At 35.2% G+C, this 234179-nt stretch overlaps 2 protein-coding genes across 5 annotated transcripts; both read left to right on the forward strand.

Moving 5' to 3' along the window:
• Window positions 1–25659: 25659 nt before the first annotated feature.
• Mvl (solute carrier family member malvolio) lies at window positions 25660–232750 on the forward strand. Of its 4 annotated transcripts, none has more exons than XM_081740011.1 (13): window positions 25660–25892; window positions 163444–163595; window positions 164333–164455; window positions 170893–171119; window positions 173070–173208; window positions 175097–175252; window positions 177763–177921; window positions 182951–182998; window positions 194118–194276; window positions 197061–197284; window positions 199890–200100; window positions 203836–203906; window positions 229624–232750. In XM_081740011.1, exons 2-13 carry the CDS (start codon window positions 163455–163457, stop codon window positions 229673–229675), a joined length of 1710 nt encoding a protein of 569 aa, XP_081596137.1. In that variant the 5' UTR covers window positions 25660–25892; window positions 163444–163454; the 3' UTR covers window positions 229676–232750. The 4 variants fall into 4 exon arrangements, with proteins under 4 accessions (XP_081596137.1, XP_081596136.1, XP_081596138.1 ...); XM_081740010.1 differs by lacking the exon at window positions 25660–25892 and adding an exon at window positions 121876–122019; XM_081740012.1 differs by lacking the exons at window positions 25660–25892; window positions 229624–232750 and adding exons at window positions 121876–122019; window positions 215225–217172.
• Window positions 122095–131547, forward strand: LOC145671170 (ubiquitin carboxyl-terminal hydrolase 7-like). The gene has a single exon (XM_081740009.1). The coding sequence runs from the start codon at window positions 122590–122592 to the stop codon at window positions 125911–125913; it is 3324 nt and encodes a 1107-aa protein (XP_081596135.1). The 5' UTR covers window positions 122095–122589; the 3' UTR covers window positions 125914–131547.
• Window positions 232751–234179: the final 1429 nt, after the last annotated feature.

Below are 234179 nucleotides of genomic sequence, written 5' to 3' on the forward strand. Positions count from 1 at the left end.
CTTTTCCAGGAATATACTTGTTTTGTTGCACACTTCCACTGCATGTTTCACACACTGGAATACGCTGATGAATTTGTTCCATTCCGTTTGCGTTAGATACACCATGTTGCGAGGGACATGAAATGTACTCTTTTTACGTAACAGCACCATCTTCTCTTCGAGGACTGTACGCAGCACCACTTCATGATTTAAGCCTAATGATTTGACTATGGTCACATTTAGCTCATCATGAAAATAATCATTCATTTGGTCGATTCGTGAACATAATATTTGCCATTCTTCAAAGTTCAGTTGTACACCAAATTGTTCTGCTTTGCCCAATCGAATTACAGGTTCAAATGTTCTAGCACTGATACCAATCATCACATGTTTTGTTTGAAATATATTTATTGGATAATAGCTTGCGAAAAGGAATTCTTTATCGTTAGAAGTACACATCTTTCCTCCTGAAACGTACTTGCTCAAATGATTTCATGGGCTGACAGTGTATTTGCTGATTTCATAGAGTTATTGCTGACGTCATTGGAAAGGAATGTGCTGACTTTTGAATTCATGATTTCATCACAGTTGCTGACGTCATGCTGACCAACCAAATTCATACAGCTACGTCTGATGTCAAAGGAATGTGCTGACGTTTGAATTCATGATTTTCATCACAATTGCTGACGAATCCGGCTGTGTACTAAATTCAAATTGATGACTTCGACCCAAGAATCCTTTGTAACATAAAGATACAGATTTAAAGGGGTGCATCAATGTACCTATGTCTTGTGATAGGAAATAGACCCCTATACATGACCATATAATCATAGAAGGTAATAGGACCTCATCCAAGGGAATAAATTAGGTCAAAAACGAAACACGTGGTTGTACTAAAATTTGGCAATTTCGTACCTATGAAAGGGAACGAGATGAACCACCCAAATTTATAGTAATACATGTTAGGGTCCAGTACTATAATACCAAATGTGTAAAATGAGCAATTTCTAAAATTTAAGGGGTGGGCCAAGGTACCCCTCTCAAATTTTTAAAGGGGTGAACAAATGTACCTATGTCTTATGAAAGGAAATAAACCCCTATACATAACCATATCACCATATAAGGTAATAAGACTACATCAAACGGGATAAATTGGGCCAAAATACCAAACACGTGGTACAACGTATTGCTTACGTTTATATTTTGGCAATTTTGTACCCCTAGAAGGGAACGAGGTGGACCACCCAAATTTATCATAATACATGTTAGGGTCCAGTACTATAATACCCAATGTTTAAATTGGTCAATTTCCAAAATTTAAGGGGTGGGCCAAGGTACCCCTCCCAAATTTTTAAAGGTGTGCACCAATATACCTGTGTCTTATGAAAGGAAATAAACCCCTATACATAACCATATAACCATATAAGGTAATGGGACCTCATCCAAGGGGATATATTAGGTCAAAAACCTCCGAAATTTCAATTTTTGGCAATTTTTTACCCATGAAAGCGAACAACATAGACCCCCAATACTGATAGAGGTACATACTATGGTCCTAGGCTACCATACCAAATTTTTGATTTGGCAATTTCCAAAATTTAAGGGGGTGGTCCTATGTAGCCCTGCCAAAATTTAGGGGGTGGGCCATGGTACCCCTACCAAAATTCAGAGGGGGTGATCCTAAGTACCCCTAGGTCATTGACCCCGGCCAGGGACCATGGGTCCTGAGGCAGGGACCCAGGGGCCAAAAAGTGTCCTCAGGTCATGCCATTACTACTGAAAGTCTATAACCACTTGTATAAAGCTGAAACGTTGGGATAGGTGTAAAAAATAAAAACACGAATATGTCATTATTTCAAAAGTATAATGATTCAAAGTAAGAAAATGTTCCAGGGTCCCTCGCTGGGTCCCAGACGGGGTCCAACTCAAAATGTTGAAATGGGAAAGGGGTTCAAGTTGAGTATCGTATGAAAGCTGATATTAAGTGAAAGAAGATGAAACAAGTCTCGACTCTTGATGATAAGCCTGTACAAAATGGCGGTGGGGTCGTTGAAAAGTCTATGGCGACTCCTATTAATCTGAAACGGTGAGGCAGGTATAAAAACAAGCAAACAAACAAACAAACAAAACTAAAATGTATCAAAGTGAAAAAATGTCCCAGGGTCACCCGCAGGATCCCAAACAGAATCCAACTCAAAAGTTTCAATTGCCAAGGGACTGAACTTGAATAGTTATTTTGTTAACGTTTAAACCATATTGTCATTGCATGAACATATACTGATTAGTAGCCCCATGAAAGGTTTACGTCCTCTCGCTACGACAAGGCTTGAGTTATGAGAGAAAAGGCCCCGGCCGGATGTTATTTGTGTAAAAATTAGAAAGACAAAACTTATTGAAAAAAAGTCGTGACTGTGGGAATAGGAAATGCCTGAGAAATTGGGAAGAAATCGCGTAGACTCTTCCCTGCAGAACATGAGAATTCCATTTTCTGCCGCAACTAATACAGTACCTGTTCTCGGCTGAAAATTCAACTTTTCACGTTCAGTAGAGAGACTGAGCGACGTGTCTTTATTTTCACTTGTCAAGTAAATAAAGAGTATTTAATCAAATAATGACCACAATGGATGGCGTGTTTTCTGCCTTGTACAGCTTCAATGAATTGAATAAGGACGTGGTGCCCTCCGAGGAAGAAAATTTTGTCGCTCTCTGGCTACTAACTTTCATGAAAATGATGGTGATCACTTCGTGTCTTGAAAATGTCTCAATGATAGTTGACAACCAGGTGACATTTGAACATCCAGGAGAACCAATGGATGGTTCAAGTCAAGGAACGAAACGGCCTCTTGACGATGAAGATTACAGTCCTACGTCATCGCAATATGTTTTTTCTTTCCAATTTTTACATAAACAACATCCAGACGTTGCCTTTTCTCTCTTATAATCCAAGCCTTGTCGTAGCGAAAGGACATAAACCTTTCTTGGGGTTACTAATCAGTACATGTTCATGCAATGACAATATGGTTGATATCATGGGCACCCACAGAGGGGGACAAGAGGGCAATTGCCTCCCTCTGGATTTTCGAAAAGGTTTCCTTCCAGGCTCTTCTAATAACAAAAGTTTGCTTTTAAAATCAATATTCAAGTAAATGATTAGGAGTAAAGAAAATATATATATAAAAGTAGTCGAACCCACTTCCAAGACTTTAACCTGTTCCCCTCTCCCTGTGATATTTTATTTTTTCACTAATGATTATATTCAGCCTGATGAATGCAATGGCAAAGTACGGTATTTTGAATGATAGTACCCGTCAGTTGATTGAGAAGATAATTTCGCTGTTTGTTGTTGCTTTTGCAGACTTGATGCTGATAACAATGAGGTTTTTGCAGTTGTGTTTTATTCTATCTAAGCTAGACATTCAATAATACAATTTTCAAATATAAGAAGACTTCGTTCTTCAAGACCAGCCGAAATGACAAAATTTTAGTGATTTTTACCTTTACAAATAATAGGGTCTAATAATAGTAACAATAAAGTACTGGACATAACTAGGCCTTGCAGCCTTGTATTTGAAGCATCATTATTATCTGCACCACATTTTTAAACATTAACACGACCAGTGTTTCTTCCAGACATGTTTTTTGGGGCGCACTTCCCCCCCCCCGGAGCTTTGAAAGTGCTCCCCGAAGGAGACCAAAATAATACGTTTATAATGTAATAATAAATAGAATACTAGCAGCAGTGCCCCCCCCCCCCCACCGGAATTCTAAATGTGCCTCCTCGGAACATTTTTTCTGAAAGAACGACTGAACACGACCAGCTACGGAACAAGATATTAATATAACACTGCAGGGAGAAAAATTAACACAATGTGAAAGCTGGTAAAATTTTCTCCCTTCCCTCTCAGATGTAATTGTGACTGTTCCGAAAGAATTGTTTGTTATAATATTACGAAGGGTGCCGATCTTGCATAAGTTAATGAAGTAATACTATGTGCTAAAATAATTAATCAGTTTGACGTGAAGGATTATGTGCACGCGTCTCTTAAGGTGATTGTGAGAGAGTTGGGAATATAGGCCCTATATACTTTTCAATTGATGACATTTTGATCCACCGCCATTTTCCACAAGCTTATCATCAAGAGTCGAGACTTGTTTCATCTTCTTTCACTTAATATCAGCTTTCATACGATACTCAACTTGAACCCCTTTACAATTTCAACATTTTGAGTTGGACCCCTTCTGGGACCCACCGAGGGACCCTGGAACATTTTTTTTTTTACTTTGAATCTTTATACTTTTGAAATAATGACATATCCGTGTTTTTTTGTTTTTACACCTATCCCAACATTTCAGATTCATACAAATGGCCATAGACTTCGCAATGAAGATTGTGTTGATATTTTGACCCCCGCTATTTTGCACATGCTTATCGTAGAGAGTCGAGACTTGATTCATCTTTCATTTAACACGAACTTTCATACGATATGCAAGTTGATAACCCTTTTCATTTAAAAAATCAGTTGGACCCCGTCTGGGACCCTGCGTAGACCCTGGGACAATTTATTTTACTTTGATACGTTGTACTTTTGAAATGATGAAAGACATGTTTTTCTGTTTTCATATCTGTCTCACCGTTTCAGATGTTTGAGGTTGCAACGACTTTATGGACATGCTTAAAAATTTTAATAAAAATAAGTAAAGTACTGCCCCCAAGCGGAATGCGAGACCTCGCCAATTTTGGTAACTGGTTTTGGTCTTACTTTGACCCAATCTTTCAGGAAATATATACATGAACCCCACTTTCTGAGTTCAGATTCAAGTACACTCATGTCCAAAATGATTGTCGCATATCTATAACAGTCTTGTGCGAATATAATTGGATAATTATATCACAGAGTACTTTTAATACTGTTACTATGTGTATAATCGGGAAATGTATATTTGTGGTAAATTTCATAGGGAAAAAATATATATACGAAAATTAGAATGAGTACAGTAAAATGTTGCTAAATGACAATAATTTTTTTTTGTTACCATATATTGTTCTTGTTTACAGCTCTTTTGTCATGAAATTTACCACAGACATGTCTCTGCCGACTATATACATAGTAACAGTGTTAAGAGTACCCTGCTATATCATTAGCCAATTATATTAGCAAACAAGACTGCTATAGATATGCGACAATCGTTTTGGACATGAGTGTACAGTATATCCCGGGTTAGTCATAATTTTGTGCTCTATCTCATTAAGCATACTGTATTGTCTTCTTTCTAATACTTTAATGAAAACCTTGAAGAGAATTACAATACGCAGTCATTTCGTATTTCCATTACTTTTGACATGGTTCTCGCTCTTCCCTAATTTTATTGGCCAATTTTAATTTCTTAGTGTAACAAGGCAAATAAATTCATGTCGGTTACGGTCTTTGACTTTGATCAATTTGCACATTGATCTTGACCGAATTTGATCATTCTCAATCAAATTTAGCAGGGGTCCCTTTGTTGGCCACGTATGGTTCAAAACCAAATTTTGATCAAACTTTCATCGAAGCATTCATGGGAAATAAAAAGTTCTGAGACGGACGTCACGTCATGATGGATACTCACTGCCAGAGCTACTTTAATAGGTATATACAAACTCTTTGAGCTCAACAAAATTATCTTCTTGCGTATCTACTTATCGAGAAATAATAATAATAAAAAAAACTATTTTCTAGAAATCAGAAAATTGGTGCTATACAATAACTACGGTCCCTATTAAGAAGAACTGTTAATGACGTATATCTTCATCAAATTTTTCATTATGACACTATCGAGACTTACACAGTATACAGTACTTAATGAGGCATAACGTAAAATTATGATTAAATCTTAAACTTAAATTTTTGTTTATATGAGATGTGTCAATCGAATATCACATCAAGCTGATCAAAATGGCATGTTTGATGGTAAACTACGTATTATGCGCAGTTTCCGATAAAATCGAGGAAAACAAATATTCATGGTGATATAAAATATCTCTTTCGTTGCCGATAATAATTTATAGATATTATTCTACTGGAAAAGATAGTTTATTATTTATGTAATGCAAGTGTAAAAAAAGAATACACTACTAACTTCTCTTAACGATGATACATTTGTTCCTAACAGTGACGTACATAGTATAAGAATGTGAGGAAATACAACGCAGAAACGCACTGCACAACAGTCATGACAACGCTAGAAATATTCTTTGGACTGCAGGTGGAAGTAATAAGAACCACCAAAATTGTTATGTCAGTGCACTTATTATTTACATGAGAGCTTGTTTTCAAGAAATTTGATTTTTGACCAATTTTTCGCTGGGGAGACTTAAGAGATAAGTAAACTTGTAAATTTTTATTGTATAATCTTGCTATATAATTATAACTAAATAATTAAAACGAAGATAAATGTGAAGTACTTTTGTTTCCTGTAAAATTTAATAGATCTTTGATAAATCAGGCTATGATCAAGAACAGCAATCTGCAACACAACCTCAGTCGCGATGTAGCTAAAGTTTCGGAGACACATAATGGTAAGATTTATATGTTCACAAATTCAACACTACTAAGTAAATATGATGTATGCTGTTTATAATACTTACAATGTAAATAAACTATTAATTATATTATTCCAATATTTCTGTCGGTCTCTGTATCTGTTTTTTCTTATTTTCAAAGGTACGGTAAATTTAAGCTATTGAGAAGAGTATAGTTACCAATGTCATTATCACTACATAGATGTATCTGTATATTATTCAAATAACATTTCCTTAGATTTCATAATGTTAATACATTATTTCAATATAATATTTCAATTAAAATATTTCTTAAGTTTCATAATATTTCGTATTTAAAATGTTGTTTGTACAGTATAACATTTTCTTAGTTTTCTAGTGTTACGTATTAAATATGCATAATATATATTGTTATTATGTTACTTGTATAACATTTCCTTATGTTTCATCATGATAAGTACTTTTTATTTTAATTTGTAATTAATGTACATTTCCATTCTGCCTTTTATATATGTCCTAGTAAAACTAACCAGACTGAAAACGCTATGAAAGGATAAAAGAATTTTCAAAAGTAAAATTTTGTAGTAGAAATAATTTACACATACAGTCAGGTTTAATGGCATCCATCAAATATATAGAATATTGTATTTCTAATTTTTAAAACATTTATTCTTTTGAAAATTGTCGCGAACGTAACTATCCTCTCACGAGTCGGGATCAAAGAACTGATTTTATACATCAGAGTCCGACGATATAAAGGTTGTTCTATAACCGCGCGTACCGTGTTCAGAAAAGTATTAAAATGTTGTACAATGATAGTATTGGATTTGACGTGATGTGCATTTTTTTTAGTTTTTGTAAATTAATTGTAATAATGTCTCTTTTAATCTATGAAAATTTATACGAAATTTATATTGCATTAACCAACATCTTTAAACACAATAAGGTATTTTTTGTTTGTTTATTTTATTGATCTTATGAACAGGTAACTTATAAGAGTAAGAATCCGTTATTATGTAAAGCTCTGATAGGAAAAAAATACGGTAGAAACTAAAATTATCCATTAAATTAAAGAAATATGAGAGGATTAACATTCTATTGATATGGCATTTCATTATTACTTTATGTTGAAATCTAGATTGATTGTGTATTTTTCCACTGTTTTTACAAATATTAAATACAGTTATTATAAATATATTACATTGTATTTCCAATTTTCCGCAGTTCAAATCTATCATATTTTTATTTCTTCTTTATATTAACGCAAAATACATTTGACATTAAGAAAAGTTTTCATTTTGTGTATTAAAAAAGGTATCATGGTATAATTGAATTAATTTTTGTGCCATGTTATCTACAAACATTACATAATTATGGTACAGCATTATGCAAAACTTACGTTATGAAAAACTATTTGCTATTAGGTAGTTACGAGACCGACTACGTATGTGAGCTCCGAACCACATGTTTTCGTTGAAAACTCGTTTTCCTAATACAAGAAATTAAAAACTAAGAAAATTATGAGGGAGAAGAGCTAGATGCTTTGTCTTATAAAAATGAACGTATGTTTGTTCCAGCATAATTCTGGAACACCTGAAGCAATTTCAACCAAACTTGGAACACATATGACTACAACTTGGAAACAAATTGTGACTGTAAGATCCTCTAGCTCCACAAGGAGGTAGATTGAGAGAGGGTGACATGTAAAAATAGTTAGAAACGACTGATATTAATTCGGAATTCATATTTTTCTGCCGCTGAGATAAACACTGACACTCTCGATTCCATTTAAGTTGAAGTTTAGCTCTCAAGACTCCCTAGCAACTATGGTTGGAGTGGGAAGAGGTGACATGTAACAATGATTGGAAACTATCGATATTAGTGTCGAATCCATAGTTTTCGAGATAAACCGTGAAATCAATCGTTGAAATGTGTGTCTTAAGGGGAGTTGGGGGTTCAAATATTTTTGATAAACTTAATCTCTTCGTGCGTAGAACGAGCATTTCAGCTACGTGTCCAGAACCTGGCGTCTAAACATTAAGGAGTACGAGGGTGATATAATAGAGGAATATCGGCTCAAGTAAATATATAGGTAATGAATACGAAACTCGCAATCTATGGCTTTGCCCTGTTTCTAAGTTTTTCATTTTCTATATGTCATTTTGAAGCCACGCAGGGAAGAAACTGGTCGATACTCTAACCGTATTGCACTTGTGACCCAGCTAGCAATGATGTATAAACATGTTAGAGCCTGCCCTTGGGTAGAACATTAGAACAAGACAAGAACCAGTAAATGAAGTCTTTACACTTTGTTCAATGAGTCCTTCTGCTCAGCACTTTTCGTTCTGCAGAAAGACGGAGTATTGCCGCCACTGACAATGAGTAAAAGGGAATAAGTTTCATCATTACATAGTCTGAGTGTTGATATCTATCTCATAATCATGTTACTTGAATATTTCAGATTCTGACATTTCAGCATTCCGAGATTCCGATATGCTGGATCGACGTACCGTTATTGGGAATTTCGAATTTCAAAGATTCAGAAGCGCTGAACCGAAGTCCTCATATTCTGGAATTTGGAAATTTCTAGCTGAAGTTTCGAGATTCCGGAGTTTCGGGTTTTAGAAATTCCGAAATTTCTAACTGAAGTTCCGGGATTCCGAGATTTCTGAATTCCGATATTTCGAGGTGAACTTTAGGAATTCCGAAATTCCGGAATTTGAAGATTTCGAAATTTCGGAATGAACTTCTGGGTTTCCGAAATTCCGAGATTCCGGAATTCTGAGATTCCGAAATTACGGTATTCCGAGATTCCGAAATACGGAATAACTAAATTTTTAATTCCGATTCCGGAATTAAGATTTTCATTCCGAAGTATTCCGGGATCCGGAACACCCCTACTATAAAGGGACATGTACAGATGTGAGGAATGACAAGGAGGTTCATGCTCATATGTGAGTGATGCGCTGTGTAGAGAGCATAGGTTCAGCTAGTAATGTTACTAAAATTACTTGAAGATGGCTAAACTACAGTTGAAGCTCTTTCAGTTTATTTTAAGCTTTTACTATTGTTTTAAGGGTTCATTTTTCACAGATCATATTGTGGTATAACTTCATTATTTATAGTCATTGGCACCTACAACATTGGAATGTGTTACACCTTCTGAGGGGCTATTATCTAAATCTATTTTCAGATTATTCAAAACCTATTTTAAGTTGGGAAGCATTTCTGATTAGATTGAACATTGAACTCCCTCGTGGCTGCATGGTTAGCGTGCATGCCTTCGGCGTGTGAGATCCTGGTTCGATTCTCTGATGGGAGCTCATGTGGTTCCCGGGTCCCTTGGGAAGCTTCAGGTCCATGTATTGTGTATACATAGCGTTGGTATTGAACGGGACGCAAAACTCCAAATCAGCCGATCAAGATATAACATAATCCAAAAGAGACAGAAAAAGTAAAATTGAAATGAATTGCGTATCATACACTATAGTTGCGAATCTCAAAGTTTGGAAATGGTAGGCTATATACATTCAAATGGTCTTTCAATTACTCTCCCAGCTTTCAATTATGTAAAGAAAAGAACTAATTATTTTGGTAAGTCAATTTAATGTAAAATTAATTTTAATTTATACTAATTTAACCCTTTTCAGTAGCATTATTTCTACCCTTTTCGACCTTATACACTTGTCATGCTTTACTTATTACGTAACTGTTGACGTGATGTCATCTAGGTATTATCCTTGGAAGCTCCAATCATCCTCGTACTCGTACAGTAACACACACACACACACACAAAGAAAAAAAAAAAACAGTTTATGACACAGCAGGGCAAAGATGAATAAAACACATAACGGAATGAATTACACTCAATTCCTCAGAAACAGGAATTTCCTACTATGTCGCCTGGCCCCTTAGATATGTCGCCAGATAACGTAGAACTGTCCAAGTTTTTTCCCCCTTTTTTAAAAGTTGGTTCTTTCTTGATAAAGATTTCTTAAAATCCGTTTGTAAATCGATCACATCGCCATATTCAAATTACAATTATGACGGAACTCCTAGATAACGAGGGTTCACGTTCTAAATGCATGATGACTAACTATTTCCAATTTTAAATGAATGCTCCTGAAGAAATTAAAGTAGCAACGTAAGAATAATTGTATTTTAATTAAAGTTCATTCAAAAATAGGATTTCATTCTTCAATTCAATAATTAAAGAACCCAACATTATAACGTTAAAATTCAACAGAATCTAATCAGGATGTTTGAATTTAATAAACAAAAGTTTTAGTTATAATTACAAAATTCAGAAGCCAACAAGTTCCTATAGTAATATCCAACGGGACAAACTTGAGGAAGAAGGTAAATACAAAAGTAAGAAATTGACGGGTTGAATAATTTATACTGAATAACTCATATCAGGCGATTTAGAAAGTCCAACTTTGCATGTGACCTACAGTTATCTTTCTTAATGGGCCCCTTTACCCCACGCGACCTACATGTCTACTCTGTTTCGTTATTTCCTTAGGAAGCCATTGGTCCGATTTTTGTCAGCTCCGTGGCGCTCCTTCAAAGGGTTTTATGGTAACGGTCCAGTAATATTGCATTTTTATTTTTATTTTTACATTTACAAAATTATTATAACGTCCATACGAAAAACAAAATTCACCACGGCGCTAAATGTGTTTTGATAACTATTTCGAAAGTGGCTTGACCACTTCTTTGGTTCAATGTTTTAATTTTGACAATTAAACTACGGTATAAATTGTTGCCAGTGTAAGACGATATTTAAGACGGAATTGTTCTAAATTACTTCCAAAATCATGAATGTCTCCCTGTTACAAACCATTAACTACACTTAGGGTTGCCAACTAGCCGGTTTTTCACCGGCCTGGCCGGAAATATTGATATTATTTTCATTAAAGCCGGTGACCGGTCAAACTTGTTACTAGCCCCTTTATATATATATATATATATATATATATATATATATATATATATATATATATATATATATATATATATATATATATATATATATATACAAATTTGTATCTAGTTCAAAGCATAGATTTAAAAAGTAACTTGCATTCTATAAATTCAAAACTGTCACTTTAGCGGTGGTTTAACAAGTCTAAGGGAATGTCGGAAGACACAAAATGAAGATATTCAGGCAGCAATTGAGGCGAACAGTCGAAACCAGCACTGCACCAGAAGAAGGTCCTCCTGTGTGTTTGGTGGACTGCTTGCGACATCGTGCATCGGGAACTGCTACCAGTTTGGTCAGAGCATCAATTCAACTGTGTACTGTCAGCAGTTGAGCCGTGTTCAAGAAAAATCGAAACTCAGGAACCAGCACCCCTTTGTGATTCAGGTCCTTCTGTTACAGCACAACTCTCAGCCCCACGTGGCTAGGATAACCCAGGACATCATTCTACAACTTGGATAGGAACACTATTGCATCCGCCATACTCTCCGGACACTGCACCGTCAGATTATCGCCTGTTCGATTCCTTGGAGAATCACCTTAGAGGACGCCAGTTCAAATCTCTAGTAGAGATGCAAAATGTAATTGATACTTTCTTCGCTTCACGGCCCACCAAGTTCTACCGCGATGGAATCCATGGCCTTCCACAACGTTGGCAGAAGGTCGTCGATGCTGATAGGGACTATTTTTGATCTTTTAGATACGTCTTAGGTGACATATTGATGTTCGAAGGTGGTGGTTGAGAAAGCGACAGAACTTTCTTGGTTACCTTTATATTAAGCTTATTAGTGAATGTACTAAGGATATGCAGAATACAGGTGCTAATGCACTTCTGTTCACGACAGTACATTTCCTTCCCATGGATACTTCCGAACAGAGCTACTTCATACTTTAGACCTATATATAGGCAATTTTGAAAGGCTGCCGGTTTTTATATTCTGCAGAGTTGGCAACCCTAAGTACACTCAATCCAACTTAAGAGTCTGTATCACCCCTCTCTGTAAAATGCGAAATAGAGGTTATCTCCTTTCATCCTTGAAGCCAATTCACACAACCAATCTTCATCAAAATTTGAGGAGAGCAAGTTGAAGGTTGAATGAAGGGTGGTCTTGATACATTTTGCTAATTTATTGTTTATTTCTGCCATTATTGTTATCCTAAAGTTGTCAATTTTTCGAACATTACAAACGTGAAAATAGAAGTAAATTCATGAATTTTGATCAAGACCACCACAGAAGTAGTCTTCATTTGTAAAGTTCAAGCACAAGAAACATAATTATTTAATTCGTATATTCATAAACACGAAAGGAGCGAAGTACTTTATTCAAAATTATTGTGTCATTCGTTTTCCGTCTGTGATCAGCAAAGTGAAATCCATCTCCCCCTCTGGTATGGTCAAGCTTCCTCACTCTCCTCACCCCGTGAAGAACAGAGGAACCTTGCCTTTTCGTGAAGACCTTGGAAGCACACAGGAAGCAGGAGGGGGTGGATAACTCTGCAGGAGGGTGAGTGGCGCAAAGGCAATAAACGAAAGGACAAAACAAATGTCAATCGTTCGGTACCAGTCCTATGGTGGAGGAAAATGTTGAGATGGAACTAAATCAGGTTTAAAGAAGTTTTGATGTTTCAAACTCGAGCGTGATATAGGGAGGAGCCGGGGCAAGGGAGAATGTCCCCCTCAGATTTCAATATGACAGTGGCGGATCCAGGATATGATCAAGGGAGGGGCTAAGCCATAGTTGGCCGCTTTATCCAGTGTAAAACAGGATTGAAGTCCATTTTATCCGGTGTATACCTGAGGGTCAAGGGAAAGGGGCTATAGCCCCCCTTGGGTCTGCCCTTATATATAATTCTAAATAAGAATTTTTTAAAATCTAAATAATACTTATAAAAAGATTTAATAATAAAGTATAGCATAAATACAAAATTATTAGTACAAAATTTGAACTGAAACCAAGCTACTCTAATTTAAAACATATTGAAATAAATATACAATGACTACATAATAACATTTATATCTAAATTATTTTGTTTTTAACCTATACTACGTAGGTATGTAAGAAATAATGTACAAAGATAAGTATCTGTATTAATGGAAAATGTAGATGAAAGTGTGATTCTTAATTCCATACGATATATTATTATTATTATTATTATTATTATTATTATTATTATTATTATTATTATTATTATTATTATTATCTCCTTGGAGCAGTACAGTGTGTGCTTTTTTTAATGATTTTCCAATGGTAAGTTTTATTTATAGTCAGGAGTTGGTATTTCTGATACTGTTTTGGATGGCACCTCATTATGTTCCACAAAGCAAAATATCATTTTACTAGGATAATGAACAATGAGTAAACAATGTTTAGTATAAATTAAATAAGAAACAGAAATGCATGTAATGATTTAGGCCTGTACTTTTATTCATTCAGAGATGACACTGTTACAAACTGACAACAAAATTACTTTTTCTCTCACAGCATTCCATTTTGAACAAAGATATGTAATATCTACATTTTTCATTAGTATCACACCACAGTACATGAGAATCGTACATTGAATCACTGATTTTTTATGTTCGCATCAGCATCATACTGCAATAAATGAAAATCATACATTGGATCGCTGATTTTTTATGTTCGCATGAGCATCATACTACAATAAAGAAAATCATACATTGGATCGCTGATTTTTTAATGTTCGCATCAGCATCACACTACAATACATGAGAATCTTACAATGGATCACTGATTTTTTTATGTTCGCATCAGTATCACACCACCAGGGGCGTCGTTAAGGGGGTAAAGGGGGGGAGCCTCCCCCCCAAAGTTTCCAATCTCTTGACAAGTTGGCAAATTAAAATACATAGTTGGCAATTTGAAGAATGCCGGTTTGTTCAATTGATTTATCCGGTTTAACATTTTCTTAGGTACCCAGCTGCTGCAAATTATCAGTTCTCCTATAGACTTGACATAAGTTTTGTGTAGTGTCCAATCTTGAAATAAATTGATATATTCGTTTAAAGTTTCTTTACTTGTTGCAAGTGATTACACTTCACTTTTGTTCATTTGATATTCGTAAACATTTTGAAGAATCTTTAACGAAAATCGGGAACTGTACCACTGACAAAAGCAGAATAGAGTTGGCATGCAAAGACAGACAGAAGAGGCGTTTCGGTGGCAAGTGGAGCATTGGACGCAAAAGCATTTGATACAAGAGCGTATACAAGGCAACAGGTAGTGACTGGCAGAATTCATGTTAATAAAACAAGAACAAGGCAGTGACTGGTTAGTATTAAGCTTGCCATACGTCCCGTAAAAAAAAAAAAAAAAAAAAAAAAAAAAAAAAAAAAAAAAAAAAAAGGACAGCTCCGATTTTGGACCCGAGAATCCCGCGTCCCAATAAATTTAGTCGGGACAGGCAAATGTCCCATATTTTAATTCCATCCCATTTCTGCTATCAATATAAGCTTATTCGAAAAGTAATGAAGTGGCTGGGATAATGTGAGTGAACAATAAAGTGTAGCATGTAACAGTTTTGAGCAAGTTATCACAATACCCTGTCCGACTTGATAGCGAGCGAAATTTGCAACACTTGTCTTTTCCATTGTACCTGGTGGAAACTCGAACACACTCCAACATAAAAAAAAAAGTAAGATGGCTTTGAGTGTTTCTACATGTATACAAGCACAGGAAAGATGAGTGACTTTTTCTTCAGAGAGACACTAAATAAAGTAACAAGAATTATAATATTTTTGAGAGGTTATGAGCACAGAATTGTACTTGGTCCAGGGCTTAGAAATATGTAAATTTGGTCCTGACAATTATACACGACACAAGGAGAAAAATCAACTTTTCATCAGATTAAACTGACAAACGTAATTTTTTTTTCAAATACTACCATGTAAATAAATACTGCTAAACGCGCGAAGAATATTGAATGTAGATTGTGTCACTGATTTAAACAGTTTGCATATTGTTTTTCTGTAAAGCATTTTTATAAGACATTATCTTAAGTTTTTAAGGAAATTTTTTTGTAGTTGGATTGTAAACATCTTCAGTCCGTAAAGTTAATTGCAGGGAAAGACGAGAGAAAAGTATCTGCAACTTAGGGAACTTATATTGTTGAAAAAGGGAGCAGGATAATTCGGTGTAGGAAATTTCGGTGTAAGAAACTCGGTGTAGGAAAATTAGGTGTACAGAAAATTCGGTGTACGGAAAACTCGGTGTGGGGAATGTTCGGTGTAAAGAAAGATTCGTTGGTAGACGGTAGGATTTATTAAAAACTCAACTTTGAGGATAAATGAGCGTATTAGTTTTAAGTTCAAACTTTGTGTAGAACGTACTTTTACTGTCTACTATACCAAATTTTGAAAAATTGTGATCGTGAAATAATTTGAATTCTAGATTTCGACGGATTTTAACATTTCATGGCCCTTACATGACGAGAATTTTTTTTATGTCCGTTCTTATGACAGCGAAGCGACCATCGATACCAATCGACATTTTATTTAAAACTAGGAGCTGTTTTGAAAGATGTCTTCTAGAATTTTCTACTTCAAAAAAAAAAAAAAAAAAAAAAAAAAATGTAGGTTACTAGACGGGTAAAGTTGAAAATTGTAGATTTTTTAAAAATGTTCTGACGATTTTATGTCTATTTTATAAATAAATATTTAAATCTAAATTCTTCAAAAACGACATAGATTATTTATGTTGCTCAAAGGTGTAAAAATAAATGCCTCAACTAAAGTATCTACGCCTGATTGAAGAAGAAGTCAATAAGGAGTCAATAGGGTTGCAGTACTTGTTTACCTTAACTTAAGGCAAACAAACTAAAGTGTCTGATTGGAGGAGAATTCAACTATTTGTACAACTGTTATCTGATAAAACCATCCTGCTTTATATTGCCCTTTACATACATATGTATATGCAGATGTTCAAAACTCACGGATTCATTTGGCTCTAGAATTTCTAACTGAAGTCCGGTTTACTTGCGGTTTGTTGCAAATCATCAAGGAAGGATGGGAGATTTATGGGATTATGTTTACTGGTTTAAATTCATCCGGGGTAATATCGAGCAGACCGTAAGAAAAACAGCAAATATTCGCCATTGTACGTTACAGTTCGAATGAAATATTGGATATTTGAAGCGAAATTGAAGAATACAAATTAAGTGTTAGTTAAATGAAATGAAATCTTTAAGTTTTACGTCCCACGGATATGCCGGTTAGGCTAAAGGAGTCGGTGATGATGAGAATTGAGTGAAATGATGGAATGAAGAAAGTGGGAGGAAACGTGAGAACCCCGAGAAAACCCAAGAGCACGGTGTGTGTGTCTACCACAAAGTCCACACGGCGCGATCTGGGATCGAACCAGAGACCCCAAGCATCGGAGGTGAATGCTCTACCATTGAGCCACCACGCCTCCCAAAATTAAGTGTTAGTGGTAACACACATAAATCACATGTTGAATAGCCGGTTTCTCGCTACAAATGACAGAGGGATTTCTTGGGTGACTTAAAAGAGTCGGTAACTGACATCTTCCACAACATCCGCCAGCGAGGTCCGATGCTTCCCTGCCTTACTCAGAAGCGATCCCGTTTCCTGCAAATTATTCACTAGCGACCATATTATATTCCTGTTTGGGACAGAACGTAAGGCAAAGTTGCGTGTAACTACCCTTTGCGTAGCAACAACAGATCCCGGTCTCCAAAATCTTTTTAACGATAAAATCACTTTGTTCCAAAGAGTACATTATTGCAACTGTGTCCTGATCATATTGGTACAGTAGCACAGTATAATTCTCAATACAACGGCCCAGTTTCCTGTTTCTTATTGGCCGTCGCGAGGTTGTCATCTAACGAAGAAACTCAAATCTCCACACCGCACCTCACCTAATTCCAATTCGGTACAGTGGCGAATATTTGCTGCTTTTCTAGAGGCGTGGCCGATATTACCCCAAATGAATTTAAACCAGTAAGCATAGTTCCATAAATCTTCCAACGTTCCTTGACCATTTGCCATAAACCGCATGAAAATCGGACTTCAGTTAGAAATTCTAGACCCAAATGAAATCCATGAGTTTTAAAAGAATCACCTTGTATATGTCCTATGATGTACTATATAGGAAAGGTGTTTTTAGTTGTTCCTATAACTATTCTCTGAACTTGTAATCGTTTTATTTCTGACAAAAATGTCAGCTTCATTGTGTGATGAAAAGTAGTTTATAGTAATATCCAGCAAAAGACATGCAAGAGGTATTGAACTCAAGGCAGAAAAATAAATTTGCTTTTCTTGAAATAGGTAATAACATTTTATTCGTTACATTATATGGTTTTCGTTTTCACAATATGAAATGTCGTAAATTATTGTAAGTGGTAATATTCAATATGTATTACACCGAATCTACCGTACACCAAAATTTCCCCACACCGAGTTTTCCGTACACCGAATTTTCTGTACTCCGAGTTTTCTTACACCGAATTTTCCTACACCGAATTTTCCTAGACCCGTTGAAAAAATAAATGTCGGCTACTAAAGGAGACGGTGATGATGAGAAATGAATGAAATGGTGGAATGAATAAAGGGGAGGAAACGGGAGAACCACGAGAAACCCACGCACACGGTGTTTTTCCACTACAAAGCTCACTTGAAGTGAGCTGGGATCGAACCAAGGACTCCATGCACCAGAAGTGAACGCTATACCACTGAACCACCGCGGCCTATTATACTGTTATCAGTGATGTGAGGCGGAAAATTTTCCGCGGAAAATTTTCCATTTGGGAAAATTTTCCGCTATATTTTTCCGGAAAATTTTCCGTTCTAAAAAAATATCAGCAATCAAGTAACAATTCCTCAGCAATCATGAAATTGATTGAATTCATGTATAGAAATGTTAAAAAGTGAAAGATCGTTTAAAGAATCTGAAAATTTTCATGGCTCAGACAATTTTCAGTACTATGTAGGAACAAGTTAAACAATTTTTCATGAATCGAAATATTTTCTGTCTTATATGGAAAAATTGAAGAATTTTTTAGGAGTCGGAAAGTTTTCATAGATCGGAAAATTTTCATCACGATGTAGAAACAAGTGGAAAACACTTTTCATAGGCCTGACAATTTTGGATATTATGTATATTGATGTTAGGTGGAAAATTTTCCACGATATTTAACTGCACATAGAGCTACAAAATTGAATTTCAGTAGAGGAAAGTTAGTCAGCAACAAATTATAATTTTCCAATTAGCTTTCGGGAACCGGAAAATTTTGTATTTCAAGTTGGGAAATAAAATTTTACACAGTGTTTCTCTCTCTCTATAGAAGAAAATTTTTCACCTCACATCACGGTTAAACAACGATGTAGGAATAAGTTGACTATTCTTTTACGAATCGGAAAATTTTAATCACTGTACAGGACAGACAATTTTTCGATTCATGGAAAATTGTTCCACTAGTTCCTACATAGTACTGAAAATTATCTAAGCCATGAAAATTTTCAGATTCTTTAAACGATCTTTCACTTTTTAACATTTCTATATATGAATTCAATCAATTTTATGAATACTGACGAATTGTTACTTGATCATTGATATTTGTTAAGAACGGAAAAAATTCCGGAAAAATATAGAAGAAAATTCTCTACCTCACATCACGGCTAAACAACGATGTAGGAATAAGTGGAGTATATTTTTACGAATCGGAAAATTTTCGTTTCAAAATTTCCCGGAAAATTTTCATCACTGTATAGGACATAATTTTTCGATTCATGAAAAATTGTTCCACTTGTTCCTACATAATACTGAAAATTGTCTAAGCCATGAAAGTTTTCAGATTCTTTAAACGATATTTCACTTTTTAATATTTCTATATATGAATTCAATCAATTTTCTGAATACTGACGAATTGTTATTTGATCATTGATATTTGTTAAGAACGGAAAAATTTCCGGAAAAATATAGAAGAAAATTTCCCAACTCACATCTCAACTAAACAACGTTGTAGGAATAAGTGGAGTATGTTTTTATGAATCGGAAAATTTTCCGGAAAATTTTCATTGTACAGGACAGACAGTTTTTCGATTCATGAAAAATTGTTCCACTAGTTCCTACATCGTACTGAAAATTGTCTGAGCCATGAAAAATTTCAGATTCTTTCAATGATCTTTCACTTTTTAACGTTTCTATATATGAATTCAATCAATTATATGAATACTGACGAATTGTTACTTAATCACTGATATTTGTTAAGAACGGAAAATTTTCCGGAAAAATATAGAAGAAAATTTTCCACCTCACATCTCGACTAAACAACGATGTAGGAATAAGTGGAGTATGTTTTTATGAATAGGAAAATTTTCCGGGAAAATTTTCCAGAAAATTTTCCGGAAAATTTTCCGTTTCAAAATTTTCCGGAAAATTTTCATCACTGACTGTTATACATAACCAGAGGTACAGTTTATTGGATTGTGTTGGAGAGTTTGGGGGGAAGGGGATCTAGTGTCCCGCATTCCCATAAAGAAACATGGTAGGTTTATTAGTATAAACTTTTTACTATGTACAGTGTGTGAATTTGACAAATTTAAGAGTTTTTTTTTTTAATAGTAAAATGTCAAACGGAAGTAGATTTTGATACCAGAGTGAATATGCTTTGTATTGTGTAACCGTGTATGCTTTGTGTGTGAATAAACCTTTCGCTTTGAAACAAAAGGTGATCATATTAATATAGAGGACAAGAATAGCTTATTTCAGTTCTGTTTTGCTGTAAGACTTTCTATTTACAGGGCTTTTCGAGTAGGGAAAACTGAACAAAAGTGTGTTTTGGGAATGGTATTTATAAGTTCCTTTCATAACGGGGGACGATATCAGTTCCTTTCTTGTACTCACAGGAACTTCTTGCCATGCTCGTATCTTTATTTTCCGTAGACGTTTAGGTCTGACAAATGTCAACAAACTACGAAGTATGTCCCCATCTGGGGCGGCGCCGCTAAGTCTATTCTTATTACGGAATCTTACCAGGGGAGGAATTAGAATTGGCCCAAATAGCTTTTTTCCCCACGATGTTTTGCGGTACTGTATAACGTTCAGGGGTATTTCGAGAGTCTTTGAACGGCTCTATGATACAGGCTCTTAAGCAACGAAACTACGGTTGTAATCGTACAAATATAGATATCCTGGAAACCCTGTACATATTTATTTTCTTACTTCTTCCTCCTTTTGTTATGTCATTCACTGGTAAACCACCGCACACAAGGAAAACGCTCCACTACATCTGAAGGTTACAGCTGTCCAATAGCAATTAACAAGTTCCAAGCAGCTTGTAATAATTTGCGCTGGAAATCGTGACAAAATTCCTATTGAATCATTTCAAGTTTATCTTGGGGCTTTTAAAAAATAATTATATGCTAGAATAATGTACAGCAAGTGGACACCAGCTGATATAGCCATGTAATCTCAAACGATAAGCTGGCGTTTATGGCGAACGAGCATATCTTAAGTATACGCGATTCCAAGTTTGATTCTCGGATTTCGACGCGAGACGGGAAATTTTAAGTCTCATGAAAAATACTAGTTGACTCAAGTATTAGATCTCAAACCCTGTTTCAGTGATTCATACTATAACAACTATAAAATGATAAAGTGATTGTACGAAGATAATGAAAAGCAGCATTTATCAATGTTTAAAGATACACAAGTCATTACACAATATACTCCAATAATAAATACAGTAGATCTTTGTTTTAAATCTTGTTGTATCTCACTCTTCATGGATCCTTCACGACGCGGAAGGATTCTGGTATCTTCTATATTAAATCAAAAAATAAATCAGGACAAATTTTGTATAAATTTACAAAATGAGACGAGACGAGACGAGAAAACTTTATTTTTCCCCTGGACTTTTTTTTCAATTAGGATTAAAAAAACCTGCTTGGAGCAGAAATGGGTTAGGAGCATGGGGATAAGTATACTCCCAAATCCAAATTTTAGGAAAAGTATTAGTGTAACTTTTGCATAATAAATAAATAAAATTTTGGGGAGATACAGATTTCTAGTACACGAGGTATCCCTGTTCTCCCTGCTAGTCTAGTGGGTAGCATGTTAGTTCGGATTTGACCTTAAATTGTAGGTAATGTCGCACTGAGGCGAGAAATTTCTAGCCTCATCTCAATTCTCGTCTCGAAAACGATACAGTAAGTAGGGCCTACATTTTTAAATCTGAGACGAAAGAAATTTCTCAAGCCTCGTTCACTCAAGACTTAGATCTCAAATACTCTTTTAGTGTAACGTGATTCACAGTATAAAAAGCAAACATTGGTAAAGCGATTGTAAGAACATAATGGAAAGCATTTATTAACATTCAGATATACACAATACACTCCAATAATAAATACGGTTTTAATGTTGTTATATCACACTCTTCGTGAGTCTCTCGTGACGAGAAAGGGTACTGATATCTTTTAGATAAGAGTAAGGAAAAATATGTCATAAATTTCATATATGAATTTACAAAACAAGGCAAGAAACATTCGAGTTGAAGCGAGAAAAGCTTCCTGAGATTCGAGACAAGACGAGATTTCTACAAACTTTTTGAGAACAAGGTGGAAAAACCTCTATTTCTCGTCTTGTGGGCAACTCTAATTATAGAGAGCTGAAAAGTGACGCTAAACTGCAATAATAAACAAACAAAATAAGGTATCTCTATTGTCTCCACTTTACTTCCTTAATTACCAGTATGATGTTTTGAACTACAGGCAAAGAGAACAGGGCATCTTATCTTGCTTTATTGACTTTATAGCTTCATTAACTAACTACTTTACTAACTTTACCTCACTAACTACTTACAAATTATTAGATAAATGAGTTGGAACCTTTCGTTGAATGTAGAACACTCAGACAGAATTATATACATATATGAAAGTTAAGGACAACACATACTTAACTGATAGGTTTTGAGTTGGTTTACTTTAAGTTTAACGTCTCGTTTCAGCCCAGTCTATATGAAATGAGATCTAATACAGTGGAATTCGAACAATTGTTGTAGTCTGTATTCGATACAAGTACTCCCACATCGAATCGAAGCCAGGACCATTTGTATAGAAAGCACGTTAGTAGCTCGGCCACTATGGGATACTAGTATATCCAGCTTTACTACCTAGGCTTCACGTTCAACTCCTGGTGGAAAAGTGGACGTTTAATTTCAACCAACCAATCAAAAATATCTCACTGCACCTAAATTTCAAAATGTGTATTCAGTAAAGGATTAAATTTTTAGATTGCCATGGATGTTGTAGAGGTCTTGATCTTCCTCTGGCCAATGCTGCGCTAGGCTTTTTTCACTTGGGGTGCTGACTGCCACAGCCAATTATTGGTGCTGATTGCCACGACTGGCGCTGATTGCCAATATCAAGGTGCTGACTGCTACGAGCCTGAGAGAAAGTTGCTAGACGTAACATTACCGGACGCCAAGAAGCATGAAAGAAACTAGATGAACCTTAGGATCGTGTTGTTCAGACCAACACCTACCAAAGGTAAACAGGTCTCTGTATGTACACTCATGTCCAAAATTATTGTCGCATGACTATAAATATGTTGTTCTAGTAATATACTTTGATAAGGAATTCTCCCGGTATTTCTTATAATGTTAGTATGTGTATAATCGGCAAAGACAAGTATGTGGTAAATTTCATGTCAAAAGAGCAATAGATAAGAACAATAAAACGAAAATAAAATTTTCTTGTCCATTTAGTTACATTTTTTTTACTCATTATGATTTTCGTATTTATAATTCTTTTCCTATGAATTTTACCACAAATATACATTTCCTGATTATACACATAATATCAGTATTAAAAGTATTCTGCAAAATTATCAAATTATGTTCTTACAAGAAGACAGTTATAGATATGCGACAATAATTTTGGACATGAGAGTACTTTCAGTTTTGTCAGGGGGCGGTGCGTACAAAATTGGTACGATTTACGAATGTATTCTCACTTGAACTCCCTATGTCAGCATGAACTGTGTACAGCTGCGCAAATTGTTTCGAACAGCTCTTGAAAGTTCCATGAAAAAAGCACTGCTGGCTGTCCCTCACAAAGGAAGTTCAGGAGAAAGCACTCGCCTGCAGAGAAACTAAGCATGCCAGTTGAAGCCCCAATTCATGCTGATTACAACAAGCTAATAAAATTCCTGTACGGTTGAGAACGGTTCGAGATATTCAACTTGGACGTTTATATGAGAAAATGAGGATATACGCATTTATACGCGTTAAGTACAACATAATTAGTAACGAATATTGACATACGAATTGAAAGTTATCGGAAGTAACAGAAAATAAAAGTGTTTCGCAATAATGGGTTTGTTAGATACAATTAGTCTTTACATTGTTCACAATAATCATAGGTTAGAGATGAAAATTGCGTTGCATCTGTCAAGGGAACAGTTCGCAGAACCAAAGCAAAAAGCAAATTCGACAAGTGATTCAAAAGTTATAGGCCTATAATTTGTTCGTAACCTGCCTTGTAGAGCGCAAACTGAAACAATCCAATGTATCGCGGTGATCGGAAGTGATTCGTATGGACACGAACTTCATTTGATTGTTTCGTCGGTACATTATAACGTCTAGATGAAGAAGTTTCATAATGTACAAATCTCCTGCCATAATCTTTGATTGATCGGAATCAAAATACATCAAATGGCTGCACAAATCGTGTGCAATTCTTTGGTATCTTCTCAACCATCAGGTCTTCGCCATCCGTCATGCAACTTGTAATGGGCAATTTGTCTGTGAATGGACCCCAGTGATCAAGCAATATCAAGTTCAAACCATCAGGCTTCGCCATGGGAGAGAATACTTAAAGCATTGAAACGTGCATCCACTTATTTTCTCATATAAACTTCCAAGCTGATTATCTCGAACAGTTCTCAACGTACCGGAGTTTTATTACCTGTTGTAATCAGCATGAATTGGTCCTTCAAATGACATGCTTATTTCTCTGCAGGCGAATGCTTTCTCCCAAACTTCCCTCCCTTATCAGCTGGCTTCAGACCATCATATACATGAAATAATACAATAAAACAATTAATATAAACAATGAAATGTTCAAATTGTATATATAACAGAAAATCAATCCCTTTATAAACATTCAAGTGTACGTCGTTCCACTTAGTGAGCAACTTTGTAACTTATAGGACGCCACATACATTTTCTGTGATGATTACTAAATTAATCTTTACTAAATTAATTAATAATCATAAATTTAGTATGAGGAATTAATTCCTCTCTTTCCAAATACAGTTTCTCCCAGGCTCGTGGCAGTCAGCACGCCGTCGCGGCAGTCAGCACGCCGTCGCGGCAGTCAGCACCTTCATATTTGCAATCAGTGACAGTCGTGAAAATCAGCACCAATAATTGGCTGTGGCAGTCAGCACTCGTGGCAATCAGCACCTATCCCTTAAGACAAATGTTATCCTTCTTTTCTTTTTTTGTTTGTTCGTTTGTTCCTGTGTATTTCTCATGTCTCATCGAGCCATGGTTTAAGCTTCTCCACTCTGGCATATCCTACTTGTCTGGTGTTTTTCATATTATAATGAATACTTTTCATCAACTTTGGTGTTAGATTTATTATCATCCTGGTCCTCGTCGTACGCTGCAACTTACAAAATCTTCAAATTTACGCATTACACGAAATACATTTATGATAAAGGGGCGTCATTTCAGAGTTCGCTTGAGGGGGCAAGAGCACCACCGACATAAGACTTTCACGTTTTGTACTAGTATATTAGTAGATAATCGATTAAAGTTTATGTATTCCTCAAACTCTTGGGAGGGCAATTGCCCCCTCGTGTCCCCCTAAATGACTCCCCTTTTATGATAGTTTCTCATAAATGCAAAGGTCCCTGGTTCTTTGAACATCGAATTCTAACTCGTATAATTTCAGTATTTACGTCAAATTTTTAAAAAGAAAAGCTTTGGCTGTGTATTTGAACCAGAGTCCTTTAAAATGACATTTTTCTAAGATAACCTAGCAACACTGGAACATATTGTTTGCTCCTTTAACGATACATAGTAATGTGCTCTGAACGTGAAGTAAACAACCTGATTTTAACAATTCTGATGCCCCATAAAAGAAACCGAATATCTTAAAACTGGCTTAAACACGTGCGCTTGCGCTTTTCTATCGGTTGTACTTAAAAAAGTGTTGAAAGTGTCACGCCCCCTCACTCTCGATCATTATCAATTCTTCATTGTTTCATGTGTGAAACAGTTCATAAGTTGTGCATTCCGGCATTGAGCTGCCATTAAGACGCGTGTAGTGGCAGTGATTACAACCGCTGTCAACTCAAGTCTTCTGCATCAGGCTCTCATCACAATACACCGTAGTTTGTCAACAAGGTAAGTGCATTATGTTTTCCACGCTAGATTGAATATTTCAATGTTTGCGACTTACAAAGTATTGCTTTTGTGAATTAATGGCTTTCTATCGTTTAACGGCAGCTGTATTTTTAGAACTTCTCTGAACTTAATTTGAATGATCACGTTATCAGAAATAATGCATTGCATGTAAGGAAAATCAATCATGACAAATCTCGTTACCTGTAGATTCAAGTACTTTCATATTTATTACGTTAATACTGATGAAACTAATTAATTGAGAAGCAATGTTAAATAAAATACATCCTTATGTATATGGCTTTATTAGATGCGATATTCTGTGTAATTTTAATTCATTCATGGTATCAACAACTTGTATTTATTGATGCATGAAAATCATTTAAACTTATTGACATATATACTCATGTTATTATCATATAAACAACTTTTATTTAAAAAAGAACAGCTTCTCTTAAGAAAGTATATCTCAACGTGTGATGACCTTATCAGCAAGTGAAACTATTATTTATTATCAAACTTGTGTCAAGTATACACAGATTCTCGGTGGTACGGAAAAAAGAACATTTTTAAAGCTATAATAGGCGTTACACATAAAAACGTGTTGATGTGAAAAGTTTTATCCTTTTATTTACTAAAATGTGAACCCATCCAGGGCCGTGCAGTGGGAGGGGCGAGTGGGGCGACGGTCCCGGGCGCCGTAGTAAGGAGGGCGCAAAATTCAGAAAAGAAGGAAAGGAAAAGAGAGAGGAAAATGTTACTCGAAGTTAGGAAAACGCATGTGCACATATATAAAATGGAAGGAAAAAAGTAATACAAGTGTTCAAAATCAAGGAAAAGCAGGGTTTATTTTTGAAAAGTTTCTTACATTTCGCGCCAATCGTGGCGGCGCTTCACGGCTGGTCTGTCGACCTTACTCGTATACTCTCGCTCCGGACGCTGATTTTCCACGGCATGGCACTGAAACCATCTTATGCCAGTAAGAAGTAAGAATGAAGCGTAGGAAGGAATTTTGAAAGAATGCTTATCAAGGTCTATATTTAATCGTACTAGACTATTATTCACCTAGTATGGAGCTAAAATTTCAGACAAGTTGTTCGCCCGCGGGATTCAAACCCGACATCTCTCTATTTCAAGTGAGAATGCTAAACGTTCAACTAGGATTGAGCATGAGACAAGACAAGACAGAATTTTCATAACGAGATTTGATATGAGACAGAGGTTTTTCAATAGAAACCTATACATTTTCGAGACAATACATCAACTTACATCAAAACATTTACGAGACGATACATTTTTAACTCTTGTCTCGTGCGCATCACCAAATACTCTATCTGTAAAATTTGTCACACATTTGAGGATTGATTTTTAAAAATTCAATTTAGTTTTTATATTATAAGTTTATTTATTTTTTTTCTAGTAGAAGTAGTGACTGTGAATTTATCTTAGTATTTTTCAAAAGACTTGTAAGAGAATTATGTAAATTAAGAAATGTTTACAGAAAAGAGCTTAAGTGTGAGAGGAGAAAATAATAAGCTAGCCTTGTCGTGTACATAAGGTGATCAATTAATTACAAATTTCACGCCATTAAATTTAATTATGAATTGGATTCACCAAAATAAAAACAAAAATCTAATAGACATAGGACAAAAAACAACCTTTTCCACAGTTATAAGTTGTGGGAAATAAATTTTCAATTAAAACTTTCGTAGTTCGAAAGGTATGGAGGCTAGAGATTTAAAAAATGATTGTTAGCTCTATCTATAAGCAGAAGTTCTAACTATCCATTCTTCAGAACTGTACGGTATCAGCACAACCACTTTGAAAAGGTGAGACTGGATAACGAAAGAATTTCCTGCTGTAACACCAATGGAAAAAAGTAGTAGCGATATGGTTTTGCTCAAAAAGAGTTGAATTGATTTTGAGTTTAACGTTCCGTTCAGCAGCGAGGCTATATGAAACGTGGACCTACTGATTAACGTGGAATCCGAACCAGATTAGTTGCTCAAAAAGAGGAGGATTGTCTGTTCTATTTTATAATTTTACATCCCATGATTATGACCTTTAGGCTAAAGAGGCGGACGATAAACGAAAGTTGATGGTAGTGAAATAATTGGTGGAAGATAATGTAGGAGGAAACTGGGGGAACTCCAAGAAAAACCACGGACATGATGTTGTCCATCATAAGCTCATGTGACCCGGAATCGAACCAGATAATCTTCACACCCTCACACCAGAGGTGAGCAGTCAACTACGAGGGTCACTACGAAAGTTTTGAGATCTGAAATAACTTACACACTTAAAATCAATTTAACGCTTACATTTTCTCAAAGTATTCACCATTACACTACTTGCCAGTCTTTTTCTTCAAGTGCTAAAAGTTCATTCTCGTAAGTCGCTACAGCTTCTTCAAGGCTGCAAAATCTCTTCCCACGCATGGGATCTTTGATCCTGGGGAACAGAAAAAAAAAGCACGGGGCCAGGTCAGGGCTATACGGTGGATGTCATAAGTTTGACCTCCGTAGATTTTAAAAACTGAATTGTGATGTTGGCCGTGTGTGCGGACACGTTGTCATGATGAAGCAGGATCCCACGCAATTCAGGTCTTGGACGCCGTTCCCGAAGCTTCTGGAACACTTTTGTTAGGCAGTCAGTGGTGTACCACTGAGCAGTAACAATCCTTTATTCTTCAAGTGAAACAGTTGCAACATGGCCAGATTTGGAGAAGAAAGTTGCGACCATCTTCTTCACCACACTTCTCGGTCGCTTCACTTTCGTGGGTGGGTTTTCGTCTGGAAAGATCCAAATTGTAGATTAGCGTTTATTTTCAGGGTCAAATTGCTTGATCCAAGTCTCATCACCAGTAACAATATCAGAGACGCGTCGAGAATTGCCTCCATCAAATCTTGCAATCATTTCTTCACACCATTCCACACGCATGTGCTTCTGCTGTTCAGTCAAAGTGTGAGGCACCGAACGAGATGAAACCTTCCTGAGCCGAATATGATCATGAAAAATTTTTGTTACTGCTGGCGATCCAATGTTTACTGTAGATTCAATGTCCTTGAAAGTTGTTCGAGGATTTTCTCGAATCATTTGTTCCACAGCGGCAATGTTTTCATCTGACACAGCTGTTGCCGGACGTCCAGCTCTCTCTTCATCTTTAAGCGATGTCCGGCCTCTTCTGAATTCATCAAACCACCGAAAAATTGTAGCACGGGAAGGAGCAAGGTCCCCAAATGCCTCCTGCAAACGGTCAAAGCTTTGTGTCTCGTTCAAACCACTTTTGAAATCGTAAAGGATCATTGACCAAAAATGTTCCCTTTCGAGCTCCATTCTAGACAGCCGAATACTGCTCACATCAACAAACAAGTGAAGGCGATACGGCCACGCCGATAAGAGAGGCGAGTTGAAACTTGCTTCGCTTCTTCGCTCTGGATACCACTACTGAACGCAATTGTTGGAATTCAAATACTGTGATACAACAATGCGTATGTCAAAACTTTCGTAGTGACCCTCGTACTGAGCCAACGTGCTCCCTGATGAAGAGGGAGGAATAACGGATTATGAAGCATATTAGATTTCGAAGCTCGCCTCCTGGGTTGGAAGTTTTATTGTAAAATTGCTAACATCATTATATAATATGATATGTAAGAAATCTCGGTGCAAGGATATATAAGCCCCATCAATGTGAAACTGTCTTAAGAGTTATAGAAGATTATTAGAGGAGCTTAATATTAGTACGCTGTGTACTAAATTATTTGCCGTGAGTAGTTTGAGTTCAATTTTTCTTGGAGAGTTTAGGAATTTCTAATTCGTTTTTAGCCTCATACTCAGCCGCGTAACAACATTTCAAATGTAGGAGGGGGCAAGTCTTTTTGTTGCGCCCCCCTCTCAACAGTGCCCCCCCCCCCCATCACAGCGCGTAATTTCCACTAATCTTTACAGTATTACTGTTATGTATTTTGTTTCCTGTGTGTGGAAAAATGATTGTAATTTACGAAAACAGCTATGTATTTGAAAAATTAAAATATTAGACTTACTTGAAGTAAAGACAGCTTCTTCACCCACCCAATGCATTCATTCAACACCACAAGAGTCGTACATTAGTAAGATTAGTAGACCTCTTTGATTTGCGTCGGGATACGTATGAAGTACAGTTTACTATTAATTAATCACTAAATAGTACGACATGATTGTTCCGTATACGTTCGGCACTAAAGTCACATTCTCACTCTCCAGAGACTGAAGACATATCACCACCACATTTTTTTTTTTTCTAAAGTGACCAACAGATTCTCACAATACACCTACACACACACTTTTATTTTACTTTCACACCACATCAATCTTCAAATGTTTCAGTACATAGATTGAACTGCACTTTGTGTTGATATACCGGACTAGAGATGCAAAATTGCCGGTTTTTTGAGACGTGCTTTATTTTCATTTAAAAAACGGCTTTAGGAAAGAAAACTGAAATTTTCGCTCTTTTGACACAACTAGGATCTCATAAGTCCCACGTTGGTGACCTAACCATGATATCAAGTTCTTAAAATTTAAACATCTTGAAATGTGTTGTTTGGGCTGCTTACAGTCAAACTGGCAGACAGACTATCACCGCCGTTCCAGAAACACTATTGTTTCAGATACTCTTCAATACCTAATATTAGAGCCGAAAAGATTTCATAATTTTGTTCATATTTCAGAAGAAAATGTTTCACTAATAGCAGCAGCATAACATGATTTAGTTTAAGGAACTGAAGCAACAAAGCTTAGTGCGGTGGCTCTTACCTTTTATTTTTCTTCAGAATACAGTATTTTTTTTAAAGTTAGACTATGATGAGAAAAGAAAGCTGGAATACACTATTGTTTCTTCACTAAACATGAAAAAAATCCCAAGCCAAAAAAGCATGGAAAAGAGATTCGTTAAAAAAAAGCAGTTTTTTTTCGAGACCTTAAACCATTACTCAGAACAGTTATTGTTCCCACCGCTAATTTTTCACTAAAAGTTTTTTCTGTCGTTAAACATCATTCTAAGAACTGTACAAACAATTCGTTCGAACTAGAAAATCCTATTTATTAACTCTTTTGAGATTCCCACTTTTTAAAGGTAAATTTTAGACTTTCAGTCAAGCAGCTAATTGCGTCGAGACTATTTATAATAGAATCATGGTTCATATTCCGTTTTATTCGGAATGAAACAGTGTTTTCCTAATTTGTAAATTTTCCTAATATGTACCTAAAGCAAATTCCTGTCCAAATTGGGATTTTTTTTTTTTTTTTTTTTTTTTAAGTCCCTGTTCCTGCGAATTTCTTCCCTGCGGTACACAACATGGACATGCGAATGTTACAAAAAAGCTGCTTCACTCCAAACAAAACGAGATATGAACCATGACACTGGGGTAAATAGTCTTGGTGCTAAAATTCATTTACTATTTTTTCCTAATATCTACTATTGTTATTCAACAAGCTCTAGTGTCAAGACTCTTTATCATAGGATCATAGTTTGTAACTCTTTGTAATGAAGGAATGTTTCCAAATGTACCATTCAAATTTCCCCATCATGTACCAGAAGTAAAAAAAAATCCCGCTTAGATTGGGAAAAAGAGATTTTTGTCAGGAAAAAATAACCTTTGTAAGAATTTCTTCCCCCAGATACACGCTAGTGCAATGGCAGTGGTACAGTTCGAAACAATACTTCGTTACAAACAAAATAAGGTACGAACCATGGTCCTACAATGAACACTCTTGACGCTAGAGCTTATTGAATAACAATACATTCGTAACTATTACCCAAAAATGGGGAGGGAAATTTAGTAAATCAGCTCTAGCACCAAGACTATTTATTCTAAGATTATGGTTTGTACCTTTTTGTTTGTAATGAGCCAGCGTTTTAAATCGTATCTCTTGTATGTCCATATCATGTACTTCTGGAGAGAAATTCCGCCCAAAATGTATAAAGAAAAGCGGGAAATTCAAATTTTCAAAAATTAACTTTCTCGGAATCTTATCTCCTCAGGTACATGACAGCGCAATGGTAGTGGTACCGTTGGGAACGTTGTATTATTATGAACAAAATGAGGTACAGACCATGATCCTACGACAAATAGGGATGACCTGTAGCTACTTTACTAAACACGTTGACTACAAATGTATAATAGGGTAACAAGTCAGATTTTTTTTTTTTAATCACTATTTACCCTACTATCATGGTTTGTACCTTGTTTTGTTTGGAATGGTGGTAGGTTTTAAACGGTACCACACACATGTCCCTGAGGGGAGGAATTCCCGAAAAAAGAAAAAGATCTGAAAAATCCCCTTTTTTCAACTTTGGGCGGAATCTTGCTTCTGGTACACAATAGGGAAAGTTGAGTGGTACAGTTGGAAACATTTTTTATTACAAACACAACTAGTTATGGACCATGATCCTAGGATTAATAGCGATGTGTTAAAAAAGATCTAAAACTTATCCTTTTCTTTCTTCCTTCGTTCATGTTTGTGACGTCACTGTCCCCAGGCATCGCAAGCGTGACTGCAAAATTCCCATGAAACACATTCTTTGATGCTTCCCCGCTTAAATGAATGCAAAAAACGCGGTGTGAAAAGCAAATTCCGAAGGTCGACGCCATGGTTCAGATCAGATCTGTACCAAAAGTCCCCAAAGGGTTAATATAGAGGTATATTTGCCCTTCTTTTTCTTATGATTGATTGATTATTCTTGATTGTTGAACTTCTCATATTTATTTTTCTTCAGAATGCAGTAATTAAGTATCTTTCTCTTCTTATAATGGAGAACAAATGTGGAAAGTACTTTCTTCATTCAAGTTGAAATATTAAAAATGGTTCAAAATTTGACAGGCATAAAAGCTGTTTAGAAAACTTTTCTAAAAGCCGTTTTTTGAGCCCTTGCGTACGTAACATCCAACTTTTAATATATTTAAGAAGAATGGAATAATATAGTTTCAATTTGATTAAATGTTCAATGTAAAAAATAACAAGCCACTGTTATTCTATAGCTCATTTCGACACCGAAACTACACACTTCAAAGAGCAGAATTTACACTTTTCCAAAGACAGTTGCACGGTAAGAGCTATTTGTGAATTCTCGACACAGTTCCTTCACGTCCATTGAGTCAAGCTTGCCTGGGTCATTATGTACCTCAGTTAAGTTTTGAGACGCCGCAACATTGAGAAACTTCTCTCGGCAGTTGCGGATGGCACCGGTATGACAAGCAGGAAACGAAGGACTTTCAACACTTCAGGAAACAGCTCTCTTGTTTCTTAATAGAATTCCTTGAAATTCTCAAGCAGGTCTCTCAGATCTTTTGAAGTGAGAATATTGGTGAGTAACTGTTGCATCTGTAGTTGTAGTTGGTCCTAATTGACATGGTATTCTTTTAAAAGGCCATTAATGTCTTGCGAAAAGTTACCTTCCAGAATTACATCCTCTATTGCACGATACTTCTTCAGTTCAGGCTGATGGAATCGACCAAATTTTGCAAATGACATTGTCCAAACATTCATAATAGGTTGCGCGTAATTTCTCTTCTGTGGTGTTGAATTGGTAATTTTTCGCGAATGTCTGCGAGTGTTCTAGTCTTTTCGGGATCTGATTCCTGCGCAGTAGCTGTGGAAATCCTTATTTGTTCTATCGAAGGCGCCCCTATACAATTAGGGACGACCAATAATAATAATAATAATAATAATAATAATAATAATAATAATAATAATAATAATAATAATAATAATAATAATAATAATAATAATAATAATATATCTACAGAGCCCTTGGTGCAATATTACATCCTTTTTTGTTCTATCGAAGGCGCCCCTATACAATCAGGGGCAACAAAAGGAATAATTAATATATCTACAGCGCCCTTGGTGCAATATTACATCCTTGTTTGTTCTATCAAAGGCGCCCCTATGCAATCAGGGGCGACAAAAGGAATTATTAATATATCTACAGCGCCCTTGGTGCAATATTACATCCTTTTTTGTTCTATCGAAGGCGCCCCTACACAATCAGGGGCAACAAAAGGAATAATTAATATATCTACAGCGCTCTTAGTGCAATATTACATCCTTGTTTGTTCTATCAAAGGCGCCCCTACACAATCAGGGGCGGCAAAAGGAATAATTAATATATCTACAGCACCCTTGGTGCAATATTACATCCGGTTTTGTTCTATCGAAGGCGCTTCTATACAATCAAGGGTGACAAAAGGAATAATTAATATATATACAGCGCCTCTTGGTGCAATATTATTTCTTTTTTATTTTATCGAAGGCGCCCCTATACAATCAAGGGCGACGAAAGGAATTATTGATATATTTACAATGCTCCGTCATTGTAACATTATTTTCTTTCTTTTTTTTTTTTTTTTTTTATTCTATCTAAGCATTATGTCGCCCGTACATAATGAGGGGCGACAAAGGATTAAGAAAATGTTTATATCGTTGTATGACTGTCATATAGATACTTTTTATTTCTTTATTTTATTGTATGAAAGGTGCCCTAGACAATCAACACAAAGGAACAGAAAAAGTGTCCATTAGTTATAACAATACAAAGCACTGCACTCTATATTTTGCCGAAGGTTTGGCAGTGCATACGAAACACTGCTTTTGTACATAAACTTTTCATTCTTCAATCGGTTTTTTAAAAAAGGCAAAGTAATCATTGGGCGTCTTCGGCGCCCCCAATAAGTTTTACCAGAACTTTGGAGGGGGGGGCAAAACCCCCTTGCCCCCCCCCGTTTTGTTACGCCACTGCTCATACTTATGATTTTTTAAAGTTTTTGTTGAGCAAAATATAACTTTACTTCCGTTGTGGACTTTTTGTAATACGTACAGTTAATATTTTGAATTCATTTAATCAAAATTGAAGTGCTAACCACTCAACTTCTCAGTATTAAAAGGAAAAAGAATCTTCTAAATTAACTTTCATGAAAAAGTAATATGTAGTTTTCAGGTATGTTGTTTGTATCAGTCATGTAAGGCCATGCATATTCACACAGTATGGTTTATTATTAGTTCTTATCGATGTCTACTGACTAGCATTTTCTGACGGGAACTGTAATTAGCATTTACGTACCAAGTTAACTCTCAATATGTTTTATCTTCTATGGCACGCTATTGTACCAGACGACTCCAACGGTATTTTCATTGAACTCGTACACTCTTATCAAATGCATATTTTTAAAATATATATATCACTGTGGTAAAATATCGTATTCACCACTGATTGGCATGCAACATGGTAATCAATTCCAGCTAATCCTTTTATGTTGGTAGTAGAGACCTGCACGGGCCGAGTTTTTCGGCCCGAGCCCAATCCAGCCCGAACGTGCCTAGGTCCGGCCCGGTCCGGGCCCGAAAAGTTTTGGAGATTTTCGGCCCGAGCCCGGCCCGGCCCGATAAGTTTTTCAAAATTCTTGGCCCAAGCCCGGCCCGGGCCCGATAAATTTTAAAATTTTTGGCCCGACCTCGGCCCGATTAGTTTTTTTTTTTTTTTAAATTAGCTCGAGCCCGAATCTCTCAAAATTTAGTACTAAATTTAACCTATCCCTCAGAAACATTTTCTAAACTTTGGTTCGCAACCTGACGCTTGCCTCCCGAATGGTACCATTGCCTCCTAGAACTTTACCTGTTATCGATATTGTTTAGCGACAGATAAAACATTCTCACCCCTTCTTGTTATATTTTGAGTTCAGTGAAGGTCAAGGTCAGAGCTCAATTTACCGCATAATGCCCGCAATTCTCTATAGTGAAAGTGGAGCCGCTAAGCAACACAAACTGTAAATAGCTATTGCATTCTTTGTAACATTTTACACGGACACACTTCTTCAACGTTCGGCTTTATTCCAATTATCGTTTAACGAAAGTCAATAATTATTAAAGAATTGCAATTGATTGGCCCCAGCCCGGACCGACCTGAAGAGAAATCAGTGTCGGCCAGTCCAAGCCCGGCCCGGCCCAAAGAAATAACAGTGTCGGCCCGCCCAAGCCCGGCCCGGTCCAAAGAAATAACAGAGTCGGCCCGCCCAAGCCCGGCCCGTGCAGGTCTCTAGTTGGTAGCAATTGCCCATCAACTGTATAACCCTTCTCCCTCCCTTAATTTTCCTTTCACCATACATTTACCATATAGTTGCTTTTCAATGTCTCAGTTAGCTTCTCTTCCTCTTTTTGGTTAATCCCATGTTCTCTCTTCTTTCTATTTCCAACATTTTCTCATTGATTTTGGCCTTATTTTCTTCACTCCCTTTCGCAACCTGTTTAGAAAGCATCTACTTATTTAAGTTACTTTTGCATCATGTTCATATTTCTGCTCCGTAGAGTACACTTCTTTATACAACATATTTGATGAATCTTCTTGTTATTCTTATTATTATTATTATTTTAATTGAAATCTTACAAAATATATTTCCCTTATTTCTAAAGATTTTTACCCTGCCGTTTCTATGTTTGCTCTTATTTCAAGCTGATATTATTGGAAGCTGATAATTAACTATGATATAATATACAAATGTAATGTATCTTTCATTTACGTATCGAATATATTTATTTTACTTCATACCGTAACACAATACACAGTACAACACAAGTTAAAACATTGCTTTTTATGCATTGCACAGTCTTGTTCAAAAAATCTTAGCCATCCATTTTGTTTTAACCTTTGAACGCCCGTTGATGCAACTGCTTCGTTAAGGCTTTAAACCTCAAATAGCTCAGTCCCTAATTAAGCTCTGAAGTTAATTTTGGTATCAATGCGTTCCTGAAGGATGAAGCTTTCCCCCGCACTGTCGTCGGAAACTTGGATAAAGCGGTCAAAAATCGATTTTGTCAACTTCGCCTCCGCTTCCAAACCCGGAGTTTCAGGACACAGAAATATTTCCGCTGTCCAAAAAATGCATGCAAACATGAACAAATAAAAATGCCGAAAAATTGGTAAAAAATGAACCAAACAATATGGTATGTTCTAACCATTTATATCGCTTCTGAGATCGATGAAAGCGGTTGAATAGTACAGTGGACTCAAATAATGTGTTTTTAGTGAAGAGTTTTATTTGTTATCCATTGTCATATCAATTTTATGATAGCTTTGTAAGTGTTACCGATAAGTTACGTATACGCTGATGTTAGTAGCTCTACACTCTAAGCTTATCCTTGCTTATCTGCAAAATAAGATTTATTGAGTTGACTATGAGTAGTACAAAGGTTGAGCATTGGAAGTAGCTGCAGCCGAGTGCAGCTGAAGGACTCAACCCCATCTAACTGGAAATGCGTGATTAGTAATGTTCTTGTGGTCGCATTCGAGATCTGCTATCTGAGCCTTACAAAGGGAAAAGGCATATTATATTGTCTGGTTCGTAATTTGGATTGCCCTTCTTTCCTGAACCAAAGATGTAGTGAAAGCATCATACATATTGCAGTGATAAACTAACAGTCATGTGAAGCTGCTGTATATTACACGTCAGTGCAGTAGTATACACTGTAAGAAGATTCTATACTGAATCTTCTAATCTTACCGAAACAACGTAATCCTGAACTAAATTGCATCCCAATAAGTATTAGTGTTTCTTTGAAGATGGTGCCCTTGCAAAACCGCGAACTTTAATTTTGTATCCTAAGGCCAAACATACATTTGTTTTACACCGTCTTTTTATTAGCTGCACATACAATTAGAGGGAGAGCACATTGAACCTGTAACCGCTTCTTGGATGCATATTAACACCTGTCATAACTTCGTACTGGCTAGTGATGTCCAATTTACATAAGGAGTCAACAAGTTATGTTTTTAATTTATAAAGTTTATGTATGATTCACGATGGTGGATTTCAAGATGGCGGCTTTCATTGTTCTGTGTCTTCCCCAATTTCTCATTACTTTTATTACTCCTCTACATTGTTCCCTTGGTTATATTTTGCAGTACTTGACATTTATGCGAGAGGTTTCCACACTTTTGGACCATCCTGTATATATAACTGCACGTATTGCAGCAGGGGTTCTTCGAATCACGTTCGCAGTAGTTGCAATCGTATTAAAAAGAACAATTATGCATAGAACGATAGAGAAACGTCTGTCAACTTCCATTGTTTCGGAATAAACCATTTTTGTCCGCTTTTTTCAAGTTTCTGACCACTGTGCGCCGATGTGCATCTTATGTATGTGGGGATACCACAGCGAAGGGAGAGGGTGAAGTTCGTGTGTGTATGTGTGTTTTTTTATTGTTTTTTTTTTTTTTTTGCATGTTTTTTTATTTTTATTTTGAGGGCCATTCTTCTCTTGGGGCACACTCATAAAAATTGGTATCTGAAGCAGTGATGTAGTCCATTACATAGTAATACCCTGTATGTGTACTTGTTGCTTATATGGGAAAAGGAGGGGGGGGGCAAAGTTGGCCATTTTTTTTTTTTTTAGTTCAGCTATTTGATGTAAATTACATTTATTTTCAGGATGGTTCCGTATAAGTCAAGATATATTTTCATTAAATTGAGCTGCACAAATGTTACCTCGTCGGAATCTGTGTTCCATAAGCTCTTCCAACTATGTATCAATCTTGACTCTGTGATACTTAGAGGGGTCACCAGGGCAGCCAACGTGAAGGTCTGCACCAGCATTTCGAAAATGATATACAGCTCTCTTTTATGAGAATTTTAATCTTTTTTTGTATTGTAGAAATGGCTACCTTTTTTAAATATTGTTGTCACAAGTGTGTTGCCTACACATTAGAATCATTTTGTCAGTGTATGATAACTGTAAGGGTTGCTAGGGCTCACAAATTCTATTCTCTTCAAATTTTTAGGACCTTTTTATTTCTTCTTCTTCTTTTACGAATAGGGCGGAGATTGCAGAAATGTTACTTCGTTAGAATCTGTGTTCCATAGACTTTCCAATGATGTATAAATCATGACTATGATAATTATGGGGTCACCAGGGTTTACAATGTTAGAGTCTACGATTTCGTTCAAATCCCTGGTGGGTGTAGAAAGGTTCAAACGCTGTATTCTAACAACGAACGATATATCGGAAATTCTAATACTTTTACTCTCTATATATAAAGATCTCAGTTGCTCAAAGAAAACATACATTTGTTTGTTTTAATTCCAACTGTAAATGAGAGTATTGGGTTTTTCAGAGATGTGGTCATTTTTTTTTCCAAGGCTGTAACAACAGTGTCCAGGAAATTCTAGGTATTATTTTAAGGCAGATTTGTTGAATCAGGGTCTTCCTCTGATTCATTTGCTGTGCATGACTCATATTGCCAGAAACTTCAATCATTGCAAGTTGATCTTTCAAAGTTCCTTTCTAAAAGAGATAACACATTTTCATTAATCCTCGCAGCATTATCACAAAGAAAACAATTAAATCAGACACACAGAGACACGTATAACGTATACGAGGGTACATGTAGATATTGAATATGCTTAAGTTGTGAACTACAGGTATTTGCCTGAAATCTATAGCATTTCACCTGAGTAAAATAAACTTTAGTACTCTTGAGAGGAATCTAGATCAATGATTCTTAAGAATATCAACAGATTTACAGTATTATTTTCTTTATGCTATGATGGAAAACAAAATACTCCGTGCAGTCAAATTGTTACCACGCGTGCTATTTTAGTCGATAATCTCGGATTCGGCTCCTGGTGAGATCAGATAATTTTCGGGGTTAATAAGCATTTTTAGACAACTGAAACACTTTTTAAATTAGGATATACAAACTCCGGGCCTAAAAAAAAGCTAGAAATAATAATGGGATGGGAGCCGAACTACTGACCACATACCTCACAAATTATAGCCGTTAGGTTCGCCAGAGCCCTGCATGATCTGTAAAAATGGAATCTTTCAGTTCTGCGTCACACACTCAAATCCTGTAGGTTAATGGAAGTGAATGATTACGAAAGAATCGGTGGAATAATAATGTGGGAGGAAACGGGAGAACTTCGAGGAAATCCACGGACACTATGTTGCCCCCACAAACTAACATGACGTGGGATCAAACCATGGATCCCTCACATCAGAGGTGAGAACTCTACTACTTTTCTTTCAATTCGCCCTATCAAGGCATCAGTCTCCATTCCATGGTTTTCTCAATCTCATCCATTTTTCTACTGAATCCAACATGATAGGGACATGAACATAGAAACTTTCAGGACAGTTAAAAAGTGCCCTTGCTCTTCACAGAGCCTCGAAGTTCCAACAAGTTTCGTCTCACAGACTTCAACTTAATACTTCAGATCTCTCGACTACACCACACTAGATACCATTGAGCCACCGTCCTCCCTTTTACATGACCTGTACAACCAAGGAGCTTAGTTAGAACAATAGAAGTATTTTCTGATATTTATCTTCGCCCTTGTCAGATCGGATTGAATTGTTCTCTTGTCGCTAGAAAAATTTCTATATCCTGTTATCTTTTAAATGCAAATAGTTCAGACTTGTTACGTATAAGAGGGAAAGAAAGAAATATTTTTTTTCACATACGTGATTCTAAGCATTCTTTAAATGTATGACAAAGTATAAATGAGAAAACTGTGTATATAATTAAAAAAAAAAAAAAAAAAAAAACTTCCACAAGTTACAACTGGTTTATTTAGAACGTGTTGGACTATTTTACCACTAGCTTGAATACAAATATGTAAGACCTAAGAAGCAGGAAAGAATTACAAGTTAATTCCATTTTTAAGAGTATTGGGTAACTACTGGTATGCAGCAGTTTAAGATAGTGCTGTGGCATAATCAGAAACTCATCAAGGGGGGGGGGTGAGATCATACACATAATCACACTCTAAGGTGGGCAGATGTCCTGCTTTTGGCCGCACAGTCCGGCTTTTGGAGGTCCTGTCTCTGTCCGGTTTAGTAGTAAAGCCGGACGCCCATTTGTCCTGCTTTTCAGTTGTCTCATTTTAAATATTTAACTTTCCATTATTCTGATGCCTCCAGTCTCAGAAATTTCAGAATTTGCAAATTATTATCAGTACATTTTTGTAAGTTGTAAAGTAAAAAAAGATTCGAGTTCCAAAATTAGGTAGGAAAACCATTAGATTGGCAACTCTACCCATCCCATATCAATTATAAATATCCATCTGCTTCATAACCGGAAGCCTTCAATTTGTTTATAAAAGAGGTGTGACCACGTCATATGCACCTTGACCGCATGGGAGTTGACAACGAAAGATCTGCAAAAAATGAGAACTGTGTTTTTTAAAAAGGTACCGTAAGACGGGGTTACAAGATTTAAGCCATTTTAAAGAAAATCGCATGTAACTTACAAATCTAATAATCTAGAACACTGCATTTTAAACATATAATAGTTAGATATATAAGGAAAACATCAGCGCAAGTTCATTAGTAAACATTCAGTATAACCATAGTTATTGAAATATAAACTTTGGTGCAAAGTAACTTCATAGCTGGGGTTACTTTGCACAACATACAAAAAAGTATGTTCAACATATGAACATAACGTTTCTGTCCAATGTTTTCCCTTCAGTATTTATACATTTTACTTTCTACACAAAACTGCATGCAGTCTACAAATATTCATATTACAGAGGTTGTTCAGTCTACATTTGGCCAATTTCAACTTAACTAAAAATTTAGAAGATTCCATAGCGCCAGGTCCGTAAGTGCTCGATGTGTTTCCCTTGCTTCCTAACAACAGCCTGACAGTGTAATTTCCACTGTAATAGGCTTCTCTGAAGAACAGGGAGGGGAATCTTGTAAAATTCCCTTTGCACAGCTTTCCAAAGTCCTTCCACAGTTGTCACACACCGTTTTCCCAAAGCCCGCTTCAGCAATCCAAATCCACAATAGTCCATAGGACTTGCATCTGGAGATTTAACAGGTACTTCATTGAAAGGTATCACCTATATACCACTTGCCTCCTCCATCTCCCTGTAGAATGCGAGGGACGATCGTGAGGTATGTGATGAGGCCTTGTCCATGTGAATGCGCACCAGATTGGCATCATTTCCGTATATTATCGGAATCTCATGCACGTAGATCGGCCGCATGATCTGCTCCTGAAAATACTGCGAATTTATTTTGCAGTTCTTCGCCACATCTTCAATTTACCTCGGTAACAATAACCAGTAACGACCATGAACCCTTTTGGGAAGTATTCTTTACAGACACCGACCCACCTTCTGAAGTTCTTGGCGCCTTTCTCTCGGTACATGATGGCTCTCGACTTGCCGCAGTCGGAAAAGTAAATCCATGCTTCATCGAGCGTTACGACGTAAATCCACCTTTGTTTTGCCAGATGCCGTTCATCAGCTTCCAGGCGTTACACTTTCGTTCCTTTTGGTGGGCATCCGTGAGAAGATGGCCGCCAGCTTTCATGATTTTTTCCAGCTTGAGTTGATGGTGTAACGTCCGGCTCACAGTCCCCAAACACACGTCAAGACGATTAGCCATACACCTTTGTGTTGGCGGATTTTCTTGCATTGCCATTTTGCGAAGTTTCTTCTGCATGGTGGAGGTGACCTTGGTGCATTCCCGCTTCCTAGGCAACTTCGTTGGTGATTCAAATGGTGGAGCTTCGTTGCCCTTGTACTTTTTAATAACGTTTTTTATTCCACTTGATGTTGCAACCATTCTTCCTGCACTGTTTTCTAATGACAGAAACACTCAAGTGGGCGTCATAAAGAGCCGCAACATAGCCTTCCCAAAACCGAGTTTGGGCGTCATTTTGGTCACAGAGCGGAAACCCACACACTTGGAAACAAATTTAACACAACACTCACAACAATGGTCCTGTTTTGTGCGTTATTGTCGTCCGCGCGGAAAAACAACTCCGTTCCCAGGAAGCCACTGCACAACACTACAGGACGCCACAAGCCAGATCGGGTGAGTCCATTCTGCCTGGGGGGAGGAACGAAATCGGCCAAACGTAGGCTGAACAACCTCTGTAGAAGATAGTACCAGCATCAGTAGGCCTACTTAGTTTGAATTATCGATATTTGTAAAGAAAATTATGTATTTTCTGGTACCGTCACAGGAACCGCATTCTAATAGTTTATCATATGCCCCACAAAAATGCCAACTCGGGAACAGAAAAAAAAAAAATCCCCGTGAACTGATTTGCCTTGGTTATTCCTTATATCCAAGAATATCATCCCAACCATAGTTAGTGGGAAATTTACGGGATTTGGGACTTTCAGGCTGAAACCCACTCAAATTGCATGATTTCTTTCTTTCTTTTTTTTCTTTTTCTTTTTTTTTTTTTTTAATCTAATGTTAGTCATTCCTATGCGTATAAGCTGCAAGCCTTCCCCCAAAAGTCTAGTGATTTCTAAATAAATAAAACGAAGTCTTTGTGAGTGAAGCCTCTTTCAAACTACTTTTATGGATCCGCCACTGTTCATAATTTATTTTCCAACAAGAAATTCATTTTTCCTAAGTAGGAAATTTACCTAAATTTAGAATGCAGGAGGTTCCAGTAGTAATAATTTCTTATCTAAGCGGTATTTTGGACCGGAGCAAAGTAACCCCGAGTAGAGGCTGAAACTTCTGCCAGTTTTACTTTTTTTTTATGTCTTTAAAACTATTCACATTTCAAATTCAAGTGTTGGATCAAAGTCCCATTATACACAGTAGTATTCTACGAAACTGGTTTAACTTTGACGGAAAATCTTTACGTGATATCTTTGACATTTTGGCGGCCTTTACAGTGACTATTTTTCATAACTCTACAACAATGAACCCTCCCGGTAATTAGAACTGATGTTAACCGCCAACATTATAACCAAATACAGTTAGATATTCTATCTTACGGTGCCAGTTGAAACTTCCTCTTTTCTGTTCATGGTTTTGCCAACAGAGGACTGTGAAACTCTTTTCACATTTTGTGCAAAGTAACCCCAAGTCTTACAGTATTTAAAACTTTTCGAAGTTGCGAAAACACCAAGCGAAAAGGGTTTTGAGTATTTGAAGAAAGTCGGTTCATATATTCTTTCCACACAAAATAGTAATGCTCACTGCGAACGGGTATTTTCATTAATGAATGCTGCTTGGACAAAAGAACGCAACCGACTTAATATCTCCACAGTTAAGTCCGAACTTCAAGTTTGTTTCAATTTTGAAGGAAAAAGTGAGAATGGAAAGTGCAGTGACATATTAAAGGAATTCTTACAGAACAAGCATCTATTGAAAGCCGCTCGAGAAGCAGAAAAATATCAGTTTTAACATGTAAATGTAGCTTTCCCATTTTGCTTGAGCCAAAGATGCCTAAACACAATTAATGAATTGAATTGTCATATGTGAGGAAAAAGTTCACAAACTCATGAAGTCCGGCTTTCTAAGTCAATGTGTCCGCCTTTTTAATCGTTGCCTTCTGATCACCCTAACACACACATGGTGGCTTCCCATGCAAAACAACGAATCTTAGTACTTACATTTGTAGTATATATTTCTATGCTCTGAAGATATTTCTTTCAGTTAGTTTCTGATGAAGATAACACTTAGTTATTGAAACCGTTACACTGTATTTTAGTTTTAATAAATAAGTGTATATACTCTGGTCAGAAGTGTTAATTATTTCTTTAGTAAGTCCCAAAGTCATGATAGATAGAGTTACACACACCATTTTATTATTGTTCTGTATCTCTTGAAGTTTTATATAAATCACTTGGCTGCTGTTTTTCATCTTCGGTTTCATAAACTACCACAGATCTCTTTGTGACATCAAATTTGTTCATTTCTGTTTTCTTTTCTTTCTTCTGAAATATATTGTTTTAAATTTGGTTGGATTGAACTGAAGTGTTCCTTTCAGCAGCATGGTTATATGAGAAGTGGGTGTTACATCTTAACGCGGGATCTGAATCATATGAGCCCTGAAATAGAACCTGGGTCCCCCTCGCCAAAGACGCGTATGCTAACCATATAACGACGGAGCTCTACGTTGCTTTGAAGTAGAGTAAAATAATTAAACAGGTCTCGGGACAAATAAAAGAACTGAAGAAAAACCCTCGACAAAGTCACGCTCTCGCGGCTCGCTGAGATGTCAAACTCCAAAAAAAAAAAAAAAAAAAAAAAAAAGTCTCCTTTAACCTATAAATTTGCAACTCAAAAAAAGTTAAAACGCACGCCTATAGATAGCACCAATATATAACCTAAGAAACAGATACCGGTACGTCAGTGTCATCGTTGGATATTACTCATGTCATGAAATATTGTAGAAATATCCTGAAATATCCTGATTACGCAGGTAATACTCTGAACGCAAATAAGGAAATTTAGCATAATTTTATTGTTAGTTCTTTCGTTTTATATTCTGAATTTATAATAAGTGTCGCAACACCTAAGTTGCTAAGCTCTAGTAAGGAGGAGATGAGATTATTTTTGAGAGGCAGCCATTTTTTGTGTACTGAAAAGAACAATTTTATATTATTTGACTTACATTAAACTACATCAAGTCCGAGGGAGGGGGCAGTCGGTGGAGTGGGGTTAACCTCTTGGGAGGCACCTGCTTGCTTTTCTCCTTCTCTCGCATCGTCACTAGTCCTGAATCAAGTTTACCTACAATATCTCAAGTATTTTAAGACAACTACAATTTTAAAAGTGCAGTTGCATGTTTCCTTAACGATGTTGACTACCTACGCCATCTTTGTTTTTCAGTCTATTGGTTTATGGGGAGATTTATTTATTTATTTCCTTTGAAAAGAATTGGAATTTCAATTATATGATTTTAGTACTTTCTTCAAGTCTGGGGAGGTCCAAAGCTTTTCGGGGGTCCAAATTCAATATGAGGATAAATTATATTAAAATTTGTAAAATCGCCACTTATATGAACAGAAAAGTTGGGATTTCGAGGGTTCGTACCCCTAGGACACACGCCCTACCTAAATCCCTGGTTACAATTATACATCTTTTTCTTTCTCACCTCATAGGTTGGTGGGCAACATGGAAATTTTAAAACTTTTCTCTTGCTTGGGAGTGCTGTTTTATACTTTGATAAGGTTTCTTTTCGTGACTGCCTCTTAGATATTCTGTCCTTGGTCTTCCTCTTCCCGGTTTTCCTTCTGTCTTCACCTCTATCAACACGGTGATCCAATCATAGTGCCAAATAAGATGGCCAAGCATGATGTTTCTTCTTTTTCCTATTATCTTCATGACCTGTCGTCCTTCATTAGCTTCCTTTAGTATGTCATTTTCCTTTTCCTTTCGGTCCATGATATGCGCAGCACTCTGCGCCAACACCACATTTTAAATGGTTCCAGCTTGGATATTTAAGCTTTTCTTAATGTCCACATCTGTGATCCGTAAAGCACCACGCTCCATACCAGGGTTTTAATAAATCTTTTCGAACGTCCAACGACACATTTCTTGATGTTAGCAGTCCTCTTATTCTGTAGAATGCTAATTTAACCTGCTCTATTCTGGAACTTATGTCTTTTTCACTTCTTCCGTCCGAGGATATTAGACTTCCTAAATAGGGGAATGTCTTAACGTCTTCGATTTTCTCTCCCTCTAGCCACACGTTTGTTCCTTCCTATCCTGCTCTTGTGCACTTTATCACTTTGGTTTCCTTCTTACAATTATATATTAATTTTCACGAAGTAAGGGGCATTTAAATAGATACAAGGAAGAAATTTGAACTTAAACAATTAAAATCCCAGTTCATTTAAAAGAAAATAAACAGTTTAACATATGAATCAAATGATGCAGAAAAAAAAGATGGTGCAAGCGTTCAATATCGTTAATTGAATTATATTTGAATCCTAAGCAACATATTATTATTATTATTATTATTATTATTATTATTATTATTATTATTATTTAAAATACATTTCTGTGGGGTTTGCAGCACTGGTTTAATTGATTTCACATTAATGAATAATATAATGGATGGGATGCAAATAAATAATGACAATATAAATAATAGAAAATAAAGTTCAGTAACCTTACGTACCATATCAATAATTAAAGAAACAAAAAAAAACTGTTAAATAACATACTCTTACGTTTGAGTGCTGATGTGTATTTGTATTACGAGGAGAAATCTTTGTCACTATATAATCGTTTTGTTATATTTTATTTCATCTCATCCTGCAAAATTCCAAAGGTTAAGTATTATGTTATTCATAGTATAAGAAGACGTGCTTATATTCCCGTCCATTAATTTGCGTGTAGTAGTTCCTTTATGTCATTTCGTGTTACCAAGGTCAGTTGATAAAAAAGAAGGAAGATTAAAATAAATGTATATTTTTGTGCAACCAGTGGCGTAGCAACAGGGTAGGCAGGGTAGGCATTGCCTACGGGCGCTGGGTGTTTCGGTATATTAGGGGGGTGTTTCAGGTTTTTAATAAAAAAAAGAAGCAAATTATATAAAGGGAGCCCCATGTTTTCGCAGCCTTCATTTCCGAATTTGGCAAAAATAAAAATTCCTGTTCACTTCGCTCACAGTTTATTACATTTGCGAATCAAATTATTGTCATTACTGTAAACTCGTCAAGGTTATATGATTAAGCACTGTATGATTAAGGTGGGGTGGGGTGGGGGCGTCAAAGACACATTGGTAGGGTGAAAATTTTGCCTTCGTCCGCTCCTGACACTGACTAGATGACGTAATGTTAAATGTAGGGATGCACGCGAGACGAGACGAGACGAGAAATGGAAAAGCCTCGTCTCGTCTCGCAGCCTCAAATGTTGGTCTCGTCTCGCCTCGCAAATATGAAATCTCGTCTCGTCTCGCAAATATGAAATCTCATCTCGCGTCTCGCGTGAGACTTTCTCGCATGGTCTCGCAGTCTCGCATATATTCTGGGTCAAAATTTTGCAATGTGTTATTCTATGGCTGTTAATGAATGATGATATGATATTCTGTTCGAAGGCAGGTATTTGACCTAAAAGTCCCTTGGCAAGGTGAATCCATGGTGGTTTGCCATTGCTTTCCATGGGATGAATGTTCATAACATCCTAAGGAAACGGAACCTAGAGTTCAACATGGTATTCGAACTTGTGTCCCTTCCGGTCCAAATTAAAAGAAAAGTTGTGCTGGAATTTGATTGCTGGACCATTAATTTTCGTCAAATTAATAGCATAATTTACAGCAAAACCAGCATAAATTGATACTGGGTCCAACATTGTTTTCCAGCTTAGAGGCCTCCAGCAATATTTTCTAGTGTGTTATGCGGGCACATTTTTGCCCCGAAAAAAGTCGCCAATGTAATTAGGATATAAAGAATATAACGTTTCCGTATATGTTTTTCTGAACTCATTGAACCAAACCCGGATCCTTTTACTATATCTATATGTAAATTGCTTCGTCTTTATTTAACCGGATTTCAACCTTGTATTTGGCTGCTTCTAGTCCGAGGAATGCTCTAACGTTACAATATCCAAAATTGACACTGATTGTTCCGTTAGAATAGGTTTGTACTTTCTTTCAGAAAGTTTAAACTCTCTAACATTAAATTTGTGGAAGCATCTGAGAAAATATAAAAATACGTTACTTGTGTAGGAGAACAGTGTTGCCATCTATTGTCCCCTATCTCCCTTTACAGCAACCACTAAGGAATAACATTACTTGTGTCAACGGACTTGTGGATAACGCAATATATTAACAATTGTGAGAATCCAAATACCCAGCAAACTATACTTGATACGAAAAAAAGCATTTTGGATCAATTTCCAGATCATACAGTTGAACTAACTGCAGTGTTGCCAGAATTCGCATTTTATCAACTTTCGCTTTCAACTTATATAGTGTTGCCAGATCTAGAAAATAAAATTAATGACAGATATAGGGCCATTCCTACCATCTCCCACCAAACCTATAGGGCCATCCTACCAAACCAGTGTTTGAGTTAAACTTCCGAACTAGAGGGGGATGTTTTTGATAAATATATGGAAAGAAAATACTTATTTCATGTAAAAATATCATGTTATTTCTGCAAGCCGGGCCGGGGATAAACTTTGACGAGAGGGGATTTCCCCGCCATCCCCCAACACTAATCGCTAGTAGTAATGTGAAAAAGACAGAAACAACAGAAATATCACATTTCGAAGCAATAGGGAGTCTTATTCGCTTTTCAGAACAAAAACAGAAGTTCATGTATTCGTGCGCGCTCGCGTGTATGTGTTTGTGTCTCAAAATAAAGTCCTAAATCGGTGCTGTAATAAATTTCCAATTTACAAAATTTTTCTTTTTTAATTGTGTTTAGAAACTAAAGAAGGCTTTAATTCTGAAAATCAACCTTGAATAATAATAAATCTCATAAAATGTTTATTGCCCCAATCACTTTTTTGTTTCTGGAGGCATTAACGCTCAACTTAGAAAACTCAATAAATGTAAAATCACTAAATATACAACTAAATGTAATTCATAAATGTTGCGAGACTGCGAGAAGTCTCGCGAGACTTCTCGTGCGAGACTTAACCGAGTCTCATCTAGCGTCTCGTCTCGCATGGTTTAGTCTCGTCTCGCGTCTCGCATAAAATTTTCAGTCTCGTCTCGCGTGCATCCCTAGTTAAATGGATGAAGAGGATACTGACCTATTTAGGCTCTAATCACTACATTATTGGAGAGTAATAATTAGCTCATCTTTTTAAATACTGATTGCAATATTACTTACAGTATTTTTGTAGGCGTGAAGACTTTTTTTCTTCTTTTTTGCAGTTATCGAATTTTTAGCCCTGTTTTAGCTGGAAGAAAAATCTCATGTTGGTAACACTATCAAAAGCTAGTCAAATATGGAATGTCATGTGTCGGTGTGGCGCGTAGGTGTAAGTTACAGATGGTCATGCATTGGCCTATTCGATGGGTGAGGGGGCGCCACTAAGGATTTTGCCTAGGGGCGTGAAAGGCCATTGTTACGCCACTGTGTGCAACCCTTTTGTTTTACCGAGTAATCTGAACAATTAGCATATACTAGGGCATTTTCTAAGTACTACGTACAAGCAGCGACAAAAGTTCTTTCCGTTTGGTAAAATTTATGTTAGGGATAACAGTGGAACGTACATGGTTCCTCCTAGTTTCAAGGTTGGAACGAACAGAAAATTACATTCTTTTTAATTTACTAAAAACCTCACTCAAATTGTTCTTCCATTGTGAAGTTATTTACGAAACTAATTTCATCAAACGGAAAGAACTTTTGTCGCTGACTGTACAAGAAAGTGGGGGCAATGGGGCCCACCTAAGAATGACAAAATTATGAAGTTAGTTTTTACCTACAAAGTTCAAATTTTCACAATATATTTTAAGGTCTCTCCTGTTTGTTGGAGCTTATGATAGTTGTCAAACCGTGACATGTGTTCTAAATTCGCGTTGTCATTAAAAATGAAATTTTCATATCATGGCACTTAGAACCTTTTTTACCTCAAGTCTTCTGTTTCTTTTTGTACTTTCAAAATTCTTATTTGTTGAAAACTTAGTATTCAGGGTTAGGGACCGAAGAGGAATACCACGCGGAACTACCCCACAATGACTGCATAGTACTCCCCTCCTATAATTCATTGATCATATCTAGTAAATCAAATATCTTAAAGATTTCACACACAAAAACACACACACACACACAAGTAATATCAATTTTTGATATGTAATTTCTAAACCTATAGCAAGGTCGTACAATAAAAGTTTACATTTCCCCACCACCACTTTCTTTTGCGAGTAATTAGATCAAAAATACATATTTCTGAAATTGTCTTCGAACTGACTTGATATTTTTCGTTTTGGTGGTTCTTATCATACTTACTATAAGGGCGAAACACATGCTTTCAGCGTTGACATAATTTCAAATTCTGCGGTAAGCATTACCCCACGTTCCTATATCTGGTGAGTTACTGCATTTGCTTGTTCTGCTGTATGGAGGAATGTTAGGAGGGACATGATGGAACTTAAAAACTTAGGCCTAACACAACCTAACCAAATCTAACCTAAGGAAACTAAACTAACTTAAACTAACCTAATATTAATATAAATAAGCGAAATTCTATCATTTTTTGAAAATTATGCTGGTCCCCTATACTAATATAATCTAACAACATAACATAACCCAACCGTAACTAACCTTAACTAAACTAATGTGAACAGAAACGGCCGAAATCGTAACATTTCTTAGAAAAAAAATAGTTGGACAGTAGAACCCTTTTTGCTAAACATTGTCCCTCACTTATTTTATCCGTCGTAAACCACTTAAATGATTTTACACTAGTAACCCTACACTTGTAAACATAAAATACAGGTGTATTACTTTGTATTTAATTCTACTGCTATCAGAAGTTTGTTCTTTATAATAATGTCTTTTTATGCAAAATATTGAATTTTGCCTGTAAATCTTCTAAAATGTGGTACGCCAAGTACACCAGCACTGTTCTGATTTTTATGCTTTTTTTTTTTTTTTTTTTTTTTTAAGATGTATCCAATTTAACAATATAGGTATTAATATCAGTATAATGTAGTTCGCATAGGAATTCAATTTTGTACTTTATCAAATAGAACTATTTCATAATATTGAGAAACGTCATTCGATCCGTCAGGAAAACTCTTCACGTGTGGTTACCAAAAGGGTAGGATTTCCTATGAGATATATCGTAACATTTTTTAGAAGAAAAATCCTAAAACATTTCCTAGGATTTATCTCGTATTGTGTAGCTGGCTTTACTGACTGGAATGAGACATGAGAGGCTGAGGAATTAAGAGTTGATTGGCAAGTGCTCCATCCCTGTCAGCTTAATGGTTGTGAAATCGGTCACTCAACGTTCTTGTGGAGTGTTGCCAGTCCGTTGTCAAAAATTTGTAAAATGCATATGGATACAGAATGCCCTTGTTCAATAATACTAAGAAAAAGTCTAATAGGTCATGAAATCTCAACGCCCTCTACGTAGTCTATCGCCCTCCGATCGCCTCTTTTTGTTCCAGCGCCCCTTTCGAGAACGAAAACGTCCCCTGGGGGACGATATCGTCCACGTTGAGAATCACTTACAATAGACTTTCCTTCTAATATTTCCACGACACACCACAGAACTCTGGGCAAATGGAAATGAAATCGTAAAAATGAAATCTTTAAGTTTTACGTCCCACGATTATGCCAGTTAGGCTAAAGGAGACGATGATGAGAAATTAGAATGAAAAAAGTGCGAGGAAACAGGAGAGCCCCGAGAAAACCCATGAACACGGTATTTGTCTACCACAAAGCTCATTTGGCCCGAGCTGGGATCGAACCAAGAACCCCATGCACCAGAGGTGAACGTTCTACCACTGAGGAATTAAGAGTTGATTGGCAAGTGCTCCATCCCTGTCAGCTTAATGGTTGTGAAATCGGTCACTCAACGTTCTTGTGGAGTGTTGCCAGTCCGTTGTCAAAAATTTGTAAAATGCATATGGATACAGAATGCCCTTGTTCAATAATACTAAGAAAAAGTCTAATAGGTCATGAAATCTCAACGCCGTCTACATAGTCTATCGCCCTCCGATCGCCTCTTTTTGTTCCAGCGCCCCTTTCGAGAACGAAAACGTCCCCTGGGGGACGATATCGTCCACGTTGAGAATCACTTACAATAGACTTTCCTTCTAATATTTCCACGACACACCACAGAACTCTGGGCAAATGGAAATGAAATCGTAAAAATGAAATCTTTAAGTTTTACGTCCCACGATTATGCCAGTTAGGCTAAAGGAGACGATGATGAGAAATTAGAATGAAAAAAGTGCGAGGAAACAGGAGAGCCCCGAGAAAACCCATGAACACGGTATTTGTCTACCACAAAGCTCATTTGGCCCGAGCTGGGATCGAACCAAGAACCCCATGCACCAGAGGTGAACGTTCTACCACTGAGCCCCTCCTGAACAACTGGGTCGTTCGACCCATCCTAACTAACATAACACAATCGGAGGGAAGTATAAGTAGAGCCATCATGGCACACCAACTGAGATCACGAATACTAAACAATTGATTACCAGTGGCAAGTCTAAGTTCCCACGTTATTCTCCCATAATTTCTCCTGACACCTACTCATATCGCTGAGTATGTTCTTCGTGGTTCAGAAGAACTGCAGCTTGAAGGCAAATGGAGGGCGGTGGTATTCATCACTCTCTGTGATGGTCGTGTGTGTGTCGTAACTATGCACAAGACCGGCCTAAGAGCAAAATGGTGTGTGCAAAGATGAGTTTTGGCGCTCCTTACAATGAAAATGGTTATAGAAAACCCTCCAATGCTTTCAAGCAACATTTTTATTTGTTGAACAAAAGTTATGAACATATTCAAATGGCTAATTTACATTCAAAATTACATAAAAATTTAAATTTTTACCATGTTGCCTTTTATACTTTTCTTCATTTCGGCGCCCCTCTCAAAATCGCATGTGTGCGACTGCACACGTCGCACATGCCTTAGGCCGGTCCTGAATGTGCAAGTGAGTGGCAAAATCCAACATGTAATTGCATTCACCACAAGGGTCTCCATTTGGTAATCTGGTACAGAAGGTAAATAAGCTACATATTATGCTGACCTCTGGGCTTTAATAATGAGAATATGTGTAGTGCATCCTACATTCATGACATCATTCAATGTAATGTCTAATCTTATCTGGACACTTTGTGGGGCCCACCGTCTGGTGGAGTAACGTTCGTCCCCACCAGAGCAGCCCAACCTGCTGTACTCGGTATTCCCCTTCTACTCTAGCTTGCTGGGTCTCCGGACCAAGCCGACAGGATGATTATATGCGGTATTAACGTGAGTACTTCATAATTTCTTTTAACACTGAGTGTAGCATACCCACAATATCCATTCCACCTAATATAACCTTCTTGTATACCAACTTTGGGCTAGGTCGGTGAATTTCCGTAGTGTTGCCCACAGGACGAGATGTGATGAAAAATAAGATTTTCTCGTCTCGTCTCGTACATTGGGTAGAAGTTTCATATCATTTCGATTCTCGGAAAGCTCTTTTTAGACTCTTATCGAAAAGATTTTTCTCGTCACGTCTTGAAATGTATCTCTTCACATTTTGTAAATTTATGTATAAAATTTATGCCCTATTTTTTTCTTACTTTCAATACAAGTTACTAGGATGCTTCAGCGAAATGAGAGGTCCCCGCAGGATGTGGTATAACAACATTTATACTATATTTATTATTGGAATATATTGTGTAGTGAGTTGTATATCACAAGACTTGATAAATATTTTTCATTATATTCGTACAATCATTTTGTCAATTTATAGATTTTACACTATGAGTCATGTAATGCTAAAACAGTGTCTCAGGTCTTACAAGGTACATTCGCGAAGTGCCCTCTCGGGATTCGTCTAAAATTGATTTAAATGCAAAGTTCTCCACGGCCAAAAATGTATTGTACTAAATTTAGCGGCCCATACGGGTAATTTGCATATTTATGGGCCTTCATATATCCGGAATTCATACACTCCTATAACGCTTGGTCACAAAATTGCTTTTAGTTTCTTTAGATATAACTGAACATCAATGTGGGCATATGCAAAACAATTTGGATCAAGTACTGTTTCTCTGACACGTGCTATCCACACCAGCCGCCATCTTGGATCCGCCATATTGGATTCAACTTTCGGCTTTTCAAATGGGAATAGGTGCATGTGATACATCAAATTCATACAAAATTTTCTCGGAAATTCATTAGTATAGTGAGTTTTACGGTAGCTTGTACCATTTGCAAGATATTGCATGTTAAATGTGAGGCTCTTCACAAATTCAACAATTAAAAAGTTGTGCCGGGCCCCGTATGTATATGTGTCTTTTACGTGATTTATTGTTGACGAAATGTTTTCTAAATACATACATACAGACACACAGACGTAAATAGGATATTGTAGATCTTCACCAAAATCTGGTCATATCTAGATTTACATCAAGCATTTTGTTCGTAATACAATATTTCCTTGTTATAGTATAACATGGAAGTAATAACAATCACTCACAGAAATGTAAGATTATGACACAAATGTTGTAGAGAGTTTGTTTATACCTACAGTACTTTTCCAGTTAGAAATTGTTTTAATTTGTCATCAAAAACGTAAGCGTAACTGATATTACTCTGCAATGTCTATTCACGAAGTGCCTAGAGGAATTTAATATGTAATATCTCGCAAATTGTACAAGCTACGTAAAACTCACTACACCAATGAATTTCCGAGAAAACTTTGTATGAATTTGATGTATCACATGCATCTATTCCTATTTGAATTTGAAAAACCGAAAGTTGAATCCAATATGGCGGATCCAAGATGGCGGCCGGTGTGAATAATACATGTCAGAGAAGCAGTACTTGATCCATTTTGTTTTGCATATATGCCCAAATTGATGTTCAGTTACATCTAAAGAAACTAAAAGCAATTTTGTGACCGAGCGTTATAGTAGTGTATAATTGCATTCCGGGTATATGAATGCTCATAAATATGCAAATTACCCATATGCGCCGCTAAAATTAGTACAATACACATTGAGCCATGGGGAACTTTGCATTTAAATCAGTTTTACATGAATCCCGAGGAGACACTTTGCTAATGTACCTTGTTAGACTTGAGTGAACTAATGTTACCAAAGAGCCTCGTAAAATTTCTCGTTTAATCTCGAATTTAAAAATTCACTTCTCGTCTCGAAATTAGTCTCTTTTTGGAGTGAAGAATTGGGACGAGATAAGAGCTCGATCTTGGCTAAGCGGTTCGCGTACGCGCCTTTAGCGTGAGAGACCCGGGATCGATTCCCGGCGGAAGCTCATGTGGTTCAGATTACAAATTAATCTGTAGGTCCCGTCTCATATAGCCTCACTACTGAAAGGGGCCTTAAGCTCAAAATCAACTAAACTCAACTTGAGACGAGACAAGAAATTTCGTGTCTCGTGGATAATAATATTGAATAGCCTTACATGCATTTCTACTAGTGTAAAAGAACTATAATAACTCCAAATTAATGAAGTTAGGTTAATGAATAGACCCCCTAAGTAAACATGCCTTTTATTAACTTGCTCACAAAATAATAGAATGGAGCTGAAAAGTGATTCTGAATAAAATTTAAAATATTGTCTATTTGGTTAAATTAATCCCTGAGAGGAAAAAGAAAGAACTTTTTTTTTTTTTCGTTTTGGATCTTATGCATTTTAATAATTCCAAAGTAGTAATAAGTCATAAAGATAAAATATTGAGTTTATATAATCCAGTTATTTCTTTTTTATTTGTTTTTAAAGCTTTCTGTTTGGCAAGCAAACAAAACCCTTTTTACGGAAGATATTCGGTTTTCAAACTTGCTTATTTCTTGTTTCTTTCTTTCTTTTCTTTTCTCCATTTTACGGTATCAATACTTCATTTAAAGTAAAGAAAAAGCATTGATTGTATTCTTTATTCTTGCACAAAAGCAAATATTTGTTCAGTTTTTAAAAAATATAACAATTGTACTATAAAGTATCAACGTGTGCTGTGTCTTTATATCTTTAACACGCAAGTATAGCCCTATTGTTTGATCCCATCCTATCTTGTCGAGTTCGGTCCGAACTGAATTAAACTGTAACAAACTCATTTTTAAGCTTATCAACCAGATTCAAGAAAGGTGATAAGCGTGTTTGTTTGGGTCTATTATTAGCAAACACGTGGCCAAATAGGTAATAAGTTTGTTTTCTGTTATTGGTCCCGAATTCAATTCCCAGTAGGAGCACTGGTCCTCGGATAAAAATCCGAGTAAAAATTTCGTTTCAATAGAGCTTCGAGGTTGAAAAGAGATGTTAAATTTCAGTCAATTAATAAATCAGAAACGTTTTGTTACTAGTAAAAAAATGCATATCTAACTTCTTACATGTTCTCAAGTTATTGGTTGATTTAGCAGTTTAATATCATGTTCAGCAGACATACGGAACGAACGAGGACTTACAAGCTAACGTGTGGTCTGACTGAGCCCGAGATCTTCAAAGTTGCGATCCTGGCTCTTGGGATTTATTAGGGTTGCCAAGTTTTGAAAATACAAATACCGGACACCCTCCAGGAGTACGTATACTCTTAAGACAAATTGGCATCATCGACATCTTACAAACGATAGCATCACTGCGACGGAACAACAAATTCGTGGCAGAATGCAATTGCGCATCGCTATGGTCATGATCAACCGGTTGTAAAAATGCAGTTCATTTTAGAATTCAGATTCAACTAAATCTACTTTCCACGGAATTAAAAAAAATAATTCGAATAGAATAGACAGGGAGTAATCTACACACCCCCAACACCTCCCTGACACCCCTCCAAATTTCTTTATACACACCCCTGGATGGAAAAGGAATGCTCCCCCAAATCCAATTATATCAATCAGTATCACACATCAAGTTAAAAAAAAGGTTTAGCGTTTAGGAAAGACGGCAATATTCTTATTTATTTTATTTCACTTGAAAATACGAAGCGACCTCGTTCTCATGTACGGCTTCGAGAACCACATGACCTCATTGTTTCGGGTGGTGTTTCGATCGAAACAATTGACAAAACAGACCGCTGATACCTACCCTTCTGGGCTCCGCGGCCGTTTCCGAGAAAAAAGATTAATGGACAGATGCAGATGACTGAAATTGGCAATGTCTTGAGGGGTCATTCACCTACCGCCTCCTCAATAAGGAAAAATGTGACAATATAGTAATAAGCCTATACCAGATTCAGTTGATAAGTGCTACTCTGCAACAGCTCGCAACCAGAGGGGGACTAGGGAGGGCCTGGCGCTTCCTCTAAATTTTTCATGTCCTCTCCAGACCTCAATACAAAATGCACAATTTAGATATTTGTAAGAGATTTTTTAATGACTTGGCCGCCCCTAACACATTCATGGTCCCCCAAGCTGTGTGGCTGGTTTCGAGCCTGCTCTGCAAGGGGTGTATCAACGGACGGATGTTAGAAGGGTGTAGTCAAAACGTGTTTAGAAATGAAGAGATCGGTCGAATTAAGAATTATATATATATTTTAGACTGAGTCTAGTGTTATGCAGGAACGCATTTGGCGCTAGCTTAATGTTTTGTAAAGTATATTTTTATTTACGTAAATTCATTAAGTGGAACAGAGCTCATAGCGAGTCACTTTTTTAAAAACTAAAATTTACTTTTTTCAAATTGGTCACTAAAAGTTACTGTTTTTCAAATTTGTCACTAAGTTACTTTTTTGAGAGGTAAAGTGACTTTTTAGTGTGATTTATGTTTTGCATTGGCAGTTTTCTAAGAAAAATATGAAAACAAATGGAAAAAGGCAGAAACTTATTACTCATTACTCTTCTGAAAGCTCCAGTATTTGCTGCCACATGTGAAACAGTCAGCTTTATTCTCATTTTAGCTTCTATTCTTTCTAAAGCACAGTGGACGGTTAGTGGATGCTTAAGCTCTCAAGGTGGGGTTAAGAACCCTTCTGTGTCTATTCTTTCTTCCATCACAATAATCTTTTAGTTTTCTCGCGTAATAGTTAACGCTCCGTTGAACGTTGTGTATGTGTGTCTGTGTGGTTCATCATGTTCGTCTTGTGTTATGCTTCTTGTATGTTCCTCTGAGTAGGTGATGAATTTGAATATTTCACGTTTTTGAGAACTCTTAATGCGAAGTTAAATATAATGTCTGGGATGAAGAAATTCGTAAATAGGCCAGAACTGGTTCCACTTACTCAGAAGCTTTTTACATCTGCTAAGTCTGCGTACCGTAATTACAAAGCATACTTTGAAAACCTAAGAAAGGAGGAAGCTTAAAAAGAAGTAAAGAAGAAACAAAACAACAAACAAAGAGAGAGGTGATGGAGAAATTGACAAAGGAAAAAAGGGTCATGATGAGATTGTGGTCACTTCTTCGTGTGCTTTTGGCCATTTTTTGGTCACTTTTCAACTATTTACAAGAGACCAGACCACTATGAGCCCTGGGATTATTAAAATTAGGGTATATTAAAGAAGACAAAACCGAAAGATACAAATTGTAAAGTGAAAAACTGGATTTCTGGAAAACAATTAAATCAATGAATAATTTTCTTATGAAAGATATTCAGAGCGAATAACGTAGCCAGGAAGGGGCAGGAACGGAGATTAAGAGATCAAATAGTATTACAACAATTAACGTTAACAACAGGGTTAGAATATTAAAATAATGAAATTGGAACTATGTACAGTATTAATTACTAAGCGAATGTGATTTCAGCATGGGACGACGGAATTTTTTCCCAATTAATATTTTGAAAAAAAAAAAAAACTCTAAAACTTGCTGGGGGTGAATAAATTCAAATAATAGCAGAATTTTGTAAAATAATTACAATAATTCGTATGTAATCAATTCACATGTAATTACTGGGTAAAATAGTGGAGGATAATTCCTACAGTGAAACCTCTCTTAACGGGCATCTCTCAATAGTGGACATCTTCATAAGAGGACAAACTTTCTTATTCTTCCATGCCATAAATATGTGTGGTGTGGTGCTATGAGAGAGAACCCTTCCTTTCAGGGACATCTCTCATTTACGGACAAATAATCGGTTCCACCGATGTCCGTTTTGAGAGGTTTCTCTGTATTACTTAGTTTAATAATAATAATAATAAATGCCCTAATGTGTGAACTTACTTTATTGAACCTACCACTGCGAAGAGCTGATATTATTATTATTATTATTATTATTATTATTATTAGTAGTAGTAGTAGTAGTAGTAGTAGTAGTAGTAGTAGTAGTAGTAGTAGTAGTAGTGCATAGGCGCCGGAACCTGGGGGCTCAGGCCTCTTCAGCCCCCTCAATATTACTGATGAGGGGCCAAGCCCCCCCCCCAATGTTTCAGTCCTGTTTTAGTATTTTTATCTCTTTAAAATACATTTTCCAGACTTAGTTTTAAAAAATGACTACTCAGGTACATTTTCATTTTTAGAATATATTAGTATTCAGTTTTCTTTAGTAAAACTAGTATCGCCAAACATCTATGTATATGTTTCAGAATTTTTATTGAAATAAGAAAAGAGATGATATTGTTCTTACTCTTCTTCTCCTCCCGCTCTCAGCTTCAATTCTTTACTGGTGACTGGTGAGCATTGTGGTCCTAGAGTATCAAAACAAACACACACAGAGAGAGAGAGAGAGAGAGAGAGAGAGAGAGAGAGAGAGAGAGTGAGTGAGAGAGAATTGCCGTTATTTTATTAATATATGAGCGGATGTAAAGGACAAGTATCGTGGCCCTTTTTCCTAGGAATTCTGGAAGCCCCTGAAATTTCTCTCCTTGCCAACGCCACACATGGTATTTTATATAGGGGTTTATAACCCCTGGTTGCAGAAAATCAACGCTGCTTCCGTTCTTTTCTTTCTTCTGATTTTCTTTCTTTCCATATTTTTCAAATACTGGGTTTTGGTCACTGTGCGGGTGGGGAAAAGCTGAATAACAACGTATGTTCCCTTGTTGTTTGCTCCAAAGATTTCGGTGTTTTAGTTTATCGGAAGTGTTGACAGAAAAACGAAAACGTTGTTGTAGTGCATTGTTATCGTTTCAGTTTAATGGAAGAAGAGGAGTGTGAGTTTTAGTGAAGTGTTTTAGTTTTATTTATTTATTTATTTATTCATTATTTGCTGGCAAATAGTGTTAATTGCACATTTGAAAATTGGATCGTTTTGTAGTGAGAACGGAAAAAGTGCAGAATGAATCTTCTATGTCAGTGACTGACAAGTGGGAGACATTTCATCGTTCGTTTATTTTTGACGCTACCATCCACCACGGGCATCTATCTACGACCTAATATGGGCCAAAACCAGCTCAACGCGTTAGTAATTTTAAATTGTCATCTAGAACTTTCTGCAAGACTCGATGTTGATATTATTGCAGACGAATTTATAATGCGCACCGAAATCCGCGGGCAAACTTTTGTTATGAAAAAGAAGTAATTCTCCCTTTACTGTCTACAAATCTGAACCTAGGTGGAAGAAAGTCAACTAAATACAAGTAACATAATATTACAATTTAATGAGAAATTTAAAATTTGGTAGTCATATCTTAATCTTACATCTATTTTACAAGTTAATATAGGCCGAAAAAGTCTTATTGCATAATTCAAATAACTTTGTGCTGGACAAACATCGTGCTCGTGGGTTTTCTCGGGGTTCTCCCGTTTCCTCCCACTTTCTTCATTCCACCGTTTCATTCATTTCTCATAATCACCGTCTCCTTTAGCCTAACCGGCATAACCGTGGGACGTAAAACTAAAGATTTCATTTCATTTCATTTTCATAATTTAAATATTGGAAATATTTATACACTCTAACCTCTCTTAACGGACATCTCCATAATGTGAACAAACTATGTTTATCTCTCCCAGTAAAAATATGTGTGCAATATTCATATCCCACTGATGTCCGTTATTGAGAGGTTTTATTGTATTTGGAGCAATTAACTGAACCTATTTAGCAATAAAAACCTAAACAGTTTATTTTAATGTAACTAAACTAATGAATTCAGTAAACAGTATACTAATGAATTCTTATCCATTGCCGTTTCTGAATTATTGGAACTATATTGTTGAGTTGATTATCATTTAGGGTATATTTTGAGCAGCGAGGCAATATGAGACGTGGATCTACAATTTAAGATAAAACCTGACCTACTAACGTTCAATGCTCTCCCACCGTGAATCCGGGACTCTGTGCACTGAAGTCATACGCACTGGAGAGAGCTGCAACTGCATTGTGTCGAGCTGTCAACGTCAGTAGTTAATTATTGGTGCGTAGAAACGCGGAACGTAGAAAAAAATGAAAACCGTTAAGCAAAACGGGGGGGGGGAGTATTACGCTGGAAGGTGTCTAAATCCACTGCTGATTAAAGTCAGTTGGTTTTCAACCAACAAACCCTACATCCTTTGTTCCTGTTTACAGTAGTTGAGCCACCCCAATGTTTTCTTCGCGTCGGCGCCTATGAGTAGTAGTAGTAGTAGTATTGCAATAGTTGCAACAAAATATACTGTTTTCTTCTTTGAGTTAGTTTAAAAATTATATCACTATTCTGAGAGCACCCCCTCCTTTTATTTTCAACACCCCCCCAAGTAAATATTTCTGGCGTACTTACTGAGAATAGAGATTAGGACTAATAAGAAGAAAAATTACCAGGTATTTAACGTCCGGTTTTGAGGCTGTACCGGCACTGGACAAGGTCAAAAACCGAACTGTTCTGTAAAATATCGGACAGTTTTCAACTCTAAATGCATTGACCTTGAGCTCAATATGAGCCCGAACATGTATGAGCCTGTGAAGGCACGGACCACTTGGTCACTTCGGTAGCGGTTTTTGCCCGGGTACTCAGGTCTGGATCTTGCTTCTAGACCTGGTCTGACCCGGTGACCTGGTGCGACTCAGTGACCCAGACACACTCGTTGACCCAGAAGCAGCCAAAATATCAGCTCTATAGCATTACTGCAGAATATTATTGTGGATGAATGATGCTCATTAATGGAGCCTGAATATTCACGTGTTGATTTTGACATTTCTTAATCAAAATATTGTGTTTTTACTATTTCAAGTATAATTTCATGTTTATTAATTTTACCATGTTGAAAATAATGCAGTGGTTTTGAACACAAACTATACAAATATATTTAACAAAACACTGTTTGGCGTCAGCGGCATCTCTTGTATTCTACACAAGTTTTACAAGCTTGTTCGATTAAATTTGACTATTTCTCATAAGAAACAAATGCAGTTTCTCTCTCCTGTGATCCCCACGCGTTTATCTCTGATAGACATTGGATTATCTCTCAATGCAATGTTTTGAGACACAAAAACGCATACAACAAGGAAGAAAGAAATTAGATAAATTTAATGAGAAAAGAAAGAAATTCAGGAAGTTCGTTATCCGTTGCGTCACTGGTATGAACATCAGCAATATAAGTGGATCGTAAGTCAGATGCTGAGTCCAAGCGAATTCGAGCACCAATGAGTTCAGTGAGCCCGAGCACAAGGGTATGCGAACCTCATTGAGGATAGTAGGTGTCCGCGCTGTTGACAGTACGACCTCATTGAGGTAAATGGGCGAAAGATCGAAGCATCACTGAGGATTGCGAGTCCGAGCTCAAGTGAGGGTGAACCTGAGCTATCTTGAGCCTTCTTAACATTAGTGAGCAATCTTCCGAGGATAAGTCCGCGAGAGTCCGAGTTACCCTCCATTACAAAATGGCCATCTGTGGTCCGAACGGCATGAGGAATCAAATCTGGGTCTCCCGAACGCTAGCCACAAGAGAACTCTTTACTTCTTATTGTACATAATTAAAAGTATGAAATAGATCAGCCATTTCATAACTAATCCCTTTTAATCATGTCCTCTTATATAATAAAAATATGCACGATCGCTTTTATGATTTGTTCTTGCAATAATTTTTAAGGTTTCTTCGTGGCAAAAGCGTTTCCATTTTAGATAGGGAAACCCAAGTTTGATCTTCAAATAAGGCTCGCATGTGGCCCAGGTCGCACTTATGCTGTAGGTTCCATCTCCTATAACCCCGTATTATAAAAATGACTTAAAACTCCAAAACAACCAATAACGCTCTCGTCTTTGGTGTGAATGGTCCCAGGTTCGATTCCTGGTAAGGACACTCGGTCGAAAAAGTGTAAAAGCTTTTCAAGCTAACCATTCTGAGTGACGTTTTCCTGGGCTTTCCTCATTAATACCAGGCAAATGACAGGATGGTACCTAACATACAAGCCCCAGTCCGCTTTCTTCCTTCCCCCCAATCCTTTATTTCTTCCCTTTCCACAGATAGTGTGATCACCGAGGAACGTTATCCCTCATACTTGATGGGTTAACATGGCCATAGATGCCGAAAGCCCAGAAATCAAATTCCTAATCCTAATCCAAACTGTTAATTTCTGACTGATTTGACTAATGCATATAAATTGTTTCATATCTTAAATTAGATCACCTTCTGTTTTATATCTAGAAAACTGCTGTACTATTATTCAAAAGTTATTGGAAAAATCTTACAGGGAATTCATTTTTAAACGAGGCAATATATTATACACTGTATGAGAAAAGGTTGGTCTGTGATTATTTAGTATCTATAATACTAAGTTACTAGATTTGATCCAATATTCTGTGAAGCTGATGTGAATAGCTACAACATTTAAAATTAGGCAATTATGGATCGATGTCCAGTAAGACATTTTATCTCAATTGATCACATGTTGACAATAAATCGATATGAGTCAATAACACTGTATATGCCATAAATACGACGATATAAAATATAACTACTTCCACTTTGCTAGTGTCGTTAATGACAACCATTGCCCTAATCTTATTTAAACAAATTGATGGCAGACGGAAACAATGTCGAAAATGTTTAGGGAGAAGAGCCTGTAACCAATACTTACAGATCTGAAAGGATTAAATGTGATTGTATTTGGAACTGAGTTGTATGCATTTATTTGTATATTGAAGTCATATGTGACTTTTTTCCTGTGCTAGCTAACTTTTATATCGCCAAGTTATCTCATTACATTGACTAATAATAAATACGAGCATATTATATTTTGTATCTTGTATAACATAAATACGGTTCTTTGTATGAGATTATGAAATCACCATTCAAGTTCATTGATCGGGCCGCGGTGGCTCAGTGATAGAGCATTCACCCCTGATGCATGGGGTTTTTGGTTCAATCCCAGATCGAGGCCAAGTGACTGATATGGTGGACAAACATTAGGTATGCGCTCGAGTCGAGTCGAGACAGAATTTTCCTGACAAAATTCGAGCCGAGACACAGCTCTTCCAATAGAAAAATATATATTTTTCGAGTCTTGACATCACTTTTACAGCACGTTTTCGAGACAAGACAGTCTCAAATCTTGTCTCTTGCGCATCCCTAACAAACATCGTGTGCGTGGGTTTCTCGGGGTAATCTCGTTTCCTCACACTTTCTTCATTCTACCATTTCATTCATTTCTCATCATCATCGTCTCCCAGGGGGGCGATCGGGGCGATTGCCCCCCCCCCAGAAGAGGAAACTTTCTTATTTTATGTATATAAATAAAACCCATCCCAAAGTTTGGAGCCCTTAAAAGTAGCAGTATGACAACCCCCCCCCCAGAAGTCGGTCCTGGATCCGCCCCTGTCGTCTCCTTTAACCTAACCGTCATAACCTTGGGACGTAAAATTTCATTTCATTTTTTCTACTTCATTGATAAAGAGCATACCTATAAAATAAAGCATAAGCACTATTTTATACGAATAAAATAATTATTACGTTCTATTTATTGTTTTTGCAATACATTTTAGATAAGAAATGTCACGATTATATTTTTTTACTATTTTTTAAAAAAATATTTATTTAAACATTCTTGACATATCGAATAAGTAACTAAATATAATCGTGTTTCTCATGTTTCTCAGACAAAATTTTTTAAAAAGATTTTATAATTTCAACAGCTTTATAATTTCAATATCAACCATGTTGTCGTGAACATGATGTATACCTCTATATGACAATATGACACAATTCAACGTATTAATAATTTTTGTGTAATGAAGAAAACGGCCTACAATCACTTTTATTATTATTATTCTTAACGTTAATGTATTTTAATCCCTCATGCTTGAATATATAGAAATATTAACGAAACAACTTTAAAAATACAATTCATATTTATAGCTTGAAATGATGTGGGAGATGCAAAGACAAACGTATTTCAAATATACCTTATCAAGAGCCCAAAATTACATAAATTTTATATTTAAAAAATAGTCTTAACTCCACTTACATTTTGTTTTCCCGATACTTAATTTTATAGTTTTAAGTAAGTACGCTGTCATAATGTTATATTCGTGTTGTATCTTGCTACAAAGTTCATGCTAAGTTAGTATCATCACCTATTATCATCTGGGAGGAGAACGAAAGGGAAGCTTCTCCTGAATTTTTGAAGAAATATATAAACATGGAATTCACGAATCAAAATATGTAAATTATTGTCGTAACCATATGGTCATCTGCGTATTTGCCCCCCTTGGAAAATTTTACCTTTCATTGAAAAGAGTACTTCAGATGCTATTCAATCACTAACTGAAAATACATTTAGTAACCACCAACGCCACTTCCTCCACCCATTTGTCCACTATACGTAGAGCCTCCTTGATTAAATTTACCACCTTGACCTCCTTGAGTGCTGTAAGTAGTACCATAACCTCCATTATTCTGTAGAGAAGAACCACCTCCTCCATGAAAACTACCGACACTTTGTCCAATATTTGCAGCTTGGTGTCCGCCTTGACCCCCACTGCCACCAAAGTAACCTTGATTACCAAATCCACTAGTGACTCCGTGTCTTCCATCCAACAAAGCTCCATTATCGAAATGCCCCTGAAGACCATAGGCGTTGGAGAACAAACCGTCACCTCGAAGACTTCCGCCGTGGCTTTGTCCTCCGAGATTTCCAAACAAGTTGTCGAAGCCTTGATAGTTGAAGTGGTCAGTTTCGTCATCAGCGTCGTCAAAGAAACTGGAAGACTTCGAAGATACGTCGTTGTGGTGGAAATTTTGGGCGCCTTGGTTCCTTCCATCTGCTCGATGGCTTCCGTCAGATCCTACAGAATGTTGGTTCTGTCTGCCGTTGTTAAATTTAGCACCTGACAGATACCCTTGTGCGTCGTTAAAATTTTTATTCAATGCTGATAGATCACCAAAGTATCCATTGGCACCTACTGCATGCGTTTGAGTACCAGTGGCTCCACCTCCTCCTCCGTATAGCTGACCTGCACCTTGTCTTTGTTGAGCAGCACCTCCGTAAAAATTGGAAATGCCAGTGGTGCCGCCTCCGTAAGAAACACCACTATTACTCCCTTTACTTCCATAGCCAGATTGTGTGGCTAAACCACCACCATTAACTGCACTTTGTCCACCATAGCCGGCACCTGTTTGAATCCCACCTCCACCACCAAAGTTTCCAACTCCGCCGAAACCAATGCCTTGGGCAGTCACAGCACTGAATGATCCAGCAAACACTAAGACAATCGCAAACGCACACCAAACAACGAAACTAGTCATGATGAGTAAATATACAAAACTCAGAAATTTTCGTAATTAATACATCCTATATATACATAAGGCCACAGCACTTGTTCACGCTCTGGTGACACTTTGCAGTAGAGATAGCGCGGATGCGTAAGTATTTGACCTTCAGAAACATTGAAACCACAATTGACGACTTCTCGTGTGTGTTTCCATATTGTTTCAATAGCCAGATATCCCCTGGTACTGTACCACTCTGTTCTTCCTTAGAAAAAAAAAAAAAGTGCCAGTAATTTGAGGTATTACCTTGAATTATGTTATGACTAATCTCAGCCCAAAGTTATTTCATAAAAAAGAAAAGGAAAATAAATTATAGAAAGAAAGAGAGAGAGAGAGAGAGAGAGAATCAATAATATGCATAGTGAGATTTTGAACGAACAAAGAAAACACTTCAGATTTTTTTTCAGTCATTCCTATTAACATGAGTAGAACAACTTTTATAGAAAGATTAAAGAAAAGAGTTTGTGTGTGTGATTTAAGTTTAGCATTCCCCTTCAGCAGCGAGGCTATTTGATACATGAACTTATACCTTAATGTGAGATTCAAATCACATGAGTTTTGGTTGGGAATCGAACCTGGCTCTCCCGCACCGAAGGAGTATATGCTATCCACATAGCAACGAGGGAGCTAAGTAAAATATTTGTAAAATATATGATCGTACACGTGTAATAAAATTCTACATTATTAGCATATAACAATTTAAAAAATAATAATCAGAGATGATACATATGCCAATCGACACATCTCACGGAACGTAACAAGATGATATGGGTGAATGAACATCCTTATGTATAGTTCTCGAGAATATATATATATATATATATATATATATATATATATATATATATATATATATATATATATATATATATATATATATATATATATATATAAAATATATATATAATTTTTTGTAAACTAAAGAAAATGTTGACATACGATAACCACGTCACCAATTGAAATAAAACTGAAGTAGAGCGATATTTAACATTTTTACAGCCCTGGGCCATTAAACAAATATCAGTAAATACCGGTGTAGAAAATGAGACAGTGAAGCGAATTATTTAAATAGAAGTGAAAAACATAAAAATATTATAATACATAGGGATGGCGAATTCCGGAATTTTTACTTTTCGGAATCCGAAAAGTAAAATCGGAAAAATTTCAGAATTTTTCTGAAAACCGGAATTTTCTAAATTCTGCACTTTTCCGAATTATATATATACAGAATGAATATGAAAGTTGTGCACAAACTCCGGGAGGAGATTCGTGACATCAAAAGAAGACAAAAAGTCCTTTTGCATGTTGTCGAATTCGACGTCGTGTACAAGTGACAGGGGGTGCCAACTTGGAATCGACAATCGAATCTTGACAATTGGAAATTAACTCAAAGATATGCACAAACTGCAGGAAGTTATTCGTGACATCAAAACTAGTTAAATGTGGCTATGAACCAGTGGCAGCTTAAAGGGGGGGGGGCGAGCGGTGCCCTCGCCCCGGGCCCCACTTGTGGGCGGGCCCCCGGACGGTAGGTAAAAAATAATTACTAAACAACCATGTTAGCATGAGCCATACAAGGGCCGTCAAGGTTTATAATGCACACACTCCCTAAAAAGTAAACGCAGTTAATTGTCAATCAGTATTACACCAAATAACGGATAAAACAACAGAAATATCTGTCTAATAAAACTAATCAGTGCTGGATTTCTGTATAAGCTAAACAATAGCTTAGGGCTTCACTTTCTTGGGGACCCCAAAGAAATTTAAAGGAAACGGCTGAATATAGGTGAAAAATATATACAACGTGTCTTAAATGTCCCCTGACATAGGGTAACTCTGTTATTATCAGAGAACAAAATGTAAGAGGTGAAACAGTCTCCAAATATGATGTTTTCAATCTAAAGTGAAGGAATTTTTAAAATCGGACGAGCCGTTTGGGATGTATACTCTTTATGTTCCTAATGTTAAATGAAAATTCAACGTTGTCATTTACCTAGACCCACAACATAAGTGAAGGAAGTTACTGTGTGAAATCCGGGCTGGCCATCGACACGTTAGCGAAAAAGACAGTAACTTCTATGTTGTAGGTCCAGGTAAATGGTAATGTTGCATTTTCATTTAACATTGGGCACATAAAGAGTGTACAGCCCAAACGGCTCGTCCGATTAAAAAATTCCGTCACTTTAGATTGAAAACATCATATTTGGAGACGATTTTCCCCTCTTATATTTTGTTGTAACTCTGATAATAACAGTCACCCTATGTCAGGGGACTTTTGAGACACCTTACATAGTAAACATTTCATGCTGTTGAGGGCCCCCAAAAAATTAAAGAAAAAGCTGAATGTAGATGAAAAATAAATAAAATAAAAGTTTCACTCTCTTGAGGCCCTGAATAAATTTAAAGAAAAATATGTATGTGGATTAAAATATGAATAAAATAAAAGTTTCACTCTGGTCAATATCCTCAGAGAAATTTAAAGAAAAAGCTGACGAGGAAACGATTCAAGTGTGACATGAAATTGTGGACGAGTTTATGCGCAAACGAAGTGTTTTTGAGTACAATTAAACCCATTAGAGGGAAAAAACCCTCGATCTCAACCGTTCCGGAGATAGAGGGGTAAGGGGAAGACTGGTGCTTCGATATTTTGCGAATTTTTGAATATGTAGCGATAGTACAAGTAAAAGAGTCTTTTAAAACTGAAGAATTCCTTCATCCACGAAACTTTAGTAATACGTCGCCTTAGACATGAGGGTTACAAAACCGAAGAGTCCATAAAAATTCTAGGGGAAGAATGTTTTGGAGGGAGAAAGCGAAAATAACGGAGTTCCATTGTTGTCTGAAATAGGCGTGTAAGATGTCTATGTATAGGTTTATCGGTACGCTGAATCGAATAGAACCAACATCAAGTCAAATAGGATGAAAAAAAAAAAAAAAAAAAAAAAAAGAAGTCGTCGTGCGAACTTTCCAAACATTTATAATTTCTACAATTATTAACCGATCGGAACGAAAAATGGCCCGAAAGTACATTTTACTATATAACAGTTGAGGGTGAAAATCGGAATCGAAAAAAATAGAAAATGACAGCCGCTTAAACTTTCCAAATAATTGTAATTTCCGCAATTATCAACCGATACCAATCAAAATTCGAACAGAAATGGGTAATTGTAATACCTTAGGAGATTAGGAATATCAGCATAATTCAACAATAAAGTTTCAAACTGTCGGCCGTTTGTAATTAAAAAGATCTACTTGTCTCTTTCAGCCCTGTGTCAAAATGTGAAATAGGATTGGTAATTTTCTGTCTGGCGATGCTCATTTAAATGAAATCATTGATGATCAACAAAACGAACACTAATATAGTTTTGTTGTGACAATTACTAACTTACTGCTATTCAGATATTGATTTTAAAGAACTGTTCCAGGAAGGAACGTCGACAAAAATATGTAAATGACCAAACAGATACAGTACATTGTCGGTTGTAGTGTAGAAGAAAAAAGAAGATATCAGTTGATACTTATTTTGGTAAAAATACAGTCTTCTCGTTTTCTACGAACTAAAGACGTGATATATTAGCAAGAAATATCATACAATATTGTTCTTCATGTCAATGACGTTTGTTATTCCTCATAGGCCCCGGGTAAAAACTATGTTACTCACCTCAATATTATACATAACTTATATTCGCTCTGGTGCATCTTTCTTAACGGTTAAATTCAATTTTCAAGCATATTCACTCGCAACATAGCCAAAAATCCACAAAATATCAGAGCACCAGCTTTTTCCTTACCCCTCTATATCTCCGGAATGGTTGAGATCTAGGGTTTTTTCCCCTTTAACGGAATTCATTGTTCACAAAAACACTTCGATTGTGCGTAAACTCATCCACAATTTCGTGTCACACTTAAATATGTTTCCTCGTGAGTGTAGATTCAAATATAATAAAAGAAAAGTCGAAGTATATTGTTTTTTACATACAAAGATTTTATGATGCAAATAATGGGACCCCGTCTGCTAGCTTGCTTCCTGAAACGGAGCAATGGAACGTTTGTTTGTATTCTTCTCTAGATCTACTCACAGATGGAATGTGCTGCAATAGCATGTAAAGTTTGGTTTGAAACGTGAAAGTCACACTAGATGGAGTTTAAAAGCACGAACTGTGAAGGCACTTTCTAATTAATTGGATGAAGTAATTGATGTGTTCGAAGAACTGCATGACACATCAACTGAAACGCTTGATATTCGAGGAGATGCTGGTCGTCTTCTTGCAAGCGTCCAGTCACTTAACTTAATCGCTTTACTGTATTTTTGGTCTGAAGTTCTCCCATATATTGATCGGATCCAAAAATGTCTTCAATCTCAGGATATGAGTTTCAATCAGGCTCTTCAGTCGAGAGAAGAAGCAAAGGATGAACCTCTGACTGAACAGGCCGAAGTGAAGCGCTTCATCAATGAAATTCTACATAAGATGAGACAACAAATCTATGACTGTTTTACTCAGATGCGTGACCTGAACGACAGATTTGGATTCATGTGTTCTATCGCCAACTTCGTGCAGCAACTAGATGATGAGAGCGAGGAAAGGCTAAAAATATGTTGCTCTGATTTGGCTTTGTTCTACCCGAATGACCTGGATTGCGTAGACTTATTTCAGGGTTGTAAGGATATAATCTGTTCAATAAGGTGTGCTCAGAAAGACAAAGAACCCTTGACTTTTCCCCATAATGTTTACTGAAATATGTATCTTGAAGCTTGCAAAAATGTAGCAACCGCTCTTCAGATTTTGATAACACTGCCCGTATCTGTCGCATCAGTGAAAGGTCTTTCAGTAAAATGAAGCCGATAAAGTCTTATTTGCACTAAAGAATGAGTCAAGAAAGACTCACAAATCTGTACATTCTTTCTATCGAAAATGAAATAATATCTACTTTGGATTTTGATAATGAGACTTTCGCAGCTACCAAAGCAAGGAAGGTAGCATTCTGAATGCTGGTGGAACACAGGCTAATATGGTAGTGGAACTATCGTCGAAAGTAGTTTCATGTTTCAACAAAATTACGAAAGTACCAAAGGAATAATAAAAAGTCGTCAAGATCTATCAATTGATTGGTGATGGGTACTAATGGAAAATAGGATGGTACAACCAGTAGTAGAATTTTAATCTATGTTATATCCCCAATTATTCAATATATTCAGGATTTTTTGTTATAATATATTCTAATGCTGTGTTAACAAGAGGTAATGGAAACAGTCGTAAGTAACAGAATATAAACGTAACTGAATTATTAAATACAAAATAGTATAATCAGAAAACAAGTGTGAAATCTGGAAACAATAGTAAAAAAAGACAAGCAGGAGAGAAGCCAATAAAATCCTTAACTATTCATTTATATTTCGGCAAAAGCAGTGAGACTAAATAGATAATATATTATCACTGGAGAGAAACCTAGTAAAAAAATAAGTGTAGAAGACACGCAGGAGAGAAATCTATTCTAGCCATTATTTACTGATAGTTCGATTAAAAAAAAAAAAAAAGTGTTTAAGTATGATCAGCAATGGAGAGAAATCGAATGTTAAAGTGAGTAGGGCTAACTGTAGGAGAAAAACTAATCAAATAAAACCCATATATATATATATATATATATATATATATATATATATATATATATATATATATATATATATATATATATATATATATATATATATATATATATACACACAGTAGAGCGTCGATTTTCCGAAGTAATTGGGGGAAATGGGTGTTCGGAAAACTGGTTTGTTCGGATAATCGAACTGTACTGTACTGTACTGTACTGCACTGTACTGGACTGTACTTCTACAGCCAGTGCCTAACCGACAGAAGTGTGCTGATTGTTGAAACACAGCGACTGGCGGCTTGGCCGGTCAGCAGCGCCTTATGAAGGCCCCATTAGAAGCAATGTTCCGCCAGTGGTGGCTCAGTGCGGCGACTACTGTGGGAAACTTGGTTTGGGAGTGAGGGGGATGATGGACGGTAGGGTGGGAGAGTAACAGGTGCGAGCGAGTACACAGTTCGGTTAAGCGGTCGTTCGGTTGACCGACGTTCGGATAATCGACGCTCTACTGTATATATATATATATATATATATATATATATATATATATATATAGCATAAACTTGACATGTGAGAAGCCATGAATAAACTTAACCATATGAGAAATTGAAGAAGGAAACACCAAAGGCGGGAACAGAACAAGAAAATTCTAGAAAATATAGAGCTTACATTTAGAAATCGCATCGGTTGTATTATTATTTGCAATTTTTTCAATATCAGTTCATTGTCACATTTTGTATGTAAATTTGTCTCTTAATGTATTATTAGGATCATTACTTCCACTATTCCATCTAATTACAGTATACATTTAAACTAGGATAGTATAGGTGTAGGATAAATTCTGGATTCTTTATTGTTGCGTTTTGTTTCTTCTTAAGATTATGTTATTTCTGTCGTGGATTGTAGTTTCCATTACATTAGTATCCCTAATCCTTTTTCTATCGTGTCCTTTGTTTAAAAATGAATTTTAAAAAAAATATGCAAGGATAGTCCTGGTCCGGTTTCAGTTTTAGGTACCAGCCTGAAGGCGGTTCTGAGCATTAAAAAATAGACAGGAATGCTGAATGTCATCCCCGTTTATTTAATATATCCCAGATTATGAAGGTGTAAACACACACACACACCAGCGGGAAAGGGGAGGAGTAAACAGAAAGAATGATTATACAAATGAATGTCAAAAATAGAAATGTATAAATCATGATTGTTCGTGAAGGTGCCCCGATATACTCCACTGGCCCCGGGCCCCAGTTTGCCTTACGCCGCCACTGCTATGAACATAAGCAAAATGGAACATTAGACACTTGCGCAGACAGAGATTGTTTGTGCACATCTTTAGATAATTTAATTTGTTATATTTTATATTTCTCACTAATCAATTGTGTATTCTCTGCTGATCTTCTTCCCTCTAGATCTACTAGATAAAAAAAATCCTTGTGTACTCTCATAGAACATAAGAGAAATATTGCTTTGTTTTGCACTTTTACGCTTTTTTTTTTAAAGTTCCACTTCGATTGCCTTCAGTTACGTCATGCACCCAGTTATTCCTTTTAGCATAATAAGTTTGAGTGTGGCAGGGTTGCCATAATTTTCTTACAAAAGAAACGGGATAAATATATAGATAATTGAGCTAGACATACGTATTATCCAAGGGAGAAAGAAGTACTATTACATTTCATATTGTTTTATTTGAGAACTCACCCATTATGAAAATTTATTACTGTCTATTTGAATTTGGTAACTGTAACTTGATAATAGTATTTTAAGGTTTCTTCAGTGGCCGCTCTAGAAATCTACAAAAGGGAAGTCACACCGGCAATGGGATGAAACTGACCTTGTATCCCCACCCCCGTCTCAAAATCATCCCCTGGCTTTGGAGCTACCAATGATGTTTTGTTTTCAAAGCATGCTTTAAATTCTGATATTAGGTACAAATATTGTGGGAAAATTTTGCTATTGTAACTTTTCTCTTCATATTTTATTCAGTACAAAGAATTCACGTTGTTAAGAAGCGTGCCGGCTAGTGATGACTTGATGAGCAAATTCAAGACCAAGACCCGGGTGGTCTTGGTCTTGGTCTTGGTCTTGAACTGGAACCCTTGGTCTTGATCTTGCACACCCAATCTTGGTCTTGGTCTTGCTTGCAAGAGTCTTGCAAGTCTTGCAAGTCTTGCTTTTAAGAAATCTTATGCTTGTCATAGGTAAATTTTATCCTGGATATAAGGGATAATCAATCCTACAATACAACGCCAATCGTAACGAAAATACAATGTATGTTTCTAAATGTAACATAGTTCATCTTCGTGCAAGTATGATAATAGTGTACAAAATAGGTGATGATCCTTATTTTATTTATTTATTTTTGTAATGGGTTCCCACGCTTCACTATTTATTAAGACAAATCACAACGTTTCGTAATCTTTTTATATTTTTGAACAAATCCAACACTCCACTGGTTCTCAAACTGGTTGGCTCATCTTTGTATTGAACAAACTTCCAATTAAATATTGAGATTTTGTTTTACTGATTCCAATATGTACTCTACGGGCCAGAAACATGGACATTACGCTAAAGCGATGGAAACAAAAATGCAGGCTTTCGAAACGTGGGCATGGAGAAAAAGAAGAGAATTAGCTGTGTTGAACGGGAAACGAATGAGAAGGTGTTAGAAACAGTAGCAGTAGGGAAGAAAAGAAGAATTTTAGATATTGTCAAAAGAGGAGGTAGAGGAACTGGTTGGATATTGACTGAGGAGGAACTGTATTATGAGGGACGTGCTAGAGGGTATGGTGGAAGGAAAGAGAGGGAGGGACCAAAGGAGACTGTAGTTAAAGGAAGGTATTAAAACAAAAAAATGCTACGTCAAGACGAAGAGACTAGCTGAGGACCACCTTACATCGAAACTTCTCGGTTCCAGCAAGTTACCTGTCAATAATGGCAGAATAGCTTTGATGATGATGGTATGTTTAGCAATGTTGACTAGAAAGAGAAAGAGAAAAAAATTAAAATAATAATTATTATTATCAAACCTCCTTAGCATTTTAGAATAATTTGAGAGAAAACTGAAAACATTGTCTATGTCTTTTGTGTAAACTCAATTTATATAAATACTTTTGACCTATATGAGAAACGCAAATTAACGGCATCAAACTCCAAGTTATTTGAAATAACTGTACAAAATCAGTCTCACTTGTGAATATGGATGACTAGCATCAATTACCCACTTTGTTGGGTTAAATTAAAAAAAAAAAAAAAACAATAATATGTTTCGTTAGTCACCCACTTTTTACTATTACTAAAGCGCTCTCTCATATTGGTCATTTCCGATGATTTTTATATTTCTCTCCCCTCTCCCTCCCTAAGTTGCGGGATTGAATTTAGATTTAAACGGCATCAGAAGTGTCACTGTTCATCTCAGAGACCCCGAAAACTATGGATGCGGCACTAATATCGGTCATTTTCAATAAATTTATATATCTCCTTCTACCTCATGTTGCGAGCCACGGCATCGGAAGTGTCACTGTTCATTTCAATGACCTCGAAAACCATAGACTCGATACTGATAATTGTCATTTTCGATCATATATATATATATATATATATATATATATATATATATATATATATATATATATATATATATATATATATATATATATATATATATATATATATATATATATAATATCCCTTCCCGTCCGCCAAGCTACGAGGCTGAATTTGGATTTAAACAGCATCGGAAGTGTCACTGATTATCTCAGTGACCCCAAAAAACTATAGATTCCACACTAATATCGGTCATTTTCGATCATTTTTAAATATCTATCCCCTCCCCTTCCCCTAAGCTGCATTGTCAAAGTGATATGACAGAAATCATCTCAGGGTCGAACCTCATCTATGTTGAAACTGATTGAAATCGGTCGAGTGGTTCAAGAGTTATTAAGTTTTATTTATTTTTGTACATTTCCTCTCCCCTAAGTTCTACCGTCAAAGTAATATGATAAAAACCACCACAAGTCCAAACCTCATCTATGTTGAAAATTTGATCGAGATCGATCGGGTGGTTCAAGAGACTAGGAGTCACAAACATAGTCACTTTCAATTTTATAATATACAGTAGATTTATTGTTGTACGTATAATGTTATATCGCTCAATCCTGGATGTGCCGTATACCTAAGTAGGCTAAAAGTTATACTGATAAACAATTATTTAACGTATGAGCATCCGGCCATAAAATAAAGCTTGCGGTCACATGCACTAAGTTTTTGTCAGTCATGAAAATGTTATTTCCATATTAATTTTATGGGCACACATTAAAAATTTCCAACGGATGCTTGAGACTCGGAGCCAAGACTATAGTCGGCACCTATGGTGTACAGAATTACCGATGTTCAATGCTACATTTCTCTTTAGTTTTAAGAGAACACCATTAATATGTTTTGAAATGAAATACCTAGTTTAACATCACACGATTATGCACCAAGGCTCAGACGGTGACGACGAGAAATGATTGAAATGGTGGAATGAAGAAAGTAGAAGGAAAACCCGAGAAAACCCACGCACACGGTTTTTGTCCACCAAAAAAGCTCACATGGCGCAAGATGATATGTGGCTTGAAAGCGAGTAATATCTACAGAAAACACGAACAACCAATTCAGAAAACGACATACTGTAGCTATATGTTACAGGGGCAAATCGACTCTCACGGATTGCATAAACTACTGGGAACACATTCACTCCAATAGCATTTTTACTGAAGCTAAGAAATTCAAGCAAAAGATGTAATGAGTTCCCCCCTTCTTTTTTTTTTTATATTCTATAAAAAATTCAAGTAGTGCCGGTACTTGTGCAAGACTTTTGCGCAAGAGTCTTGGTCTTGGTCTTGGCCTTACAGGTACGGTCTTGGTCTTGGTCTTGCATCGGGATTCCTGGTCTTGGTCTTGGTCTTGGTCTTACATGCAAAACTTTTGCAAAAACTGCAAGACCAAGACTCTTACGCTCATCACTAAACGGCGTGCCAAACATCTTGGCATTTGAAGGTGGCGCTCCAAGTTCCCTTTAAATGCTGCTAGCAAATGAGAGGCCAGCAGTATTGTCACGTTTATTTTATACACATGAAAGTCTATCCTCTGCCACCTGATCGCACTGTAATTCGTCTGCTTAGCCATAGCCACACCCCTTTAACATCGCGTCAGAGCTTGCGTTTTGTTCGTTTATATGAAATGCCAAGATGTTTATCACAGGCTTCAGTGTCGGCAAAATTATTCAATCTATTTCTTCAACTTAATTTTCTCAATCGATTCTGTGAATGAAATTAAATTTCTTGTTTGACGTCCCATAGTAGACCTACTGCTTTTAAGGCTAAAGGAGACAGAAAATTTAACGAAACTGAATTACAAAATAATTTTTGGAACGAAAATGTGAAAGGAAACGAGGAAAATCGGAGCAAACCCACGGACACGATGTTGTATTTCACAAACTCGCGCGGGGAGGGATCAAACCAAGAACCCTTGCACAAAGGGGGAAAAAACTAAAAAAATGATTAAAATTACTTTTCCCTCGGACTAACATATCTGTTACTATTTGTTGATCACCACCACCCAGGGTCTTCAGGTCTCGAGTTTCAGATGTTGTTTGCAAGAACGTGGGAATTAGTTATAGTATGAGCAAGTGAAGGAAAACAAAAATATTTAGTAAATTTGCAAATAAAAAAATGTTATTTTCTTGAGTTGAGTGAGTTGGAATGTTTTGGTCTGGTCAATGTATATTAGAAGTGAGAAAAAGTTTAAAATAAATAAATAAATAAATATAATCAGAAATAAGAAAAGTCATAACCGAGATATTGAGTTACAGGATTCCATTCACCCTTCATTTTTTCCTTTCTGTGTCATACATTCCAAGGTGTGGATAAAGAACTCCTACCGTAATTAGGAGCACAAACTTACACACTTTGGACCCAGAGTCCGATATATCCTTAAAGCACGAGCTAGCTCATTCGCGTCTCGCTATGTAAATAATCGAGTGGAGCCTACGCATCAAGCTTCCTGAGGATGCAGATAACAATGGATCAGTTGCAGATGACGATGATGACGCTGAATATTTGGTACATGATGTTGAAGAACTGACTAAAACTGCGTTTGATCCCGTGGAGATTGATCAGGACTAAATATTTTAGTAGATTTCTTCATATTTTTTAGACTTCCGAAATGTGCTATGCATAAATGTAGGAAGTCTTATAGAACGGCTATGTACGTTCGTCCATCTGTCGACAGGCATCAAAGCTAAAACGATAAAAAAAAAGAGTATCGAGAATCAGTTCTTTGCAATCGATTCAACATCCCAGGAACAGGATAGTTCTCAATTCAAACCGGAAATGGTTGAAATTAACAATTTCCAGTTTCGACGTTTCTCGCCATAGAACAAAAATTGTAATTGATAGCGACTAGCGGTTTCTTGCAATCAATTCAGCATCTCAACGGAACGTATCGTCACCAGTGGCATAGGCAGGGGGGCTCACCCGGTTCAAGCCCCCCATTAGTGTTGTGATGTTGCAAAGTAGATTCTGCTTACATGCAGCATGTTCCATTTGTAATGTTAGGACTTTTCTTTTTAGCTCCCGGTGTAAGCATACGCGAGCTTGTAGTTTTATTCCAGATGTAATTATGTATGTATGTGTATGTAGTATATATATGATGCTTGTGTGTGAGCTCCCCTTGATGAGTTTCTCGCCACGCCACTGATCGTCACTATCTGCTGAAACTGGAAGTGGTTTAAATTTACTACTACTTCCGGTTTCAATACTGATTTCCATGGAGCAAAAACGGCAGATTACGTCGAGAAGCAGTTTTTTGCAATGGAACCCAAGAATAGGTTCCATAACCTAGGCTCGCCCTCAATTGAAATCGAAGTGGTACGTAGAAATCAATCATTTCCGGTTTCAACGCTTTCGACATAGAACAAAAAGGGTAACAAATGGCTACAAGTTGTTTTTAACACAGATTCAGCGCCCCAAGAATGAGTTTTTTCTCGACTTTTATCTATCTGTTGAAGCCGGAAGTAATGAAAAACTACGAGTTTTCGATTGCAACATTGGTCACATAATGAATACAACGGAAATAGTGACAAGCAGTTTTTTTTTTTTTTTTTTTTTTTTTTTATCTGGATTCAGTGCCAAGCAAGGATCTTATAAAATAGAGGATCTGCCCTTACAACAAAATCTTGAATTCATACGTCACAGTTTCGCCACCCCTACTCTTCCCACTCCGCCCAATAGGACCGCAATGTTTTGAGCCAACAATCATGGCGGAAACGAAAAGAACCAATGAGACGATGGCGGAAACGAGAGTAGCCAATCAGACATGCCGATGCTCGGTTGTTTTTTTGGCTCCATTGATTTAATAGGATGAAGATACGTATGGACAGATCCTCTATTTATAACATCCTTGGTGCCAAGAATAATGTTTCATCTCTGATTTTATTCTTTTTATCCCAACCGGAAGTAATAGACATCAATTATCATTTCTAGTTTTAATGTTAATCTTCATAGACCAAAAAATAATAAGATATCGATTCAGTGTCCGAGGAACAGAATCTATCTTTGATCTCATTCCTCTATTACGACTAACAGTTATAGATATACTACTCCGAGTTTGAATATTCGTATAGTTTGGAAGTTTACTGTAGTTTCTCACTGTGAAACGAAACTCATTTATTAATTAACAGTTTTGATAACACTGCTTTTGTTTCTAATATATTTCGTCACCTTACATACTGTATATATATTTTTTTCAAATATTCTTTTTATCGACACAGAAATGGTTATTTCAACTTAGGGCTCAAAAGTGGGTACAAGTGCCTCATTACTTACATGAAAATGTTTTTTTTTATTGTAAAAACATTGGTGAAATATCTGTTGGTATTTATGATTTTATTGTGATTTATTATTTAGGTAAATATAATTTTAAACAAAGAGAATTACAAATATGTATCATTGTACAGTATCATTTAACATTTATTTTATAAAGAAACATATTCCCCCTTCCCCCCAAAAAATGCTAGGCAACCAATTTTTCAATTCTAATATACATTGGAGCGTTTATATGTTTCTGGCCAATTCCTTTCGGCAATGAAATCTCGGAAACCACAAGCTCTAGGCACGTGCTGTTTTCACTGGTCTATTTCAAATTTTTTGTAAGGCTACACCTGCCAGTTCTAATTCAATTCAATTTTTTAATGTGCCATTATTATTCTATTCAACATTGTATTGGTCATTTTGAGCCCATAAGATTAATATTGTCGCTAGAGCGAAGCTAGGGTTCATATCCTTGTGTTATGCAACCAGTACAAGAGTTACGTATGGTGGGTTGATGGACATCGCAGGCACTTTGCTTTAACGTATTACATGCAGTACAGGGAAAATCTATTGCATACTGACAACTTCAAAGACCTGAAGAGCCGCAATGAGGCGTCCTCGGATGGAGTTCGCCCCAAACCCAACCTAAGACCTATACATTAAAATGCTATGTTCACATGTTTATCTGCAGCAATTCACTCCCTTTGTGAGTCGTCCCTTAATTGTGTGTAAAGTGATATGAACAGTTATAGTGAGAACTTGGAAAGGAAGCCAATGGATATATTAGAATAATGCATTGAGAAGACAATGCAGGTTCAGTTAATGTATATTAAAATTAAAAAATTGGTTGCCTAGCAAAAAAGAAGAAGAAGAAGGGAAGTATGTTTATGTATGAAATAAATATTAAGTAATATAATACTCAATGTATAAGTGATATAATTATGTTAAAAAGCAAAAAAAATATTTACACTTCTCTTTTTTTAGGAAAAAAACATCAATATCTACTCACAGATGTTTGATCAATATTTTTACTATTAAATCCCATATTCGTGTGGGTGATGAGGCACACGGCAAAGTTATGATCACCATTTTTACATCGCTAAAAAGAATATTTAAAAATAATAAGAAAGTGACGAAATATATATATAATGAAACGAAACTGTCATTATACCATAGCTTTTAATTAAAAAATATGAACAAGTCTACTAAAATACTTGGTACTAACCAATCTGCCTGAGATCAAACACAACTCTACTCACTTCAATCTTCGGTGTCATCATCTTCAACTGATTCATTTTTATCCTCATCCTCTTGCAGGATGATGAATACATCCCCGCTTCCGCTCGATTATTTACATAGCGAGACCGCGAACGCGTTAGGTCGTGTTTCTAGGAATTTCGCTTTCTGGGTCCAATCCAAAGTTCGTCAGTTTTGTGCACAATCACGGTAGGGGCTCTTTATACATATCTTAAGACAGGGCGCAAAATTTCCGGTCGCCAGGTTGCCATTGGCGACTAAAATTTTAGAGCTGGCGACCAGTATCAGTAGGAATGCTTTCTGCATAAACTCACAGGGCTGCACAGTTTCTGTTTCGCACGAAAATAATTGTGACTGAGTAAGAAAGTAATTGCCACTGATATGAATTGTCTAATTCAAAATTGATTATCCTGAACCTAATTGCCTGGTTTTGAAATTCCATGCCCTGATGTAATCTCTTACTTTGTCAAACCTAAGGCGAGGGCAATCTCTCATAATTTGTACGTAAGAGACACTGACAACCATCATTTTTGGATGGGCGAGTGCGTCTGACTTTGAAATTTTGCGCCCTGTCTTAAGGTGATATTTATCTTTGGAATGAACACATACAAGGATACAAAGAACCAAAAGAAAAAAGTAATTGGAACTTTTGTGATTTATTATCTCGACAATTTTTCAGTTCTGACTTCTCTTATTTCTGATTTTAAATGTTTAAAAAGTTTTGTTAAAAAAAAACAACAAGAGGTCTCATGCTCAACTGAAGGAAATAATAATAAAAAATATTATTTTTACAGGGAAATTTACTAAATATTTTAGAATTTGTCTCAACTTTTTTCATACAACAACGATTCCTCACAGTCTTGCAACCAACATAGCTTTTTTAAAACTCGAGTGTTGATGGCGCTAGGTGGTAATCAAGACATATTGACAACTATAATTAACCCGAGAGGGAAAAATTGAAAATTTAATTTTAACCACTTTTTTTTTTTTTTTTTTTTTAAGTTGTTCTACTCCAGTGCATTTAAGGTTGAACCTGGACAAAAATAATAACAATGCGAAACCACTTGGGTTAGGTTCAGTATGATTTCCAGAATATACTCTGAAAATTTTCTCCTTCTCCCTTAGGAAAATCCGCCATCTTGGATTTAATATGGCAACCGGACCGAAATATCGACTTACATTTAAATGACAATATTTACTCACAGAATTAAGCTGGAAACTTTGTTCTTGTGTCAGTTTCAAGATAATAATATAGACTAACGAATGCAAATTTGCATTGTTTTATGGATTGCATCAATATTGAAAAATAGCGGACATTACGTAAAAAATATAGTTATTCTCATTTTACAATAGTGTTTTATTGGCATATAACGCAGAAACTAACCGAGATATTAACAATGCCTCCAAATAAACGTGATAGAGCATAATCGTAGCTTTCAAATGGTGCAACTTACGTCGGTCTATCTTAAAAAGTAAGGCAGCTAGTCGAACTTTTGTGACACTGGGTGTGCAATTTTCGGCACATTATTCTCAGGTGCCTGCTATAATGGTTTCGTGAGCACTCACATGTCTCATCTATTTGACTTGTGATCCTTGCTTAAGGTTCTTAGATCATAAAAAATATTTAGTCAGATGACCTAAATATGGTCAATAAGGCCGCCATTTTGGATTCAATATGGCGTCCAAATGAAGAGGCCATACACTTAGGCAGCAATATCTTGTTACAGAAGTAAGCTGGAAACTTCGTTCTTTTCGTCAATTTCTAGATAATAGTCGTCAAATTCTAGAGAATAGATTTCCTTCTTACCTATCATTGTCTTATTAAAATATGACCGTTATTGTCCTAAAAGAGTTTTTTTTTTTTTTTTTTTTGGTTTCTATATAGTGTCAATGGCAAATAAATTTGAAACTACAATGGTTAAGGGACATTTCTACAAATAAACCAAATTTTTTAACTGCACACTTGGTAACTGAAAATATAAGTTTCTTGTATAACAATAGCAGAGTTAATAACAATAACAATTTGTGGAAATTATGTTTGTTGATTACAACATACAACAGAATACCGAATAAAGAATATTGTATGTAAATTTTTGTAAAGAAATATGTGTATGATCTTGTGAATTATGAAAATCAACATATACTGGAAGAATCTTCTATATTGTCTTCATTTACTGGCGTCAAACCGTTCCTGCAACCGTACCCTGTAGAGAATCCATACATGTTAAAGCACTGAAGTCCACTTTGTGCATTCACAATTATTATTATTATTATTATTATTATTATTATTATTATTATTATTATTATTATTATTATTATTATTATTATTATTATTATCCTCTTATACAGTTATAAGATAATAGGCGAATAAGATTTTGTGGAGCAGGTTCTTTCGTAGTTAGTATTGGAATTAACTTTACATTACAATATTTCCATCCCCATTGAGTGGAATGTAGATTTACTCCCTTCCACTGTTGAACTTGTAAGAAAATTTTTAATGAATTTTGTCTTGCTGAGCCTGAGGTAGGTAGAAAAGTAGTTATATTGAAATTTCTATTTGTGTCACTTTGTTTCACTCCAGTTTTTTAATTAGGTTTCACTGTTTGGTTCAGGTTATCAGTAACTTTTCTAGCACACGCACACTTTCCTAACACACAAATAAACTTTTCTCCATCCTCTGCAGTTCATTCGGTGACGATTGTTCTTCGTTAAAAAGAGTAACTGTCGTTTGTAGTTCTGAATCATTCATAAGCTTACGAAGCTTTGGCTTTCCCTCTCTTCCATACAGAGCCAAAGTAGTGTCATATCCCGTAGCAGCATGAAGAAAAGGCACGAAGTCCTTCATCTGACCCAAAGATTATTGAAGTGCTTTGCTACTTTATATTCTCTGAGGATATTTCTCTTTGCTTGGAACGAACGTGTAAATATCATTCTGAGAAGGAATATGCGCAATTTGAAAACTTATTGTAATCATCAAACACAACTGTCACATACATATCATAATAGCTTGTAACGTATGTAACATATTGCTTATATGTTTGATTTTTTTTCCCAAACTACTGTAAGCAAGTAGTATCCTCTATCGGTGGTTGAATAACTCTTCAGAACTGGAATGAGAGCAGATTTTCTCTAGCCTTCTCTGAGAATACATTCTTCAAAAAGTGCTGGAAACCAAGCTGCAAGCTCGAATCGAAGATATGGTGCAAGTTGTTCATCAGAGTGCACAATGAAGAGTATGTGATGAAAACGCTGGGCAGAATTAACAACTACGACGTCTTCTCTGATTTTGATACCTTTAGTCATAATTCCAAAAGTTTTGATCGTGTCTTTTCTCTTAAGATGAATACTGTTAAATGATTTGCCAGTCATAAATTTCAGTTATTCATGAAGGGCAACTTATTTAGCCGGATCAGTTTATACCAATTAGCAACCAATTCATTAGCAAGAAATCAGCAAATCTTTATGGGAGGGATTGTGTACGTGTAACCACTCGATCATCGGAGTTCTACGTGCTGATCTAAAGTAGAATGTAACGCTTCACAACTTTTTCTGTTATCAGCAGCCTTAGTTATAGATAACGTAGAGTTTATCCATCTAGCAACTATGGAAGTATTAACTTTCGTCCATGGCTCAGTCCGCCAATGGATTTCATCGAGCTCATAAGAAACTGCTCAATGATCACGTGTGACCAAGTTTTAGTCCAACATTTATCTGTTCTTCTTACATTAAAATGTTAACTCCATACAAATTCCATGTATTCATAGGAGGCTTTTTGTGGTCTAGAACCACTGTGCACTGCAAATAAATATGTTGTCTTTGGATAGTTCAAATGCCTTGCAGCATGATAAAAGTGCAACATCACTTGAATGCAATGCAAGCGAAGACTCCAATCACCAGCATGTTTTGCAATAATATAAAGTCACAGTTTCTACAAGATAGTAATATTGAACCTATAATTTTGAAGTTCGACTGTGAGTTGTCAGTTAATCTACTTTTTGATAGAACAAAGTAAAAGCTGATTGAGTATTTGTGTTTTCACTGACAGAACTTGGAAGCAATTATACATCCATTATAACAACAAAATATAGCCTCCAACTGATGCTTGATACAACATATTCAGTTAATAGCTCAAAATTTAGTTCAGCCAAAGTTTGCTGTGTGAAAAAATGTGCACGTAAGATACTTGAGTATTGGCGACAGCTCATCACTTGAACTATACTGTTACTGGCATACACTGTACTCCGAAGATCTTCTTAGCTACTTCTTCCCATAATCATACTAATTGAACCCAAAATAAACATTAAGAGGTGAAATCCTTTCTAGATAGACTTCAACTGCAGACAAGGGTCTTCCAGGAGCAGCCAACGACAGAATTTCAAAGGGGTTTATGGCAAATTGGCTGATCAAAGGTCACAAAAACTATTATTTGATTTAGCTTTTCAATGTCTTTTGCAGCAGAAAGAAATGCCATTGATACAGCATTTAGAAATCAGTAAAAAATGCTCCTTTGGAACATAACGGCCATATTTTAAAATGACAACGATATGTAAGAAGAAAATAACTATTGTCTAGAAATTGACGAAAAGAACGAAGTTTCCAGCTTACTTCTGTAACAAGATATTGCTGCCTAAGTGTATGGCCTCTCCATTTGGACGCCATATTGAATCCAAAATGGCGGCCTTATTGACCATATTTAGGTCATTCGACTAAATATTTTTTATGCTCTAAGAACCTTACGCAAATATTACAAGTCAAATAGATTAGATATATGAGTGCACACTAAACCATTATAATAGACACCTGAGAATAATATGCCAAAAATTGCACACCCAGTGTCACAAAAATTCGACTAGCTGCCTTACTTTTTAAGATAGACCGACGTAAGTTGCACCATTTGAAAGCTATGTTATGCTCTATCACGTTTAATTGGAGGCATTTTTTTTTATCTCGGTTAGTTTCTGCGTTATATGCCAATAAAACACTACTGTAGAATGATAATAACTATATTTTTTACGTAATGTCCGCTATTTTTCAATATTGATGCTATACATAGAATGATACAACCTTGCATTCGTTAGTCTATAAGTTTGCATCATTCTATGTATTGCATCAATATTGAAAAATGCATCAATATTGCATCAATATTGCTTAATTGTGTAAGTAGATATTGTCATTTAAATGTAAGTCGATGTTTCGGTCTGGTAGCCATATTGAATTCAAGATGGCGGATTTTCCCAAGGTGGGAGAAGGTGAGAATTTTCAGGGTATATTCTGGAAAGCATACTGCACCTAACCCAAGTGGTTTCGCTTTGTTATTACTTTTGTCCAGTTTTGGCTCAAACACTGCCTAAATGCACTGGACTATTCCATCGTCTGGTGGTAACCCTAAATCCTATATCCGGATATAAGATGTTCTTCTTCAAGTTCTGCATAATAATATCCCATCTAACCGTAAGATATCGATAAATCATGCCTATTCCGTGAGATTGAGCGACTGTTTAAGACTCTTAAACTATGCTAGTCATAAACTTGGGAAGTCTTATCGTAGAACGGGTATGTCCGTCTGTACTGTCGACAGACATAAGAGCAAAAGTGATAAGATATATTAAGAAATGATTTCTCGATATGGATTTAGTTTGTCCCAAGAATAGATTTCATCTCTTAGAATAACCGTCTATTCAAACCTGAAACGCTGGTCACCGTAGAATAAAAACGGTAATAGCTAACAAGGTGTGGACTTTTGAAATGAGTACAATGTCCCAAGAATAGGTTTAATTTCCATCCTTGTCTCTCTACTAAAACCGACAGTGGTAAAAATCTACTATCGTTTCCAGCTTCAATATTGATCTCCGTAGAGCAAAAATGGACGATGTAGGCCCTACTTTTCGAATTGAACTCAGCATCCCAAGAATAAGTTTCAACTCCACACCTTCTTTTTACTCAAACTGGAAACTAGAAAAATATGATTTCTGGTTGCAATGATTGTCTCCATAGAGCAAAAACAGCAAGAAATAGCGAAAAGTGATGTTTCAACATGTTTCTCAGTGTCGCTAGAATAGATTAGTAGTCTAGGGGCTATATGTAACCATCGTGTGTGGCAATATAGACAATGGATTACCGACAAACACCATTGTATTTGTAATAGTGAAGTAGCAGCGGGGTGCCGGTAGACAATGGGGAAGAGAGTATAGTTGTATAGAAATACACTATTGTTGAAATGACATATGATGACAGGTAATGGTTGTTGTACTATTGTATGTATAAAAGAGAATAATAAAAGATGTCAAAGTTGAAAAGATAAATGATTGTAAAAAACCTTGGAATATTTGTTGAACAATGGGAAGCTTGTTATAAAGAATAATAGAACTATAGAATACTTTGCAGGTGTATGTAAAGAATAATAAAAGAGAAACCTTGCAAACTTGTTGAACAATGGGAAGCTTGTTATAAAGAATAATAGAATTATAGAATACTTTGCAGGTGTATGTAAAGAGAAACCTTGCAGCTGTATGTGTTAAAGAATAATAATTTATGTGTTGAACAATACCGGATTGTTATAAAAAGACTTTTTAACCCGGCGGCGGCGAAAACGCGGACGCGGCGCGGAAAGGCGCGGGGGCGCGAACGGAAAATACCCGCGTGCGCGGGCGCGAGCGCGTGACGTCATTTGAAATTTTTATTTAAATATTGGTTTTAAAAAATAGGCCTGTATAGTATTGTTAGCGATGGAGAACCGTCAGTTTGTAGATGACATTGATGTGAAGCATAAGTTAAACGCTGAGAATGAATATCCAGATTCTCCAGATTGTACATTTGATGAAAATGAATTAGAAAGATATGAAAACGAAAATATAAAAGTTTATACAAGTGATAGTGAGGCTGGAATAGATAATGAAGTGTATGAATTTTCGCAAGATAATTCAGATTTTGAGGCGAAATCAAATGACGAAGTGGTATCAAATGTGGATACGCCGCCATGTTCACCTGATTTATCAGAATTAAGTTGGAACTGTGAATGTGGTGTTAACTATGTGGATGTGAACTGTGTAAGAGATTGTATATTGAAATGGAAACCAAATGATTATTTAATATGCTATGCATGTTATTGGCATGATATATGCGAATGGTCTCATGAATGTTTTTACTGTAATGATGACGTTTTAGACATTCGTGTTTGGTCTGTGTTAGTGAATCCTCGTGTACAGGAGGAATTATTTGACATTTATGCAGAAACACATACAGTTATTACAACATTAACAAGAGATTATTTTAATATTACATTTGGTGAACTATCAGTGGATGTGAATGTGCGAAAAGAACTTTTAAGTATTTTTCTAGAAAAAGACAGATCGAACGACTATAGTGAAGTGTGTTAAGAAAACGTACTGTACATAATGTATTTCGAAAATAATTTTTGTGTATCATGTAGTGAAGAACATATTAGTGAAGTTTGTGTTTTAAAAACTATAAGTGCATACTTACGTTTTAATAATAATATTTCTTGTGAACAATGCTTGCTGCATCTTGATCATCAATGTTTATTTCACGATGATATTGGAACTTTTGCTGTAGGATATTTATCCAACGATATAACTGTTATTGATTTATTTGAACTGTTTGAAGAACACCATAGTGAAATTTCAAGTATAAACTTTATACGCAAAGTGCGTGATTGTTTAAAGAACACCGAATTTGTTGGACAAATTATACCATTTTTCTTAGAGCGTAAACATAAAATTTCACCATGTGTTAATGAATACATTATTGATATACAAGGTTTTAAGATTTCAAATCATGAATTTATTATACGTGAATTTTGTTTAACGGCGTGTGATGATACAGTAAATTTGCATTGTTTAATAAAATCACCAGTAGAATACAATATACTTCCATTAGGATGTCAAAAACAAATTGAATGGTTAACATTAAACTTACACGGTTTAACTTGGAATGATAAATGCGGTTATACTGTATCACACATACGTAACCTTATATATCAACTTTGTAAACAAGATGCAACCTTTTATTGTAAAGGTGCAGAAAAAACACTTTGGATTAAAAATATTTTTGCACTAGCTAATGTTATTGATTTGGAAAGTAAACAGTGTCCACCATTAAACACAATGCAAGCAAACGTATTTAATGATTATTGTACTTTTCATGAACAAAATATTAAACTTGATAAAAAATCAGGATGTGCATTTCGTAATGCACAACAGTTATGTTATTGGTGGAAGTTTCAACGTACTATAACATTAACTAATGCATTTGCAAAGTTGTAAAAAGGATATATGATATGTTCTTGTAAATAAAAATACAAGATTTTAAATTGTAAATAAAAAAAATTTTATTAAACTAATCTACTTGTTTTTTCTTTTTCAATATATTGGTTACATGATTGAATACAATTTTATCATTTTGTTTAAGATTATTTGTTTTGAACAAATTTAAACATTCGTTAAAGCTTTTCTTTCGTACAATATGATGCAGAAAGTACAACACAAATTGTCCACACAAGATTGAATTATCATCTTGATATGCGGAACTATTTGTAAAATATATTTTACAATTTTTATTTAAAAAAGTTTTTATTTCTTTTGGAAATGGTAATGCTAGGCTATCGAAATAGTATCCTCTTTGATTTTCATCAATGAATACACACACCCAATGTGTACCACTTGAAGATGAATTGCTTAAATTTATAATAAGTCCAGCTGGTGGTTGTACAGTTTTTGGTATTCTATCAATAGGATAAATGCCATGCACATTTGCACCAGTAAGTTTATCACGAAGTAACACTTTTATTAAATCATCCGTGTACATAACTTCACTTTATATCACATCACTTCACTTTATACGCGTATATGTTGGAAGACCTAGTGGAGTATATGGAATATTTTCATAAAACGAAATAATATGTTTAAAATATTCATGACAGAGTTTTTTATAACTTTTCCAATAACGATGAATGGTGCTAACGCATAAAAAATACTTTTGAGAAACTTCATAGTATGATACCTTGCAACTCTTTGAATAATCAAGCACAAATATTACAATATACAATGTTTAACGCACGTTGTACCAGTAGGACACATGTAATTCATATGCTTAGAAGTGAACAGTTATACTTCTTTTATTAAAATGATACTTTTAAAAAGTATTATCAGTATATATATTTCTATCTTTATCAATTTGAATTAAAGAATCAAACTGAGCGTAAACAATACATGTTATAGGCTCAGTTAAATTTTCAGAAAAGGAAACTTTAACATTTACAGGCGCATCACGCACAAGGTCCCAAGTACAATCATCTAATGTTGCTGTAGGTGATAGAATAAATGCATAAAGAGTATAGCCGTGTGGATATTCTTCAGGAGTGATAGTATGTGCATCATCTTTATAATATAAACCAGTACCGGAAAACAGAGAATGGTAACTTAGAAGGTACAAATTGTTTTTAAAATCGGGGTTGAGGGGACTGGGAGGAAAAGATTTTGATCCAACTTGTAGCTGCAGTTTGTTAACGTTAAAGTGTTGAAAATGAAATGGATTTAGTTCAGATTTTCCATTAAATGCCGAATTGGAAACAAACCCGATAACAACACCTTTAGGTACGTTACCCAGAAAAATATTATCAAGATTGTATGAATTAACGTTTGCAGGAATAGTATACGATCTTGTTTGTACTCTTGTAAGGGGATATTTTGCTGTTTCATGATTCATATTAGTATTGATTTCCATTGCCAAATGAGGTGCAACATCAATGCGACGTATATGTAGAGTAACATCTTCAAGTTTTACTTTATAAGAAGTATTTACAGGAGATAATAAACAAAAAGCATCTTTACTACGATGTAATTTTATACGAAGACCTACTTTATTTACAAGTGCTCTTGGTAATCCAGCAATATCTGTATAGAGACGACCATACATTTCAAACGATTTACTATTTTTAATATAATTAGCACGTTGTTGAAAACCTACATTAGCATTACCTATGGTATCAAATTGTTTAGCGGTATCTTTATACCACATACCTAATTTCAAATGTGTATCAGAAGCATCACGGGAATAATTTAATAATGTTTCAAGGTACGCACGATAAGGATAAAATCCTGATGAAGAAGTAATTAATTTATCATTTAATGAAATGTCAATTTGACTAAATAACGAATGTAGGAAATTATTTGTTGGTGCTACAACATCAGTGTCAGCTAATGGTGTATCATCAGGTTTTGTAATTTTACAACGTACGTAAAGATAAAGATATGCAGTATGAATAAATTCTCCTGTTTCACCGGGAATAAAAAATTCAATAGGTCCATCAGAACTTAATGTTGAAATTGGACGGTATTCAGCATTAAAGCAAGATTCAATTGCAGTTTGTGTCATTGGAGTACTAAATAAATCGAAATCATTGGTACAACATTCAACACTGTTTGAATTAAGTAGTGCCATTATGAAAATATATCTGTAACACGACTTATTTTTCTTTTTACTTTTCTTTTGCTTTTGCTTTTGTTTGTACGCTTACGTTTAGTTGGAGGTCCAAAACGAACAATTGCCGGAGCTTTACGCTTGCGTGGCCGTCTCTTACCACTTCCAGTTAATAACTGACCAACTTTGTTAGCAGCTTTTGTCTTTAATGTTTCACCAGCTTCTTTTACACGTGCACGAACAGATTCTTTAAATGGTTTATCTTCTAATACATCACCCGCTACTTGTATTCCCGTTTGTAATGCTTGTCGACCTAAAGTTTTTGCACCCTGTTTAAGAAATGGTAATGCAAAACGAAATAATCCTTGAAAGAAACTACCTATACCATGTCCCCGTTGATATACAGGTCCTGAAAAGTATGGGATACCATGTCCGTAATGTCGTCTAAATTTCATTTTTAAAATATAATTAATTGATTAATTACTTTTTATTAGGAGAGCGCTTAAAATGAAGTGTAACACTTAGTGTCCCAGAACGAAATGGCAAATTTCGTCCTGCATGGTCTTTTAATAGTATTTCAATACTGTTAAATGAAAACTTTGCAAGTGGAAGATAATGAATATCTTGAAATGTTAATGTTTTTACTTTACCGTATTTTACATTTGATATTGTTGCAATACGTAATAAAGGTGCTTTTGTATCACCTAAAAACTGATATTGTATGATATCAGTATAAATAAAAATTTGATGAGGATATCCAATATCAACATATGGTTGTTTAAATCCACGTTTATACAAAACAAGATCTTTATGTTGACGAAGTCCTAATTGCATTGCTAATGTTGGTGATAATAAGCCATATTCAACACGATCACTACAATCTACTTGTACAACATTTGATATAGAAAATTTTATATCTTTTGATATTTTATTTAATTCATCAATGATATGATGTGCAGAGTGATAATATCCACTTACAATTTTACCTTTTTGTGCTTCTTCATTTTTTATTTTATACCACATAACATTTTCTCCATCGTTAACATTATAACATGTTAAAGGAACATGTAATTCACTTAATCCTACATGCCAATCGGTTTCTGATAATTGAATATTATTTTTTAGTTGATTAATAAAATGTGTTGGAGTATTTGTAGGATATACATCAGTACTTGCGTTTGATACAAGTGTAATGTAAAAACTATCATCAATACTTTCAGAAATCATTTTCGTTTAAAGTGAAGTGTTAAGTTTGAAGTTCCAAATTCAAATGGCAATTTTAAACCGTGCTCATCTTTTAAGTTTACTTCAATCGTATTAAAATAAGATTTTACAACTTTAACATATTGTGGTGTGTGAAATAGAAAACATTTTACATCTCCGTGCTCAATATTATAGGCACTAACTTTACGAACTACTGGTCCAATATTTTCTTGTTGTTTTACAATATCAACACATACATTAAAAACGTTTGGTATATTATATTCTAAATTGCATGGAAATTTTGCACGTGTTACGGTTGGAACATCTTCATTAACTGGTTTTACAAAAACAGCATCTGTAAACTCTGTTGTATTTTCATTTATAAATCCAAGTAAATGTTGCAATCCGCGTGTCATTCCAATAACACAAAAATCTTTCAATTTTAAAGAATGTCTAATTCCAACTTGATTTTTATTTTTATAATATTTTAACATTCGTAATTCTTCAGGAATCATTTCTAAAATGGATGAAATAGAAGTATAGTATCCTGGTGTAATATCAACATAAGCAATTTCAAGTTCATCATTAACGATGGTTTCAATTACAATTTTTTCATTTTTACCTACATTATAAAAACTAAAAGGAACATTAAGTTGTGTTAATGCAACATACCATTCTCCTTCACTTAAGTGAATAGGTTGTGCTAACTTTACTATAAATGAAGAAGTTGTATTATTAGTAAAAATTTCAGTACTAGCATTTGAAGGAAGAGTAACATAGAAATCATGTTCTATCATTGAACTCATTTTGAAGACTGAACAGAATTTGTTTTAATCCATGAATTCATACTTGATGGATATCCTAACCACTTTACATACATCATATCTTTTTTTCGTTTTAGTACTTTTTCAATTAAAAATGTTTTGTTTGAATTTACATTTACTTTTTGTAATTCTTCTGTGTAAAATATTCCTTTAATTTCCTCATCATTCCAATCTTTTAATTTATATGTAATAGGATTTGTCGGAATACATTTATCAACAATAAAAATTTCTTGTGACCATTTTGGTAAATATCCCTTTTCTAATTTATGTTTATATTTACTAACACGCACATAATCACCAGGCTGAAATTTACATGTTAATTTGTTTTTATTCGTTTTATCACCGTACAACGTATTCAAAACTTGATCAACATTAGAGTAATTTACATTTGCCGGTGCCATTTTAATACTACTATGATACGAATGATTATAATTTTTTACAAATTGATCTAACACATCTATATAACGGTATGTATTTTTAGCCGTAAAATAACGATATAATTTTTCTTTTAATGTCCTTATAAAGCGTTCAGCTAATGCACATTTAATTTCTGAATGTACACTATAATGATTAATTTCGTATTCTTTAAATAAACGTTTTACATGTTGATTATAAAATTCTGTACCTAAATCCGTTTGTACATTAAACACGGGTAGTTTAAATTTTTTTAAAATTTTTTTGATTGCTTTTGCCATTTCAGGACCTGTTTTTGTTTTTAAGGGAACACAATACGCATACCGTGAAAAAATATCGATACAACATAATATATACTTATAATTTTTGTTATACTTTGCAATATTTTGCATATCTGCTAAATCCATTTGTAATGTTTCATTTGGTGCACTAACATAATATTGTTTACGTTCAAATACTTTACGTGCTGGTGCATGTAATGTATATGCATCTTGAGATGCTAACCAATTTTTAATTTTCTTTTTTGATAATTTTGTTTTTGTTTGTAATGTTTTAATACTTGATAAAGAAGCAGGATTTGTATAATCATAATATAATTTTGACAATTTTCCCATTTTTTATTTACATTTTATATTCTTTCCAGTTTTTAAAAATATTTGTTACTAGTGTTGGACTTTGTGATTTTTTAATTTTGCTATGTGATTTCACTATAGGAGTAGAAATAAATTCACGTGGTACATTAAGATCATCCAATAAATTTTTAAACTCGTGAATGCCTATCGGATTTCTTGAATATTTTCGTGTACGAACAACATCATTTATTAAATCAATAATATTAGAACCTGGTATTATTTTTCCTTGAATACGTACTGTTCCTGATTGATCCCAATGAATTTTATCAGAACTTGTTAACTGTTTTAATAATAGATCTGTTTTCCTTCGTTGTGTTTTTGGTACTGATTGTAAAATGTCTGATACAAAGGGTAAAATAGAATTATTTTTTTCTTCTTCTTGAGATAATAATGATGATGTTTGAGGAACATCTTTTTCAATAATAGGTAATGTAATTGGATTTTGTGAAACTGATGAAGTATAATTTAAATATTGTTGTAATGCTTGCTGATACAATTTCCATTTTTCTTCAATACTAAGATTACGACGTTGTAAAATACTATTCATTTCTTCGTCTAAACGCGATTGATGAGAATCTATTGATTTTATATTTGCATGCATTTGTTGCATTGCATTTTCAGGCACTAATATCATTTTACGAAATTCCGACATACTTATCTTCCAAACAAACTACTTGCTACTGCACCAAGTAATGGTCCTAAAATTAATGGTAAAAATGCACCACCTTTCTGTAATAAAATTTTCTTTTTCTTATTAAGTGCTGTACGTTGTGCAGATAAAGCACGCAAGATCTTTTTATGTCTACGTAAACGTTGCTTCTGACGCGAATTCAACGGAATGTTTCCTTTTATTGTGTTTTTAGCAACTTGTGAAATAGTACGTATTAAATCACCAGATGCATGTCGTATAATTTGTTTTCGCTTTGCGCTTTTGCATTTGCACAAAGCACGGAGAGTATCAATGTGTTGTTTCACCTTCAACATCTTGAACTAAACTAAACGTAAACGATTGAATTACTGTCTTTTACATTTGCATATACATGCAGTGTTTCATTAGGAAAAATATTTGTACGTAATCGTATTGCATCATTTGTTTTTTGAGTTAAGTCAAATAACAAATAAGTGTGAGGTTCACGTGTTACATCTTCGAACACATTCACAACTTGTTTACTATATCGTGGCATAATTTGTCTTGCTAAATATTGTATTTGTAATTTATCACGAGGATTTTTAAATACTATAATATAATGTGCATTTAAACTTATATCACGAGCATGTTTTCCTTTTGGAAATAAATTTTGAACAATAAATATTACTGTTAATTTTTTATGATGTGCATATTTTGTAAATAAGTTTGCAACATCACCATTGGTTTCAGACATTAAGTCATCTAATATTAATAATGAATTTTCTTGTATTTCAAAATTATTCATATCTGGAATTCCTTCTATAAATCGAATTTCTGAACTTGCATCTAAATTTGGTATGACTGCACCATAACACCAAACAATTTCATTAAATTTCATAGTAAACATTTGATCACGTTCATTTAATAATCGATTTACAAAACATGTTTTGCCTGCACGTGAAGGACCAGCAATTAAAATGGTTGATGGATGTTGAAACTTTAACATCTTGTATTAAACTGAATGCACACAATAGATACTTTACTTTATATACACTCACTCACACAATTAACAACATAAATTAAAAATAAATTAAAAATAAGTTAAACAATAAATATTAAAGCTTGAAATGACTAGAATATGAATGAATGACTAGAATAAATGAATGACTAGAATGAAATGTATACTTTGGTTTACAATGTATAAGTTTGCTCAGCAAACGATGAAATAAATAAATAAATAAATAGTCATACTCTACTAATAATTTGTTAAAAAAATAAATAAATAAATAAAAACAATCACTTATAAGCCAAGCTAAAATTATTATTGTACATATCCATGAGGTAAACTTTTTGTCTTTGGTATTGGTTCGTCACTTTGTATATCGTCAATACGTTTACGTTTTTTGTTTACCTCTTGGTGTGTTTTTGTCTCTTTACGTGAAAAGATAGTGAAGCCCTGTTTCCGCACAATACTATTTGGATTTTCTATAATTGTACAATTAATATTTCCTGTCACTAATCCATAGAAACTCTCAAAGTTTATTCTTTGAGAGGTTCTATCATTTAGTGTAATTCCACGAATTTTGAAAATATTCCGAAATTCCCCTGCGGCATTTTTAAGCCGCATACTATAATTTTTTGGCCCTAAGCCTATAAATGTTACAAACTCCCACCCTTCTTCAATTTCATCAGTAAGATCACCCAAATAGCTGCCAAGCTTCAACGGAGGTTCCCTATCTTTTTTACACGTAAACATAATACTGTCTGTGTCACAATAAATTACGTCTTCAGGTCCTACAGTCACAAGTAAATCATATAATTGTAGCCTGGCCCATGAAGTAATAAAACCGGCAAGGACGACATTGGAAAATTCCAGAGGTACATTTTCGGTTTCCAAGTCTTTATATGTTAGAATAAGATGTTCATCACCAACTGGAATAACACTATGAACCTCATATCTCGGTGTAGCAAGGTACCTATGGAACTCTGCCCCACTATCAATAATTACACACTGTGTCATATCTGTGCGCTGTCCCCATTTTCCGTATAAGGAATTGAGGTACAACTTCGCGCATTGTCTAAGTCCAGGGTTCGACCTAATATTATCTTTATTTAATTTTATGCCTTCGTGAGCATAGTAATCGTCAATATACTTATCTTTGTCTTCTTCAGTTTTACACCAAGCAGGATAGCCTGAAGCTTCCTGCTTCATCTGAAGAAACGTATTCACATAGTCCCGGAATAAACTAGGTGAATTCCGATCTTCAGAACCCATGAGTTCGAATTCCCATATTTCATAAATTTTGACGATTTTATATCCGTTTTCAAGAGCACGGTGAAGCTCTGGTGTACAAAAAGTTCCAGTTAATGCACGTTCAGTATCACTATGTGTGCAATTATCAATAGTTTCTCCTTCCATACATAGCCTACAAAGTCCAAATATTAATCGGCATTGCGCTACATACGGTAAGATGGGAAAAAAGAGTTGTTTAGGAGCCAATACAGTACATTTTACAATCCCATGAATTTTTCCCACATCTGGGAAAACCGGCCCCTTATGTACCTTAGGTGCCCCCACCGGAAGAGGTTTCCTTGCCATGACGTAGGGGTATAACGATGTAATATCATAATAAAGAATGGATTCATCGTCCGCACAATTCACATATGAACGAAATACTTCAGTACGGCCTCCGTTGTAGCAACTCTTAGGAATAAGAAAGTCGGCAGTAGTATCACATTGTTCTTTAAGGAACTTTTGTAAATCTACATCTGTGCGTACTTTATTATCCCAAGAGCACTCCCATATTTCATACAAATTCATTTTTAGAATTTCTGTGAAATATTTTCGCCGGATTTCCGTATGTTCGTACCTTTTTTCAAATGTGTTGTACGGACCATGTGCATTATCTATTATGGCATTACGGTTATTTGGAAAACACGTTTTACATGCATGCCAGTAGCATCCCATAAATTCGAACACGGCATTAAGCTCTGCATTGTATCCGTCAACATTATACCTTCCAAAAGATTGTTCTCCGTTTCGTCCAGCATGCTGGATTTCTATACCCATTTGGTGTTCCATATACTTTAGCCATTTCATTGCTTTTTCACTGGTTTTTGTTTTATAATGGTACCCCAAAGGTGGTATAACAGAAATACTTTCTTCTGGAAGATATGATGTACGATATGTTTGCATGGCTAAACTTGCAATCGTAGACGATACTAGAAAACATTGTAATCCACCCGTTTTCTCTTCTATGATATTACTAAATTTAATAACAGCTTCTGTGAGAATTCTCACATCATTTTCACAATACTCCAGCATTTCCTTTTGCAAATTAAATTGCTTTCCCAATTGCACCTGTTCTTGGTGCCATCCCTCCAACCGCTTTCTTTCTTCATCAGATCGCGATTCAGGATCATAGTACTCTATTCCCGGATATGGTCCTATATAATTTTGGTTCTCTACTGTATTAAACAAATATGGGAAATCTCCCTTCTTTAAATTTTCTGAAAGGCCTAACGTTTTAGGTAATTTTGATAATTTTACACCAACAAACAAATAACTATCTCTAAAAATAATTTTATTATGAATAGAAATACTAAAAATCTTTTGACCCTGAATTAAAGTTTTTGGAATAATATGCTGGGACTCAATGAGAGATCTCAAACAGAAAATGTTATCAAATCGGCTACCATTATGACTTATGACGCATACTTTACTAAATTGGGGTCTATCTAATAAAATATGTTTACTAAATTCATCAATGGATTTAAAAGAAAACGAGCGGTTACCGTTTTCATCACCACATGTACTGCAGGCTTCATCAATGCCGTTATTCATACATTTATGACAAACATGTCTAACGCATACCAAGCAAACAACGTGTTCCCGCTCCCCACGCTCATTTTCCGGTTTGAGCATGGTTTCTACGTCAAAGACAATATAAAGAAACCTCTTGACATGAGTAGGTTTTACTTTCTTCACATAACATGAGTGACCTTCCTGTACATGTTCACGACATGTAGTGCAAAAGTATTCACCACATGTATGATCAGATTTACGTGTTCTTAAATCATAGAGTGCATTACAGTTGATGCAAACTTTCACATATTCACACACATTCTTGCCAATTTTATTACCTTTTAAGTGATTGTCGAAACACTCACCCCTAGTAAAATATCTATTGCATGCATTGCATTTCATTTTATCCATCGTAACATCTAGTTTGTGCATATGTTCGCAAGATGAACACATTAACTCACACTTATGATAACGATTCAAACCTTTAAATCCTTTTAAACAATGCAAGCAATACTTTTCTTTTCTTAAAAATGACGTTATAGTACGAATAGGACGGAAATGTCCAATACTTCCCCTTTCATTGTAATAAATATAAATGGGTTTTGCATCTTGTAACTCTGGTCTTTGTATTTGTGTTTCCGGATAACGTACTCTAAATTCACGTTTGCTTTCGGGTACTTTTTCATAAATAATAATTTGATAGTTTGGAGTTAAATGTTTCTGAAACAATTCTACATCATTAAAATCGCAACCATCTTTAACGCTAACACCTGCCTCAGTACAAAGCTTAATTGCTTTACCTTTTAATGTATCTCGAGTTGGATCTGTTAAATGAGTTAAATTTCCACGTGTTTCGGTATGCTTTGCTATACCCCAAGCAATACTTTTAGGTAAACAAAGTTTGTCATTATCGGTTCCCGGAAGTTCAAGCAAATGTTGTACTAAAAATTCATTTAACGGTAAATATTTGTTTAGTGTGGAATTATTATCACGTGTTCTTCCAGCACCAAACATGGAATTTACTATATGAAATCGAAAGAGGACATGATTACCTAAAAGGAAGTCTTCATTACTATTTAACACTCTAGTAATAGAAGCTAAAACGGACTTAGCAGAAATGTCTTTGCGGCGTCTCCATGGAACATACACTGCTTTCTTATCCTTACTATTGGACGAATCAATGTACATTCCAACAAAATCATTAGGTCTCGCATTGTTTAGTACATTATCCAATGCAAAGTTCATTAGGTTTTCAATATAGGCCGCAGGATTTCTAATTTCTTCATTTCCCATTGGCCTTACCGCAATTTCATGTCCCACCAAGTTAAACTTAGTGAAACTTTTTCTGCTTTCATGTGCTACTTCAAAATTACCTTCCCCTGTATTTTGAACATCTGTATGTCCGCTACGTTCACTTGGAGGAACGTAACCGGAGGTACTAGGCTGTGGAGACCCCATTCCGTAACCACGAGTATCCCGTGAACATTGTACACTTGATACCTGTACTTCATTATTTACAACATCCACAGGATTTTGTCCGTTTTCACATAACTCGTTTAATAAAGCCTCCACATAATCAGATGTTCCAAACTCATCGGAATTTACTAAAACTGCGGAATTTTGATTTGATTGTGTACCATCTGCTGCTTCATTTTGTATTTGTTCATTAATAATTTCATCAATTAAATTAAAATCTTCTTCTTGAAGTATGTTTTCCAAGGGTTGACTTTCTTGGTGGACCGAGGTTACGGAATTTTCAACAGATGGCATCACATTATTATTATTAACCAAAATAAAACGCGATCCATAATTACAAAATTCGGCTACCTCTGCTGCATTCATCCTATCACCTTGTGCATAATTAAAATAATTAAAATGAATAAATTTATCATGTGCCCACTGGTACATGATTTGCTCACGAAAAAATCCATGTGTGAACAAGTCAACAATGTCAGCACTAGACATTGCATATTGCAATATAAGTGCTTGATTATCATAATAAAAATTAAAAAGAGCTGATAACAAGGTATCATACCTTTCACTGCCACGAAATCCCTGGCGTTGCTTATCCATAATACGCCACCAGGTCTCCAACACGCGCTCCTTCGTGTTTAGGCCTTCTATGACACCAGCCAGGTAAATTTCATCAATTTCGTTAAACTCATTCACGTATGATGCACCGAGAAATTCCATCTGTAAAATATAAAAACAAAAATTAGTATACATTAAAATAAATACAACAATATAGTGTTATTCAGTTAACAATATTATTTAGTTTTCTTCTAAGAAGCTCTACTTATTTTTTCTGTTAATTTTTTATTTCTTCAGTTCTGCAAGAACTTCGTTGTTAAAATAGAGTGTGATCGTCATTAAAATTCTACAAGAACTTCGTTCTTAAAATAAAGTGTAATCATTTTAAAATTCTACAAGAACTTCGTTGTTAAAATACAGTGTGAACATTTTAAAATTATGCATGAACTTTGTTCTTAAAATAAAGTGTAAATCTATTAAAAACACGTTTTGTGCAATGGTCAAACAAATTTCGTATGTTTTAAAATGGAGTATTATTGTAAATATTTATCACATTACAATTTAAAAATAATATTTTTTTTATAACTATATTTAATCAAAGTATAAAAACATTATCATTCAAATATGTATAATATATAATTATACTTACGATGATCTTCTAAGTAAATCTGCTATGTATTCTAAACTTGATAAAAATCAGGATTTCTTCCTTCCTTTCTTCTTTTGTTTTTTCTTCTTTTGTTGATTTGAATTTCAACAACTGCAACAATACAGTTAATATTAATACTCTTCTCTAAATATAATATTTTAATATTTCTTTTATTATATTGTTGTATAAATTTATTCACTAACTAAGTAAATGTTGTGTTAAAGGTACGGTTACCAACATTCATATGATAATATTTCCTTAGCAACGGGGTATATATACACAATGCCTAACAAAAAAAACAATAAAACCAGTTTAAACCGGTTTAAACACCTGCAGCAAAGCAAACAAAAGAAATTCCTAGCACTACTAACAAAGGAATTTTTTAAACCCACTAACATAAGGTACAAATTACATCATATTGTGTAATATTGTTACTGTTACTAATTTAAAATATGTTAAAGCACCTGCGTACGAGATTACAAACCAAATGCTTTTGGGTACGAGACTACAAAACCAAATGCGTTTGGGTACGAGACTACAAACTATGTTGTAACTTATACAGATAATAGTGTTATATTCTGTGTTAATATTATAATTATTATTTTGGACGGTAATTAAATTATATTTAATGTAAAGTATACGTATACTACACATGTACGGTAAATCATAATACGTTTTTTATGTTTATGTTCGATTAAGTTTGTTAATGTTTGTGTAATCATGTACACAAATTGTAAATAAACTGTTATGTTTATGTTCGGCAATGTTCGGGAAACTTCGGTTAAGTTCGGAACCATTTGTGTGGTACATTAGCCAATATGTACAAAATTGTAGATACATTTTTGTTTGTTCGGCAATGTTCGGAAAAGTTCGGTTAAGTTCGTGTTAACTTGTTTAAATTTTTAATTATTAGTGTTTTAAAGTTATTACATATCATTAAAATTCATCCGCCATGTTTGTTTCATCAAACATCGCCACCTGTACCATACCTGTGCGTGTGTGTACATGTACCATAGCAGGTTACCGAGTGTTGTTTGTCCGGCAATACCCCGCGCAGTTTCCGGGCAACAAAATTTTACGCGTCCCGCGTCGCAAAAACCTTTTTCCGGGCGCATATACCGCGCGGCGCGTACCGGTCGCGGTAAAAAACGCGCGGCGCGTACCGGTCGCGGTAAAAAACGCGCGGCGCGTACCGGTTGCGGTAAAAAACGCGCAAAAATGGTATTTATTTTAGTAATATTATTCATTTTACCTATTCATATAAAAATATATCTTTTAATAAACATATTTCCAAAGTTTGAAAAAAATCGACGCCATATTGTTTATGCAAATTCATTAAATTTTTATTTTCAAGTTACATTGTTCTAATCTGTATAGTCGTGTTCCTTAGGTCCTAACGATTAAGAAAATATCTTTCTTTTCTTTCTACGACCAATAGTTTGGCCAAAAAAGCGAAAAAATAAAAAAATGTACTTTTGAAACACCCTGTATATAAATTTCAAAAAAATAAAAATTGTTCAAATGTATCATGTAGGGTGTCTTTCTATATAGATTTTGACCTGATAAATCGATTTCTGTTGTCCATTTTCACCTACGATGAACCGTTTAGGATTTATGACCATTTAAAATTATTTTCAAGTTACAATGTTCTAATCTGTATAGTCGTGTTCCTTAGGTCCTAACGATTAAGAAAATATCTTTCTTTTCTTTCTACGACCAATAGTTTGGCCAAAAAAGCGAAAAAATAAAAAACTGTACTTTTGAAACACCCTGTATATAAATTTCAAAAAAATAAAAATTGTTCAAATGTATCATGTAGGGTGTCTTTCTATATAGATTTTGACCTGATAAATCGATTTCTGTTGTCCATTTTGTCATACGATCAACCGTTTAGGAGCCACGCACATTTAAAATTATTTTCAAGTTACATTGTTCTAATCTGTATAGTCTTGTTCCTTAGGTCCTAACAATTAAGAAAATACTTTTCTTTTGTTTCTACAACCAATAGTTTGGCCAAAAAAGCAAAAAAATAAAAAATGTACTTTTGAAACACCCTGTATATAAATTTCAAAAAAAAATAAAAATTGTTCAAATGTATCATGTAGGGTGTCTTTCTATATAGATTTTGACCTGATAAATCGATTTCTGGTGTCCATTTTGTCATACGATCAACCGTTTAGGAGCCACGCACATTTAAAATTATTTTCAAGTTACATTGTTCTAATCTGTATACTAGTGTTCGTTAGGTCCTAACATTCAAAAAAATACCTTTCTTTTGTTTCTACAACCAATAGTTGGCCGTCAAAAGCAAAAAATGTAATGTTAGAGCCCTACATACCCAGCCACCACTGTTGGCCCCCCACAAAAAATTGTTCAATTTTATCATGTAAGGTGTCTTTCTATATAAATTTCGACCTGACAAATCGATTTCTGTAGTCCATTTTATCGTACAATCAATCGTTTAGGATTTATCACCATTTAAAGTTATTATACGGAAAAAATCTTAGTCTTTATGCATCAACGCCACCTATATACCAGCACGTGTCAGTACCATTCATGCTTTTGTGCGGTTAGCATCACATCGTATGGGTCTCGTCTTATTTAAACAACCGGGAATGCCTTATACGTTTACCGAAAAAATCTTTTTCTCGTTTCCCGTCTTTTTTTTCCCGGCATATATTAGTGCTTCGTATGTGCTTCAAACATCAAACAAAACAGTTTATCCTAGGTAAGTATTAACATTTTAACATTTCTATACTTTACATGTAGTTTCCCATACACTATACAGTTTCCCATACATATTTTTTAAAAAAAATAGTCACTCAAACCCGTTTACATATTCAGTTAAAATTTCAATAAACGCGTGCATATACGCCACTGATATCAACAGATAAATTATTCGTTTTCGTTCATGTATTTGTTTTCTCTTGGCTTACAGGAACTTGCAGTTTCTGTGTTCAAGATCACGCTTTTTCCCCTCCTTTTAAAAGACCGTAAATTCCATTGCATTCAACTAGGAATAAAAAAAAAGGCCTGAAGCAGGTTAACCCCGCGTCTTCCCCCTGTCTTCCGCTCAGCAGCGCACGTATGCATGCTTCGCTCTACCTCTCTTGCTCTTTTCGTGAAACTGTTCCCCCGCACGTCTCCTCTCCTCTTACGCACCCAACGCATTTATCCAAGCTTGCTCTCTCTCTCTCTCTCTCTCTCTCACGCATACTATTGCTCTTTTCGTCAAAGTACAAGCACCAAAATCCTCCCACCCTCTCCTCTCCTCTTACGCACCAAACTCAATTATCCAACCTTGCAAACATTCTCTTTCTCTCTCTCTTTATCGCATACACTCTTTCCGTAAAACACCCTTCGCGTCTCTATTGCTGTTTCCTTCAAACTAGAAACACCCCCTCCCGCCCTCGCTTCATAGCATGCATTCAGCGTATATGCATGCTTCCCATATTATTTCTCTCTCTCTCGCTGTCTTATGGTAGGTAACCTATCCGTTCACTATTGGGCTTCTTGGTGTTTTAAATATCCACAAAATACACAACATTTCTGGTTTCCGTATTTCAATCTTCACAAATAAGTCTCATAACAACGGTTCTATCTCACATTTGTCCAATAAATAAAAGCAAACACAAGTCATTTTAATGCATGTAAATACATTTAAAATCAAAGTTCAATATTTATTTATATAAATGGTAAATTTTAACTTACTTTTTTTCCTTCCGGTAATTCCAAAATTATTCTCCAAACAACACACTCACAGAAAAAATACACAAGGCAAGTTTCCACAACGCCAAAAGCACACTATATAATCTGCTCTCATTTCAAACTTCGTTATATATATTCGTTAACCTGGGTGGTTCCAGCGTTCACACACACACACACACACACACACACACACACACACACACACACACACACACTTCCGTTTTTTCACAAAAACAAGTACAAAGCTATTCTTTAAAGTTAACAAGAATCTTTTCCAGAAAAAGGACTTTTTTCTTTCTTTCTTTTTTCATTCTAACAGGGCATGCTAAATGGAACATTTTTCTGTCTAAGTCAGAAAAATCTTTTTTTTTTCTTTTCTAAAAAGAGCTACGTTCAACTCGAAATTACTGGGGGTCCCATCCGTCAACAATAAATGTCACATACATTTTCTCAAATAACTTTCTATATCCTAACAACTTAAAAGATCTTTTTTTCTTTCTTTCTTTTCTAAAAAGAGTTAGACATACACGTGTGTCGCAACCAACATGACATTTTCTCATCCACACACAAAAAAAGTTTCGCTTTCTATTGTAGCAATTTTCTACATGCTAAGGTTCTTAACTATTCCCACGTTAATTTAAACTGGTCCTTTGGTCAAAAGGACACTACACTTTCCCTATGCAATCTTGTATGCCCTGTCTCTCACTATGAGGCAATGTAACATTTTCAAGGTATTTCTTACATTCTCTTTCCTTCAGTATACTCATTGCTCTTTCTCCATAGGGTGCATGTTACACTGTCAATTAAGCAATGTCCAGAGCACAGTACAGTTCGCTCCCCACCTCCAAAAACCCTGGAACACACACATACAAGCAGGTGTCTCCTATTTCTTTCTTTTTCAGTTTCCATGCATTAGAAATCACAGTCCCTCAATTAACCAATGTCCAGAGCACAGTACATCCCCCTCCAACTCCAAAAAAAAAAACTAGACCACCCAAAATTACAGTACACCTGTGTATATGTTTCTTTCTTTCTTTAGTACACATCAAAGAATTCTCTCCCTACCCATGCCATTCTTAGGTTACATGACTTTCTCACGTCCTGCTGTTACACTATTTTCAGACATCCATATGTCACGTTTCAGTGACAATATATTCTTTCTTTTAATGACACAAGGTTCCAATTGTAACAGTGTTACAAGAACCTTCTCAATTTCAAATTGTATCCTTTTCTTTCATGTTTCCAAACTTTCTAAAAGTCATTTCAGATCTCTCTCTCACCTCCTACGGCTAGACTATTTTCAAACACCCATATCTCACTTTCAACTCGTACTTTCTTACTTCCTTAATTGACAGAATGATGGAATTACGTGACACTTACAAGAACCTTCTCAATTTCAAATTGTATCCTTTTCTTTCATGTTTCTCATGTTTCTAAAATTTATTTGACGTGTCTCTCTGCCTTCCAACAGTTAATCTATTGTGCAACATTCATATGTTACATTAAATTGACACTTTCTTACTTCCTTAATTGACAGCTACATAAGAGCTTCTCATACGGTTATAAAGGGTGTTTGTCGGCAATCCAATGAACAAAGAACACCCACGAAGGTTACATATAGCACCTAGACTACTTAGATTCAATCTCTTCTCTTAACCCTATATTTTAACCGAAAATGGTAGAGAGAAATCATTTCTGATTTCAACGTTGATCAGTTGATGACTAATGTCCACTAGTAACTAAACTCAAGTTTTGCATGGACTTTAAACACTGTTTTAATCTTACATGATTAATACAAGTCATATCCGTATATTAACTATAAAACTATAAATTGGTAAACTTGTGGTATTTAGTGGGGGTATGTAGTATTTAACTTATAATATGAAAACTATAAAATTGGTAAAGTTCAAGCATACAATATATATAGGAGCTTTATCAACTTTTGAAGATAGGAAAGTCATTATACAGTGAATCTATTTCAATTACAGTAAGTGTAGAACCCAAGCCTTTGGCTCGCTTTACGCTATAGGCTAAAGTCTTGCTTAATTACAAATTCTAATTGTTTACATTTATTATTTTAATTTGTCCACGAACTAACTTGCGATTACACAAATATAAATGCTCAAACTCATTATGAATTGATATGGTCAGAATTATGGTAATTTTGCGTCAATTGCACAAGTCATATAAGATATGTTTAAGGTGGATAACCCTCACAGAAATTTCAGTAAACTTGGTCGCTGTTAGAATTGCGGTAATTCACACGTATTTAGAAGCTCAAAAGCAAACACGTCTTTGTCATGGAATATTAGGGTTCGATTCCCACTTAGAGCATGTTTGGTTAAGATTTTACGTTCAACAGTGGGTCTAACGTCTTGGTGCTGGAAACTAATAGTTTAATGCTTATTAATCACTTGCTTTAGAAACGATCAAAATTGAATGCATACTTGAATTTCAACGCATCATAAAAATGAAGTGAAATCTTTAGTTGAACGTCCTACGATTATGCCCTTTAGGCAAACGTGGGCCGATGATTAAAGCAAGTAAATGATAATGGGAAAATTGGTGGAATGAGCAAGTGGGAGGAAACGGGAATAGCCCGAGAAAATCCACAGACACGATATTGTCCATCACAAACTTACTTGGTCGGGAAACGAACTAGAGATCCCTCGCTCCAGAGTTGAGCGCTCTACCACTGAGCCGGGGCAGCGGTGGCTCAGTGGTAGAGCGTTACTTCTAGTGTGTGGGGTCTCTAGTTTGGGTCCCAGCTTGCGCCATGTGACTTTGAGGGGGAGAAACATTGTGTGCGTGGGTTTTCTCGGGGTTCTGCCGTTTCCTCCCACTTTCTTCATTCCCCATTTCATTCATTTCTGATCACCACCGTTTCCTTTAGCCTAGCCTGGAAAAGCGTGGGACTAAAACTGAAAGATTTCATTTCATTTCTACCACTGAGCCACCGTGCCCCCATGCATCATAAAAAATATTATTGTTTCCCTTTTTTTTTTTACCATTAATAAACATTATACGAGTATATATACGACAAATGAAGCTAAGTTAATTTTTCGCCATTACTTAGTTTTACGTATCCGTTTCAAATTACGCTCTTTATAAGTAGGGGAGACGGGAGTAATGGGCGTTATCTAAGAAAAATCTTTTATATCAAACGGATTAAAAAAAAATGTAATGACAACTATTGAATACTGAACTAGGATACTTCTTTTTCCTTAAGTATTCTTACAATTCAGATTTACCAAAAGGAAGCTACACTGAAAAAAAAAAGAAAAAAAAAACAACTATATTGATTCCATTATCCGCACCGTGAAGTAATTGGAATAATTAATAATTCCTTAATAATGTGATGATGAATTAAGATAAAACAATTAGCTTGTTTTTGGCTATCTTAATATTATTACGGTATTATTAATAAAGTACGGTAAAGTTAAGATTACTGCAACAAGTACAGCCACTTGTCTCATCTTAATTTTTAAAAATGTATGAATTTGAAATCATGCAATAGGGATTTGAAAATTATGACTCTCATTATCCTAAACTGAAAAATGCATATTTTGTATGTAGTTGAAAAAAGGAAAATAAAACCATAACACTTAATAGAGTATCAAAAACCACTAGGCTTACTAAAAATAAGAAAGTATAAAGTCTCTATGACCAAGGATACCGATTTCTCTGTAACTTTGGGGGGCATTCATATGCATATATGAGGATTTTAAGACAAATAGAATTCAAATTATGCCAAATATTGTATATTCATAAATACCCCCCCCCCAGGATCGGCACCCTTGTCTGTAAGCATAGTTAAGAAGAAACCATAAATTTGTAGTATACTACCGAAAGAATAACTATTTTCAATAATTTTATTCCGTTGACTGAGTCATCATTATCTACAGTGTTTAATTATTATTGTGTCGGGGGACTAACAAGTGTCAAAAATGAGTTTGTGTCAGTGGCGGAGCCAACGGAGGGCCTGGGAGGCCAGGTCCCGTTACTCAAATTCTTGGCCCTCCTAGTGGTCCCCCCACACAGACTGATACTGCTGGAGATATCAGGAGTTTGTGGGACTGGTCCACAGATATTCCATTCAGTAAGTTCAGTCAGTGAATACCAACTTTTGTCACATACATGTGTTCTTCGTCAAAATATGCATTTCTGAGAAAATTAAGCATTAAGAATTTCTGAGAAAATTACATTGTAGGAATTGTGCAGAGCAGTAAATCAGTGGTGACATGAATTTTCAATAGGATATACTAATTAACACCCCCCTCCTCCTTCAAATCTCATCTCAAAACTAACAATATTAATTTAGCATTGACTACATGATAGTAACGTTAAGTTACCTCAACTACATTTGAATTTATTTCAAGGCTTTGAAACATCCGAGGCTCAGGGGATAGAAGTGAGGGAAATGAGTCAATAGGGCGATAAAAATTTCCATAATGATACCGAGGAAGAATCTTGGTAAGCTCCTCAGTCGAAATATTTACCCACGAGGAATCGATCACACCATCTTCCGAATCTGAAGCTACCGCTGAGCTTTGGCCATTCGTTGTGGGTATGGAATGTTTCTGTATTTGAATTCACTCTAAATTCTAAAGAAGAAGAAGAAAAAGAAACTAGTGAAACATATATACTTCTTTTGCTGTATGGAATTCCCATTGAAATGTCTGTTTTGACACTGTTAGATATTAGGAAAAGAAAAGCGTTTTTCTTTTCTTTTTTTTCTTTTCTTTTTTCTTTCTTTTCTTTTCTTTTCTTTCTTTTCTTTTTTTTTTTTTTTTTTGCTTCAAAGAGTGTTCACTTCATTTTAATGAAATAAAGACAATTCATTACTCAGTTTTAGAGCTCAAGATTAAAAGTATCCAAAAATAATTAAACTACGGCCAGACCAAAACAAGAGGCTGCAACCGAGGCAGTTTTCTGGGCACCAGAAACTAATCTGTATGTTTATTGGTGTAGATGTAGATGAAGGAGGCGTTAATCGCAAAATTTGCCCTGGGCGCCAAATATCTAGTTTCGTTACTGATTAGGCTGCCATATTTTCAGAATGTGAAATCGGAACATTTTTCTGAAAAATTAAGAATACATGATAATTATTGGCAATTTATTTTAAAGTGAAACTTAAGCTTCAAGAGCAAGGCTTAAAATTTAAAGTAGGCTGGGACTGCAAATCAATGTCCTGTTAGAGCTCAGTTCCTGTTTCTGTGCGACGTTTGTCTCTTAAGAACATTTGTCCTTGTCCATCACTTTTTACTTTATTATTATTATTATTATTATTATTAATACAGTTTATATACCAAACAACTATTTATATTATTATGCGGTATTAAACCAAATCTGGAACTTGTGATATTTATTTACTTCCGTCATTCCATATGGCAAATTAGTGTAATCTGTACAAGAGGGAATGTTTTCACGCTAGTAAAATTTGAGATGACTTCTGTCATGCTATAACTTTGAGCTTCGCCTTATCTCAAGTAGATGCAGACGTATCGGAAGGTTTGATTCTTGTAGATACACCAGTTTAAACGCTGTCGAAGATGAGGTCTAGAGAATATGACTCTCAACGAAAAACATTCGAACAAATTTATCAAGAATGTTTGAAGATATGCAAAGAAAATGGTCTTGAAATTTCAGAGCTGGAAAAAGATAGATTATAGGGATTCCTCGTGGAAACGAACTAGACATTCGCCATTGAAATATCACAAATTCATTCCGGATGAATCTCTTCCTTCATTGGAGGCAGGAAACGAATGTTCTAAAGATAATATACTAAGATATATTTTTCTGCCTACTATTGATAAGGCAATCACTGCGATGGAAAACTACTTTGGATCATGTGGCAAAATCATTAGATCAATCACCGATCTTTATCCAAAAAGTGAAACCTTTCTAAATTACAACATTGTGGAGCAACGGCACTGACTTTCTAAAATTTATGTGGCTACATATCAATAGTGGGACGTGTTATATGTTTTCAGGAGAGTGTCGATATTTTTTGATTGTTTTCCTTTTAATTAAAATATTATAAACGCTGTCATAAAGGATTGTGCTCGATTACATTCACAATATAGTTTCATTTATTATTATTATTATTATTATTATTATTATTATTATTATTATTATTATTATTATTATTATTATTATTATTATTATTATTATTATTGTGGGACTGCCTTTAAGTAGGCTAGAGACAGCAAAGAAGAGGGCAAGATATTGCTTGGTTGCCTTTTCATAGACACTTTTGAAACAAAAAAAAAATGTTTTAGAGGTTAGAATTTTTAACTTGCATCACAATGTTTTAATTGCTTATTATTTTTTATAATGGCAAGTGAGAAATATTTATTTTATATTGTTCCTATCAAACTAAAAATTTTGTAGGTGCTGGAGCCCCGGAACACATACGTAGTCGGCACCCATGTTGTGGAGCCTGTGGTCCAGCATTATAAAAGTGATCTGGAAATATTAAAATGTGAATTCAAAATCCTCCTAAACAAAATTAAGTTGTATGAAGACGAGAGAAAACCAAAGTTGATTTCTTGATGAATTTCATTGATCATTTTGTGTCTACAAAAACACACTCCTAGAAACCTATAAGCTAGATGTCATCTCTATGGCTATACCAGTTTCTAGTGCTACATGTGAAAGGTCATTCTCATGTTTGAAAAGCTTAAAGACACATACGCAATTCAATGACTGATAGGTTAAAAAGAACTTAGGATCCTCTTAAGTAGAGACATGAATCTAAAAGTTATTTTCTTTACCTGTAAAAGTGTATTTCTCTGCTTCCACTTAAATCAACCAGCCACTCATATTTTAAACGCCGTGATTAAATAACTACTTATTTATTTTAGAAATCAATTGTGTTTATGTATCCTAGTTGTTTGAGGTAGTAAATTCTTACATTTTCACTGTAAAAGAGTAAAATCATGAACAACAAAGATGAAAACATTCACCTTGAAAACACACACACTCACCCCCCCCCCCCACACACACAAATATATATATAAAATATATGTGTATGAATAAAATTTTTTATTCATTGGAGATGGTCCCCTCAAAATTTTCTTGGGCCCTTCATTGCCCCCCTGAAAAAATTTTAACTACGCTACTGGCTTGTGTCTAGTTTATAAGAAACTTGCGCGATTCTCTTTTCCCCCGTCGCGTCTATGTATGTTAATGAGTACGTAAACGGAATGATTTTATAGAATCATTGAGAAATTCAAATTGAAGAAATAGTTTAACCAGTCTTTGAACATCGTTTCTCACTTCTTGTATGACTTGAATTCTTCACGCTCAGTAAAGTACACTTAATGAAGTCCAGTCATTTGATTAACTTCAATTGAAGAAATGCGTGGGATACTGAGGTTTCAGCATTTCATATGTGAAGTTTAGTCAGAAGTACAGAAGTTCTGAAATTCGCTATCAGATGTCACTACTCTCTATATTTACGACAAAGAACTTTTAACTATTAGCGCCTCTAGTGAGCAAATGCATTAACCATGAAACGTATGCAAAGATCGAATGGGAGCAACGATCAACGAATAGTGTTGCCAACGTAGCGATTTATAGCTAGGTCTAGCTATTTTCCCAAGATTAGCTAGCAAATATGTAATTTTGCTTTATCTATAGTACTACTTAATTACCCATTTGTATTTAGCGGCAGTTACATACTTTTTCGCTTTTACTATAAAAACTTACTGAAATCTATGAATAAAAAGAAAATACTGTCTGTGATAGGCTATTTAGTAATTCTTCCAGTTGCAATAGTACTGTACTTATTTTCGTTGTCACACTACATTACAATGCACCTTATGTATCTTACTTGTATCTAATCTAGCTCATGGTTTCACGTCAAATTGAGATTCTGGAAATCCCAAGGTCGTATAGCAAATTTCAAAGCATCTGTTAATGAATATTTTGAAAGCTCCTTCGTTGCTAAGTAGATACGCGCCATTGGCATGGGAGACCCGGATTCGATTCCCGGTGGAAGTACAAGTGGTTCGGATCTCACGCTAAGCTGTAAGTCCAAGTACTATATAGCCTCGCTGCTGAAAGGGACGGTAAACTCAATATTTAAAAAAATGAATGTTTTGAGTGCATTTCCAGCTAGGACTCTGTTTATACTTTCAGTATGTAAAAAGCCAGAATTGCAAAAATGTCATGGACTACCTTAATACAACTTGCCAGTTACACTATTGAATTAAAAAAAAATATATATTTTGCACCTCTCATCAACGACACAAATAAAGCCTTTCGAAATTACTTTCAGCGTGAAGAATATTGCAGTATGGTTTGGTTGTAGACGTTTCGATTGCTCTATTGCTAAATTATATTAGATATTTACAGTGGCGTATTTATGGGGGGCTTCCGGGTTTAAGCCCCCCCGAAATCCTACTTACTATAGTAAAGTATATGAAATATCTTGCAGAATTTTCACATTTTCAGGCAAAGCCCCCCCGAAAGTTAGTAAAGCCCTCCCCGAAACAAAATCGTAAATACGCCACTGAGATATTAATTTAGCCGTTTTTACAAGAGCATAACTAGTCAGTTTTAGCCGGAATCTATATGTTATTTAGTGACTTACTGGAAGCACTTATTGGCAGCACTGTCAACTAACAACTGTAGGCGGGGCGCCACGGAAGTTACGCAACAGGAGAGCAAAAATATTGTGCTATTCCCACTGGAAAAATATACAGTATGCACGCAATTTACATTTTAATACCAGAGTGAAATTTATAGATAAGATAAAGGAGAGCTCAGTTGCTCAATAATCTACTAGTTTGAATACAGTAGGAAAAACTACGTTGTAAATGCTTCAAGGAAGACAATTAAAGCTATTAGTTATAAATAAATTATTCTTTTAAATTACACTAAATTATGATCTGACTTTGTTTTTGTATTTGAAAAAAAAAAATGAAGTTACCATTTAAACAGGAAAACATCTAACTCAAGGTTGAACAGGGACCACAGGAAATTGGATGGTTCAGTAGTAGGGTGTTGATTACTGTATAAAAAAGCTTCCTCTGATATTACCTCAGACAGTAGCTTGCAATGAATAACATGCTTGTGTGCGTAGTTTTCTAGAATTTCTTACATTTTTACCAATTCTCTACATTCCATTTCTTTCATATTATTATTATTATTATTATTATTATTATTATTATTATTATTATTATTATTATTATTATTATTATTAATAATAATAATAATAATAATAATAATAATAATAATAATAATAATAATAATAATATCGTGGTCTCGCGTAGCGTAGTCGCTGACGCTCTCGCCTTCGGTGCGAGCGGTCCCGGGTTCGATTCCTGGTGGGGGCACTCGGTCGAAATAATGTGAAACGCTTTTTTATACCAGCGACCTTGAATGAGGTTTTCCTGGGTTTTCCTCATTCACACCAGGCAAATGCCGGGGTGGTACCTAACTTATAGGTCCCAGGCCGCTTCCTTCCTTCCCCAATCCTTTCTTCCTTCCCTTTCCTTGGATAGTGTGCTCGCCGAGGGACGTGATCCCTCAAACGTGACGGGCTAAATGGCCATCGATGCCGAAAGCCAAGAAATCTAATTCCTAATCCTATTATTATGATTATTATTATTGTGGAATTATCTTCTGTCTCATTTAGTACACATAGAATCAGTGGTCGAAATGACATGGTATGCCGTGGAATGCCATACCACCTCTAGTTTTTCAGTGATGCAGACATACTGTCATTGGAGAGTAGATGTCGTTAATAAATACACTTTTGTACACAGTAGTTGACGAATAGTTTTGCAAGTAGGAAGATGTTATTTCCTCTGTAGAAATAATTTCTAAGTTAACAACACCGACATTTTTTTTTGTTTGTTTGTTTTTCGTGCGTTTTGTTTTTAAAATGATGTGTTTTCAAAGAAGTTCATCTAGTTTATATTTTGATGTGCCATATTGAATTGTTTCTTATGTGTGTTTGTGTCTCCTTGCCTTAATGCATATAAATGTCGTGTTTTGAGCATGGGCGGATTTAGGGGTCGTCTGCGTACGGGACGGATCTTCCGGGGGGGTTCGAATACCTCTCAGGCGAGTGGGGTCCGGGAGTTTTCCCGTAGGATATTGTTAATATAAAAACTCGATTTTTGAGGACTTTCGTGTATAATTCTCTACAATACAACATAAGGGGATTTTTTTAGAAACATTTTTCATAGTTGTTGGCGGGGATCAAAGACTCTTCCTGCTCCCTTCCTCCGTAACTACAGAGTTCTCCAATGCTTTTCAGTCATTATGTAAATAGAAATGCAATCTTTTATGCAACATACCCTCACTGTATTTCAACATTTAGATAGCCGGTATGTCGAGTGAAAATCGTAATAAAACATACCACCTCTGTTTTTTTTCCACTCGGAACACTGCATAGGATTATCATATTCTGAAATGTCAAAATGTGCACACATTTCTATTTGGTTAATTCATTATATAAACTGTAACTTTCGACACTTTCGACAGGTGTTGTCTTACACTCTTCCTACCGAGTGCCAGAGACGAGAGGGTTAGCGACTACGCTACGCAGGGCCACAGAACTAATTCAGTAATACATTTCGCCATATTGATTTAATTCTGTTTAGTAGAAACCAGCTGAAATACACGTTCTCCCAACAGGGAGAACAACTTTATGGAAAATCTTTCAACCCATTCGCTTCCTTAGTATACACATTAGGATATGTATTTCAATGAAAGTGCAACAAGATATTCTATTTTTGGCATAAATGTTTGAAATGAATGAACTTAGTAAGCAATTGAGTCGAGCTGAATGTTTATCATTTTACATTATGCAATTTGTAAATAAATAAAGAGAAATTTCAATTATAGAAGTTGCCCCTCTTTCTCCCGTTAGAACCGGAATTTTCGAAAACACTGAAACACATATTCTCTTATTTTTACATGGGGCGTTTACACTTAGTCGATTTGCGTTCGATTCAGTTGAATTGACGTCACTTTCAACTTAATCGACCGTGTAAACGGGACTTCATCTTAATCGCTTGTTGATCGAAGGCGACTAATCGACTGGCAACTGAATTGAAAGATGTTCTATTTTCTGTGGTTCAAATAATTGAACACATCCATCGATCTGATTCGGCCTAGTTGCTTCGATTTAGTGGCAAATGCAGCGAGTCGATTTAGTCGTGCGACTAAATCGACCAAGTGTAAACGCCCCATAAGAGCTTACATATAGAATTTCACATGTCCAACCTAAGCAAACCATCACGTTGAACACTTTCTCGGTAAAGGGAAAAAGGAAAATTTGGATATCATAAAAATCACACGTTTTTTCCCCTTTACGAGACGAATTTTCGCAAATGCTGAAACAAAGATTTCATTATATATATTTAAGAATTTATAAATCGAATATAGCATTTCCAATTTAAGCAAATCCCCACATTCGACACTGTGAACAAGTAACGGGAAACTTCAATATTGTAGAAATTGGCCCTTTTCCTCCCATTAGGAGCGGAAAATTCGAAAACGCTGAAATACATGTTTCCTTATATATATATATATATCGAACTTCAGCGAATTCGTACATTCAGTACTTAATAATTAAACAAAGGGAAATGTGGCCTCCTTTGTCCCTTTAGAGGCGGAACTTTCTAAATAATGCTCTAATAGGTCTTTCCTTTTTTGTAATGAAGAGTTTATATGCTTCATGTCCTTAACTTTAGGAATTTGTAAGATAATTGAACCATCTCACTTAGAATACGCATTAAAAAGAAAATCCTTTCTTATCCCTTGGTTTCGTGACAAACGGATTACCCAAATTTCACGTTTCTACCTGTAGTGTTATAGGCTGGGCTTATTTTGTTTTCATGTAAAACTCCGTATTTCGAGCCTACGTTCATCGTCCACGAGACGATTTGCATCTTCAAACGAACCTTCTGGATCCACCACTGATTACCAATGGTTTTCTGCTTCCCTTGGCTACTGTCAGTATGAAAAATAATGAAACAAGTAATTTGATTAAAAAATATTTCATTATGTTTCATTCCTAGTCTTCCCATTGTTATTCGAACGAAATTTTGTCCTGTCCGCTGATTTACTGGCTAGCGCGTGTATTTTTCGTGCTCGTGGTCACGGGTTCTATTACCGTTGGAACAGTACAAAAGATAATTTCGCAATCCTTCACTAATGACCAATTACCCAGCCTAAATCGTGGGAAATTAAACAAAAATGTTTATTTCAACTCATTTTTCAAACAAAATTTTCTCATCTATCGAAACTTTATGGCGTCAAGAATCTTTTGAAAGGAAAAGTTTCGCTACTGCCCTGAGCAAGAGCTGCTATAAATCTTACCCGTTCATATCATAAGCATTAAACTGTTCAAATCTCGAGGCTTCTTTCGACTGGGTTGTTTAACGTGTTTAGTGAACCGTTCAGCACCAAGGTTATATGAGACGTGGAACTACAGCTTAACGTGGGATTCGAACTACATTGCTTTGTAGTGGACAAACATCGTGTGCGTGGATTTTCTCGGGGTTCACCCGTTTTCTCACACTTTCTTGATTCCATCATTTCATTCATTTCTCATTATCATTGTCTTCTTTATCTCACACGGCATAATCGTGGGACGTAAAACTCAAGAATTTCATTTCGAACTACAGTAGCTCCCGGACGAATTCAAACCTGGTTTCCTGCCAAGATTCCTTTCATTTAGTTTATAATAATAATAATAATAATAATAATAATAATAATAATAATAATAATAATAATAATAATAATAATAATAATAATAATAATAATAATAATAATAATAATGTCTTTTCTAATTGAGTAACTATAATAAACTTATAGGGAATATTTATGACGATCAGTTTTGAACCCGAAAATTATATATTTCTACCATTTCCTGTTTGAATAAATCAGTAGGAATGAAGATTAATACTTTTCGTTGTAAGCTGAATCCATATCAAAAATAATTTCTCTGGTACCATTTTTGCATCAATAGAGGAAAAACGCTGAATCCACATCAGAAAGCCATATTTTACACTGTTGTGCCCTGGCCGTTAGTGCATAGAAGGACTGCTGAAAGTCTTTTTGCAGAATGCAATTGAACATTCTTGTCGTAGCCCTCTTGATGGCCGTTATATCATCAAAGTAGGAAGTGGATCTTTACTAGGAACCCTTTGAGTGCAAACTTGAGTTTAGGTAGAAAATAATCACACGGGGCCAGATTTTGTTAATACGGGGAGTGGGACAAAATGCAGATCCCCTTTTGAGACAAATATTCTTGCACAATACTGGTTTGTGACTTGGAGCATTGTCATGGAGCAGATGCCACTGAACATCACCCCGATACTCAGGTCTCACACGTGTGATACGTTTCAGTAACTGCTTCAATACCTCAAGGTAAAAATAGGCATTAACTGTCTATCCTGTATGCAAAAATTCCTTATGTACAATACCCTTACTATTGGAAAAAGCAATGAATAAAAGCTTGCTTTTGGATCTTTACTGGTGCAATTTTCTGGCTAGTAGAGAGTTTGGAGATTTTCATTCTGCATTTTGTCGATGGGTCATATTGAAAAACCGTATGTCTCATTCCCACTAATAATATTCAGGAGGAAGTTAGGGTCCCTATTGACCAACCCTGCCCCTTTTCTTGTCATTTGTTAAGGAATGAGGCACAAAACGAGCACAGACCTCTTTTGAGATCTTGGGTTATTATTTGCCGCACAGTTTTTTTTTTTTTTTTTTTTTTTTTTTTTTAAATTCACGTTCAACTCCTCAGCAACGATTTGCAGTGTCGCATTTCGCTCTTCCGTGATTAGTGTCATTTTCTTCACCAATTCATGTGTTCTCACTGTGCTTGTTGCATCCAAATGTTCGTCAAAATCAATGCACTTGGTATCAGTTTCATGAAACATTTCTCTTTTCTTTCCAGTACAGCTCGATTTCACAGCTGCGCCACATGTTGAGAAAAATCAATCTCGATTTCAAATTTTCCACACTGTGTACATATATCGCCAGTGGCATATACATGGGGATTTCAGGAATTTAATCTTCTTGAGCAAAACATTATAGAAAAACAAACATTTACTATATTATTACCCAAGGGTGTCCTAAAAGAATATGAGATTTAGTCTTAGAACCCACCTTGGTGAAATTCTGTGTACCCCACTGTGTTTCGCTATCTTTTACTGTCTTTGCTCTGATACCTTTAGGCAGGCGCATAACCATCCTACGTATAGCTAGTTTGGAATAGTAATAATATAGGATTGCCTCCTCGTAGCTGACCCTTGTGCTTTTATGTTCGTGGTCTTAGGTTGAACTCCGATTGGGGTACTTGCATGGTCGCCCGAAGGGGGTCCCGCCCCCCCTGACTCACGAAAATGTGTACGTGATATAGCAAACCACGTAATTATATACCAGACGTAGATGTAGCAACCATAGAGATGCCCCCTAGAAAGTTTTCCTCGGGCGCTTTTGGGCATTTGTAGTCATTATTTCAGGTGATAATTCATGGGGGATTGTGCCTCCAGAGCCATATCTTCATTTGTGCTCAATGTGGATTATCAGTATATTTGCAGTACTATTTTTCATACTTCGTGTATCGAAAGCTTCCCCGAAGAAAATCTTGAAATCACCATTGGGCACTTGTCTCGGATACTAGTGATTTATCCGAGTATAGAGCGGATGGTGGTTCATTTATTGAAGTAGCGGCCTTAACCCGAGCCCACCACGCCAAACGTATGTATTAAATGAACGAAAGCTAATATCAACTAACATATTCATAAGTCATTGTTGTTATGTTGAAAAGCTGGCGGGGGTTAACGGAATAAATGCCGCGGCATTTCGCAACACAGAGGCCATACGAGCGTGGGCGCCTGAAGGGGGCAGAGTGAGGACCGGCCCCTCTTGGCTCACGAAAATGTATACGTAATATAATACAGCAAACCAGTATATTAAATACCAGAAATGTCAGACGTAATATAGGAACCAGGGAGATGCCCCCCCCTAGAAAATTTTCTTCGGGCGCCACTGCACAAGATATGGATCTATAGTTCCAGATTGAATTTACATAACCGTAATGTGTTCAATGCAGGGGCGGATCCAGGGGGGGGCGATCGGGGCGATCGCCCCCCCCAGAAGAGGAAACTTTCTTATTTTATATATATAAATAAAACCCATCCCAAAGTTTGGAGCCCTTAAAAGTAGCAGTATGACAACCCACCGCCCCCCCCAGAAGTAGGTCCTGGATCCGCCCCTGGTTCAATGCCCTCCTACCAGAAATCGAACCTGGGATCACATCATATACACTTAACCAGCGGCGATTAATAGTGATTCAAATCCCACTTTAAGAGTCTTCACTACAGCGAAATTAAACTACCGCTATTTTTTGTTTTTCTGTAATATCTTCAAAACAAATACAAATATTCGAAAAGCAGAAACGTAGTGAACTAGACAATACGATTTTGCATGTGATACCGTTATCACAACTCATCTATCTCCTTTCGATTTGCAACTGCAGATAGATTTAACATTTTTGCGGGTTCTGTAAATAGCGGCATACCAAAAGCAGATAGGTGAATTATGGTAAAGGTTCTGTTTTTCGAATATTTTTATTAAACAGAAAAACTAAAAAAAAATAGCGGTAGTTTAATTTCGCTGAAGTGAAGACCCTTAAACAATAGGTCTTATCTCATATAGCCTTCATGATGAAAAAGAAAATTGAACTCAAATATATATGAGTAATAAAGAATTTTCGACATACCTATATGTTTGTTGCTGGATTGTGCCCCTGGAAACCCTTCTATGTTGCGGCAACACAATTTTTATTTATGGCTTGGCAAGCGAAACATTATATTTTTTAAAATTAGATACTTAATATTGAATATGAGTATTACAATTTTTATTTTATTTTGTTCAATATGTTTTGATTTCACAACTGTCATCTCTTATTTTATAATAACACAACTTTCCGTGCATTTTTCAATCTGAACTGCGTAGTGAAGTCTGCTCTGACTGCTCAGGCACATTGACCGGAAATAACTGCGTAAAATTTTTTACTATCAAATTGGTGTGTTATGCGTGTAGCAGAATGTCATCATGTAAGTACTTTTTGTTTAAATATATACTGTGATTTATTTACTATATTCTTCTTCTATTGCAGATGTAATGTGGCTGAATAACTATTTTCTTGCGTGATATAGCTTGGTCATATTGGCGATTAAAAAATCATATCTGAGTTTGGGAATATGATGTTGGAGCTTGTTAACATTAATTAATAATGTGTTTTTACATAAAATAATTTATGCCTTTGTGTAGTTACTCAAAATGCCCATAAAAGTGCTGTCGAGTATATATGTGTATTGACATAAATAAAGACCGTATTCCGCTCAAGAGGACGACCGCCATCTTGTTTATTTTCACATAGTGTAGACGCTTCTACCGATCTTAACAAGACTTCGTGCAGGTAGTAAGTTTTGTGCATATCAAGATTACGTAATATATGGTTGGTTTGTTTCCCCTGGTGGCAACAGGGGGTGAAAAAATCCGCAGACATTGGGTGCATCGCGAGTAAACACGTTGCAGTGGCCGTCTCTGGTAAAAACTATAGTGTAGGAAAAGATCGTGCAGTTACTCTTCATAGCCTGAAGAAGTTGGGCCTAGGTACCGGTATGAAGGAGAGTATGAATCACATCAATGATACCGAAAGTCAAAATAGTGACATAGAAGACATGGATACTCAAGAAGTAGGAGCAGTAGAGACACCAAATGACGTTGGGGGAGTGGATGGTAGTGGGGATAATAGACAGTTAAATGGTGAAATGCAAGACCAAAATATCTCTCAAGACGCAGAAATGGAAGATGATGAAGCTCGTTCCGAAGCAACTTTTAGTTATACAGTGCAGAATTTTAGTAAGTTGAAGGAATCACAGTTATCTCCACCATGTTATGTCCGAAATTTACCGTGGAAGATCATGGTAATGCCCCGTACTAGTCAAACTCAAGACAGGCAGCCGCAAAAGAGCTTGGGTTTTTTCCTTCAGTGTAACGGGGAATCAGAATCGTCATCATGGAGTTGTTATGCCATGGCAGAATTGAGGCTTCTTAGCCAGCGCGAGGGGGGGAAACCTTTCACGAGAAATATCCAACATCTGTTCTACAGCAAAGAAAACGATTGGGGATTCAGTCATTTCATGGCATGGCATGATGTGCTAGATCCAGAAAAAGGTTACATAAAAAATGACAGCATTACTTTGGAGGTGCATGTACAAGCAGAAGCACCTCATGGGGTATGTTGGGATTCAAAGAAGCACACTGGGTATGTGGGACTGAAAAACCAAGGTGCTACGTGTTACATGAATTCCTTGTTGCAAACCTTGTACTTCACAAATCAACTTCGTAAAGCCGTGTACAAGATGCCAACTGAAAGTGATGATTCTACTAAAAGTGTTGCCTTAGCACTTCAACGAGTGTTTCACGAACTTCAGTTCAGTGACAAACCAGTAGGAACAAAAAAGTTGACAAAGTCTTTCGGGTGGGAAACACTAGATTCATTTATGCAGCATGATGTGCAGGAGTTTCTGAGGGTGTTGTTAGACAAGCTGGAAAGTAAAATGAAAGGGACTTGTGTGGAAGGTACAGTGCCAAAGCTATTTGAAGGTAAGATGGTTTCATTTATCAAGTGCAAGAATGTAGATTATACTTCTTCCAGGGTAGAGACATTTTACGATATTCAGTTGAATATAAAGGGCAAGAAAAATATTGAAGAATCCTTTAAAGATTATATTGCAACAGAACTTTTAGATGGTGATAACAAATATGATGCAGGTGAACATGGGTTACAAGAAGCCGAAAAAGGTGTAATTTTTGCTTCGTTTCCCCCTGTTCTTCATCTTCACCTTATGAGATTCCAATATGATCCCATTACAAATTGCTCAGTCAAGTTTAATGATAGGTTCGAGTTCTATGAAAAGATCAATCTTGATGCGTATTTACAAAAGCGTGAAGAAACTTCCGCCGAGTACACCTTGCATGCTGTGCTAGTTCATAGTGGCGATAATCACGGGGGGCATTATGTTGTTTTCATTAATCCAAAGGGAGATGGAAAATGGTGTAAATTCGATGATGATGTTGTTTCCCGGTGTACGAAACAGGAAGCAATAGAACACAACTACGGTGGGCATGATGATGATATGAACATGACTGTGAAACATTGCACCAATGCTTACATGTTAGTTTACATTCGAGACAGTGAGCTTAAGAATGTTCTACAGGAAGTAAGGGAAGATGATATTCCGCAAGAGCTGGTCGAAAGGTTGCAGAAAGAAAAGCGACTGGAGCAGATTAGACGTAAAGAGCGTAATGAAGCCCATTTGTATATGAATGTTCAGGTGTTGCTAGAGGATAGTTTCGATGGTCATCAGGGAAATGATCTCTTTGACCCTGATAAAGTACAGTACTTGTCATTCCACGTGAAAAAACAAACGTCGTTGAAAGATTTGATGGAGATTTTTTCAGAAAGTTTGAAATATCCAGTCGAACAAATTCGACCGTGGCCATTCAGTTATCGTTCTAATCAAACTTGCAGACCAACACTAATTGATGTGGATGCAGATCTCCTTAGGCCTGTGATCGATGTTGCAGAGAATTCTAGCCTCTGGAATATATTTCTAGAAACTGTACCACCGGATTCAGGTTTGCAGGCCCTTCCACCATTCGACAAAGACTCAGATGTTCTGTTGTTCTTTAAGTTGTATGACCCCAAGAATAAGAGAATTCACTATTGTGGTCATCATTATATGCCCGTAGCAGCCAAAGTACAAGAGTTAATACCACTTCTTAATGAAAGAGCTGGTTTTCCTCCGGACACAGAATTGTTACTATTCGAAGAAATAAAACCAAACATGGTTGAGAGGATTGAAAATTATAACGACCGTCTCGAGAAAGTTTTGGAGGAACTGATGGATGGAGATATCATTGTATTCCAAAAAGATGAGAGTGATGACATGTACGAACTACCGACATGCAAAGATTACTTTATCGACCTTTTCTATCAAGTAGAAGTAACATTTTGTGATAAGACAATTCCTAATGATCCCGGTTTCACCATGGAGTTGTCACAGAGAATGAACTACGATCAGATGGCTAAAGCAGTTTCACAAAGGTTAGGAACCGATCCGTACCTGTTACAGTTTTTCAAGTCACAGAGTTACAAAGATAGCCCAGGGCATCCTCTTCGTTGCACATTTGAAGGCACGTTGAAAGATTTGCTTGTGTATTGTAAACCAAAGCAACCCAAGAGAGTGTATTATCAGCACCTGAGCATTAGAATTAATGAATTAGAAAATAAGAAGCAATTCAAATGTGTGTGGGTGGGACCTAATCTGAAAGAAGAGAAGGATTTAATTCTGTATCCCAATAAAAATGGTACAGTTGCTGATCTCCTAGACGAAGCCAGAAGACAAGTAGAGCTTTCTGAAAATGGCTCAGGGAAACTTAGGTTGTGCGAAGTCCATTGCAATAAGATATTATGTGGCCAGAGGGAAGATACTCCACTCGAGAATTTGAATACATCCGCGACGAAGATCTATAGGATAGAAGAAATTCCCCAGGATGAAGTGAATTTGGCGGAAGATGAAATGCTAATACCTGTAGCCCATTTTCATAAGGATGTTTTCTCCACGTTTGGCATACCGTTTCTTTTGAAAGTGAAGCAAGGTGAATATTTTTCAAAAGTGAAGGACAGAATACAGAAAAAATTGGGAGTGCCGGATAAGGAGTATGAAAAATACAGATTTGCGATAGTCGTGATGGGTAGACCAAGTTTCATTAATGAAGAATCGGACTGTGTGATAAATTTGCAAGATTTTAAGCCCCATTTCAACCAAACCGGAGCAGCATCTCCGATTCCGTGGCTTGGTTTGGAACACGTGAACAAAGCCCCGAAAAGATCAAGGTATAGCTATTTGGAAAAAGCCATCAAGATTTATAATTGAGGTGGTTAATGTTAATACGTGTCTGAATAGGCACGATCATAAAACCCTTTTAGAGACATTGAGTGTACCGGTAGTGTTACTGGGAACTTGTATATGGACTCTAGTGTAAGACTGAAATTCAATTCTTGTGTGAATTCGATTATTTATTTTTCTTGTATTGCCTCCATCTTACAACTACTTCATTTTTGGTGACGTTCTGGTGCTTTCTTCTCAACAGTGTTGTTAACTTTCTGAAACTGTAATCATGTTAGATCTTTATTTCTCAAAATAGAGGGTTTTATATTAAATGTGAAAGTGTTTCTCAGTAATGTAGGTATATATATATCTCAAGATTTTTTTTCATGTAAATATTGTTTGATTACTAAAAAGAATAATATAATTGAGATATATATATGTATCTAGCCATCTATAAATATAAATATATATATAGATATACATAAGTATATTTAACTGTGCTTTGTCAGCGAAAATTCAATCGTTTTATTTTAGTTGACATGTTGAAAGTAAACCTTTGCGTGTTTGAAACTTGATGATAACTAGTGTAACATTAACATGCCATTTACCTTTAAAGAGAAAAACAATACCACCCAAACATAGATTGTGTATTTACTTGGTGTTGTAAGGAGAGGCAGGGATGGGAGGACAAATTACAAGAAATTCTCTGAGCGCAACACAAATGTATGTAGAACAATGATTGTATATATTATGGTGGTAAGCGTGCTGTAATAGGTAAGCATTGTTCTGTTTCTTTTTCTCTAGCCAACTGAGGATTCAAAGACCATAGTATTTTTGAATCGCATTTGTATTTAAACTCAGAGTTTGCATTGACGTTCTTTCCTTTTATCACACTTAATACAGTGTAATACTTAGTCAATGAACAAGTACTGCGTTGTTCATATGTAACAATATTTTAGTACAAGGAATGAGTTTTTAATGTAGCTTGTTGCTTTTGCGTCTCTCTAAGAGCTTTTGGTTACGTTCTGTATAAGAATGTTTTAATGAAATTTGGCACTTCGTAAGTTTCCATTAGGTAGAAATTACATAATCAGATGAAGATGCAAGTAGTATCAAGATTAACAACAAAATGATTGGCAATTTTGTAAATATAATTAACAGATTTTTTTTTCCCTTAACATGACTTAAGTTACTCACGGCTTCTTTCATACCATATGTATGTATGTATTGGTTGGTGGCTTTCCAAACAGCCGAGTGTTCATGTCCATGGTAGTGATCGATGTAGTGTTAAACGTCAAAGATCTGATTTGATTGTACTAAGTTCACATGGGCAGCTAACATTTTGTGGGTACATTCACTGAAGGAAAGTAAGCATAACGTTAGTTGAAGGTGAAAACTAGCCTATGAAATCTTAAATACGACGTTAAAACAACATGTATCGAGCTGTGTTACTTGATAAGCGTAGTGTATTGCTGTTTGGCCTATCTGTCTTGGATTATAACAGTATTGTTAACCATGAAATAAATTAAGAATAGCCTAATGCAGGCGTATCAAGGAGGAAAGTATTTGAGTCCTTTTTTTTTTTTTTTTTTTCATTTGTCACTGTGGTTAACGGAAGTATTTGCTTTTAAAAGATGCACTCGAAATTGTAACTGAGGGAACTTAAGGTGACTTATTACAATGCAATTTCTTTTGACACGATATAGAAAAACGTAAGTATACTTGTGATAGGACAAAAGAAATCCTCCTTGAATATGACTGTCTATCCTTAAGATTAAATGCTCCGCGCAGTTCTTTATGCGGATCTTTATAGGGATAGTAGATTGATAATGAGGCTGGTAGAGACTCGAATCTTTTATGTAAATCCACATCCTGAATTGAAAGACTTGTTGCTGAAAGGACACAGCTTCAGTGTGAACCAATTTCTGACAGAGTAAAGAAAGTGTAAATGTTGCGTTGAGGTTACCACTAAGCAACTCTGTTGCTGAATACAGTTATTGACGCTTCATCTTGTCCCTTTGCATCAAACTTGAGAGCGGATTTATTTTTGTTATATAAGATGACATGACATTAAAAAGTAAGAGATGGGAACTTCCTTGCTTGTAATCAATTACGAAAGTAGGTTATTGCAATGACGTAACAATTTCAGTTCGTGTATGGATTTATTACGTGTTATGCTGACGAAAATTCTAGTTGTTGATAGAACATCATTAATAAGAAATAGTTGATCGTACTTCCAGGTTTTTTTTTTTTTTTTTTTTTTTTAAATAATCCCTATTCTTATCGATGTGTTTTTTTAAGTTCCCACCAGGTGGTGGAAATTTTATGTATGTACATATGTTAAATAAGGGGAAACATTACAAGATAATTGGAATTGGTCGTGGGAATTAGATCTTGGTCTTGTGGTTTTGTTCCTTTTTTAAGGCACACATACACTTTTACTCGAACATTAAAATGTTGTGAAGTGTACTATATATAAGTTGTTGACATATACAGTACGTTATTTATCGCGACTGTTTGCAACACAGAAGAGATTTAGATATTGAACCAGAATGTGACGTATAAGATTGAAATTCTTTCAATCTATGAGTTTACACTAATATTTGTCTTTTCGTTAACCGAATTGTACTTTTTCCTCGCAGTGTGTAGTAACTTACCTTTTTTTTCTCTCTCTTTTTCCTGCGAGAGCAGACAAATAGATAATTATGTACGGTCGTCAATTTAAAGCGAAATGTGAATGGAGGAAGAAGTTAGTTGATTGTTAAAAATGGTAGATCATGGATTTCGGTTTTGTTATTCATAAATAAAACATTACTATCAGTTATTATTCCCTGTCGCAGAAAATGATGTGAAAATGTCTCAAGGATTCATTTATGTTAAGTGAACGTTTTGATAGAAGAATACGCCGTATGAATATGCGAGATAATTTTGTCGTTACCGTCTAACATTTTTCTTTCAAAATATAGAAAAACAAGAGTACCTTAGCGCGTATAATAACTTCTATCACATTTTAAGATGCCAATTTTTAGGCTTGACAGAACAATTGACTTATCAAAAGACATGCTTAGTTACTGTTTTTTTAAATCAGAATAGCTAAAACATGTGAAGCAAATGATGAATTAGCGGGCTTTTGAAAAACTAGATTGTACAGTAAATTTCATGTTTAGTTTTGGACACCTGAAAAATGTTGACGGTCAAGGGAATATTGTTTTTAAGTTATATGTGTAAATGTAGCGTACATGAATTTGCTGTAAATATTAAACGATTGGAAGATTATTATTATCAGAATGTGAATTCAACTATTAATTGCATATTTGAAATCATGTGGGATAGTGCTAGTTATAGAATATATTAAAATACACTAATTGGGTAGCTCGAAGTACACCATTACGTTCCAACTGTACAGCATACGAACATTTTGTTCAGTCTAATGTATTGATATAACTAAAACATATTCACTTTGTCCGTTAAATCTGTGTACAATATTATCAGGCTCACGTGTATCTTTAAGTACAGTCGGCAGCAAATTAGATATTTTTATTCCAATAATTTCAAGACTAATTGACCAGTTTGAATTCAGTTTCTGTGACGAGGCCAATTCACATCAAAGATGCTGACGATAGCTTTGGTTTTTTTTGTTACGTCTGCAGAAAGTAATATAAAACAAAAATGATTAGTATTTATGGATGTTACCTAGAGCACTTTGTTTATTTTGAGTCAAAAGTTCACTGGTTATGAAGTACTAGCAGTGACCAAATATAAGAAAACATAATGGTGACAGTTTTGCAGTGCCAATGAAGTGTTCTAACAGTATTTCATGCAAATCAGAAATCTTGTAAAAGTTCCTGAAACCTAATTATGAATTTAAAAATGTCTTTTATTTCAATGTTTGTTTAAAGGAGAGTATTGGTGAAAAGTATTATTTCAACTTTTTTAAAGCTGCTTCCGTAACTAGCAAGGAATATTGTTCATTTTTATGTCCTGGTATTGGGAATAATTTTTGGAAAAGTTAATTTCAAAGTTACATTAAAACCTTTGTCGTCCATCATTGTGCGCAGTAAGATTTGTTCATTCTATTGTTTAGTACAAACCTCATGTATGATTATCAGCTAATGTAGCGTTAATAATATGAACGTTCGTCTTCAGATATAACAGTGTTTTCTTGTATAAGAAATGTAAGTATCACTCAAGAAGTTGGGAAAGCTGATAGTGAATTGTTTATTAACATCTACCTAACGTGCCACGAAGTTGTAAAGTGACAGCAGTACATGCTTTTACAGTGTTCTAAATTAGTAAACACTTATGATAGATATGACTTGATCAGCTTTCATCATTATTTTTGATTTTCTAATCATTTTCATAAAGGATGGAGATGAGTAGCGTTGAATAAATGATTAAAAGAAAAAAAAAAATCTTTACATGATTGTGGATCTAAGCAGTAAAGATAAACGAGAAAATTGTGTATCAGTCTCCTCTGCATCTACTTAACAAATGTTGGCTACACAGCTAGGATTAACATAAACAGATGTTTTTATTCACTGATACCGTTTTGTTTCCTTTGTGAAAATGATACGGATAAAGCCGAAGCATGTAAATGCAATCCAGTGTATATTAAGTGGCACTTTGGTTATTTTTTTTTTTTTTTTTTTTTTATTGTGTATCTTACTGAACGATCTGAAACACGTCTTCAGAATTGAATGAAGAACGTATTGTTAGTGCAGTGTGCTTTGTAAATATATGTTTTCTCAATTCTGTTATATAACCTTGAATTTCTTGGATGGCACTTAAAAGTGATGTTACCAAAGGCTTTTTTGACATTTACGTTTCTGAATGGTACACAACTTACGTGTACACACCTATGTATTTAGTGATGTATATTTTATGGGGCACTGTTACGGTGTAGCGTTAAGTGTAGTGGATTACTTGCCCTTTATATGCAATAAAAGGTATCAATATTTTTCATATTTCGTAGCGAAAACTGGAAATCTTGCTGCTGATACCGTAACAACTCATGTAAATAGGTAACGAGATTTCAGTATCCAACCTGTGTTACTGAAACATACAATTGTTGTACGTCGTGCTTGTACTTGTACAAAATATAGAGCGTGTTAGTAGGGTTATTCTGTGTAATCTTAGTGAGAAGGACATTAAAAGAAAGAGGAAAAAATACAAACGAGGGAAGCTGCTGTGAATATCGGTTTGAGGTATTGCACTGTGTACCACCGGGCTTTTTGGAATTAACTTGTAAACGAGTTTGGTATATGATTTTTTAAGGTTGAAATTTCTTTATAATTATTTGAGGCTCGAGAATATAAACAGAACATTGTATAGTTACACTTTGATTTGAGTTAGGGATAAAAAAAAAAAAAAAAAAAATAAAGAATAAAAATGGAATCTGTCTCAGTAAGATTGTAATTGTCGTCAGACATTCAATTGAAATTGCATTATTATATACATGAAAGTATTTTTCTTTATTGAACATGTTCTCTAAAGAAAGCAAAATATAATAATGAGAGCGTGGCAAAAAAAAAAGTAAAGAAAAAATGATGCAGGATGTTTTCTTCCAGTTGTTTTGGCCTATGTGATGTAGAAATTTGAAGGCATATGAATGTTACTGAAAGATAACATCAGATTTGTATAAGATATTTATTTTAAATAAACTTGTGATTTGCATCTTCAGCGATGTGTGGTTGTTATGTAAGTATCCCAAATCATACATTTTAACGTAACAGCATTAATATTTCAGATATTATAAATGCTGTAAATTTTGGTTTGCTTCTACATAATTAGTATTTGAAATTAGTAGAAAGGAGGTCATAAGAAACAATATGATGTTTGTGACGTATCTAGAAGGATTGTCAAAATAATCAATGTTTTAAATGTGGTCGTTTTCGTGACGTGAATTATAGAACTTTTTTTTAAGTAATCTTGAGAAATTCGTCATTATATATACACACTTAGAATGTACTTAGATTCCGAACTGACAGTAAAAGAGAAACATTGCATTTGACCATGACACACTAGCGAGTTCAAGTTGGGTTTTTTCGGTTAGGATGTTAAGAAAATATATGTATAGTTTCGTAATTTATTGATTCTATTTTGGTGTATTAAAAAATTTCCAATATATATATTAATAATCAGATTGTAAATAGTTGCGTGTATTACTTCCAAGTTCTGAGCTAGCGATCACCAGTAGTTAATGAAAGTGATCTGTTTAAAAGTACTAAGTTAAATAACACGTAATAATCTTTGTGAAACGTACGTTCTATTGTTAATGTCTAGCAGTCTATGGCAATAGGATAGATTGCCGAAATCATATATAAGCGAAGTCATGATTCAGTTACAATTATCAACACATGAGTGAAGGTTAGTGGTTGTTAATCAGCGTTCAGTTGCTTTCCTCTTAAGATAAATTATTTTACTGTTTCGTCTAGGTTTGTTTTATCGAAATGTTGTTCTATTGCACCTTGAATACTGTCAAGTACAAGATCGTTCAGTAATATCTAGCCTTTTACCCCCTTGTTCGATCCCAGCTCGCGCCAAGTTAACTTTGTGGTGGACAGACACTGTGGGCGTGGGTTTTCTCGGGGTTCTCCCGTTTCCTTCCACTTTCTTCATTCCACCATTCAATTCACTTCTCATCCTCACCGACTCCTTTAACTTGCCGGCATAACTGTGGGACGTAAAACTTAAACATTTCATTTTCCTTTTTACCCTCCCCCCATTATAATAATTCCGTTGTCATGGTGAAATGCAAATATTCTTACATATTCCTTCTTCAGATCTTTGCTGCAGATTATTTTCGTACTTTTTCGAGTTGCATTGTCATGTTAAAAAAGATTGGCAAGGCGTTTTTTAAAGACTGTTGTCTTTAACTCATTTAATAGATGTTTTTATACATGGGCTTACAAACAAGAGCGCAGAGGTACACTCATGTCCAAAATTATTGTCGCATGTCTATAAATATGTTGTAGAATTATAATTAAATAACAAATTCGCCCGCTATTCCTTACATGTGTATAATCGGCAAAGACTTGTATGTGGCAAAATTCATGTTAAAAGAGCAGTAAATAAGAACGATAAAACTTTCTAGTCCATTTAGCAACATTTTGTTTTACTCATTCTAATTTTCGTATTTATAGTTCTTTTCCTACGAAATTTACCACAAATATACATTTCCCGATTATAAACGTAGTATCAACATAAAAGTAGCCTGCAAAATCATTATAAAATTATATTCCTACAAGAAGACAATTATAGATATGCGACAATCATTTTGGACATGAGTGTACATAAACATTTCATTTTCTCGTGCAACTCTATTTATAATGAGGATATAGATATTAAAACTGAGAAACATGTGGAACATGGCAGCATATTCATAAAAGGGCAAAGCGATGTTTTGTGGTTTCAAGGTATCAACCGTTGATCAGAGCAAGAATCCTGTTGCCCAGTGTAATTTTGACATGCATAAATTTCTTGTTCTAACATTTACTTAAATACCGTAATTGTAACAGCGTCTGTAAGAGTTCTCTTGTACAGTTTCGACCACTTATTATGTAGCGTTGTTCACTGGGTTAAGTGGAACTTCCTGGGAGAGCTGGGTTTGATACCGGTGGGAACTCATGTAATTCGGATCCTAGGTTAATATAGGCCAACGTCTCATAGCCTTAGAGCTGAACTGGAACACAATCATAGTCATACGTCTTGCGAATAAAATCAGAAAAATAAACACACTGCTGAACAAGACTGCACTTATTTAATATAAAAACACATTTACACGTGACGTTTCGATCATCTAGCCAAGATCCTCATCTGAGTGTACGTCTGATGAGGATCTTGGCTAGAAGATCGAAACGTCACGTAAATGTTTTATATTAAATAAGTGCAGTCTTGTTCAGCAGTATGTTTATTTCTCTGAACTGAAAATTAAATTTCCAAATCAAATCAAGCAGATCAAGTCATTCACACGGAGATGGAATCGCTTTATAAATTCATTTTCTACTTCTGGTGCAGTGCAAGGGTCCTAAAATTGGAAAAAAAAAAAAAAAAAAGAAAAAGAAAAAAAATCTGTTTATTTACATGTACTTTCATTTCCGGTGATTTCCCTACAGATTTCTCTTTCAGATTTAAGTATTCTGTATATAGTAATGATATGTGAGACTTGTAGACTTAACAATGTTGAGTGTCTTTTAGCCATTGCTGCTCATTTTCTTGATGTACTTCATACATTTAACTTTGAACATCCGTGCATTATATAAGAATATTTTAGATAATTCAGAATTCACACACGTGTTAACAGTGAATGTGTGTGAAATTTGAGTTTCAGTATATTATGGTGGTTGCACACTCAATAATACCTTAAATCACTAATATAAAGTTTGCGCAGTTATTTAAATGTATAGTGCATCAAAATGTCGCTTCACAGTGGATGTAAGTACATGTTATTGTGCGAAAAGAATTGAAACTTTTCTCCGTGAGTATGTATATGTTGTGTTACGCAGATGTCTGACACAGACAGGGACGAAGCTAGAGATGTATACTGCAGCTCAGTACAGATGTATATTGCACAATAAGGACTGCTCGTGTTGCATTGTAGCCAGTTGTGCTTAAAAATCGGTCAGAGTTCTGTTGAATATCGAGTAATACAGAGGATTGTTACAATGTTAACAATGAACTAATAACTGTTTTTTGGTTGGACACGTGTTTCGTGCGGGTGACGAGTATAGTGAACATGTAAAACACTATTCATTAAAAACTGGTTAACAGTGTTCGTTGAACAGTATCACGATCGAACTAAAACTATTAAAAATACTGATTGATGCTATCACATATAAGGTAGGTACAACTTATCGATCACCAATGTTTCTTCGAGTGTTCGCAAAAATGTGTGGGAAAATTAACGTTTGCCTTCAACCATTTTCAGCATTTACTGTAGTTTAGTGTTTCTATGTATCTCTTTGCCATAATTAACTACGGAGAGGCTTTATGAACTCTTACTGCGGAAGTGGAAACCGTATTCGTAAAGTGATTCGATCTTCATGTAAATGACTTCACCGAGTGAATAAGACTACAGAATAGGAAGTCGAAACTGTACAGAAAAACTTGTACAGACGCAGTCAACAAAATAATTGTTCCAATTTCTCTTCAATAATTGCCATGATCGCATTCATATTTGTGTGTGTACGACGTATTTCCACGACGTTATACCAGAAAAACTATACAACTACTTAATGCGTCCAACTGTATTTTAATTGTGCTAAACTGTTTCAATACAATTATCGCCTTCAGTAGCTCTAGCAAACTCTCACCCAAAATATCACTTTATTATTCAGAATATTATTTATGCACTTTTTCTTGTGCCCAGTTTAAATTCTTAAGATAAATCCCTTATACTCAAAACAGCTCATCAATTGAAGGATGTACTACTGCGAACACTTTGCACTAAAACTTTTGTAACGACATATTGTTGGTGGGATCATATAACGACGTATCTCAGTTTTGTTAACTTTTTAGTAGAGAAGAAAATAGATTTTTCGGTCTGTTTCTTAACAACCATAAACAATGATTTCATTGTTATTTGAAATTGAGATTCGTATAGGGACTGCATAAAAATACTCGTAAGTTAATTTCGTGAAAGAAAGTGAAGTACGTCGTTATGTCAGCTTACCGATGATATGTTAGTGGGGCACGGTGATCCAGTGGCAAAGCGCTTAGCTCTGTTGCAAGGGGTTCCTGCTTCGGTCATAGACAATGAGGTTTGTGATGGGCAACATTGTACCCATGAGTTTTCTCAGAGTTCTCCCCTTTCCTTCCACATTTTCATTCTGCCAATTCTTTTATAATCATTCACTTGTATTCAGTCTGCTTTAGTATACAGGGTATAACCGTGGGTCGTAACCTAGAAATTCCGTTTAACTAAAAAAATTTTCTTGTGTTAATGTAGAATTAGTTCTGTAGGAATGTGCTAACTATTGGAGAGCACTTGTATAGCTTTTACTATATACGTTTTCTTATTTATTTATTTATTTATTTGTGTGTATGGTGTAGTAGTAGTAGTAGTAACAACTACTACTACTACTTACGGTGTGTGAAAAGGGAATTAAAAGTACTAAATTGAATTAATTTTCAAAGATCATCGTTAAGTACTTTAAGGTTTGCGGTGTGTTCGAAAGAAAATAAATTACTACATTGAATGCAAATGCTTAGCAGCATAAGGTTGTTTCAAGATACCTATCTCAAGCATAAAGCGGATCCCTACATTACATTCAGTAAATCCATAACCATATGTAGTTGTTGCTTAACAGGATTTTCAATTAACGTATATCTCTGAAATTAGTTATTATTTTTTTTTTTCCTCGCAGTTTCGTGCTTAAAATTTATGGGGTTGTTTTGTTTTCGTGTTATATGATTTGTCAGTTTTTCTTGACTGAACACTATCACAAGCTTCTATTCTAACTTTATTTTGTTCCTCGCTTACTGCTGAACATACAGTGGTCGTGTAACCCACTGGAACGGCATTAGTCGCGTGGAGGACAATAGTCCTCCATTTAAAATTTAATTTTTAAATGAAATATTAATATGATCTATTAAGATAATTAAAAAAATAATAAATTGTAATAACAGAATTTACTGAAATGGTGAAAAAACAAACCGTCTGGAGGATTACTCCAGTGTTAAGCCTTGAACGTTTACAGATCCAGTGGACCCGACCACTAAAGAAGATTAAAGGGGATATGTACAGTATCTGATTTGATTTTTAATGTAGTTTCATAGTAAATTCTGTAACTATAACCAGTACAGTAGGACGTCGATAATCCGAACGCAGTCCATAGAAGCTTTTTACATTTTGTCTTAACGCTAGCGATAAACAAACAGTAGGTTTGTCCGCGTTATGTGAAGTCAGTGTTTTTACGAAAGCTCATTCATATGTAATTGTCATGCTTATTTTTATTTTCCCTTAGGTCTATACAAGTTAAGTTTTAAGTGTGAGTTACAAGAACAGTGTAATTTAGTGCACGAGCAGGTTCTTCAGAAACATTAATTGTAAGTAGCCTTATGTACGGTATTATAATTACTGTATATACTGTATAACCACTGTATCGATAAAAGAGCATACCGTACAATATACCTGTATTTAAGCCTAAATAGCATTTTCTTGGTCATTTTCGAAAATCCGAACTACCTGTGGTCCCAATTAGTTCGAATTTTCGACTTCCAAATGTATGTAGTTTTTTTAAATGTCTTTGTTTTAAAAAGCTGGGAGTCATCTTACATTCAGAAATATACAGTAATTGGAGAGTAAGTTGAAAAAAACCTTCTTTACAAGTGATTTTCAGTGGTTAACAGATATCGAAAAAAGTTAGTTCTACATTGACATGTCGTCACAAAAGATTTAGTGCAAAGTATTTTTAGTAATAGATGGTTCAAACAAAGAGTTTTCAAACGCAAGGAATTTACATTAACAAGACTTCAGACCTAATTGTTATAAATTGGGCACGTGAAGAAAGTACAAAATGACGTCTCATAAGGTAAGAAGGAAAAAAAAAAAAAAAACTCAGAATTGCTGAGAAAAGTGACAGTTTGCTGAAATAGTTTACTACAAATAAAGTACACTTGGACGCAGTAAGTTTTTTTTTTTTTTACAAGCCTACTGAGAAGGTAATTGAGTTGAAAGATATCAAACTCCAGCCAAGAATGACAAATATGCTGACCACGCACTATCCAAGCCAGAACGATATGCTGACCAAAGCTCTCCGTGGATTGGAACTCCAGAAAGTTTTAACCTTTTCTTTTGCAGAACAGTTATAGGAGTGGTTTGACTATGCGTTACTGAGAGTGAATGTAATGTATACAGACATATTTATGATGGAATGATGTCATTTTTCATGTAATAGATGTACAGTCTTGTTCAGAAATGTTGGCTATCATCTTGTTTTAAAAAACCATATTCTGTCATTCGCACATGGGACATTCTAAATCATCAGCTCTAGATAAAGATCTCAATTAGCCAAAGATAATCAACATTTGTTTTTAATTCGAACTGGTGGTTAGAGTATTAAGGTTTCCAAAGAGAAGTAGATGGCCAGGTTTCTATGAACAAGACAGTACATATAATGAAACCTGACAGATGAGACATCTAGTCACATAGAATTGGATACTCTTTATACAATTTATTTTTTACCATTTACTTCGTAATGACAAGAAATAAGTATATAAGACTCAGGAATGAACGGTCTTACAGTGTACCACGAAGTAGTTGAACTTCAGGAACAGTTTCATTGTGCACTGACTCCTTTGTCGATCATCTGTAAATGTTGCTAAACCGGAAGCACACGTGAAGATTCCCGGCCTTTCAATTCAATCCTTTTGAGAGAAAAAGTTACACAGTTTGGTTTTTTACTCTTTTGTTATCCTTCCCGTAAGTAAGAATTTGAGTGAACTTTTACTCACAGGAAGGACAACGAATTGATACAGTGATTAATAGTGCATCGTACTTTTTCCAGGAACCTTAGTTTGTTACAATTTTGAGCAGCTGGTGGGGCCACTCGGTCGAAAAAGTGTTAACAGCTTGTTTCAGGCCGGCCATCTTGAGTGAGATTTTTCCTGGGTTTCCCTTACACCAGGCAAACGCCTTAATGGTACTTAATACAATGGTCTCAGGCCGATTCCTTCCATTAATCGGATAGTGTGCTCGCCGAGGAACGTCATCCCTCGTATACGTGACGGGCTAAATGACCTTAGGTGCTGACAGATCAGAAATCTAATCCTAATCCCGCTTTCGGTGCACATGGTCGTAGGTTCGTTTCCGGGTGGGAAATCATTAAGAACTTGAATGCGTTACGGTGTTTTGGATTCCACTAACTTCTATGTAGGTTCGGTTTTTAAAAGGGACGCTAAACATCAACAAATCATCAAATTGTGAGAAGTGAAGTTGCTCATTTTGTTCTTTCAGAAAGGTTCCACTGGGATTCAACAACTTTCACTAATATCCTCAGTTTGTCATCGACGAAGGTGTCAGAACACACTGAAACTGATTGACGTTAAACTGCTTCGTGATACGAGGTAAAACAGTTCGTTTTTAAGTCATTCAGTATGTATTCTATAGTATCCACCATCAACTATACAAAAGGCCTTGTCGCTGGTCTAGTAGTTAGTGCGTGCGTCCTTGGTACATGTGGACGCTGCTTCGTTTCCTGGCGAGAGAACTCAATTTAATTCTACAATCATTCACTTCCACTAATTATTCGTCACTTTAGCCTAATATGCATAATCATGAGACATTAAAAAAGCTAGAAAGAAGAAACAATTGTACATATTAAAAAGTTTTTGTATGATAAATATGCTCTCTTAAGACATAACTAAAATCATTCTATCCTCTTCAAAGAAAAAAAAGTAGGCGTTATTTACTTTTTTCAGGCAGTTATCAGATAACATTTGTGTCTCAAATTTTTGTGCAGTTATTTTTAAGCATCGTGTATTACGAATTCGCTTTTTCTGCCTGTATTATTATTATTATTGACAGTAGCGTAGGATGTGTATTTGGGGGGGGGGGGGCAAGTGCTGTTATAGGTACACATAGAAAAATTACGAACATAAAAATATATTTAAAAAATTACATACATCAAAGTACCAAAGTATATTGTCGGACCTCTTTGGGGAGGGGGGCTTCCCCCTCCTTCCCTACGCCACTGATTATTGGGTATTATTTAGTTTCATTCCCAAATCACTTGTTAGTGACTCTGGATCACTTAGTATTGATTACGATTTATTTGTAATTGTGATGGCATAAAAACTACCGTGCATAAAACACGAACGAACGTGCTAGGTGGCCACTAAAAAGCACGAATGCTATCCAACTGAGTGAGGGCAGGAGGACAAGGAGCCAAGCGATAGCAACGGGGTACAATCGTAGGGAGCAGGCACGTCAGTGGTGGTGGGTATGCGCATAAATGAGTTCGTTTACAACGGCTCACTGTAAGTCATAGTACCAGTTGTGGAGTCGTCGATGGCTTTAGGGAAGATACGAAATGCCATTCTTCTTATTATTGTTCTCTTTTCGCAATAGATAGCTATAGAATGATTATCTCGGCTGAGTTCGATAATGGAGTCAATTCGGTAACAGGCAATAGTGACTTACGTTTGTCCGTTACTCTACACGGTAACTCTTGAACGAAAGCCAATTTTTGAAAGGTGTTTTTTTTTTTTTTTGTTTGTTTTTTTTTACAGTAGACAGCTAAAGGGATATCACAGCCGAGGTCGGTAATGAAGTGAATACATTAACATCTTCACGAATAATGACAACTTAAACGTCAACTACCCATATCATATTTTCTACTAACGAATCAAAGTAATGAGCAATAAGCTGTACGTTACCAAATAAGTTTTTATTGTTTCACAGTTTTAAGTGAATTAGTGCATGTACCAGTTTATAATCATTTGCGAGGATTTTGTTGAAGTGTAAACGAGTGTTGGGAAATTCAAAGCCCGTTGAAGAACAACATATGTAGACAGGCAATTTGGTTCTTAATTTAAAGGCGATGTGGACTTGAAAACGCAACCAGGAATTATTATTACAAGTGTCAAAATTGTCCCAAGGCACGAACAAAAATACGCAAGGTATGTTCGTAATTTACTTTTATTATTATTACAAGACATAGTAGTATTCTCCAGAATTGGTTCTTTCCTGAACTGCGGAATGGACTAGAGATGTAATTTTACTGTTAACTGTTTTCTTCGGGAAGTTGTGGAAATGGTTCGATGAAATTTTTGTCTGCCATTGTATTGGTTGCTGCAGCCAGAGCGATATGACTTTGCTGTCGTTACCGATATTACTTGGTGAGATTTCTTTACATGGGTGTGTGAAGATGCTCTGTGTTCCAATATTACCGAGGAGCGTATCTGATTTAAAATGCATACCTGTTGCATCAATTATATCGAAAATTGACCAATGTGTAGGAAGAATTTGATTCTTGGTTGTGTGCCTTTGTTAATATGCGTGGTAAAATTTTATGTTACTCCTATCTCATATATGGTTCACTACTATTTCGGGCCAGAAGTAGGATAAATTTCTTGTACACAAATATTAATGAAAGAGGAAACACACACTAGATCCTCTGTAGATATGAATTCTGTAACTTACAAAGAGTGAAAAAGTGACTGACTGGACCGCGATTCGAACTCGGGACCGCCGGCATACCGTGCCGATACGTTAACCACTACGCATCAGCACGGTATGCCGGAGGTCCCGGGTTCGAGTCCCGGTCCAGTCATTTACTTTTTCACTTTGTAAGTTACTCGTACACAAATTTAACTCAGATATTCTGTTGTATTCCAGTATTTACATTGTTATTGACTAAAGCTTTAAAATGGTTAGCATTTTTGCGAAATATCAAGTGTGTTTCTTCCAGTATTTTAGATTAGCAAAACTAATTTTCTCTTATTTTATTGAGAACTTAAAAAAAAAAAAAAAAAAGTTATAGGCTTGAGCGGCGTTTGTCAGCGTTGTTGTACAATTGTGTGAAAAAAAGAGGTCAAACTTGGAGAATTTATTTGTTTTCACGAAAATAAGGTTAAACATGTTATCAAATTATGAAAAACTTAAAAACATTTTTAGCGTATTATGAATATCCTCATTTTGATAAAATAGAAGGAAAAAAATGAACATAGTTTAAACCCCGCCGATATTCTTTTCGTAATATTCATAAGATCATTAAAATCATGTACTGAGATATAATAAAAGGAAACAACCTAATGGTTCACAGTACGAAAACCTTTTGTTAACTCAATATAACATTTTCATCTGTTGAGGTACAGACATCTTCAGTGGAATACTATGTTTCTACATTGACATCATTAGGTTATTTCTTTATATTGTATTGATCTCTACGCATTATAAATAATAATATATTGAGACTTTCCATAATCAGTCAATAGTCTTGATAGCATAGAGAAGGACCAAGAAGAAGGCAAATCGAAAAAAGTCATTTTTGTTTCTTTCAATTACTAATTCAAAGCACTGCCCATGAGTGTATGTAGAGTTCCTGTAAAGGAAACTAAGAGTCCAGCTATACTGCTTTTTGAATGACTGCAAAGTGTTCAACGAAAAAGTAATATTTTAGCGTATATATTTTATTCATGTTACACATAAAATCGTCTATCGATATACATGAGATTTTGACACAAATGCATATATTCCAGGCTTACACATGTATAGCAAAATACATTAAATCACAGTAATTAATGTCATCAGTTTCATTATTGCAACGACAAAAATAGTTCTTCCATATTAACATACTGTCGCAGAAATCATGTCCAGTCATACGAAAATTGTCCATATAAGATAGTAATTTCCAGCTAATATGACGTCTCGGTATACTACTTCTGTCTTGGAGAATGAGCAAGGAGAACATTGTGAGCAAAGTACCAAATAGTCATTGGCATTGTGCGAATAGTCAGGCTTCAACGATGGGATATCTGCAGAATGATTGACTCCTTCATCGGTGTTCTTGCTTCCGCCACCAGTGTGCCTCGAGAAGTCGATAACTTTCTGCTCCATGTATTTGTCTTCTGTGCTACTGAGAATGGAAGAAGGGAAATGTGACGGTATTGGACATCCAGTTGAAAATTATTAGCATATAAAGCAGCAAAGAAAACTAGAAACAGTATGTACAGAGTGGCCCAAAAACTGCCTACCAAGATTAAATTTGTCTTGTACAGGGTTAGCGAATTCATAAACAAAATGTATATGTATTTGAATTTTAAAAACTTATTTGATATGTTTACTATTTACCTCAGTGATTTTAAGCAATCGAATGCAAAATTGGACACCACCTTCATGAGACGCGGAGATTAAAATGTCAGTCTCCATACGTCGTCTCGGCTTTTAGTTCGTCCACGGTTCATGTGCTAGACAGTCCTTCAAGTTACCCCATAAAAAGAAAAGGGAAACAGATTATGATCTGCCTTGAAAATGCGTTCCACAGTGTTCAGTGTAATCCCTAACGCCTAAGATGCATGCCTCGTGGACTTCGTTGGGCTTCTTGCACATGATTTAACGGACTTTCTCAATGTTCTCTTGGTATTTCGATGAGGACGGCCTTCCGCCGTGCAGGTGATTATCCAGAATGGAACCTGTCGTCCTGAATTTGTTCACTCAGTTATTGTGTCTATCTCGATCAACTTTGACTCTAAACTTCACTTGGAATTCTCATCACTCGCTCCGGAATGTCGACCACTCAAATGCACTCTTCGATTATTAATATTTGCTAAGCAGTGGTGTAGACGTTTATTTCTGCAGTCTTGCAAACCGGAAAACGCGGTTAATAAAATGTCAATGTCATGAACATATCACACAGATCTAATATCTTTGCTTTTAGTATTAGCTGAGATATTGTCATCTAATCTTGGGAGCCGGTTTTTGGGCCACACTGTAATAAACCTGTAGAAACTAATGCAGTTAATGATACTTCCCCCCCCCCCCCCGATTTTTGATAATTAGCAAATGAAGTTTCTGTGTGAAAAGGAAGTCCTCATCCTTTTGTGTGATGTTATAACAATGTTCTATAAACATGGAGTATCAGTTGGATAGTTAGTTCATTTGCAATTCAACGTTTCTGTTCAGCACCGAAGCTGTATGAGATTTGGACCTACAGCTCCGAAATAAATGTACTTCCAGCAAGAATTGAACATAGGTCTTCTGCCTCGATGGTTCGTATGTTAACCATGTAGCCACGAAGAAGCTCAGAAGGATTTAATTCTGGTCTTACCGATATGAACAAAAACTACTTACAATGTATTAATAAAAAGTTTCGTCTGAAATGAATTAAGAATATCTGAAAATTTAGAGAATTCTACTTTGATTTATTTCCAAAGAACAAGTAAAACTATTGTTCAATATATTTCGGACATAACTCCTTGTCGTCGTCAGCATCGAAACAAAGAGGATTAAAAACACCTTAAGTACAGTAAGTTAAGGTGAGTTAAACAGAAGCACAAAGAAGTAAAAATTAAAAAAAAAAAAAAAAAAAGTAAGTTGAACCATTCCTTTGTACCCTTGGGGGGAGGGGAGGCGGATACAGTAGCTCACTGGTAGGGAGTTTAACTCTGATGCATGGAGTTCATGGTTCAATCCCAGGTCAAGTAAGTTTGTGGTGAACCATACAGTGTGCATGGGTTTCCTCGGGTATTTACGTTTCCTCCCACTTCCGCATTCCACGATTTTTCCATCATCCACTTCATTAATCACTGTCTTCCTTAGCTTGAAGGGCATAATTGTGGGACGTTAAACTAAAAGATTTCAATTCATTTTCCTTTGTGCCTCTGTTCAACACACTGTAAAGTGATTTTTACTATTTTCCTTCGTTCTGGTAATCATAAAGTCGTGTTCGAAATATGTGAAAATTTATCTTTCTTGTGGAAAGCAGTTAGGGCAAGAGTCGATCCACTCTTTTTCTAATTTGGCCTTCATGTATCTGACTCCTTCCTGATCAGATATGTATCCACTTTATGTGTCATCATACTCTCACGTTATTACACAAAGATAGATATTTGTAGTTAGCAGTGATATTAGGAAATGGTCAAGATAGATCATAAGATTGTATCTAGAAGGATTAAATACATTTTTGGATATTACTTTAACATCCAGTCCTTGAATAACATAATGCAACGTGTAATACGATAGGTTCACTTTTATCCTTTGGTTTGGATATATTCGGGACCAAGATCACCACATGTTATGGGTTAAGGGTATGACGGATGCCACCGAACACCATCCAATGCGAGGGTGTAAATCGCTTACCAACCATGAAGTAAGAAATCAATTTAACCAAATTAACCTTGAGATTGGAGGAGCAGCTGCAGGAGCATTAGGATGCATAGCGCAAGTACTTACATCTTTTATGTTAACAGCTTATTTTCTTTTACTTTCGAGCGACAATAGGAGAGAAAGTATGGTGATATGATTTAAAAAATAAATAAAAAACGAATTCGAGATTTTAACGGATTTACACGTTTCATGACCTCTACATATCGAAAAAGTGAATTTTCAATATTCGTCTGTCCCTTCGTTCGTCCCATATAAGCGTGCTCACTCGCTTAGACTATATCATTCAACATACCCGCACCAAATTTTTAAAACTTAAAACTTTTTGTAAGTTACCCATTTTTTTTTTTTTTTTTTTTTTTTTTTCGAATTTTCTTCCTACTTCCGAAAATAAGGGCAGTTTACTGAAGGGTGCAAATAAAATTTTCTCGAAAACAGCTTTAAACGATTTTTATATTTTATATATCAATATTTCATTAACACCTTTATACTGTAATATATCAATTTTCTGGAAAAAAATTACAAGGAGTGGTTTGTTCTTGGTCGTGGGTTCCTCAAAAACGACCCACGCGATTATGTTCACTTTTCATAAATACATATTCTATTAATAATCTGACAATATGACATAATAGTCGGTGGAGTTATTGCAAATATCACCAAAATATTTCACTTCCGGACACCAATATGCCACTTTGTACAGTGGTTGTGTATATATGAAGGAATAATAAATAAATAAATAAAAGACACCATTAGAGGCCACGAACCCGGGTGTGATGATGTCATCAAAATGGCTACCATGTCCAGAGATACAGGTCCGTTTAAATGATCATTTCTCCATTACCAATGATCATGATATCGTGATATTTCAATATATCACTTAAAAGATCTTGAATTAAGCTAAAAAAAAAAAAAAGTTTTTGTAACACGAGTGGTTAAGTTCGAATGGCGAAAATTTGAAAGTAATTTATATACTGGTGAACATTTTAGAAAAACAGTCTCTGTTTTCACAGAATTTTTGCGACATTGGATGATTTTTTTTTTTTTTTTTTTGGTTAATGAGACCCTGCTCATCAAGAATCTGAATGTGAAAATAGCTACGAATATTGCGGTGTCGTAATTATTTTGTAGGTTCCCGTGGTCAAGAAATCCATTTGTGCCTTCCAAATTACAATCTGACCACTGAAAGTGGCTCAAATCACCATGAATGCCAGATAATGATCAAATTCGACGGAAATAGAAGTCCTGAATATTATAGTGTGAGGCATCGTTTTCCATATTTTCAGGGTCAAGGATGTCATTGCTGTCGTTTAAATTCTAATTCTGACACTATAAGTGCTCAAAAACTCAAGCGGGCTCTCATAAAACGACTCAATTTATGAATAAATTTGCAATGAAAAGCAATAATAGCATAGTTTCCTTCTGAGAACAAGCTGAATACATCAATGATAGTGCATATCATTCTCCCGTGACTCCTCTTCCTTTACACGGACGGATTCACTCCCAGCCCGAGTGCATATCATTCTCCCGTGACTCCTCTTCCTTTACACGGACGGATTCACTCCCAGCCCGTAGCTTCAAATCTTCAAGCTAGCACAAAAAAGTTATTCATGGTGGATACAGAATTCCCACCTACATCATTGGCCCTACAGTTTACTTTTGCCGCAAATCGACAGAATGATCCTGTGAATAGGCATGACCAAGTAAGAGAGAGAGAGAGAGAGAGAGAGAAAAAAAACTGTTATTGAGTACCTCTACAAGAAGGATATGATCCCAGAAAATCCATCTTGATATGTGTCAATCGTTAAGCAAACATTCAACTTCTAATGCTACTGCGAGAAATTGAGTTACAGATTGCCATAAGTGTCAGATGTTCATTGATAGCATGCACCTTTAACAATAGTGACCCTAGATCTACCAATAGACCTTCGGTATTGGCATTTCGTATAAGAGGTTACAAAACTCTCTGATGAAGTGCTGAAGAAACAAATCTGTAGCACAGGATAATTCAGGATATGACTAACATCCACCACTTTGAATTCGAGACAAAACAGATTTCAAAGCAGTAGAAAACGCACCTCACCTCCACACCCAAAATACTCATGTGCGATTGTTCAGGGTAAGGCGATGACCAGTGTTCTATGAAACTGTGAGAGCATTGTTATGGTAGACCCTCCAGCAAATGATTTTATGTAACTGGAGATAATAATAAAATGAAATCTTTAAGTTTTATGTCCTACGGTTATGCCGGCTAGGCTAAAGGAGACTGTGATGATGAGAAATGAATGAAATGGTGGAATGAAGAAACGGGAGAACCCCGAGAAAACCCACGCACGGCGTGCTTGGCCACCACAAATGCGTAATTGGAATATACCATTGAGAACTATTAGGACGTTTAAGTGAAAAAAATAAAGTATGAGGTAGTCGTGGAAGGCTATCTAAAAATGCTTTGATACACCAATACAACATAAAGTGCATAGATGTAACAACAAACTGCGAACAAATAAAATCGAGTCTCGCCAAATTTATTACCGTCAAATCTTTTTTCTGTTTCCTAGCTTTAAAATAATAACAATAGTGAACTACGTTCTAATAATGATAAAGGAGTTATTAAAGCTGATGGTGATTTCCTGAGCAGTAGCACTTCGGATTTATTTTCAAGTTTATTAACATCTTATAGTTCGATGTAAAAAGTGATTTTCACCATGCAACTTCTTGTTTTTGTATAGGTTAGAAAGTTGTCAATAATGTAAAACATATACTATAAAACTGTACTACAAGAATAACTGAAAAGTTACAAATTAATAAATAAAATAACTTGATGGGATTCGAACTAGGCTCAAAAGTACTGAATCCCCACAAAAAGAAACAATGCGCATTGCTATCGTAACAACTTCATTTTTCCTCCAGCTGTATAGATCGATAGTGAACATCTTAACAACTCTCCTTGTTTTGTTTTTAACAATTATTGTGGTAGAAAAACGTGTGCATTTTTACCTACAACCAAGTTTTCTGCATTTGCCAAGATACTATTTTGTTCTAAAAGTATCATTATATTAAGTAACAGAAAAGCCGAGTCTCTCGAATAGTGAACTGTGAGCTGTGTTTAGAAGTCTCGTTATTTTTTAATTATGAATTCCCCTCCTATTAGTTCGAATGCAATGTTACCAAAACTGACAATTTTAAGGGACTTAGTAAAGTTTAGGCGTGCAATTATATTTTGGAGCAGTGTACTGGGAAGTGAAATAGTTTTACTTCACTGACTTCTAACTTATTTGCCCTGAAAATATCCAGAAGTGGGAAATCTATTTTTGTTGGTGAGTTCTTTACAGACAATTTTCTCCAAACGACTCTGGTAATATTGTTCGTATTTCATTAATAACTACAATATAGGATAAACAATTTCTTATGAAAATATCCGCAAAGGGTGTCTTTTTTCTTTCTTTTTTTATTTATTTATTTCTTTATTTTTTATTTTTTATTATTTTTTTTTTTTTTGACAGCTTCACCAAATACGACTCATACGATTTTGTTGATATTTTATAAACAAACATTTCATTAATAGTACTAATATATGGCGTAAGTTCTTTCTTACAAAAAAATCCACAAGAGGTAGTTTACTTTTAAGGTTTGAGTTTTCTTCGGGCGAAGTTTTCGCTTTATAATTTTGTTCGTATTTTACAAGAAAATATTTCATTAATAATTGCAGCATAATAAGTTTAGTGCCTTATACCTTTTATTTGCAAGAGATAAATAGCATAAAGGACGCGTAGGGTATGAGTTGCTGGTTTTCGAAACAGTGACGAAGTCCAGAAGTCAGTTTTGTAGTTTTATTTAAAAAGTGGGAAGTATAAAATAAGAAATAAAATTATAAATTATGAACAAGAATTGGAGGAAATATGACTGTTAAGTTTCATTGGAAAACTGTATGATCTAATAATACCATACCTAAGGATCAGCACCTGTAAGAAATAATGGCTGGTAAGAATATTAGTGCAACTAGAACAAGAACATTGAAAAAGGAAATAACACTACAAGTTATTGTGTTCCTAAGCATGATAAAGAAAGTCTATTGCCCATATCAAGTTCCTGATTCGAGTTTTTCAAAACCACATTAGAAAAAAGACTGAATTTACATGTTTTATTGATAAATAGTTGATTATTATTATTATTATTATTATTATTATTATTATTATTATTATTATTAATAATAATAATAATAATAATAATGATAATTACAATTCTTACTAAGTTGAATATTTTAAGTATATGCATTTGATACACGTAGTTCGGCGAGTGCTAAACATAGAAGAAATGACCTAATGACGTAATAGGATGTATATTAATAATAACAGTTTAAAAATTATACCGTATTTACCCGTGTATGCCGCGCACCTTTTCTGTACAAAATCGAAGTCAAAAAACAGGGTGCACGGCATACGCGAGGATATGTAGAATTGACTGAGCCACCAAGCATTTAAAATCACGGGGAGTTTTTATTAACCTAATACTGGAATATTGTGAGTAATTTTACAAGAGTAGAAAAGTTTTAATATAAAATGACAAGTTACAGCTTCTTTCCTCTTTGCATCAACCGGCCTTTCAAGAACCACTTGCGGCGACTGTACACTGAATGGATGACGACTGCAGTACACGAAACTACACCAACTGGCCGAATTAAGAAACCTGCACTTCGTCTTTTGTGCGAATGGATTATTGAAGCATGGAATTCAATTCCAGAGGATCTTGTCGTCCGCAGCTTTAAAAAATGCTGCATTTCCACTGCTAGCAATGGGAGCGAAGACTTCATTCAGTCCGATGGTGATACGTGCTCCAGCTCCTCGGGAGACAACGGCGACAAAGAAAGCTAGGCACGGAAGTGATTTCTGTTAATAATCACAGTCACTGTGTATAACGATTTTAATGATTACAAGTAGGATGAAAAATACATTGTACCTTTTTTTTTTTTTTTTTTTTTTTGAGAAAGTTGATGTGCGTTGCTTACACGAGTTTTTTTTTTTTCAATAATTTTAACGTTCCAGAAATTGGGGGTGCGCGGCTTACACGGGGGCGCGCCATACAGGCGTAAATACGGTACTTTGGCAAGGATCCAAATGCTAAAGCGGAATTCAACGCTACGTTTCAGTGGTAAAATGCCATCTTTTTCAAGGGTTTTCTTTTTAAGTAATTATGCTACTTGTGGAACTACATATTTTTTATCAGTTTAAAACCGGAAGTACTAGTGTATTAAAGAAAATCGTAATGTTTCTTGAATTACTATTAAAATTTCTTGCCAAAAACTTCCTTTTAGATGCTTACGCAACTACAATTGCAAATGTTACCATTAGTAGATAATTAACTGTAAGCACATGTTTTGCTTAGAGCGTTCGTAAAGTTTTTTCTTCTTTCTTTCTTTAATATGAGAACTTGTATTGTATTGTATTGTATTTACAACGTGATCGTACAAGCGAAATTATTAATATTTTATCGTAAGTGCTATAATCTTAATTTTAATTCGTTCGTAGCTTTTAAAAATCAAAATTGAGGCTGCAAATAAATGGCTACGAAACTTGAGGTTTGAGCTCTTGTTTGATATTTAAGATTTTTTAAAAAAAGAACTCGGGAATCATTTGCAATATGTAATAGTAATTTATTTATATACTGTTTATTGTACATGCTATTAACTTAGTCATTACCTGTTGTTATGAAAATATTCGAAAGAATGAAAAATTGTCATTTATCATATCAATTCATTAAAAATATTTTTGCACATGAAGAAATCAGATTCAATGAACTATATCTGTAGTTTTGACAAACAAATAGGATGGAGTTCCAGGAGGCAAAAGCGATACTTTCTTACATCTTTATTTCTGACAACAAATAGAGCACGGACAGGAAGCAAATATAATAACTGGACCTACCTGGAAGTGGAAAATAATATATCAAACAATTCGGTAAGGAAGGAACAAAATTATCTTCCTTTCATCAAGTTAGTAAACTAGAAATGGTCCAAAAAAACAAGGATTCTAACTAACTAACTAACTTAAAAAAAAAAAAAAAAAAAAGTCCAGTTTCAACCAAAATGGGAGACTCGATCACTGGACGACGAATCAGAAAGTATTCGGTATTAGGGGCTTAGAATAATAGCAAAGAGTGTCAAAAAGATAACTTCAAGAAATGGAGATGGTCCTATAAGTTATCACCATGCAAAATTTGTAAGGCAAATGGCACATTGAAGTATCAGTATATATGTTGGCACTCCAAGCTATTATTCGCTACCTTTACCGCTTTTCCTGTATGGATATTGATATTAAAACCGGTAGTATTAGTGTATCACTACTTCTATCACTAAAGAATTAAAGCCGGAGATGGAACCTATTTTTACGGGACTAAATTCATATTAAAAACCACTTCTTATTTATTACCATTTTGCACTATTGTGATCAGTGTTGAAACTGTAAATTGTGGATTTCCACCACTTCCGGTTTACATATAAGGATAAAAGTCCAAATGAAAGTTATTCGTGATAACTCCATCTCCGAGAGACCGTTTCTCGATATCTCTTATCGTTTTTGCTATATGGAAATCAATATTGAAACCAGAAATATTAATAAAATTCTGTTACTCTGATCTTAATAGAGACAGATGCGGGTGGAAATATATTTCCTTAAGACGCTGAACTGATTCCAAAAATGATTTGTAGCTATCTAGTACTTTTTTTTTTTTTTTTTTTTTTTTTGTTCTTGTTGTTTGTTTGTTTGTTACTAAGGGGATCAACGTTGAAACTGGAAATGATTGATTTCTACGATTTCCAGTTTGAGTACAAGGTTAACAGAAGAGATGGTATCTATTTTTGGAAAGCTGAAATGATTCCGAAAATAGCTTCCCAATATTTCGTATTGTTTTTGCTCCAATGAGATAAATATTTAAACGAGAAGTAGTAGTGAGTTTCTACCCCGTTTCGGCTTTAGTAGAGTAATACGGGTGAAGATTGTATCTTTTCTTGAGACACTGAACCGATTTCAATATACCACTTGTCGCTATCTATTACCGTTTTGTTCCTACGGCAATGAAGGTTGGAACCGGAAACAATTGATCTCTATCACTTTTAATATGAACAGTTGGTTTATCGGAGGAGATGAAACAGGGTGTCTATCGGTCACGAAATAATAATAATAATAATAATAATAATAATAAACGGTCATGAAAGTCTCGAAATTTAGCTTTTAGGTGACGATTTTTTTATCTATACAAATATAAACACAGACTGAAAAAACTTTGTTCTATAAAACGTCAAAATTTACAGCCAAAAATGTCTATGGTCGGCTTTAGACGCTACCAACTCGTAAGCAAAGCACGCTTCTATCGCATGCATGAAAAATTCGGCCTAATTCGGATCCAAATTCGCTCTTCAGAATGTTACGAAGTTTTATGGTTTGGCAAAGAAAAGGTCACGAAATTTCATTTTGGAATTTTAATAGACACCTTGTGAAATCAATTCTTAGGACGCTGAATCTATTTAAAAAAAAAATCTCGATATCTTTTCCGTTTTTGGTGTATGAAGGTCGATATTGAAACCATTTGTACCATTTCCAGTTTTAGTAGAGTAATATGGGTAAAGATTAACCGTTTCCAAGAAAACAGTTTGCCAATATTTATTATGACAATCGCCGTTGAAACTCGAAATGATTGATCTCTACCACTCCATGCTTGAAAAGAAGGTGAACCTGTTCCTAAGACGCTGAATCGATTTCAAAAACCTCTTCTCGATATCATTTACCGTGTTTTGCTCTGATATCATCGACAAATGGATGAGCGGACATAGCCTTTATATAAAACTTCCGATACTTATTCATATCATAGTTTTGAAGTATAGTAAAGCTTAGCTTCTGTGTTCTTGGAATTCAACACTGTACATTTGTTATTGAATACAATTCTTATTTCCTATCTTTACTGTCCTACCGATTTCATGTGACAGTTTAATGTATTATCTGATGTATTTATAGCCATAAAATAAATATTGTCATTTATAACAATTAGAGATCCAAATTGCCCATTTTAGATTAATCAACAAACTAAGTATATAACTACTCATTATTTATTCGTTATTGGCATAATCTATACCAGTGGTTCTCGAGCTCCTTCGTCGCTAAGCGGTTAGCGTACGCGCCTTTGGCGTGGGAGACCTGGGTTCGATTCCTGTCGGGAGCTCATGTAGTTCGGATTCTACGTTAATCAGTAGGTCCCGTCTCATATAGTCTCGCTACTCAAGGGGACATTAAACTCAAAATCAACTCAACCAGTGGTTTTCAATCGTTGTGTCGCGACACGCTGGTGTATCACGCAGTTTCTAAAGTGTGTCGCGAAATTTTAGAATTTAAAAATCATGAAGAATTTAATAATAATTAGTTAAAATCGAGACAAACTGTACCAGTTAACACCTCCAGAGCTAGCAATAATGCTCAGTACTATATAGACTCATTATAAAAACTAATTGGTTTCACTGGTATAATAGATATTCTTCTTCTTCTTCTTCTTATTATTATTATTATTATTATTATTATTTATAATACAATTATCAAACATGTGTGTCGCGATGACCTGGACATTTAGTAAAATGTGTCGTCAGGGAAAAAAGGTTGAGAACCATTGATCTATACTGATTTGCATATTTTCATAACTTTAGTAAACTTGTAAAATTTCTTTTTATGTAATACTATAAACTGATGTGATTGCGATTAAATTGGGAATTTTTACCAGCAATCAATCGCACCTGCCATTTAACTATTCACAAGAATCATTTTCTAAGCAGTTTATTTCTTTGTAATGGATTTAAAACATATTTAAAGATGTAAATATCTCCTTAATTAATCAGTATTTCCTTCTACAATACTCCGTTAACAGTAATTGATGCAAGGCCTATTTTATTTATTTATTTTATCATACGAGATAATATTGTATTTCTTGAAAATAGTAGATAATACTTTTCGCGTGTGTGCTGATAAGGCTGAAATCTCGTTTATATCCTATAAGTTAGCGTAATTAAAGTTTTAGTTTCGTTTTGAGTGTAGATTTAATTGAATAATAATGACTTCATTACAGCATACAAAACGTGTCTTCAGCCAGTGTAAGTGCTAATAGAAATAGAAACATTTAATTTGATGATATCCACGTCTTTTTGTGTATTTATTATTATTATTATTATTATTATTATTATTATTATTATTATTATTATTATTATTATTATTATTATTATTATTATTATTATTATTATTATTATTATTAGAATTAAGTTCCTGTTGCACAGATGCTTTCTAAGGCGTAGATCTACTGCTTCATGCGAATCCGAATCGATGTGTACCAACCGAGAATGGAACTTGTGACTCTCGCATCATAAGTGTAGATGCTGAGCACTTAATCGCGCGGGAGCTAATTTTGTTTATTAATTAATACATTCAGCGTACTTTAGGAGTAGTAATAAATATATTGGCAGATGATAATATCGATTATTCTTTATTATAGAATTGTTATACAAAGAACTTGCTTTTGTGTGTGTTCAATTCTTGTAAATTTGGAGTTTTGAATCCTTATATGAGGACTGCTGGAAAAGTTTCTGCAAATTGCTAAGAATGGCGCTAGTGTTTCACTATAATAAAATTCGGAAAAATAGACCTTTATATGTTTAAATTGTATTTGTTTACATGTTTAAACTAGAGATGGCCAAAATTTTCCGGAATTAACCATCCCTAGTTTAAAGCTATTTGTTTATTTTTCACAACAGTTTGAAAAGGTACCTCAAAAACCGCTGTTCAAAATACGTCAGTAGCTGCTTCAGGTGACAAATCGCTCACTACTCATCTTATTTTTCATGTGTATGATCAATAGGAAGTCATTAGGTATTAAATCAGGTGAGTACGAATAATGAGACATTACTTCTCGACATTTTATACTTCCAAAAAATAAACAGATTGGTATGTTGAGTGGGAACTAGCATTATGTTGATGAAGAATGATGCATTGATTTGGGTTTGTTTTACGCAATTCATTAATTATCTTTGGCAAACAATTGTATTCCATTCAGCATTTACAGTCCTTTGACCTTGTAAAGCTGTGGTTGCCACATGACCGGTACAACCGAAGAAACAATCAATTATTTGCTTGGCAGCAGTGCTCGAACGAACAACTTTTATTGGTTTCGACTCACTTTGAAACATTCAAACAGTTACACTGCTGTCTATTTTGGGTTCGTTGAATAGATCCAAGTTTCATCTCCGATATAATATATCAAATTTGACTTACCTCGGGTGATTTTTTTTGAGCATTTCTTTACACCAATTAACATGGGCCTATTTTTGAGCTTAGGTCAAATTGTGTGGGATCCAACAGCTTGAAAGTTTCCGTACGTTCAGGTAACCATGTGAAATCGTATATATTGCTTTCATGTCAATGTTCAAGGATGACTAAATCTTATAGTATGTCACATGCCCATCTCGCTCAATCATTTCACGAATGGCATCAACATTATTGGGCAACAACAGACATGGATAGACGACCTTCATGAAATCCATCACAGAAATGTGCGACCTCGCTGAAATTTGGAAAACTAATTGTACCCAGCCCTATTGGATAGTGCTTCGTTCTCAAAAGCTGAATGAAGTCGTTCGATGCATTGTTTCGATGTTAAACTACATTTGAAATCATAAAAAGCCATTGTTAGAAAGTGTTCACGAGGAATTTCCATTTCTCACACAATACTAGTTCTTCAAAATGCTGTGAAAAAGAAACGAACAGACTTAAACAATCAAAGATAATTTAAACAGTGAAAAGCATATTCTTTCGAATTTTATAACAGAACACTAGCGCTACTGTTAGTAGTAGTTTACAGGAACTTTTCCAGCATCCCTCATAAAAGATTATTATGAGAAGTTATATTAATATTACATATATTCTTTAGGCAAGAGCCTTAGTGGGTGGTAATCGGAACTGTTCGAACAGTTATATCCTCTTAGTAGTGATATTGTAACTTAATGTGTGTCCAACGACGTTGCCATAGTTTTGGTCCCCGTTATACTTGATTAATGATTGACACATATGGTTTCTTTCTTTCTTTCCATATAGAGAAGGGGAAATAAACAAGTATTGACTGATTTGCCTGCATATATGGGTCGTTCCTTCTCAACAGAAGAAGAAATATTCTATTGAAAGTAGGTTGAAGGGGTCAAATAACAAAGGAACATCAAGCACTCGAAGTTTCCAGACTACTTTTTTCTTCGCCAAAACATTTGAGACATTCCATTCCTTACTCATGTGACGGAGAAGATAAGCTTTTACTCACTCCCCTATTCTTGCCGAGAGCTGCCGTTCAGTTCGAATTTTGTTGGCAACACCGAATTTCGGAGAAAATATCTGTTTCACTACTATGTAGTGGGAGGAGAAAGCTATAGATCAATTTTCTATACCACCCACTAAGACTTTTAAGTTCTTGCCTAAAGAGTATAAAGTGACTACATTTTAAATTGTATGTGTTGACCAGAAATATGAATCTTTGGAAAGTGTAAGTGGTTATGATATGCAGAAGAAGGATAACAACGTCATTAATTTAGCAATACGTTATATCCTATTTACTAGAGGACAGCGTACAAAACACTTATTCGTCTAATTAATTTGTTACTAAAGCATTTTAATGTTAAAGAAAACCTACAGTTTCATTACTCTGTAAAAGTGTGGTAGTGTGGTGTAAACGATATGATTGGAGCTGTGTTATAAAATCACTTCATGGAGCCCATTTCCGTGAAATTCCTTCTGTTATAAAGAAATGGAATCTTCTCTCACTAGGACGCATACAGAAAACTAAGCTCTGAACGATAAATTATTTATTTGTACTTTGCGTCGTATAGACAATACATCAAATACTAACTAATATATGACTTGAGAAGTTCATCGCTTCAAAAACAGAAGCTTGACCTGAAGCTATCCTGTGCCAAACCAATCCACTGACGAGTGTTGTTACCTTCCGTTCGAAGATCCTACTCAGTATTTTCCTGTTACTCTTTTGATCTTGTCACTCTTACTATTCATGTGATTTTCGATAGCATGTAGCAAGTCCAAAGTTCTCCCTTCTAAAATTTTTTTCATTCATTCAATTATTCATCAATTTTTACTTCAAATACTTTCCCCAAATTTTCGTTTTCGAAAATTGTTATTCTCTGTTCTATCCTTGACAGGCTTTCGCAACGGTTCAAGACCTGGAAAGGAGCAGTCATGATTTTATTTTTTCATTGGTGCACAATAATTTCCCAAAATTTTGTGTTTATTATTATTATTATTATTATTATTATTATTATTATTATTATTATTATTATTATTAAAAGAAGAATATAAACAGTTGAAATCGGTTAATTCATTTCATAATCTATCCCAAAAAGAAGGTGAAAAATATGCTTGCTTTAGGATCCCAACTAATTTTTGAAATCAAAGCCTGAAGAACAATAAATCCTATTCGGAAAAAAAAATGAACAATACTAGAAATAAAGGAGTGGCATATAAAAACACTAAAGCTCTTACTCACTCCCCTTTATGATATTAAGGCTAAAATTGTCGGATCGATTATAGCTTTCACTTAGTACGAAATTCACCGCATTATTAATATTATTATTGATGATAATGAAACAAAGAGCATATTCTACAGAACTTTTTTTTTTTTTTTTTTAAGATAACACCTGAGTGAATTCTTATAGAAATTAAATTTATTTTTCCAAAATTTGGGTAAAAAGAAAGTAAGCATCAAAAAATTAATTTCATGTCTTCTGGTTAACCTATCGAATATAAATATATCACTAATGCAACACATTTGTAAGTTTTTTTTAAATTTATTTATTTTTATTGTTATCAATGGAAAATAGGTATATCCGATCTCAAAAGTCAGTCATTTTCTGTTGCATTCCTTCAAAGTATACTAGTTCTTAAGTGCCAGATTTGACACTTTATCTTTTAATGTTTTGAGACTTGGACACACATTTGTAGAAAATTTATTATTCGGAAAAATTGATTTTGTACTATTTCTTTTGTAATTTACAGAAGTTCTGCAGAGTTGTAAATTCAAAGTTACTTCTACAAATAAAGTTATATGTTTAATAATTAAGTTAATATTTTGATAAAAAAATTGAAGTGTCTATTATGTGATAACGTGCTGCTGTATATATATTATCCTTGAGCAATAAGCAGGTGAGTTAAATACTGGGGCTGAGCAATGAGCAAGTTTTTTTTTACGTGGTGGCGACTCAGCAAATTTACAAGGGCTGATCGGCTCAATTGTCTAGTGCCTTCGGCCAATGAAAGGATTGCTGCGCCAAAATAAAAATAAGTCAGATTGCGATATTCAAGTCACTGAATCTTCGATGACTACTGGAAAGCACAACATTGTGATAGTTTTACTGACAACTACAACATACGGTATTCTGAAATCGATATGGGTTAAAGTAGACTGGAAACATTTATAGTACACTTATGTTTCATTATTGACGAGGTGCTACACGTCCCTTGCTACATGTCGGTAGCACTATTGTTCGAGTACAACAATAAAAACGCCCCGTTCATACTCTCAATACAGCTCAAAATTCTTATTCACAAATTAGCATGTTGAAATTAGCTATTGATGATTTCAAGGGTGGGAAACCCTTCCCGGAGCTGAGAACCTGAGACAATTCTCCGATCGGACTTAACCTGAGTTACCTGTATTTTTGCAGTACTACTTTCACCCCTCATTTATTCAAATACTCCCTCGGAGAAAATTTTCTGATATCTCTGAAAGGTAATATTTCCAGAATCATTTGCCATGGACAGCACTAATAAGAAGGAATAAAAAATAGGATGTGTAAAAATAGATTGTGATGTGGCAATGCAAATACTATAATGAGCAGAAGGATTATCAAAATATCAAATAATACTTTAATTGTCTTTACTCATAAATTATAGGAAGTTTTGATAGAAAAATATATTCAACTACCACTGAACACAAATGACTAGAAATTGGCAGCTTTGAACGCAGATTGGCCATAATTATAGCTACTAGCTAAACTACGTCTTTATAGTACTAGCTAAATATCATGTGAAAATAGCTAGATTTAGTCATACAATGGCTAAACTGACAATGCTATCCAAATATCCAGAATCACTATTAAAAAAAAAAAAAAAAAAAAAAAAAAAAAATGGATGTGTATTTTATTCAAATATAGCTTGAAATTTAGAATTAAGCTGAGTGTGTAGCTTTCAGTATTATTGTCTTGTGTCTTATAACTACGACAACTATCTCACTACATTGTTGTCATCAGAGTGTTTACAGGTAGATACATGCCTTTCATTATATGTTTATTTACCATTTGTAGTACTCAAAAGTTCCTAACTTATCTGTATCAAATATACAGGTGAATACAATAGAATGAAATAGTTGTTGAAATTGATCATCAAAAAGATCAATTCAATTTTATTGTGTATCGTTTGTGTGCTTTGCGTACTTGTTATACAAATCTAGAACCGATGTTCCATAGACACAATATTAAAATGGCCATAACTTCAAAAAAGAAATTATACTGATGTTATCTCTTCGTCAGAAGTGTATGAAGTAATCTGCAAATGTAATGAGCCTCCTGTTGGTATACTAAAATGTAAACATATTAGGGACGCCAAGGAAACAACAGGTAACAATATAAAGATTCCTTTTATGAAAATAACAAGTGAAGACGAAAAGGCAAGCTTTCGAATCAATGTTCATTGAAACACAAAATCAGAAATTAAATTATGACCAAGGAAATATAAATAAAATATGGATATCATTGCTGGACAACTACAACTTATACAAGATTATTCTCAATAACCGAATATCTAACCACCAATTTCATAAAAAGAGCGGTCATCTTGATTACAACAATTTTTACAGTATATATACTAATGAAAGGAAGAAACAACCGTTCTTTTATTTTACATACTAAATCCTCTATAGGTGTGAATTCTAACACAGAGTGAGAAAATGACTGGCTGGACCGAGATTCGAAACCGGGACCTCCGGCATACCGGGCCGATGCGTTACCACTACGCCACCCAGTCCGCTTCCCAGAACAGCCACTCACTTTCCTACTCTCGAGGTTGGTGCTTTTATCTCGAACCATATGGGTTGTACTACAGACCTCCTGCTATGATTGGAAAATCCTGCGTCCATACACCGAGCACTTTATGACATTTGTGATTTCATATATACTAATGAAAGGAGAAAACAAAAACAACCGATTTTTTTTAATTTTACATACCAAATCCTTTATTGTTGTGAATTCTAACGCAAACCCACTATGCTGGAGGTACTGAGTTCGAGTCCTGGTCCAGTCATTTTTTTCACTCTTAACGTTAGAATTCACACTTATAGAGAATTTGCTGTGTAAAATAAAACAAAACAAAAAATGGTTGTTTCCTCCTCTCATTAATATATACGAAACCTCAACCGTCATAAGGTGCTTGGTATATGAACACAGGATTGTTCAATCACAGCAGGGGGTCTGTGGTACAACCCACGTGGTCCGAGATGAGAGCACTGACCTCGAGAGTGTGTGTGTGAGAGAGAGAAAGAGGCTGTTCTGGGAAGCTGACTGGGTGGCATAGTGGTAACACATCGGCAAGGCATACCGTAGGTCCCGGAATCGGGTTTCGGTCCAGTCAGTCACTTTTTCACTCTTTGCGTTTACAGTATAATTAAAAAAAAAATCGTTTCCTATTTGTCTCACTAAAACTTTCAAAACAACTTCGTTTTTTAATTATTTTTATTTATTTATTTTTTATTTAATTATCAAAATTGTTGATTTTAAGCCGAAACACCGAAGAAATTAAATTCACTCACATACAAAGATATAGTGAGGTAAGGCTGTTTTATTATATAGTTCGTGTTGTTGCTTTGCCTCAAGCTACAGTAATGGCCTTGAACAATATTCATTTTAGGAAAAGGAATGTAGAAAGTAAAGAACAAAATCTTTATTACAAAGTACTATTCCGTATTGGACAGTAAGATGAACCAGGAGAATTAAATTAAAATGTCAGTTGACAAGCTCTAACAATGACCTGAAGCATCCGAATTGATAAAAGATTTTCTTAGATCATCTTCATTTATAACAAGGATAATCTTCCTAATACCAGTATCTAGGTATAAATTCAATAAACATTGACAGATTATTCATCTCTGCACTAAAAATACTAAGTCGTTGAACGGCATTTTTGTTCTGAATGGAGTATGTGTTACTATTGCCATCGCTTGTTGAACAGTAGCAGCTGAAACCTTATGATTGATGGTTATTTAGAAAAATTAATTAATGCGTCGAAGAACATCAGCTGTTGAGTAACTCATAATTTTTCCATACATAAAAATATCTACATTCTTTTTTTCTTTCTTCTTTCTTATTCCACGTCGAGCCGCTGTGAAAAGAGAAAGGTAGAAAGAAGAGATGCAGATGATAACTAGAATTTATCACTAAAAGTGTTTGGTGAAACCGGAAGTAAGAAATTACGATAGATCTAACATATATTTGGTGTTCAATATAAATAGTATTAGTAGTATTAATGAATTTCATGAGTATATATATGCATTTTTTAACCAAACCTTTTATTTTCCTGAAAAAGGATGGGAATACACACATTTCATTTTTCACAAACGATGGAGACCAATTACATCGCTTATAACCAAAGCATCTTGTTTCATCCATATTATATTCCTTTCTTGACTGTTCTTGTTCTTGTTTCTCATGTTGTTTGATTATATATTTCATCATTAATAACTTAATTTCCATTGTTCTGAAGATTCGAGTTCGATCTTGGTAAAAGTATCCTACGAAGCTGTAAAACCATGCCTTATATAGCCTCAAAAGGCTATATATGCTTTATATACTGAAAAGGGACATTAAGCCACAAACAATTCATTTTTCATGATATTTGTATAAGGTTTTTTCATCTAAAGCTTTTTATTTAATTTATTTTTTTTTTCACATTTTATTATAACTGGCTACCGTTTCCTCCTTAGCGCTTTCTTATTTCCCTCAAGCCAGTTCTCCGATATTGTTCGTGCTGCTCGTTCTTCCCTCACACCATAAATTATAGCGTGTAGCTACTAACAAATGTTTGACGGTCTCGGTGCTTTAATTTTTCTTTTGTTTTGCGCTATAATGATGATTCTTTGAAAATTGAAAGCTTATTGAATTTTATTAGTTGCGAAAATTACTTTCTAAAAGGTCCGTTTGAAATTGCGCGTGCCCTTGAGAATGAGTGTGCGCGGAGGCATGCGGCACCCTTGTGTTAATCGGACGCCATTTGCGTTCACAGCGTCAGTCTGTGTATTTTGTAGTTTTAAGTAAAGATGTTTAAGAAAGTTGAGTGCGGCCCACAGAGTGTGAAATAGGTCAGTCATCCGGTTACCAACAGCAAGAAATTTGCTAGCTTTAAATATTCATCGCCAGATATATATGTGGTGTATGGTGACTATGCAATGAGTGATAATAAATTACTACAATTGGTCAGATTGTTCAAGGAGAGTCGGGATAATATCCATGACGTGACACTCAAAATCTGAACAATTTTTTGGCTGTAAAGAATTAGATCGTTCACAATACAATCTAAACCTTGCGCCTAATGACTAACACCAATTATGCCATCTGAAGACCTTCCTGAGCGATAAGCGTTTAGACACTGATGAAGAAATGAAAACGTCAATGAATATCTGGCTAAAATCATGGGTGGCAAAGTTCTGTGAGGAAAATATCCCAAAACTCGGTGTTCGTTTCAATAAATGTTTAAGCTGGCAAGAAATTTACGTTAAAAAAAAGTACATAAATTCAAAAAATTAACGCTTTGTGAACAAAGTTTAGTTGTTTTGTTTTATTCCGAAACGGACTTGGTATATGTAATGTTGAAGATAATGACATGAATACTTTATATTAATATTCCCCATTGCCTTTCTTGTTTAATTATTCTAAATCAGACACTACAATTCAAAATGAAGCATAAGTTGCACAGTGTATATCTGAAAGTGTGTCAGGTATATTTCTACTTAGTTTTCTCTTGTACCCAAGGACACCCTGTTCCACACCAACATGAAGTGAAGGCAGCATAAGCTAATAAACTACGTAGTATATTTCATCAATAAGTTGAAGGTAAAGGTTTAATCCGATATGAAAACTTCGCGTTCCACCAAACACTCTTTCAAAATCGCCAGTTAGTCACGACTCATAGATTGAGAATATTAAATTACGATATACTAAATCGGACAGAAAGTATTTTACGTACTTGGTTATTAGAATATATCAAACTGTCTCGTTCTTGTGCCACTATATATCACTTCAATGCTTTGACGGAAGGAATAATTCAAATTATCAGACAACAGCAAATTCTTTTTCGATTCTTTCTTATATTTTTGTATGTTTCTCTCACCGTATGTATTTCTGACGCTGACTTAAACGCTAAGTGATTCCATTTAATATCTTCAGCGTATTTATATTCTCATGAAAATCTTTAATTTTTATTTTCGTATGTCCATAATGGAATTTGGTTCTACTAACTATGGGATAATGCTAGAGAAATTAAATGGTCAAGAATCCCATGGATCCCTAAAATTTCTACTGAATTCAAGTTCCGGTAGAAACAGGTTTCATTAAACTGTATAATAATTATAATTGTTGAAATTATTATTATCAATATTCAGAATTTCCGATATTAAATAATTTCTTTCAGATTCAGCAATAATGCCGGACGAAAGTGGGACGCCTGAGAAGCCTCCATTACAGTCAACAAGTACAAATGTAAAAGAAACAACGTGCCTTACTCCAAGCGCCAAGCAGGCTTATTTTGCTGATCAGAAAATTCAAATACCTGAAACAGAAGACGTAAGTTTTTTTTTTTTTTTTAATTTATTGAACTAATACAAAGTATTAAATTTATTAGTTATTAATTATAAATCTAAAATAATTAGTAATGTATATTAAGTTTAACGTCCCACGATTGTGCTCCTGAGCTAAAGGAGACCTTGATGATGAGATGGACAGCAATGGAGTGAAGAAAGTGGGGAAGAAAGGGGAGAATCCCGTGAAAACCCACGCACATGGTGTTTTTCCATCACAGGCATGGACTGGAATCGAATCAGGAACCTCACGCTCCAGAGTTAAGCGCTCTACCACTGAGTCACGGCTGCCCCACATAGTATTTGTATAGTACAAATTCCGACAGGAGAATATTATTTGACACATTCTGGAATACAACTAGACTAACACTATTGCCAATCCAACATGAGGTTAATTTTTCAAATGATACTATGTCGGATCATTACATATTTCAAATGCACATATTAATCTTGCTTTACTAAGTGTTAAAATGTACCACTTCCTAACAAGCCCACGTGTACCCAATTTCATTACCTCATGTATTTTGCAGGAAATATATGATAAATGTGACTTTCTGTCAAGATGTGTCTTGTTTCCTAATGTTTTCCTTTCCTACTTCTATAGTAGATTCAGCTTCACACTGTAGTAGACTCAGCTCTGAATCTACGTCCTAGCAAATGAAATATAATTATCTGTGCTTTCAGCGGGATTATTTTATTTATTTTCTTTCTTTCTTGTTTCAGAAATTGTTTAGTTTTCGGAAGCTATGGGCTTTCACTGGTCCAGGATTTCTAATGAGTATAGCGTATTTAGATCCGGGAAATATTGAATCTGATTTACAATCTGGAACAGTAGCTGGTTACAAAGTAAGTTATCTATTCCTAGAACTAGTAAGTTATAGAATAACATCTAATTTAGTATGAAAAACATAAACCAAAATGGAAAAAAAATTGAAATATTAGTAATTTTCAATTACAGTTTCATTATAAGTGTAATTTAACATTTTATCAGTTTATGGATCTATAAGTTGATTATTCGTATTGATTTTAAAACTTTTTTTTTTTAAATAAAAAATCTAACAAAAAGATTGCTTTTACAAGATTATCAATTTTGCATAATGAAAAATAATATTGAGCTGAATTTGATTGCTTTAATAGATTAATACAGGAATGCACATGACCACTCGCCCACTAGCCCGGGGCGAGTGGTTCGTCGATACGGGCGAATATTTAATATTATCCCGAAGGCAAGTAAATGATTTCTATTGTAGGATGTGGGCCAGTAATTTTTTTCTTGGACTACTAAAATTTTATTCCTTATTTGCATCCTTGGATTAATAGTATTGTTTAAGTTTTTTTTTTTTTTTTTAAATCTCAAAAATTAGGAAGTATATTCGGTCATATTGTTTATGCAGTAGAAGGAGCAAAATGTGTATATATATATATATATATATATATATATATATATATATATATATATATATATATATATATATATATATATATACAGTGAAACCTCTACTAACGGACACCTCTGTAAAACGGACACCTCCCGTAACGGACATATTTTGTAATCCCCAAACACTGTAATAGGAAAAAACACATTGGCAAACCTCTCTAAAGAGGACACTCTCTAGTACGGACACGGACAGTCTTTTCTGTCTTTTACAGGTATTATTTACCTCCGTATTACGGACACTTTCTCTAGAAAGAAGTTGAAAAGTTCAGTAAAAATACATTTTTAGTAATTCATACGTGTGTCACTAAGAGAGCATTATGACAGCACTTTGCCTTCTCAACTGTCTGCTTGTAATCCAGACGAAGCGCGCCTCCGTTTAACAACACTCTCATGTCTTTTGCTTGCATCCCACTCCCACCCAAGCTGTTTTAGACACAAAAGTGATTGATAATTGTCCGCCGTTTGGAATGACATGTTGTTCTACTGTCCCGCTGGAATCTCTAACCAAGCAGAAGACAAGTATAGTATATTTTGCCCGCGGGCATGCATATTGTCCCAAAAAAGACATTACTGGACTACAATTAACTACAAAATAAAGTGACATATTGAAAACGTAGTAAAGTGATAAGTGCAAAGTGCAGAGAACTATATCATCTTATTTCCATGTTATACCTCGAACATAGAGTATTGGTTGGCGGAGGATAATGCGGGTACAGTAACATTTTGGCAACATTCGTAAATATATGATTCCAGGGGCTGATAAATATGCAATTCCAACTGGCATTGGTCGCTGGAAGTGTGACGTCACGCGGAAGAGAGGAAATCGCGTCTTCTGCTTTTAGCATATACTTTTTGTATAATACGAGCATATTCTAACTTCATTTGATTGTTGAAACTACATAGAGACAAAAATATTACTAATTCTAACACTACAAATACGCAGGGTAAATTGCTATATTATAATAAATTTATATTAATGTTATCATCCACTCATTGTTGTTGTTTTATGAATATTGATAGGAAATGTTAGTGATAATTCTAATTGCAGCCCTCAGAAGTCACAGAATCCGGAACGCATTGATTGTTTTTCCTTGCACTGTGTTTCTTCATTGTTTGGGCTGTATTTTTTAAATTCTTTTTTTAGATTGAGATTGCTCAATTAAATGTTCTTGTTTTTACGTGTTTCTACTATATTTTGGGTTTAGTTCGCGGAAAATGTGCCCGAACAAAATTCGTAAGCGTGAGTGCCAGGAGACTAATAACTGCAAGTCTCATTAAAGGATCTGAGCCAGAACCTAGGTAAGCACGAGCCTAAATGAAGGATGTGAGCCCAAGCAAAAATGAGTACAAGCCCTACTAACGCCAGTGAGCTCGAGTACCACTGAGTGTTGAAGTCTGAGTCCAAGTAAGCGCTTGCCCGAAAGAGATCAGAGAGCACGAGCTCCAAGGAACCTAGTTAGTGCAAGCCTCATTGAAAGATATAAGTCCGGGGCCAAATCAGCATGAGCTTCAACGGGAATAATGAGCACGAGCACACTAAAGGTAATGAACCCGAGCCCACATTAGTGAAAACCGCGCTGGTATCAGTGAGCTCGAGTTATATTGATGGTACTGAGATCGAGCCCAGCTGACGAAAGTGAGCCAAGACAAGTGAGCACGAGTCCAATCCAGATTAGTGTGCCCGAATCCAAGCAAATGCGTGACAGAAGGAGACTAGAGAGCGCGAGTTCCAAGGAGACTAGAGAGCGCGAGTTCCAAGGAGCCTAGTGAGTTCGAACCTAATTAAAGAATGTGAGTCCTAGACCAAGAAAGCTCAAGACTCAACGAGAATAAATAGCGGGAACCCCACTGAAAATATGGATCCCGAGCCCACATTAATACACACTGGTGTCAGTGAGTTTGAGTCCGATTGATGAGTGAGCTCGAGCCCAGTTGACGGAAGATAGCACGCGCGAGTGAGCAAGAGTCTAATTAAGGTTAGTGACCCCGAACCTAACTAATCGCGTGCTCGATCGAAATAGATTAGGGTGCGCGATCTCCAAGGAGCCTAGTGAGAGTGAACCCCACTGGAAGATGTGAGACCGAGTAAACGCGAGCCTCATTGAAGGATTGAGTCCGAGATTGAGTAAGAGCGAGCCTTAGCGAGAATAGTGAACGCTTTCCCCACTAAAAGTAATAAACTCAATGCAAGCCCCACTGACGTCATTGAGCACGAGGTCATTAATGGTAGTGACCCTTACTCTAGTTCAGAATAGTAAACCCGAGCTTTATTGAGTGTAGTGAGCCCAAACCCAATAAACGTGTACCCCAATGAAATTGAAATGAAAATGAAATGAAATGAAATCTTTAAGTTTTACGTCCCGCGGTTTTGCCGGTTAGGCTAAAGGAGACGGTGATTATGAGAAATGAATGAAATGGTGGAATGAAGAAAGTGGGAATAACCGGGAGGACCCCGAGAAACCCACAAGCACGGCGTTTGTCCACCACAAGGTCCACACGGCGTGAGCTGGGATCGAACCAGGGACCCTAAGCACCGGAGGTGAACGCTCTACCACTGAGCCACCGCGCCTCCCCCTCAATGAAATTAGTGAGCACGAGCTATAGTGAGTGTGATCAGGGCCGGATTTAGGGGGATGCACCGGTGCACGTGCACCCCTTCGTTGTAAATATACACTATCTAAAATGAGAAGCTAGCAGTGAAAATAGCAACACTTTCTGAAACTTTCTGCCATCGTGTTTCGTTTGGGGCTTAAAAGAAAACATAGCTTTGCAAAAACAATACATTAAGTCGATTTTCTGAAGGTTGAAGGAAAAGAATTCACCATGTAAAACAATATAACATTTGTCAAGTAGGACAGAAAACATAAGACCTTCTTGAAAATAACCACCTCCCTCCCCGTTCTATGTGTCAGCGTTGTCAAGGCACATGTCACTTTAAAGAGTTTCAGTGTGATTGGTTAGTCTGGTAATTATTGGTGCACTCCCGCTCAGAAAATCCTGGATCCCACCCTGAGTGTGATCTTTATTGGAGGATGAGTCCTAGCCCAAGTGAGCACGAACCTCAACGGAAATAAGAACGCGAGCCCCATTGAAGGTAACGAACACGAATTCATAAGCTGCACATGTAACCATTTTAAACGTTAAAGTGAATATTTAAAAAAGAATAAACGCAGTGAACACTACATATTGGCATACGGAAAATCTAGTTTTGAACGAGCATTACTGGCGCAAAAAAGAGCAGCCAATCAGATTTGTTTCGATTATTTTTTTGGCTTCACGGAGTTATGGGGACAAAATGGGCAAATCCTCTTTTCTAACATTTTTGCTCGTCCTACAGGATCTGCATCCATGTCTCTAGTTATATAAATTTCTTTCAAGTTTTTCATTTTCATATGTTTGAAAAATAAATTATTTTCTCTTAACCTTTTACTTCTGTTCGTTCTTAACAATTGCATGCCAATTCGATATATGAAGAGAAGAAATTGCATGAGGGCGGAACTTCTTTTCTTACAGGTAGCTTATGAAGTTCGTGTTGTAAGTCTGTCTCATAATCTTTCGGTAAGAAATGAATAGAATAAATATTAGCATTGTTTACATTGATTCTGATTGCTCGTTTACACCGAGAAACTCACTGTCGTACCAACAACATTTTAGGAAAGGAGTGCTATGTTATACATGGAGTCTTCCTTTCTCAATTCGGACATTGAGCAACAACAAAGTTATTTTTATTCATTTTTGTCTCAATAATTACCCATTCTTTATAAACTTCACGCATCGACACCGCTTACTGTATTCCCTACAATGTGTTTGTTTCGTGCTCTCTTCCACGTGACATCACGTCGCGCAAGAATTCTGGGTATTTTTTTTCTCTCGATAGCAGAAAATGCGCTACCTGTAATACTCTATATACATTGATATGATTCAGGCAAAAAATATTTGTTTCGAATTGCATATTACCTTGTTTACTCATTTAGGTAAGAAAATATTGAAACCTCCCTAAGGCGGGCACCTCTCTATAGCGGACATTTTTTTTATTTCCCACGGCTGTCCGCTTTAGAGAGGTATATATATATATACAATAGTGATAACTTTGTAGGTTCACGTGCCTAGACCTATGAGGAGATATTTCATTTTCTTTAGTTAAAACTATGAAATAATGTTTTGTTTTGCATGGAATTATTTTATAGATATGTATTTTCGGAGTTAAGGTATTTAAGCTTGACGGTACGCATTCGTCGCCATTCGTCACTTGCACATCACATTCGAAACATCTATGTGAAGGTTGAATTATGAAATAGTCTTTCTTCATATACAGGGTGTTACATGAATGTGTCATAACATTTTGGGAACAGATTCCTTGCATCAAAATAAGAACAGAAGTTCATATGAACTGTGCTCGAAAGTGGATATTTTCGCAGTTATAGGGTTCCGAAAACGTGAAATAAGTGAACTTGGGACTATCAGCCTATCAGAAGTTCATAGCTCCACTACTATGGGTCATATCGTAGTCGAGTCAAGACATCACTGAGGAACTAGTATGTGAACTATCCAAATATCCATCTTTCAGAACCTTCGCTTCGGTACTTGCACAATCATTTTTAGAGAGGTTGTTTGGGAGTACTTGATCACTCCCCACCTATTTCTCTGAAAATTGGTGTGCAAGTACTGGGCATTCTTAAACATGTATTGTATATTCCATCTATAGATGTGCAGTTCGGCAAATTGTTTGAACTTCCCCTGCTGGATTTTACAGCAGTATCTCTTCCTCTCCTATCCCTCTTTTGACCGCATTTGCGGGGTTGCAATGTCGCAGCACCCACTGTGTCTCGTGTGTCTTACTCTCACTCCCAATACTATCACTAATGTGAAACAGATGTCAGGCCTTCACATTTCGCTATAATCGAGCATAATATATATGTATAAGAAAACTATATATGTTGAACAGCAATCTTCTAATCACTGACTGAAAGGACAGCGTTTGAACTGTGGCAACTAAGTACCCCACGTGGACTTGACGAGCGGTTGTCAAATGCTAGAAATGAGGGTTCTGGCTGACCATTTAGTTATCGGGGGTATTTTCCTCAAGTTCTCGCGGACGATGACTTATTTATGGCACTAGCCCCCACACATAGAAGGCGGCATCCTTTATATACAAACTGTACATGTATAGATGGAATAGAGAATATATTTGGATAGTTCACATACCAGTTCTTCAGTGATGTCTTGACTGGACTACGATATGTCTCATAGTAGTGGAGCTATAAACGTTTAAAGTTCACTTATTTCACGTTTTCGACACCCTATAACTCCGAAAATATCCACTTTCGAGAACAAGTCATATGAACTTTTGTTCTTATTTTGATGTGAGGAATCTGTTCCCAAAATATTGTGAGACATTTATGTAACACCCTGTATATACAATATTATTTTAAACTATATATGCTAAATCATTTTTTGAAGTTTGTCTTTAAAGAGAGAGAGAAAAGTTTTTAAGAAACTGCTGTGATATAATTCAAATCTTCAAGAACAAATTACTCAAACTTTAAGGCTAACAGACTATCAGCCTTTCTTGTTAACCTTTTATAATCGATACACTGAACATTCGATGATATTAACGGCTTAACCAGCACTAATATGATGTGTCTGTGTTCAGTGAACACATACACAAGAATCTAGTATACTCTTAGCTTATGACGTAACTGTCTATATACACTTTAAATATGTATCTAATATTTTACTTCTGGTATTTAAACGACCATATTTTCTATAATACAATAGTTAAATTGGTTGTGGAGTGAATAAATTCTGTAGTAAATGCTCATAGTCTCATATATATTTTTTCTAGCTGCTATGGGTGCTGATGTGGGCAACTATTTTGGGTCTAGTCATGCAAAGACTCTCAGCTCGATTAGGTGTTGTAACTGGATTACATTTGGCAGAAATGAGCTATAGACAATACAAGAAAGTTCCTCGACTAATTCTTTGGATAATGGTAGAGATAGCTATAATTGGATCTGATATGCAAGAAGTTATTGGAACTTCAATTGCCTTATATTTGTTGTCAAATAAAAAGTAAGTACACATAAAAATAACAAATAACTACTCCTACTGCACATAAATTATAGAATTCTAATAAGGGTTGGTTGTTTGTATTTTCGATTTTTCTATATCCTTATTTTTGCAAGATATGTGACGATAAATACATGAAATAAAAGAGTAGATACTTTAATATAAGCCGTTGATATTGATAGCTTCCTCTGATAATATACATCTTTTTCGTCCTAGTTTCAGTCTTACCTCAGAAAATTTTCACCATAGTAGGATTAATGTGCTGCAAAAAAGAAGTGACTTGATACCAGTTACAGAGAAAAGTTTTCTTTTCTTTCCCGTAATAAAATTTCCCTACAGTAATAGTTACCTTCTGCTTGCTAAATACATTTGTAGTTTAATGTAATTTTTAGAGTCCGATGGAGGAAAATACTGTGTCTTATCTTGAGACTCTTCTGGAAAAGTAAATTAAATGTTTAAAGTTCCGATCACTAATGGAAGTAAACATCCATTATAGATAAAATCAGTATTTTACAATCAAACTCACTGCATGTATACTTTGTCTTTGATGCATAACCAGGTACATAATTGTATTCAACTATAAAAAATTAGCCACGGTGGCACAGTGTGCAAAAAAAGGAGAAACTTATACGATACGATAAATGAAATAAACAACGTAAGTTTTTTTTTCTTACACCATATTTTCTAGAGTTGCAAATTCAATGAAATTCCAAGAGTGAGACATACACGACTAGCCCGAGAATCGAACCCGAAAATCCAGTTTGCAGTTTCGTTACAGTGAACTAACCACTGCGCTACCCGGAATATGTACAGATAGTCCTCAACTTACGTAAATTTCGCAGGCGTGTTTTTTTGCATTTTATGGCAACTGCTGCATTGCAAATTAGCACATAGTTCATGTCGTACTCACCAGATGGCTCTCAAAATATAACTTAGATACTTAATACAACATCTTACTTCAGGTGTAAGTACCAATCATTCTATGCTCCTTCTTTGTTAAGTGGTTAACTCACAGGCTTTCTATGCACGTCATTCCGTGTTCGAGCACCATGTAGATGCACACATCATATACAAATTCAATTAGTGGTTAGGATTCCAATTTGAACAGTAATCCAGTCTCCTAGAGGCTTGATGGTGAAAAGGAACTCTGTTTTCTAACCGTCATGGCTACAGTGTTCGAATTAAACTTTCGCACGAGAGGGTATATTGTCGATATATAATTAAATTGCAATATTAGAAATTGTCTTCACATATTTATACAGGAGAACAATATATCCCCGGCAAGGAAGATATTTACTTGCCACGAGCTGGAGATAAGTTGTGACGAGGGGAAAAAATCCCCCTCATTCCCCGTTTATTCGAACCCTACATGGGTATTAATTAATGCATACAATTGTTGGGTCGAAGGGTAGTTAAGAGGAACGTATCGACACAATAAGCTGGAAATTTGGGTTAGATCTCTGGCCAAGCCACATATTTCTACTTTTAAATTATATTGTATCTTTATCGAATTTGGGTTAGATCTGGCCAGTCACACATTTCTACTCCGTAAATTACATTGTATCTTTATCGATACTGCATTAAGTAGTAAAATAAATCAGTTATTTTTTTTCTGTTTTTCTACACACTTACATATACCCAACATATGCAATTTACACACAGTTTTTGGACTTTCAGATTACAGAAAAAAAAAAAAAAAATAGTCTTATGAAAAAGAAAATAGTACACAACATGTAATATAAATCTAATATACAAAGCTAATTTTGTGTTTAAAATAAAGTAGTGAAATAAAGATCTTGTTAATTTTAAAATATGTCTTTGCTTTCCGGTAGAATTTGATAATTTGCTTACTTTTTGTTATGAGTATTCCTGATACATTTATAGTGATTTTGAAACAATAATAATAATGATTTTTTTAAAGCTGATTTTTCATTTTCTCTCTCTCTATTTCAGAATTCCGCTCTATGGTGGGGTGCTCATTACTGTAGTTGATACTTTTACTTTTCTGCTGTTAGACAAATACGGACTAAGGAAGCTAGAAGTTCTTTTTGGTTTTCTTATAAGCGTTATGGCTATATCTTTTGGGTATGAGGTAAGTGTACATGGTTTCAACCTAACATTTGTAATATCATCTTTCATGTTACAAGTATATGTAGTGAAGAAAAATTAAGTAAACTACACTGTTAGATATTAAAAAGACAATGCCTTAAGAAGGAGAAAAGGTAGCAGTTCTACCTGTGAAAAAGATATATATCGTATGGCACAAGTGTGAAATGATTATACTTAGTGGGAGTTTTTAGAAAGAACGAAACAGTTTTTGAAAATTTAAAAATGGTTTCTCAAAGTTGATTTGGTTTCCTACAGAACAGCTTTCGTATTGAAGCCAATTCAGTTTTCCATCGAATCCTTTGTGCTTCCTTGTTAGTTTGTCTGGAAAGAGTACTAGAAAAACAAGAACAGTTATCGGCTTCGGCAGAAATCACACTGGTTTCAATAAAAACCCAAAACCTTTTTGAAGAAAACTGGAAACAGTTTAAGTGAAAATCCGAACAGATTTTGAAAGAACCGAAATGTCGTTTTTTCTAGAAATCAGTGTGCGGTTGTTGTTGTTATTGTTGTTATTATTATTATTATTATTATTATTATTATTATTATTATTATTATTATTATTATTATTATTATTATTATTATTATTATTATTATTATTATTATTATTATTAAAAAGTGTGACTGCGCTGCGAGAGACTGGCAGGAAGTGTATAGGTCAATGGATGTGTCAAATAATTTCAACCTGAATGCTAGGTTCCAAAACTCATATTTTCGGTTCTAATAAATACGTCTCTTGGTAAGGAAAGCATAGGCCGATATTTGTTTTACCTTTATTTTCATGTAAATACGTTTCTTTGTCTTTGACTTATTTGTTTTCTAAAGTTCTTTCTTTGTAATTTTAAACAAAAATTGTAATTCTGCTTTCATTATAATATTTATAAGTCAATGCAAAATATGACCATTGTAAGCTCCATATGTAGCTCATGTCTTTGAAAGCCACTGGACGTTGTGGCGGAAGTGCGACATGCTTAACCCATCCAAATTGTGTGAGTGCACAGTGGTTGTCGAGAACGGCTACGACACAACGAGGTATAGAGAGGATGAGATCTAGGTTGTCATCCTGGGATATGACTAGCCGTACCCTTCCACGTTGCCAAAACTCATCAGCTGTAGCTGGAGAATATCTTTCTTATGGAGGCGTTGCGCAATCCTGGATCAGACGTATTCAATCGGCGATAGATCAGGTGAATTCTCTGGCCAAGGAAACAGTTTAGGATCTTGTTCATCTAGGAACTGTGAGGCTTTTGTGTCACACACAGTCACGCGTTATCCTGTTGGAAAGCGGCTTTATGCAAGATTGTATTAAGAGGACTACAACCTTGTGCAGCATTTCTTCAATGTCCTGTTGGCTGGTCAAAGTCTCGTCAATGCATGTTACACACGAGCGAGAACGTAATTCAATATCACTGTATACTATAATGTCCAGTGTGCGATGCAGAATGCAGGCAACATTCAGTATGATACTGTCAGACATGGATGCGACAGTTATTACCGTTTTAAAAGATACTTTTTTTTTTTTTTTTTTTTTTTTTTTAAATAAAGCGTGCATTTTAGTTGTAAGTCCTAATTATCTGTCGGCACACCACTTGAAAATGGCTGCTCTAGATTTCCATATCGTTTCCAACTGGACGATAGTTTACTTTATTGTTAAACCTATTGAATTGGTTCAAAAATCTATCTGTAAAATCTTTGTATTTCACATAGAAATCTTCTATGCTTTGCCATATGCTATACAGTCAGGTGATGGTGTCTGTTTTATTCTTCCTGCTACACGCTACCCTTCAATCGACTGTATTTTACTATTACGCCATATTTGTTGATATTATTCTCATTTGTATTTAATTTCTGATTGTGGTTTAATTTCTTTTCAGTATGGAGTCGTAAAACCAGACCAAGTAGAAGTTATAAAAGGAGTTTTTATTCCTTGGTGTAAAGACTGTGATAGCTCAGCATTGTTGCAGGCTGTGGGAATTGTGGGCGCTGTTATAATGCCTCACAATCTGTACCTCCATTCTGCGTTAGTCAAAGTAAGTGATAATTTATTTAACGCTATTACCGTAAGCATTAGAAAGGAAGCATTCGTGGTCATATTTCTACACAAATTCTGTATTGTTATCCTAAGTATTGGTATTTTGCGTATGGATAAGTTAAATGTAAATACTCACTTCTGATAGATAGAAAAAAAAATCGATTTTTTTTAGGAACATCTGTACTTTTATTTATGATTACATAATTTATAACTATAAATTTCGTAGATATTGTGTAATGGTGTCGTGATCTCATATTTCTCTGTATCATTCTCGTTTGATATTTTCTTCCAAACTCTCTAAATCAGACTTATTTTTCAATAAAATTGACCTTTATCTTTAAATGCGTACGTGTAGTATAAATACTTATATGAAAAATACCCGATTAGACACACTGAATGGCAACTTTGGAAGACGCCGCTGCTGCTTGGATTCGTCATGATAAAGTTTCTAAATGACTTTATACTAGGTACACAAGATAGTGTTGTGTGAACTTGCTTCTTTCCCTCTTGTACCATGATTTTTCAGTTGAATGTATAAGGAACATTAATCACTGAAAGAGTTTCTATATGACTGTATGGTTTAGGTATTCGCCTTGAGTATGGGAGTTCCGAGTACAAATTTTCGTGGGAGGTTTTGTGGTTTTGATCCAATGTTAAACTGTAGATCCACACCTCATATAGCTTTGGTGCTAAAAGGAAAATCAAATCCTTATCAACAACAGTAGTCGCTAAAGTACTATGAACTGATCATACGATATATATTCGATTGCAACGAAGATTCCCAAAGCAGAGGTCCTTAATGACGTCTCTGCTTTCTTGTGAAGTGAAATAAGTTAACTTTAAAAAGCATCTACTCAACGCCTCTTGTACATATTCAACGTTTCACTTTACATTTCTAGATTTCTCGTGTTTTTGTTTTTAAGGATAAGTGAGGTGTAATACAGGTTACTAGGATAAAAACAGGAATAATATGCTTGAAGAACCACTGTAAGAAAGCTATTGGACTTCGCCATATGATTCCTTTAATTTCTTTTCGCTACTTTTCAACCGACTTGCACAAAATTTTTCTCATCCTTTGCTCAACTGACTTTTATTGAGATTTAGTTGAGTTCTTTAATTCTGATGTGTAATTGGTATATTTTTTATCCTTACATTGAAAATAATTACATTCTAAGCAAAGTTTCAGTAGTTTTGTGATTTGTCGGTTTCAACTGCGAAATTTTAGTTTTTCTTAACAATGATCCTAAACATTCATTGGGCGTATCCATTCATACTATTTTCCATCTTTCTTAATATCATGAGTATATATTTTCAAAGTTTGGTAAGTCTAGAATCATTTTCACGATCCTGTTATTGTTTTAACAGTGAAATTGATATTGATTATACTTTCCGTTTTGCTGATATACATATATAATTTCGCTACCGTTCTAATTTCTAATACTAAACAATCATGCTAATAGATATCGCTACTTACGCTATCAGTTCCGTATTTGACGTGAATAGATGTCGCTAGCGTGCAGGCGGTCTGCTGATTTAAAACTATTGTGACAATTTAATTATTTCAAAATAGTAATAATACTCAACATGAATGTGCTTTTTTTGTTCATTATTAGGTGAAGGGCGGTAACCATATTTAGATTTGAGCATTAATATTTGTCTAGCCGCATATTGGTTGGTGGGCTAAGTCAAAAATAATTAAGTTGATAAAGGTAAACAATTAGAGCTTATAATTGAGCACGTCTTTAATTTATAGTGTACAGCGGCCCGAAAGCTCGGGCGCAATAATTAGTAATAATAATAAATAATATACAAATCTTTAAAAAAAAGTATTAAAATGTTACTTTATTCTGGACGTATTGCTACTCATAACATCAATGAGAAATTGTAGTTATTTAATTTGATTTGATTTTCAGTTTAACGTCCCTTTTAGCAGCGAGGCCATATGAGACGTGGATCTATAGCTTAACGTGGGATCCGAACCACATGAGTTACTGCCGGGAATCAAACCCGGGTCTCCCACGCCAAAGACGTGTATACTAACCGCGTAGCCAAGAGGAATCTCTTATTAACTTTAGGAATTTCTGATATATAATCTACATATAGTTTATAGCGTATTCCAAAGATTTGTGTTGTAAAATCTGTTATCCTTCATAATAATGGTTTGAAACAACGTTCGATAGAATGGGGGAAAGAACCTATGCCTAATATTTCTGCTGATAGGTATTTTTGTCCTGCAATTGAAAATAATTATATTACAAACAAGTTTCAATAGTTTTGTGATTTAGTTTGATTCTAAACATGTAGTTACAGATCCCAGAAGAAAAATGTTTTATATATATTAAATGAAGCTAATCTAGTATATTTGTTGGCATTTACAAACATACATATTTCTTGAGCCTAACCTCTATCTAGGTATATTTTATGTTAATTTACTTCCAAATAAATATTTTTTGTATACGATAAAATTAAATTTACTCGATTACTGCTACTGCATATTTTCTTTTTCAGTCTCGTGATGTTGATAGAACCAAGAGCTCAACAGTGAAAGAAGCTAATTTTTATTTCTTTATTGAAGCAGCAATTGCATTATTAGTGGCTTTAGTGATAAATATATTTGTGGTTTCTGTGTTCGCTCATGGTCTCTTTGATACAACAAATGCAGAAGTGGTAAGTCTGTAAAATACATACGTTCATCCTTCCATATGTACATTTCCTTTCTTCACGGAATATTTTTCTTTTTCCTTTTTTTTTTCATTAGAATGCTTAATTTGGCTAATTTCCTGTTTTGTTCGAGTCAAATCTTACAACTCGAAGTTTCACGCGTTTTCATATTAACTAGAGCCTTTCTATTTCAAGTGTGCCCTCGGAAAATATGTGAAACTTACTTCGGCCCCCAACCCCGCCGCCCTCGGACGGAGAAAATGCAACCCTTTACTTTGAGGAAAGAAGTGAATGACCTCAGCTGTGTTGCCAATTTGTCATTCAGTCGTTTAGTCTTGGTGAGTGAAGATCGTAGGCTACTTAGAATGGTTAACAAGGTAGTGCACAGCAAAGCCCGTAAAGTAATTCAATGTGGCAACCCTGTCCGCATCTAACCATTCAAAGATTTAGGCCACAGTAATTTGTCCCTCCTCTTTCGAGGGAGGTACGGGAAAACACACGTCGATAACTGTGCCAGCATGGGCACACTTGAAATACAAAGGCTCTAGAGGTCTGAAATTTTGTACAGATACGTCAACCCGATGACAATATAATATTTTTACATACTTTCGGCTCTAGTTTATCATTTTGCTGTAAAATTAATTATTTAGAGATCAATCAGTATTTTTCATAACAATCGCACAATTCTTCGTCTTGACCTTTTGTTCCGGCTAAAAAAAGTTTAAAAAATCGTTAATTTGTTTTTAAATTGTGATTAAAATTGTAAATTTTTACGCTAAAAAAATAAAAGGGCTTCGCCGGAATTTTTGAAAATCACGCGCAAATTTTAATTGTTGACAAAAAAATCACGTGAAAACTTTTTCCCCATGTTAAGTATATGGAAGCGTTTTTCGATGATTATTCCTCGATGGTACATCGGATTTTTGATTTCGACCTATGTTCTCACTCAGCACGACATACTCTATCAGCGTGCTAAGTTTGGTTGAGATCGGCCAAACGGTCTAGGAGGAAGCGTTTTTCGGTCATTATTCCTCGATGGTACATCGGATTTTTGATTTCGACCTATGTTGTCACTCAGCACGACATACTCTATCAGCGTGCTAAGTTTGGTTGAGATCGGCCAAACGGTCTAGGAGGAGTTCGCGGACAACCAAACGGCTAACCCGAGTATAAGAGCTTCGCTCGCTCAGCTCAATAACCGTAAAAACTTCAAAAAACAATGATTATATAAAATCCACTAAAAAGGAGAAAATATTCTTTTTAGTGGGGTAATTCAGTAAATTATTGACATAAGTTTAGAAAAATGCACTAAAAAGAATTTTTATGGAATAAAATAAAGAATGAAATTAAAACTAAAGGCAGTCGGCGAAAGCGAACCATTTCCTTAATATATATAAAAACTTTAGCTCTCAATCTTAGCAGGTCACCCTATGCTGCTTTTAATCTTAGTCTCATTGCCCGCCCCCCCCGGCCTTATAAAAACTTAATTTTAGTGCACTTTGTTAGACTTTGTTAATAAGGCAAACGACCTCTGATCTTCAATAGACACGTTTACCCAAGAGCCCCCTCCCCCTCCTCCATTTTCAACACTTGTTACAGCCACATTGTGTTGTTTACTAAAGAGCGTACAAGCACACGTCCTACTGCCTCAAGACCTCAGCTTCAACTGACGAAATGCTTACCTCGATTTCATCATCCACTCCGCAGTGTTGCCATAGTGTGCATTATTTATGAAATGATCATTGTACCCCACAAAAAATCCTTTTTAATGGATTTTATAAAAGAACTCTCTCTTAAAAAAAATTTTTTTCAGTTATTTACCAGTTACAAATCCACTACGCTACTAAGATAATGAAACACATTTTAAAATCCAGATTATTATTATCATAAGTATTATATTTTTAAGTGAAAAAGGCGCGGATTGAGAGTTTAGTTAGAGAGGGCGGCTATACATATTCGTGTGTAAGTTTGTCTATTATCGATAGGTTCAGTTGTTATAAATACCATTTTGTCAAGTGTAAATTTCTTGCTCAAGGGGAGAAGGAGTTTAGTCCCTATATCGCCTACTCTTGGATTCGTTTCTGCTGCCTGGTCACTTGTTGCACAAGTTGATAAGTTTCAAAGCACCATGATCTGTCGCAAACCTCGTTGTTTTGACTAACAATAACCATCTTCAGTATAAAGAAGGTTGTTCGATTTATATCGGACCGATTTCGAAGAGTACTTACCTTACGACGAATCTCTCCGCTACAACTGATTGCATTCTATTGGATTCACAGCACCGTGCACTATCACTCGACGTGCAATTTGCATTGCAACAAACTACGTTGGAGCTCGAACATATGCATTCCATCCCATTCCTCCGTGAAGATGTCTCATAGGCAGTGAAGGCGACGCAGACGTCATTTTAACAGTCCAAATGGGTAGAAATCGATTGGACTAGGGTCAGGGCTTTTGACAGGAATGGCATGAAAGGAAATAACACGGATTCCAGTTTTCCACTTTGTGTCACGATAAAAAACGGAAGGATCTATGTGGATCTGCATCTGGTTCTTGTTGGCCCCGTACAAAGAAGGCTGTCTTTTTAATAGTTCGGAGTAATGATGGATTTAACAGAGGTCACTGCATGTTCAATCTGAAAAAAAAAAAAAAATACTGTGGGTATGAAACAAGAGTTTCTACTGGTTAGGGAAGTCAGGGTAAACTCAGGAAAAATGGTGCGAGTCAGGGAAGCTCATGGAAAAAGACTGGAAACCAGGGAAAGACAGGGAAATTTTATAAAATATATTTTTGTAGCCAATTTCAGCTTAGTCAAGCACTAATGATCACAGTATGGAACGTTCTCAGATTTTTATGGGTGGTAAGTGGAATATAGCTATGAGCAATTGATTATTATTTGTCTATAGAATAAATGTTCTCATATATAAATATTCACCGTTATTTATTCCTTATTTACGTCAACGTCATCCGACACTGTCATGAAAGTTAGGAAATTTCCTTCCGAAGGTCAGGGAAAAGTCAGGGGAATAGATTTCTCCAGATCAGTAGGAACCCTGGAGACACTCCAAGGGGTGGGAATTGGAAGTAGTGACATGTAAGAATAATGCCAAACGACTGATATTACTGTGCAATCTATAATTTTCGGGATGGCTGAAATGAACTGGGACGCTCCCAATATCGTTTAAGTCCAAGCTCATCCCCATTGGCAGAGGAAGGAGGAGGGGGAGTTGGTGAAAAATAAAATGTCAAAAATGACTAAGATTTGTATCGAATTTGTAGTTTTGTGGGCGGAAAACGTCTTCCGTTTGAAATAATTTATGGAAGACAGTTAGTAGTACCCATTTCAAGTTTCTTTTTTGTATTCATATCAGTTTGGTTAACGGCGTATCCTGTGGGAGTAGGGTATTTGAATACTTACGCGAAAAGTAGAGCACCTTTTGTACTTTTATCAGTACATTTTCATTGAAAAAAATATTCTAAGGGGAAAGGTATTCAAATATTTCCTATAAACATACTCTCCCCGTTCGAAGAACAGGCATTTCATATAGTAGTTCTAATAATTATAAATACGGTATCTAAATATTTGAGCCATTGTCATGTATACAGTTTAAATTTTACAAATTGTGAGCGTTTAACGGGAAAACGTTTGTCTAAATATGAGAGATGTGTCAATCGATAGATCGTTTTCTGCTGCACAAAGTAATATGCATGAGTGTAAAATCTCATGCATCATTTTCAAGAAGATAAACAAACGAATTTCTTTATAAGCCTAAAAGTTGATGTCGTACGAGAATCTGTAATAAAGCTAACGATAGCGGAACAAAATGGAAGCAACCAGTGAAAAATCATCCATAAATCTAAATTCAATTTCACCACAAATTCACACAGCCTCAAATCGAATTAAGGACTGACTGTGCTCTTTGCCCCATTCCTGAAGTGAAACTAACACCGTAATAGACCTTTCGCTAAACTCTTCATTATGTCACCAACAACATTTATAAAAACAACATAAACTATCAATTAAAATATTTTATAGAATTGTTTCACATGTATGGTAGAAATATTGTTACGTTTAATAATTAATGCTATCTGCTAGCTATAGAACATTAGCACGTCTTGTTGAAACAATGTGGAACAAAGGAAGCAAATATGTGTACTATATCGTAGCAACGTATTTGCTTGACAATAATTTTTCAAATATTTTTTTTTTTTTCTAATCTAAATCTATTTGTAAATCGTGTAAATTTTTTGAGTGATCCTGAGGAAGATTGTTAGTTTTAATATATTCACTAACTTAATAAAATAAGTAAGTAAATAGATTACTATTGTTTGCATTTGCTTTCAGCTTATAAAGTAACGCATATTGTTATTTGATGTAGAATACAAGTTTCGTATTATTTGATGTACAATACAAGTTTCGTATATGAGTGTTGGATTTTTTAATTTTCTAAACATTGACAACGTACTGATGTAATTGAATGATAATTGATCCTCATTAAACTAACCAAGTTCCATCAATGTTTGGAATGGGGCAAACAGCACAGTCGGTCCTTAATTCGATTTGAGGCTTTGTGAATTTGAGGTGAAATTAAAATTAGATTTGTGGATGATTTTTCTCTGGTTGCTTCCATTTTGTTCCGCTATCGTCATTGCACAAACTTCTTTTATTATCCTTAATTTTAATCTATCATTTTACTTTAGGCTACAAGGTATAACCGTTGGACATTAAAGATTTTATTTAAAGAACAAATAAGGAATACAGAAACAATATTCAGCTATCTACATTTCATGTCAGTCTTTATAAAAGATTCAGATTCATAGTGCATAAGATTGTGGAATTTGGTATAAGATTTATAAGCTATTTTGAAGTAGTTTTTGTGTTGTGTGTGGAAAATAAGAAACAGAAAGCTGTAAAACTAGATTATTATTAATAATAATAATAATAATAATACACACACACACTCGTATAAACGCTGTTTTAGTTTATTCATTATTAAATTTAGTGATTACTTAATGTGCTTATTATTAATTTCAGTTGGAGCTTTGTCGAAACCAGAGTAATATACATTGGGATATTTTTCCGGTAAGTAATTAGCTTTACTATTCATTCTTAATTGTTCTTTATTATTACAACATTGAGGAATTGTGTGAACTAACGAAAGCCATAATCGCGTATATCTATATGTTTCACAGTAAATGTACCACTACGTGCAAATAATAATAACAATTATGATAAATGGAAATAAAATAAATCGCCCATCCTGTAAATGATGTTTTATATATAAAAAATGTCTTCTTTATATATTCGGAATGTTTGAAGGTGTCAATAGCAAGAAACATATAGATAATATTTATAACGTTTGCTGACATTTATTTTCAATAATTTTGTTTAACAATAGCGTAAAATAACCAAGTCAGAAGCAAAAGACTTAAATATGGGCTAACTTTCTTCAACTGTCAAACATTGTTACAAAGGAATTTCGTAGAGGAAAAGATGGCACTACTCAGCACTGAACCGAGGAATTTCATTCCGAAGAGGAAGACTGTCGTGGATTTTGATTTACGGACGAATCATATTATCAAATATTTTTCTATCGTAAAATTATTATAAATATTAGCTGCTGTATTACAGTATTTGTATCTGAACATTTCTTCACAAATTTATGAAACACATTCCTTCACAGATGAAAGTTTTGTATCAAAATATGTGAATAGCATACTTCTGTAGTTGTCTTCTTATATAATCTAGCAAATTAGTGATCACACCAAATGAAAAAATTAGTTTGGTGATAAGGTGGCGAGAAAATGAAATTAATAAAACCAAAGATTCAAGATTCGAATCCACATAGGAAAAATGTTTATATATATTTATAATTTCACTTTATATATATATATAAGTGAAATTATGAAGAAAGAAAAAAAAAGTTGATAGAAAAGCTTTGGACAGGTCTAAAAAGAACAACATTGAAATAGTGATACAGTGTGAACATATACGCTAAGGAAGAACTTGTTCCATGCGAGAAGTATGGTTTGGACGAAACAGCAGCTCTTAGTCTTTGCCAGAATTTGAAATATATCTAAGAAGACTTAAAGAAGTCCTGACCTCTTCCTGAAAAATTCCGTTTCTTCATTGATGTGCAGTTGCAGTAATTACAAAATTCTTCGATTTGAAGTGTAACGTATTTTTTACAAGCCATGACAGTTTCAAATTAATAAATAATGTCTTCGCGTATCAATACGAGCATCTTACATGTAATGCTGATTTTTTTAAAATATATTGTAATTATTTGAAATTAATCATATAATTTATAAATCCTTAATGATCATCGCCGCAGAAATAAAAGTTCCTTAATGAAGTTTATTCTACAAATAATTGTAACATGTTTTATCGTGATATTTGTCTATACGTTACTCTTTGCCTATTTCTCGGTGAAACAATGAGCTTTTTTTTCTTCCTTCAGAGATGTTTCAATATATCCCTTCCATACGAGTAACGCGGCAGTATAGACTTCTCAGTCCAGAAGTATTATATTTAATGCTGTATGAAATAAATTGGAATTTATGAGTTATAAATTACGATGTTGAACAAAATCCTTGGCACCTGTAGGGATACGCATGAGACAAGACGAGAATTAAGGCTTTATCGTCTCGTATCGTCGAAAATTCGAGACAAAACAAAAATAATACGAGTTAAAATACATAATGAAAATAAAAACTAAAATGTAGAAAATTTGCAGCATTCTGATCAACATGCAGCAAATTTCGTAAGTTATGGCGAAAACAACGGATAATGGAACAAGATGGACGGTGAACAGACAGTTGACAAGCCAATACTTTTCTTCCTTTCTGAGCTTCCCATCTTTAAAGTCACTAGTTTTTTTTATTATTATTTATTTATTTATTTTATTTTTATAACATCTTGTGAATATTTAATGTTTGGATGTTCATCAATCGATCTCCCACTTTTCGACATTTTTCAAAATATTGCAAAAATAAAAATTAATCCTATAATATCTCTACGTAATTACTTGTACTTAGTACTTAGAAAATACCACGTAGTGGAATAGTTTGTGTTTTCGATATGTCTTCAATTGAGTGACTTAGATAGTAAAAACTAAGCAAGCACAAAGACCATCTCGAAAACATTGGTTAGTTTAGTAAATAGTATTTTGTGTTCTCTAGAAAATTATATCGAATGACTTGTCATGTGCTGTTTAATTCTTTGACTGGTATCACCACATAGGCATAATATTTGCAAATTGAACGGGCTGTTTTGACCCAATCGTAGAGTTTCGAGGATTGGCTGCTTTTTCGTATCATTCATGAGCAGCGTTTCTTCTTTTTCCTCTCATTGTCAGAAATAACAAAAGACTAAATTATACACCCCTCCCCCACAAATATTATTTTTTATTCTCGTTTTCTTACTAGTAGCATAATAAGTGGTCACTATTAAGACTAACATTGATGTTGGGCAATAAACTGATGAATTCTATAAATCACTACTAGCCCAAATTTATCTGAATACTGTATTACATATAACTTAAAACTTTGGTATTACGTATAACTTAAATAAAAATAAAATCTGACTAAAGCAAACTGTTATTATTACTAATCTGTGGCGTTACATTTCGGGAATACCTTCAGCAGATACATTGTCTCATAAATGTGTCTGATTATACCTAGTTATATCATAAATACTGTCACTAGTTTGAATGTGAATAACACAGAGAGTATTAACACCAAGGCAATTTATTTTGGTCATGTTTTACATTGATATGTTGTACATCTGACGCACGAATCATTTTTCGAAATGTCCCCCTTGGCCTTGATGCAGGCACGAAGGGTGACATCCAGAAGTCCTAAAGTGCAGAAGTCCTAAAATGCAGAAGTCCTAAAAATATGGGCACTAGACCTAAATTTTAGGACTTCTGCACTTTAGGACTTCTGCACTTTAGGACTTCTGCATTTTAGGACTTCTGCATTTTAGGACTTCTGCATTTTAGGACTTCTGCATTTTAGGACTTCTGCACTTTAGGACTTCTGCCTTTTAGGACTTCTGCCATTTAGGACTTGTGCCTTTATCATTCACTTGCTTTAGTTCTGAAATTCGCCACCACCACATGAAATTGGGACGATGCAGCAACTAGTTGGCAATAATGTTACGAACGTATCTAATTCCAACAGTAACAGCTATATTTGTGCTACTAAGATCGTTATTATCACTATCTGTTCTGCACTTATACACGAATTACATAATACAACCTATTTCATTCTAAGAATTAATTACATAATTTGTTAAGAAATTCGTTTCTTTCGAATGGAGATACGAGAATCCCAAGACAAATTCCTAAAACAAAAATAAATAAATAAATAAATAATAAAAAATGTTTAAAAAGCATATTTTACCAGACTTCTGAAACCAAGCAAACATTCAGAATTGCAATATATACTGTGCGGAGCGTATTTTATTAAGAGTAGGACAAAAATCCACCAAAGTTTACTTAATTAGGACAAAAGCTCACTAGACATTTCACGAGTGAACATTAAATACCAACTGTATACATAAAGAACGCAGTAAATTTAAAATTGAGCAAAGAACATTTATTATACAATACAGTGGGTGACATTAATAAGTCTTAAATGGCACAAGTCCTAAAAATATAGGCATTAGACCTAAATTTTAGGTCCTGTGCCATTTTTGCAGAAATTACTACATAGTCATTTAGGGGTGTAGCCTGCAAATTTTTCTAGGGGAGCATGATTTTTATATATTAAAAGCAAATCAAAAGTTTATTTCCAGATTACGAAAGCTTCAATAAGACAATAAATTTATACATATTACACATGTACACAAATACATAATATTATTATATTTCCACTTAGTTCCTTTTTGAAACCTGGACCTTGACAGAGCGTAAATTTAAAATCACAGCTTGTGGGAAATGTACGAATTAGGTAGTTATAAGAAATCGGAAACTGTTCATGGAAATCCATTTGTTTGACTGTATTTATCTTCTGTACTCTTATATAAAAGAGTAAAGATGAGTGATTTTTTGGGCATACTACTACAAGTAGAGTCGTTAAATTTTAATTATAAAATATAATTCTCTTATGAAAGCAGGACATAAGAAAGAATTTTTGGAAATAAGTATCGTAAAACGGGTGGGGCAAGATTTTTTTAAAGGGTAGTGTATCTCGCAAGTTTCTGAAGCTAGTAAAATGAAACTTGGCATATAATCTTTCCTGTTTTAAAAAAAACTGAAAATTGAACACATAAAAAGGAAAGAGCAAAGGGAGCACTTTTTTATGTTCGAATTCCCCATTACTTACTCAGAAAATATGTAAATAAATTAAGGAAGGATTTGTTTAAGCTAGATGCGTGAAACTCGGTATTTGAACTTTTAACTAAAAGTAATAAAATACTATATGTTTCAGTATCTTGAAAATTACACTTCTAAGGGGAAGGAGGGTCAATTTCTATAATATTAAAATATCCCACTGCTTATAAGATTTGGGCAGAAAACTCTTTTCCTTTAGGCCTCGGTTATTCCAGTTAAGCAAATGAGAATACAAAGTGGCTAATTAATTAGGTTCTTTTAATTATTTTAACATGTTGACGTAGTTTAATTCTTTTAAAACTGTATTCTTTCACATTCTATTATAAACATCCTTCATAGTCTGTAATTATTAAACACGTTTAGTAAACATAAAACAGACTAACCCCCGGTCCCGGCCAGGAATGTGTTTTTGGTGTTAAGGCATCATTTGCCGTCCGTAACATAACCTTTGATTTTAACTTCACGTACTCTCAAGACTCAAGTTTCAGAAATGTAGCATATATGAAATATACTACTACTAATTCTACTACTACTACTACTACTACTACTACTACTACTAATAATAATAATAATAATAATAATAATAATAATAATAATAATAATAATAATAATATGCACTTCTGAAATACGTATGTATCTATGCGTTATTAATTGTTTCATAATCTTGAAAGAAACTTTAGATTTGTTTTTAATTTGTAAAAATCAAGGCCTTCTAGAATAACTTGCTGGCTACTCCCTGAATGACTACGTATTGGTTTCTGTACACGTATTGTGTTATCACTTGCTAGTCTAGTGTTATTTGTAGAACAAGACAATGGTTCTTGTCTTGGAATATTACTAGTTTGGTGTGGTAGTACAGTGATAGAGTGTGACCTATAATTTAATTTCCCTGTAGGGTATGCTATCTGCAATGCAATAAACTGTATATGCTTCTTCTTCCTAACAAGGATGGGCGATAAGCCCCTGCAATTCCATCAAATAAGGACGAAATTATTTTATAAACTACTTGGTGAACCTTTGTTAATATAACGCTATTAGTTCTTACAAACTTTTATTAATCTTATTTAACAATTGCAAAATGGAATAAGGGAGAAAATATATAATGATGATGATTGTTTATTTACATAAGATATACATACAACAAAAGGGAATCTGTTGGTCACTATTGCGTATCTGCTAAACCAGGGTCAAACTCTGTGTGTCACAAAAGTTAGTTTAACAGAGTTTAAAATAATATATATTTTGTTTGACTTACAAAGATTATCATATTAGCAAAATGATTTGAAATAACACGCCAGGCATAAGATAAGCCTTGGGCTATATCGCTTAGAACTGTTTTAAGAGTGAATCTATCATTTATGCATTAAATTTCATTACTGGCTACTTACACGTTTCGGCCTCGTATTGGAAGTCAGCTTCTCGTGTTCTTTTTATATCCCACGATAACTGTTTTAATTGCATGCTAATTATAGGCACTACAATTCACTAGATGCATCACGTCTTTCTCTTCCAAGCCTAGAGTAGCGATCACGTTTGAGCCCACTACAAACCTCTTTGTGTGGCTACGTAGTCGGGATCGAACTTTTGACCTCTAAAGAGAGCATCAGTGGTAGTCCACAGCAAACCTCTTTGCGTAGCTATATAGAACGGTATGGATCTCAGGACCTCTGAGGTAGGCAACAGTCACAGCCCACAGCAAACTCTTTGCGTGGCTTATGGAGCTGAATAAAACTGAATTGAACTCTGGGCCTCTCTCTTCCGAAATCGAGGCAGCTTGTTAATCAAGAACTCGTCGGCAAACGTGCAGTAGGACCCTCCGAGAAAGACCTCCGTGACCTTAAAACCCGAAGTTTAAATACTCCTTACTGTTCTTGGTTTTTCAGGTCACGAACTACTTTCTGTAACTAAATTTTACTTGGGAAGTTAATTTTTAGCTTGTGTTCCATGTCTTAATGCAGCCACGGAAATTTTTCCAACGGTTTCTTGTTAACTTGTAGGAAAACACAGCTTTATTTTGTTTAATATTGGATTTTTGTTTTCATTCTCACATTGTATACTGTCCTGATCGTAGGTGATCGTTACATATGTTTATTTTTTCCGCTTATACATCAGGCTTCGGCGGCTCAGTGATAGAGAGTTCACCTCTGGTGCATTGGGCCTGGGTTCGATCTCGACTCCTGCCATGTGAACTTTGTGGTGGACAAACACCGTGTGCGTGGGTTTCCTCGGGGTTCTTCTGTTTCCCCCCACTTACTTCATTTTCTTCATTTCTCATCATCACCGTCTCCTTTAGCCTATCCGGCATAACCTTGGGACGTCAAACTCAAAGATTTCATTTCATTTTTACGCTTTTACATATCAACTAGTAATTATACTGAATAACTTAATTGTCCTTTCAATTTTAAATTTATTGAGCTTTTAATGTATACATCGTTTTCGTACATAGAGTATGTATTTAATGTTTAATCATAAAATATGTATCTAGTAGACTTTTGTTCTAGACATTAAAGCTTTTGGATGGGTTTTGTCTGCGACCGAATGTATTGCCAGGTGACCATTAACCCTTTTGGGATCTTGTGTTTTTGGGCTATTTTTTAGACTTTCAGTCAAGCAGCTACGGCATCGTCACTATTTATGCTAGGATCATGGTTCATACCTCATTCTCTTCAGAATAGAGCTGGCTTTCAAATGGTACCACTTACATGCTCATACCATATACCAGAAGCGGGAAAAAATGTCAAAGTGAAAATTTCGGAGGGAAATTTTTTTCTCGAAGTTTGGGCCCCCCTGGACCCCCCTGTGTGAACGTAGCCATCTAAAAAAATCTGAGAAATAGTACTTGGTATACTGAATGTGTGTGCCAAATTTCAAGTTTCTATCTTGAATACCAAGGACGAGAGAAATTTTATCAGGAATTCCCACCATGCCCCAAATTACTGTAAAACACCATAATCTCAGGTAAAAAATTTCCTGAGATATTCCTAATTAGCCTAGGGTCATGTTTCGCTCATCATTCTCTTCAGAATAGAACTGCCTTTCAGGCGGTATGACTCACGTGTCTCCATCATGTATCTAAGGCGGGAAAATGAGGAAAAACGGATTTTTGGGGTCTAAATATCCTTTTTTCAAATTTTAGCTCCCCCTGGACCCCCCTGTTTTAACGCAGAGATCTGAAAAAAATCTGGTAAATACTACTCGGTAGGCTGAATGTTTATGCACAATTCCAATTTTCCAGGTGCAAAAGTAAGCCTGCCAAAAAAAAAAAAAATATACCGACAATGTCCCATATTCCCGTATACAGAGGGAAATTTTTAAACATTCCCTGAGACATCCCTAATTACCCTAGCGTCATGTTTCGCCCATCATTCTCTTCAGAATAGAATTGCCTTTCAGGCGGTGCCATCCACTTGTCCCCATTATATATCTAAGGCGGGAAAATCTCGTGAAAGGGATTTTTGGTAAAAATTTCCCTTTTTCAAGGTTTAGCCCCTCTGTACCCCACTGTTTTAACGCAGAAATCTGATTTAAAAAATCTGGTAGATACTACTCGGTGGACTGAATGTTTGTGCACAATTTCAATCTTCTACGTGCAAAAATAAGCCCGCAAAAATAATACTGAAAATGTCCAAAATTCCCCTATACAGAAGTATATTTTGGTAAAAATTCCCTGACACTTCCCTAATTACCCTAGGGCCATGTGTCGCACATGATTCTCTTCAGAATAGAACTGCCTTTCAGGAAAATTAAATATTTATAACTCTGATCAATAGGTTTAATTTTTAAATGCAGACGGGACGTACTCTAGTGTTTACAGGGACACAAACAGTAGAAAGGGTGGTACAGTCAGTAAATTCTATGACTCGTAGCTACATCATACAGCCTTCAATTTCTGCAAATAGTGTTTTGTTATCACCACTTTTAATTGTTTTGTAGGAAAACAATGGAACATTTGGTCTTATAGTCCAACACAACCTCTTTAAATTTGAAGATATCCTTGTAAAAGCATCAAATCCGGAAAAATTAACATCAAGTCTTGTGAGATCATGGCTCCAAGAGATTTTTCTTCAAGCGTCTAATGCAAAGTCCATTTTGTTATTAGTTTCGTGGAGTGGTCACAATTCAACTTTGACCTATTTTAAGAACAAAAGAGTAACTCATAATAGATACAATTTCTGCAGGAACAACTGGTAGGATTCAGCCTCTTGTTGTGTTCTTTAGGCCGTTAAAAAATTTCTTGAGACATTTTTCTGACACTGTCCTTCTCTACAACTATAACACGAATTTACATCTCCGTAATAATATAATTAACATCTCATCACTGATTCATAATCAGTTTTCTTTTCCTAGATTTGCTAATCTTATTGGGTATGCATGATATAAAAGCGGTTATTGGAAGAAAAACCATCTGTGTTTGAAAATTTTCTTTCAAAGATTGTGCAGCATTTTGCGATTTGTGCACAGTTATTGCCGTAATAAGGTGTGTGTGGTGTACACAATGTTTATGCATCACACACTTTTTTACTATATATCATTACCGTAAAACGTTTTCCCAATCAATTAATAATTATAACATTTGAGGATATAAGAAGTTCTGACATAGAGTGAAGCGAGGGGACTCACTATAAATAAGTAACCCTTGCCAATTACAGAAACATTTAATTTTTATTTTATTTATTAATTTATATATTCTACTTCGTGAATTTATTTCTCCCTAACGAATAATTTTCATTTTGAAGAGTGGACGTTTCGGTGTAAACATTAGAACTTTTACACCGAACCAGCCTCACACCTAAACTTCCTTACACCGAGCAATCCGTACACCGAAACGCCCTGCACCAAAACGTCCTACACCGACACAGCCGTATCCCAGGAGTAGTTAATTACGAATATGACAATTATTTGCTACAGAAAGACTTCTGTACAAGAAATATATGTGTAAAAATAATTTACTTCAAAACAACACAAGGAAAGCAAAATTTATGACGTACATAACTAAAACACAATATTATGTTACTAATATGAAGTCAATGGTGTGGAAATAGAGAAAAACAGACATTATGAAAGATCTGGGAATCACATTTGGTAGAAAGTTAAAATTTTGTCAACATAGAAATATATCATGGAAAGAGTAAGAAAGGACAGTAGGCTTCATTTATTTATTTATTTATTTATTATTTCAGAACGATAGAATATGTATTTATACAAATAACTTGTAAGAACTAAGGCTCTGTAATATGAAACAGTATATCTAAAACTTGACTAACAGATTGACAGTATTCTTCTTACGGACGCGATGGTAGCGCCACAAGAGATTTTTAGGACTTCTGCACTTTAGGACTTCTGCCTTTTAGGACTTCTGCATTTTAGGACTTCTGCACTTTAGGACTTCTGCATTTTAGGACTTCTGCACTTTAGGACTTCTGCCATTTAGGACTTGTGCCGCGAAATAATTTTTAGGACTTGTGCATTTTAGGTCTAATGCCGTTCAGGACTTCTGCATTTTAGGACTTCTGCCATTTAGGACTTCTGCCGCGTCCCCGGCACGAAGCCTGTCTGGCCACTGGTCAATGACATTATGCATCACGTCCATGGGAAAATTGTTCACTGCTCGGGTTAAGGATTGTTTCAGACTGTCGACAGATGGATGCAGTTTATAGCAGACTTTTGCCTGAAGGACTGCCCAAAGTTTGTAGTCCAACGGGTTAAGGTCCGAGCTGTTAGAAGGCCAATCAGCGGTAGAAATGAAGTCGGGGACGTTCCATGCCAGCCACTCCTGGGTTGTTTTCGCTTTGTGGCCTGGAGCGGAATCCTGCTGGAAGGTCCGTCTTTCTCCAGGGAACATGGTAGCAGACAGTGGTTTCACTATAGGTGTTAGCACTGTGTCCTGGTACACTTTGGCAGATGTTTTAACACCTTGTTCGCAAAAATGCAGCTGGGTTGTGCCTGAGTAGCTCACTCCCCACCAAACTATCACTGAGGCAGGATGATGTGTCCTCTGAACCCTTGGGGCTGCCTCAGCAGCTGCAGTAGATGACGTAGCATACACACGGTCATTTTGGGCGTTCTAGGCCTGCCCAATTGTGAACACCTTTTCGTCAGTAAACAGAATCTTCCTGTGCCGATTGTTGGCGTAACGCCGCAACAGTCTCTTTGATTTAAGGACCCTCTGCTACATTAATGTTTGGGTCAGAAAGTGACCAGTCCGCCTCTTATACACACGTAGATGTAGGTCATTCGTGAGTACACGGGACATGGAATTTCTGCTGATGTTTATCTCAGCAGCCATCACACTTTGTGTTCGAACAGGATTTCTTCGAATTCTTGCTGCGACTGCTTTCTGGACCTGCGGGGTTCGTACCGTTCGTGGTCTGCTACTCCTTGCGCGGTCAGCTGCCGTTCCAGTCTCGGTGTATCGCTGTATGGCGTGATACACGAATCGCTTGCTGATTTGTAGGGGTTTCAGGAGGTTGAAAATCTTACCTGCTGTCTTCCCGACCTTGTGTAGTGCAATTACTGCTATACGATTTTCGTAATCGCCCCATTCCATCAGAACTCAGTACAATATCAACGTATGTCATGAACAGTCAAACATACACTACTTGCATCTTCCGCTTTCTACATAGATGGCAGCATGTGCCACTCCGGATGCCTACAGCACCACTCCAAACTTTATGACAGTATTTATGATATAACTAGGTATATCTGATGAAGATGTAACACCAATTAAAAATAATAACTGTTTGCTTTGGTCAAATGATATTACATTTAACACTCTTTATGTTATTTTTGTTCATATTTCAGACTTTCAGGATATGAAATATTGCTTTTATGGAAGAATACATGGCAGTTTATTTGTTATTTCAGAATAATACGGAACCGGTTGATGCAGATATATACAAGGGTGGTGTTTTTCTTGGCTGTAAATTTGGTATTGCCGCTATGTACATTTGGGCAGTAGGTATTCTCGCCGCCGGTCAGTCGAGTACCATGACCGGAACATACGCTGGGCAGTTTGCTATGGAGGTAAGATTTTAGTTTCATACATTTGTGTAGATAGGCTTTTATTGTTCCTTAAATCTTACAACATGTAAAATCAAAGTTTCTACGATGTGGAAAATCAAGAAAAGCCAGGAAGAGGTTAAGATTCCTTAGGAATAATAAACACGCTCTAAACTATATTTTGTGATTAGAACTAATGGAAAAGCACTGCATAGTCATACTATCTGTTAATAAATAAAATGTATAGTGATGAAGCATTCAACATACATACTAACATATGAGTTAATAGGGGGAAACGGGATGGAGGAATGTAAAACTGAAAATTTCCGTAAGTCATCCCTTTGTCCTTTGAAAAACATGCGGAACTTTTCTGTAAATCAGCAACAATGGGTTTAGAGGAATCGATTTTTAAGATTATATTTTATTTATTTATGTTTACAAGAAGTCATCTTCCTCTATTACTACAATCATGAAATGCATGTTGTAGCTACGCCTAAATACTCATATTAATTTTTAGCGGATTTTAAAGCCTTGATAAATAGCTCACTTTTGCCATAAATATTATTAAATACAGGGTGAATCAGAAATGTGGCTACATATTTGATCGCTTACGTTGTTGAAAGATTTTGCTTTGCCATAAAGGTACTCGTAGTAGTGGCATTTGAAAAATCAAAATTTAAAGTAAATTGGTTAGAACTACCATTTTTTTTTAATTATCTTTACTTAAGAAGCATCGACATACTAAATCGACATTGCACTATGGTGTTAAAATGGTGTAAAACTCTTTCTGAATTACTTGCTCTTAAAATAAAGCGCGTGCGATTTTATACCAAAGATCCTGTTATTTTAGTTTCGCCAGAGCAGTGAATACAAGGAACTAAATTGTTATGTTTACGAATACGAAATTTTTGAATGAGGAAGAGGAAAATTTGAAGTTTTGTTCTGACCACACTACTCAATAACTCTCGGACTGATCACATGACTCAATATAGCGTCCATAACGGAAAAGGTACAGTGTGCTTGTGGAGTTGAAAACTTTCGTTTCGGTATGGAGAAAGTTCCAAATACTGTATGGGAAACCACCCCAGCAGCATGGGCGGAGCTATGGAAGGGCATTGTCCCCCCCCCCCCCTTTTCGACAAAAAAACAAAAATGCTACTTATAAGATCCTTCAATTCTGATTTGTATTAACCATGCCCTCCCCCCTACCAGCAACCAATTCCTAACTCCTCCTATGCCCAACAGAGACAAATATCAGAGATGGTATGGAAAATTCAAAGCTACAGGAAATGTTTTACATTTGCCACAATGTGGAAGGCCAGAAACAATTGACCATCTGATTCAGATAATGCAGGAGAGGGTCGACATGATAAGATCGTACCCAAGAAGGTAAAGATTCGGCTATGCAAATTAAAATTCGTACACAATCTAATAGACGATGACTGTGATATGAGAATTTAATTTTGTGAATCAATGCTTTCCGTGTACAAGGAGATGTTGACCTGCCTCGAATTCTGTTCTCAAATGAGGGCACGTTTTATGTTTTGGGAAAAGTGAACGGACACAACTGCCGAATTTGGGAGATAGAAAATCAAATAAGTTCAGGGTTTCGTACGCGGGGAAGTCCCAAAGTCAATATGTGGTGTGCAGTTTGAGTAGACTACACCAGTGGTGCACTTTTCTTCGACGAAGACACAGTAAATGGCGACTGCTATCTTAACATGCTTTATGCTACAACTTGAGAATTGGTCATCATCAATAAGATCCACGTGCAACAAGATTTTGTCATTGAGGTTTGGGAGTTTTTTGACGAACAATTTCGGGAGAGATGAATTGACCGAAGAGGACCCATACCTTTGCCTACAAGATCACCAGAGTGGGCATCTTGTAATTATTGGCTGTTGGGACATAAAAAGACTGAGGCGTATACACAGAAACCAGATAATATAGCTAACGTGAAGGGCAAGATAAGTGATATGATTCTGAATCAAAGATAACCCGGGCGAGTACTGTTAGCACGCAATTCGCGGTTTCAGAAAAAAGACTGCAACAATGTTTGGACATGAATTATGCAAAATTTGAGGTTTGGCGGTGAACCTTAATAAGCAAGCAATCAGAATAAAAGTAGTTTTCAACTTACAGAGCTTTAGTTTCCTGCAGGAGTTTATGGACTCTCTGTATAGATGTTCGCTCTGATCTTTTACGTAATTCTATTGTGGTTCTTCCAATCGACCACGTGGCAAATTTTCAGCCAAGATTTTTTATTGTTGTGATGGCGAATATGAAGCTATTACCGTTGAAAGTGCTGAGAATATTGTCGTACTTTTCAACTGTCTGTATTTTATTCCTGGTAAATTGCATAGTATCAGCACACTGTTCTATCTAGCGCGAAGCCATATTTCTGATGAATCCTTCACAGTTAATTTTTTTTTTTTTGGTGATATGCATTTCATTTGAACTGGTTGGTAAATTAGATTATTCTCCTTTGCGATACTTTCATGTTCTAGATAGAGTAAAACAAGTGTGTAAGATTAAATTGAAAGGGTTACTTGTTTCCAAGTGCTATATGCAAAAGTTAATTTTAGAGTACCTTTGTAATCTCCTCGTATGTTGTCCAAATATTTCACAACAAAAATATCTTCCAATCGGATGAAAGAACAATAAAATTAGAGAGTTTAAATTAATTTAATACGTATAAGTAATTGAAAGGTTGTTCAATTCTTTAGTTTTACAATAAATTTTAGGATCAATAAATATTTCTCTTTGTTCTTTTTCTTTACTTTTAATTAAGTTTTTTTTCCTTTTAAGGGCTTTTTGAATTTGCAATGGAGCAGATGGAAGAGAGTATTGTTTACCCGTACAATAGCTATTATTCCTACGTTTCTAGTGGCAATGTTTAGCAGCATTCAAGATCTCTCAGGAATGAATGATGTTCTTAATGCTGTTATGAGTTTACAGCTTCCATTTGCAATCTTACCAACAGTAGCTTTTACAAGCAATGAATTCGTTATGGGAGAATTTAGGAACGGACGGTAAGTGACAGTTATTGGACTTTTAATAGTTTTCCTTTGTGATTACCAGGGTTCGGATTAATATGCACGAAAAAGTTAGAAATGTGGACTTAAGAAGCAGCTTGTATCTTTCAGGTTCAGCTGTGTATAATATTTATTGTACGGAGAATGAATGAATGAAGAGGTGTGTTCAAAAAGTATCGAGCCTTTGGTTGGCAAAAATACATTCATTGATTTGGAAATCCGAAACACTAATCCCTTTCAAAGTAGTCTCCTTGATAATGCACTCACTTTTCCTAGCGCTCTCGCCATTGTTGGAAATACTTCTGGAACGAAGTTTTTGGAATAGTGAGCAACCGTGCCTTCGCATTCCGAATTATGTCTTTTCTTGACTCAAATCGGGTCTCTTTTAGTGGCATTTTCAGCTTGGTAAATAACCAAAAGTTACACGGAGCTATGTCGGATGAGTAGGGAGTCTGACGCACTTAGGAATGTTGTGTTTGGTGATGAAAGTCTGAATCAAATTTCGCGCACTCTCTCGTCATGTTCAAATTCTCGTTCAAAATTGAATGTACCGATCCGATTGAATGGTTTCCGCTTGGGTATCTCCAAACTTTTCGCAAAATTTGATGGAATATCGCTGCTTAAGTTTTTCTGTAATTTTACAAAAAAACTGAAATCCGACGACCGTTCACTACACCGTCTTCACTTGTTGGCCGAGTGCCAGCGACTGACACTTTCTGCGGGCGGGAAGAAATTCACGACTGCGCATGAGTGTCCCCTCTACATCTTCACTGAAGAAAGTACCCCGCGCTTCATTGATTTACGCGGGAAAAAGTAAAGTTCGATACTTTTTGAGCACACCTCGTATGTACAACACACATTGGCACATTTATAAGCTCCTGTTAAATTGCGTAAGTTTTCCAAATTTTGGATGGACTTGATTCGTATGGTGTTTGATAATTGGTGAAATTAGCCACTAACTCTTGTCACATACACTTAAATGTTCATCTGTGTATGGTGATGGTGAGGATTTGTGACCATAAGAAGGATTCTTTTGTTTGAAAATAATGTCGAGCTGGAATATTCCCGTACTTACACTTGTGACCATGAGAAGGATTCTTTAGTTTAAAATAGAAAAGCATATTTCCACTCAGAGGGTAGGAGAAATACTTTTCTAAGGGATGTCCAATACACACGAAACTACGGAACTATATTTTAATTTTAAGCAGTTCTTGTCATTTATGTTCTACAGGAATGAATACATGAATGTAATTTGTATAATTTTGTATGCGTGAAGTGTTTTCTATAATCAGTATTTTATTGTACTTCGCTCTTCTTTAATTTGTGAGGCAGAGAGTGAAAAAATAAATAAATAAACTATCGAAATTTGTTTACCTCGCAGAATAATTCATTAAAATAGAAGTTCGAGTTCGTGTGACATCTGAGTTTCTTCAATTAATCAGAACTTGTGATGTAGTCTTGTAATTCAGCTCCCCAAGAGATAAGTTCGTGGGATAGGGTTTGTTCTTCATGACGGTTTGTGCATCCATGAAGTGCTCGAATTCAAATCCCAGTGTAGTTCGGAGCCTACGTAAAGTGTAGTTCTTCTTTTCTTTTCCTTTTTTTTCGTAGCTCAGAAGCTACGCAAGAACGTTAAAAAAAAAAAAAAAAAAAAAAAAAAAAATCGGAGGTCACCATACTTCGAACAGGCTGGTTCGGTCTGAAAAGACAGAAGCAAATGACTGTTTGGTGTGGTACAATTAAGTTTCAGTGTTGACAACTTTCATCGTTTATACCTTATTTTATATGGTGTGGTTGGCAGCATTATACGAAGGGAGAAAAGCCAAAGTAAGAGCTATCTTGAATTGTTTTACTTTATTTTTCTTTCCGTGCCCACTGTTTTCCCTGCTATTTAACGAAAGAAAGGTATTAGATTTATTGGTATCACAGGTCAATTAAAATCAAACGAATATGGTAATTTTTAATTTCTTTATTAATTGCCATGTATTTTTATTAAATGTGACATTGAACTCACTAATCATATGATACTTTTTCATGTTTTCGCTCCCAACGTAAGAACACGGAAGCGTATAGTTTCACTCAAATTTTATTGTGTGTGGTACTTTATTTGTCGGTAACTATCAGTTAGATATATATCAAATTTAGTGGGTAAATAGCCGATCGTCTAGAGAATAAAGATCACTATATTCGGTGGCCACGCTCGTCCAGGGAGAGGCTCGGCTTGGCTATGGAAATTAATACTTAAATGTGTCAGTTCGGCAGTGGTATCGTAATGGTTTTGTGCAACGATGCCTTTTGTGAAGCCCCCATAGCGCAATATCATAGGTCTGGGCTTCGTGGTGGCCAGGCAAGTGGTTAACAACATGCAATAACAGGTTCAACAATACTGTAACTGGAAGTATCAGCGATCGTTCACACATCGTTCAACAATGGAAAACCTTACATTAGCATTTATAAAGCAGTAACCGGAAAACTTACATTAGCATTTATCAAGGGGTAACGGGACTTTGTGTCCACCCTGCACAATGGTTTTTAATTGCTTGTACTTTACTTATCAGCCCTAATGGTTGATTCATTCATTTTTTTCTTTCTTTGCTTCCAGGTGTATCAAGGCATTGTCTGCTGTTCTTGCAGCTGTGGTTATAACCATTAATGTATACTTCGTTGTACATTCTGTCGTATTTGAAATGCCAAGTCATTGGGCCTTGTACTTTGCAGTGTCAGTGTTTGGTGTCTTCTACATCCTATTTTGTCTGTATCTTGTAACTCACACGCTTGTATACATGGGATTAGTACCATTGGATAACAACGGTGTAAGTATTATGGAATTTCACTTGCTAGCGATATGTTTAATTTACTAGTAATATTTATATATTAAGAAACGATATTAAATCCACGCTGAACAAAGTGATGTGCCTGATGGTAAATTCTGACACAACTGACACCCATTCACCTGACCATGTTCGAAGTCTGTGAGTTCCGCGGAGCGCCCCATTCTGCTTTCTCACGATGTTTAATGACTACTGAGGTCGCTGATAATGAGTACCTGGCAGTAGGTGGCAGCACAATGCACCTAATATGAAAAACGTGTTTTGGGGGGTGTCCGGATACCTTTGATCACACAGTATATATATATATATATATATATATATATATATATATATATATATATATATATAAAATATAGTATGTCTTCTTCTAACGGTGTTGCGCGTACTACTTTTAAATAGACATAATAAAAGGTAGATGCAATAAACAGTGGTGAAATCATTACTGGAATAGCATTGTGGTAAGTAACGAGGGTATTTCAAGTACCGGGAATTTTAACACACAGTACGTATTTCCCATAAAGCATATGTAGTGTGATCAGAATTCAAAAACGAAAGCCTGAGCTGTAGACAGATTTAAGTATCCAAAATAATGTTATAATGTTAATGTTATTGTGTTACAGATTTAATACCAAATAATGTTTATTTAATGAAAGTGTTCAATTCGTAGACAGAAAATTTTGAATTTTGTTCATAATTAACCCACATCCGTGAGGAAACTGACACCAACAAGTAGTAATTTGAACACCGCTCATCAGAGTTGTTTTAGAATTAAATTTAAACATGTATCTCCAATGTGGAAAAACATTCGGTTCTGAAACAATATTGAAGGTAAGTGAAGTGCTAATTTCCAAAAGATGGATCAGTATTCTCTATCTTTCCACCACAATATTCGAATGATTCGGCCAAGTTCAGTACTTACTGATGGATACTGTAGAATGGATGTTTAATGTTACAAAGAAAACGATATTCTTACCTCAACATTCTGTTTCAATACTTCTCTGGATCCTTCTCCGACGCGTACTATTGTGCTGTTCTGCTAAACTTTTGGCATCATGAAGAAGAAAATTTTCAGTCTAGAACTCGAATAAAACATCTTTTAATAATTAAACATTCAGACATTTGTCTTTTCTATAGCACGATACTATAGCTCTGCTAGTAGCACAGAAACGTCCTGCCAATAGCAGTTATAATACTTTGTTGTTACATTTTGTTATATCATGTTATTCTTATTTTTTCGAATGTATTTATTATTTATCATATAATAATGCAAATAGTGAAGTTAACAAAAGAATGAAGCGTTCAATTACATTTTCAAAATACAATATTACGAATGTCTTTGGGAAGGACCTAAATTGCATTTGAGTAAAAATAAATTATACTATAGTTATATATTCCACATATATTCAATTATTATATTTTTATTGTGTGTTCTTCAATGAACTTGACTTCAAAGTTCATAACTAAGGAACATTGCATTAATTACGCTGATCAGGTTTTCGCTAGAGTTTGCCTACTACATGGAAAATCAATTACATCCCGCTGGAAGTACGTGAAACCATTCATTTTCTGAGTTTCTGTGCATACTACCGGTACTATTATGTCCTTCTAGAGGACCTTTGGACATTCTCTAATTAAAATTATATCCTACAACATTGCATTCCACACTTACGAGTTGAATAGAACAAAAATGCCAAAATGTTCCTCTTAAAAGCCATTACAAGGTTGTGCGCTGGAAATATGCTTCATATTATATTGGTAATTACTACATGTTTAAATTTTTTAAGTCCAGTCTCACACACTGTTAAATATATTGATTATTCTACGATTATAGATGTAAATATCATAACATCAACATTCACTCGTTTCTTCCAGAAAGTTGCAGAACAAACAAAGCACTGTTGAATAAATACTGAAACTTTGTCCAAAGACAAATTGAACTAGCAATGAAAGGATGCGCTGTTTGATATTTCGTTTGTTATTCGCTAAAATAGTTTAATTGCAAGTATGTTGACGAAATGTAAAGAAATGTCTCCTTTACAAGAAACATAAAAGTTAAAGAATATACAGAGATTATCTTTAGATTATTGATTGTCTTAGGCAATATTTCGATATTTCATATATCTCTTGAATTTCACTGACCTGTTCTCAATATTGTTGTCCCATTAAATATACATCAGGTACAGAAGGAAAATGTCCTTCTCTCTATTGGTGGTTTGCTCTTTTGCTCTCATCTGCAGATAGGCTGAAGTAGAGGTAGATTTAGAATTTAACGCTTGTTTTCAGCACCGTAAATAAATTAGGTTTGTAATTAATCAATTAAAAAATTGTTAACTGTTAATTTAATCAATTAAAAATTTCAGGAAAAAAATTCAGAAGCGATTTCAGAATAATAATTGCAGAACTGACATATATATATATATATATATATATATATATATATATATATATATTCCTTATTTTGATTTAAGGAATCTAGGGTGTTAGAGTGTTACAATACTTTGAGAACAGATTCCTTACATCAAAATTAGAAAAAAAGTTTATGTGAACCTGTGCTCAAAAGTGGATAGTTTTGGCCGAAAACGTGAAACAAGTACATTTTAAAAGTTCATAGCTCCACTACTATGGGACCTATCGTAGTCGGGTCAAGACATCACTGAAGAACTGGTATGTGAACTATCCAAATATCCATGCTCAAGAATGCTCCAGTACTTGCACACCAATTTTTAGAGAGGTAGGTGGAAAGTAATCAAGTACTTCCAAACAGCCTCTCTTAAAATGATGGTGCAAGTACCGAAGGTTCTGAAAGATGGATATTTGGATAATTCACATACTAGTTCCTCAGTGATGTCTTGAGCCCACTACGATCGATCCTATAGTAGTGAAACTATGGACCTTTAAACTTATTATTTTCAGGTTTTTGAACCCTATAACTATGAAACTATGCACTTCCGACCACAGGTCCATATGAACTTTTTTTTTTTTTTTTGTTTTGATGTGAAAAATCTATTCCCAAAATATTGCGAAATTTTTTGTAACATCCTGTATAATGTTCCTTATAGAAATATAGAAGTAACTGATGTCCAAAAAGTTACATTAAAAGATATTTTATTTTCATTTATATTTTTCTTACGATATTTTAATTTTAGTTTTTATTAATTATCAGTTTTGTTTGAAAATAGTGACTTTTCATAATAACGCAGATTAATTTTCTGCTCTTAACTTTATCCATTCAACTTTGCATTAACTTTCTCAATTCAAGACAATTCTTATTGCATTATAGTGAAAGTTGTCATTTTCAGTTTAACCGTTACTTTTTTCTTACAGTAATTTTTAACCCAGTCAATAATTTTTATAGTCTTAATTTTTAATTTTAATTCGTTAAAATTTTCATTAATTTTTCCAGCTATGGTAATAACAGTGAAATATTGTAGAATTCCACAAAGAAAAAGAATATGAATATATATATATATATATATATAGAAATCATTTTTCCTTGCGTTCATAATCATCATCATCTTCTTCTTCTTCTTCTTCTTCTTCTTCTTCTTCTTCTTCTTATTATTATTATTATTATTATTATTATTATTATTATTATTATTATTATTATTATTATTATTATTATTATTATTATTATTATTATTATTATTATTTAGGTTTGAATCTGTTTGTGTGAAATAATAATAAATACACGTAATTTGCTTTATAAATTATTTACAGTTCCTGTCCAGATTAATACGTGGTCCTGTACATCCGAATTTTGGCTTAACTAACCAGGAGTCCACTTCCAGGTAGGTGAATTTTATATAAGGTTATTGTGTACGTATTTAGTAAAAGAAACGAAAAAGAGAATGCTATTCAGGGATAATCAATAGAGTGTTTCAATAATACTTATGTGCATCTATATATAAAAACACTTACCAATTAGAAAGCTATATTTATCTTTTCTTATTCTCTGACAACAATGTAAACATATATGGTAGAAACCAGGTTTGTACTCTTTATAAAATACTGGAAGTTCTGGCATTTTGTTACGAACAGTAAATATACTTGATAAGAAATTGTGTTTGATTTGACGTACGAGAAATTCAGCAGAGTGATTTAAAGTATTCGTTAGTCATGTGTAGAGAGATTCAACTTGTAATAAACTGAGAATTTTCCATACAGCCGATCTTCAGCAGCTTTCCTGTTTAAGTTTCCTGATTAAATACGATCTGTAAATTGTATTTTTCTTTCTTTTTTCCTTCTCTTTCTTTCTTTGTTATTTATTAATTTGATCTTCATTCCTCTTTCCTTCTACTTTATCACATTCTTCGAATACAATTTCTCCTCAATATTAATTTCAAAATCCTTCATTTTAATTATCTTTAATAATATATTCTTTCTTTCACTTTTTACCAACATTTTCTCGTCACTTTTTCTATTTACCAAACCGATTTTCTTCATTGTTGGCCATATCCGTATTTCAAAATCTTTTGATGCCCCTTATTTTCGCTTTTTTTTTTTGGAGGGGGGGGCATTTCACAGTTTGCCAACTACTCATAGACTTTAAGAAAGCCCGTGATTCAATTAAAAGATTCCCGATGTAGATTATATAATACTTTATGAAAGAATTCCCAAGACTTTCGTGGAGGCGTGTCTTAATGAAACAAATGAAAGGAGCAAATAGCAAGAAAGTTGTTTCACTCTTTCGGAATTTATAACTGTCTGAAGGTGACACCTTACCAGTGTCGCTTTAAACTTCACGGTAGACAACACAATAGTAAGAAAAATTAAAAGTAGCTATAGAGAATTAGTATTGAATTCACTGAACCAACTTCTTATATATAAGAATGATGTAAATTTCATACGAATAGAAACAATATGGTCAATGGAAGACAACTCGAATATATTTTTGTTGGCATGTAAAAAAATCAATCTCCAAGTAACTGTAAATAAAATGAAGTGCACAGTGCGGCAATTAGGGAACGAAATCGGTTCTGTAAATACAGAGATTGATTCGTGTATATTGAACCGAATTTGAATGTTCCATTTACCTAGAAAATGCCATGTTTCCACCACTGCTTGTGCACAATCTTCAGGCCACCTCTAATGACTATTACCCGGCATCGGAGTTTCCATTGCAGGAGAGTTGCAGCTAAACCATGGGTATTGGATTCCACTACTCTTTGAGGCTTTTCACAGACCGGAGACGGTTCGGACTCGACGATGGGACAGGCGCCGCTTGAGGAATCCGAAAGCACAATAATTTATTGGGATTTCATCTGGACTCGACAGAGATTTCAGAGGAGGAAATTGTCAAAATTTCAGTTTTGTGTTCCATACACGATATAATTTCAGCCGCGTGGCCGGATGTCTTGTCTTGGTGTAGTTGAACCTGGTTCACGTCTTGTCCGTACAGTGCTGGTACATTTCAGTCTGGGCATGAGTCTGGTAGTATGCAGCACTGATTTTGATGTTTTGCTCTGCTTTTCGGAGACGCAGTTTGTCCCTGTACAAGAAACCGGTCACAATCATGAATCTTTTTGAAAAACTCTTTGCGCACTGGCGGAAGAATCTGCTTCTGTCCTTGGCGTCAACAAGTCTGTAATGGCACGAACAGTATGTAATGGCACGAACTGTACCACAGTCTGTGAGGTTAAGCGCCACAATAAACTCCTTCCTCTCCTGAGAATCTGTTCAGTTTTGGCGGCATTGGACTACGCTCGACCATACTGCTCTACTGCGTGACTAACAAGATACTGTTGCAGCCTCGTGGCAATCTGACGACAATGGCTTGCGCATGCGTGGTACAGTTGCACATTGACGTCAGCTCAATATAAATGAATCAACCTCTGTAATAAATGAGTAACAAATGGAATCAGTTTATCTCGGTTTATTCAAAGTAGGAACCTCCTTTGTCTACACACAGCTTTGCATGATCCAGTAATTCATGGAATTACTTTTGGAAGCCCTTTACTATAATGGTGTCAAGGCCCTCGTCACTGTTTTTTGGATGGTGGAAACATCGACCAAAAAAAAAAAACTTTTAATGGTACTTTTAATTTGGGGAAAATAATCACAGAGGGACATGCCTGACGAGTACTTGGGGTGTGGTAGCACAAATACTTTTTTGGACAAAAACCTTACGAATAATCACTGCGTTGTGCGCTTTGCTAATGACGAACTCTCGCCAGTTTCTTACACTCTCTTAAGAACTGGGGCACGAAAAATGCATACGATTTCCCTTACTCTCTCTCTCTTTTTTTTAATTTTTGTTTTTAATTTACGGACTAGTACATATCTCTGAGCATATACAATGTACAGAAAAGTCATAATTATAAAAAGTAAATACGCAAGTTTAATGGTACATTTTCTGACTTGATTATTCATAATCTGTCACCAAACTGGTTTCAAAACTTGTATTAGAAATCCGCATACGTCCATCCACGAAAACTGTTAAGTAGTAAACCACGGAACTTCGAGAAAAAAGGTCCGATCGCTCCACAGTCCACCACCAAACTGTATCTTTCTTTAAATCCTTCATTATTGTGTGGCAAACAGTCTCTTTGTTCATCCACACGAGATCTAGTATTACCTTGCGACTCGCATTTCGGTTATTTAAAATTATATCGCAGACCTTTTTGGAATGAAAAGAGACAAAGAAACAAGTGAATGGAGAAAGTATACACTGTAGAAATTCACAACGGCCACAGGCGATCAATGAAATGGTGTAGATAGTACAATTGAGACGTCTAGATAGAATGGAAAATGTTAATCACATTGGAAATATGAATAGGGCGGGAGTTATCCTAGATAACTTTCATTTTTATTTATAGATATCATTTTTTTTTTGAAAGAGAAAATACTGAGAAAATACGTTTCTAACGTAATAAGTAAATACTCTAGAGTTTCTAGTGAAGAGCGCGTATTTCATGAATTAGTCACTCTTATTTCTTGTATCAATGTTATAGTTCATGTAAAATTTTCTGTAGTGCTGGCATAATACTGTAGTTATTAGGAATTTATGTATACCTAGGTAGATTTATGTTTATTTGTATGCACAGCATTTGTGCTTTATACTGTGTATTGTCTTTGTTCTTATTCCAGTAAATATTTATTTGTTAATTTTTATCAGTATTATGTATTATGGCTTCTTTCGCAAGTACAGAGATTGTTCAGTCTACAGTTGGCCAATTTCGACTTAGCTAAAAACTTAGACGAATCCATGGCGCCAGGTTCGTAAGTGCTCGATGTGTTTCCCTTGGTTCCTAACAATAGTCCGACAGCGTAATTTCCACTGTAATAGGCTTCTCTGAAGAGCTGGGAGGGATTCTTGTCCCAATCCCTTTGCGCAGCTTTCCAAAGTCCTTCCACAGTTGTCACACGCCGTTTTTCCAAAGCCCGCTTCTGCAACCCAAATCCACAATAGTCCATAGGACTTGCATCAGGAGATTTAACAGGTACCTCATTGAAAGGTATCACCTGTATACCACTTGCCTCCTCCATCTCCCTGTAGAATGCGAGGGACGATCGTGAGGTATGTGATGAGGCCTTGTCCATGTGAATGCGCACCAGATTGGCGTCATTTCCGTACATTGTTGGAATCTCATGCTCGTAGATCGGCCGCATGATCTGCTCCTGAAAATACTGCGAATTTATTTTACAGTTTTTCGCCACCCTACGAATCTTCAGTTTACCTCGGTAACAGTAGCCAGTAACGACCATGAACTTTTTTGGGAAGGATTCTTTACAGACACGGACCCACCTTCTGAAGTTCTTGGCGCTTTTCTCTCGGTACCTATGGCTCTCGGTTTGCCGCAGTCGGAAAGGTAAATCCATGCTTCATCGAGCGTTAGGACGTACTGTACATCCACCTTTGTTTTGCCAGATGCTTTGTTCGTACAGCTTCCGAGCTTTACACTTTCGTTTTTTGTGGTCATCCGTGAGAAGATGGCCGCGAACTTTCATGACTTTTTCCAGGTTGAGTTGATGGTGTAACGTCCGGCTCACAGTCCCCAAAGACACGACAAGACGATTAACCATACACCTTTGTGTTGGGGGAATTTCTTGCATTGTCATTTTGTGAAGTTTGTTCTGCATGGTGGAGGTGGCCTCGGTGCATTCCCGCTTCCTAGGCAACTTCATTGGTGATCCAAATAGTGGAGCTTCGTTGCCCTTGTACTTTTTAATAACATTTTTTATTCCACTTAAACTGATGTTGCAACCATTGTTCTTGCACTGTTTTCTAATGTCAGAAACACTAAAGTGGGCGTCGTAGAGCCGCAACATAGCCTTCCCAAAACCGGCTTAGTTTGGGCGGCATTTTGGTCACAGAGCGGAAGCCCACACACTTGGAAACAAATTTAACACAATACTCACAACAATGGTCCTGTTTTGTGCGTTATTGTCGTCCGCGCGGAAAAACAACTCCGTTTCCAGGAAGCCACTGCATAACACTGCAAGACGCTACGAGCCAGGTTGGGTGAGTGCATTCTGCCCGGAACGAAATCGGCCAAACGTTGGCTGAACAAGCCCTGTATTATAATTGAATGCTAATACTGTACCTTTGGTTGATATGCATTGCACTTGCTTTGAAACAATTTAGTTTTGTTTACTGAAAATTTAGAAAGTATGTGTTACCATAATTTTCTTTGTGGAAGCTGTCTAACACCTAATGGTACGAAAGTAGACTGAAGAACGATTCAATGTTTCGTTTCGGACTAAAGTTCCAACCAGGAATTCGCCAAGAACTCGTTTCAGATACGTCCCGGAGAGCCATCGATGGCGTTGGGTTTTGCGCAAGGAGGAGTTGATATGCAAACCACATTTTCTAAATGACGTGCAGCCGTCAAGATATAGGAAAACATCAAATGTGTGCAAATACTACCGAGGCAAGTTTACGACTATTATTATGCAGCAAAGCACACGCATTGCACGTGAGCTACGACAATATATAGTTCATTATACACGTGGAACTGCATACATAAGCCTTAAAAAATTATAAAAAAATAAATAATGCCTGCATTGGAACTGAAGATGTTGACAATATGTCAAGGAATTATTGATACTTTCCTGTGTCTGGCAGGACACATTTCATGGTAGTGTTAAGGCAGTTAACAACCTGAAATATGGGTTGGGGATACCGAGAGTTCGAGGTGATTGTAACAACAAACATTGCACTGCTTGAATTTGATGTGTTGTGAAATCACTGGGGTCGTCGGTCGTTTCTTATACGCAAATAGAACAATATTCGCTATCAGTATGGAGTACTACGCGACTATCTACGAGATATTACAACGTTATCTTCATTCTATCAAGTGGTTCCAACAAGACGGAGCAGCTGCGCACACCACCTGAATGTCAATGGAGGAATTGTGCTTACTGTTACTCGTTTTGGTAACGAACCATTCCGCATATTCGTTAGATCCGGCTGCAAACTTCTTTCCTAGATATTTGTGAAGTCTTCAATCTTCGCAAACTACCCAGCAACACTGCAGGAATTGGAGACCAACATCCATATTTTTGTTACTATGCTGCAGGGTACGTTGCAAAGCTTTGTTGTTCGACTGCATAAGTTCCTCCAAAACATATATATGCACCATCTTAAAATGTTGATTGCCATAAATAATGTGCAACTTCCAAATTTTGCCTGACCATTCCTGCTTTTGTACATCGCTGCTTTGGGTTTTATATCTATTCACTACTTACTAGAAAACAGCAAAAGCTCTATCACACAACACTGAAAAAGAAGCACTTTCGTCTTTGTTTCATCAGATTTGGGTTGGGTTCGGGCGGCGGAAAGGAAAGAGAAATATTAGAGAAGTACCTGTGAGACACCATATTGGCAGGATATTCGAATGTGGAATCTACATTTCATGAATATGGGGTAAATCTACTGCTTCCGGTTTAGAACTAACCTTGGTTTTCAGAAAATTCGTTTAGAGTCAAATTGAAAAAAAAAAAAAAAAAAAAAAATGTCATTTTGGACAGAGTATCGGGATTTTTATGACCAGCTAAATGCAAGTTGATATATATATATAAAAAAAAAAAAATGATAATCCGGAGTGCATTTTCAGATTTACCGCGTTTACGCCATTATTTTTTAGAGGCGCGATTTATGTTATGATGGCGCTGTACTCAATAATCAGTTGTTAAGTCTTGCTTGTATCTCATAACAGGCATTTCTGCTCATTTCTTCTCATTTTGTCATTTATTTGCTGCTGTATAGCTTCATTATGGATTCAACAGTATGCATTCATTTGGTGTTTGATTTTCTTTCTTTAAAAAACTGTACAGGTTGTGATTTTCTGTTAAATATAACCATATATATAATCATCCAGAATCCAGCATTTTCGAAAATGTGACACTTCTCAGGTCCGGAAGTTAATGGATATTTTTAATATCTACTTGTATTATACTGTTTATGGCGCTAGAAAGTAATTCAGGTAGGTCTCTATTCCGGAGAACCGTATTTGAGAATGGAGATAACGGTTTTCATGAAATGGAGTGAATGTACATTTCAGGAGCGAGAAAACGAGAGCAAATTATGTGTACACATATAAACAATGCACAGAACGTTAAACTGAGGAATTATTCGCTCTCCTTTCCTACCGAAAAGCTCTACGGTCTGTATTTAATGATAAGACCTCTGTAATACAACAAACATAGTTTGAATCTTTAGAATGTTCGATAATTGTGAAAATAATTTTATTGCATACTTTCTATATCTTCTATTACAATCGACCTTTAGTTATTGCATTCGATATAGTAGCATGTGCATTAGGATAATTGAAGATTCAAGACGTATTTGGTGCCTTTTTAAAATCACGATATCTCGAAGTAGAATACGTAGAGTAATTCGATTGAAGGCTTGAACTTAAGCTGAATGCAAGTTGTTGCATGGATGCTTTCAAGTAAATTGCACGCAGATAGCATGTTTGCAGGCTCTCTAATTAATTATAAGAATAAAGTATTTATATAATAATTTTGTATTTCCTTGTAGTTTGTCTTTGTGAAAAAGATTGAATGAAACTGGTCCAGAAGGAAAAACAAGGTCTCAAGGAAAATCCATATCACGTAGCATAAAAGTAACGTCAAATATTACAGGGATAAAAACGGTGTGTGAAAGTGTTGTTCTGTTGGTTTAAGGAAGAATATATATATATATATATATATATATATATATATATATATATATATATATATATATATATATATATATATATATATATATATATATATATATATATATATATATATATTGTTAAAGGAATTATGTAAGGTACTATATGCATGTATTTTATACTTTATAATCTTTGCTCAGTAGTGAAATTACATTATATTTAATACTAGTCGCAAAGATTGTGTATGAAATGGTTAAAGAATGAAGGAATTATATATATTTAGTTTACTGTGATATATCATTGTTGTGATAGGTTGCTTATGGATGAAGGTATGATACCAAAATCGATGCTATACTTCTTCAAGCTTTTTAGTAGAAATGTTAAGATTTACATGAGTTATAGAGAAAGTATACAAAGAAGTAGAATTGTATTCCCACTCAGAAAGTTACATCATATCAGAGTATATGTTGAGGATAATATGACTTCCTCAGCTTCTGAAACAAGTATTTACGATAGAATTGTGGTATCTTCTATCAAGGTATTGTTCTCTTTTACTTTAAGTGTTAATTCTTCATTATTTTTCATTATAGCATAATAATATACCATATATAATACAGTTTTCAAATTCTTTCTTTTTCTGTTTATGTAAGAGTTTTCGTAGAACACCTAACGTATAACAAAACCCTATTCAACAATTATTCAAAATCAAAGCCTGAGTATTTCGCAACAATATTACACCCAGACTTTCAGAAAGTTACAACGACTTGTAATGTTCATTCGACTTGTAATGTATGCACTTAACGTAGCAGTAAGGGATCTGAGACGTATATTAAAGTTATTCATAAATGGGGATCGGAAGTTGAAGACCTAAAAATTGCCTAAAAGTACCTATGAAAAGACCTAAAAATATCTTTTAAAAAAGGACGTAAAAATAAGACCCAATTTAATTAAAATTAAATATTTAGTGAATATAATGCTCAAGAAATACAAGCTTCTGGTAGGTTAACGGTCTGTCCTTCTTCCACAAACTGAAGTACAAACTAAAATAAGAAAACTTATCCACCCTCACCCCCCCCCCCCTTCTTGCTGGAAGACATTCTCATGCCTCCTTATCTGACTTGTAATTGTTGCAGATGTGGTTTTATCAGTCCAGTCGTTGAAGAATGTCTTATCATTGGAATTTTCTTTACTAAAGAAAAGATGATTAATAGGCAGTGGTGATTCGACTTAATGGCCAGTAAATTTAGTGTCGAAAGATGAAGTGAAAAAAACCGTTAAGACTATGAAAAATTTGAAAATTGACCAATAAACAAACAAACAAACAAACAAAAAAACCGCCGAAAAAGGCAAAAAAGGACAAATAAAATCCACCATTTTCTGGCCTACAATGACCCAAAATGAACATATATTGTGTTAAGCCTTATCTTCGGGCATTCGTATAAAAGAGAATTTTTCCTCAACTTCCGGGCCCTATTCATAAACATACATTTTCAAATTCTTGGAAAGAAACGAACCATTTATATTTTACTGTTTCTGAAGAAATCGGAGTTTTGAATTTAACGTTTGTTTTCATTTTATGCTATTCTGTCTCAGTGCATCCATCTAGTCATGTAGCCATTCATTAGTCATCTAGCAAGAAAGTTGAAGCTTTTGCACCACACGTAACATTTCTGCTGTAAATTTAAAAATGATATGGACGCTGTTAAAATGCAGAAGCAATATTTGTATTTGGCACTATATTATATTTTGATAGTTAAGTTTATCAAACTGTGCGTTTCTGCTTTTATATTTCTGTGATATTCAAAGAAAGAAAGAGAGACAGAATAGGTAGCAAATACAAAATAAGGCGAATTAAAACTTTAAATTAATTATTTTCTTCGGAAGAGAAGGACACACTAGTTTATTAACGGTTGTTTACTTTAGTGAAATAGTAATGGTATTTATCATTTTATTATTTTGCACGGACGTATTAGCTGAAGCATGAACAAGTCAAAATAATAGAATGTACATTCAAAACCGTAAGCACACACACTTTTCCTTAATAGTAATAGCTGGAATTTATTTGTCAATAATTACAAGATTTCGAAATCCGACAATGACTTTTAAAAATGTGTTGAAAGATTGATAAGTATTAAAATAAGTGTGCATTGTGCTGTTGCCTGGTAATTGAATAAGGAGAAATATGGGTCGTGCTTCCTATTTAGTGTACTTGATACTTGATTTTAATTCACTTCAAGATTAGTGGGTGCAGAGGCTGTAAGGTACGACGCCAGTACTCTGTTTATCGAGCCTAAACAAGGATTTTTTTCGTTTATAATACAGGAGAAGGAATATGGTTGTATAGACAGGTAAATGCAAATAAATTGAACATGAATTGTGTACTGTATAAGCAAATATATCTCAGTATGTATGAATCACATATATTTACTCATGAATGTAATATTTATGACACCAAGAATATTGGTAATTAATAATGCTTTGTATATTCGGAAATTATATTCTAGTTAAAATATTCTCATATTTACTATAGGATAAGTACTAAATCAGTTATAAAAATATATTTCTATGTGTAAGATAAAGATGTTAAGGAGTAATGTGATCTGTGATGTCTAATTCTTCCTTATACTACCAGGAAAGTAATATATATATATATATATATATATATATATATATATATATATATATATATGTAAATGTACTCACTGTACAAAATATGCAAAAGATTGTAGTACTTCATATTGCACTTTCTTCGTTTGTCAGGAAAGGACATAACTATAATTGAATCATTGAGTTCGAAAACCAGTCATCTCCATGGAAACTAATTTTAGAGGAGAGAGAATAAAAACCAAAATTAGGCAATATGCATCTGACATATAGGGCTGTTTCATTTTTGGACCGTGGAATACGGTAGTTCTACGGTCCAAAAATGAAAACTGTCCCATATGTCAAATAATATTGAATAATTCAATTGTTTTTGTCTCTCCTCCAAAATTAGTTTCGGTGGAGACGACTGTTTTTCGAACTCAACGATTCAATTATAACTTGTATCCTAACATGGAGCAAAAACGATTACTGAAGAACAATCGACTCTTGTTCTCAAAACTAGTTGTGTAGATCTATTATTTCGTCTATGCTCTATAGATTTTGTCGATGGTATAAGGTGATATATTATAAACTAGCCAATAATCTTACGTCAGCGTGACAACGTATAATATATAAATGAGAACTAAAGAACGAAGTTACAACGAAAAAGCAGTAGCGCTACAGGGGAAAGGAGTGATATGCAGTAAAAAGAACGTGCAATGTAAGCGCTTAATATCACTTCCTAAAGATCGTAGCTGAGGAACGAAAATGTAAGATACACATACGTTTTGTATGCTTGAGTATAATTTCACTTCTTGGTTTACGTAACAGGTACAGGCTGTATCACATTACGGAATAAATTGTGTAAAATCGCATCCAATGTAGATATCCACGAAGCCATCGTAAGCATTTTATGAAGAAGAAATTTAAGAGAAAATATTTTTCATTGTGATAACAAATTTTGTGTATGAAACTTCGAATTGTAAAAGTGAAAGTATCTTTTTTAGAAATCGGAACCTAAGAAATTTATCAGAAGATTTTGGATACATATATAAAGCCTATTTTTTTTCTATCTCTGTAACGCATTAGGAAGATCTTTATTCACTGAAATTATTATATTTATCTAAAAGAAATTATCGTGAAAAACTGCAAATATAGTATAGATCCACAATTATTATTTTTATTGGTAGAGTTAAACTCGAAATGTCTTTTTTTAAAACCATTTCAAGTGTATCCAGATACGTTATTACTTTTTAAGGAGATAATAGGAAATATGTAGATTTTGCCTTTGGAGTATTTAAGGATTTATATTTAAATTTTAACGTTCAAACATGTTGAATATGAATAGTTACTTTCAATTTTACTGGGTGTGCTTACACGAAGGGATTTTTTTTTTTTTTTTTTTTTTTTTCGTACTCCAGTGGAATCCTAAGAGGACGGAGGCATGAGTAGGAGTACAGAGGTTAGGGTGAAGGCTATTTGAAATCACTGTTACTTGGATAATTTTCTCTTCATTTTCTCTGGTGAAGTAAATCCTTGATTTTTTTCTGTACAAATATGTTTTTTATTGTGCTAGAATAACCATACTTGTTACAGCAACTAGTAATCCTACAATAGCATCGTGTCTTAGAAAACGAATTTGTCATAGCATAACGCGTAGAAATGTAATTTCTGATGCTAATGTGTGTAAATATGGCGTTTTAATTAATATTTTTGAGTCAAACTTTTTTATTACTGAAAATTGTGTAACATGAATGTGTCTTTTATTGCGATTTCGACATCAGGACTTCGAAAACAATTGATATGCTGTGTTAAAAGTTTTAGGTAAAAAGATAAAGAGGAATAATAGGTTTGACCTTAAGAAGAGCATACACTATAAAGAAGGTAATAGTTTAAATTTTTTCTCTCTCTGAAGTGCTCAAAAATATTATGATACTTTACAAAGATGGATTTTCAAGATAATTTGCCATTTAACTATAACAGTCACGTTAACATAATATTAAAAAAAAGTTAATATTAGTTAAGTTTAATATTATGTTAAGTTTAATATTATGTTATTAAACATAATATTAAAAAAAAGTAACCTCCAAACAGCAATGTGTTGTTATTGTTGAAAGAGAAAATGTATCTAGTGTGAAGCATACACATTGACTCATGAAGAATATACTGACTCATGATACCTGATGAGTGATAAGTTTAACCAGATCAGATGTTAAAACACACAGAAATTAAAGAAAAAATTAAAATTGCTTCCAACATATATTCAGAAAAATCATTTTTCTTATTTTCACAAAGGGGATTGTTGGAAAATATAAATTACTTTCATATCAATTTGTGACTCTTGGATTTAGACAGTAACTGGAAAATATTTGCATATTATATCGGAAATAGGCCCAATTTGTTAAATAATAGTTTTAAATTACATATTATAAAATATTTTAAAATCAAACTAAATGTTGATAATCATAATAGCTAAACGTTGCTTATATACATATAATTATTTGTGCTACCACCTATCTGTTAAATGCAAATTAACGCATTACCCAAGATGTTCCGTATTTTGTAACCATCTGCCTATTATTATTGTTATTACCAGAGCATTTCGTCTCATTGTAGTCCACCTTCGAATCGTATAATCGAGATCTTTTTGCTTTCAATGAAATTTGACAGAAATTTTTACTGGGAATTGTCTATACGTATTGTATGGATTGTTTTAAAAGATTGTAAAGTACTGTCGTGTATGGTGCAACTTCCTTTGACTCTGTCGAATTTTTATTGAATATCTGCGTTTAGTAGCGTACTATAGACCTGTCGAATTCACAAAGCATTCCATCCAAGACCTCAATACTCAGCTTGCCCCTAGTTGACAAATATACAATAAGAACAATATTTAATTTTGTTTCTTATGTAGCCAAGCAGTTGCAATAGAATTAATTTGTTCGGGTTTGAATTATTTTATTTCAATATAATATACTTAAATATATTAAAAGGGACGAAAACAAGTAAATTCCCAAAGAGAGAGAAAAATAAATTCATATACCACAAATAGTAATAAATATTTATATTGTTGGGTTGTATAGTAAGCCTGAACTGCATATCGAATGTTTTTTGTTTATTTAATTATATCTTGGTAACATAGACTAACTTACTTTTAAACTTTGTTGTTGTTGCTGTTGTTAGCAGAGATTTGAATTTTTATAAAACATGCAATTTGTAGAAGCATTTGTAATAACTCATAGTTTAATGATAATGACGTATGTTGTTTGTATAGATTTTTTAAATATGAAGTCAGAGAGGATATGTGAAGTTACAATTGTAATTAAGGCTGTGATGATAAGGTCATGAATAAATTAGTTTGTACGAAATGCACATGTATAGTTATTTTGTTTGCTATAACGTTGGAACAAATCTCTTGATACACTTATATAACGTTAGTCATATTGTACTATTGATTATCTTATTTTACTAATCTACATTCAGGAGTTGGGGAATAGCACCGTTACATTAGTTTTAAAAACGACAATCCATGCGTTAAACAAAAGAATAAATTGCTTTTGTTGAAAGAATATTTTAGTTTTTTCTATACTTGTAAATTATTTAATAATCACTTTTGTTGTTTCGCAATCTCTTCCTTGTTATTCACTTACTTATTCTTACAGTTTTTGTTCTGAACAAAGATTTACATACTAATTAAACCAGCCATTTGTGGTTCGTCTTGTCTGTTTCTCCTTATTCACATGTTGCTGAACATTTGCCCTTTACAATTAAATTCGTTTTTATTTTCCGTTTACTTCAATCGTATCAAGATAGGCGTTGGATGCGTTCGTGAGGAGTCGCTTCTATGCTACTTGTATGTGAGCTCACAAAACGTCGACACTGCTTCAGGGCCGTGACGACATATATTCAATAGCTAGGCTAGGGAAGCAGAGGTACTTGTCGTTTCTTGAAGAAGGCTTCCACATTCCAGGATACATATGGCCGGACATTGTCCTGCTGATATATTGTATCCGGAGTTGTCTTAACGGAGAGTATGATCTCGGCCTCTAGAACTTTCCTGACGTAGCAGTCATTAGTAAAGTTGCTGCCAACGCGTAGCACCGGAGTCGCGTATTGTTCTTAATAGCGCGCCACACAATTACAACTGTCATTCGACCGGTTTAACATTCGATAATGCAGACTGCAATCACCACAGTAGCGTCTAACGTATATATGGCCTTCGTAAGACTGGTTGAAGAGGAAGCTTTCCTACCATTTAGTATATAGCTACACTGTTCTTACGCACATTGTGGCTTGAAACGTTTGTGGTACTGGGTCAACTGAAGCTGACGCAAACGATGCGTTCAGAGGGTCCAACGTTTAGCAGACGTCGAACTGACGACACAGACAAGTCCAAATTCGTTTCTGTGCATCAGAACTAACACTGTAGATGACAGTGTATGCTTCGTCACGACCACTCAAACAGGCATTGCCAAACCCGTGGTGTAGTCACATTACACGGTTCACTGCCCAATCGCTTGGTTCTCTGCGCGCATCAATTTCGCAGTATAAAAAGCTGCCTTCCCATAAGCCGAGCATGTGGCCCCATTCGAACGTAATCTCCGATATAAATTGCGTCCTTTGACATCGACGGTGAATATTGATGCTTACCCACAGGCTTCCTGTTCATTTGTTCACGCTCCACTACCTGAATGCTCCGTAAATTGCCCTTTTCCTGAAATTTTGATTGTTTGTACCTTATACTTTGCCATACAAATCGTTAGTTGACACATTTGAAAATATCACAATCAGCAATCACCTAAACATTAAGGTTCTTTTGATTAATAACATTAATATTATTTACAAGGGAAATTGAAATAAAATTTAAAGAAAAAAACGTACTTTCGAAAAAAAAAGTCACAATTTCAATGGTACATCATCTCAAATTTATACATAAATCTTATTTAATAAGAACTGAGATGCCTAATCTCTCCGCTTTAGTGTTTCTCTTATTTTTAGTCCGTGAATGGTTAATTTACAGTTCTTATTCGTGCAGCAAAATGAGATCTTCAATACGATGTGGACCATCCATTACGACTTGTAAGCAGATATCAGAACTCGCGAGTGCCGTTGAAGTTAGTGATCCCAAACAAGCACGAGCTTCATTGAAGGTAGTGAGTCCGAGCTCGATGCAAAATGGACGGCTTTATTGCATACTTCATGTTATTTTAAGTACATACATATGTATTTGTAGTTTGTTCTTTATGTTCCCCAAAGTAGTTTTTCTCCCCTCTTGGAACTATTTGTGCATTATTCATAGTTTGTATATGCATTTTGAATAATTAAGAGCTTGTATATTGCAAAAATTTAGTAGGAATTCTCCACATCTGAATTTCCACTTTTACCACTTCCAATCATTTGTGTATTATTCTGTATTTTAACATTTGTTAGGAGAAACCAAAATAATAGCTTTCAATATTTTCATTTTACTTCTCACCCACTTCGTCTAATTTAATATTTCCAATATTTTCCTATTTAAATTATTTGTGTACAGTATATTGTATATGAGTGAAGGAATGGACTTGTATTTATTGGTTTATATTGAAGGGTATACAGTGAGTTTTGAGCGATGATAGAGGTGAAAATTTCTAATCGTGAATAAATTTAAAGCCAAGGTTTCAACAGATCTATACTTTTGTAAACTCTACAGTGTTTTTTTTTTTTTTTTTTTAAAGATATATAGTGATGAGTTTTATAAATTATAGTAGCGAAAACTACTGCGAAGTAAATGACATCTGTAACACCCCTTTCTGCCAGAATCCCTTTGAGACTCAAAAATAAAAAATCTTAATTCAACCGAGAGATTCCTACAGAAGATACTACTGGAGGTTTGACCAACCAGACGCTGAATAACCTATACCCAATAAAATAATCCACAAGTCAGGAAAATGAAATGAAATGAAATCTTTGAGTTTTACGTCCCACGGTTATGCCGGTTAGGCTAAAGGAGACGGTGATAATGAGAAATGAATGAAATGGTGGAATGAAGAAAGTGGGAGGAAACGGGAGAACCCCGAGAAAACCCACGCACACGGTGTTTGTCCACCACAAAGTTCACTTGGCGGGGGCTGGGATCGAACCCGGGACCCCAAGCACCAGAGGTGACCGCTCTACCACTGAGCCACCGTGGCCCACAAGTCAGGAACAATAATGTACAGCAATAAATATATTGAATCAAACACCAGCTTTCTTTTTCTATAACAATTTTATTGCACAAAAGAGGCAGTTGTGAATATACAAATATTCGTATATTCACAAAAAAATGAAGACCAAAACTTTTTACGCCTCTTAACAAATTCTTTCAAATCTAACATTAGCGTTCTCACTTCACTTTCACTGTTCCAAAATTACTCCATTACGGCACGAGCTATTAGACTTACAACACAACTCAATTGTAACCAACGAAACAAGAAGGGGAAAGAACGGGAATCCAAGGGTAGCTGATCGGACCTCCTTGCACTATAACTTCCAACTTATCGCGCAAAGCAAGGGGGCTTTCCACGAAAACGACGTTGCCCACAAGTTCTCTCTTTCTCTCTACTTTTTTAACATAATTACAAAAATAACGGAAATCTTAAACGTCCTTTAACCTTTGATACCAAAATCGATATATTCATGAAAAAGGACTAACTTTTCTTAGTTACCAGTCTTCTTCATGTTTTTAACGAGACCTTTCTCTCTATAATTAACAATTTTAATGTATATCTTCCTCCAGGACAAGTCCATTCCAAGATAAGAGGGACATAGAATCCAATGTAACGATGTCGTTACAACATCCATCTCTACGATAAAAAAAATACAGATATGGAATTTTTTTGCTTAATTTCCGGTTTACCTCATTCATAAGTATAAAAAGAAATAATATAAATAAATAATTTCAACAATTGAAAACATCACAAATTGTAACAATTAAGAAGTTTTACAGAAATTTAAAAGAAAAATGAACAAGATTAAGCATTAACATTAAAATTATAATTTACAAATTTTAACTATAATAAAATTTCAAGTCTTGCCGCCACAAACTTCAAATTTCTCGAATATTAATTAAATTCACACAATCAAATAATCAAAAATCAAATTTCCTTTATATAAATACAATTCAAGAGAAACAACTAAATCAAATTTCTGAACTTCGTTAGATTAGTAAAAAGATCAATCAAATTTGTCCACGCTCTAAATGGTTTCACTTCCGAAACGTAAAAGGATTGGCCGATTCTTTTTCATCGGAAACTAGCAAAGTATATGGCGTAAAGAATTCCCTCACGATCAATAGTCCATACCATTTGTGGATCAAAGATTTACAAATATCCCTCAAGAAAGATTTAATGTGTGAAAGGAATAAGACCCTATCTCCAATATTTATGCTAATCCTTCTTTGCATCATTAATTTCCTTGTTTTATACCCAGTTTCTCTATATATTACCCAGGACTCCTTTTCAAAGATCAATGGCAGATTTTCCGTTCAAATCAGTCGGAGATGTTCCATTGAGTCTTTAATGGGGTGAAATTCGGACGTCTTATAATATTTCGATTGGACGACACATCTTCAAACTTGAATGTTCGCTAATATTTAATGTATATTGCAATTCTAGAACTATAGAGGACCACAAATGTTTTTCCGAAAAGTAGGAGCGCAAAGATGATTTAAGATCCTTAATAAATTTTTCAGCTGGGTTTCCACCAGGGTGGTAGGGGCTTAATTTGATGATTTATCCCGAGACCATAAAGAAATTTCTTAAACACATCTGAAACGAAAATCGAAGTATTGTCGGTGGAAATGGCCTCAGAGAATCCAATTCTGCTAAGAATCTCCAAAAGTTTGGTGGCTACTACCGTTGAGCTATGAGATCGCAGTCTTTCCAATACCACAAATCTGCTGATATTGTCTACTCCAATTATTATAATCTGTAGCCTCTAGAGTTAGGCAAAGTAACTACAGTATCAAACATATAGTGGTTGTTTATACGTTTAGTGAACTCCTAAACTAAAAAACCCACTTTTTTTAATCTTCCTTCGAAAGGTGGCAGGTTTCACAGGATGCTACGTATTGCTTAACATCAACTTTAATCTTATTCCATGTCAAACGCCTCATTATTTTCTTTAATGTTTTTTATGTCCCATTGTGACAGCCGACTAACTTGACATGATGGTATTAAATTAGAACGTGTCACAGGTTCTTAGGAATTACAATTTTAAAAGGATTAATTGGAGAATTCGTCCCTTTCATCAATATCTTATTACTAAGGACAACTAGGACAAGTTTCACCTTTTTCCAATTAAGCAATTGTTTCTGTCAATTCTTCCCTCTGCAAAACATCGATGGCGTCCTTTATAAGAGGAAATCTTTCTGTATGAGCTAGTCTATAAAGTTTTTATTGAAAGCAGCTAAACCTCATCGGACAATCTATATATTGAACTCGTACGGATCATATAATCTGGTCAAAATATCCGCTACCAAATTCTCTCTCGACCTAATATGGCGGATCTTAAAATTAAACTGACAATTTCCGCCAAAGGGCCATATTTTAAGAGGTGTTTGGAATGACTAATGATCCAAGTTAAAGCCTTATTATCTTAAAACATCAATTTAACAAATAATGAAGGGGACGATTAATTGTCTTTCTTAGCTGATAAATTCAATTTCGTAAATGCTTCGATGTTTGTCGGTCTTCGACAGTGTTTTACTATAAAACGCCACAGGTTGTAGGTCCACATTGTTTTTTACCTGAGGAATACAACTGGCAATACCTTTTCCACTGTCATCCACGTTCACCAAAAATCTTACTTAAATCGGGAGTTGTCAAAACATTTCCAATAAGAATTTTCTTTAACCTATCAAGAAGTTTGATGCTAAGAGGTCCAGATGAATTTAATATTAACTGATTTTTAAGACGTTTAACGGTCACATGATTTCCTGAATTTTAGAGGCAAATTTGGCGTAATAATGAAACAGACATAAGATTTTCAAGAGACCTCTACGATTTCGAGTTGGAGGAATTTTTAATCGCAGAAACCTACCGGATCAATTTCCATTTGATTACCACTTATTATATAACCTAGGAAATTTATTTTAAAAAATCATCTACCTGGAGAAACAGTGATATTATATTCTCTGAATCTTTGCAGCATCTTTTCAACAGTTTTCGTATTTTCTACGCTATTCGGTGAAATAAGAACGTCATCCAAATAAATTTTAACACTTTCGTTTTCTAATCACCAAGCACCTTTTTCATTGCAAGTGCCAAAATATTACTTTATCCGAAAAATTCATATAAATCTAAAGGAACTGTTATCTCAGTCTTAAGAACAATTTCCCTGCTTGGAGCTAAAACTGAACCTCACATCCTCCACGCAAATAATAAACGGTAGACACCCACTACACATACGTTCAAAGGCATTTACGTAAGTATTTCAGTTCTTACTTTATCTTTAAACAGTTCTTTACCTCCTTTGATTAAATATACATCTGGATTGAACTCTTCTCGGCTTCCGACTTCCAAGACTGATCAATCAAACCTATAGGTGAAAATGAAGTGAGATTCATAAATCACTGCTTTAATACTGGTATTAAATATTCAGAAACGGTCAAACCGAACACTAAGTTTGAAAAGGCATTAAAAGCAGAAATCAGTGACATAAGAAACGTCAAAATTAATTAATTTTGTGGGAATCAATAAACCACGAAACTGCACTACCTGGATTCTCCGATTCGGACATCAAACCAGTGGCAATTAAAAAATTCAACAGGAGAATCACAATTCACAAACGTGCAAAAAGCACACATTCATTCACTAAGAAATTCTTTCAAATCTAACATTAGTCTTCTCACATCCCTTTCACTGTTCCAAAATTGCTCCATTACGTCACGAGCTATTAGACTCACAACACAACCGCAACCAACGAAACAATAAGGGGGAAGAACAGGAATCCAAGGCTAGTTGATCCTACCCCCTTGCATGATAACTTTCAACTTATCGCGCAAAGCAAGGGGACTTCCCACGAAAGCGACGTTACCCACAAAAACAACGGAAACCTTCCTTCAAATTTGATGCCAAAATTGATAAATCATGAAAAAGGACAAACTTCTTTTAGTTACCGGTCTTCATATTTTTAACGAAACCTTTCTCTCTACGATAGCGTTACATATCGCAGATCGTATAAATCAATTAGATTCCGATTTATCCTTGATAAGTGTTGTGAACATTTTGTTAAAGAATGTCACTAAAGATCGACAGGTTATATAATAGCTCTGTCGGAAAGGTTATAGAATAGCTCTTTCCGATGCCGAATATTGATGCCATAAGACGTGCAGGGAATATGGACTCATCATCTGGAAGAATAGCACGCTGTATTAAAAGGGGCACAAAAATTGAGAAGAGGAATGATTACTGTAGGGCAGAAATAAACCAACCCCCATCCTGCTGTGAGCCGTATGCCAGTTATAAGGATTGTTTAAATAAACGTTTCAATGACATTATCTGAACAGCAGTAAATAGATAAGGCATGTATGACGATTGTTTTCATGGTATCTGTTTCTCAGAAGGAGTCACCACAAGCATATCTCATTTTGAGAATAACCGCCGAATTTACTTCATATACAATCAGAGAAGGGGGTTAGTCTTTGAACCACTGTTATGCGGCTGCCGTCATCTCATCATCGACATGACCTGTGATCTTTTAGCACCTTTTAGCATCGGACCGTAGACAAGGTGTCAGGGCAGGGCTATAAGGAGTATGGCTCAACATGTCCGTCTCTGAATTGTTGGAACAAGTCCTGTATTGTTCGAACACATTAACTTTTGACTTGTACGCCACAATGTTTGTTTCCGGTTAGCGGCCCGAAGACGGTACATAAATTGCACATACTGTTAGGCGTTGATGAATAAATTTGGTTCCTTGATGTCCAGCAATAATAAGTACCGTGACAATCAGAGAATACCGTCATCATAATTTCCACTCAGAATGCGTAAGATTTCAACTTCTTGGCACTGGCGATAAAAGGTATTTCCACAGCATAATCGTTCTTGGTTCTAGGTGGTGACATCACATTCATTTGCTGAAACAATATGCATGAGAAAGTTATTCCTCTCCAACTGGTAACAAAAATTCCCAAGAGAACATGCCATGCGTTGCAACTTTCGTCCTTCTGTAAGCATTCATAAAACCCACTAAGCGCACACTTTATGATAACCAAGTTGCTTTACTATAGTATGGCCAATGTTAACGCTCATATTGAGTTGCTCCGAGAGGGAGCGAATGCTTACTCTTTCTTGGCGCAAATTGCATCGAAAGCTGTACGGCTATTCTTTTACAACCATTGGGTTTGGCCTGTGCGGGAGTTTGTTGTTTTTTCTGATATTGTGGTTCTGTCCACCATAATCTAGTGGCTAACACGTGCGCCTTTGGTGCATATGGTTTCGGATTCGATTTCCGGTTGGGAGCCTCTTCTTGATTAAGCGGTTCGTGTATGCGCCTTTTGACGTGGGAGACCTGGAGAACTCATGTGGTTCCGATTCTACGTTAATCAGTATGTCTACGTCTCATGTAGCTTTGTTGCTGAACGGGACGTTAAAATTAACTCATCCCTGTTGGAGAGCATTGAACGCATTGCAGTGGTTCGGATTCCACCTTAAACTGTAGATCCACGACTTATATAGCATTAGTGGTTACTTTCTACTTTTTAACGCACTAGATCTTGTGAAAACAATTATAAATTTCAATATCAACAAATTTTGTAATAGTTTGAGTGCTACATTAAAATAAATAAATGGCATACAAGTTTTACACGAATTAATTTTCACAAACTGAAAGGAACACGTTTAAGTTATTTTTATATGTATTAAAATTCTAGACCTTAATGCAGATAAACGAAATTTAAACAAAGATCGAGAAATTATTTTAGTTATTAGATCATTTGTAATACTTAAAACTTCGAAACATATCCCATTGAAAGTTCTGTAGAAGACAACAAAGTTGTCGAAATTACTGGCAGCAACTATAAAACTAAATCTAAACGGTTGAGCAACATAAATTTCTAATTAAGCTCGTAGTTTTTTAGTTAGTTTCCAAATCACTGTGCAATTGATAACATTTAAAAAAAATAAAGGAAGTTTAGCATTAGACTTAACCGGCATTTGTGTTCGTTTCAAGGCGACTCGTAAAACGTGCCTGATTTTAATGAAATTTGTGCCTTCCTTTAACTTTCGGAAATAACCTTGTTTTGTTTGATGTTGCAGGTTCCCGAACACTCCTGTTGTTTGCCCTTAAAATGGATCCATAATAAACGGGTGATCCCCAAAATTTAGTTTCCTTTCTTTGATAACTTGACCAAAATGATTCGATTTTGATGTAATATAGCATATATTTTCTATTAGACTTCCCAATTACCCCACTGTATTGTGTTAGTCTGTTTAAAATATAAGAGTGAATCTCCCTCAGAATTAGAAAAGCATATTCCATGTAACTTTCATAAGCAAATATTCGGTTTTGGTGAAATACGATAGGGTTACAATATTCTAAAATGCCGGAACGAGGACACATTTTGATAATGCTATTTTCTATTTAGAATGTACTGTCCTCCTCATCTGCTAATATACCCAAAGCATATAATAAACACAATAAGAAATAGAATTCTAGATTTAACTATATATAAATTGAATCTTTCAGTTTAAAACTCACTTGGCCGGGGCTCAAACCAAAGACTCTTAAGACCAGTGGTAAGCGCTCTACGACTGAGCCATCATGACTCCTTTTAACTATATAAATATTTATATATAACAATTGATTTAAAAAGACCCTAGCATAGCAAAGCTCAGCAGAAAGATTGATAAAGGTTTAATAGGGACGTCAGCATCGAACCATATGTCCCCATCAAGATCAACACGGACTGCCGTAAATAAAATTTAAAAACGAATATACCAAAGTATGGAACAAAACTACTAAAAAGATAATAAAAACCTAAAAGAAAATAAATATATGAGAAGAAATATATAACAATAACAAGAAATATGAGAATAAACATGTAATAATAGGTAGTAAATATATAATAATAAATAGTAATAGTAACAAAGATTAACTTTGAGGCAAAACTTACCACTTGGGAAGTCCGTCCACTCAGTATCCATTAGTTTGTCTCCCACATGTCTCAAATTTCAAAGAAACTGCAGGTGGCTTACGAACAGGTGTAGATTTTGCTCTTTTCGGGGAAAGAACCATTCATTGCGCCGGCGTATATGTTAAGTTTTAGACCGGCGATATAAAGTGAACGGCGATGAGCTGGAGTTTGCAGGAAACCGACACTAACAGAAATACGTGGTGTTTTGGGAGGTTTGCTAGTCAATGCGACTGTCTGAATTTCTGGACTTTTATCGGGAAGATCTGTTTAGGTGAAAACGTCGTATGTCTAAGAAGTAGCTGGAACACTAGCTACGAGAGTGATTATCATGCCTAAATATCCAACTCCCACGTTTCTCATTGAGTTCTGTTACCAACAGATCAGCAAGACAATACACTTAAGCTTAGAAAATGTGGCCACACCAGGGAATTTCGGAAAATGTATGCAGATGTACATGGCTGTATAAATGCTGTGTGTAATAACCCTAATTATATATTTTTGATGCCTTCTATAGAGATGCCACATTGTCTTGATACTTAGTCTTCCTTTCCAAGCGCTGCTATCGGCTGAAGGAATTCCACTCTCTTTCGTCATCCGTAGAGCAATGTTGCCGCACTTCGGAACGCGAATCTTGCGGTCAGTACAGAACGTGCGAATTCTATACGAGAGTTTCTTGTTCTTAAATCTGACAATAGCGTAGACCACTGCAAGGTTCTCCCGCTCAGCAACAGCTCAACCCTTATTGGCTCAACGCTTGGGTGTGTCGAGGGTGTGAGCTTTAGTTCGCATTTTTGCCACGGCTCAAGACATATTGGCAGCATAATAGTCATCTCCAATGATTGGGTTTAGAATTAGACGAGAACGAGGGGATAAAACTTAACTCCCTTCCTGCTATTTAGGAAATATATTCCACGATATTCTTAAAAATAACTACAGATTGATAGAGTATGTTGTATATGTTCTATGAGGTTTTCCGATAATCCCTACTGCTTGCGGTTGAATAATGAGAGAGTAAATCAACCAGCTTGATTAAAAAAAAATAGGTTCTGCTAAAATTTCTAAAATAAATTATGCAATCATATTGTTGATAAAGAATAAGGTGATGAAAATCTACAATTAAAAACGAAAAAGCTTTCTTTTAATTTTACAATGGACGCCAACACTAGTTTTAAATACATACAGGGTGTCCGGAATGGAAGTGACGGTTTTTAAAACTATATAGTTTTAATATGGTCAGAGATACAGAAGAAAAAACATGCATTTTAAAGAAGAACTCAAAAAGTTTATTTGGTCTTACAAGTCATTCTAACTCAGTGTAACTCCACGTGAGCTCCATTTATAACTCTTACAATATCTAGCCTGAATTCTGTAACATCTGAGGTGCTACTGAAGCAATCGTATTCGTAATACGGTTCTTCAGTTCATCAAGGTTACGCACCTTTTCACCAGAATACACAAGGTCTTTCACATACCCCCACAGGGAGAAGTCCAGGGAGGTAACATCAGGAGAGCGTGGAGGCCACCTAATCGGCCCATCACCGCCAGGAAATTCAGTATCAAGGTACTCCCTCACTTGTAGGTTCCAATGTGGCGGGGCACCATCCAATTGGAATATCACTTGAGGTTGCAAATGTTGTAACTGGGGAACAGCAGTGTTGAAGCATGTCTAAGAACACATTTCCTGTTATGGTTTGATCTATGAAAAAGAAGTGGCATATAACTGCATTATGTGTTAAAGCACACCAAACATTCAATTCGGCACTGTCTCTAGAATGTTCTATGTGCGCATGCGGATTCTCAGATCCCCGTATCCTAAAGTGAAAAGTTGCCTCATCAGAGAAAACAACGTTCAATAGGAAATTATGGTCATAATCAATCCTGTCCAGAATTTCAGTAGCAAATGCTGCTCTCTGTGGCTTATCGTTGGGTTTAATTTCTTGCAACAATTGCACCTTATACGCGCGCAAACGTAATCGTTTGTGTACCACATCGTGCACTGTGGACTTTGGAATTGCCAATTGCCTGCTCGCTGCGCGAATTGACTTCTTCGGGCTACCTGAGAAACACTCTTATTGCTTCCGCATTTTCTTCTGACACATGCGATTTACCATCGCTGTGTTGTTTCACTACACTCCCTGTTGACAAATACTTTTCTTTCCACGCCTGAATACTGTTGCGTGATGCAGGATCCTTGTGGTCGAAAGTTTCGTTCAACTTGAGAACACTTTTTGTCTCTGCAAACCACCACACACATTGCGCCTTTTCGACTGCCGACGCCATTTCTGTTTATCGACGATACTAGCGCCGTTACCAGTAGTTGCTCAAGTATGAAAATTTGCTGAACTGTTTGAGTTTTCCTTCAATATTAATGTTTTTTTCTTCTGTGTCTCTGACCATATTAAAATTATACACTTTTAAAAACCGTCAGTCCCATTCCAGTCACACTGTATATTCATGGCGCTGTACGGCGCTTTGTCATGAGGCATGTACAGAAAATAAACTTTGATTTAACAAAATACCATTATCCTAGATTTTTTCATGCTGAAAATTGTATTCATTTATAAGAAAAATCCTTGATTAAATCAGTTTGCTGTATCACACATACGCTTTCTGTTTATGTATTTTTAAAACTGTTTATTTGTATTTATGCTTATATTATTATTATTTCAGGACTGCATCTACATTTACGCTGACTGAAAACAATTCTGCAAATATCAACTGAGAGGTCTACAGTACGTTTGTGCTAACACAGACGAAACGTTTCACTACGTCATATGCTACACTGATTTCTCCTCTACTGTATTCACTTGTGGTTCAGACAAGAACAAATTACGTTATTTACACATATACATATAGAGTTATTCATAATCCTTGAAACATTAAACATTAATAGTAAAAAGAAAAAATTGCTCCTTCGTTTATAGATATTTGCTAGGGGCAGTACTAATGAAGATGTCTTGCGACAGGACACACAGGATGAGGCGTTAGTTCTATGACCATCGATTACTGGATTTAAATCTGACACTAAAGGGAAGCTAGGAGGGTTGTTATGTACACTTCCTGCTGATCTACAGACATTTAGCAACCGTATCTGAGCACTGTGACACTGGAACATGTTCACACGTGTCTGAGATGAAACGGATGGTCATCTACATATGTGTCGTATCTCCAAAAATGAAGACCTAGCAATAAAAGATGATTGAGAGTTGATGATTTTCCCGTGCTGTTCATCACTCATTAGGATTTTTTTTTGCTGATACTCCAGTGGTTTTGTTGTTACTCACTGCTACCGCAGGCACGTCTAGACCTTTCCTCTAGCTCGGGTTCTTCATTGTGAAGTCCGCTCTACAGGTCAGAACTCGCCCTTAAGAGGCATGTGCGGTGTCTAAGTAGCCCCATTAAATGAAAAGTCTGACTCAGAATAGGCAACAATGGAAACCCGAGTCAAGCCAATCGAGATATTGCTGACGAAGTATGAATATCTGTTACATTATTATGAGTGATCAACTTGCTATGTTTCGCGAAATTATGAATAACCCTATATAAATAATAGACTGAATTACATTACTATTACTATATAGTCTGTAAAATCTTGTATGGTATAAACTTGAAGTTTACTGTGAGCAGCATAAGAACAACCATTTGTGTGGAATGTTGTATTTGGCGGGATAGATATTAGTTTAGTTTTGAAAGCTTTAATCAAAACTTGAAAAATACTGAAATGTGATATTTTTTTTATTACATTTGACTTTTTGTAAGGCTGCTTTTAAAAATGCTCAGTATTACTTTCAAGACACGTATGAATTGTTGTGTGGATTATATATACGAACATGGTGTTTCAAAATATCTGTATACACTTCTCGGGTTCCTTATACCACATAGAGTTAAAATACGCATCGTTACAAAATTGTAGGCATAAGGAAGTTCAGGCAGAAACATAAATTATTAATATCACGGAAAATACGAACTGTAGGTATGTTTATTCCGCTTTCCATAAAGGAAGTCATAGTTTCTTTCGTTAATTACATCTTCAAATTTTCACACCCAAGTCGAAGACTGATTTCCTGGCACCATGCACGGGAAACCATACGATTCGTGATAGGAGGGAAAAAATCTCAACCAAGATCGATGAAATAACGTACGAAGCCAGGCGCTGAAGATACACTGTATGGCACACACTAATAACAACAAGGAACTGTCCAAGCTGCCTCTAAAATCTAACCTGAAGAATTCAATCTGCAAATAGTGAATGCTAGAAACAGTTAGTTGTAGGGTAAAAATCACTGGTTGAGTTGTTCAGGCTAGAGTAAAAATACCCCATACAGTTGGTCATTGTTATTAATGTGTGCCGTTTAATGTCTTCACGGTCATTTTGGACATTATTTCATCGGTTTTGGTTGTTCATTTCAGTACTTTTTTTTCTATCACAAACGGTGTGGTTTCCCGTGTGCAATGCTAGGCATATTATTATTCAGGTGGAAAAATTGGTTCATTAATGGGAGTACTCAAGACTTCCTGTGTAACTTTCGAAATATTGTTCATAATTTATGTTGTTGTCCCAGCTCTCACTGCCTGGAGCTCCCTAATCATGTATGTTTTGATTCATGTTTATTAGAGGACCCTTTTTATTCCTTTTACTGTGAGGAATCACCTCTACAAGTTTGTATAACTAATTTTGCAACACGCTTTGTATTATGAAGAAAGATGTAAATGAAATTAATATTTTATGACAATCTTGCACAAAAATATATAATTGCACGCACATGTTACTTACGTTTAGCAGAATAGCAATATTTTACCTATGTTTATTTTAATTTTACGGGGTTTTCACACCGTTTTAATACTATGTTATCTTGCCTCTGTGGTTTATTATATAGAAGAGAAGGAAAAAGCAATCCTGTCCGTAAGTGAAACTATTGTGTGATATATGCTTGAGGGGAGAAATTCAGTCGAGATGATCAGCACTAGAAATCAAACCTAAACGTCTTGAATATAAAGGAAAAAAAAAGTTCCAACTACGCCATACCATTCTGTGCAAAAAGATTAACGATTTATTCCGGTATTAATAGGTACTCATGACCGTCAATTTTTTCGAAGTTCCAGTGAAAGAGTTCCTATGATAATTACTAATTTTATAGAACTTGTGATTTATATAAAATCAATCAATTATGAATCAATTGTTGTGTGTGTTCATTGTTGAATATTTTGTAATGGTGATTTTTAAATTTTATCTTTAGGATATTGAGAATGTATGTAAACATTAGCTTGCTAGAGAGGCGTGGGCTCTTCAGAATCGGCAGAAACATGTATATAGTTACTATACGAGTGGTGGGGAATGTAGTTTTCATCTTAAATTAAGTTTCATGTGTTTGCAGGTTGTAATATTCATGAAGAATTTAACGATATGATGGTTGTGAAAATGTGGTAATTCTTTAGACTAGTTCATATACATATTCTTTCACTTCTTTCTGCATAATGATTATAATCATGATTGGTACAATAGTGCAATGTTAGGAGCCAACAAGTTCAGCTTTAATCGACCTTTTCTGTTATGCTAACTTTATTTCTGGTCATGTATATAGATGTAAGTGTGATATAAATGTAGGTATTTTGTACATGTACACTTTTTTCTGTTACAATTTAGGAAACTTAATGCTTAGCATTAGTTCGTACCTCTATTTTTGAAGTTAAATAATTTATAATGGCAATAATTTAAAATTTGTTATTGACTTTTTTATCGCGTGCAATCTGTGTGGTCTTGACAGTTTTTTCCTTAGTACTGAACAACAGGATTGTTTTTAATAAAGAAAGGATAAGAAAGAGGAAAAGACATTTGTCAGCTCCGCAACAGTTTGTTCAGGGTAAGATGCCCTAATAGATCTGTTTTTGTGGTGCTACTCTCCATAAGGAGGGAAATGTCTCAATGTATAGCGTATCTTTTATGCTATCTATATATATCGTATATGATGACTCAGGCAATATTTTTGTATTATCTTCGTATAATTCACTGAAATATCTATAATTGAAGAGTTTTACGTATATGCTATTTTCAAGAAGTTCCCGAAATACTATTATGTAGAAACGTATAATGTAGTCTCACAAGCAACAATATATATATTTTTTCTGTCTTTTGCCGATGACTTGAAACAAGTAGACAATTGCTGGAAACTGTAGAAGGAATTAAGCCATAATCCTTCGAACTAGCTCTGTGTAGGTCCATGAATTTGTCGGAAGCATTCTTAGAACCCGAATCTCGAAACTCTTCCTGCTTGGTAGTGTTGAAAATCAGACCTGTACAAAATCACTTCTAGAATCCGTCTTTTCATTTCTCTATTTGTATTTGTAAGCTATTCAGTCACAAGCATGTTCACTCTCGTACGTTACAACATACATGCAAAGGTACGAGGGTTGATCAATAATGAATGATCATAAATTAATAAAATATAATTACCTGAAATAATCCTCCAAATGTTGATGATATTTTTCAAAATAGTCCCCATTACATGCAATGCACTTGTCTCAACGTTTTCGCCAATCAAAGACATGCTGGAAGCCACTTTTGCACAGATCCTTCCAAAATCGCCTCCGCGGCTTTCACTACTGCCCCTGAAGATGCGAAACGCCGTCCAAAGTTGAAAAAAGAAAGACGCCACAAGGGGCTAAATCAGGCCATATGCAGGATGGGGTACACACGGAACGTTGATCTTTGCAAGATAGTCAACAGAATTTCTACACTGTTCTTCGCGTGTCATCTCCATGTTGCCTTATGCGAAACTGAAATTACGTGTACTTGAACGGCTACCAAGGCTACATTTCTGACGTCATAGCTTTCAAACTTGTTCAATCTATTCGTCACTTCTCCCACGACACAGACTTGTTTCGTTTTCTGTGCCTTGCTATTGTATTCACGTCATAAACACTGACCAGTCTTTATTGATCAGCCCACATATTTACGGTTTAAAAAAAAAAAAAAAAAAAAAGTGACGCCTGAGGCGCTTATTACGGGGACTTCTTAAAGCTACTACAGTACAAACCAAATCATAAAATAAAAATTATACAACAGAATAATCAATGAAGATATTCAAACAAAGACGGGTAGATAAAGTAATAAATTAAAAAAAAAAGTTTTATTTCTACAATCTACTGCACTTCTAAGAGAAAAGGATTATTATGATTACTTTTGATGTCAATATCTATGAAATGTAATTTTCTATTACTTTTCCTCA

This window comes from Thermobia domestica, chromosome 15 (assembly GCF_964235325.1).
Source record: "Thermobia domestica chromosome 15, izTheDome1.hap1.1, whole genome shotgun sequence".
Classification (NCBI taxonomy): domain Eukaryota; kingdom Metazoa; phylum Arthropoda; class Insecta; order Zygentoma; family Lepismatidae; genus Thermobia; species Thermobia domestica.

Coding starts and splice junctions, on each gene's coding strand:
- Mvl (XM_081740010.1), top strand. Junction 163,596..164,332: donor AAATACCTGAAACAGAAGAC/GTAAGTTTTTTT, acceptor TTCTTGTTTCAG/AAATTGTTTAGTTTTCGGAA. Junction 175,253..177,762: donor TCCATTCTGCGTTAGTCAAA/GTAAGTGATAAT, acceptor TTTCTTTTTCAG/TCTCGTGATGTTGATAGAAC.
- LOC145671170 (XM_081740009.1), top strand. CDS start 122,590: ATGAAGGAGAGTATGAATCACATCAATGATACCGAAAGTCAAAATAGT.